At 41.6% G+C, this 288,358-nt stretch overlaps 3 protein-coding genes and 1 long non-coding RNA gene across 9 annotated transcripts; 3 read left to right on the plus strand and 1 right to left on the minus strand.

Annotated features, from left to right (window-relative positions):
• Positions 1–24,932: 24,932 nt before the first annotated feature.
• Positions 24,933–96,353, minus strand: CHIC2 (cysteine rich hydrophobic domain 2). Of its 2 annotated transcripts, none has more exons than XM_060417122.1 (6): positions 95,900–96,353; positions 66,842–66,896; positions 66,625–66,696; positions 43,508–43,564; positions 43,282–43,341; positions 24,933–39,920 (listed from the first exon to the last, which is right to left on the minus strand). In XM_060417122.1, exons 1-6 carry the CDS (start codon positions 96,016–96,018, stop codon positions 39,870–39,872), a joined length of 414 nt encoding a protein of 137 aa, XP_060273105.1. In that variant the 5' UTR covers positions 96,019–96,353; the 3' UTR covers positions 24,933–39,869. The 2 variants fall into 2 exon arrangements, with proteins under 2 accessions (XP_060273105.1, XP_004009878.1); XM_004009829.5 differs by having other exon boundaries at positions 66,541–66,696.
• LOC121819872 (uncharacterized) lies at positions 95,373–109,532 on the plus strand. Its single transcript, XR_006060249.2, has 4 exons — positions 95,373–95,527; positions 95,793–96,386; positions 107,763–107,854; positions 108,288–109,532. It is a non-coding gene; the product is annotated as an uncharacterized LOC121819872 (long non-coding RNA).
• An 18,704-nt stretch (positions 109,533–128,236) lies between these two features.
• GSX2 (GS homeobox 2) lies at positions 128,237–130,494 on the plus strand. The gene is made up of 2 exons (XM_015096335.4): positions 128,237–128,930; positions 129,605–130,494. The coding sequence occupies exons 1-2, from the start codon at positions 128,354–128,356 to the stop codon at positions 129,943–129,945; spliced, it is 918 nt and encodes a 305-aa protein (XP_014951821.2). The 5' UTR covers positions 128,237–128,353; the 3' UTR covers positions 129,946–130,494.
• A 99,843-nt stretch (positions 130,495–230,337) lies between these two features.
• PDGFRA (platelet derived growth factor receptor alpha) lies at positions 230,338–281,554 on the plus strand. 5 transcript variants are annotated; one of them, XM_060417114.1, is made up of 24 exons: positions 230,338–230,406; positions 231,873–232,088; positions 242,700–242,760; positions 244,211–244,528; positions 248,128–248,388; positions 249,722–249,852; positions 252,950–253,121; positions 253,214–253,403; positions 255,894–256,009; positions 256,950–257,076; positions 258,311–258,504; positions 259,202–259,296; positions 259,508–259,640; positions 261,796–261,900; positions 262,282–262,392; positions 262,658–262,811; positions 263,830–263,996; positions 266,828–266,943; positions 267,295–267,417; positions 268,351–268,462; positions 270,104–270,203; positions 270,314–270,419; positions 271,686–271,927; positions 278,464–281,554. In XM_060417114.1, exons 3-24 carry the CDS (start codon positions 242,712–242,714, stop codon positions 278,609–278,611), a joined length of 3,270 nt encoding a protein of 1,089 aa, XP_060273097.1. In that variant the 5' UTR covers positions 230,338–230,406; positions 231,873–232,088; positions 242,700–242,711; the 3' UTR covers positions 278,612–281,554. The 5 variants fall into 5 exon arrangements, with proteins under 5 accessions (XP_060273097.1, XP_012035362.2, XP_004009879.2 ...); XM_012179972.4 differs by lacking the exons at positions 230,338–230,406; positions 231,873–232,088 and adding an exon at positions 233,367–234,718; XM_004009830.5 differs by lacking the exons at positions 230,338–230,406; positions 231,873–232,088 and adding an exon at positions 233,367–233,541.
• Positions 281,555–288,358: the final 6,804 nt, after the last annotated feature.

The raw sequence follows: 288,358 nt of genomic DNA on the forward strand, positions 1-288,358 counted from the left end.
TAGAATTATTTGGATGCTAAATTGGGGCATCCCCCATGGCTTAGTGGTAAAGAATCCACCTGCAATGCAGAAGCTGCAGGAAATGCGGGTTCTATCCCTGGGTCAGGAAGATTCCCTGGAGGAGGACACGGCAACCCACTCCAGTATTCTTGCCTGGAGAACTCCATGGACAGAGGAGCCTTGCAGGCTACAGTCTATGGAGTCCCAAAGAGTCGGACACGACTGAAGCGACCTAGCACACATGCATGCTGATGCTAAATAATGTGGCCAGTAGCTGCTATATTGGATAGCACATTTCTAGAAAATTGAGGATGAATCATCATTTGCTCCTAGAGGAGTTATATATAGGAAAAACTTTGAAACCAGACTTTCCAGATTTGAACCCCAATTCCTTCCACTTACCAGCTGTGGGACTTTGCACACATCACTCAATCTCTCTGAGCCTATTTGCTCATCTGTATAATGAGGGTAGTAACAGTAATCCTTACTGTGTTGTTACAAGGATTGCATGAGTAAATACTTCTAAGAGGTGAATGCAGGAGGCAGGAGGAGAAAGGGATGACAGAGGATGAGATGGTTGGATGGCATCACTGACTCAATGAACATGAGTTTGAGCAAGCTCAGGGAGATGGTGAAGGACAGGGAAGCCTGGTGTGTTGCAGTCCATTGGATTGCAAAGAGTCAGACACAACTGAGCAACTGGATAACAGTTGAACGAGTGCTAAAGCACATAATAAGAGCTCAATCAATACTAGGTATACCATTCTTCCCTAAGAATACAAGTGGAAAGCGGAAAAGAAACTTGAGGAGGGGAGGAGACTAGAGTGCAGAACTTTTGAGTGAATAAAAGGGGGTGCTTATTCCCTCAGGAGAGATGGGTAGCTCAACAGTGCAAATAAACCACCTATGCTCAGCATGCTGAGACCTGCCCCCAGATAGAGGGGTGTCAGTAAAAAGTGTGGTCTGAAAAGTGAACTCCTTCAAGGGGTTATTAAATTCCTCTCTTTGCTCCTTCCCTGTGGAGGCCGCTCCAGCCCTCTGCCCAGCTTGAACTCCTCTTGGGACTTAGCAAGACAAAGCCCTGCTCCATGCCTGCCCATAGCCTTGCGGCCTAGGCCTCTGAGCCCAGTGGGCTACATAGGCCTCCCAGGACTGCCAACAAACAGTGAGCACAGTGTTCCCAGCCCCCAGGGCAGCCTCTGTCCTGTGTCTGGGTTAAGGCTAATTCCAGTAAAGGGCAGGAAAGATGATGAATCTATGAAGTGGATTTCTCTTCCAAGGGGAAAACAGCCTGGATAATTGGAATAAAGTGCTCAGGCTGCTTAAGAGTTTATGGATTCATTTGGACTGTTAGCCTTCCCGCCTACACATATACACTACACACAACACACACAACACACACACACACACACACACACATAAAACCACGTGTCTAGAATTCTTGGAATGTGTTTCTCTGGTTATTGCCACCTCCTGAAGCAGCACTACAGGCAGAAAGATCAACTGATCTATGTCTCTCTAACTCCTTCACACGGACAGATGGTTGAATGAGTGACATAACTGAGTGAGTCCCTGAAAACATACTCTAAAACATGCATTCTCTGAACATTAACCTTCTACATTATGAACAGGATTTAAAACGGAGAATTAGCCTTGCGTCAGTGTGAATTATAAAGCCAAGAAATACCTCCTTGTTTTAGGAAAAGACACTATTACCAGCCTGGCCAAAAGGATGCTTGGGTTCAAGCTCCAACTCTGCCCTCTGACTTACAGACTCCACGTCCTTTTTCGTAAAGGACAGGAGAGATAACGGATGCCTCCAGGATGCCTCAAAACTCACACATCCTACACCACCGGGGGTCCCTGGGTGAGTCGTCAGGCACAGACCCTTACAGCCACAATTTTCCCAGCCAGGAGGCCAGTTTCTTGAGTGGCAGGATATCACTGCTCTTGCTGTTGCCTCCAGCTATGCCAGGGGCAGAATGGCAAAGTCCACAGCAGTTGTTAGGAAAGCCAACCCTGTCTCTCCAGACAGGAGTTCCAGCTCCGATCACCTCGGTGGCTTTTGAGGAGGGATTTCCATTCATAAACTCCATTCAGAGGCTTTTTGGAAGCTTTCTATCCTGGTGCAATGAAGCAGGCTGCCTCTTTTTCCACTAAATGCCCAAAGGGAAATGACATTCACCAAGAATTTGGACAAACTTTTTTAGAAGAAAGTGTGAAAATTGCACCGATCCTTGTTACTTGACGCATTTAAGAAGAAAACTGCAGGAAGTGGTAGATTCGGGACATAAAGGACATCATTTGCCTGCCTTATTATCTCATTTTTCAGTGGAGCTGACAGGACAGCTGCCTGTTATTACAGGGCACACCAGGAAGTGTTTAGCTGCCAAACAGAAAGGAAGGAGTGAGGGATTAGCAGTCCTGTTCATGCCACACAAATAGAATTCCTGCACCTGGTAGTCATGCAGTTAGGTTTATCATCTTCGTAGGCTATGTTACTTAAATCCCATTTACAAAGAAACAAAAACAACCCAAAAAGGCATCTTAATGTCATTGTAATTATGATCAGTGTTAGTAACCAATTTGCAGTTTTTAGCCTAGATTAAATTAATTGGTGGCAGTTTTCATTTAATTGCTCTAATCTTTTATTTGGTTTGAAGAGTGAATGTTGTAAATTCACTCTTCTGTGTTGCAAATCAAACGCATTCTTAAAAAATGAAAGATGGATAACAGTTTAATCCTCCGGAAGGCTGCTACCATTAATGATGTTGTGTAACAATAGCGATCTCTTTGCAAGGTGGCAGATCACCTAGAGAAGTGACATTGCAAATAGAGTCAATAATCTGCTTCTGTTTCACTTTCTAATGCCAGAGGTGGGGGTGGGGCAGGGGAGCCAGCTCTTCGAGAGGCCAGCACAGCAGAGATCTTGAGCACAGGGCCGGAGAGGTTGCTGATGGACACAGAGGCCCCACATGGCCTGCTTGTTCCCACGAGAGTGAATTCAATTCCCTCATGACAAGCCCCAGGGAAGAATCTAGCAGGAAGAAAAAGTGAATCTCAGCTCCCGTGAAAACCACCCTTTAGTGTTCATGAACCTTTGAATTAATAAAAAAGCTAACCCCTCATGGAGGCTTGTTGATTAAGATTAGGGTGGAAAATTGAGATGGTTAGGTTTTCATCTCTCTTTTGGCATTTCCTAGGGAAAGGCTACGGACTCCAGTATTCTGGCCTAGAGAATTCCATGGACTGTATAGTCCATGGGGTCACAAGGAGTCGAGTCATAAATGACTGAGCGGCTTTCATTTTCACAGGGCCTCTCTATGCCAGCCAATCCATATAAAGAATGAGACCAAGCTGGACCCTGTAGGAACTCCTCACAGTCTGACAGCAGTCATCCTGCCGGGAAACCTCAGGAATGTTTAGGTTTTCAATGGAGTGCTAGCTCTCTAGCGGGGCAAGAGGCAGGGACATTCTGGGTGGAGGAAACCATGCAAAGGGCACACAAAGGAACTGAAGGGGGACCTGCTAGAAGTTGAATAGGATCAGTGCTTGGGGTGGCTACAGAGGAGTGGAGAGGGAGGTTAGAGAAGAGGACAGAGGGGCGTGATCATGGAGAAGAGTAATATAGCGTTGGTGATATAATGTTTGTGAAATGTACTCCTACAGCATGAATTTTAAGGAAAAGAGGTTAAAAGAGGGAACAACTCTTAGGATATTCCAAGTAGGAGATGCTAAGGCTGCATATCAGAGTGCATGGGAGGAAGAAACCAGTCCCAGAGAGCTTTAAAGGTTTGGCAAGACACCTGTTACCAATTAATTAGACATAAGGAAGACAGGCTAGACTGTGTCCATGGGCTTATGGGTAAAAAATGTACCATGAATAAAGATGGGGGATTCAGTGGAAAAATGGATTAGGGAATGAATAAGGGAAAAGCTGATCAGTACTATTCAGAATCCTGAATGGTAGGATATCCATGTGGAGGTGTCTGGTCTAGAGATGTGTTCTGTAGAGAGTTTGAGCATTCAGGTACCACGACCTGGCTCAAAGGAAGCTCAGAAAATAGACTTGGTACTTACCCTTAGAGCTATTCTGTACTCACCTGAACAGAGACAGATACTGAATTCACTGGACTCAATATATAGTCACTCAGGGACTCTGTGTGGTAAGACCAAATGTAGGCTGAACACCAGAGTAAAAGGACATCTGTCATGGGCTGGATGTTTGTGTCTCCTTAAACTTTATATGCTGAAGCCTAATTCCTATTGTAATGATTGGAAATTTTGGGAGGTAACTAGGTCATGAATGTGGAGTGAGTGAGTCATGAGTATGGAGCCTTTATGAATTAGATGAGTGCCCTTATAAGAGACCTCAGACAGCTCTCTTGCCCCTTTGGCCCTGTGAGGACACAGTGAGAAGACAGTGTCTATGAGCCAGGAAACGGGCTCTCACCAGACATCAAATCTGCCAATGTCTTTATCTTATATTTCCCAGCCTCCAGAGCTGAAAAATGTTTCTTGTTTGTTACCTAGTCTATGGTATTCTTGTTAAAGCAGCCCAAGTGGACTAAGACACCACTCTTAATGGATATAGAGGGACTTTCCTGGCTGTCCAATGACTAAGACTGTGCTGCCAATGCAGGGGATATGGATGCAGTCCCTGGTTGGAGAACTGAAATCCCACATGCTGTGTGAAATTCGCTCAGTCCTGCCCGACACTTTGCGACCCCATGGACTATATAGTTCATGGAATTCTCCAGGCCAGAATACTGGAGTGGGTAGCCTTTCTCTTCTCCAGGGGATCTTCCCAACCCAGATATTGAACCCAGATCTTGCACATTGCAGGTGGATTCTTTACCAGCTGAGCCACAAAGGAAGTCCATATAAATAAAGTTGAGCCAGCAAAAGAGCAGTGGTCAGAAGCCAGAGGAGGATAGAGTTCTCATGAAGAAGAATGTTAGCAACAATGCCACCTACCAGACAGACCATGTGTTCATGGGAGCTGACAATGAAGAGGCCATAAACATCCTAGCAAGCAGTGTTCTCTTTCGGCAGGATGGAGGCAGGGTGCTGGTGGAGAAGAATCAAGACAGGGAGTAGAAGTGTTGAATTACACTAGGATGAGCAGTGTATGGGTGTGAGAGTCGGACTGTGAAGAAGGCTGAGCGCCGAAGAATTGATGCTTTTGAACTGTGGTGCTGGAGAAGACTCTTGAGAGTCCCTTGGACTGCAAGGAGATCCAACCAGTCCATTCTGAAGATCAGCCCTGGGTGTTCTTTGGAAGGAATGATGCTAAAGCTGAAACTCCAGTACTTTGGCCACCTCATGCAAAGAGTTGACTCATTGGAAAAGACTCTGATGCTGGGAGGGATTGGGGGCAGGAGGAGAAGGGGACGACAGAGGATGAGATGGCTGGATGGCATCACTGACTCGATGGACGTGAGTCTGAGTGAACTTCGGGTGATGGTGATGGACAGGAAGGCCTGGTGTGCTGCGATTCATGGGGTCGCAAAGAGTCGGATATGACTGAGCAACTGAACTGAACTGAACTGAGGAGAGGATAGAGGTTGAGAGTGTTGAGACTATAAACAGAGACTGTTTTTTTTTTTTTTTTTTTAAGATTGGGATAGGAAGGAAAGAAGCAACCCATAATGAGATGCCCATTAATGGGAGATTTTTTCTTTTTAATGGAGTAAACCAGAACCTACGTATGAGATAGGTACAGGGTGGGAACCAGTCGAGAGAGGCTAGTCAGAGGGAATAGAGGGTGGTGAGTTAGAGATGCTCAAGTGAAGTTGTTGGCCTTGTACTCCGGGTACAAACTATTTTTCTCTATGTTCAAAGAAGCAGGGCTGGGGAGAGAGTAGCCGAAGCACTGGTTAATCACTCAAGCTGTGTTGCGTTTGCTTCCGCTATCCTCTCTCTTGGCAGGGCTCCCCTTCGTCCCTCTGCCCCACTGACTCCAAAGCAGAATTCACATCTTTCAGGGCTCCCCTCCCAGGTCCCCCAGACACATACCAACTCCCTCTGCTGTGGTTTCCTTACCTGACCTTGACTTTTCATCTGTTCTCTTTTCATGGGCCAATGTGTTCTACCTTGTGTTATTGAATTAGTATGTGCCCTCACTGTTGGAGGTTTTGCTCTTAGAGCGGAGGGTCTATATCTAATTTTTTAAAATATAAAATTATTTTCATTTTATCATTAATAAAATGTGTTGGAAAGATAAATATGCTATGATAAAACTCAAACATAAAAAAATTGAATGATTTTTGCTAAACAAGGCAAATTATATAAATTTTTGAAGTATGTTTTCTTGATCAGTAAAGTGGGACTAATAATATTACCTACTTTTTAGTGTTGTTTCAATCATTTAACGAGTTAAGGTTCATACGGTGTTTACCACTAAGTAAGTGCTTTTCTTAGTAAGTGCTTATTCTTAGCCAACTACATAAACTCTGAGACCTAGTTTGGTTAAGTTCTATGATTCTTTCTCCACTACTGCAGGCAGACCTTTCCTATAAAATATGCACATATTTGATAATAAACTATAGCCATGAAGTTAGAGTTAAACCTACACTTAAATTTTCAAATAGGGGAACTTCCCTGGTGATCCAGTGGTTAGGATTCTGTGCTTCCGCTATCAAGGGGTGTGTTTGATCCCTAGTTGGAGACATAAGATCCTACATGCAACACAGCTCAGCCAAAAAAAGAAAAAGAAAATATATGTATGGGGGGAAAAGTCAGAACCCGAAGCAAACTGAGAAAACAACCCTTTCATATACTTCTTTGTAAATATTTCTACTGTAATCAGGGGCTATTCTAGTTTGTTCACTTGTTTACTATGCAGATGCTTTTTGAACACCCAGGACGTGTGAACTGTTCTGAAAGAAGTCACAGGAAATACAGGGTGAATAAAACGCAAGCTCTGCTCTGAGGTAGTGTGGTGGAGGGGTAATAAATAAGTAAACACACATTATAGTGCTATGTGATATGAGGAGGTAACCAAGGAGAAGAGAACCTAGGGAAAGCTTCAGGAAGAAGGGGGCAAAGGGGCAACAACAACGATGATGAATTCTGCACCAAGCACATCAGCTTAGAAGCAAAAGCCTCCTGAGCTCACCTTTCATCATATAGGATTAAAAGAACACATGCTGTGTCTCAGAAGCTAAAGAATGCCTACAATGCAGGAGACCTGGGTTCAATTCCTGGGTCAGGAAGATCCTCTGGAGAAGGGAATGGCAACCCACTCAGCACTCTTGCCTGGAGGATCCCATGGACAGAGAAGCCTGGTGGGCTACGCTCCATGGGGTGGCAAAGAGTCGGACACGACTGAGCAACTAACACTTTCACTTGCTGTTTTCAAGGGCTTCTTCCCTTCTTAGCTCCAATTCTTCCACAGTGGGGAAAAGAATAGACCTCTCAACATCAAGCACCCAATGGGCCTTCAGCAGACCAGTTTCAAGGTGACTTCTGTTTACTAAGCCAGCTGTATTTATCAAGTCCTCAGGAGCAGAGCAATTTCTGTAGGAAGGGTTGAGGGCAATCTTTTTTTCCGCTTTAAGTCTTCAGAGGAGCCAACAGAATCAAGGTCTCTAAAAAAGGTCTTTTGGGCAGTCCACAGAAGCCCAAGTCTTCCTTGAATTTGGATACCTAGCTGGCTCCCTGACATCACCATCAGCGGGGAGACAGCCTTGTGCCCAAGGAAAATACACTCCTCAGGATGCCAAGCACCAGTTTTTTTTTTTTTTTGGCAGGGGGGCTGCACCACACAGTACGTGGGATCTTAGTAACCCAACCAGGAATCGAACCCTCTTCCCCTGCAGTGAAAGTGCAGAGTCTTAACCACTGGGCTGCCAGGAAAGTCTCAAACATCACTTTTAAAACAGAAATTTCCAAACCATTTGCAATTTGTAATACAGACTTGAGTTCTGAGCTATTTGAGAAGGGAAAGTCAGCAAACTGTGATTCTAATCAGTGGCATGGATCAGTGGACATTGTGGAAAAACTTCAGCTTTTGGTTCATTGGCTGGATTTTGTCTTCTGCTATTGTGGGTTTCTGGATGTGAGGTAGAAGGGACTGAGACCAATGCTTTGTGGTGGCAGTCACTGCAGGAGAACCACAGGAGAGGCTGCTTGTGCAATCTGCTGGCAAGTTACCTACAGATGGTATATGGGAATATTTTACCTGTGAGCCTGAAGATTACAGCTTTGAGAGTCACAGTGCAGGAAGAGTGTCCCACACTTACCAAAAAACATGCCCTTGGCTTTAAAATGTCTAAACTTTTCAGATACTGGTGACAATTTAACTTATTTATGTTAATATTAGTTTTTGGTACCCTTAATGGAAGTTTTAGAGCATACTGCAGACCATTTGCAGATTCCTTGTTTTCTTTTTTAATGGATATGAAATGTATTAAAGGAATAAAATTTAAATAATTCTAAAACTGTTTTCCTTAAACCTAAAGTTCAATGTAGAAACCTTATTATTCTATTTATAAGCCAAGCAAATTTTAACCATCAGTTTCAAGAGGATTAAAGATCTGTCAACTAAAGCAGCAGGAATCAAATTCTCCTAAAGTCTCATTTAAATACTTAATTAATTAAATTCCATGAGAAATTTCAAGCTGCATTATATGTTTCATATAGTGGTGCTTTTTTAGCACTTCAAATGCTTCTAAGCAAAATTTTCTCAAATACTTATGTAACTCTAGAACAATATAACTAGAGTGATCTGCAGTTCTTGTAAACTAAAATGGTTCAGAACCTTAATCAAAAACTTTTTAAAGTCCTCTTTATATACATTTCGCCTAAAAATTACAAATTGCACTCTTTAATAGGACTGCAATTCTCTAACAGGTTAAATCCTCCCTTACAAATATTTGAAATACCAAACAACACACATCATCCTCAAGATTATGAAAATCTCTTCCTGAACTTACACAAAAATGTTAACTCTGTGGGTTTGATTTACTTCACTACATATTTAACTCTAAATCTTAACCAGATTAAAAGCCCCATTAAGAAAACAATTACACCATCCCCAAACAAGCAGAGGTCACCACTCTAGTGTAATGAGTGTTCACACCAGCTGGAGGTTTGGGGCCAATGCATGAGATCTTATTGTGACAATGATGAACAATATAATGACCTGTTTTGAGGATGTTGGTCTCTCAGTTTCAAGGTACATCATTACCTAGTTTGTCTGCAATTCAGATCCTGCCCATTTGCTCACCATTTTTTGGCTAGAATAGTTTATTAATGCCTGATTCTTTTTTTTTTTCTGGCCATGCAGTTTGTGTTGTGCTGTGTGCGCTTAGTAGCTCAGAAAAAAAAATGAAGTTCCTCAGTCGTGTCCAACTCTTTGCAACCCCATGGACAGTAGACCAGCAGGCTCCTCTGTCCATGGGATTTCCCAGGCAAGAATACTGAAGTGGGTTGCCATTTCATCTTCCAGGGTATCTTCCTGACCCAGAGATTGAACCTACATCTCCTGCACTGGCAAGCAGGCAGATTCTTTACCACTAAGCCAGTGGAGAAGCTCCAATTCCTGTTTACTATATGCTAAATACATGCCAATCACTACAACAATTTGTCTCACATAATATAATATTATGAAAAAGGTATCATTATTTATATTTTAAAGGAAGAGGGAATTGAGGTTCAGAGGTTAAGAATATAGCAGCTGGTCAGACAGTCTTTGAAGACATCCCACAGGTTGGTCTTCTGACCAACTTTTACTACAAGAATGTAGCAGAAGTGATTTCCAAGCTTGAACCTCAGGAAGTCTTTCAGCTTTTACTCTGGCCTTTTTGGAACACTGTGAACATGTGAACAAAATCAGGCTTGTCTCATTGGGGATGAGCAACTTCATGGAGAGAGAGGCCCAATAATCTCAGTTGTTCCAGTCAAACAAGACACACAAAACCAATGAGACTGGGACCAGCCCCCTTCCAGCTCATCTGCCAACTGACTGCAGACATGGAAGTGAGCCCAGCCAGCACCACATGGACCAGAGACGAGCCATCTCAGAGGAGCCCTGCCTAAATTGCCAGCACACAGATTCATTCATAAGTATATAGGTGCTGTTTTAAGCTACTAAAACATAGAGTGGTTTGCTATGCAACAACAGAGGACTAAGTCAGATTTGAATTCCAAGGATGTCCAATTTAAACCTCTTCTGAGCCCAAAGCCACAACCCTGCAAACCCTAACTTGATGCTCCATCACCGGTTTGGGGCCTACCTGTTCCTCTCCAAGTTCCAGCTCTAAGCCTCGTATAACACACAACACACAAGTCACTTCTGATTTTCCTCTGCCTCCTCCACCCACCCTTGAGCTGACTGCCTTACCTTCTTTCTCTTTGGTTCTAGTACCCCTTGCAGACTACCCTTTCTGCTCTTCTTTGCGCTACCTTCTTGGTAATCTTTATGTGAGGTCCAAGCTCTGGCTCTCCTTTGACTCTCTAGGCCAGTGTTCAACTTTTAGTGAGCTTAAAAATCTTTGGAAGGTTTTGTTGAAAGGCAGATTCTGGTCCAGGTGGTCTAGGGTAGAACCTGAAAGGCGGCATTCCACATAAGCCCCTAGGGGATGCTGATGTTCCTTGCCCAAGAATCACACTTTGAGTAGCAAGCTTTAGGCTAGTCTGTGAAGCAACTGTCCCCCGCTCCTCCATTCACATAAATAATGATCAGAGCTGATGTGGGTCATGGCTAGACTCTTCAGCCAAATAGGAAGCCTCAGCTGTGCACTTATCAATGACCTTTACTCCTGCACACAGAGAAATCTGAAGTCATGTACAGCTATAAACTCATCATGCTTAACCCAGTAAAAGTGAAAGTCGCTCAGTCATGTCTGACTCTCTGTGACTCCATAGACTGTAGCCTGCCAGGCTCCTCTGTCCATGGAATTCTCCAGGCAAGAATACTGGAGTGGGTTGCCATTCCCTTCTCCAGTGGATCTTCTGAACCCAGGGATCAAACCCGGGTCTCCTGCACTGCAGGCAAATTCTTTACCGTTTGAGCCACCAGTGAAGCCCAGGAACAAGGTAAAAGAGAGTAAAGAATAAAAAATAAAAATTCCATTTTCAAGGCATTCATTCAGTACAAGTATTTACCAAGCACCTATGCCAAATACCGTATGACAGCATCTAGATAAGGAAACCCATCCTCTTTGGGGGACCTGGACTAACTAAACCAACCTAATTTTATAATGACATTTTCTTTCTCTAGTCATTACAGTCTATTTAATTAGTTGCAGCCTGTGGGCTTTAAATGTAATGCTGGCTGATGCAATTTTACTGTAATACAGCAATTTGAGTTTAGGTGTCAATGTTGTGTTCGAAATAAAATGTATAAGTGTAGTTATCATTTATCTATCTGTATGGGTTGAAATGCTGTGTCTTTAAAAGTGTGTGCCTGGGCAGATCAACCCCTTTCTTAATAAGATCAGGGATGAACACAGGTGACTATGGAAATAAGGCCAGAGAGTTGTTTTGTTTGACCTGAGCTGCTTCAGTCTTTCTTTAGAAAGACCAGCCTCCCAGAAGAGGATGCCCTAGGGCTCCCTAGATAGACACCGCCACACGTTGTTTGGCAGAGGTACTTGGAAAATATTTGTTGTTGTATTATTCGTTGAATGCCTTGAAAATGAAATCTTTACCTTGTATCCCCTTTCCTTACCTATTGAGGCCTCCTAAGATGAATGCTGTCTTTCCGGTGACTAGATAAAGGACATCGTGTCCCTAGGGACCAGTCAGATATAAGGACAGCCCCGTCTTCCTCTGAGACGGAGTGGTGAGGAATTGTAATTCTCCTCTCTCAACCTCCTTTCTTTTCCTTGAGGCCTCCAGAAGAGCTTAGTGGGATTAAATCTTGCTTTGGGTTACATGACGCTGGTTTTTAGTGCAAAGGCCTACTTCTGGAACTCTAAACTTAACCTTTAGTTAGCTTAAGACGACAGGTAAACCCTGAAGAAGCAAAGATGTGAGATGGACATGGTGAGAGATCAGAACAAGCACATGCACACTGAAGAGAGACGCTGTAATGGGGAACAGTCAGTGTTACCATGAAAGCACTCAGGGAGGACGTCCACCCCAGGCTTGGGAATGAGGGTGGGTGACAAACAGAAAAGACTGGCCTAAAGAGATGTCACCAAAGCAGGGTATTAAAGAAAGCAACAGTGAAGCTAAGCAAAAAGAAAGGGAAGGGTAGCAAAGCACCTGAAGGAGAAAAATGATTGTGTAAAAGCAGTTCAAACAAATCACTGAATCAAACTCAAACCCAAGTGTCAGTGCTATTGGGAATTTGGATAGAAACTCAGAGCACACTCTGGGCTGAAAATGGATTTGAGCAAGTCCCTGGGGCCTTTTTATTTTAAACTAGTTATATCTTATTTACAGAAAATATGATGGAAAATGCAACACATTCTATTTCTTAGTATTTGGAGTTTTGCTCCATTCTTTAGAATTGTGTTCACTTACAGAAAGTGAACTCCATATTGGAAAGCTTCCCTGGAGAATATGAGGTAATTGAACAAAGCTGCTGTACCTACAAAGAAAAGATTTGCTAAGATAATGAATAGAACAACCAAAGGCAGGCAACGTATTTAATACACTTCAAGGACACGTTTTTTTTCCTCAGCATTTTATAAGCACACTATATGCAAATGATGCATTAAATTAAAAATCAGCCTCATTTAGTCATCAAAGCAAGTCAAGGCTTAACATCTACTGGGAAACAGTCATTATTAAAATAAACTTGAATTGAATTACATAATGCAGCATTTCATAAGCACTTTCATTAAAACTTTGTATGAATTCACCCTGACCTCCTAACTTACCTGACCTGTGAGGTTTCACCAAATTTGATAGATGTTCAAATGCCTGTGATTGATTTATATTGTTCTTAGCCTTGAAAATGCAAAAGAAAAGGTTCTAAACTCTTCTGATATTATCAGTTTAAGCAGGACTATAATAGTTTTTTGTTTGTTTTGCTGTGCTTTTTTCTTTCCCCCATACCACAAGGTATATGAGATCCTAGTTCCCCAACCAGGGATGGAACCCACGCACCCTGCAGTGGAAGCACAGAGTCCTTGGGACTGCCAGGGAATCCCCAAGACTGTAATAGTCACCCCAAGATCATAACAATCAAAATAAGCTCATTTATTAAAATTTAGGCCAACCCTCTTTATTCAACTGTAAATAGTTTATGAGTAAAATTTTTAAAGCCCAGCAAAGGGTATCAATGAAACGTAAAATGTTGAGCTCAAAGTAGCTAAGAAATTTTTCAAAGTCTTCTTTTCATACAGAAATAACTAATATCTAGAGAGATAAAGTGATTGCCCATAATTCCTTAACTCTTAGTCTAAATGCCAGTACAGGTTCACCTTCTCTTGTCTGCAATTCTTAAATCTCAAAGGCTCTTAATTATTTATTTATTTTGGCTGTGCTGGGTCATTGTTGCACACAGCTTTCTCTAGTTGGGAAAAGTGGGAAGCTACTCTGTATTCGGTGCATGGGTTTCTCATTGTAGTGGCTTCTCTTGTTGTGGAGCATGGACTCTTAGAGCTTTATGGGTTCAGTAGTTGTGGCACACAGGCTTAGCTGCCCTGCGACATGTGGGATCTTCTTGAACCAGCAGGGATCCAAAGCATGTCCCCTGAATCAGCAGGCAGATTCTTAAGTACAGGAGCACCAGGGAAGTCCCCAAGACAAAAACTGTCTGCTTTTTAAGTTTAGTGCCAAAACTTATTGGATAGCAAAGTCTAGCCTAAGCCTACCTTTGGCTATGTATCCCACTTAATGTGGGATATTCATATAATATTCATATATTTCACTGAAGAAATACAAGTATACTTGATTATGGAAAGCTTTCCAAGACTTCATCCTACAATCTGAAGGACTGGATTATGAAACATATCTGGCCTCAAAGGTTTTGGACAGGTATTATGAACTCCAAACAAGAGCTATTTATAATTGAGTATTTGATTTGTGCCAGATATTACCCTAAGATTTTAGATGCATTTTCAAAATCTTAATTGGACACATTCCATTCTGACCCTATGTGTTAGTCGCTCAGTCATGTCCAACTCTTTGTGGCCCCATGGACTGTAGCCCACCAGGCTCTTCTGTCCATGGGATTTTCCAGGCAAGAATCCTAGAGTGGGTTGCCATTTCCTTCTCCAGAGGATCTTCCTGACCCACAGATCGAACCCAGGTCTACCACATTACAAGTAGATTCTTCACTATCTGAGCTACCAGGGTATCCACCGTACCACCAGAGAAATCCCCATTCATTCATTTTTAGCACAGTCCTTACAAAGGAAGCATTTTCTGACCCTACCTCCTATTTTTTCCAGTTCATTCTTTCTAATACCCCTATTCCTCCAATCCCTCTAAATCATGGGGATTTCTAATCCCTTTGAAAGTCCTTCCTTCCTTTTACTTGGGGTCCTATCTACTCAGCATAAATTCTCTGGTCATTATCATGTTGTAATCACTCACTTCAGGACCCATGAAATCTCTTACCCTCTTCTCACTTTGTCAAAGTTGCTTAGCAGAACTACCACCCTGGCAAAACCCAGCTCTGTGTTTACCAGAACAGCTGAATATGCCTGCTGAAAGAATCAACTGTGCTGACTGGCCTCATTTTGAGCATGATTGTTAACCCATTAAGTGGGACCTCAGTGCTACCTGGCATTCATAATATTTTCCCCCAGTCCATTCACTCTCTGTTCTCCTGGAGGACAAGCTCATACTTTCCTCTCTCCCCTCTGTCTCAGCTGATTACTTTGCTTCCTTCTTCCCCAAGATGTTTGAGAATCAGAAAAAACCTCCCCAGATTTCCACATCTACCCACCTACCAGCAGTTGCACCCAGGTTCTCTGCCTCTTTCCTTGTGCATCCACAGAGATGCAGTTACTGCTCCTTCTCCAAGCCACATTACCTTCTTTATTCTTTGCTCTCAAACATGCCTGGCATACTCCTGCTCTCTGGACTTTGTGCTGGCTTCCCGGTGCCTAGAACATTCTGCCTCTAGATACCCACATGGCTTACTCCCTCACCACTCTCATTTTTGCTCAACCATCACCCTCTCAAAGAGACCCACACTGTCTACCCTCCATAAAATTGCAAGCCACTCCCACCTTCCCATATCCCCCAACTCTGCCTTTGTAACTCTTACCCTGCACTGCTATTCTCTTAGCACATACTTTAATATGTTCATGGTTTTTGTTTGCCTCCCATCCCCATGCCCTTGCTAGACAATAAGCATCAGAAAGTCAAAGATGTTTATTCTTGGGACTTCCCTGGAGGTTCAGTGGTTAAGACTCTTCCATTGCAGGGGGCATGGGTTTGATCCCTGGGGGGGGGGGGGGGGGGGGGGGCGCGGGAATCTCAACATGCTGTGTGGCACAGCCAAAACATTTTTTTAAAATTCTGTTTGTTTATTCCAAACATATAGACTTACATCTACCACAAATAAACCACAATCGACAGACTTTATTTTCTTGGGCTTCAAAATCACTGCAGACAGTGACTGCAGCCATGAAATTAAGACGCTTGCTCCTTGGAAGAAAAGCTATGACAAACCTAGAGAACGTATTAAAAAGCAGAGACATTACATTGCCAACAAAGGTCTCTATAGTCAAAGCTATGTTTTTTCCAGGAGTCATGTATGGATGTGAGAGTTGGACCATAAAGAAGGCTGAATGCTGAAGAATTGATGCTTTCCAACTGTGGTGATGGAAAAGACTCTTGAGAGTTCCTTGGACAGCAAGGAAGTCAATTCTAAAGGAAATCAACCCTGAATATTCATTAGAAGGGCTGATGCTGAAGCTGAAGCTCTAATACTTTGGCCACATGATGCAGAGAGCCAACTCATTGGAAAAGACCCTGATGTTGGGAAAGACTGAGAGCAGGAGAAGGGGATGACAGAGGATGAGATGGTTGGATGCCATCACCGACTCAACGGACATGAGTTTGAGCAAGCTCCAGATGGTGAAGGACAGGGAAGCCTGGAGTGCTGCAGTCCATGGGGTTGCAAAGAGTTGGGCACGACTGAGCGACTGAACAACACCACAGTATTGTACTATGTCCACTGGGATACATGACAGTTTTGTAGTTTTGATCTAAGATCAGATGCTACCCATTTACTTTCTTACTCCAGAAAGAAATAGGATGGAAGTCAGCCAATGGGACTGGTTTTCATTCATGTATCCACTCACTGATTCAATGTATATTTATTGAGCACCAACATTCTGAGACTATACTGAGTGAGGACTGTTTATTTGGATGCAGCCAGTAAGCCAAACTTCCTACTTGAACCCTAAGGAAAAAAAAATGCCCCCATCACTTTTGGAACTAAGCTCACAGAATAAAAGATGATCTTTTCCTTAATAGCACCAGAACTAAAGCGCCCCCCCCACCCCCCCTCAGCATAGGAAAAGACTCCTCCTGTCTTAGCCCCTGACCTGGGGCCTCTATTCCAAGGGAAGTGAAAAGGCTAGTCTGCGGGGCCCAGGCTGAGTTATATGGCTGATGCCTTGCTTGTTCTGAATAGCCTGGGCTGGAATCTGGAAGAAATGTGTGTAGTGCTCAATATGAAGCTCAGTTTGGCTTCAGGGACCATTTTAATTAATTTAATTATCTCTAGAAGAAACACTCGAGCTGTTTAAGCCTCAACAATAGCTACTTGTTCTTGTTACTAATAGGCGCTGAATTGCATAGAGTTCTCTTAGTGAGCTGAGGACAATACACTACCAGATATTTAAGGCTGGCCCTGCCCTCTTGCTTCTTCTCCCCGTTCTCTTTTGCTCTCTCCTCACAATGTGCAGAGGCTTTCAGAGAAGAGGGATGCAGACCCTGCAACGAGTACAGGTCCGGAATCTACATAAATGCACTCCAGTGCTTCACCGCCTTCCCTGGCTCATCTTTGTCTTGCTTGTCAGTTGTGGATGAGTCATACTGCCTACTCCATAGGGTCCGTATTTCCAGGAAAACCAGTGCCATTCTTAGTGGCCCTTGTTGCTCCCCTAAAAGGAATAGGCGTCACCATTTTTCTATTACATTCTCCCCTGCTGCATTTTCTCGGACTGGTTCCTTGTTTGCAGGAACTCAAGGCCAATTTTTTTTTTTAATAATGTATACCCTGCCTAATTGAAAAAAAAAGTTTATCTGGCTCATTTGTTCTATTCCATTCTTTTAAAACTTGCAGTGCAAGGAAGTAAAGTAAATCAATAACCCCTCTACTTCATTCTCTAACAGCCAGCCATGCCCTACAAGCTTGTCACTAGAAAAGGATGTGGCAAGTTGGTGGGGGAGGTCCCTGTATCTTCCACATTCACTCTTCAGAGCTGTGTATTATCTTTCAACGTGCATCACTTCTTTGTAGAAAAGCCTTGATACTGTGACCTTTTTTTCTTATTCCAATCAGAAGTGAGAATGTTTAACGCCTTTCTGTGCTGTACTAATAAGCCCTCCTTCCTGAGCTTTGAGAGCTGATTCACCCTCAGCAGAGCCCTATACGGCCTCTGCTTTAGTGTCCCCCAGAACCCAGTGAACACTGGACACAGCACATTGCAGGAGCCTTAAAGGCAGTCACTACTGTAGACTGACTGACAACTGCAATAGTAAGTGCCACAGGGGCTGGATTTGCTAGAATAAAAGCAAAATTATGACCAGAGTACGCCAAATTAATATCACATAATAGTAGGCAACCAGTGTTGGAAGAGATGGCTAAAACCCAGGCCACAGCCTAAACAGGTCCCATTCAGCTTTCTCTATCTTCAGCAAGTAGGACTTGGTCAGCAGTATTAACTTCACTATTCTTGAACTAAAGTGATAAGTAATATATTACTCAAGATTATTTTTAAAAAAATTTTGTATACTCTAATTCATGGGGAAATATCAGGAGCTGGATAAAAGTCTTATCTTCCACTGATACTTCAAGGAATAAAAATTTTGTTATTGTAATTAAAATTTCACAACTAATTGTTAGAATGTTTTTGTCTTTTTCCTTTTGAGATGACCCGTTCCCAACCTATTTGGCAAAAACTACCGCACTGTTTTGAATACATGGTAAAATTTAAAATCCTTTCAAAATCATTTGTTTGCAGACAACAGTCAAGTAGGTAGATCAAAAGCAAATGACCAATTTTTAAGGTGTCCCTAAAGTACCCTGGTACCATTTGTTTTGTACCCTAACAATACTGACTGGGAATGAAAACTGCCCTTTTCCAGTCCTGTGGCCACTGCTGAGTTTTCCAAATTTGCTGACATATTGAGTGTAGTTTTCATTCCAATCCCAAAGAAGGGCAGTACCAAAAGAATGTTCAACGTTCCTGACAACTGCACTCATTTCACACGCTAGCAATGTATTGCTCAAAATCCTTCAGGCCAGGCTTCAGCAATACCTGAATCAAGAACTTCCAGATGTACAAGCTGGGTTTAGAAAAGGCAGAGGAAACAGATCAAATTGCCAACATCCATTGAATCATAGAGAAAGCAAGGGAATTCCAGAAAAACATTTACTTCTGCTTCAGTAGATGTACGCTGAAGTCTTTGATGGTGTAGATCACAACAAACTGTGGAAAATTCTGAAAGAGACGGGAATGCCAGACCACCTGACCTGCCTCCTGAGAAATCTGCATGCAGGTCAAGAAGCAACAGTTAGAACCGGACATGGAACAATGGATTGGTTCCAGATAGGGAAAGGAGTACATCAAGACTGTATATTGTCACCCTGCTTATTTAAATTCTCTGCAGAGTACATCATATGAAATGCCAGCCTGGATGAAGCACAACTGGAAATCAAGACTGCGAGAGAAATACCAACAATATAGATGTCCAGATGATACCATCCTAATGGCAGAAAGCGAATAGGAACTAAAGAGCCTTTTGAGGGTGAAAGATGAAAGTGAAAAAGCTGGCTTAAAACTCATTCAAAAAACTAAGATCATGGCAACAGGTCCCATCACTTCATGGCAAATAAGAGGGGAAAAAATGGAAGCAGTGACAGATTTTATTTTCTTGGGCTTCAAAACCACTGCAGACAGTAACTGCAGCCATGAAATTAAAACATGCTTGCTCCTCAGAAGGAAAGCTATGACATAGACAGCATTTTAAAAAGCAAAGACATCACTTTGCAGACCAAGGTCTGTATAGTTAAAGCTATGGTTTTTCCAGCAGTCATGTATGGATATGAGAGTTGGACCATAAAGAAGGCTGAGTGCTGAAGAACTAATGCTTTCCAACTGTGGTGATGGAAAAGACTCTTGCGAGTTCCTTGGACAGCAAGATCAAATCAGTCAATTCTAAAGGAAATCAACCCTGACTATTCATTAGAATAGTCATTCATTGGAAGGGCTGATGCTGAAGCTGAAGCTCTAATACTTTGGCCACCTGATTCGAAGAGCTGACTCAATGGAAAAGACCCTGATGGTGGGAAAGACTGAGGGCAGGAGGAGATGGGGATGACAGAGGACTAGACGGTTAGATGGAATCACCAACTCAATGGACATGAGTTTGAGCAAACTCTGGGTAATGGTCAAAGACAGGAAAGCCTGGAGTGCTGCAGTCCATGGGGCTGCAGAGTCAGACACAACTGAGTGACTGAACAATATGGATAATTTACTGATGATCTTCTTCACTGATTTTTATTCAAAGATACTATGGTCCTTCTTTTCAGTGGTTGGTGTAGGTGAAAAAGAGTGACAAAGCTTCTCAAATTAAGAAATGAGGTAACGAAGCCATGAATACACAGAGCCATGGGAGAAACGAGGCATATTTTCCTAGGGTCAATGTTGTGAGGCTGAAATTGGCTTTATATTAAAACAAACATGGTTATATATTTATTTATTCAACAAATATATTGAGTACTTTTGTGTCAGGCAATGCTCTTAACACTGGGAATATAGTGGTAAGAACCCAATTTATAGGGCTGATACCCTAATAAAAGGAATACCAAATGACAAAAATATGAATAAGATTAATGCAGACAGTGAAAAGCAGTCAAAATGATACATACAGTAGGATACTGACTGGGTGGAGATGGTAATTCAGATTGGGTGGCTGGGAAAGATTTCAACTGATGAAAGGATATTTGTGCTGAAACCTGAATGACAGTAGTTCATCATTCCAGGCAGAGGCAACAATGAACCAGAGCCCAAAGGAGAACTACATTTTGTCTTTTCGAATAAGACCACTCAGCTGGATTGCAGTGGGTGAGACTGGCTGCTGAGTGGTAGCAAATGTCAAAAGGTAAGGCAGGAGCCAGATTAGGAAGGAAACTAAATAGTTAAGAGTCCTCATAATTCAGATAAGAACTGACATAAGATAATGAAAGCTGAGACACAAGTGAAAGCAAGGGATACAGAGAGAAATGTACTGAGGATGTATTTTTAAGGTAGAGTATGGGAAGTTGGGGAGATGAAGGAGAAAGGACAACTCCTGGGTTCTTGTCTTGAATATCTCTGTGAAAGGAGGTACCATATACTAAGGTTAAGAAGAATGAACAGTTTTCACAAGGGAGAAAACCCAAAAGTATGAAATGCCCACTTGCTATTCAAAGAGAGAAATGTTAAGTTGGCATCTAGATATCTAAATTTATAGCTCAGTGGAAAGGCCAGAGCTGGTATTATAAATTTGCATGCATTAATAGATGGATTACATGAGATCGGGTAGAAAAAGAGAAGAGCTGAAATCAAGTCCTAGACTTGAGCCCTGGAGCACTCCAACATTTAACGATGAAGAGCAGGAGCTGGAACCAATGGATGGAACAAGGAGCAAGAAACTGAGAAAACATGCTCTCAGGGAAGCCAAGAGGTTTGTGAAGAGGATGCAGTGATCAGCGGAGTAAATGTTTCAGAGTACTGATCTGCAAAGTAGAGGTGTTTGGTAATCTTGACAAAAGCAACTTTAGGGGAGTGGATAATCAAAACCTAGTTAGCATCAGTATAGGTAAGCTGAAATGTGAGGAAGCTTTTGAGAAGCCTTCTGTGAGGTCTGAGAAACATGGCAGGAGATACGAGGTCCAGGGAGGGTTTTATTTATTAAAGTCATGTCTGACTCTTTGTGACCCTATGGACTGTAACCTACTAGGCTCCTCTGTCCATGGGATTCTCCAGGCAAGAATACTGGAGTGGGTTGCCATTTCTTCCTCCAGGGGACCTTCCTGACCCAGGGATCGAACCTGGGTCTCCTGCATTACAGGGAGATTCTCCACTGCTGAGCCACTAAGGAAGCTTTATTTATTAAAAAGAGAAGACAACGAGAATGTTAATATGCTAATGAAAAGATCCAGTAGTAAGTGAAGGTTGGTGTTGAACATTTGAAGTAGGAAGTGGCTGTTTGACATTTGTGGTAATAAACTGAAAATGAAATTAGCACTGGTTATAGGTTTTTCTCCAGCCCCATTCAGTTCCTATATGCAAGCACAGAGTAGCAAGATAGCTGTGTTTAAAACAAGTTGAGACTCCCAGCTGACTATTACAGAGGGACAGTAGCTGAAGGAGTTGATGTAATTACAAAGCAGCAATTGCTAATGATAGGCTTTGATAAATTCAATCCCCAGTGCAATACAAGATAAGTGTTTATTAAATGTTTGATGCATGACACAGGTCTGGAATCAAGATTTATCATTTCCTAGAACAAGTTACTTATCTTTAGCTTAAGTCAAAGTTTCCTTTGCAGAACAAAAATTAACCTTTATGTCCAGAATTTCCTTATAACTTTTATAATGCGCCTAACAGTACCTGGCACTGAGTAACCGCTCAGTGTATTTTAGTTTCAGTTCTGCTTCCCAAAGAGAAGTTTTCTCTTCCTCCTTTAGTTATTTAACAACCATTTCTTCAACACTTACTGTGTGCCAGGCACTGCACTTAGTGCTAGCGATAAAACAAGACTAATAGGTATCATGGTATGTAACAGAACACAAATATTATACAAATAACTATACTTAGTAAATATTTAAGTTCAGTCTGAGAAACAGTATAAAGGTTGACCAGTGCCAACTTATATAAAATGGAGACATTGGAATGGTTATATTTAAAAAATTTCAAACCTTTACGAAAATGTTCAAAGAATCTGTTGTTTGAGGTTTAACATTCTATCCTTTCTGCATATCAAAAATACTAGCTCAAAGTAAAAATCTCAAACATAAGAAAAATCTACTCACATAGAAAAGGAATAAGATGCAGGCCAATAGAATAGGCCAAAAATGGACCAAACTATTTGAGAGGTGGCTTCAATATTATAATTATTTAGGGAATATTTTTTAAGCTTTAAATTTATAATAGGCATTATGCTAAGTGATGATTAGGGAAAAGCAGCCTCTGGCATCTGGGAACTGACTTGTTACTATTATCTACGTCTTAGTGTTCTCTAGTTGAACATAAAATCTAGTCTCATAGAATATCAACATCAGACAAGGTCACTCTGACCATGATGAAGACAGACAAGGCTTTTTCATAATTTTGTATACGCATAATTTTGTATATGCAAGTCACAGTGCAAAGCAAAAATACTAAGCATCCCCTTGCCCACTTAATACTAGGTGTCTGTGGCTTCTTTACCAATTACAGTTTTAACTTCCCTTCCTTCTTCCCCTCTTCTAAACAAGATCCATTAAGATACCCAGTCATAAAATTATCCCACTTCCTGAGAGAATGCAATCCAGAGCAAACCCTTGCTTCCTTGGCCTCTTTCAAATCACTTAATATGAGCCTATATATTAAAAGGCCTTTTCAGCACCCTCTGATTGAAACAGCTCCATGGAACCCCACCGTGTGTGCTCTACTTTCAACAGACAATAAACTCAATTCTGTTCAACTCCTCGTGTGTTCCTGGTAATCTTTGATTGGGTGGCATTGCCAACAGAATATATGTATTACATTATTTAATCCTCACAGCTATTTCTTAAAACAGGTGCTATTATAAACCTATTTTACAAATGAGAAAACAGGAACAAAACTGTTGATTAACATTTCCAAGGTCACACAGCCCAAAAGTGGCAGAGCTGTAATTAGAGACCAGGTTTGACTCCAGAGATGCCTTTGTAATGTCCCAGATAATATTATATAATTATATATAGATAATAATTATCCAGAATTATTAGAAGGCTAGTCTTTCTGTTAAACAAATATCAAAACTGTTTTTCTACATCTCTGTTCTTCCCTCTTACCTATCATTTGGTCTTACTGCTAAAACAGTGAGTTCTTAAAAACCCTCCAATAGCTTCAGGTTAAAATTTCAGCATGAAACACATGAACTTTCACCCTTTGCTGATCGTCTCTCTTGATGTTTCCCCATAATTCATTAATTTAAAAGATGATTACTATATACCAGATAATCTTTCTCTATTTTCCAGTCATGCAGAACCCATCTTTGAATGCAACATATTTATAACCCTCTCTGCCTTTGCACCTGTCCATTTTCAACCGATCCTTCAAAATCACCCTAACTGTCTCCTCTGAGGACTTCATTGACCTTCTCACCCAACACAAAATTTACTGCTTCTTTGTAGCCCCACCATACCAACTAATTCCCTTGATTACTGGCACTTATACCACATTATGTTTATTCCTCCAGCCTCAACTCTTCAGTAGAGTGATGTGATTTCCCTTGATATCCTTTGCACTTGGCACAATGCCTGGGAATAGGCCAAGCTTAACACACATTCTCTAAATCCTTTCCTCACCAAACCAATTTAGAATATGGCTCTATTAAGAACAAGTCAAATGTCTCCAGTTTTGTTAGTAAAGTATTTTTAGCTCTTTTACCTGGTACTCAAAATTCACATTACTGATTTAGTAATCTGTGCATTGAGCTTTTCTGGTGGCTCAGATGGTAAAGAATCTGCCTGAAATGCAGGAGTCCTGGGTTCGATCCCCAGGTTGGAAAGATCCCCTGGAGAAGAGAATGGCAACCCACTACAGTATTCTTGCCTGGAAAATTCCATGGACAGAGGAGCCTGGAGGGCAACAGTCCATGGGATCACAGAGTTGGACATGACTGAGGATCTAACACTTACTTGCACTTTCATCTGTGCATTAGCCATGATGGTAGACAACTGGTGTTCAGACTATTTTCCTAAGATCTATTATGGAAAATATTAATGGGGCTATTTTTCTCACCCAGGAACAGCAGTGTTCTCTCTTGGAAATAAACTTACTAACATACTTTTAAAGGAAGTTTTCATCTGTTCCAGGCCACAGACTGTTAACACGAGTTGAGGACATAGTTTGGTAACAAATCTCTTTCAAAACAATGGAAAATAAATACTAATAACAAAAATAAAACTAAATTCACAATAGAATGACTAATTTGTGAAAGCAAACTAAAGAGAATAGAAACTAGCCACTACTCGCTTTTTTACCTTCTTTTTTATCTTCTGAATTTTGAATTGATGCAAAGAAAACTGATAAAACTATTCTTTAAAGCTAAAGTTGTAACTATTAGAGGTAATGAAATAAAGTCATATAGACAGTGTAAAACAATTAAGAGGCAACTTATTTATCCACTCAAATGTGATGGATAATCCCATTAAGAAAAGTGTGTTAACAGTGTAGCTTTTAAAAGCAGATTTTAAAAGTTGAGCTGGATTCCTTTATGTTTCAGGAAAAAAATATTACCATCATCAATTTTAAAATTATTAACAACAAAATGGGTCAAAAACATGCTTAAGTTAAGTAAAAGTCACTCAGTCGTGTCTGAATCTTTGCAACCCCATGGACCATACAGTCCATGAAATTCTCCAGGGAAGAACATTGGAGTGGGTAGCCTTTCCCTTCTCCAGGGAATCTCCCAACCCAGGGATCAAATCCAGGTCTCTAGCATTGCAGGCAGATTCTTTACCAGCTGAACCACCACACCAAGGAAGCCCAAACATGCTTTAAGTGGCACCAAAATGACAATAAATTTAAAAAATTTAAATTTTTCCCTTTTGTTTTTTGAGATATCTTTGAAAAGCAATTCTGTAAGTAAATAGATTTGCTCTAAGTTTGTTTGAAATATATTTGACATTCTCTTTATTTCTACAGGATTTGTTTTAAAAAAATTACATCTAGCAGTTTCAAAAAGTTCAATCTTAAACACTCTCTTGTTGAAGGAAGCAAAGTACCCTTTTTGTAAGAATAAATAAATAAAAATAAAAGTCTAATTTTGAAAGCTAAGCATTATTCCAAAGTAGGATCACCACTGACTTTCTATCTCTGGCCAATACTTAGAATTATTTAAAAACAAAAATCATTTTTCTTGTATTCTTTTTAAGCTATGCAAACTTATCCCAAAAACATACTTTAACAAATTTTAACACACTATTTAAGAATCTAGGCTTCAACATTGCCAATTCCAGTACTTCATCTTCTTAATTAAAAACATTTTCCAGTTGATTTTGAATGGTTTAATAAATTTCATTTGTGATCTTGATATAAATTATTCCAAGAATGCAATTTTGATGAGTAAATCAGGGTAGTTCAATACGGGAAAAAAGGAGATAACCAAGAAATTGTTCATGTTTACCCTTTCATGGATGTATGGCATTTAGGAATCACAGCACATTTGAAGCATAGTTATAAGGATTCCATACTGCTAGAAGACAGTGTAAAAAAGACAAATGTCAGAGTTCACTAAGCCTGCAATACCAATATTCTTGACTAATGGCTGCTTCCTTGAGAACTCCAAAACTAGGTATATTTCTGAGTGCTCCAAATATTTAAAAAGTGAAACAACACATTCATGAAAATATTAAACATTTTGTGATTTTAAAAGTACATTTTATAAAAAATATATCTAAAGCTGATTTTTCTTTAAGCTGCTAAGATTTTAAACTGCACATGAATAAGTTCTTAAATGAACGATCTGGTTGAAGGGCTTTCAGTTACTAAAATTTTTTAGACATTGAAACTTTCTGCAGTTGAACAGTTAATACACTTTCAATTCAAGATACACTACGCTCAGAAAATATCTTCTTCAATCATGGCCTAGAGCCATAATGTCATTATTGATGCCAATAACTAAAAATAGGACCTTTCCTGTGGTTTCTTCAGGCACCTGCTTGTCAATTACCCTCAACTGGCAGCCTGCTGGACAGCCAGCTCCCTTGAGCAGAGTTCTTAGTTCCAACATTTCAACTCATTACAGAGTTAGTCACCATTTCCTCTATAACCCTTTCGAATACTTTGTAATTTCACAAAATTTCCCAAAGTATAACATATTTGAAAGAATAACAAACTCAATTGAATTCTATCCTAGTCTAGTGAATTTCATCATCAAATATTGTATTTTCCTATTGTCATTCACTATCAAGACAGTTTATTGATTTCTCTCCATGTGGATGCAGAACTAGAATGGCAAGTCTGTGGAGAACTGGTGTACTACATAGGGGAGCAGTGATGCTCAGAGTACCCTTCATTATCCCTAAGCATTTATTACATAAGGGAACATTACATAGAGCTTCTATGGATAGATCCATAAAGTACGATTCACTGACATGAGTGTTACTAGTTACTACACATTACAATTAGCTTAAACTTTAAAATAAAAAGGGAAATTAATGGTAAGGGAACGAATATAGTTAGCATTACATTATTCACCATTTGCTTGGAAAATGCAATGAGAACACACAAGCACACAAATGAGTATTTGTAGACCTGCCTTTGTAATTTAAAATGTTAATGAAATGTAAATTTTTTCTGTACAAAATTCATGAATGTTCATCTCTAAGCTGCATTGTGTCCAACCTTGTTGGAGTCCTTTTCATATTTTATTAGTACCCAAAGTCCCTCATTGTCCATTTCTCCTCCATCTCACCACCACCAAAGAAAATACTTTTGACAATCACAAATAGAATGGTGGCAGGAAAACATAAAATAATTTTAATTTCGAAAACAACACACCCCTTGCGTTTTCTTGTAACAAAATCAAGTTCTTAGGTTCCAACCTATTCATCATGAAGAGAATGTGTTTAATCTGATGTGAAGTTGGCTACCCAGCAAATCTAGTCAGGCTGTAGAATGTTTAACTCGGGGCCTGGTAGGCTGCCAGCCATTCTAAATGTTTTCACATGGACTAGCAATAAATAATTAAATGTTTAAGTCACAGTTTTCAGGCTGGACAGTAGATAGAGCTAGAATTTCACCACTTAGGGAGATAACAATTTGGGGTTGTTTTTCTTCAACAAATTGCCTTTAGGTGCTCTAGGTGACAGTCTTTCAGTTAGTCACAAAGAATAAATTTTGATAACATTTCATGATTTCAAATGATAAATAGCTTTTAGGATTTTTTTTCAAACTGCCAAATTTGCAAAAAGGAAGATTCTATTTATATTATAGCATTTACTGCAGGAAATCCACCCCCCCACATAAGTCTTGTCACAAACAATCTGTGAGCATAGATAAATGACAAACTCCTTATGTCATTATAAGGTTAAAATGGGGAGGGACGATGTCATCATAACTGAGAAAAAATCTTTCAAAATAAACATGTTCTCCTTCCCTCTCCTCCCAATTCTAATGGGTGGGAGTGACAGGACAGCCAACTGAACTTGAAAAAACAAAAACAAAAAACTCCCCAGTTGATTCCAAGGTACATCGCCACTGGGGTTTCTTCCAGCTCTGAGATTCTTTGTTAAAATGGATGTGGGCTATATGGCTAAAGAGCAATACCAGTGCTGACAGAACTGGAAAAGAAGATAGTGCCCTCCTACACACACACTTTCTGCAAGGTTCTCCTGGTGCAGCCTAATTATTGACGGCTTTGATAGTATTTAAACACATACTATGTGTTCATAGAGCATCTAATTCATCTTTGCTCTAAGCAGTAGACAGAAGAAACATTGGTCAGGCAAGCTGGGCGGAATGATTGACTTGCTACCCTTGCATTCTTTTACAGAAATACCTTTCAGCTGGAATAGTATATTATAAACAGAAGACTATGAAGAACTGGTTTTTCAAAGTTCATAAACCTTAGAATATGTCTGATAAATTTTAGTCACATTTAGAAAATAACTTCATTAGTTTTTGTTACATGTTTGAGGTACAGAGTAAAACTATATTGCTTATGCTTTATGTACACAAATATAACACATCTGCCTATCTCTTCAGGTCAGTCTTTCTAAGCATAAGTTTAAAGTAATTTAACTCCATTTCCATAGATTAATTCCAATTTGGAGGAAAAAAGTTCTCAATACATAGTACAAAAGTATTGTGTTGTTTCACTACCTTTTACCTATAGTAAATTCTTTAAGATTATACCATGGAAGAATGGTATCACTAATACAGAAATCATTGAGAAATACAGCCAAAAATACCAGGCAGAATATATAAATTCATCCCTGTGTTTTTCAAGTTTAGTCTTTAAACTATAGTTAATTACTTTTAAAAGACTTTTAAAAAATTACAGGAAAAAGATGCCCCAGAAGAACAAGTAGACAAAGATCCTGGGACATAAGACAAAAATTCTTACTACATTTAGTGTGCAAACTGGAATTTTAACCATGAAACACAGTAGTTGACAAACATCTTTTGGGGGAAAGAAACTACTGAGGAGACACCATTAATATAGGAAATAAGATTTCCTTTTCAGATGTTTACAGGAATTTTATATTTCCCACTTGTTGCAGAATGCCTCTTCAATTTATGCTTTCTGCCCAGATCATACATACAACATTAAAGGACTGGTAATTTAGACTTTTATTCTGCTGAAGTAATCAGTAAATTATTTTGACAGAAACCATCATATTTCATCTCTAAATAACTCAAGCTTGTTCTTTTAATACTTAAGTTGCTTTCTTGGTGATCAGTTTATTTTCTCAGACTTATATAGCAATTTTTTTCATAGTTCCTAATATTATTATTCTTTGCATTTCTAATTTAAAATGTCTGAAAATTCTTCATGTTTTATCAGTGCAGAATTTGTGATTTGATTAAAAAACAAACACAACAAAACCATATGGGTTAACAACAGATTGTCTGAACAATATAAACCACTAAAAGGGTGTGACTGTGCCACAGAGGTATTCTTTGGAAACTTCAGACACCACGCTGTGAGTAAATCACTGATTCAAGACGTATCAAGTTGGATTCCCCTTCCATTCACAGCAGAACATTTGAGATTTTTTACTAAGATGACCATCTCTGGAGTCCAGAATATGATACAAAGGAAGGAGCATATAACTAAACCCTTAATCTAGTTACCATCCTTCTCACCTGGAGACATACCAGCAGTACTTGAACATGCTAGTCCTCACAATCATCCACAAGGCACCCGTTAAAAGACAACTTAAACTCATAAGGCAGAGGAAGTCTAGCCTCAGTCATACTCTAGGAAGGACTCAAAAAGAGATCCGAGGGTGAGAGAGAATCATCTCTTTGCCACTTCAGAAGAAGAGTCTCTCACTTTTTAAATGGCCCTGTATCAGTCGACAAGGTAATCTGCGGTATGCTAGCCTGGGCTCCAAAAAGTGGGTGGTCTTTGCAGAGGGAGGTGCTCACTCAGTCTACCTATGGCCTGAGCCAGTTCCTGCAGCTGGACCAAAGGCAGCCCACAGACTACACCCGGCACATTTCTTCATTTCTCACTTGAGTGCCCTTCTTTAGTTCCCTTTCAACTGCCCACTTTATATCGGCTTCATTACACCACCGCTACATTTGTAATGTAAATTGGGAAACTCGGGGAAGTTTTTCTTTTGGCCTTGTCTATGGAAGAATACGGAGAGGTATTCAAAACGTATTAACACAAATCAATGGCACCAATAAAAGCAAAATCTCCTTAGCAACATAATCTTGATTGCAAAAGGAGAACTGAGAGCATTTAGCAGAACAGTGGCCCACATGGAATACGCATTTGTCTGGAAGAATCCAGCACAAAGCCTAAAAGAGAGATTTTGAAAAAATCCAAAATTAACTCACAGGGAACAGTTACTCTTTTTTTCAAAAGTATACAATTGGCTACATTAAATCTATCGTGTGCTTTTGCCTCAGCAACATTGTATCACACCACTTTGCAAACTGAAATTACAACACCCTGCATGCTTCACATGAGTTACAGGGTGTTTTTTGTTTGTTTTGTTTTTTGGACTTTTTTTCCTTTTGTTGATTTCTTTAGCAAAGCAAACAAAAAAGTCTAAAGAAATATTCATCTCACACATGATGTAAAGAAAACTGAATGGCTATCTAACAATATCTAAGACTATAGGTACAAAAGGTTAGGCTATCTTTTGGGCTTTCTGTGATGGATTCTAAGATAGTAACTAATGCCAGCAGTAATGGCATTTTTGCTTAGGTCTCCATCTGTGAAAAGGGAAACTTCATTTACTTTTGAGAACATTTGCATTTTTCTTGTTAGCATGGAGGAAAAAATAAAAAACTAAAAATTCAGAAAATAAGAAATCAATTCTTTCAAAACTACAATACTGAGATGATTCAAGGAAACAAAAATAATCCACAAGCACAAAATTTATCTTAGTTTTTAAATGCTTTAAATAGAATCAATTGTCACTTTGCATTTTAACTATAACAATCCAGGTGATAGAGTGTAAAAGCATCCCTACTGCTGAATGGAGAGATGTCCTAGTGAACTGAGATATAATTACTTATAAATATCCTATTTTAGAATTGTGCATGTAAATACACACCGATATACACTTTTTTCCATATATATGGAACTTTTTAAAGGTTTGCACTGGAACCTGGGTCAATCGGGTAAAATGAAAAAAATAGCTTATATGACAAAAAGTCACTTGATACAGTATAACAAACTTTACCTAAGTGCTAAATATGTATATTTAGAGCAGAAGTGATTAGAATTATATGTTTCCCCAAAAAACTTAAATATCAGTGCTAAACTTTAATAGCTATATTGGCTTTTAAAACTTAAGGACAACTTAAATAAGATCTTTGGAGGGAAAAAAAGGTAATATACAAGTTGTACTTTTGTTTTCCAACTATAAAGCAAGTTCAAGAACACAATAATATACAATTTTCTTTAATAAGTTTATTGCTCACAGTTCCTAAACTCATATTCATAATGCCTACTATTTTATTCCCAAAAATATGTGTGTGTGTATTCATTCACACAGTCATTTCAACAGACATGACTACCTTTGGTCAATTTCTTTTAAAGTGATTTGCTCTCTAAATTCCAGACTCCCTTTTCCAACTTCACCTAAATTGACTTAAATTTTTATTTAACACGTTATATAGTCTTTAGGGACCAAATGCTGTAAATTAGTCCATATTTCAGTTTTGAGCATAGAATCATGTTTTGAAGTCATGTATACAACAGATTCACTTAAGAATAATAAAAATTCAACTAGGCAAAGTAAGCAAGTTAAAAAAAAAAATGCCTAGCTCAAATCAGGTCTCCATTTGTTTACTAGAAAAAAATCATGTCAATGAAGATTTAATTTTACACAGCTAAATATTCTGCAGCCAAGACTGGAACAAAGACCAAGCCATCTTAAATACAGATATTTTTCACAATTATAAAAACCAACAAATTTTTATCTAACCAAAAGAAAAATCTCATCAACAAAAACAGATGATATTCATTTGATAATGGCTTTCTCAATAAAGAAAAATATATATCTTTAAAATTCAACTGCATATTTATCAAGTTACCAATTATTTTCATTACTAGACTTAGCTAGGTGTAATTAGAATAACCTGAAGGTATAATTCATAGGGACCTTGATCATGGGTCTGCATAATTGCTCACTCATGAAAAATTTCTAATGAATTAGTTTATTTGAAAACTATTCCATGCTCATCAAGGACATAGGAACAAATTCCTAAAATCCTTTATTTAGTACTTTTCAAACTGTTTGTCACACTTAAATTATAAAAGATAAACAGACGAATACTGTATTCAAGGTAGCCTCCAATCTTCTCAAAAAACGTTATATAGCAAAACTTTAGAACAATATTTTTCTTAAAAAAAAAAACAAAAACAAAAACAAACCTTCCCAGTGCCCTGTAATACATAAAGAATATATAAAAGGAAGTATAAAGCTGTGTGCAATTCCTGGCCATTGTATAACGTTCCCCTCTGTAAACCAAACTGTAGGATAACAATGCAGTTATTTCTCTCCAACAGTAGAATTCAGTACACATTTTTCCAATCATGTCTACCTTGTTTTCCAGCTCTAGTCTACAATGCTTAACTCTTCTGAAAGGTCAAAATGTCATTAGCTCTAATTAACGTAAAAAAGAAATAGACACTTTAAAAGGGCTTTGATAACTTCAGTTACAACAAACTTCTGTTTTTGAAGACTTTATGGCAATGCAATAAGATTGGAGTAATTACCTAATTAAATAAGCTGCTATTAAAAGGGAAGAAAGAGGAGGTGGTCTTTTATTTAGTACAAAAGGTTTCTTGCCAAACTAGAATATACTTTTCTTCTAAAACGTTTAAAATCTAACCACTCTTACTAAATTAAGAACCAGTAGGAAAAAAAATAGTAAAGAAATATCTGTAGTTTAAGGGTACATTATGGTCCAGTACAGGAGAGTGGCCAAAACAGTGACCTGTTCCTCATCTTCTCTTGAAGGCTGGTTGACATTATGGTTCTTTCCTTTCCTTTTTTTTTTTTTTAAGGGATACCCTATCTGCCAAAGTTGAGCATTATTAGTATAGTTAATTCAATGAAATATTTATGAGATACAGAGCAAAGAAAGCAATATACAATGTATCTTTCATGAAGAGAAAAAAGTTGTCAGTTCTTAAATTCAGAGCACCATGTTTATGAAGTAGAATGTTAAAACACATCAAAACAAAGGCATACTTTTACTTAAATATCAGATATAACTATATTTTAAAAGGTCTTTAAGAAAGAAATTTTTCTCAGATATTATATTTAATGTTTACCTCATTTTTAAATAAGCAAATATTATAAGTATATATAGGGAGTACTCACTATAACTCTTCAATTTTAAAAGCAAAATTTGATAACAACTCAAGTTTCTGCTGATATCGTTAAGTTTAAAAAGCTACTCAATCATTACTATTAAACATCTAGCTACTTATTTTCATATAGGACATAATAAACAGCAAAATAAATGATTAAAAAATATGAGGTAGTCATAGTATCCATCCATGAAAATGAAAAGCGAAGAGGCCAAGTAAACTTGATCTTGCAGAACATGAGAAATCAATTCAAAATCAGGTTTAGTAATCTGAACTTGTTTTCATTACTGTCTATTAAAGCTACAATCAATCTCTGTTGTTTTAATTTACCAAGGTGAGGTGGTGAGGGTGGGGGGAGGGGGTTATCGCTCCCTATGGCAGAATCAAGTACACAGATTTATAACTAATAATGTAAACACTAGCTAAGCTTCTGCTGCTGCTGCTGCTGCTAAGTCGCTTCAGTCGTGTCCGACTCTGTGCGACCCCAGAGACGGCAGCCTACCAGGCTCCTCCATCCCTGGGATTCTCCAGGCAAGAGTACTGGAGTAGGTTGCCAATTCCTTCTCCAATGCATGAAAATGAAAAGTGAAAGTGAAGTTGCTCAGTCATGTCCGACTCTTAGCAACCCCATGGACTGCAGCCTACCAGGGCCCTCCGTCCATGGGATTTTCCAGGCAAGAGTACTGGAGTGGGGTGCCGCTAAACTATCAAAAATCTATAAAAGTACAGAACAAGGTAACTCAAGATATCCTTCATATCTCAAAGATAAATCTCCTTCAAACCTCAACTTCTACAAAAGGTCTGATCCTAAAAACAACATACAGTTCACAATTATATCTATGAAAATTAAGAATCTATTTATTTAAAAAGATAGTTTCAGTTTACTTAACACTAACTTTTTCAGAATTTTCCAGTTTATTGTGATCCACACAAAGGCTTTGGCATAGTCAATAAAGCAGAAATTGATGTTTTTCTGGAACTTTCTTGCTTTTTCTATGATCCAACGGATGTTGGCAATTTCATCTCTGGTTCCTCTGCCTTTTCTAAAACCAGCTTGAACATCAGGAAGTTCACGGTTCACATACTGTTGAAGCCTGGCTTGCAGAATTTTGAGCATTACTTTACTATCGTGTGAGATGAGTGCAATTGTGCGGTAGTTTAAGAATTCTTTAGCATTGCCTTTCTTTGGGATTGGAATGAAAACTGACCTTTTCCAGTCCTGTGGCCACTGCTGAGTTTTCCAAATTTGCCGGCATATTGAGTGCAGCACTTTCACAGCATCATCTTCCAGGATTTGAAACAGCTCAACTGGAATTCCATCACCTCCACTAGCTTTGTTCGTAATGATGCTTCCTAAGGGCCCCTTGAATTTGCATTCCAGGATGTCTGGCTCTAGGTGAGTGATCACACCATCATGATTATCTGGGTTGTGAAGATCTTTTTTGTACAGTTCTTCTGTGTATTCTTGCCACCTCTTCTTAATATCTTCTCTTCTGGTAGGTCCATACCATTTCTGTCCTTTATTGTGCCCATTTTTGCACAAAATGTTCCCTTGGTATCTCTAATTTTCTTGATGAGATCTCTAGTCTTTCCCATTCTGTTGTTTTCTTTTATTTCTTTGCATTAATCACTGAGGAAGGCTTTCTTATCTCTCCTTGCTATTCTTTGGAACTCTCCATTCAAATGGGTATATCTTTCCTTTTCTCCTTTGCCTTTAGCTTCTCTTCTTTCCTCAGCTATTGGTAAGGCCTCCTCAGGCAGCCATTTTGCTTTTTTGCATTTCTTTTTCTCGGGGATGGTCTTGATCCCTGTCTCCTGTACAGTGTCACGAACCTCCATCCATAGTTCATCAGGCACTCTGTCTATCACATCTAGTCCCTTAAATCTATTTCTCACTTCCACTATATAGTCATAAAGGGATTTGATTTAGGTCATACCTGAATGGTCTAGTGGTTTTTTCCACTTTCTTCAACTTCAGTCTGAATTTGGCAATAAGGAATTCATGATCCGAGCCACAGTCAGCTCCTGGTCTTGTTTTTGCTGACTGTATAGAGCTTCTCCATCTTTGGCTGCAAAGATTATAATCAATCTGATTTCGGTGTCAACCACCTGGTGATGTTCATGTTTAGTTTTCTCTTTTATTGTTGGAAGACTGTGGAAAATTCTGAAAGAGATGGGAATACCAGACCACCTGACCTGCCTCTTGAGAAACCTGTATGCAGGTCAGGAAGCAACAATTAGAACTGGACATGGAACAACAGACTGCTTCCAAATAGGAAAAGTATGTCAAGACCGTATATTGTCATCCTACTTATTTAACTTATATGAAGAGTATATCATGAGAAACGCTGGGTGGGAGCAAGCACAAGCTGGAATCAAGATTGCCGGGAGAAATATCAATAACCTCAGATATGCAGATGACACCACCCTTATGAAAGAAAGTGAAGAAGAACTAAAGAGCCTCTTGATGAAAGTGAAAGAGGAGAGTGAAAAAGTTGGCTTAAAGCTCAACGTTCAGAAAACGAAGATCATGGCATCTGATCCCATCACTTCATGGCAACAGAGGGGAAACAGTGGCTGACTTTATTTTTCTGGGCTCCAAAATCACTGCAGATATTGATTGCAGCCATGAAATTAAAAGATGCTTACTCCTTGGAAGGAAAGTTATGACCAACCTAGACAGCATATTAAAAAGCAGAGACATTACCTTGCCAACAAAGGTCCATCTAGTCAAGGCTATGGTTTTTCCAGTTGTTGGACTATAAAGAAAGCTGAGTGCTGAAGAATTGATGCTTTTGAACTGTGGTGTTAGAGAAGACTCTTGAGAGTCCCTTGGACTGCAAGGAGATCCAACCAGTCCATCCTAAAGGAAATCCTGAATATTCATTGGAAGGACTGATGTTGAAGCTGAAACTCCAATACTTTGGCCACCTGATGCAAAGAGCTGACTCATCTGAAAAGACCCTGATGCTGGGAAAGACTGAGGGTAGGAGGAGAATGGGATGACAGAGGATGAGATGGTTGGATGGCATCACCAACTCGATGGACATGGGTTTGGGTGAACTCCGGGAGTTGGTCATGGACAGGGAGGCCTGGCGTGCTGCGATTCATGAGGTCGCGAAGAGTCGGACACAACTGAGCGACTGAACTGAACACCAATTATTACGGGATAACAAATAGTTTGGTTTGGGATTGGTCTGGAGCCTTTTCTCTCTACCCTATTACTAGACATAAATCAGCTTTCTTCAGAAACAATGGTTTGAGAAGCCTCACATGCAACCATTCTACTACTTCCTTCCTGGGAAAGTCCAGACTGATAGGGTGTTTTGAAAAGGAAAACCAATTGAAAATTGGTTAAGAAATTCCCTTTTAAAACTGCAAGTACCACTTTAGAAGAATTCAGAGTGTCAGCCATTTTCACTTAATGTCACTGACTCACTTTAATTGGCTTTCTAAACACCTAGCTAACAGCACGAAAAAATTAACATTCTTACTGGGAGCTTTGAGTAAGGAAGATAGACAGAAAGGCAATTCTGAATTATCCACACCTGGGTGAAGATTCCGGCCATCAGGAGGGCAGCAAAAGGACCCACAATACTTCAATGGGATAGGAGAAGCTTGAAAGAGAGTCCAGGACTAAATGCTAGAATTCAAAGACAGTTTTAAATACATTGTACTTAAGATTAAGTACTAGTGACCAAGAGTTGAGCCAAAGCAAATATTTACAGTGAAACATTAGGCAAGCAGCTAATGGTTATAATAGTAAAGCACTTACCATAAAAGTTGAAACAGTCTATATAAATACTACTAAATACAAGTATGGGGTCACAAAGAGTTGGACATAGCGGAATGACTAAACAACAACAATAACAAAAGTAGTGTAGTTTGAAATCATGCAGCTAGGGATGCAGTTATGGATTCAATTGTACGTTACTACTTAATATCATTATTTTATAACCAAAGATTGATATGGAATGCTGTCAATATTTTATATAGTTGGTCTGTGTCTATGACCATTAAGAGGCAATCGGAAGCCCTCTGTGTGTAACACTGAAAATACAACTATGGAGAAACTTGTGGTTCTTCCTGATTTTAAATTATTCGATTAAAAAACTAGCTTCTCTAGTAAGGATAGGAAATCACTGTTTACTAGTTTCCAAGGTTGAACACTTCTTGATTTCAGACCAAAATTACATGTTTATATTTTAAATGGATGAAACCTAGTCATTAAAGAGTCATAATAGAGCATCTGAGGACCATTTTATATGTCAGGCTGTGAGAGAAGGGCATAGTTACCTTAAGAGCTAAATGTTACTTCAGTTTTACTACAGTCATTAGATTTTGGATGATCATATATTTTAATTCAGGTATACAAAAGTCATGTGCTAAAATATAATAGGGTTTGCAAAGTACAATGTTTGATAAAGGAATGTTTCTACAAAGGGATGCTGGACTAATTGTAAAATGCCAGTAATATATTGCCAGAATGAAGATCATAAGATATTCACTTAACCTATGTAAAATCTATACATTAGATTTTCTGCTGATAATACCTTTTCTTGGCCATTTTTATAATTACGTACTATGGTTCATGTCTCACAAACTAGAAAACAGAAACTAAAGATCATCATTTAAAACATTTCCTTTGGAAATAAAATTTCCTTTGGACTAATGTTCATATAACACAGGCATCTCCAACATTCCTAACTTCCAGTAACACGGACACTGAAAATTCATGATTCAAGAAAGGGTAAATAAAAGGGCTTACACTGGGGGCTACTAATGAAAACCCAAACATGGAAATCTAACTGCTCAAAGTATAACTGGCTTATGGTAATCTCACATATCAAGCATTCACAGCTCTTTTCCATATATTCATTAGAAATATGACTGCCCATTTCCAGGGACTCTTTAGGCAACATATTTGTCAATAAAATTAGGAAAATATTTTAAAATCCTATACTTAACATTATCAAGTATGAAAACTATCCTGTTAAAAATATTAATATTCTTATGGGAATACAATGTTAAAATTACAACTTATAGAAGATTAATAGAAGAAAAGAATTATGCCTAAATGGGTACAGTTCTTCCTATAAAGCTGATTAACATGATGCTCCACAAATTCACAAAATTTCAGATTTGGAACTGTGCTGCATAGTCTACACAGTTATATTTTGCTGTTCTTTTGGAATCCTCCTGAGGCAAAATCAGCGTTCTCCATGAGATGATTTGTCACAGGGAAACCACAGAGGAATACTAGAGTTTCTGAATAGCATTATCTTTTAATTTGCACTACTTTAAGGTGATAGGACATATCCAAGACACAAGGTAAATAAAATGAGAAGTGTATGAATTCTCTGTACTTTGAGCTCTTCATAGGAAAAGTGTTTTATAAATTCAAGTTGATGTTTTGGGAAGCAAAGGAAACAAATAAATCTCAGGACGCACCCCTCTCCAAAAATCCTAATTTTTAAGATAGTTCCTAATATATGATAGGATATGTCATTAAATTATTCAAATTCACATAGAATTACAGTACTTTGGAGAAGTACAAAGAAATAGTTTTTAAAAATACAGGTATATAAATTAATGAAACTGGTATTTAAAAGATTTAATACAAGGAAAAGTATTATATAGTGGTACCAATTCTTAATACAAATTAAGCATAGTTTATATAATTTCAAAAGTTATTCACATTATTGCTCGATACCACAGTTGTATGGAACATGTTGTATACACACACAAAATTTGTATAATTTCAAGGTTTATAAAAACAAAAATTTACACATAGGCCATTCAGAAATTTAGAAAGTTTTAAAATGCATGGAGATATGTACAACCAAAAGGAGCAGAAAAAAAAAAATGTATGCCTGTACATATTTTAAAGAAACAAAATGATCTGACTCAAACTTGTGTATCATACTCTTAATCAGAAAAGTATACATAACTGGACTGAAAGCAAACTAGTGGATTAAAACAGTACTAGATATGCCCTCCATTTCTTAGGAATAATCTGTTTTAAATATCAATGGGATATTAAACACCAGTTTAATTCTATAATGTTTTCTTTCGAAAACTTTTCAGAAACATACGCATTCTACAATTGCTGTTAGATTGAGAGATAGTTCCCTTAGAAATTTTTTAAAGGAGTATTTCTAGTATTCCTACACTTTTGTACATAAGATTTGATAAAACAATAAAAAATAACCCAAATAAGGCCATTAAATTAATACCTTGATCAAAAATATACAGATTGCAATGCTACTATGTTTTGTGATCCTGAGCTCTAGTAAACATTAGATGCATGCATACCATTCACTGATTTGTCTATTCTAATGAAAATAATTTAATCCTGCCTTACGACTTTTGTAGATGGAAATACTTTCAAAATATTTGACAGGTCTTTATAATGTTACAGATATTTCTGCTGTAAACATAGCATTAGGAATTGTATGAGAAGGAATATGTTATGGTTCAAAAAGCTATGAAAGAAAACACTATTTTAAAATAATGACAATAAATTTAAAAAGCAAGAGAAATACTACAGGGTGTGCTTGCTAGAATAATAGATAAGTAGGGCCTTACAAAGGTCTTTTTCTATATTAAGGAATTAATAAATAAAGGACTGTGTATACCTTGGTGGTAAAATAAAAAAGCTGGCCACTTTTTATGCTAAGTTCAAATGTATTTTTCTTTTGATAATACAAAAAAGTAATCCTTGAAAATCAGAATACATAACAGAAAAGAGCACAATAACTTAAGTATTAAACATCTGTATGAAATAACTGTTGCAAAGTTTGACAAAAATGCACACTTAGAACATGCGGTTATTTAAAAAAAAAAAAAAAAAAACAGAAAAAAACACCACACGATTCTGTAGAACCAATGTTATGTCACCACCAGGAGAGCACCAAGCAAGGCACCATTGGAAAGACAACATACTTGGAAAGTCTCTATAAATAAAGTAAATGCTAATCTGGTCGAAAAATCGGTGTCTTTGGTAAAAATTCTATGAGGATGACCTGTAGAAGGAGAAAACAAGTTTTAAAAGGATTTCTTTAAAATTTTATCTTAAAAAACTTCATTTATATTCCCATCACTTAAAACAATTTTTATAGTGCCTCTGACAAAGAGCAGAATACATGCATTTACTGAGAGCTAACTACATACCAAATATTTCATACTATCTATTTAATCCTGACAATGAGGCAAGTATTATCATTACTCACTTTACAGAGGAGAAACCTGATGATTTGAGAAGTACAACACCACAGATTATGGAGTTAGTATATGAACAAAAGACTGTCTTAACTCCAAAGCCTTGCCCTTTCTACTCCCTTATGGTGGCTGCAGCTGACCCTAATATTCAGCTCCACAGGCTTCTTCCCTTTTATTTACAGCCCAGTTCCACGGGTCTTTAGGTTCTAGAGCTGTTCTCATTTTACTGTACTGGGACATGTGATCTCTAGACAAACTGTTGGTTCTCTCTCTTAATTTTTTAAAAACATTCTTTTCTTTTTAAGTTAGCAGAATTAAAGGTTAGGCTAGCAAAATTAAAGGTTAAAATCTGTTCCAAAGGACTTTTTACTAGGAAACTAAATGGAAATCAATCAAAAAACAAAACACAGTTAACACAGAAAGACACAGGTTGACCAGAGCTAATTTTTATTCCAAACTTGGAACTGTCTTAAATTATAATCAATTTTCCCCCTTGTTTCAACTCTGTACGGAATGGATGCTAAACAAAAAATTATTCAATTTAAACACTTTCCAGTTTGAGGAACTCCTCAGTCTTTTTAGAAACTGTCTTGATATGACCTCTATGTTTGGGTACTTTTCTACATTTAGTCATCTGAGCCACAAATCTTCATTTTCACTCTTTAGTTCTCCTGATTTTTGACCTGCCTCAAAAAAGAAGGTATTTCTATACATGGCTCCAATATACTCCTCCCCTAGCTGACTCATCATTTGGTGCCCCTGTGTTACTCTCCTGACCTATTATTTGCCTACAAAATGTTCACTAGCTTCCTACCCAGCTTCTTTATTTGAGCTAGAATCCTCTGTTTTTCAGTGTCCTCACCTATAAAATGAAAGGATTGGAGAGATGGCAAGATTTCTTTCTAGCTCTAAAATTTGATGACTAAATTATATTTTCCAGTCTATATTGCACAATGAATAGTAAAAGATATCTTTGACTATCTGAATTATTACTAGTTTTAAAAGAATATATCCTACAAACTTTTTCCCTTCAGAAGCCATACACAGAAGTTAACCATTTGTCTCATTTCTTCTGCCATATCTGAATAAAAGAAAATTTGGTCTATTTCATAAATTTACTCCAATATTCAAAACATAGTCAAGGAGAAATATTTCCCTTTAGCTAACAAATGAAATTTCTGTAAATTAAAGAAAATTTGAAGTCATACAGATATACAGATTATTTCTATTTTAACTTTGCAAAACTATTTGTAGGGAGTTTTTAAAATTATGTTTTTCCTCCACTCAACTGTCATAAATACACATACACACACGCATACACACTCCAAGAAAACTGAAGAAAAATACATTTTAAAGTAATTTTTAAGTTTTTAAAAAACTACTCTTCTAGATATTTTCTATGATGGTAAGAAAATATAATGGCTTTAGTACAAAAGTTGTTTATCTAAAAATTAATGACAATTTAACAGAGCAATAAGAGCACATATTTTACAGAGCATATAAGTTCAGAATGTTTTGGAAGGTTACATTATTTTAATTAATACTGCTGCTGCTGCTGCTAAGTCGCTTCAGTCATGTCCGACTCTGTGTGACCCCACAGACAGCAGCCCACCAGGCTCCCCCATCCCTGGGATTCTCTAGGCAAGAATACTGGAGTGGGTTGCCAATTAATTAATACTACAACATCATAAATATAAACATTAAAGAGAATGAGCATATTTTATGAATGATCTTACAGTTCTATCTGGAAATAATAGTATTGGGAATACTTTTATGCTTTGCTTTCCAAAGTAAATTTAGAAGTGTGCTAAATAAATAAATAAAAGCTTCTATTTTATTAATAAGCTGAGTGTTTGGGTTTATAAATATAGCAAATATTTTTTCACAAAATCCTTTAAATCACTTATATATCCATTTCTTCTCACAAAATACATAAACTCTCTCACCAGTGAGTTTTCATCTATGATGAAAATACAAGCCTAGTATTTTCATAGGTCAATCTCAAAACAAGTTATTCGAATGTGCTTTTATTATTATACAAAAGTATCAAGTGCCTTTTTACCATCATAAATTAACATGTTTGATATAATAGATAATGATAAAATCTACATTATTTAGTTCACTGAATAGAGCTATTCTATGAAAAAAGAGACATTTTAAAGACATCTTTTATGTTCACGGCTAGAAATGGGATTTGATTGTGTGATAATGAAAGAAAGAGAAAATGCTACAGAGAAAAATGATTTTATGATAATTTCCAACTATTTCCAGTATCCAGGCACTGTTTTCATTAATCTTTTATACACACATACACACACACACATGCTACCTATGATGGCTATTCTGTGTCAAAGAATAGACAAAATTTGTCAGAAATGATGTGCTAGATACTCAACCCCATGCTCAGTTCTTCTTCTTTTCATATATTAATCTTTTCATACTTAACACAAAACATCCAGGCTCAAGGGAGAATAAAAATTCACACTTTTTCTATAGTATTCTGAACTTTTCAAACTGAGAAAAAATTTTCAAGTAAAGCAAGTAGCTGGTAAATTAAATCCCATTCTAAGCTCTAAAACTGACTGTATACACATACCCATTAGATATCTTTTAAAGAATAAATTACTGGGTGAGCAACATCTTATCTCCTGTTTACTTTTAAGATACTTTTTACAGAATAATATCCCAACAACACTTTGAAAGATTCTTTAAAGGCCACTGAGGTATGGGCAGTTAAAATCTATAAAGGCTAAAGGTTTCTTAAGCTCCAGTGGCTTGGCTGAAAGGTTTTCTTCCATACTTGGAAACCTGATTAGCATTATATAAAAAAGCCATATCTGACTTGCTGCGTAACCAAAGTTGTGGTTATTCTTTATACAGCATCTAAAATTTCACACTCCATCAACACATGTTCAGCCTATTTTATCTTGGCAATTAATTTATTATTTTTCAGAACACAGTGAAGCCTTGTTTTCAAGTCATTCATAACTTTATAAATCAGTCTTGCACATGAAACCATGCATCTGTGAACCGTAAAAAATCCTTGCACTCAGGAGATTAAGCTTCTGACACCTTTGCTGATTAATAATCATGGAAAGAATAAGATCAGAAGCAAAATAAATGATCATTTAATAGAGAAACTCACAAAACAGCCCTTTAACTTACATATTCCATCATGTTATTCGTTTCACATTTCCTTTTGCTCAGTCTCCAGTGCAAGCACAGCTAGACAAGTAGGAGAGTAAAAGAAGAAAAATGAGCTCTATTTTATTGCAGCACACAGACTAACCCATTTGTCCATCTTTCATATTTTTAGTTCAACAAAAGCATCTGTTTCCATACTGTGCAGTTCAGACCTCAACAGTACGAAGCTGCTCCCCGTGGTACTCACCTTGTGGTATAACCTATTGTTTTCCCATTCTAATAACTTCTCAATCGATCTTCGTGTCTAGAAGACAAATGAGAAAAAAGTTTACTCCTGACTGGTTTTAGAAAAACGTGGTTTTGCAGCTGTTTTTTGTGTGAAAAGGAAAGAGATATAAGACAGTGACTGAGTATAGAGTGGTCTATAACACTAGCAACATTCTAGCACTAAATAGTAGCCTGAACAGAAATAGGACTCTGTTTTGATAAAGATATGGTTTGGGGCATTGTATTTTTTAACTGTTTCATACTTACTAGTCTCTGATTTATTTAAGTCTAAAAAGCTAATGTTATCCACTAAAAAATACAAATTTAAATCCCCATTTCTTTCAAAAATATTTCCGTAATATTTAGTAGTAATAAGAATACCTTAATACATATTTTAAAACAAAGCTATTTATACATTAACAAAATGAAAAGGGTCTTTAGTCTAAATTTAAAAAGGAAATGATTAAAAGTTAATAAAAAATATCAATCTATATCAAATCAAACTAATTTTTATATCATACTTAAAAATAATGTCCAAATTTTAAAACTAAGCTTATTTATTATTTTACAAAGATTTTCACAGGCAAAACTGCATTTAATCCAATCATTTTTGTTGGTTTTCAAATAAAATTGGTTTCATTTGAAAATCAAACTTTATTCAATACTACTGTTAAAGGTATCAACTAAGAAATTTATACAGAAGGTCACTTGATTTTTGCAGTGTACACTATGCAGCATGAAATGTTTCTTGCTTGGGGAGGAATAAAGAGGAGGATAATTCATGGTGCCAGGTGTTAGGATGAGACTGACACAGCTGCAGGTGCAAACAGGACAGTGTTGCCACAAGAAGAAAATGCAACTTGCTGCAGCTGCAGCTTCCTTGCAAGGAAAGGAAAAAAGCATCCAGCTCCATTAATGTGGCACAACTAAGTAAGTACTAATCATCAAATATGAAAATGTGACTATCAAGCAAGGATGAGTGAGGTGAAAAATTGTTATGACCAAGCTGATTTTGAATACTCTAATGTTACATAATAAAATGTTTAATATCTATTTAAGGTATCTACTGTAATCTAGTTACCATATTACCTTCTAGCATGTGGAACATGCTAAATACACACCACAGACACAGAGGTGCCAATTATAATTCGTAACTACCACTTACTGCCTTACATTTTCCAAGCTTATGTCAAAAAAATCAGAAACTCAACTAACTCCCTGGGTAATAATATGCCAATGACTAATTTATTACATTACTTTTTTGAACAGTTTTTTTGGCAAGAATTTTAAAGGAAAAAAGTGCCCTTGTTAACAATGATCAGCAGACCTCACTTGTTTCTTTGTAAAGATAGCCTTTTAGAGGCAGCTCTCCTTTTAAATGAAAATAGGGCAGCAGTTATGGTCACACTTTTTGTTAATTTAGTTGCCAGTCAGCCCCAAATCAAAAGAAAATAAGGCTGCAGAGTGTAATTAACATTCAGTTCAGTCGTTTTGTCCCTTGTCTAGCCCCCAAGCTTTGTTAAAATTGCCATCTGAATGCTGAAGGCTGTAGGGAAATCGATTTGATTCTAATCGCACCATGAAAAGAACATGATCTAACTGCTTTCAGCCCTCCGTAAATCTGTACTAGGTCTTTAGCACAATGCAACTTCCAATTTAAAAAGCACTGAATGTCTCGTCAATGACTTTGTGAAGAAAAAAGAACAAGGAGCAGACATAAAAATTCCAATAGTTGTTTAAGCATTAAAGTTCATTTGCATCACAGCAAACCTGAAAAGGGCTGACCTCTCAAACCGCCTCTCAGGTCTATGAAGTTGTAGCCTTGACAAGCTCACATTGACAGAGCTCATTGACTCTGAAAGGCTACTCTATCAATGGTGAAAAATGGCAATAGGTTCTACTCTGAGCAGGCATCTGCCTGCCCACCCGCTGCTAAACCAATGGCAAAACCGATTCAAAACCTGAATCTACCTTGTAATCTTCCTTTCTAGGACCTTTTAATAATAGATTAAGATTACTATACAATTTGAGGTTTTACTTTTGCTGATGTTTAAAAAGGGGGCAGGAGGTATGAAAGAAGTAGGGTGAGGAGAACAAGCTTTCAAGTCTGTTGTTTCATATTAATATATAAAAATTAAAAGTTTAACATTACATTCTGCAAATACGCATTACACACAGAAAAAAAGTGTAGTTTCCACAATCATTCATCACAAATTTAAACCCATACTATAACAAGAACAAACATTATGAATGGATCTCATGGTGTATATGATACATACACACAAACACACGTCAATTTAGAAACTTAAAATAAGTTACTTTAAATAACTCAAATCAACTACCCATATATGAATAAAAGACAAGTACAAAGCATGAACCTTAAATTCCAAAATATTTATGTAGAAATGCCAAATTTATCCTTTGCTTCTAATTGGAAGTTTAATGACAGGATTTGATATAGTAATTGTATCTTACAATATTTAAGAATTCTAAATCAAACAAACAGTGGTATGCCATATTCCAAATAAGCATCTAAACATAAAATATTTTTATACACTTGACAGTCTGGAGTAATAGCTGTGAATTTGCAGCATTTAATCTTGCTATTGATATAAGACTTCTTTCCTGCTTGACAGGTGGAAAAAAAAAAGCACATGCACGTGCAGCTTAATTAATCATTGCACTTGACATCTCAGTGATTTACAGTGAGGAGCAGGTGAGAATATACAAAACCAGAAAGGAACTCTTGATCTGAGTGGAACATTTCTAGAACACTAAGGTGACAAGTATATAGACTGTAACAGTCATTAAAAAAAAGAAAGAAACTGTGCCACAAATTATTTGCTAGTAACAACAAAAGCTCAAATTAAATGGGGGGGAAAATGCTTTAACTACTGAGAATGTTTAATACTTTGCAATTATTTTCAGTTAACAAAATCAAAATATATTTTCACGATTAAATACAACAACAATTTGGCAGATATTTTTAAAAATGACACCAGCATTTATAAAAATCTATTTAAAAGCCTTTAAACATGAAAAGAAAGTACCTTATTACTGCAGTACTCTAGAAATAAAAGTGAAGAGCTTATGTCCACAGGGTTGTCAGATAGCTATTTATAACAAAACATAAGATTAAACACGGCCAAACTCTATAATTATTACTGGACAAACAAACTTAACCATATAAAAACCTGTCCTTGATTTTTTAAAGTATTTCTATCGATCACCAAATCTACATAAATTAAAGGAAACTAATAGGCCTCAGAAAAAAACAGTATGTATAGGGTCTATCAACAGGAAATACTTTTAAAAAAGTCATCTTTCAGTGTTCTAGGCCAGTGGATCTAAAAATAATCAAGTTTCTTAAAAGAATTTGGTGCTTGTGAAAAGCACCAGACTGATAGTCATGGGAACTAAAAATCTTCTATTTAACTGAAAGAACAGGGGAAAGGGCAGTGCAGGCTTCAGTGCAAGCTTCCCTACAGTGGGCCTTAATCCTTTTCAGTGCTCACACCCTGGAGGCTAGAGGACAGGTTAGCAGTTCTTAACCAATGAATCCTCAGTTCTTCTGCAAAAGATGATCAACAAGAAATCTAATTTTATCGTGGATTTTTACCCTTAGTTAAAAGGACCAAGACCACCAATCCACACCATGTAATCAAAACAAGGTTTTTATGAAAATAACATCATGTCAACTAACTTGGTTGGAAAAAGGACCGCTCTAAGCATTTGGACTCTGAACCCCCTCTCTCTTAACAGAGCTCACTTTACTTTTTTGTCACACATTTCCTCATTTCAACACTTTGCTAGCTGTATTTTTCTCACTGGTGAACTAATTCTAATATAACCATTCTGCAACGTTAAAGTAAAAAATAACAGAAACTAAAAAAACATCATTTCAATTATAAATGGACTTATTAAATAGACTTAACTTGAATAACAAGTAATAATAATAGAAGGATAGAAACTTTGGCTTCTATTTGGTTCCTTTCAAATTTTTGGTAGAATTGTGGAAGTAAGTCAACCAGGAAAATGCAAAAGAGGTAAACAGCCTGGATAGTTTACAAAAATGCTAATTAAATAACAACCGAACAACAATTAATATTAAGTTGATAAATCCCTATCAATTTCCAAAGAAGCATCTAAAGTAAGCTTACAACAGAAAAATACATATGAAACACCCAGATACAGTAAGCTACTGCAACTGAAAATTAGGATTTTCTGAAAATTCAAATTTGATTTACTATGAGAAGAGACATTTTTTGTAATTTTTCTAAATATCATACTTACTAATGAATATGTTATTATTCCTCATAAATGAATTATGCACTATTAGATATAAATAAGTCTTGCAGGACAGCAAATCATTTAGAAAGTTTTCCCTGTATTACTTCTCTACTTTGTTACCACTGTTACCATTCTTATTTAACAGTATATTCATTACCAATGATTCACTGACTCAGTCCTTTGAAAAAATTTTTTTTCAAAGAAGTGGTTTTCTAGAACTTGCTGATAAAATCAACAGAAACCTCATGGATTTTTAAGTACTTAAAACCAAAGGAAAAATGTTAAATGTGGAAGCTGTAACAAAATTTCTCTGAATTTTCCCCAAAGAAAGAGCATTCTTATCAGTCTTCAGAATATAAGATGCTAAAATATTTAACAAAATGTATGAGTAGCTCACTAATAACTATTTATAAAAGTTCAACTATTTAAACTTAAAATTAAAGCTTTTTGAATAGGATTTATTCATATCACAGAGCTCAGAGTGCAATTTCAAATGTTCAATTTCTTATTTAAAACAAATTTTAAACTCCTAAGTTTATAATGCATTAATTAAGCTTTAACTAGAATAATGCTTTGAATGTATTCATAATTTTTTAAAATTTTAAGTATTTTTCAAATAAGAACTATACTTATCTTTTGACATCTGTGCAAATTCAAATCATTAAAATAAATGAAACAAAAATGTTATTAGTTATAAGTCATTAGAAAGCAAACATACAAAATTTTAAATGAATTATTTTAACTTAAGAGAAAATTACTTGATTTATCTGTCTTGGATTAATATAAATTTTTATATTGCAATAATACACAGAAAATTAAATGGCATATCTCAGTATTATAATACATGAAAAATCTAGATCACCAAAAGACAAACTAGAATGTGATTAAATTCCTCAAAAAATTCCCTTCCTGTACTTAAATGCCCCTTTAAAAAATTTTATGTGAGGAGGAACTCCCTGGTGGTCCGGTAAGACTTCACCTTCCAATCCAAGTGTTGTGGGTTCAATCCCTTGCCAAGGAGCTAGTACCCCACATGCCTCTCAGCTAGAAAACCAAAACATAAACAATATTGTAAAAAAATTCAATAAAGACTTGAAATATAGTTCAAAAAAATGTATGTGAATATTCAGACTTAAAGAAAGAACTATGGCTGGGGGAGGGGGAGTAAGGATGGAGGAAGGAATAGTTAGGGAGTTTAGGGTTGACATATACACACTGCTATATTAAAATGGACAACCAACAAGGATCTACTGTATAGCACATGGAATTCTGTTTAATGTTATGTGGTAGCCTGTACGGGAGGGGAGGGAGTTTTGGGGAGAACAGATACATGGTTTTATATATATATATATAAATAAATATATATATATATATGGCTGAGTCCTTTTGCTGTTCACCTGAAACTATCATAACATTGTTAACGGGCTATACCCCAATACAAAATTAAAAGTTTTAAAAACCATAATAAATAAAAAGCATGGTATGTAAAGAGGAAAAAACTTTATGTGAATATTAACTTTTATGTAATCTAGATAAGCTAAATATCCACCAAAGTATATTCAAAAAAATAGTTTCATACTGTTTGTTAAAAATACTATTTTCAGATGAAGATAAGCTAAACAACTGTAAATATTTTATATATCAAAAATTCCCTTTAACTTAGTACTGAGCAGTGACCTACAAATACTAATTTTAAGCACAATTTAATCAAGAGTTTATGACTAGGCTAGTGGTTCTTGACTTCTTAAGGTTACCCTGACTGCTTTGGGATTTGATGAAAAAGGCATTTATGCACCAATATATAAAAATTTTGCACACAATTTTAAGGGGTTATCCACAAGTCTGATAACTTTTCTGAAAATACTGATAACATCTCAGAAAACTGAGTTTCAAATGACAGAAGAAAATTAGAAAAATTGTTCATAAGACAAATGAATTTCACTAAGCTAATATATATATAGCTTATATATATATATATTAGAAAATTAGAAAAATTGTTCATAAGACAAATGAATTTCACTAAGCTAATATATATATAGCTTATATATATATAATATATATATATATAATATGACTATATAATAGTCAAACATATTACTATCGGAGATTTTAAAAACCTGTATGACTTCACAAGGAAGAATTGCTTCACAACAGGTGGGGGGAAAAATACTGCTGATTGATTATAATGACAATTGGAGAAACAAAGGAATAAGGAATCATATCTGTTGATCCTCACTTTGGATCTGAACCCATGTTAACTGTTTTCCCTGTTATCTCAATCAATCTTCACAATAAACCTAGAAGGCAGCTTGTATAACTTTTATTTTACATATGAAAACTGTCTTAGTGGGGTTAAGAAACTTAAAGCCACACTAGGAAATGGTGGAACGGGGATTTGAAACAGGATTTCAATAATATGCTCTCTCCATTATTCAATGAAGCTACAAATTTGTAAAGAATTTGTAATTTGTTGGATAACACCTCAATGACATGTAAAGTATTTTAAACCACTAACTCAGCTATTGGCCTTGAACAGCCAACTTAATCTAAAACTAAAATTTTCTCCAGCTGAGGTCTAGGAAATACTCATTCTACTCTATTCTTAAGCCTCAATGAGATTTATCCAAAATGTATTTTGTTTTTGTTTATAACTTGCTTTGTGCAACTAAACATGAACTGAGGTATGTCATTATTTTATAGATTAAGTACAAAGATTTACAAAAGTTAATGGTTTGCCCAAGGTCACATACCAATAAGGGTAATGATAGGATTCAAACTCAGATTTCCAAACCGACCATGCTTTCTACCTGGGATCAGCAAGCATTAACTACTTTCACTTGCATCTAAATTAAGCGAAATCAATTTTAAATCCTTCCATTCAAGGCACTAACATAAAATGAATACAGTGTCCTTAAAATATGATTTAATTCCAAATATGAAGAAATTTCAAACAACATGTTAAAAAGCAAGATAATAATAATAATCACACTGTTCTTTCCCTCCCAATATGCAAAGAACAGCACAATTCTTCATGTAAAGTCAAGGTAACTAGAGACTTCTATTTCTGGGTAGGATGTGAACACTCAAGCCAACACTTCCACCACAAACTGAAATGGATACATTGAAGTAATAACAAAAACTAAAAAACCACACATTATTTTTAAAACATCAGAACATTCTGGGAAGCAACAAGGCCTGGATAAAATAAAATCCAGAGAAGGAAAGCACCCTGTCTAAATCATTTGATGATTATGTACCAACCATTTTCTTTCTTTGTTGATTAGAGAAATCAGCAGAAGACTAGGTTTGGCACAACCAGTGGCACTCTTACTAAGGAAAGAGGAAATCAAGAGAGCTTTGACAGATTGCACACCCTGGCTCAGTGGACTAGAAATTAGATGTACCCTAAAATGCAAAGCCAGTTTTCCCAAGAGACATTACTGACTTCTGGGGTAGCATAGAAGGGTGGGGAACCAAGACAAACAGGCAGAAAAAGATTACTCATAGTCTCTCAGTACTTAGGAGACAAAATTCTGCTAGAGGGAGGAGGATCTGCCATAAACTCAAAATTGGTATGCTCCTCAAAATACTTGAACATGCATAAAATCTAAACTCAAAATATCCAAAGGATACATACAACTTTCTGAGGAAAGGAGGCAAAGACCTGCTAGGCCTCAATCAAAAGTCTAGAAGGGCCATAACCAAGAAACAGAAAACTAGGTATTGATGATAAATCACTTACCAGTCCAACCTAGCTCAGTCTCTGATTAGATCAAAGTGATGAATCATTTTTCCTCATCCTATCTGTCTGAATTGATGCTTTTGAGCTGTGGTGTTGGAGAAGACTTTTGAGAGACCCTTGGAATGCAAGATCAAATCAGTCAATCCTAAAGGAAATCAGTCCTGAATATTCATTGGAAGGACTGATGCTGAAGCTGAAACTACAATACCTTGGCCACCTGATGTGAAGGACTGACTCATCAGAAAAGACCTTGATGCTAGGAAAGATTGAAGGCAGGAGGAGAAGGTGACGACAGAGGATGAGATAGTTGGATGGCATCAGTGACTCAATACAGATGAGTTTGAGCAAGTTCTGGGGGTTAGTGATGGACAGGGAAGCCTGGTGTGCTACAGTACATGGGGTCGCAAAGAGTCAGCACGACTGAGTGACTGAACTGAATTGATCTGCTTGAAAGAGGATAGATGGGACCCTTGGTTTTGAAGATTTCTTCTGGAAGTTCTACTTCACTCTATTTATGATATCTAACACAAAATTAAAAACTTTAAGAGCCAGGAAAATATGACCAATAATCCAAAGAAAAAACCCACAGAAACAAATCCAGAGATAATCAAAGTACTGGTGTTAGTTGACAGGAATTTAAATTAACTGTGATTAGTATGTTCAATTATAGTGGGAAATGGACAAAATGGGTGAAAAAATGAAGAATTTCAAAAGAGGACTACACTATAAAAACATCAAATGTACCCTGTAGAACTGAAAAATCGTGTCTGAAATTAAGAACCCATTGCGTAGGGTAAGAACAGACTGGACGCTGAGGAAGATGAACAAAGCTTTCTACAAATCACATCAATACTATGTCCTAAATATTCAGAAAGAACTGAATGTCGGTCAGCTCTCAGCAAAACACATTTTAAAGAAGTCTAACACTACTGAGCGACTTCCCTTTCACTTTTCACTTTCATGCATCGGAGAAGGAAATGGCAACCCACTCCAGTGTTCTTTCTTCCCTGGAGAATCCCAGGGACGGGGGAGCCTGGTGGGCTGCCGTCTATGTCACACAGAGTCGGACACGACTGAAGTGATTTAGCAGCAGCAGCACATCTTTAAAGTCCCAGTACCATCTCTGTACATTTAAGATTCAAAGTTTGCTTTTTTGGCATTACCCTCCTTTATAATGAGAAATTAGTAACAGGTTTTTACTGTTTAGTCGCTGAATTGTGTCCGGCCCTTTTGCAACCCCATGAACTGTAGCCCATCTGGCTCTTCTTCCATGGGATTTCCCAGGCAAGAATACTGGAGTGGGTTGCCATTTCCTTCTTCTCCAGGGCATCTTCCCAACCTAGGGATTGAACGCACATCTCCTGCACTGGCAGGCAGATTCTTTACCACTGAGCCATCAGGGAAGCCTTAACAAGTTTTTTTAGTTGTTGTTCAGTTGTGTCCAACTCTTTGTGACCCCATGGACTGCAGCATGCCAGGCTTCTCTGTCCTCTACTATCTCCCAGAGTTTGCTCCAATTCATGTCCCCTGAGTTGGTAATGCTATCTAACCATCTCATCTCTGTTGCCCCCTTCTCCTTTTACCTTCAATCTTTCCCAGCATCAGGGTCTCCCTCCAACTAAAAACAAATAATCAGTGCCATTCACACTAATGGTAGTAATTTAGCTTATGTAAGAATGTTTAGTTTATGTGAGAAGTTTCAAGCCTAAAATATTTTTTAAAATGAAACAGCAATAAATATATTCTTCTGGTCATAAAATTTTTACATGAGATCCCTTTCCCACAGCAACTGAAGTAAGATTTGAAAGAGGTTAAACCTATTTATTTATCATGATAATAAGGGAGGAATTAAAGCAAAAAACTGCAAATGGAAAATCTAGCATTAGAATCAGAAAACCCAACTCTACTACCTTCAGTGAGAGTTCCTGTCCCTCCTACAATGCATTAACTCACTACATGACATTCTCAATCTAAGAGTGAATATACAAGTTTTAAGAAAGGGTATAATACTAGAAACAATAAAAACTTCATCAGAAATAGTATGTACTTATTTATTAGGGAGCGAGAACCTGATAATTTTTCAAATACAGGGATACCGATTTTTTGTTTTTATAAAAGTAAAACAGAAGCAAAAGCAATGTATCAACTCTCATTTGTCCAACTGGAACTTAGTATAAAATCTGATTAAAATATACTGTTTTCTTGCATCTTTCTTTTATGGCCTCCTTCCGTTACTGTGAGTTTGTATTTTCAAGAAATACAAATTTGTTTAACTATTAGGGAAAAAAATAACGGGAAAGTTAAATCTGCCAAAAAACGGAAGTATTGCAAAAGCTGATATTAAATGCTTGAACATTACTACCATTTATAAATAAACTGGATAAACTTAGGTAAATTATTATACAACACTCTATGGACCTGAATTTCCCATCATGTGAAATAATGATCTTTTAAGTTCCTTTAAAACCTCTAAAATAGCCCTGGCTTCTCGATTAAAACTGAACTATAATAAAGCATAAAAAATAACTGATTTTGTATCCTTATCAAAGAGTGAAAAAAAAAGTATGAGATCTGGAGCTTTAAGCCTAGGGTTCTAACTATGGCCTAACTTTGTAGACAGTGGGATCTCAGTTTGATCTGAGCTTCAGTTTGCTCATCCTTATAATAGGAATAATATGAATGTCCACTCTTGGAATTTGGGGAAGACTGAATGACACAGTACAAGTAACTGATTAACTCAATCTCTGGTGTACAGTGAACATTCAATAATTAGTTATTAGATGTTACCATGATATTTACCATATAGGATTATTGTAAAGATTAAAAGAGAACATATGGGTTTTGAATATGTATGTGTATCAGAATATTGTATCAATGCTGTATACCTTAAACTTACATAGTGTTATGTGTCAATTGTGTGTGCATGTGTATGTGTGCTAAGCCGTTTCAACTGTGTCGACTCCTTGCAACCCTATGAATTGTAGACCACCAGGCTCCTCTGTCTATGGGATTCTCCAGGCAAGAACACTAGAGTGAGTGGGTTGCCACACCCTCCTTCAGGGGATCTTCCCAACCCAGGATCGAACCCACATCTCCTATGCCTCGTATGTTGCAGGTGGATTCTTTACAGCTGAGCCACTGGGGAGATAAAGCTGGGGGGGGGGGGGAATGCATGGGGTAGATCTTATGTTAAATGTTCTCATCACACCTATACATACAAAGAAAGGGGGAGGAAAGGAGTGAATTACTAGAGGATGGTTAGGTTTACGGCATCGTTTATAATGATGGTATCACAGGTGCATACTTATTTTGAACATATGAATACCCTAATAATTATGTTGTATTTATAGAAATAAATTGGATGGCATTCTTTTTTTAAAAAAGTTAGCACTGATTTTCCTAAACCTTCAGTCTATAATAATGTCATAAGAATACATTTAGTTTACCATCTCTTATTTACCAGAAACTTCTCAAGATCCCCTCCTTCTCTAAAATTTTGTTATGATGCTTTTTAAGTTTGTTTTGCTTTCGTTATCTGCAACATGTTAGAATCATCTTTCTAATTCTTCATCTAAATGTTCACTGCAATTATCATCTTATGATTCAGAGTAAGTGAATACAATTGCTCAAATCCCAAACACAGAATAAATTAGAGTTCTAAAAGTTCTAGGTAACTTTCAATATTGGTGTTATAACTGAGTAAGTAAACTCCAAGTTCCTCACACACACAAATATTTGCAGCTTTCTGGTTATGATTCTCCCAGGCTCACTTTCTCTTGAATTTATTTAAATCCGACAAGGCTGCATTCTCACTTAAAACCCTCGACTCCTGACCTCTCCCATTTGGATTTTCTACTCCTACTATACCCCAACCAAAGTAACTCACTATTATTGAATAACTAAATTTGAAGTTGAGAGAAAAGACATTTAGAAGTAAATCTAAGCACATTACAACTCAAAGTAAAAGAAATAAAGTTTGATTTAAAAAAAAAAAGAGTTGTATCTCATCTAAGTTTCAAAACTAAATAGCAATTATCTAAAAAGAAAAAAAAAAAAAACAAAAAACCACCTCAGAGAAGCCAAAAAAGTAAAAGAAAACCTAGGACCAAAAAACTAAAGACAGAAAACAACGAAATTCTGTAAAGCAATTATCCTTCAATTAAAAAAATAAATGTTTTTAAAAATTTAAAAGTAAAGAAAATACTAAAATGTCAATCTTTAGATTGCAAATAAAAATCAATATTGAGAACTTCTTTACTTAAGAGCTTGAAAATAAGGATGTTTTTATTGACTTACACAGCTCAGTTTTCAAAGGATTATAGATTTTCAGGACTGGAGAGTACCTAGAGAGATCAGTCAGCCTTTCCTCTCCTGAGATTAAAAGAAAAATAAAGCAGGGGGTAAGGTGGTGAAACTTCGGCTCAGAGAGGTTTTAAGTGACTCAAAGTCACTCAGCTTCAAACAGCGATTTACTATCTTTTGTACTTTATCACATTGCCCCTGCAGGAAAAAATGTCTGTTATTTACTCTAGAAGACAAAACGCTTTCATTTTCTTAGGAATCTTGTTTTAAATAGTGAGGACTATGTCTTCTGAAATGTTATGATCTTACTACTCAAGAATTTCAAAAGCCAAAAGGTACATTCATTCAGTAAACATTTATTGAACACAAAATAGATGAGAGGCACTGTGAGAGGCACTGGAGATATAGTGGTTAGAAAGACAGACCCTGGGAAGATTAATAATAAAGTGACTTTAATAGCAACAGTCATTAACTAAGCAACTTGCTCTTATTTTTAAAACAATACTACAAGGAAGAGATTAACCTCATCTTAGAGAGGTAAAAACTGAGGTTTAGAGAGTGTGAACTGATCAATGTTCAGAGTAAGTGCCACTTTCCAAACTAGTTCTTTCCAGCATTAAACTGCAGGTCCCAGCTACCACATGGTGCAGCCTACTTCCCTATTCCTAAAGAAATGATTCCCTGATATACGTCTAAATACAGAAGAGTATAAAGAGAATGGAAATACACACTATGTACAACAAATTCACACTGAGAACACTTTTAGAAAGCCACGCAATTTTATTCCTTATAGGTAAGAGGTTAAAGCACTAAAAAAAAAAAGGTACAACTCACAAGATTAAGAAGTCGGTATATAAACATTCTAAAACTTAAGAGTTCTTCAATTAGAAAGGACAATGGCTGAGCATACATATTAAAAAAGTCCACAAAATCACTAAAGTTGGGATATTATATATGTTCATCATATATATATATATATATATATATATATATATATGCAAAATCTCAAAAGACTGAAACTAATAGTTACTTTAGGATGGAAACCAAAAAACACTGTAACAACGTACAGTAAAATTATGAAACTTTTTCCTCAATAAATGAGCCAGGCTAAAAGCAAAAAAGTCAAAAAGAGTTCACATACTTAGACATCAATTTTCAAAACTATAATACTACAATTAAGGCACAATCAAGAAGCAAATTATAAACAAAAGTATTAACAAAAATAAGCTTTGCAAAGTAAATGTCATAAAATCTATTTAATGAAGCTGAAACATTGTACCTGCTTGTAAGCTCCTCAGACTCACACTAAGAACTACCAAAAGGCTGAGGTTTCCTTTTTATTGTCTTCCAAGCATTTATCAGTATTTGTAATCACCTCATTGCCTTTTTGTCTATTTTTTAAGTCCACAAGAGTAAACACATAACCTCTTAACATCATCTAAAGCAATACCAAGCCCACAGTGTGGCTTTAGAAATAATTAACTGAAATTAATGAAAAAGTAACTTCCAGAGAATAGCGTATTAACAGCTTAAAGTGCTTAGTCCCTCAGTTGTGTCTGACTCTTTGAGGACCCATGGACTGTAGTCCCCCAGGCTCCTCCATCCATGGGATTCTCCAGGCAAGAATACTGGAGAGGGTTGCCATTTCCTTCTCCAACAGCTTAAACTAATGTTGGCAGCTAAAATCAGCAATTTCATAAGACAGATATGTTCATACTCTAAGAGTACCAATGTTATTCAGTAAGTCGTTTTACACATTTTCTATTAAAATAAATATTACATAATAAAATGTAAAATTCAAATGAGTGTCTGAAATATAACACAAGACTTCAAAAATATTTTGTTATTGCAGGTGGCTACTTCATATTTCTAAGACATATATTTATTGTCTTTTGTTATTAGAGCTACTTCATGAAAAACATACCAAGTACTTATAAACTTGAACTATTTCTGTGCTCACCTAGCCAGTTCTCCAAACAGACTACATGCTCTTTCAATACAGCATTGATGTAAATCTTTCAATCCCAAGCACAGTACTTATTTGTCAAAAATGCTTTTAGGACATTTGGACTTTCATTTTCAGCAAAGATGCAGCAATAGCCACCAGATTTACCCTCTGGCCTGAGACTACCAAAACAAACCAACCAACAAAAACCCAAAAAGCAAGACTATTGATGTCAGAGAGCTTCTAGGCCACAGTAAATGGAAGGACAGCCTAGACAAAGCCTGGCAACTCTGAGTTAAGGAGACAGAGTTGAGAATTTGAGAAACCAAGGCAACTTGAAGCCACAGAACAGAGTACCAAAGAGGAAAGTATTTCAAAGAACTCCAAAGATTTGCATGCAGACAGTCCACACTGAATATTAAGGTGACTGCTGAGCAGTACATGCTGGTAAGGGAATAACCAAGGTAGAGCAAAGAACTACTAGAAAGGATAAGAGGTAAGAATGTCCAAAGATCCAGCACAAAGCCTCTTTCCATTAGCCAGACTAGAGAACATCACAATTCACAAGCTACTGAGTAGAATAACCAGAAAGATCTTGCCTTACCAGTGTTTAGCCCTAGATCAAATACTGCTATGGATACTCAGGAAGTTAAGCACCCTCCTAGGTATATACCCAAAAGAACTGGAAAAAAAGTATCGAACAAATACATGTACAACCATGTCCATAATAGTAGCATTATTGGGCAGAAAAACCTGAATGTCCATCAATGGATGAATGGATAAACAACTTATGATGGTGTATACATGGGCTTCCTTTCCTGGTAGCTCAGCTGGTAAAGAATCTGCCTGCAATGCAGAGACTTGGGTTTGATCCCTGGGTTGAGAAAATACCCTGGAGGAGGGCATGGCAACCCACTCCAGCACTCTTGCCTGGACTGTAAAGTCCCATGGACAGAGGAGCCTGGAAGGCTGCAGTCCATGGGGTCGCTGAAAGTCAGACACGACTGAGTGACTTCACTTTCACTTTTCACTTTCATGCACTGGAGAAGGAAATGGCAACCCACTCCAATGTTCTTGTCTGGAGAATCCCAGGGACAGGGGAGCCTGGTGGGCTGCCGTCTGTGGGGTCGCAGAGTCGGACACAACTGAAGCGACTTAGCAGCAGCAGCAGCATACATGGGCTTCCTTCCCTGGTAGCTCAGCTGGTAAAGAATCTGCCTGCAATGCAGGAGACTTGGGTTCTAACCCTGGGTTGGGAAAATACCCTGGAGGAGGACATGGCAACCCACTCCAGTATTCTTGCCTGGAGAATCCCCATGGACAGAGGAGCCTGGCAGGCTACAGTCCATGGGGTTGCAAAGAGTCAGACACAACTAAGTGACCAAGCACAGCATGGTGTACATGGTGTATATAAAGGAATATTATTCAATCATAAAAAAGAATGAAGACTTGAGACCTATTACAACACAGAGGAACCTTAAAAACATTACACCAAGTGGAAGAAGCCAGATACAAAGGGTCATATACTGTATAATTTCACTTTTATGAAATAACCAGAATAAATAAATCCATAGAGACAGAACATATACTGTCTGTGGACAGTGAGGGTAGCCATACTACAAGGCATGTGAGATCTTAGTTCCCTGATCAGGAACTGAACCCATTTCCCTCCAGTGGAAGCATGAAGCCCTAACCACTGGATACCAGGGAATTACTGTGTTAGCTGGAGGGAAAAGATAATGGGGAGAAAATGCTCAATGGGTAAAGGATTTTACTTTGGAGTGGTGAAAATATTTTGAAACTAGACAGAGGTAACAGTTGCACAACACTGTGAATGTATAAAACGCCACTGAATTATTCACTTTATTCTTTTTTGGGGAGGGGAGGGGGGAGCCACACTACAAGGCATGTGGGATCTTAGTTCCCTGATCAGGAATTGAACCCATTTCCCTGCAGTGGAAGCATGAAGCCCTAACCACTGGACACCAGGAAATTACTGGAAGTGCAAAGTCTCAACCATTAGACCGTTAGAACAGTCTCTTAAACTGTTTACTTTATAATGGTTAATTTTTGTTATGTGAATTTCACTTTGATAAACTATTATTTTAAACATTTAAGGCTGAAAATAGAAACCAAGAATTGACTGGGAGAAAAGAAAACAAATAGTAAAATGAAAGACTTAAATTTAGCCAAATTGATAATTACAATAAATGCATACGGTGCAAAATTTCTAATTAAAAGACAGAGAGTGTCAGACTGAATAAAAACTGAAAAAAAAAAAAAAGCAAGACTTAACAGTGCCTATAAGAAACAAATTTTAAATAATGGCGCAATTAAGTTAAAAGTAAAAGAAGGAAAAAGATATGCCATGCTAACATTAATCAAAAAAAAGATGGAATGACAATACTAAAACTAGAAAAAGGTATATTTCAGAGAAAAAATAAAGAAGGTCAATGTCATAATGATAAAGAGGTCAATTCATGGAGTAGACACAGAAATCTGAAACTTATGTACCTAATTACAATGTCAAAATAAATTTTAAAAATGATAAGAATAAATAGACAAATCTACAGTTACATAATTACAGTCACAGGGTTTAATATCCTTGTCTTGATAACTAATAGTATTAGGCAGAAATTCAGTAAGACTATAGAAGATCTGACATTATTAACCAACTTAATCTAATTGAATTAAAACACACCACACCACCCAAAGGAAGATGAAAACACATTATTTTCAAGTGCACAAGGATCATTTACCTAGAAAGTTCATATTCTGGGTAATAAAATAAATCTTAAAAAATTTAAAAGGATTCAAAATATACAAAGTATCTAACCACAATGAAATTAAAAATTGGCAACAGAAAGATCTCTATAAAAGTCCCCCAAGTATCTGGAAGCCAAATAAAATACTTCTAAATAACACATTGGTTGTACAAAGAAACCAAAAGAGAAATATGAAAGTAAAAGAAATTGAATGAAAAGTCAAACACAACATACCAAATTTGGGCAATACAGCTAAAGCAGTACTAAGGAAGAAAATTTTTAACATTAAATATCAAAAGGTCTCAAATCAATGACCTCTGATTCCAACTTTAAAAAAAACTAGCAAAATAGAGTAAGAAGAAGAAAAAATATTAGAGTGGGACCTATGAGATATTAAACATTAACTTGATATAAACAATAAAATCAAAAGTTGATCTCTGAAATTAACAAAACTAATAAACCACTAGCCAGACTGGTCAGGAAAAAGAGAGAACAAGGAATAAATTAACAATTTTAGGAATTAAGCGGTTGTATTATTAGAGATTTTACAAGTAGTAAAAGAATAATGAATATTATGAACTGTAGACAAATCCCTTGAAAAATAGAAAGTATGAGGCTCAATGAAGATAAAGTAGGTAACCTGAAAAGTTCCATATATATTAAATAAACTGAATTTGTAGTTTAAATAATTCCAACAAAGAAAATTACAGGTCCAGAGGGCTTCACTGGTGAATTTTCCTAAAACTTAAGAAAGAAAGAATGCATATTCTGCACAAACTCTTTCAGAATACTGAAAAGGAGAGAACACTTTACAACTCATTTTGTGAACTATCACTACCCTAATGCCACAATCAGATATTATGAGAAAAGAAGACTACAGAAAAATATCCCTCATGAACAGAGGACTTCTAAACAAACTTGAAGTCTAAAACTTAAATCAATTCCATTCAATCAATTTAGTTTATTTCTAAACTAAAAATAAAAAACTATATAACCACTCTAAAGAAGCAGAAAAGGTATCAGACAAAATCCAACATCTATTCCTGTTGTAAACTCTCCACAAAACAGTAGAATAAAACTTCCTCATATGACAAAGAACATCTACAAAACCCCATAATATGATATGGAATGATAAAAACGTGATAAAAATACATTCCCCCTAATATCAGGAGTAAGACAAGGACATCCATTCTCATTACTTTTTTTTTTTTAATTTTTTGGCTTTGCTGGATCTTTGTTGCTTCACGGGGACTTTGCCTAGGTGCGCCAAGTGGGGGCTACTCTTTGCTGTGGTGAGAGGGCTTCTCACTGCAGAGGATTCTCTTATTGAAAAGCACAGGCTCTAGGCATGGGGGCTTCAGTAGCTGCAGCATGTGAGCTCAGTAGCTGCAGCATGTAGGCTCTAGGGCATAGGCTCAGTAGTTGTGGCACACGAGCTTAGCTGCTCCATGGCATGTAGAATCTTCCCGGACCAGGGATCGAACCTGTGCCCCTGCACTGGCAGGCAGATTCCTATCCACTGTGCCAGCAGGAAGTCGCTGTTCTCATTACTTCTGGAGATTCTAGTCAGTGCATTTAGAAATAAAGAAATTAAATCCAAACCAAGGAGAAGTAGTAGTGAAAATAAGAGCAAAAAAAAGAAATTAAAAACAGAAAAATAGAAAAAAATCAGGCCTTAAAGGAGTCCACTTACATCACTCCTATTCAACATTTTACTGGAAATTCTACCCAATGAAAAAAAGAGAAAAAGAAATAAAAGGCATACAGATTAGAAAACAAGAAATAAAACAACATGGTTATCTATGTAGAAAATCCCATCAGTTCAGTTCAGTTCAGTTGCTCAGTCGTGTCCGACTCTTTGCGACCCCATGAATCGCAGCACGCCAGGCCCCCCTGTCCATCACCAACTTCCGGAGATCACTCACACTCGCATCCATAGAGTCAGTGATGCCATCCAGCCATCTCATCCTCTATCGTCCCCTTCTCCTCCTGCCTCCAATCCCTCCCAGCATCAGAGTCTTCTCCAATGAGTCAACTCTTCGCATGAGGTGGCCAAAATACTGGAGTTTCAGCTTCAGCATCATTCCTTCCAAAGAAATCCCTGGGTTGATCTCCTTTAGAATGGACTGGTTGGATCTCCTTGTAGTCCAAGGGACTCTCAAGAGTCTTCTCCAATACCACAGTTCAAAAGCATCAATTCTTCGGTGCTCCGCCTTCTTCACAGTCCATCTCTCACATTCATACATGACTACTGGAAAAACCATAGCCTTGACTAGACGGACCTTAGTCTGCAAAGTAATGTCTCTGCTTTTGAATATGCTATCTAGGTTGGTCATAACTTTTCTTCCAAGGAGTAAGCGTCTTTCAATTTCATGGCTGCAATCACCATCTGCAGTGATTTTGGAGCCCCCCAAAATAAAGTCTGACACTGTTTCCACTGTTTCCCCATCTATTTCCCATGGAGTGATGGGATCGGATGCCATGATCTTCGTTTTCTGAATGTTGAGCTTTAAGCCAACTTTTTCACTCTCCTCTTTTACTTTCATCAAGAATCCCATAGAATCTATAAAAAATATTCCTGAAATACAGTAAGGTCATAGGACACAATGCCAATATACAAAAATCAACTGCATTTTTAATGTACTGACAATGAACAGCTGGAAATCAAAATTTTTAAAATACCATTAATAGCATCAAAACAAAGAAACATATACACATAAAGCTAATAAAATATGTGCATGATCTGCATTCTACACAAAAAATTAGAAAATACTGATAAAAAAGAAATCAAAGATCTAAATAAATGAAGACTAACAAGTCTTCAAAATCATAACACATTCATGGTTTTGAAGACTTGTTAAAGATGTCAAATTTCTCCAAATTGATTTATAATTTCAAACCAATCAAACTGTAACTTTTAAAAGATAAGACTAGCTGATTCTAAAATCTGTGTGGAAAATGAAAATAGAATAGCCAAAACAATCTTGAAACAGAAGAATGAAGTGTAGAAGACTTGTCCTACCTGATTTCAACATTTATTGTAAAGCTATAAGGCACTAAACTGCAAACACACACACACACACACACACACACGTTGTTTATAATACTTTATAGTTTTATGGTAGTAGTACAGTACTATAGCGGGGCTTCCCTGGTAGCTCCATGGGAAAGGATCTGCCTGAGAGTACAGGAAACTCGGGTTCAATCCCTGGGTTGGGAAGATAGAGGGAAATAGAAATCCACTCCAGTATTTTTGCCTGGGAAATCCCATGGACAAAGGAGCCTGACGTGCTACAGTCCATGGGGGTGCAAGAGCCAGACATGACTTAGCAACTAAACAACAACTAGCACTATAGCAAATACATATACTCTAAAGCTATAAATTATTACAAATGAGACCACATGGTATTAAAATCAAGATAGACACATAAAAATCAATAGAGTCCAGAAATAGATCCACATAAATATGGTTGACTGGCTTTTGACAATATACAATGGCAATTTACAGGAAAAGGATACTTTTTTCAACAAAACATCCTGGAAAACTTGAAGTCATATGTAAAAAATGAATTTTGACCTGTTATCTCACACCCATACAAATATGGATTCAAAATGGGTCATAAAATACAGAAAAGATCATAGGAGAAAAATGTGACCCTAATTTAGGCAAAGAATTCTTAGATATGATGACAAACACACAATTTTTAAAAAATTAATATACTGGACTTAATCAAAATAAAAAATTTTTGCTCTGCCAAAGATATAAGAGAATGAAAAAACAATTACAGACTGGAAAAATATATTTGCAAGTTAAATATCTCACAAAGGATGTCCTTCAATTGGCAAATGGACAAACAAATTATATCCATACAAGAGAATGCTTCTCAGATTTCTATGTATCGGTTCTGTTCTACTGATTTCTATGGGTCCATCTTGAGTTTAATATCATGTGGTCTTATTTACATTTTATAGCTTACTTTGTCTTATTTTGTAAGATGAAAAGGGCAAATAAAATGATAAATAAAAGGTTAAAAATCCCAGCTTTAAATCTCACCCCCATCTGACAAAGCATCCCTTTTTTCAGGGCCTCTAACACCCTTCATATATGCAAGAAAGGTCACTCTCTCCAATTATGTAACAGCTTATACCCATGACAGGGAAACAGCTTTTTAACCAGTAATCATCATTTGTTTATGCCTACTGGACAGCAAAGTCCACATAAAATTAAATCATAAACATATATACAAGAAAGACTTCAGAGGTAATAATACAAAGTTGAATGAAATATACTTTCTGAAACTACAGACTGAAATAACCTAAAAAAGTCAATCTACCTTATGTCTCAAATAAGAAAGAATTCAATGAAAGCATCCAAAATATGATCTTGTTACTAAGAATGCACGGAAAAGGGTAGGAAGTTTCTTTTGTTTTCTAAATCCTACACTGTGCACACATTACAATATCTTGTTTATTCATTAAAAAAATAAAAAAAAACTGTTTCAAAGGTTTCTATAGTAATAATACTCTTTAATTCCTTGGGTTAAATAACAGCAACCAACCAAGCAAGGAAGTTACAGCCGTCACATAAGCATTGGAAATGCCCAAAGAGTAGGAGGGAATGAGGGGATCTAACTACAAGAGCTACAAATTCAACTGTGGATACAGGAAAAATCAGATTTTTTTCTTTTAATCTACGGTAGGAAGATGATCTGGTGAGTACTATATGGAGGGAAAAAAGAAATATTCTTGGAATATAAAAAATTAAATATTACAATAGCAATTCTATTACAAGGCAGTATCTGCTTCCTATCAATAAAATGCACTAGTTAAAAACCTTTTCCAGTAGAATATACATCTTATTTTTTAAGACAAAAAAGAACAAATAAAATTTGCTTTTCTATATTTCTTATGATTATTTGATAACAAAATGAAATGTAGCCACACAAAACTATTCGTTCACTTCCAATGTATTTCATCTTTATACATATAATTACCATAATTTTTTAAAGCTTTATAACAAAAAAATGTAACATTCAATCTGTACTAATTTGCCATACCTCTACCCACATCTTGGAAATTTTTTATTATAAGCAGTCAAAATTATTAGTCTTTAGATCATTTGTTCGCCTTCCCTGGTGGCTCAGTCAGTAAAGAATCCATCTGCACTTCAGGAGACCTGGGTTTGATTCCTAGGTCAGGAAGATTCCCTGGAGAAAGAATGGCTACCTGCTCCAGTATTCTTGCCTGGAAAATCCCACAGACAGAGGAGCCTGGAGGGTTACAGCCCATGGGGTCGCAAGAGTCAGACACAACTTAGCAACTAAACCACTACCACCATCAGATCATTTTTTTCAGATTATAAGACTACTATTTCATCACAGGAAACTTGTAAAATAACAGCAACAAAAACTCTTCAAATAAAAAGAGAAAATCAAATTTTCCACACTTTCAATAAATAAAAACAAGCATTGCACCATTTTTCTCTGAGGTACTATCTTATAGATCAGTAACAATGCTATCAATATTTATTAGACTTACTTTGAACTATCAGCTAAAACCTTTACAAACACTATTTCATCCTTACAACAGTCCTATTCAGTAGGGAGATAAATATTGCCATTTTACAGATATGTCAACTAGAGTTCCAAGAGGTTAGGAAACACATTCTAGGTGGTCACAGAGATCAGTGGCAGACCCTAATACAAATTTTCAATTACCATCATCAATGGATATATAGATAAGGCTGTACTCTATTCTAACGTAATGTCTTATATCATAAAAATTACATGTTATTTTTAGATAGCTATTGAATATAACAGTATATGATCAATCACTTCTCTACTGGATCAAATTATTTTTGTTTATTATTCAGAATAGTGACTCATTCAATACAAAAAATAAAAACTAGATAGTGCAAGATCTCGCTTGTCTACTTCTAAATTTAAATTAAAATATATAGTTCAACTTACTCTTTTACTGAGGCAAATAACTGGCCACATACTGCAACCTAAAGTGCAGCAGCAACAAAGGCAGCCACAAAGTAGCCAACGTACATTAACAGGAAGATTCTTCTTAAGACAACTGTTAACTCTGTTGATGCTGGCTTTAAATTCTTCAGGAGCTACCTAAAGAAAAATTTTAAGAAATAACAAACAATACTGAAATATTAATGTCAATAAACATGTCTCTCTAACATAAATTTTTTTCTAATTTGTTAGGAAAAGACTATTTTTGAGGTATATAAATAATGTCTAAATAATTGACACTCACTTTTCCAGTTAATGAAGAGGGGAATTCTGATTCAAATTTGTTGCTCAGTCCAAATCTATATTTAAAAAAAAAAAAAAGAAAAATGTTATTATATGTCACTGTTACAAAAAATAAACCATTTAACTTAATAAAAGGTCAAGTAAATAAATAAGAGCACAACTTTATAACTTTATACACAGAATAACAATTGAAGCTTAAGACATTATAATTAGCAATTTATGAAATACAAAAAACAATTCTGCAGCTGAATCAAAACTTTTATACAACAGGTTAAGAATATACATAGACATCACTTTTCTTGGAGTTATCTTTGTGAGCCAAATATTAATGAAACGGAAAACAACACAACTGTCCAATTTTGTCAAAATTACCAAGATTCTTGCAATTAAGTCACAGAAAGCTAAAATTTCTGCTATTAATTACTCTTTAGGTCAAGAGCATTTTGTTAATACTCAACAAAATAGTTACTTGTCTAAGAATGCAAATAACATTTTATAAGACCAGCATATCTACTGCTATTATACCTACAGAATGTTAAAAATATTTGGAACAACATGGCTACTTTAACTTTCAAATACTAAGACATTTGCTATACATATTCCCAAAGAAATGAAACCAAGGTAGTACATTTTAACATCTTTAAGCTTTTAAATGTTTGCACAGATCATGAAGATTGACTGGGCACTTGACTATTTCTTTGCATAAGTTAGCAGGAAAGAAAAAAAAACACTCATAGACACATTGGTAACAGCAGATTGCACCGTGGAAATAAAATTGAGGTGTTTATATATGGTAATTTTTTACTGGATTCTGGAGCCAAATCTTTTTTCCAGTTTTATTGAGATTTACTTGGCACATAAAACTGTATTAGTTTAAGATATACAACCAAATGATTTGATACATGCATACACTGTGAAATGATTACCACAGTTAAGCTCACTAGTTCATATCCATCACCTCACATATTTTTTTTCTCGTGAAGAAAATGCTTAAAATACACTGTCTTAGCAGCCAGTCTTGAATACACAAGACTGCATCTTAAATAGTTGGCACTGATAAGAGGGATCCCCTGGGATATTCTGTATGAAAGAGCTGGCCAAGGTTTCTGACTCAACCATCAGTGAAGCCACAGAGAGAAATTAAGTAGGTAGTCTGTCTTAAGGCTGTAAGGGGTGGTGGAGACTGGCCAGGTATTGTGTGAATGTATGAGTCAGATCCAGCTGACTACTGTCACACTAGAATGCAGGCCTAACGCTGACAGTCTGTATGACTTTCTTCTTCTAGGAGGAGCTAGAAAACCAGACCTCTATGCAAAATTTCCCACCTTTAAAATCGTGTGCAAGTCAATCACAGCACTTCTGTGGGTCAGGCTATCATTTGCATCATGACCTAGACTTCTCCACAACATCTAGATGGTGGCATCAGAGACCATCCTGTCATCATCTTAAAGTACTTTCAAAAATTATTTAATAGTAGCATTGAAATAACATCAATATGTCTTTTATAAACAATGGATACTATTTATGGGAAAAACTACAATACAATTACCTAGGTCCAAGACAAAGTTCTCTTCACACTAAACGTAAACCATTACTATTTAATGTAACTCTGGTATTGGTGATATTCTCTTTCCAAGACTCTGAGTTAAACCTATTTTTCAATATAGGGGCCTCAGAACAATGTGGTTCTACCTGAGATTGCCCCTATAGATAATTCACCTCCAATTGCAAAGGTCCCAGCACGAGGAAAAGGTATACAGTGCTTGCCCATAGTTCTGAGGTCTCTAGATAATGGACTTCCTTTTCATCTATTTCTCTTAGAGAAGATATAATTCAACAAATATTTACTGAGTATTGGCTTCTAAATTATACATTTCCATCTCTTGTGTCATCTCCTTTTGTGTGATGACTTTCTCCTTCAATCAATAGGTTTCATTTCAATCACGTTTATTATTGCAATTAACCATCTCCTTTCAACTGGTTTTGAAATTTTTTTAGAAAAGCAACAACCAGATACCTCCAAGTCTCCTAAAGATAAGTGTCTTCCCCTACCATCTTCAGCCATTAATATTTAATATATTTAAATATTTAAAACAGAATTTTATCAAATACCAATAGTTTGCTAGGTAATATGCTATGTTGGAGGGAGCAGTCCAGCATGAGTATAAACATCAATTTCCTTTCTTTCCCAAGACTGGATATCCCCTACAATAGGGCTGAGTGGCTGGGTGTTGATGCTTTATCCAGGGAGCACTACCAACTAATTGCCCTGCTGTTCTTGTAAGTCAAGGTTCCTTTTAAGTCAAGCTAGTAGTTATTCTTCTGAGTAAGAACTAGCAGTTACAAGGACTTTCCTTAGGCACTCCCCTCTTCAGTCATACTTTTGATGTGTCTTAAGGACAGATAATAACCCTTCTTTCTTCATCTAGCCCCTAAAAGAATGACATGTTCACAACAGATGGGACTGCTTAGCTCTGCCACCAGCCTTTAACTTGGTGCCAATGATTTTTCCTCACTTGTGGTTTCCCACCTTCTGAACAAGAATACCTATAAAGAGTGTCAAAAAGATACTGCTGTTGAAGAGCTTGGAGCCTCCCCAGCCCACAGGAGTGAATCCCAACAGCAATTTGCTTTCCTTTTAAAAGTCTTTAAAAGACATTTAGATTTGAATCAAGTACTTCGTGATTACAGGCAGATCGAGCCATGATGTCCAGGCACCCTTTCCATTTGTACTCTGCTATATTTAAACATCTGGTGTCAGGACGTCTTTGCTCTCTTAAACCCTTGAGGACTTCACTGAACTTAAGTTTATGCAATTTATATTTATCACTATTTTGGATTATACATTAGAACTGAAACCCCTAAAACATTCAAAATATTTTTTCATAAATGAGTCCACTCTATGCTAACGAAAATGTTTTTATGACATATATTTTTCAAAGCCAAAAACGTTAATTTAGTGATATCTTCACACATCTCTTTAATGTCCAACGATGGGAGACAGATGAATTTTTACCTCTCTTTCTGCATTCAGTCAGTAGTGACACGCTCTTTTGTGTGTGTGAGTGCTCAGTCGTGTCTGACTCTGCAACGCCATGGACAGCAGCCCGCCAGGCTCTTCTGTCCACAGAAATTTTCCAGGCAAGAATACTGAAGGGGGTTGCTATTTCCTACTGCAAGGGATCTTCCCAACTGAGAGATGGAACTCATGTCTCCTGCATTGGCAGATGGATTCTTTACCACTTGAGCCAGCAGGTAATCCCCCATGCTCTTTTGGTTAATGTTTATTAAGAAAATTGAATTTCACCAGATATGTAGTTGAAAAATTGTGTATACTCTTTGCTATTATAACAACACTTGATAAGTGGTAGCTTATTAAGAATTTTTTGCAAGGTGGAAAAAATTTTATCAATGAACTTTTAATACTTTGTTAAATTAAAATCCACTGTATATCTTTTTTTTAACTAGCTTTTTTTTTTCTTTACCCACACCTGATTCTTTAAGTTCATATATCTCTACCTTGGAAAACACTGGTAGATTGAGTGATATGGATTTCCAAATGTTGATACATGTCATTGTGTGATATCAGAATCATCACACTATTAACTACCAATCTCATCAAAAGTTTTGGGATGTTGTCAAGCTCACAGTGGCAGATATAAGTTTTCTAAAAATTCTAGTTTTCATCTGAAAGCTGGAATTATTCACAACAAATGCTATCAGCTGTTCTACCTGAAGTGAGTCTTGCTTTACTTTAGAAAAGAGGCTGAATAACCAGCAGTATATAAATAAAAGAAAAGAAAATGGTTGCTATAAGCTACCATTAACACCTTAAAAACTAACTTCAAAACATATTACTTTAATAGATGACTTTTTCCCTAGCTTTGAATGTTGCTGTTGGAGACAAGCAGTAGCTGTGGATTTTAACAAGTGTCCTTCGTAGCCATAAGCAATAAAAGAAGAAGGAAAAATGCAGGGAAAAGTTGGAAAAGGTAAGTACAAGGAAAGAGAGAAGAAACAAAGAAGAAAGTGAAGACTGACAAAGTGTTACCAAAAACTGTCTTAATTACTATTCAAAACTTACTACCTATCAGTCCACTAGATGTTCGAAAGAAAATGTAGACATGTGCTCCATCTAGGTGGTGAGGAATTCCAGTTGAGCTATTTCAAATCCTTAAAAATGATATTGTTAAAGTGCTGCACTCAATATTCCAGCAAAATTGGAAAACTCAGCAGTAGCCACAGGACTGGAAAAGGTCAGTTTCCATTCCAATCCCAAAGAATGGCAATGCCAAAGAATGTTCAAACTACTGCACAATTGTACTCATCTCACATGCAAGCAACATAATGCTCAAAATCCTCCAAGCCAGGCTTCAACAACAGTACGTGAACCATGAACTTCCAGATGTTCAAGCTGGATTTAGAAAAGACAGAGGAATCAGAAATCAAATTACCAATATCCACTGGATCATTGAAAAAGTAAGAGAGTTCCAGAAAAACATCTATTTCTGCTGTATTAACTATGCCAAAGCCTTTGACTGTGTGGATCACAACAAATGGTGGAAAATTCTTCAAGAGATGGGACTACCCAGACCACCTGACCTGCGTCCTGAGAAATATGTATGCAGGTCAGGAAGCAACAGTTAGAAATGGACATGGAACAATAGACTGGTTCAAAATTGGGAAAGGAGTACGTCAAGGCTGTATATTGTCACCCTGCTTATTTAACTTATATGCAGAGTACATCATGCGAAATGCTGGGCTGGATGAAGCACAAGCTGGAATCAAGATTGCCAGGAGAAATATCAATAACCTCAGATATTCAGATGACACCACCCTTATGGCAGAAAGCGAAGAAGAACTAAAGAGCCTCTTGATGAAAGTGAAAGAGGAGAGTGAAAAAGCTGCCTTAAAATTCAACATTCAGAAAACTAAGATCATGGCATCCAGTTCCATCACTTCATGGCAAACAGATGGGGAAACAATGGAAACAGTGACAGACTTGATTTTGGGGGGCTCCAAAATCACTGCAGATGGTAACTGCAGCCGTGAAATTAAGACACTTGCTCCTGGAAGAAAAGCTGTGACCAACCTAGACAGCATATTAAAAAGCAGAGACATTACTTTGTCAACAAAGGTCCATCTAGTCAAAGCTATGGGTTTTCCAGTAGTCATGTATGGATGTGAGAGTTGGAGTTTAAAGAAAGCTGAGCATTGAAGAATTGATGCTTTTGAACTGTGGTGTTAGAGAAGACTCTTGAGAGTCCCTTGGACTGCAAGGAGATCCAACCAGTCCATCCTAAAGGAGATCAGTCCTGAATATTCATTGGAAGGACTGATTCTGAAGCTGAAACTCCAATACTTTGGCTACCTGATACGAAGAACTGACTCACTGGAAAAGATCCTGTTGCTGGGAAAGATTGAAGGCAGGAGGAGAAGGGGACAACAGGGGATGAGATGGCTGGACAGCATCACTGACTCAATGGACATGAGTTTGAGTAAACTCTGGGAGTTGGTGATGGACAGGAAAACCTGGTGTTGCAGTCCATAAGGTCGAAAAGAGTCGGACATGACTAAGCGACTGAATTGAGTTGAGCTACATCTACGTCTATTCCTATTACCTGAAACATTTTGTCCTGAATCACTGTTAAAATAAGCACTGCTTTAGAAGTGATAAAAGATTTAAACTGTTTTCAAAGAATGGCAAAAAGATAGAACACATCAAACTTAGCTTGTATTACTCTTATATATTACAAGTTTACAATCTACTAGAACTTGGAGAAAAAGAATTCATTCAAATCAAACTATTCAGCACCTTCTCTGCAACATTTCATGATCACAAAGTCCTACAAAGGAAGGCTTGCATAGCTTTTTAGAAATTTTTTAAGGAAGAAAGCATTTATGAGGCCGATTTTTAGCTTTTGCATGTGTGTGGGGGTGGGGGATGCAGTGAATTTTAGTTTTCTGACCAGTATTGAACCTGGGCCCGTGCCAGTGAAACTGCAGAGTTCTAACCACTGGACTGCCAGGAAATTCCTCCAATTCTTACTTTTATATAAATTGAGGTAATTTTGAAAGTTCTTAGAAATTCTTATAATATATCTGGTGAAGTTCTGCAAAGGGACTGAAACTTTACACCTAAGTCTAAATGGAATCTTGAAATAGGATTCTTTTACTCATACCCGACCTACTTTCATATCACTGTCGCCTCATTCCTAATCTACAGCCAAAACTCAGAGTAAGAGACTCTAATCTGCTACCCTGCACTCTCATCTTCATCCAGTTCAGAACCTCTTTACATGATAGATCCTACCCTTTTCAAACTTCTTTTAATATTTAACTTTGGAACCTCTAATTATTGATCTGCTACTTGGATACCTTAAATACGTATATTTTCTCCTATGAAATGACAATCTCTCCTTAGAAATTCTTAACTACAGCTCATTCTCTGGAGTCCATCTTCCAGACTCCATCTTCCATGTTCTCATAATACTTGACTATATTCTCTCCTGCATAGCCAATTATCATGTCTCATTATAATAATTTCATAAGCCTAATTCCGTACCTTGATAATCAGTGAGATGGTTATAGGTAGGCATGATATCTTAACTGCCTTTATATTCTAAATGTCTGGCCCAGTGCCTGATAAATATTCAAAATATTTGCTAAATAAATAAATTTCCAAGCCAGAAAAGTGTTTTACATTTCACTAACTCCTCACTGCAAACTTCCACTCCACTGTTCTCTCTTCTGATGCACATGACTCTCACATTGTTCCAAGCCTCATCATTTTCAGTATTCCAGGTCACTCCCTCTGTGTTGAGGATCCCCAAGATCATCCTCCGGTTTGATGATTCACTAGGAAGACTCAAGAGACTCAACGTATTGTTGTACTCAGAGCTAGATTTACTATAGCAGAAGGGTACAAAGCAAAATCAGCAAAGGGAAGAAGGATATGGGGTGAAGTCTAGAGGAAACCAGAAACAACCCTGCAAGAATCTCTTCTCAATGAATAATACAGGATGTGCTTAGTTCCTCCAGGAACTAGTTTTCACAACGTATATACAATGTTGTCTACCAGGAAAGCTCATTAGAGAGTCAGTACCAAAGCTTTTACCAGGGACTAGTCACATAGGCCCCCTCGACTTAGTATGTACCAAAATTCCAGACACCCAGAAGGAAAGCAGACGTTCAGTATAAACCACGTTATTTGGACAAACAGTTTAGGCACAGTGAGCCATTCTTATCAATTCTGGGCATACTGGGAACACTTCCAAAGTACAAGTTCTCAGACACCAACCAAAACCAACACAGCAAACAAGGCTTTTTAAGGATAGCAGTCTCAAATCTGCTATGTTCTTTTCTGCACAACTTCACATTCTCTAAGGATACAGACATTTATGTCACAGTTTTTTCTTTCTACAACTCCTGTCTTTATCCCCAATAATTCAATATTCAGCACCAAAATCTAACTATTAACTGACCTTATCTATTCTGAGGAAATTCACTTCTATTTAAATCAGCAACCAACATCAACACTTAGAATTATATCCTGAAATTCAGAACTGTAAATATCTCCTCTTATCACTAAACCATCACTCATTTCATTTATTCCACTTTTATTAAATTTGTTTCCTGGTGTCTGGTTGTAACCCACTCTTCCTTACTACTCCTCCTAGCTTTTCCATTCTAAATCTGCTCCCTATGATTCTACCTTCCCTTTACGTGCCAGAACACAGTCAATCATTTAACCATACTCAAAAAGAACCCTTTATTTTCTGCACCTCTAGAGGGTCTTTTGTCAATCCAATCGAAATGTTTACATTCTTCCCTTCAATTTCCACTGCCTGGAGCTACATTAGGGAAAAAAAACAACAACCATAAATTACATCTAACTTCAGTTAGATTAATGCAGTAACAATCTTAAACCATTCATAATCAGCTTCCTTTTCCATACTTCACAACTGCTCCTCTGTATGCTCAGCCTTATCCTCACAACCCACTTTTTTTCTTTTTGCAGATAACCATAGTTCCTTAACTCCAACCAAAGAGAAAAAGACCAGTGAAATAAAAAGCTGCTTTGCCTTCTCTCCCTTTCATGTTTAGATTTACCTATTCCCTGGGTAAAGTCTCTGCCTACAATGCGGGAGACCCGGGTTCAATCCCTGGGTTGGGAAGCTCTCCTGGAGAAGGAAATGGCAACCCACTCCAATATTCTTGCCTGGAAAATCCAATGGATGGTGGAACCTGGTAGGCTACAGTCCATGGGGTCGCAAAGAGTCACACATGACTAAGCAACGTCACTTCACTTCAGTAATTTTATCATCTTTCTCAATGGAGGCAAGCTAATCATTTGCTACGGTGCATCTCGTTCAGTCTCCTCTGCAATCTACTCATTTCTCCCTCTTTTGGGGCTCCTTACACGAAGCTTACAAAATTGCCTAAGTCTACTCAGCCTGAGAATCTAAACTCCTATTTTCCTCTCCCTCAACGTATGATGGCATCCATCTCTTTACCTTCATCACCCAGTGTCTTGAAAAAGTCTTCCACATTCATCTCTTTATCTCACCTCCTATTCATTACTCAAACCACTACAATCCAGGATGTAATCCAAATTTCTCTACTGATAAGATTGCTCTTTACAGAATAGTTGAAAACACTCTTTTCCTTGAGTCCTACTTACAGAGCATGTTTTCTCCTAGCAAACAACTTGATTACCAGAGTAGGGAATGTCTTATTGGTATCAGTTCAGTTCAGTCGCTCAGTTCTGTCCGACTCTTTGCAACCCCATGAACTGCAGCACGCCAGGCCTCCCTGTCCATCACCAACTCCTGGAGTTCACTCAGACTTGTGTCCATCGAGTCAGTGATGCCAGCCAGCCATCTCATCCTCAGTCGTCCCCTTTTCCTCCTGCCCCCAATCCCTCCCAGCACCAGAGTCTTTTCCAATGAGTCAACTCTTTGCATGAGGTGGCCAAAGTACTGGAGTTGCAGCTTTAGCATCATTCTTTCCACAGAACACACAGGACCGATCCCCTTTAGAATGGACGGTTGGATCTCCTTGCAGTCCAAGGGACCTCAAGAGTCTTCTCCAACACCACAGTTCAAAAGCATCGATTCTTCGGTGCTCAGCTTTCTTCACAGTTCAACTTTCACATCCATACATGACCACTGGAAAACCATAGCCTTGACTAGATGGACCTTTGTTGGCAAAGTAACGTCTCTGCTTTTGAATATGCTATCTAGGTTGGCCATAACTGTTCTTCCAAGGAGTAAGCATCTTTTAATTTCATGGCTGCAATCACCATCTGCAGTGATTTTGGAGCCCCCTCCAAATAAAGTCTGACACTGTTTCCACTGTTTCCCATCTATTTCCCATGAAGTGATGGGACTGGATGACATGATCTTCGTTTTCTGAATGTTGAGCTTTAAGCCAACTTTTTCACTCTCCTCTTTCACTTTCAAGAGGCTTTTAGTTCCTCTTCACTTTCTGCCATAAGAGTGGTGTCATCTGCATATCTGAGGTTATTGATATTTCTCCCAGCAATCTTGATTCCAGCTTGTGCTTCATCCAGTCCAGCGTTTCTCATGATGTACTCTGCATAGAAGTTAAATAAGCAGGGTGACAATATACAGCCTTGACATACTCCTTTTCCTATTTGGAACCAGTCTGTTGTTCCATGTCCAGTTCTAACTGTTGCTTTCTGACCTGAATATAGGTTTCTCAAGAGGCAGGTCAGGTAGTCTGGTATTCCCATCTCTTTCAGAATTTTCCACAGTTTATTGTGATCCACACCGTCAAAGGCTCTGGCATAGTCAAGAAGGCAGAAAGAGATGATTTTCTGGAACTCTCTTGCTTTTCCATGATCCAGCAGATGTTGGCAATTTGATCTGTGGTTCCTCTGCCTTTTCTAAAACCAGCTTGAACATCTGGAAGTTCATGGCTCATGTATTGCTGAAGCCTGGCTTGGAGAATTTGGAGCATTACTTTACTAGCGTGTGAGATGAGTCCAATTGTGCGGTAGTTTGAGCATTCTTTGGCATTGCTTTTCTTTGGGATTAGAATGAAAACTGACCTTCTCTAGTCCTGTGGCCACTGCTGAGTTTTCCAAATTTGCTGGCATATTGAGTGCAGCACTTTCACAGCATCATCTTTCAGGATTTGAAACAGCTCACCTGGAATTCCATTACCTCCACTAGCTTTGTTCGTAGTGATGCTTTCTAAGGGCCACTTTACTTACAGCAAATACTTTCTTTGCTATGTCTTTTATTTCTGCCAAAGCTTTGCTTTTTAAATCTATTCTACACCAACCAAAGCAATATTGTCAGATAAAGTTTTAATGAAACCATCCTTTTTTATTAAATGGACAAGAAAAGCCACATACTTCATGTTTGCTAACTACAGAATACCATCTTTAATGATTTTGATGTGACATAAGTTACTTAGTTTTGATACTACCTTAGCTCTAGTTCAGCAGGAGGGTTGGGGGAGGGGGCTGGTTTTTTCACTTTAAGTTTGGCAGGAGGTAAGGTTTGTTAGCAATGAAAGTGACATGTTTCAATTTAAATTGACAGCATTAGAAATTACTCCTTTTATCCATTATGTTCCTTCAAATTTGAGGTTTTTAAATATAATAATCTACTTTATTCTAAGTCAAAGTATAATTGGCCATGGACAGTAATAAAAAGGTCAAATTTCTTAAAATAATAATTCAATATGCTTGAAAGAAGAATAATGGATAGGAAGCTGAATTCAACCTAATAACCTAACATTTTATTAATCCAAAAAACTGGAAGCAGCACTTAATAATTTTAAGATATAATTCAAGATGGGTGGCATCTTAATTTAGTTAGCTACAGAAACTAACAGATGAGATAAAACTAAAAAACATTTTATGTTGGCAAGAAGGTCTTAAGATGGAAAATATCCATGTACTGCCAGTGAACTATAAATTATTACAGTCATTCCAGAAATTAATTTGGCATTAAAAATATTTATATTTTTGGTACAGTAAGTTTTCCTTTCAGGGATCTTGCCTAAAAAATAATCTGAAATGTGAATAAAATTATATGCACAATTAAGTTTCCTGAAACTTTATTCACAATAGAGAAAAATAAAATAAAATATTGAGAATATTAAGTAAACTACTACAGTATTTCAACATAAGAGAATACTAGACAACTATTAAAAATGAAGTTGCAAACTAATAATATGGAAAGCACATATAATATACTGTTAAGCAAAAAATACAAAAACATACACATAGCATATGATCTAGAATGTAAAAGAGAAAACCTTACAAAATCATAAACCCTTCAAGCACACAATTTGACAGCACATGGAGAGAGGAGCCTGGACTACCATTTACGGGGTCACAGTCAGACACAACTGAGTGCACATACACACAAAGCGTCTTAAAAAAATTCATTACAGTGGCACAGATATGTTAATGAATAACCAAGTATTATGCAGTGTTTTCCTGTTTTTTTGTTTTGTTTTAAGTTGCCTTGGGTCTTAGTTGTGGCATGTGGGATCTAGTTTCCTGAGGAGGGACCAATGGACCACCAGGGAAGTGTTATTTTGGTGAGGGAGATCTAAACACATTTTGTTTCATTTGTTGTTTCTTAAAATAGGATCTATTTTTCAGTAGATATATAAGCAAATATACTAAAAGTATTTTATAACATATAACAACATCAACATAATTTCTTATATTTGAATCTTTTATTTGGTATTAACTAGGTATGTTATCACAAGTAAAAAAGAAGTTTGGGGTTCACTAATCAGCTTTCCTGGATGCATTTCAACCTTTTCTGTAGTTCTAGTCCATATAATCTCATCCTTTTTAACTGTGATTTTTAATTCTGTGTTCCTGTATCTCCTCATATTAATGTCTCTTAGATGCACTGTTATTTTGAATTAAAATATGTTTTGAACTCAGTGAATTCTGCCTTTTAAATAAATGAAGTATAACAATCTGAGTTCAATTTTGTTTTGTGCTGTTTATTTTCCTTGTTTCTGAGTGCAGTGCTACTTTTAACAGTGAAAGTTTTAAAACAGTAGAAAGACTACAATTGTATGAAATTAATTATGATACACTAATCTGAAAGATACTACACAGCTCAAAACCATTTACACTTGAGAGTAACCTGTTACTCTGCATGCCTTATTAGGATCCCCCTGAATTCTGGTGAATTAGATCACAAATGGGCATTTGCTTTAAGAATAACTAGCTCCTGGGCTGTGGGATGGCCAGGGCTACCCAACCTGGACAACATTAACTAATTCAATTTGATCCTCTTTCTTGATGTATCTGAGAAAGAAACAACAGATGGTAACAAGAAGCTGAAACGAAAGCCAAGATATAGTAAAGTTATGAGTAAGTACAGGTTAAAACAAATTTTAAAAAAAGAATAGGCTGAAGCCAACAGTAAGCAGAAACTGTTAAGATAAAAGGAAAAAAAGGTCTGCCAGTTTGTGGCAACAGCAGAAGCTAGAACTGAAAGGTAAGTCGCTGTGACAGACCACTAGACCAACGGACACAAGCGGCTGAGAAAAATGACACAATAACTTCATCACCAGAGCTGCACTCAATTATCCAAAACAATAATATTCCAGTCTTCTTGAAGTCTGGCTACGCAATCGCAGTTTCCTGTCTTCTTTAGTCTCCATGCAGTCTTACAAAAAATCTGCACTACGAAAGGACCCCTGAGTGTTTCTGTTCTTGGAAATCTAATAGAGCCTAATACTTCAGACTATGTAAGATCCTGTAATAACATTGGCAAATGTTCCCAGTATAGTAAATGAAAAATGCGGAATACAAAGTACTTTATAAGTATGGTCTCAATTTTTTAACAAAAATATCTACATAACATAAAAACAGAAAAAGTTTATCAAAATAGTGATTAATCTTAGGCAATAATATTATGGGTGGTATTTCACTTTCACAATTTCATGTTCTCCAAAACTTCAATAATTACTCATATGTACTTTAAACCAAATATTTTATTAGGGACAAATATATCAAAATATTAAATGACCTTTTCCTCTTGGTGATAACAGATGACTTACTTTCTGCTTCACTGGGAAATACTACTTTTCAATTTCTAATAATCTTTACGCTTTTATTAGAATTAGAAAAAGTATTAAACCTGAAAAAAAGTAGATAAAGGAGTTTTTTATTTTTAACCTTGCCTAAGGAAATATACACACAATTGACATGTTTAGATTTCAAGATAATTCTACTAGTTTAAAGTGTATTTCAGAGCATACTTCAAGGATTTTTAAAGTATAAATATATGTTATATAAATTGTAAAGAATTTGGAAATTAAATAGAAAAAAAAAATCCTAATTCCACAACAATAGAATCTCTAAATCTGAGCGCTAAAAGGGACTACACCATCATTTGGTCCAAATATTTAATTTTACAAATGAACAAACTGATGCACAGAATGCAAATAATTTGGGTATCATAACTAATTAACATGTAAGATCTAGCCTACAGCCTTATTCTCTTGAACCCAAGCCTGGGTAACTTCTACTACTGGACAATGCCTCTAATAACTTTCTCTGTAAGCAAAGAAAACATTTATCTCTTTGAACTAGAAACTCTAAATTGAGAAAACATTTGAGAACTGGAGGGAAAAAAACTTTTTCCATCAAACAGAAATTATCAAATTAAAAACAACACGTGGGACTTCCCTGGTGGTCCAGTGGCTAAGACTCTATGCTCCCAATGTAGGGGGCCTGAGGTTCAATATCTGGCCAGGGAACTAGATCCCACATGTAGCAACTAAGCGTTTGCATGCTGCAGCTATAAGATTCCACACGCTGCAATTAAACATCCCACAAGCTGCAACACCCAGCGTAGCCAAATAAATTTTAAAATGCTGATAAACTACAAGAACGTACTAAAAAATAACATACAATGTTAACATTCTCATATGGATCTAGGGGGGAAAATATGGTTTTGAGCTTTTCACATTTGTATCTAAAATCCCCACATATGTAGGATTTTCCTGTAAGTATTTCTGTTGATGAATTATATAGAGAACACTTGAGTTTGCTGCTCTGGTTCAATAAAAGCAATTAAGCAAACAAGACTCTGGAGCCAGATTGCCTGGACTGAAATCTTGACACTGCCTTTTCTAGATGTGTCACTCCGAGCAATTTAGTTACTTTTTCTGAGCCTCAGTTTCCCTATTTATATACCAAGGATAATAATAACCTCTAAGTCATTAAATGAATTCACATACATAAACCACCAACAATGCATTGCATAAACTCCATATGTTTAACTGCTTTTATTTTTATAAAACAATGCAAATGTATGCTATGTTTTTATTACGGTTATCACTCTTCTAATAAAGTTGACAATATTATCATTAATGTCCACTATAGATAATGATGGAGGGCTTCCCTGGTGGCTCAGAAAGTAAAGCGTCTGCCTGCAATGTGGGAGATCTGGGTTTGATCCCTGGGTCGGGAAGTTCCCCTGGAGTAGGAAATAGCAACCCGCTCGAGTATTCTCCCCTGAAAAATTCCATTGATGGAGGAGCCTGGTAGGCTACAGTCCATGGGGTCGCAAAGAGTCAAGACACGACTGAGAGACTTCACTTTCACTTTTTATAGATAATGATAAACTAGAGAAAGTCCAGATCACAATGACTTCACAAACACCCTCTTCAAACAGCTTAGCAAATAAAACAGCCAATGATAAAACTAATGTTAACTGTCAAAGCTATTCCAACTTCCTGCCAGCCTCTTCAAGGTCAGGGGTAATGTGGAGGAAACAGGGTACACAGAGAGGTGCTGGGTTCAGGAAGCCCACCAGGCTTCTCTGTCCAAGGAATTCTCCAGGCACAAATACTGGAATGGGTAGCCATTCTCTTCTCTAGGTATCTTCCCAACCCAGGGATTGAACCCTGGTCTGCCACACTGCAGGCAGATTCCTTACCTTCTGAGCCACCACAGAAGCCCCTCAGGAAAGCTAGGAAAAATTAAACAGTTGGAGCTAATATGGGCAAGCATGAGGCCAGGAATCCATGCAGGTAACACAAAGGTTGAAAGGCACAAAGAAGTTACTGTGGTGAAAATATAAGAGCAACACAATGGAGAAACAGAATGCCTGAATTCTAACCCTGGTTCAGATGTCAACTAGATATGCTATCTCAAGAAAGCAAATTTTCTGGGTTTATTTGCCTCACGTAAAACAACCTGTTCTCAGGGTCGCTTATGCCCAAAGGTCAAATGCAATTACAAAGTTTTTAAGGAAAAAAAATAGCAAAGTTTTCTGGATTCACATTTTATAGGTAGAACAACTACTACAAAAAAAATGGAAGAAAGTTTTAAAACTTTATTTCTGTCAACAAAGTTTGAGAGTTTTCCTCTTTGCTAAAGTTTGTACTCTTTACCAAGTGTGGCTTATCTCACATTCTGACAGAGGAAGCACTATGAAAAAAGAGAAGTACAGAGTAAGGGGAGGTAGATGAGTTTAAATTTTAAGTAGAAAGGAGAATAGGACTCATTAAGCTAATTGTGAAAGATTTGAAGAAGGTGAAGGAGCTAGCCATTTGGGTATCTGGGGCAGAGGGATATTTCAGAAAGTGGAACCAAACAGTGCAAAGCCAGAAGTGTGCCTAGAATAATTCAGTGAATAGAAAGGAGGCGTATGACTAGGCTAGGGTAAACAAGTGAAGAACGGCAGAAGTCAGAGAAATAATAATGGGCCACATCAGGTAGGGTCTTACAGGCCATTAAAAGGAACTTTCATTCTGAAGATGGGGAGTTCTGACAGAAAAGAGACATGATCTGATTTGTGTTTTAAAAGAATCACTGTGGCAGATGTACCAAAAAGACTGTAAAGGTTGAGAAGCAAAGGTGGGAGCAGGGTGAAGAAAAGTATGAAATATAAGGCAGAAGAGAGGCAAGGACAACTCACGCCAGCAGTACAGAGATGGCAAAAAGTGGTCAGATTTTGGATATTTCTTTAAGACAGAGTCAAGAGATTTACTTCTTGACAGATTAGATGCAGTAACAGAAAAACAGGGACATCAAGGATGTGTCAAAAGACTTTTCTTACTCTAAGCAAACAGGATACCAGGTCTGCCATCAACTGAGAAGGGGAAGGCTGCACTTGAGAGCTGATTTCGGGGGAAGAATACAAACTCAGTTTTGGATATTCTGGACTCTGAGACACTCAACCCATACAAATCTATAGACTCAAAAGAATTTTATTTTCCTGTCAATATGACAACACATATGAACATTAGTTCTGTTCAGTTCAGTGGCTCAGTCGTACCTGATTCTTTGAGATCCCCATGGACTGCAGCACGCCAGACTTCCCTGTCCATTATCAGCCCCCAGAGCTTACTCAAACTCATGTTGGGATTGAGTCAGTGATGCCATCCAACCATCTCATCCTCTGTTGTCCCCTTCTTCTCCCAACTTCAATCTTCCCCAGCATCAGGGTCTTTCCCAATGAGTCAGTTCTTTGCATCAGGTGGCCAAAGTATTGGAGTTTCAGCTTCAGCCATCAGTCCTTTCAATGAATATTCAGGACTGATCTCCTTTAGGATGGACTGGTTGGATCTCCTTGCAGTCCAAGGGACTCTCAAGTCTTCTCTAACACCACAGTTCAAAAGCATCAATTCTTCAGCACTCAGCTTTCTTTAAACTCCAACTCTCACATCCATACATGACTACTGGAAAACCCATAGCTTTGACTAGATGGACCTTTGTTGGCAAAGTAATGTCTCTGCTTTTTAATATGCTGTCTAGGTTGGTTACAGCTTTTCTTCCAAGGAGCAAGCATCTTTTAATTTTATGGCTGCAGTTACCATCTGCAGTGATTTTGGAGCCCCGAAAGATAAAGTCTATCACTGTTTCCATTGTTTCCTCATCTATTTGCCATGAAGTGATGGGACCGGATGCCATGGTCTTAATTTTCTGTATGTTGAGCTTTACGCCAACTTTTTCACTCTCCTCTTTCACTTTCATCAAGAGGCCCTTTAGTTCTTCTTTGCTTTCTGCCATAAGGGTGGTGTCATCTGAATATCTGAGGTTATTGGTATTTCTCCTGGCAATCTCGATTCCAGCTTGTTCTTCATCCAGTCCAGCATTTCTCATGATGTATTCTGCATATAAGTTAAATAAGCAGGGTGACAATATACAGCCTTGACATACTCCTTTCCCAATTTTGAACCAGTCTGTTGTTCCATGTCCAGTTCTAACTGTTGCTTCTTGACCTGCATACAGATTTCTCAGGAGGCAGGTCAGGTGGTCTGGTATTCCCATCTCTTTCAGAATTTTCCACTGTTTGTTGTGATCCACACAGTCAAAGGCTTTGGCATAGTCAATAAAGCAAAAGTAGATGTTTTTCTGGAACTCTCTCGCTTTTTTAATGATCCAACAAATGTTGGCAGTTTGATCTCTGGTTCCTCTGCCTTTTCTAAATCCAGCTTGAATATGTGGAAGTTCATGGTTCATGTACTGTTGAAGCCTGGCTTGGAGAATTTTGAGCATTACTTTTCTAGCGTGTGAGATATAAACCAGAAATTTCCAATTCAATCTGAACACATAGGTTATACAAATGGCAAGAGAAGAAAGCTCTTATTTTCTAATGCTGAACTCTGAGCTCAATGGAGTCAACTTTTTAGCTATTTTGGGAGATGAAGTCATAATCAAAGAAGAAATTAATAGATTTTAATACATAAAAATCATGCTTTAAATTCATCTGACTGCCTTAATACACATCCAAATATCAATGTGGCTCATGGAAGGATAGAACTGAAAGTGTACCCAGAAGATACAGAACCCCTAGAGTTGGAGACATAAATATATGAGTCTCAGAATATAACTCTAAAAATTTTAACTGTGTGACAAAATTCTATACATTTGAGTTCAACCAGCTCTGTGAAAGTATAATCTCATTTATAAACTAGTAAAATCAAAAATTTACTTAAATCATGTACTACAATCACTCATCACTATAGTTTCATAATATTCTAGTATTAGATTTTACTAATTTTCAACTATTAAGATTATATTTTCAGCAATTACATATGTTGTTAAGCAGCAAAAGTTTTATAAATATATAGTAATTAAACTTCATGGTTATTACTTCTGATAATTAGGGATTCAACTAATCTAACTCAACTACTTTACATTATCTGTATCAGACTAAGGAAAGAAGATTTTATATATCTAATCTGTATACAGTCTAGAATATGCTTCATATGTATACAACATTACGAGCAACACAGTGATGATAAACTATGTCCATTTAAGAAGCAATATACAGTTGAACTGGTTTAGAGTAGAGACTACCAAAATATCAACTTCAAGTAACATTTACAATTTTTTAAACAAATTTTAATTTATTAATTGGAATATAATTGCTTTACAATGTTGTATTAGTTTCTGCTATATAATAATGTGAATCAGCTATATGCATACATATATTCCCTCCCTCATGAGCTTCCCTCCCACCTCCAACATTTATAACTGGATAGTTTAGAAAGGACAGAGAAAGAAGGCTGGATACATAGGAACTCCTTCACTGGACTAATCAAGGACTCCACTGTAATTACAATGCATGACGAAAGAAAATAAAACCAGTTACTCTTGCAGGAAGCAGACAGACAGACAGATGAGGCAGACAGAGATACAGACACACGGATTCACTTCTTATCAATCAAAAAACAAAAGTAAGTTAAAATAGTCCAACCAACTCAACGCTAAGTAAACTTCACTTACTAGATGTAGAATGGAAGAGAGCGTCAAGAAGAAAATCATTTCTCCAGATCTTTGAGGAGATTTCAGTCCTTATGTAGACAATTCCGCTTTAAGAGTAAAAATGTAAAAAAGCAGTCTTTTCCTCAAATCTAATGAACAGATCACTGTCAAACACCACACATCTTGTAGTTAAAGGGTACAAAGGTCCTCACTTCAGAATCTACGATCTTGTGGGAAACCCAGGATCTTGTGGAGTAGCCACTGTTCTCTTGTCATACTTAGCTGCCCTGTGGCAGCAGAACAGGAAATGCAAGTATGTCATCATGACAGTCTCAAGTCAATAGTAAGGGCAGCCACCGATCTCTGACCTCACTGTTCACGAAGCCAAAACAAAGACCAAAAGAAAACAAAAAATAACACAACTGGGAAATGAGATGGCAAAAGTGACCGAGGCAATGTTCTGCCATACTTCATAGAAAAGTTGCTAAATTTGATGGCTTACAGCCAGAATTGCAATACCTCCTTTATCTAAAGTCTATCACCCTACACCAGGCCACTATCATCTCATCTTTACTGTTTCAACAGCTCCTAACTACTCTCCCCAGTTTCACTCTAATCTCTCTATAATCCTTTTTGGTCCCTACTGAGCTTGCCAATCTCATTTCAAGGAACTATCTCCTTTGTTTCCTGTGTTCTAGCCACAATACAGTAATAGCATCCTTTCAGTTCCTCAGGCAAGCCAAACTTATTTTGCTGTTCTCCAGACCTGCGGGGCTCTTCACAGGACTCTCTCACCTTTCCTAAATGTTACCTTCTCAGAAGGGTTCTCTATATCACATTATTTTCTGCCACAGATGCTAATGTCTCCTTCGCAGTAACTTTCTCAGACATAATTTATCTGTTAGCTGTTAAGCTCCAGAAGGGCAGAGGAACTATGTATGTTTCATTCATAACTGTAAACTCAGAGCCTCAAATAATACTGAGCATAAAATTTAATAAATACTTGTTAAATTACTTATCAGGAAACCTGAACAAGACAGTTGATAATGAAGGATTAACTGAAAAATACTCTGAGGAGATAAGAATCTCAAAACCCAAGTATTAAAAATCAAGCATCTAAATCCAGCACTCAGAACCAACTTCTCTTACTTTATACATTGGTCTTATAAGGTTGGTTGTATCATTTCTAACCTAAAACTGATCAATTAGAAAGAAAAAAAGAACATAAACAGAAAGCAAAAGCTCTCATATGCAAAATTCAAAAGAAAGTGCCATTTAAAAAAGATCCTCAAACTTTAAAATACCTCAGTGGCCTCTAAGAACATCACTATGTACCAATCTGTCAAGATTTTCTTTTGATTAAGTTTCCTCTACTCAATCAGATAATTCTGACAGGATCTTAAAGCAGGAGAGCATATTTCCGACTGATTCTCAAGACAATGATAAAGATTAACCAAAAAATACACATGAAGGGATAAATATAAAAATATATGGCAATAATTTGCCAAATGTCTATTATGGGTTCAGGTAATCAGATAAATTATTTCTGACTGTCACACCTAATCCCTGAGATAGATATCCCTTTTGCAGATGAGAAAACTAAAGTTAAGAAAGGTTAATGGCTACAGTTTGGAAGTCTCTGAGAACTGAAATCAATCTGCTTGACATCAGAGACCACTCTTTCCACAGAACCATCTCTTGCTTTCCAAATGTGTCTAAGAATCACCCAAGCTCCTATCAAAAATAAAAATTCCTAGACTCTTCCCTTAAAGATTCTGACTGAGGATGTCTGAAATGTATATTTTTAAAAATGTCCTTAGTGATTCTGATAATCGGGCAAGTAATTCTAATAATCAGCCAAGTTTAAGAAATACTGTACTGAGATTAAGCAAGACTGCATGAACATGGAAACATTGGCATAACATCTGATTTTACAAATGGATTCTGAAACAAATTATGAAAAGTCACCAACAAATCTTACACAGAAGACATCAGAGTAAGGATACTTAAAAGCATCTGTTGCTGTTATATTTTAAAGCTTAATTTCATTGAGAATAGTATCTTAAGCAGCTTTATAGTAGATTAAAAAGGTAAGCCATAGATACTAAAAAGACTTAAAAGAGTCCATTCTGAACCTTCCTGGTGGTGCAACAGATAAGAAACCACCTGCCAATGCAGGGGTCATCGGTTCAATCCCTAACCTGGGAAGATTCCATATGCCATGGAGCAACTAAGTCCGTGTACCACAACTACTGAGCTCTAGAGACCATGCTCTGCAACAAAGTATAGCCCCTGCTCAGCACAACTAGAGAAAGCCAGCCCAGAACAAGAAAGACCAGTACAAAAAATTAAAAAAATAAAAATTATTAAAAAAAGAAAAAAAGATTCCCTTCTGAGTACACAGTTGATCTAATATCTTAGGCGTTTAACCTGTTAGGAATATAAACTCAAGCTGGGATTCAAGAGCAGCTCTCAAAAATATTATTCTTTAGAATAATAACAGCTTTTGATTACTATCATAAATAATCTCTTATCATTTACTTTCCACCATTTAGTTGCTATATTCCACTTAGCTAAACACATAACATTTTAAGTACTAAATAATTTCACATCTGTTGGCAGGCAGAAATCCCACACTGAACTGTTTGGACTGGAATATCACGTGAATTTCAAATTACAGCAAAATTTTGATCAAGACCACCCCCAAGAAAAAGAAATATAAAAAGGCAAAATGGTTGTCTGAGGAGGCCTTACAAATAGCTGAGAAAAGAAGCAAAGCTACAGGCAAAGGGGAAAAAGAAAGATATACCCATTTGAATGCACAGTTTCAAAGAATAGCAAGGAGAGATAAGAAAGCCTTCCTCAGCGATCAATGCAAAGAAAGAGGAAAACAACAGAATGGGAAAGACTAGAGATCTCTTTAAGAAGATCAGAGATACCAAGGAAACATTTCATGCAAAGATGGGCACAATAAAGGACAGAAATGGTATGGACTTAACAGAAGCAGAAGATATTAAGAAGAGGTCACAAGAATACACAGAAGATCTATACAAAAAAGACCATTTCATGACCCAGATAACCATGATGGTGTGATCACTCACCTAGAGCCAGGCATCCGAGAATGCAAAGTCAAATGGGCCTTAGGAAGCATCACTACAAACAAAGTTAGTGGAGGTAATGGAATTCCAGTTGATCTAATTCAAATCCTGAAAGATGATGCTGTGAAATTGCTGCTCTCAATATGCCAGCAAAATTGGAAAACTCAGCAGTGGCCACAGAAAAGGAAAAGGTTAGTTTTCATTCCAATCCCAAAGAAAGGCAATGTCAAAGAATGTTCAAACTACCACACAGTTGCACTCATCTCACACACTAGCAAAATAATGTTCAAAATTCTCCAAGCCAGGCTTCAACAGCACGTGAACCGTGAAATTCCAGATATTCAAGCTGGTTTTAGAAAAGGCAGAGAAACCAAAGATTAAATTGCCAACATTCATTGGATCATTGAAAAAGCGAGAGTTCCAAAAAACACCTACTTCTGCTTTATTGACTATGCCAAAGCCTTTGACTGTGTGGATCACAACAAACGGTGGAAAATTCTGAAAGAGATGGGACTGCCAGACCACCTGACCTGCCTCCTGAGAAATCTGTATGCAGGTCAAGAAGCAACAGTTAGAACTAGACATGGAACAACAGACTGGTTCCAAGTTGGGAAAGGCATACATCAAGGCTGTATACTGTCACCCTGCTTATTTAACTTATATGCAGAGTTCAGTTCAGTCGCTCAGTCGTGTCCGACTCTTTGCGACCCCATGAATTGCAGCATGCCAGGCCTCCCTGTCCATCACCAACTCCTGGAGTTCACTCAAACTCACCTCCATCGAGTCGGTGATGCCATCCAGCCATCTCATCCTCTGTCATCCCCTTCTCCTCCTGCCCACAATCCCTCCCAGCATCAGAGTCTTTTCCAATGAGTCAACTCATGAGGTGGCCAAAGTATTGGAGTTTCAGCTTCAACATCAGTCCTTCCAATGAACACCCAGGACTGATCTCCTTCAGAATGGACTGGCTGGATCTCCTTGCAGTCCAAGGGACTCTCAAGAGTCTTCTCCAACACCACAGTTCAAAAGCATCAATTCTTCAGCACTCAGCTTTCTTCACAGTCCAACTCTCACATTCATACATGACTACTGGAAAAACCATAGCCTGCAGAGTACATTATGAGAAATGATGGACTGGATGCAGCACAAGCTGGAATCAAGATTGCCAGGAGAAATATCAATAACCTCAGATATTCAGATGACACCACCCTTACGGCAGAAAGCAAAGAAGAACTAAAGAGCCTCTTGATGAAAGTGAAAGAGGAGAGTGAAAAAGTTGGCTTAAAGCTCAACATTCAGAAAATTAAGACCAAGGCATCCGGTCCCATCACTTCATGGCAAATAGATGGGGAAACAATGGAAACAGTGACTGACTTTATCTTTCAGGGCTTCAAAATCACTGCAGATGGTGACTGCAGCGATGAAATTAAAAGACGCTTGCTCCTTGGAAGAAAAGCTGTGACCAGCCTAGACAGCATACTTAAAAGCAGAGACATTACTTTGCCAACAAAGGTCTATCTAGTCAAAGCTATTCGTTTTCCAATAGTCATGTATGGATATGAGAGTTGGACTATAAAGAAAGCTGAGCATCGAAGAATTGATGCTTTTGAACTGTGGTGTTAGAGAAGACTCTTGAGAGTCCCCTGGACTACAAGGAGATCCAACCAGTCCATCCTAAAGGAAATCAGTCCTGAATATTCATTGAAAGGACTGATGCTGAAGCTGAAACTCCAATACTTTGGCCACCTGATGCAAACAACTGACTCATTGGAAAAGACCCTGATGCCACGAAAAACTGAAGGCAGGAGGAGAAGGGGACAACAGAGGATGAGATGGTTGGATGGCATCACAGACTCGATAGAAATGAGTTTGAGTAAGCTCTGGCAGTTAGTGATGGACAGGGAAGCCTGGTATGCTGCAGTCCACAGGGTCGCAAAGAGCTGGACACGAATGAGTGACTGAACTGATCATGTGAATTTCAAATTACAATAAAATTTTGAAATAAGCTTACTACCATATTTCTCATTTCTTCAAGAAAGTTTACTCACTGAGAAGTTTTAGCACTTGGTCCAGTTTAAGATATTGATCACTCTTTTCTTTATAGTGTCAGAAATATGCTCAATGCTATGTTCTAAATCAAAGTAATTTCCTCTCATTATAAGGAGCAAGAAAAATCTCTGAGAAAATAATATCTACTTTAAACATAATTTTTTCACAATCACCAAACTTGCTCTTTAGAAAAAGACAAACCAGGGAATTTCCTGGAGGTCCAGTGGTTAAGACTGTGCTTTCACTGCCAGGGTTCAATTTTTGGCCAGGGAACTAAGATCCTGAAAGTGTGGCCAAAAATTAAAAAAATAAAGTAAAAAATGATGATCCATTTATCTTATGAATATGATTATAAGAGTTCTATTGTTAAATAGTTTGCCTTCATTCAGAGGTACCAAATAAAAGAAGAAAACACTTATTCTTTTGACAAGTTTGACAAGATACAAAGATGTATGCAATTACCTCATTTATTTAGAGAACATTTCAGAACTCATCATATTCCAGACAGGGCTTCCCTGATAGCTCAGGTGGTAAAGAATCTACCTGCAATGCAGGAGACCCCAGGTCAATTTCTGGGTAAGGAAGATCCACTGGAGAAGGGATAGGCTACCCACTCCAGTATTCTTGGGCTTCCCCTATGGCTCAGCTGGTAAAGAATTTGTCTGTAATGCGGGAGATCTGGGTTTGATCCCTGGGTTGGGAAGATCCCCTGGAGAAGGAAAAGGCTACCCACTCCAGTATTCTGGCCTGGAGAAGTCCATGGACTGTACTGGGTGGCAAAGAGTCAGACACGACTGGGTGACTGTCACTTCACTTCACTATTCCAGACACCATATTAAACAGTGGAGAAATAAAAACCAATAAGCATAATTCCTGCCTTCAAAAAACTATCCAGCTTTGTGGAGAAATATCAAGAAGAACCTTAAAAGTCTCCAAACAAAATATTTAATCTTAAAAAAATGGAATAATTACGCTGAGTGGAGATAAGGAGGTGAGAGTTACAAAAGTTTACGAAATTATTTAACTGAAATCAATCTGTTATTTAAGCAAATCTCCTGTTGCTTACCACAGCATGCAGTAGCAATCTTGGTCCAGGACATTTCAAGACAGAATTTTTTTTAACTCTACTATCTGAAAGGTCAATATATACTGAGGTGTTCTGTGATGTCTCCTATGCAAAGGTCCTACTGTATTCCAAAGTGTTTCCATATTTTTTCAACTCACATTTCTCAATCTTTCAATTTTCCCCAGCTTACGTGAGATGAATGATAAAGAGAGTGATGTCTCACAGCCATTGATAAAAACTGGTAAAAGATGAGGAATTTTTATGGACATTGTAGAAAGATTATACCTCAGAGGAAAGTACCCGAAGACACAGTAATTTAGTGAATAGAAGAGAATAACATTAGAAACAAATCTAAAAATAAGCTAGTTCTATGACAAGGCTTATGTTAGAAGTCAAAAATTATACATTTCCTAGGGAGGCTCCAAGTTTGAGTTTTATATGGGAGGGCATGAAACGAGATAGAAACTAATAATGTCAGTTATGATGACAGATTAGACAGGAAATACTGGCCTAAAACCTAGTTTTAAATTCTAATTTTTATATTAAGCACTGCTATCATCACTGTGAAAAATCTAACTCTTCAACAAATGATAGTTACAAAAATTTATTCTAAGGGGAAGAGAATGTTATAATTTTAAAAAATATTAACCAATTTTGCCAATTAACACCTAATACATTAATAACCTTTCCTTCATCTTCATTACATAATAAACTGAGAAGTACAAACACACACAGAAAAATCTTTTAACTGAAGTGTGAGCAAGTCTTTTAAATTGTATGTACATAAAAATTATGCAATAACAGGAACTTATCATTTCCCTCTCTTCCTTCAAACATCACTTTTCCTCAAAATACTATTTTGTATAAGATTTCTTCCTACTGGAGCTGCCACCTTGTTCCATATTTCTACATGCAAATCTAAAAATAAAGGAAATTATTACATTCATCTAGAAAAATATCAAGAAAGAATACTGATCTTATGGAAGTACACAGTTTAAGCCTGACTTGTGGTCAATATGAAAATACTAGAAACTACATTAAAGCAAACTTCACTTAAGCAAATTATACATTTTAAATACTTGTATGCCCAAAATCTGATTATGCCACAAAACTAACCAAGCCCTGCCTGTGTAGTAGAAAATGAAAGATGGCTTACTTTCTCACATCACTATAATGACATGCTGCACTGTCATATGAGAATACAGGGACTTCTAAAATAACAGCAATATTATAATATGATGTATTATAGAGGGGAAAAGAGTGGAAATAATCAATCATAAAGGTCTACTCAAAAGTGAAATCTGTGAAAAACACACATGAATGGATCTATATAGTTTCGGATTGATGTGGATTACAGATGAGTCTATACATTACACTATATTGACTTCCAAACTGGTAAGGGAAAACAGTTCTGAGTAGCTCCTTAGTTTAAACAAAGGAGGAGCAGATAGGGCAGCTGTAGTGATAAGCTTAACCAGTAGTCTTTTAACTGTTTTAATAGCTCTTCCCATTTATACTTGCAGGCAAGAAACACTGAACGTGCTCAACAGTTATAGCAATCCACAAACACCAATTTCAAAAACCATTATAGGTATTAACTGGCTCCTACTGGCATAGTATGCCTGTGAATGATACAAAAAGTTTTGTACTACTATTAACCGTACTTATCTATGTCACCACAAAACAGGATTAGGCCTTCAATGCAGAAGATTCTTATTAATTCTCCTTGAAATATTTCACACCATTTACCCTCATACAAATCGCCCAGAAATGGAAAAATAAGACTAAAGTGAATCACTATTAAGTTTGAGAATGGCAGTTTGGATTTCTTAGTACTGTGCTTTATACCTATGTTTCTCAAAGAGGAACACTATATATGTGGATGGTAATTAATAACGGTTATATTTATTGAGCACAGTACCACACAATGTAATGAACTCTTTGCATGTACTGTCTCAATTAATCCTTAATTTTAACAATTAGGGACTACAACTAGCCCCATCTTAAACGAAGAGTCACAGATAAATAATTTACCCAAGAAGTGGCAAAGGGTAGATGTGAACCCAGAGCCTAGAACCAGAGTAACAGGAAAGAAAGTGAAGTTGTTGAGAGAGAGCACAGAAAAATTAACTTCTATGTAGAAAGCCATACTGTTTATTGGGGGCATTTAGTTTCTCTTAATACTCTGGAATAGCGGTTTTTAATCCTGGGTACCTACGTGAGTCACTTGTGGAACTTTTTAAACAAACTAGGTCCTCACTCAGATACTTGGCTTCCACTGAGGCAAGGACAAAAACTCCCCAAGTGATTCTAATGGGCAATTAAGATTGGGAACCACTAATAATTCTCTCCCACTCTGTTAACCTCTGTAAGTAGCCAACTAAAATCAAATTTACTAATCACCTATTCGGTTCTGAGCTCTCTGACTTTTCCATCATGCCCAACAATGTACTTAGCTTTTCTTTTACTCAAACAGAAGAAACATTATAACTATAGCTGCACCTTTTAAAATAAAATTTTGCCAGCTTTTCTTTGATATGAGGAATTTAAGGGGAAGGGTGGGCAGATACCATGATAAAGTTTGAAAACCAATCTTTAAGCACTCCTTAAGTTTAAAAGAATGTATTAGGTTCAAATAGTCAAACAAAAAATGGCAGGCTCTGACATGTAAACATTTCTGTGATATATGTTAAAAAGATTTAATATCCCATAGTATTTAGCTATATGTCTTAATTATGCCAGTGATGACACTTAAAATATTAAGTAACTCTTAGTACGGTGATATTTTATTGTCTTCTCATGGCACTGTGACAGATAATGCAGTGTTTTTATACTAAGTCACCAGAATATAAACTAACAGGTGCTAAAGAAATCAAAGCATTACATAAGCACACCCAAACAACAATATGGCTGGTCATACCATGTTTTGAGAAGTGCAAGGATTTTACTGACAGTCTTATATGAGAAGTCCTACTATTTCACTAAAAGTTGTTCACTGCACATCCCACTCACCCTAAGCCAAAAATAAAATATGAAGTGTGTTCCAGGCAATTTCAAACTTACTGGCCCTTTGTATTTTACTAAAAAGGTAAAGTGGAGAGATGTCTAACAAGCATGAAGTTTGACCTAGGATTTGAACAGAGATCTAAAATGAAAAGTCATAAATTCCTCAACTTGTACAAAACTCTGAACTTCTCAGACAAACATTACAAAACTTCCTGCTTCCGGACAGCTCATTATTTGGTTCTAGTCTTCACATTCCTTTATTAGTCATGACCTTTCAGAAAGTGCTCCTTCCTTATTGTTTGAATAATATCAGACTTTTAAAATGTTGCCAACTGAACTTACAGGAACCCTTATCAAATGAAGAAGCCATCCCAGAGTTCGTGCCCCAAGGAAGGACTTAAAATTACAGAGAACCCTGAGTAACCTGAGCAGTTTGTGCCCATCACATAGCTTTTTCTTTAATTATGTGTAAACATACATCATTCTGCATCTTAAATACATATGTTCATCCATACATTTTTTTTATCATATACAATTACAGGAACTTGCATTAGTTCCGCACAAACTGACTCTGCAGGAAACTGGGAAGACTTGTGGGTATGAGTGAAACAGACACGACGACAGGGAACCACTCATTACCGATCGTCGCTAGGGTTTCACCCGGCCCAGATCCGGCCTCTGAGCCATATGTCACTAGGCTCAAAGGCACAAACGAGGAAAGAGAACCACAGGGTAAATAGACGAGAAAACTGGGGGAGGCACCTGAGAAATACATGTATTTCCACCTCGAAGCTGAAGGGGTGGCCAGAAGGGCAGACCCCAAAGAATAACCTTCCTCCTGGGATCCGTCAGAGCGCCCAGGCCCGCGGGGCCTGCTAACAGGAGTGGGGAGGAGCGGGGGCGGGGGGCGTAGGGCAGCGTTTGTCCCCACTCCGGAGACAGAAACAAATGAAAATAAAGCAAGTTCTCACTTCCTGGTCGCCTACTCTTCCCGAAGGCCTCAGACACCCGACGGACACCGGGGAGAGAAGGCCCCCGCGGAGCAAGGGGCCCACCCCAGCCCTGCACCTCCCGTCCTCGCCCTAGCCCTCCACCGGGCCTTACACGGTGACGTGACCGGAGCCGCGGACCACCACCGGGTCCGGCGAGTACTTGAGCAGCTGCTCTTCCAGGGCCCGCTCCTCGTCCTCCTCCTCCTCATAGATCTCGTCGAAATCCGCCATCCTGAGACTCTGAGACCCCCGGACCGAAGGGGCCTGTCCAGAGGCTGAGGCCGAGATACCGGCTGGCGAGGCGGCGAAGGCTGAGGGGAGTCGCTGCCGCGGGCTCCGAGGCCGCGGAGTTCGTTCTGTGCTCTCTCGGCTTCGGCTACAGAGGAGATGGGGTCCTGGCCGTCGGCACCGCCGCCGCCATTACCGTCAGCAATAACAACAACACAATGTCAACATCCGCCCAAGGGCCGACACCTCCACCAGCACTGCCGCGACCGCCGCAGCAGCAACTCAGGCAACCACAGCAACAGCCAGAGCCTCCCGCAGCGGGAGCACCCGGCTACGACATCGCGAGACTTCCCGGGAGTGCCGGCGGGCGGGTGAGTGGGCGCGTGGGCGCGAGAGCGCGCGGGCAGGCGGGCGGGAGCGCGCACGCGAGGCCTCGCGCGCTTCCCCAGGTCGCCTTCCTCGTCCTCCACCCGTCGTCTACTCCTGGAGCGCGCTCCCGCTGGCGCGGCCCCGCCCTCCAGGAGAAGAGTCGCTGACCCTTAAGGAGAATGTCTCTGGAAACTGGTGGTTTTGACCCCGACCCAAAGAACAGAGCTCTGAGTGTCCAGTGGGACACTTGGTTCCCCAGAGTAATCTCTAACCAAAACAACTAACAATAAAAGCCCTAGTTTGGAATAGAGAATTTATTGTGCATGTGGTTGCCGGTTTATCCGATAATCGAATCTCACTTTTCGTCAGTTTTTTTAGTCTGTGATGAGAACCAGAGTCTGTAGTTTTCCAGTTTGAGGAACCCAACAGACACAGCTCAAATATGTTTGCCCACTGTAATACAGGATTTTTCAAAATATGTCCAAGTTCAAACATCTTGTCCCATCGTCCCCTTAAATACAGATGAGGCCAGTGGTGCTGATATTTTTTTTTTCTTATGAGAAAACTCATTGTAGTCAGGCCATGACACAAAATTAACAAACTCTTGATTCCAGATTAGAAGATGCAGTTGCCTCCCTAACTTCTTCACAAGCCATAAACTCATTTCTCCTTTAAGAATTTAGGGAATCCCTTTCCCTTCCTTCCAGCTCTTCCCAGGAAAGGAACGTTGAAGGGAGGAGAGCGGAGGCAGAATTCAGTGGATTCCTCTCACCTGCCTAGATCATTACTAAAGGCCCAAGGTTCACTCTGGGTATTTGGTTGTATTCATAGTCAAGAACCTGCCCAGGCAAACAAATAGTTCAGGGGCAGGAGTGGGCTCCTGAAAGAGTCCAGGATAAGGCATATATACTGATAGCAGGACCTGGTGCTGGTCAGAATATTCTCCCAAGTACAGTGTTCACTTCCTACCAGTTTAGATGATTCGTTGTTGAGTTGAGAGTGCAAAGGCGGGCAATCAGGGCAAGTGAGAAATGCCAAAGAACGTCCTACTAGTAATGGCTGGAAAAACCGAACATAGTTAGCCAAGAAAAGATTAAAGAAAAACATAGTAGATCGATTCAAACTTGCTATGTGTCTCTCCTGAGGACATTTATTCGTTCAAGAGATAGGTACTGAGCACCAACCATGTGGCAGGCACCGTGGGGGGTGTGTGTGTGTGTATGATGAGGTATAGTTTCTGCCTTCTAGTAGCTTATTCATCACTAAGGCAAGCAATCATAACCCTGCTGAGTGCTCCCAGAGGAGTATAGAGAGGGTGGTAATAGAGCACACAGGAGAGAGCTTGGTTTGGTGATTGACTTCCCTGATGGTTCAGACGTTAAAAGCATCTGCCTATAATGCAGGGGACCCAGGTTCGATCCCTGGGTCGGGAAGATCCCCTGGAGAAGTAAATGGCATCCCACTCCAGTACTCTTGCCTGGAAAATCCCATGGATGGAGGAGCCTGGTAGGCTTCAGTGTATAGAGTCACAAAGAGTCGGACATGACTGAGCGACTTCACTGACTGCATGACTTTGAATTCAGCTCTATCACTTACAATGTGACTCTGGACCAGTCATTTAACTTCTTTGCTCCTCGTGTGTAAAATGAGGATAATAATAGTACTACCCCACTGGGCTGCTCTGCAGATTAAACAAGTCACTACATGTGAAATGCTTAGAAGAAAACCTCGCACATAGTAAATATTGGGTGGCAAGAGGGTATCTCTATGGTCCCATCCAACTAGTTAACTGCCTGAGGATCAGCTCAGTTTTTTTGCATTATGTAATGCGTTACTGTTTATGAAGCATCTATATCATTTAACATTCCCCCAAAACTGTGTGAGGTAACCAAGGTTGTAACTTACTCCTTAGCTTCAGAGATGCTACATGACTGCCTTATAGGCAAATAACTATTTAAGAGTCAAACTCAGGGCTACAATTCAGTGCACTGGGTAGGCCAAGCTCCTGAATTTCCTTCTTGGCAGGAACCAGAAGGCCAAGTGGCTCCACTCAGTTAAAGGAATGATGGCAAATGGGAGAGTGAGCAAAGGGAACCTGAGGAAGAAGGGTCAGTATGTTCCACACATGGCCCACACCCTGTGTACTGTGACTGAGAATTCACCTTTCTGTAAAAATAGTGGGCAAGATAAGGGGCTGATGCTCCAAAATATCTAAATCATTACATAGCTGACAACTTCCCAAGGGCTGCTGCTGCTGTTGCTAAGTCACTTCAGTTGTGTCTGACTGTGCGATCCCAGAGATGGCAGCCCACCAGGCAAAATTCTCCAGGCAAGAACACTGGAGTGGGTTGCCATTTCCTTCTCCAATGCATGAAAGTGAAAAGTGAAAGTGAAGCCGCTCAGTTGTGTCCAACTCTTAGCGACCCCGTGGACAGCAGCCTACCAGGCACCTCTGTCCATGGGATTTTCCAGGCAAGAGTACTAGAGTGGGTTGCCATTGCCTTCTCCATTCCCAAGGGTAGGGGAAGTCATATACAGCACTTTTGCAGAGCTCCAGCTTCAAAGAGGGGCTCAATAAATGTTATCTGAATTGAAATACATGTTACTGGTGCTATTTCCAGAACATCATGAGTTCATTAGGCTTCCTAGGACTGTGAGAACCTCTTCCTTATCTTAACAGTGGTTCTGTGTGGGAGAAATGTTCTTTATTCTAAGATCTATGCAGCAGAGAGACCTTTGTAACTCCCACTACCTCAGTGTAAGGTGGGCCTACCTTATTTTTGCTCTTCCTATTTTGCGCTTCTTTGTCCTATTCTGAAAAACCTGTCAGAGACAGCAAAAGGATATAGGGCCTGGGAACAATGCCAAGAGGATGAGGGAAGATGAGTCAAACATTTCCCTGATGATGTTGACATCATAATCCCAAATTCCACCTCCAGCCCTCCAGGGTCCAACTTCCTATCACGTGCCTTCCCCAGTCTCTTCCTGGGGACAAATCTCCCTTCTCAGTGTATTTTCCCTCACTGTTTATGTGCTCTCCTCTCTCTGAAGTATGGACTCCTTTCCATTTGAGTTCCTCTTTCCATCCCTGCTTCACACACTTTCACACTTACCTTCACACCAAATGGTTCAAAGCCAAACAGGATAATGCCTCGGAGGCCTCATGAGGCAACAAATCTGCAGTTGCTTTTAAGGCAAATATTCCTAGATTTGAAAACTTCCAAATTTTCGCATTACCTAATTGAGTGGTCTTGGGTAGTTTCACATTTCTTTCTTTTTATAAAAATTTATTTAGTTTTGGTTGTGCCGGTCTTCATTGCTGCACGAGGGTTTTCTCTAGTTACGGAGAGCGGGGGCTACTCTTCATTGTGGTGCATGGGCTTCTCACTGAAGTGTCTTTTCTTGTTGTGGAGCACAGGCCCTAGATGCATGGGCTTCAGTAGTTGCAACATGCCGACTCAGTACTTGCACCTCTTAGACTCTGGAGTGTGGGCTTAGTTGCTCTACAACATGTGGAGTCTTCCCAGACCAGGGATTGAACCTGTGTCCCCTGCATTGGCAGGCAGATTCTTATCCATTGCACCAACAGGGAAATCCTCACAATATCCGGACTTTTCATAGAACTGTTGGGAAGAGGAGGACCTCTTTTTCTATGATCTACTAGGAACCATGTTGTTCTTATGGTAGAAATAGTCTAAGAATGATGCCAGCGCTCAGGAAAGCAGAACCGAGAGATGACGCAAACATGACTTTTCCTAATGACAATGTCCTGAGTCCCCTGAGTTCAGCTACACTTAAAATTTCCCAGGTTTGTAGGAGAGGATAATGGATTTAGTTTGTGAAATAAGAGACACCCAGTGGAGATGTCCAGTAGAACATAGATGGATAGACAGAGATATTAGATAGATGGATAGATGTATATGTAGATAAATGAAGAGACAGATAAAACAGAGAGAGGAAAGGGGAAAGAATGAGTTGAGGGAGAGGCTCAAAAGATAAATCTTGGTAGAAAATAAATACATGGGATCCATCAACTCATAGATGGTAAAGTTAGCCATAGTAGTAACCTTGATGGCTCGGAAGCCAAGAGGTGAGGCGGCTGGGAGAGAGTGAAGATAAGAGGATGTAGGAAGAAGGAATTTCAGTGAGCAGAAATGGGGAGAGGAGGCAGAACTGACAAAGGAAATTGAGAGAGCCTAACCAAAGTGGTAAAAGGCAATTCGGAGAGACTGTGGTGTTTCAAGTAAAGAAAGAGAAAAGTCAAAGAAGAAAGTAGCAACTTTTGTGTGAGACATTGCAGAAATAACGTAAGCTAGCAACCAGTGTCAACTGTATCAAAGAGAACAGAAAATCCTGAGAAAGAACTCGATTTCTGTAAGTAGCATTTTGACAGACAGAGCCAACACAAAACCCCTTGGTTACATATAACTGTTTTAAAAAAACAAAACAGTAATAAAGGGAAGCATAACTCTCCACTCCTTAAGTGTGGACCGTACACAGTAACTTCCTTCCAAAGGAAAAGGGGGGAAGACTAACTCTACGGCGGTGACACTGACAGTTCAGTTCAGTTCAGTTCAGTCGCTCAGTTGTGTCCGACTCTGTGACCCCATGAATCGCAGCACGCCAGGCCTCCCTGTCCATCACCAACTCCCGGAGTTCACTCAGACTCACGTCCATCGAGTCAGTGAGGCCATCCAGCCATCTCATCCTCAGTCGTCCCCTTCTCCTCCTGCCCCCAATCCCTCCCAGCATCAAAGTCTTCTCCAATGAGTCAACTCTTCTCATGAGGTGGCCAAAGTACTGGAGTTTCAGTTTTAGCATCATTCCTTCCAAAGAACACCCAGGACTGATCTCCTTTAGAATGGACTGGTTGGATCTCCTTGCAGTCCAAGGGACTCTCAAGAGCCTTCTCCAACACCACAGTGCAAAAGCATCAATTCTTCGGCACTCAGCCTTCTTCACAGTCCAACTCTCACATCCATACATGACTACTGGAAAAACCATAGCCTTGACTAGACGGACCTTAGTCTGCAAAGTAATGTCTCTGCTTTTGAATATGCTATCTAGGTTGCTCATAACTTTTCTTCCAAGGAGCAAGTGTCTTTTAATTTCATGGCTGCACTCACCATCTGCAATGACACTGACAAACACTGTTTAAACCAGCTACTCAAGGTCAACATCATGTTGACCATAAATCACTTTGATAGTATGTGCCTTTTTATGATATGATGAAAATAGCACTGAACCTTTCCGATCTTTCTCCCCCAAATCCATAACCCCATTCTAATCAAAGAAGAACACTAGACAAATTCCAATAGCGAGGCATCCTACGAAACACCCGAACAGTACTCCTGAGAGTGCCAAGGTCATCAAAAACAAGGAAAGTTTGAGAAACTGTCACAGCCAAGGGGAGTCTATGGAGACATGACAAATAAATGTAATATGGCATCCTGGATGGGGTTCTGGGACAGGAAAAGGAAATTAGGTAAAAACTAGGAAGATCTGAATAAACTATAAACTTTAGTTAATTATAATGTGTCAATGTTGCTTCATAATTTTTAGCAAACATACTGTAAGATGTTAATACTAAAGAAAAACTGCATGCAGGAGTATAGGGAACATTTTCTATTATATTCTCAATTTCCCTTATAGTCTAAAAGAGCTCTTAAAAAATAAAGCCTAATTTTTAAAAGTTAGTAGTACAGCAAATACTGAAATCAAAGGATCGGAGAAACTTTTTAGTGCCAGAAGCAAAGATGAAGCTTAAAGCTTGAGTAATAGACGCATAGAATACACTATGGGGCTAGGAGGGGAAGGGATGGGGGAATTACTGGGCCAGAAATATGTCCCAGCTGCTAAAGGTAGGAGTTTTAACATGCTATGGATAGACTTGACCCTGTGAAGATCAAAGCAGGATGACGACATCCAACCAGGAAAGGTTGCAGGAGAGAGAGACCAGAAAAACTCTGTCCATGGGACAAGGAAGCAATGCAGATTTTTCTACTGGAATTCTGGGTTGGGGAAATAAAGATCTTTGGTGAAAAATCAAAGCCTCAGGCTGCACTGCGCTTTACTGCTATATCTAAATTTACACCACACCTGTATTATAGGAATGGCCAACCTAAGAAATTAGCTAAAGGAGGAATCATACCTAGCATATGAACTCCGAAAAAGGCAAATGGAGTGGGATCTAGAATATAGTGTCTGCTGCTGCTGCTAAGTCACTTCAGTCGTGTCCGACTCGGTGCAACCCCAGAGACGGCAGCTCACTAGGCTTCCCTGTCCCTGGGATTCTCCAAGCAAAAACACTGGAGTGGGTTGCCATTTCCTTCTCCAATGCAGGAAAGTGAAAAGCGAAAGCGAAGTCTCTCAGTCGTGTCCAACTCCTAGCGACACCATGGACTGCAGCCTACCAGGCTCCTCTGTCCATGGGATTTGCCAGGCAAGAGTACTGGAGTGAGTTGCCATTGCCTTCTCCGAGAAGATAGTGCCCAGATCCTGATAATTACACAGAAGATGTTAGCTATTTTTCTTCTTATTACTCTGTCTCTATTACTATATAACAAGAGCGATAGGAAAAATAATATCAATCATAACGTTTGATTTTGTATGTTCTTGAGCCTAATTTGTTTAGATATTTGGATAGGATAGATGTTGTATTAGGGAACATGGCCTTAAGACAAAAAATATTTGGTGTCAGCCATGAGTTCTCAGGTAAGAAGAATTTTAGGGACTTCCCTGGTGGTCCAGTGGCTAAGACTCGGATCTCTCAAAGCTGGGGCCCAGGCTTCAATCTCTGCTCAGGGAAAACTAGATCTTGCATGTCTAAGCTAAACATGCTACAACTAAAGATCCCACAGGTCAAGACAAAGATTAAAGATCCCGCAACTAAGATCCTGCACAGTCAAATACATAAATATTTTAAAACAAAAACTTTTTTAAAAAAGAATTTTTCATTGCATCAGGAGAGTTTTAGATTATCTGGAGAAATTCAAATGTCTTGGTTCTCCAGGAAACCAAACAAAATGTCTTCACTCAAAGACATAATTCCAAAAAAGAAATTAATTCTTTCAACCCCATTTTTTTAAACATAAAATTGGCACATTGTGTCCCAATTCCTCAAGTTTGTGGTGCTCAGAGTATAACTAATGAAAAATAGCGCTGCACTCCAGCACCTAGGGAAAGATCATGTGTAATACAAGCATGCGAAAGGCCTTTGGGGAGGAACAGTTATCTTTTTTTGCTTCTACAGTCATCTGAATAACTGTGGTGACTGAGGAAGGGGAAAAGAAGGTGATATAAACTAGACTAGGAGCTTCCTAAGGGTAGAATCTACTCTATTTGGGAAAAGAAACAGATGCTTATATAGCATACATAGTATCCCAGACACTGTTCTAAGCACTTTGCATATATCAACCCATTTAGCCTCACAAACATCCCATTAACACAGGTACCATTTTCATTCCTATTTTACACATATATATGCAGACTAAAGCAAAAGGAAATTAAAGTATCTTGGCCCAAAGTCACACAGCTAGGAAATGGTAGAACCAGGATTTGAGCCTAAACAGCATGTTTTCTCACCCCATGATCTTACCAGTAAGCTCTCCCATCTTAAACACCAGCAGAGAAATATTCAGATCACTTTCATTTTCCCAATACCTACAACAGTGTATAGTACCCAGTGAGTGCTTTATAAATATTAGGGACTACATGAGGAACTCATTCTCATTTTTTCTTTGATCATTTCACACTGTATATACATATTTAGTTCAATGTCTGGTCTCCAAAAATTTTTATAACAAATCTATAAAATCCATATGGATTCTCCTAGATTCGGTTCAGTCGCTCAGTCATGTCTGACTCTTTGTGATTCCATGGACTGCAGCACGCCAGGCCTCCCTGTCCATAGCCAATTCCTGGAGATTACTCAAACTCATGTTCATTGAGTCAGTGATGCCATCCAACCATCTCATCCTCTGTTGTCCCCTTTTCCTCCTGCCCTCACTCTTTCCCAGCATCAGGGTCTTTTCAAATGAGTCAGCTCTTCGAAGCAGGTGGCCAAAGTATTGGAGTTTCAGCTTCAACATCAGTTCTTCCAATGAATATTCAGGACTAATCTCCTTTAGGATGGACTGGTTGGATCTCCTTGCAGTCCAAGGGACTCTCAAGAGTCTTCTCCAACACCACAGTTCAAAAGCATCAATTCTTTGGTGCTCAGCTTTCCTTATAGTCCAACTCTCACATCAATACATGACTACTGGAAAAACCATAGCCTTAACTAGATGGACCTTTTTTGGCAAAGTAATGTCTCTGCTTTTTAATATGCTGTCTAGGTTGGTCATAGCTTTTCTTCCAAGGAGTAAGCGTCTTTTTAATTTCATGGCTGCAGTCACCATCTGCAGTGATTTTGGAGCCCCCAAAAATAAAGTCTGACACTGTTTCCACTGTTTCTCCATCTATTTGCCATGAAGTAATGGGACTGGATGCAGTGATCTTTGTTTTGAATGTTGAGCTTTAAGCCAACTTTAAGCCAATCTCCTAGATTACACTAGAATAATTATCTATAGCTGCTCACCTGATTTAAACCAATGCTATAAATATGACATGTAAGTTGTACTGGGTTTTCCTTATTGCCATCTTTTAAATCCACAACAGTCTAGAGTCTATTCCTAAAATCATAGGCTCATAAAACCAGAATGAAGTCCAGAAGTCATCTTGTGCACACTAACCTTCAAAACCATGCTTCAGCCTAAATCATGTGGTGTGTCCTGCTCTACGGAACATCTCTGATAGTTACATTAAATATCTGTAATGTACTACACATATGCAAAAATGCTTTATTATATTTTCCACAGTTCTTAAAGACTGGATTCTTTATGGTCTGGGACTATGTCTTGGCTTTATTTTTTTATTCCAAGCCCTTTGTTATTGCCTGGAATTCAAGAGTCATTCACTGTATCTTCCTCTATTAATTCTCTTTGCAATCTCTGGAGAGATAGAAATCAAGTTAGTTTTTCTTCTATGTAATAGTCCTTCAAGTAAGTGAAAAATATCTTTTTTCTGTAAGCTAAACATGCCCATTTACTTAATTTTTCCTCCAAGAAGGTAGTTTCAAGTTTTCTGACTTTTTTCAAAGGCTATATCTGACTCTTATCAGCTATGTTCAGTAAACAGCTATTTTGTTATTTGGGGTTCAGACCAGACATAGTGTGATTTGACCAGTGTGGTAGTCAATGTCCAAGATAATCCCAAATGAGCCTCATCCTCTGGTATTCACACCTTTCTGTAGACCCCTCCCTCACTAGGTTATAGAAGACATGGCAATATACAATTCATTGTCTTAAATCACTCATTCTGGGGGAAGCCAGTTGCCTTGTTAGGAGGACACTCAAACAACCCTATAGGGAGGCTCACGAAGAGAGGAACTGAGGCCTCCTGCCACTCCTGTGAGTGAGCCATCCTGAAAACAACCCTTCTCAAGCCCTCAGATGACTGCAGCCCCAGCTAACATGCTGACTGCAACATTATGAGAGATCCTATGCCAGACCACCAATCCCTAGTCCATGGAAACTGTCAAAATAACAAACGTCTACTATTGTCTTAAGCGTCTGCCTCCAATGCGGGAGACCCGGCTTCGATCCCTGGGTCGGGAAGATCCCCTGGAGAAGGAAATGGCAATCCACTCCAGTACCCCTGCCTGGAGAATCCCATGGACGGAGAAGTCCATGGGGTTGCAAAGAGTCGGACACGACTGAGCAACTTCACCTTAACCTTAACTATTGTCTTAAGCCACTGAGTTTTGGGGTAATCTGTTATGCTGAGATACATGATTGTTACAGCCAAGTCAGAAGATAAGGGGACTAACGTTTCCTTCTTGACCTTCATAGCAACAGTAAAAAGACAAAGAAAAACAGATTCAGTGGACTGACGAAACTATTAATTTGTAGTTTTGGGGAAATTTGTGTATGTGTGTCCATGTGTAAACATTTGCTTGGTATCTTTTGTAGTTAGGTTGTTTTGTTTTTCGCTTCTGTACATTGCCATAGTGCCATACTTACGTGTGTGCTAAGTTGTTTCAGTTGTGTCTGACTCTTTGCTACCCTATGGACAGTAGCCCGCCAGGTTCCTCTGTCCTTGGGATTCTCCAGGCAAGAATACTGGAGTGGGCTGCCATGCCCCACTCCAGGGGATCTTCCTGACCAAGGATTGAACCCACGTCTCCTTCATCTCCTGCATTGGCAGGCAGGTTCTTTACCACGAGTGCCACCTGGGAAACCCCCCTAGATAGACACTCAATACATAACTTTTGCAATATTGGGTTTCACCTTCAAGGTTGAGGTACATAACCAATCTTTGCTCTTGAATTGGGTGTGGTGAAATCTATTTTCTACCTTTTGGGAACGCTCACTGGGAAGCAATGGCCTTCCTACTCACTAATGTCGAGATGTTTCTCCGCTTCTTTGAACATGATACAGGGAAGAGTTGGGACTTAATGGTTCTAATCATACTGGACTTCTCACATGATTGAGTTTAGAGAACACTCAACTTCACATGGGAACTTAGGAGAGAACTTGCTTCTGGCCTCTCTCTCGCCACTGCTCACTGAACCCCCAACACATACAGGATAGTCTTGCAATGCTGTGCTTTTAATCGCATCTGCTGTTTTCTTATTATATTTTCCTCATTATTTTCTTTTTGAATACCTGCTTTTTATATTCATACTTTTGAAATTTCTTTCTTTTCTATTTTCATTGCCTACTATGATTCAGCCTCTTGGTAAAACCTGAGTTACTTTTATGTCGGACTAAAGTTGTAAAGAACAAATTCTCTTAAGTAAATGAACTTCAGGGCTTCAATACCCAACATATTATGTTGCTCTTAGTGATGCTAAGCACCTAAGAAGATGCATGAATAATTTTAGGTTTGGGGAAATCATCTAGTAATTCTGCACTTGATGTACTTAAAGACCACCAAAGTGTCCTTTGAAGATGTAACTCGCTGTGAGATAATCTGGAGGCTCTGAAAATTAAAGGTACCCATTACCATCGGGAAAACTTAGATCTGGAAGAACACGATAGTTCTAAGTGAACTTTTCCAGGAATCTTTCTATTATCTTCTGTGTTACAGTTAATTGCACTGTTCAGAAGACATTTGGATATGAACATATAGAAGAATGCAATGTTCTTCTTCAGAAAAATAAGGGAAAATGAGGCAAAGAAAAAAGACAATTTATAAGTAGAATAAATATTTATGCCAATGTTTACATAGTGCTTATCATGTCATAAACATTTTCACTTAGAATGTCTCATCTGACCATCACAACACTCCAGTGAAGTAAAAACAGAGGGATGTTATTTCCGTTCTATGCATTTCAGAGGAAGCTGAAGTTAAATGAGAGACTCAAGTTCAGCTGGCTCCTAAAAGGCTGAGATACAATGAAGACCTAAGATTCTTTTTGATTCTGAGGGTAAGTTTCCACCACAAGGAAGGAAAAAAATAGAAACTTAGAGAGAAAACGAGGCTATTTTTATGCAACATAATGAGGAACTGCTGAGTGGTTATTAAAAAAAAAAAATTCTTTACCTCCCCAAACACTTAGCAATCCCAGGATGATACTTTAGAAACAGGAAACTGAGGTTGACTCAATACTTGTTACCCTTATCTATGTAGCAGAGCTAATTATAATGCTTATTGCACAGAGCTGTTGGGAGGGTTAAATGAGATAATACCGGTAAAGAATGATAAGTACTCAATAAGTGCTAGTTGTTATGACTAATGATGATGATGCCATTTTAATCAGTGTGGAGAGAATACTAGAATAAAGAGTAATAGACATGTATCTGCATGCTGCATTGTAATCAACCTACTCTAAATTATCTTCCTTCAATACTTTTATCTAGAGAATGAAGACAATACTCCTTCCTAGCTGCTCCTGCAGAAATAATTCACCATGTTGGATCATGTTCTGAGCATCTGCAAAGCCCTACAGAAATATAAGAAGATACCACAACCATTTTTCTCATCCTGTCTTTCTCCCTCCTCGACATTCTGAGCAAAGCCATACTGTGGGACTGTGAAGGGGTTTTGAGTAGTCATCCCTTCAGACCTACACAGTTGCCTGAGAACTTAAAATTCAATGGCTGAACTGGAAAGAACAGTCAGCTTGACTTAATTGTTTTCTGAGATTTAACCCAACAGCTTACATTATCTATAAGAGGCTCACTGAGGTGGTAATGTATGCTGTGGATTAGCATAGTGATTAGCGTGTGAGCAGTTTGTTTAAGGAGATGGTTCCTCCCAAAGTCCTTGCTGGGCTGTTGTAGCTCCCACTCACCTTAGAAGTGATTTCACGTTGGCTCAGAGTCCCGCTCCGCCCTCCCCCTGTCAGATTACTGTAACTTCATTCCCAGAGCAGCCCTCCTGCCACCCACCACCAACTATGAGGATCTGTTTAAGGGCACGTCACACAAGCAGGTGATCATTCTTGTTAGTATCATAGAGCAGCTGATCATTCATGATGAAAGCATGACTGTTGACCAAATCAGGTCCATTCAGACCCAGCTACACTCCATAGCACCAGCATGCAGTTCTATCCTGTCATGCCTGATTTGAGATGTTTTACGAATGATGCAACTTGGCAAATGAGTCCAAAATCAAAAGCGCTTTAAATGATAATCTCAGATCAACTATGAGTGATACCAATCAAACCCTGAATATAATATCTCCAACATGTTAATTGTATAATTCAGTTCAGTTCAGTCGCTCAGTCGTGTCCGACTCCTTGTGACCCCATGAACTGCAGCACGCCAGGCCTCCCTGTCCATCACCAACTCCCGGAGTTCACTCAGACTAACGTCCATTGAGTTGGTGATGTCATCCAGCCATCTCATCCTCTGTCGTCCCCTTCTCCTCCTGCCCCCAATCCCTCCCAGCATCACAGTCTTTTCCAATGAGTCAACTCTTCGCATGAAATGGCCAAAGTACTGGAGTTTCAGCTGTAGCATCATTCCTTCCAAAGAACACCCAGAACCGATCTCCTTTAGAATGGACTGGTTGGATCTCCTTGCAGTCCAAGGGACTCTCAAGAGTCTTCTCCAACACCACAGTTCAAAAGCATCAATTCTTCGGTGCTCAGCCTTCTTCACAGTCCAACTCTCACATCCATACATGACTACTGGAAAACCATAGCCTTGACTAGACGGATCTTTGTTGACAAATTAATGTCTCTGCTTTTGAATATGCTATCTAGGTTGGTCATAATTTTCCTTCCAAGGAGTAAGCATCTTTTAATTTCATGGCTGCAATCACCATCTGCAGTGATTTTGGAGCCCAGAAAAATAAAGTCTAACACTGTTTCCACTGTTTCCCATCTATTTCCCATGAAGTGATGGGACCAGATGTCATGATCTTTGTTTTCTGAATGTTGAGCTTTAAGCCAACTTTTTCACTCTCCTCTTTCACTTTCATCAAGAGGTTTTTTAGTTCCTCTTCACTTTCTGCCATAAGGGTGGTGTCATCTGCATATCTGAGGTTACTGGTATTTCTCCTGGCAATCTTGATTCCAGCTTGTGTTTCTTCCAGCCCAGCGTTTATCATGATGTATTCTACATGTAAGTATGTAACTATGTAACTAGTGCCCACTAATAGAGACTTTTTTCAGGTTACTGAAATGAGTTTGCAAACTTTGGGTAGCTCAGGATCTACCATCACATATGCATCAAATGTCATTTTGATAAATGCCACTGCCAGAGTCAGATATTGCTTTCTGTTTTGATTCCTAAAATTATCAAAAGCAACATTTTGATGGTTATGTTGAGAAGAGCTGTTCAATTTAATTTAATTGAGTCAGATTAGGTTTATAATATTAAGGAACAGTCCTATGATCCTTAATCCCCTTTTTGTTTCTGTATCGTAATTAAAGTAACATGGAAACAACTTTACTAATATAATTTGGATTATATTTGTCTATATTGAGCCTTCTTTTCATTTTTCTGTCTACTCAAGAGATCTTATGATTTATTAACTATTATCTTTATATTTTTCCTACATGACATTAAAATTATACAACCTTGGAAATTTTACTGCATACTTTCTCTTTTAGGTTAGGGTTAAAACTTCCCTTTGCAGAAAATTGATTTTTATCTTTATCTTTATTTTCTTCCAACTTTTCTATATTTTCTTTCCCCTGAGATATATTATTTCTTTCATCATAATTATAGTATCCTCTTTTTTTTTTCCCCCTTAGCTAATATTTCAAAGGTGGTGCAGTGGTAAAAGAAAAAATCTGCCTGCCAATGCAGGAGACACAGGAGTCATGGGCTTGATCTCTGGGTTGGGAAGATCCCTTGGAGTAGGAAATGGCAACCCACTCCAGTATTCTTGCTTGGAAAATCCCATGGACAGAGGTGCCTGGCAGGCTGCAGTCCACAGGGCCTCAAAGAGTCAGACATGGTTGAGTGACTGAGCATGCATTCATGCAATATTTCAAAGATGTTTTAATCACTCACTGAAAAATTGTGTTAAAAATTTAAACTACATGCCATTTTTTTAAGACTAGCTTTTAAGAACACCTTTTTGCACTTACATTACAGAACAGTGGATATAAAGATATTTCTTAAAACTTGGAAAGATCTTGATCAAAGGGACGCATATTTTCTCCTATCTAGGACATTTGGTAATAGCCACCAATTGTCAAAATCAGCATTTCCCAATGTGAATTCACTTGGAGAATATCTAGTCCTGTGAAACGCTTCTAGAAAAAACAAAAAGGGAAGGTAAGTGTTTTTTCTTTTTCTTTTTCTTCTTTTCTTCCTGTCATTGTTGTTTGGTGTCAATTGTTATACTTTAAGCTGTAATTAACGAAACTGAATTCAAACTGTCTCAGTAAGTAGACATTTGTTGACTTCACTGATGATTAAAGTCTAGAGGTGGGACAGACACGGTACAATTTGATCAGACCTCCAACCAGCTCCATTTCTGAACTCTGTTTATATCTGTGTATTAGGTTTTTCCTCTTCTCTGCAAAATGACTGCAGCAGATCCAGCCTTCATACTTACAAATCACACTCTGCAGAGCATGTGAGAGACTAAGTGTTCTTAAACTCCCCCTACCCACAGAAGTTCTGAGATTTGCTCTTATTGGACCCTCTCAGGTTATAAGCTATTTACCAAGCCAGTCATTATGGAAGGGATAATATATACTGATCAGCTTAATCCAGATTACAACTTCTTCTTTGGAGCCATAGATAGTGTCAGCTTCCCTAGAATTCCAAGGCTGAAATCAAACACTATAAATGCTGTAGAAATAATTAATCAATGTTCACTATAAATAAATTTGGGAAATACTGACATATACCTACTTCTTAATTCAAGTACAATCTTAAAAATGGAGAAGACTCAAAACCGTAGAATAAGCATTAAGAAAAGATGAGCCCCATGAGATTTATCAGCATATCCCTAAAACTTAATATAAGGAACTATTAGAAAATAAGCCCAATTAGGAGAAACTTCATCTCTTTTCTTTGCCCTAGTGCCATGAAAACTTCTTGACATATAATAAGCACTCAATAAATATTTGTGGAATTAATGAAGAAACTAATTTCTAAAAAGGGTTCTTCTATCCAAACATTAGCAAGCTTTGTTCTCAAAGGGAAAGAGTATCCATAGGTCTCTAAGTAAGCCTCTTTGAAAGAAATGGGTATACGATGAAACAATTTTTCCAGTTCTCCATTGGTCTAGCTTCACATTTGCTGGGATATACCCTCGGCAAATCCTTACTTCTCTGTTTATCTTTACCAAAAACACTCAATCCACACAGGAAAATTGAGCATCTGTGTGTTCCTGTAACTAAAAATAGCCCATTTAATTACAGCATTCAGCACACAGCCTTATACTAGGAGGAATGGAAAGAGATCAAGAAAATACAGAAACTGTTTCTGTTCTTTAAAAAATGAACACTAAAAATATAGTGTTTTGGTAAGATTATGAATGGCAGAGTCTCAAAGACATGGGTTTGAATCCAGGTTCTGATCTTTACTAATCAGGCAAATTAACGTCTCTAAGCTTCCATTTTCTCATCTGTAGAATGAGGAAGGTATCTTCTCACTCAATCAAATGTAATAACACAGCAAAATGCTTAGTCTGGCATGTGTGTGTGGCACAGATGCGTGTGTGCTAAGTCGCTTCAGTTGTGTTTGACTCTTTGTGACCCTATGGATTATAGCCTGACATGCTCCTCTGTCCATGGGATTCTCCAGGCAAGAATACTGGAGTGGGTTGGCATGCCTGTCTCCATTAGTCTGGCATAGTAGACCCTTAAGTAATGATAGTTACTATTGTTATTATACTCATCATTTAAGAAACTTCAAATTGACTTTAGTTGAATAGTCCATTTAACTCAACCATCTCTCTAGGTGATGCTAGGGCTAGTCTATAAGATACTGCTCTTGAAAGATTAGCATCTGTGTAAATAGAACCTGAGAAATTACACCCCAGTATATACTATGTAGAGATAAAACTTATAGCTACTCTTTATGTAAACATTGAGGAATTTTAGATGACCTGAGTTTTCACTATTAGGAAGGAAAAGGTAGAAGAAAAGGATAGAGGCACTTTAAGTGGGGGAAAGATGTCAGCAGGAAGCCCTAAACACAGAACTCTATGTGCTGTGGACCACAGACAGGCCTGACCGCTGAAAACAGAGCAGTTGGTCCAGAATGTACTAGAATGGGGGCAGTTAGATAGGTAATGACGTGATGCATGGAAAATAAATAAAAAGTTAGAGCTGATAATAAATGTATATGCAAAGGTGTATGATTTTGTGCATTGATTTACCATTTCTCCCTGCTGTTTTCATCTACCTGGGAACTCAAAGATGAGCAACCTTCTTTCTGGAGGTGGCTATGACAGACCATTTTGCAAGCACTTGAAGTCCTTAAGGAAATACAAACATCTTGTGACCTGGAACAGTCATGAGGGATTCTGACTCACACTGGGAATCTGGGTGATGCTGCTGCTCAGGACCAGATCATAAACATCTGACTGCCCTACTTGATGGGTCCTTGGCAGGCTAAGCTGTCAACAGGCCTTGTAGAGAAAAAGTCGTATCAATCAGAAAACGTCTAAGGTCTACATGGGAAAGGAAGTCTTTCGGAAAGAAAACAAGGCAAGGTATCTGAATACTATCTTAGGATTTCTTTACTTTGCTCTGTTTCTATTAGATGGGTTAGGATGAGAAGAGTGCTCGGGCCAACCTTCTAAGGCACCTGGTTGGCTAAAGGAGACTCTTTTGAAAACTAATCCCGTATTTCTACCAAGCTGCCTTACAACTTTGATTTGATTTCCAAATCTATTGTATTCCAGTTCCATTGTCAAGACAGAGTGACCAAGAGATTATATAGTGCCTGAGGACAAAGAAATGAGACTCTGGAACAGAATCAGCTCTCAACAAATATGTTAAATACTATGTACCATTTATTCTGATGGGCACTATACCAAAATAACAACCTTGAGGCCTTTCCCAACCACCATACTAACCATCACCTCAGTAATTTCATCTTATCTTAATGCTGCAACTATTATACAAATACAGTTTGAATACTGTAGATTAATGCCATTTTTATTCCAACCCCAATTTCTCTTAACTTCAGACCCATATTTACAACACTACCATATGTAAAAAATTTCTTCTTGGTGGTTCAGACAACACTTACAACTCAAAATCTTTAAACCAAATAGTTTTTATTCTTCCTCTTCCACCCACTCTATCTGCAAGCCCATCTGAAGCAAACAAAAAAACCAGCTTATCTTCCAGCTATAACCACTGCGTTAATATTTAACATCATCACCATCAATGCAGACACCTGAGTTAGAAATATAAATTTCCCACTGCCTCTTCTCTTTCTGCACCTACATTCCAACCAATTGGTAATCAAGGACTGTTTGTGGTCCCTTCCACATGGCTCTTGAATTTAACCTTTCTTTTCCTTTCCTACCACCATGGATTAATGTGACCTTCATCATCTCAGGACTGGACTTTAAGACTTTAATTGCCTCTGGTTTCTCTCTCTTCCAATCCATCCTTTTCAATGATTATAATATAATCATTGCAATTTTCTGCTCAGCACCTTCAGTGACTGTCCATTTAATACAGAGATATCTCCTAGTACTTCACTTGCCACGTAGACCCTTTGCTTTCTGCCTCTCAGCAGCCCTTGCTGTTTCACCCTGCTGGGTGCAGTCATTCCACTGCCACATGATGGAACATCCATCTTCTAGGCCTGTGCCCACCAGCAGACCTTTGACCTAGAAGTCTCTTCTCTCACAGCTGTGGTGGTGGTGGCATTGTTTTGAAGCTGAGCATATCCTACAAACAGTTCAAGTCCCAATCCCAGAGTCTCTGATGCCAGCTAGAAGAAAGAATGGCTCTGTTCTCCATGGTGCCATAGACTGTGGCATCCCATTAGAATTCATCGAAGGCTGTGGTTAGATTCTGGCCATCTTTGTAACCCTACTACCTAGCACATATAGGCACTCAGGAAATAATGGTGAATTAAACTGATTTGAATTTCAATAGCAACTGCAGCTCTATTTCCAGAAGTTCCTCTAGCAATATGGCCTAGACCTTATATTTAAAATTGGCCGTTATTCTGATATGCTTTCTTTAGGGTTTACAACTAAATATCCAAGAATCCTATCTGGGTAAGAATCATTCTCTGGCCAATATAAATGGTATTGTGATCATTATTAGGTACGCTGTTGGAAATTCCATTAATTCGCCTGATCTCAGAAAAAAGAACAGGTAAAAAAACCCCTTTAGAGCAGCAATGATACAGTTAATTTTGGCTGCCATTGTTTCTTTCTGAACTATGCCTTCTGCATTCATAATTAACATCTCTGTTGCTTTAGAGCACCTGGAACTGAAAAATAGTGTATAACTGAGACAAGTATTAAATTCTAAATGGAGATGGCATGGAGATAATCTGTGAATAACCAAACATTGAATTAATATTTCAATAAACAATTAAATTGTTCTTTTCTTTTTCTTGTCTCGAAATGTTTAAATTTTTCCCATTCACATAAAAAAGTAACAATTTATGCCAGTTGGGGAATAACAAAGAAGCAACTGTCATTTATTTTACTAAATGTGAACATCTTTGAGGAAAAAGTATTATCTCTAAAAATTTGTTCAGAATTGTTAATTTTATATTTACATCTATTTTCTGAATCGTATTACTTTTTTTTAACTCCTTTTGTAGTTCAATATGATAATTTGTTGCTTTAAAAACAATTATTGATTAATGGCTATTGAGATATCAATGCTCTCGAAAGGAGATGTCAATTTTCACTAGTATCTATGGAAGACAATAGCGCTGTGTATGCCCAGAGAATGAGGGATATTATCTTGCTAAATCAGTTTGTAGTCAATGAGCTCATCAGCTAAATCTGATGGACTGACAGAGAGCCCAAACATGAGGAAAGAACTGTAATACACTGACTAAGACAGCATGTTGGTTTGCCCAGAGCAGTTAGACAAGGGAGGGCATCCCGCCAAGTCCAGAGATTCGGGGCAGACTCCAAATAAGCTTGAGCTAGCAGGACAATACCTCTTGTTTTCAACTGTGCAAATTATAAACACAAGAGGATGTGGCCATTGTGTTGTGTCCCCCCAAGCACCACTCATTTGGCTGAAAGGCAGACAGTGGAGGGAGGACCCCAGCCTTCATCCTGCGGCAGCATTTAGAAGGATCTACTGTCAATCTAGTAACATTAGCTTTCCTCATTGAGCCAAGTGTCTCTCACCCAAAAAGACACTCTGATTTAGATTTTAGTCCTGGATCTGATTTGGGCAAGTCTTTTAACCTCTGAATACCTCACTGTGGAAATAACAACTGGGGGGGAAATAGTCCTATCTAGCTTATATTAATTGTGCAGCTCCAGTGACATAACATATTTAAGATACGTTTAAAACATATTCTTTGTAAACTCCAAAATGTTATGTAGATGTAAGATATGAGTTGTGTTTAGGCATCTACCTAGAACACTGGCATTCTTTCAATCCTGTATCTAGTATTTTTGAGCACCGCCTACTGTGCCAGGCTCTGTTCTCAGTGACCCCAACAGATCCTAACAGATAAACATTCTCCAGGAGCTTTCATTTTTGCAGGGAGATTCTGCCATAAGCATACAAACACAGTACATTATACAGCATGTTGGAAAATGATAAGTGCTATGGGAGAACAAAATAGTGCATAATAAGGGGGTTGGGAATACAGAGGGCATAGTAGAGGCTTTGGTATTTTTAAAATAGTGAAAAAATAACCAGAAAGACTAGAGAATGACCAGAGATGAGAAAAGACCAGAAGATGAAGAAGTGAGCTTCTGGGGAAGAATTCTCAGTAGAGGAGAAGGCCAGTGCAACAGAGGGCCAGCCAAGCAAGGAAGGCAGAGCAGGCAGGTAGGCCAATAGAAGAAGAGGCGGTCAGAGAGAGACACACAGCCAGATCATGGAGGGCCTTTTTGACCACTGTAATATCTTCAGTATATCTTTTGCTCTGACCTGATTTGACTCCTATTTTTAGAGGCTCCTCTGGGTGCTGGGTTGAGAACAGACTGTAGAGACAAGCATAGGAGGAAAAAGCCTAGTCAGGAGATTAGAATGTAAGGTAGACCAGTGTGGCAGTGGTGGGAATGTTGAGAGGGGTCAGGTTCTGGATATTTTTAAACATAGAGCCATCAGGACTTCCCAGTGGATTAAGTGTACAAAAAGAGAGAAGTCAGGAAGACTACAAAATTTGGGTCTGACTGACCAGAAGGCAGAGCTGCCAGCAATAGAGATGTGTCCATATGGAAGGGAGCTGAAACTCCTCCCTGTCTTTTTCCTCCTAGTTGCAGGAATTCTTCCTGCTAATGTAAAATTCTGCCTAGAGGAACAAGATTGAAATGATCTATTTGGTGATTGATGGAAGGACTGACAATTCACACTAGTTCATTTCCCTGGACCTCAGTTTCTCTAGTTGTAATATGAAATGAGCCAGCAGGATAATGGCAAAATTCCATTTCAGCTGCTAAATTCAAGAACGTAGATGGTGCCACCAATTCTCACACTTTTCAAGATTTATTTTTGATATATTTTTTTTCTCAAAAAAAAAAAAAGTCTCAGTAAGGAAATTCGATCTTTGAACATGCCCTTTATGGTTTAAAAGAAAATTATTTGGGGATCCTAGTTAGAACGTCAAGAAATGAATGTTAATAAGACAGATTTCTTAAAAAAAAAAAAAAAAGTATGTCCTGCATTTGTTTATACAGTATCTTGTTCCAGGGAGTTACCTAGCTAATCAGGAAACATTTCCTATGTCATATTTCATCAGAAATCTTGTTCACAAGTTAAATTTTGTGTCACTGTTAAAATACTCCCTTTCACTTTAATGGTACATGAGCGAACTTGAAAAGCTTCTAAGGTTGCCTGAAAGAACATTTGGCTCCTGTAGATTCTTGCTTTCTTCCCCCATTGCTTTATCATTTCTTCTCGACAAGAGCACTATTGGTGTCATTAGTTCTGGAGCATAAGAAGTCACTAGAGAGACTTCCATGGTGGTTCAGTGGCTAAGACTCTACACTCCCTATGCAGGGGGCCTGGGTTTGATCCCTGGTCAAGGAACTGGATTCCACATGCCATAACTAAGAGTTTCCATGCTGCAACTATTGATAAGATCCCACATGCTGCAATGAAGACCCAGTGCAGCCAAATAAATAAATAAAGAAGTCACTAGAGAAGACGGAAGACCAGGTATCTGATACAGCCTGATTCTGGAGAGGAATCCAGGATAATCATACATAGATTAATTTAAATCCTTGGATAATCTCTTAAACTTGTAGCCCACAAACATAGCATCTCCCCTTCTCCCACACTGCATGTGACCTGGGAAACATCATCATCACCATCATTACAGCTGGTATATTGAGCGCTTACCGTGTGCCAGGCATTTTCCCACAGTTATCATGACTTAACTCATTTAACACCCACAGCCACCCTATGAGAAGAGTCATGATTATTTTCGTTGTCAAAGGAGGGGAACTTCACACCCAGGGCCTCCTAACCCTAAGCCCAAGCTCAGTAGAGCAGTGAAAGGGTTGAGGCTGGAATGGAGCCGGGATGCACAGGCACTTAGTTCAGTGAATTGTCTTATTGATATCATTGTCTGTCTTAAAAGCCTTCCATGCCCTTCTGCTTGAGGGCAGAGGCCAAAATTTTAGTTAGTATCGAATCATCAGTGTTTGGCAAATGAACAGAAAGCCCTGTGAAAACTCTATAGTGAGTGAGATCTAAGCTATCTAGTTCTCCTGGCTTCCCCAGCACCTAAAGCAGAGCCTGGCTTTGGCTAAATGTCCTAAGGCAGAGGACATATAAATGTTCCCTGAGTGAGAAAATGGGTGGAAAGATGATCCAGACAGGAGTGAGGGAAACTGGAGGCAGGCTCTGAAGAAAAGAAGGGGCTCCCGGAGGCACTGCTCCAAAGCCCCTCCCACTTAGCGGGTCCTGGCTTCACCGTGAGGTTCTCTCCAGGCTCTGCTTACCCCCGCCCCGACTCTGACCCGGCAGGTTCCAAGGCCCCTGGCAGGAGGAGGAGCTTGCGCTAAGGCGGATGCCCACTGGGTGGGCTGGAGGGAGCAGCTATGAGGCCCGCGGAAGCACCCGAACCCCATGCACGCGCCCCACGAAGGCAGGTGGTCTCATACGCCAACTTCACACACACGCACATACACACACAAACACACACTCTCTCTTCCACATTCACACTCATGCTCAAACGCTCATACTCTCCATACTCTTCAGTGCACACTTGCGGGCCGCACACACGTGCTTCCACAAACGCACCTACTCTCGCACATACGCATGGGACCCCATACTTCTCAAACTCACAGTCACACTTCCATTCATACCCCCTCAACACATACATCCTCACACAGTCTCTTTAATTCTCACATTCATACATCCACACACCCCAATATTCACAGGCACCCTTATGCTTACAACCCCCATTCAAGCTCCTGTATACCTACACTCTTCACTTTTACACTTAACACGCTACTCATATTCACACTCCTCACCTCTTCATACACTTGCTGCTACACACAGGCACATCACACATACCCTCCAGCATGCACTCATTCGCATACTCACTCACCCTCACCTCCACACTCTCTCACACACGCTTCCCCCCCCCCCCCTTGCGCACGCACAGAGTCACACGGTTCTGCAGCCCAGCACTCAGGCTTGGGCATGCGCACCTGCTGCGGTGAGGACGCTGTGCCCAGCGTGGATGCCCATGTGCTTGGAGTCTGGGGACTGTTGCTGATGGAAGCGTTTGCAGGTTGTGCGTTCAAGGCGATCTCTTAGAGTCGCTTCGTTTTCCAGTGAGAAATTAGCCAGGGAAAGGAGCAGATCAAGACCCAGAGAGGGAGACGGACCCGGGAAGGAGTGGGTTGCAGGTTTCCCGCGGTGGCAGCTGGAGCGCTGGGTAGGGGCCGACCCGCGGGGAGTGCCTATTCACCGCGTCTAGGGAGCAGCCTCGCCAGCCTCCGACAGCTTCTGTATCTCTCAGCCTGGGGTGGGGAGTGACTGGGAGCGGACTTGGGACAGCCCCTGGCCGTGCAGCGCCAGTCCCGGTGACCCAGAGGACACAGCACAGAAAGCTGTGAGCCAGAGTGAAAAGCGGAACGGGGTCAGCGTCAGAAAATCCTCAGTTTGAATCTTCCCTCTCCCAGTTCTAAGCTGCGTGGCTTTGGCAAATTGCATAGCCTCTCTGAGCCTCATTTATCCAATCTGCAAAACGAGGGATTAGTCATTCAACAAGTATTTATTCCACTCCTAATATATGCCACCTCTGGGCTAGACGTTCTATAGACACCTGCGAATAAACAAAACAGATGCAGTTTCTGCCCAGTGCAGCTTGCAGTCAACTGGGGGAGGTACTCAACCAGCACTGAAATAAACCTGAAGACATACGTACGGATTATGATGACAGCTTTTGAAATAAGAGTAACATGTTGCTTTCACCTGGCCGACTCTCTTCAGCACTTACTATGTTCTGGGAGCAAGCGAATAAAAACAGTCATATTCCCTATCTCATCCCACTCCAGTCTATGCTTTTTCTGTAATATGGGCTACATTAGACTGGCCTTTGTAATCTTTAATTCGCAGGAAAGCCACGTTAATCAGGGAGTGGACAATAAACAAATTCAAAATCATAAAAGTATCTTCCTCACAGGGTCACTATGAGAAATAAATGATACATTAAAGGCTTAACTTATAGCTGAGGACATAGTAGGTGCTCCACTACTATACATAACATACATAACTAATGAGGATCTGCTGTATAGCACAGGGAACTCAATGCTCTGTAATGACCTATATGGGAAAAGAATTTTAAAAAGAGTGGATACATGTTTAACTGATTCCGTTTGCTGTATACCTGAAACCAGCACACAACATTGTAAGTCAACTATCCTCCAATAATACTTCCCAGATGGCTCAGTGGTAACGAATCTGCCTGCCAATACAGCAGATGCAGGTTCAATCCCTGGGTCAGGAAGATCCCCTAGAGAAGGGAATGGCAACCTGCTCCAGTAGTCTTGCCTGGGAAATCCCATGGACAGAGCAGCCCGGCTGGCTACAGTCCATAAGGTCTCAGAGAGTTGGACACGACTGAGCACACATGCATACTCCAATAAAAATCATTTAAAAAAAATATAGTAGGTGCACAATACATATTGGATATATTATTAGGAGATAGTATTACCTAGTGCTTAAAACTTCCGACTTTTACATTCTACAGACAGGATCTGAATCCTGGCTGCCTCATCTCTAGCTCTGTGACCTTGGATAAGCCTTTGAACTTTAATAAGATTCAGGATTCTCACTGGAGAAATAACAGAAAAATAGCGCTTTATCTGGTAGGGCAGCTAGGCAAATTAAATGAGGTTTTGTGGGCAAGGCTCCTGATTAAGGGCAAGGCACACAGTGAGAGCTCAGGAAAAAGAAATGCTCATACCCTCCTGTGTCCTCCTCTATAAAACCGTCCTCAAAGCTGTAAGGTTTCTCCAGGCCAAAAGAGCCTTGAAATTTAGAGCGCAGTCCTAAATAGGGACTGCCAAGATAGAGCTCCAGGCCTTTGATGAGCGTGGGGAATAGGAGGTGGCGAGGTTTTCCCGGCGGGCCCAGGTTGAGGAGGCTACAGAACTATTCGCCCAGAAACAGAGGGCTGGAGAAACCAACGGACTGGGCGCCTTTAGGGAGAAGACGCCAGCCTGCGGAGGAGCCTTAGCTGGCAAATCCCTCCGGGAAAAGGAGTGTGGGGGCGGAGTGGTGATTGGGCAGAGGCCCCGGCTTCCTGGTTACTCACTACGAACCCCTGGGCTCTGGTACCTGCTTCCCAAACCTCAGGATCCCTGGAGCTGCAGATCGCAGATAATTACAGAAAACAAGAGACGCCACGAACTCTCACTAAGCACCAGGCGGGGTGCTAGGCATCCCCTAATTCCTCAAGAAGACTCGAAAGCGGCGGGCAGTCTTTTCCCTGGTTCACAGAGGCAGACCCTACCAGTCTAAGGGAGACCTCCTTTCAATTTTTTCAGTTAGCCAAAAGAGACTCCTCTCAGCATTTGGGCGCGCCCTTGGGTGGCCTGACACATTCCCTCCAATCCCGTCCCAGGCCGAAGATAGCCGGTGGTCCCGCAGGTCACTTCACACTTGAGCTTTCTCCGCTCCCAGAGCCGCTAGGGCTTTGCTTTCATATTCATGCAACCTTTTGTAATTCACCAGCTCTGAGTTGGTTTACCGCTTCCTTCGACAACGTGGATATTTCCAGGGGACGGGCCTTGTGCAGCGGATCCCCCAGTCCCGAACCTGTTATATAGTAAGCTCTCGGTACACACTTTCAACCACTATCAGTTGTTCAATGGGCCTCAAAGCGGTTATTATTTTGGATAAGTGAAAGTAGGATTTATCCATTATTTTTCAGCCCTCACCAGCATCAGGACCACGTAGAAAGTGCGCCGTGGTTTTGTTTGTTGTTTTAAATTTCAGTGTTCTGGCCACACACCATTAAATCGAAATCTCTAGGGCATCCATACTCCCCAGATGATTTTTGTAGATGGCCAAGGTTGAACACCAGAAATGCCAGCTTGCTATAAATTATAATGATTCATTCTCTTTTTGGAAACCTTTTTTAAAAATAAAAAACCGTCCTGAATCGCATTACTAAGGAGCCATTTGGGCCCAGTGCTTTCAGGAAACTTAGGCAAAGGAAAGTAGAGAATTGGTGTTAATTCAGCCCTCCCCTTATATTCCCAGCTCCCCCCTTCCAACCAAAACCACTAACTTTGAAAAACCCAGTTAAAAAAAAAAAAAAAAAAGGGCAAGCGCCAAGAGAACTGGAGAGGGAGGGAGATGCAGCATTTGCTTCAATTATCTGGATAATTGTTCCCCACCTCAGACCATTGTTACTAAAATGAAACAATATTCTATAGGATACTGTCTGGGCCTTTTCAGGCTTGCTCCCTGCGGAGCCCAGCACACGCTGGGCACTGAGAAGGCGCTCAATAAATTTTATTCTGGTGACAGAGGAGAGCTTTAAATGGGGGAGGGATGCCTTGTTAGGCTTAAGGATTTGGGACAGGGTGAATATTAATTAAGGTGAAGTGGGGAGCAGAAGGGCTGTGTGGTGGAGACTGGGTGCCATCAAAACTCTGTTCTGAAGGCAGTTCCTGAAATTCTCGGCCAAACTCCTCACTTCTTTCCCAGAACCTCCCCCTTTCTCCTTGTCTTCCTCTCTGAGGGCCGAACTGAACTCTTGCGCCTGTGGTGAGCACAAAGGCGAATTCAGGTTTCTCAAAGGCCCATCGGTTCTGAATAAACAGTGGGGATAGGCAAGATCATTTTTGGTGGTGGGTGAGCACAAGGTCTGCAGCCTGTGCTCTCCATGGACTGGCCTCTCCCGGCCATGCATTAAAGGTACCAGTATTGGGGCAGCTGAAGGGGCAGCCAGGGCCTGAGTCCTCACCACTCAGCCAGCGCTGGAATGTGGGGACTGACTCCCAACTGCCCGTCTTTCTCCCCACTAGGGGCTTTTCAAGAGGGGCTTGGGTTCTCTAAGAGTGTGTATTTGCTAATTGCAGCCTCGGCCTTAATGAGATTCTTTCAACTCCCCCAAGCCCGTTTGCAGGTTACAGCCTCATCTGGGGACCCACATTTTCCACCCTGGCTACACATCCCGTGAACAATTTCCTCTCTGGCTCCTGAAAAGCAAGTGAGCTCCCCAATTCTGCTGAATGCACGTCTCGGTTCATCCAAAGCCGGCGGGCTTTTGATGGCCACAATACAAGTTACGCCCAAAGAGTGTCCCTTTGGTCATATCGACAACGCTTGGCTTCACGTTTGCAAGTTAAACGGGCAGAAACCCTGCCGAAACTCCCACGCCAGACGCCAGGGCATTTCCCTCCACCCTGCTCACAACACAACTGGGGAGTGGGTCCAAGGGAGGAGGGGGAGGAGGGGGAGATTTTAGAAGGGGGAGAGGGAAAAGTCCTGATTCTCAGTCACCATCTACAAGAAGTGGTGGGGGAGGACCATTTTCTCCCGTATTTCTCTCTTATTTATACATATGTTTCCATTTTGCTTTGTTGGCAGCTTTACCCAAACAACAACAACAAAAATCAAATGAGAGCGTTTTTTCCTTGTCTTCACCTAGGTAGCTGCTTTCCTGCGGCCCCTGAAATGTGACTCCTTCATAAAATCAAAATTTATGATTATTCAAATGTTGGGGACTGTGAAAAGAGAGGAAGAAAGAGAGAAAATTAATATTGCAGCTGTTCTTCTGATTAATGAGAGATAATTGCTCATGAAAAGTCACCCCTGTGGCATTTTGTTGTCTCCTGGATCTTTGTTCTTTTCCACTATTATTGAGGACTTTCTTGAAGACTAAGCGGTTCTTTTCAATTTTGGGGTATTCAGAAAGGGTTGCCTGGTTACAGAGAATGGGGAAATCTCGGGCTATATCGGGTAAGATGTGCCACAGACAGCAATATCACAATGCCACTCGGAGAAAAGGATGGATACAAGTTAACGATGCGCTTTCAATAAAACATTCATAGACTTGTTCACGCTTTGATAATGACCTCATTAAAGGGAGCTGGGGGCAAGTAAGTCCTGTCTCCTGTTTGTGTTCGTCTAACAAAACCCAGCTTTGAGATCATTCATCGCTTTGGAAACTAATATGAAATCAATGTAAGAGGAGCAAATAAATCCGAGGCGGCCCGGCCAACTCCCGGCTGTCGGGCCCTGCTCGCGGCCTCCTCCGTATCGGGCAGAAGATCCGGCAGGAGAACTGTGTGGGCAAACGCTGAAACTGAGAGGAAAAAAAGGACTTGGAGTTGGGGGAGGCCGGGAGCAGAGGGAGGGGCAAAGTAGGAGTTACAGCCGCCGGGGGCGGGGGGTGGGGGGAAACAGTAAACACGTCAGTGGGTCAGAACTCTACGTTTGTTGAATAAGTAATGCTAAGTCCACGCCATGCCTTATTTCCCTGTTTTTGCCGGTGACAGGAAACAGGAACAGGAAAACGTGGGGTTCAGGTCTGGTGTGATCCCAGATGGGGGAAAGTACTGGAAGACTTTCTGAAAGCTATATCCAAGAATTCACATCTCAAGGTTGAGCTGCGAGGAAACCACTCAGCCAGACTCGAGTTGGACAGTTTAGAGGCAAGAAGGTGGCTCTAATGAACTGCTTTGAATTTTTTCCCCTCAGTTGAGGGTGAGGATGGGGTATCCCGACTGCGCAGGGGTGGGGGATGGTGGGGGACAATTTTTGTTACCTTTGCATTTGTGACATCATCAAAGACAAAGCAAAGCCATCCTCTATCATCCCTAGCAAGAGGGAGGAAAAAAAAAATCAAAAGATTCACCACCACCGCGCCCCTCCCCCCCCCCCGACAAAGAACTAATTTTCTCCTTGAATTATGAAAGCAATGGCTTAGGTAACAGCCTGTACTCTGTACCCGACTGCTTAATGCCGAATAAATCCTTCCACGTGGCTCCCCGAGTCGTGGCAATTAGAGCTCATTATAGGCTCATAAGAGCTCTCACTTCGGGGATTACTTAATGGACGATGAAATTTTATCGGACAGGATCACTGAGAAATAAAATTGGGTGGCAGCGGGGGCCCCATAGGGGCACACCAATGGCCTGCCCAGGGTCCCTTTCTGCTTCAGATGGGTTGGAGAAGCTGCTATTCTGAGGAAGGGCAGGGCTAGCAGGGTCAGTCACAGAGATGTCCAGGGCCGTGGGGGGAAAAGGAGGCAACGCCCATGGAAGGGGAGCTTCTGAAGATGCGGCTGGAGTGGGGGAAAGAGGAGAAACAGAGAGAGATTCAAAGAGAACTAAAGAGAGACTCCAGTGTGGAACATGACCCCAGAATACTTGCTTGCAGTGGGCTCTAGCCATTAACCCAGTACCCTAATAGACACATTTCTCAGTTGCATCTGCTTTCAGCCTCAGTCCGGCCCCAAGCTGCTGCTCCCCTTGCAGTCCTTAGCAACCTCAGGGGCCTGTCACTTTTTTCAAAATTCCCCAGCACACCAACCGGATGTTTCTGTAGTCAGACATTAATTGAGTTAGATGCTCAAGCATCATAATTATAATTCTCTAAAATAAAATGGTCCTCACATAGGCACAACTCCCAGCATATTAACATAGAAGTTTTCCCCATGCACAGAACTAGAACCACTGCAGATCACAGTGAATAAATAAACGCATATATTATATACAATTTAAGTGAAAAAATATGTATATACTTAAAAGTGAACAGGGAAATCATGTCACCTATTTGGACAATTTAGGCCCCTAAAAGCATCCTGGCACTAGGCACCTCCCAGTGGTAGAGCTCCCAGTCTTCTTTCTGAGGCTGTAATGACTTGGGGACTGCCTGGATTCTCCCGTTTGAAGATGGGCTGAGCCAAGCAGGCTGGGTTGAAGCTGAGAGCTTGCGATGGCTGCAGCGGCAAACCTTGTGGTACAAAAGTAGTTACAGCTGAGCTGCCCCGAGTTAAGCCCTGAGACTCCTTAATTGTTGTCACAAGATGTTGGATTAGCACATTTCTGGAATAGCTGTCTGTTTACACTCTGGAGACCCACTGTCCACTAACCGCTTTCTAATTGAATTCTAATCACATTCAAATAGCTCAATAACCAGCCTCAGCTGCAATTCATAAAACTTTAATTGCCATCCATAAATCCTGGGCTCCCCAGAGCGGGGCGTCCCTACAACCCAATTATACTTCTCTAGCAGGCAAGAGAGATGGTCACAGAGATGGAAAGGGAAAAGGAGAGACAGAAAAATACAGAGAGACAGCCATGTCACCAGCTGAGAAGCTGGCCTCCCCTAGGATTTTGACCCCTGCCTCTCACTGGTGGAGGGGTATGGTCCCCAAGTTTCTTCGCATCATTGTGATCTCAGGCCTGAAGTTTGCAGTCTGAGGAAAAGGATTGGACTTGGAGCTGTTGCTCACCCTCCGTGCTCCAGCCAGATTTTCTACAGGGTCAAAGAAGAGAAAGCTGTCATTTCTGTAGCCTTGCCTTCCCCAAAGATCAATAGCCCCTAGGTGGGCAGCTAGTCTCTCACACAGTCATTGGTGCAGCAGTCTTCCACTGCCATTCAGGGAGGTTTCCTTTGCCAAACCACTTCTCCTTACTGAGGCATCAAGTGGCTCAATTCCTTTTAATTTTTATGGGCTTTAAAGGGGGAGCATAGAAGAGAGTGCTTCCTAGTTAGTCTTCTAGCTGCCTAAGATCTGTAAAATGCCAAGGGCAGGACCCAGAGCAAAGGCTTCCCTCAGCCCCTGCCCAGTTTCCAGAAGGGCCAGGGTTTGGGCCTCTCCCCAAAGTCCTTAGGATGGAGTTTGTAGGGTTGGCCTGGAAATGTAGCAATGGAACCCCGTGGAGAAAGAAAAGAGTGACCCTTTCAGTGTCTCTCTCTGCCAAAGGGGAAGTTTCGGGCTAGAAAAAGGCACAAGGAAAGGTGATTGATCTGAGTGGTCCCAGGAAGGCCCCAAGTGCAAAGGAACTTTAGAACTTCTCAAGCATCAAAATGAAAAGTTCCTCTTCTTAGCTGAGAAGCCTCTCTGTTATGCCTCCCAGATCCCTCACAACTAACCACCTGAATGACATTGGCCAAGTCCAGAAGCTGGGGGACTCTGTGTGCCTGTGTGTGCCTGTCCCACGTTTCGCTCCAGGACTGGGCCGCTGCCAGTCCACAGCGGCACAATCCTGTTCTAAACCTCAGGCTTCACACTATTCCGTGCCGTATTCACGTATTCACGGCTGGCACAGAGGAGCAGGGAGCACGGGGCATTCCGATTAGAAAGGCCTCCAAGTCCCCACCTGGTGCGCTGTGCGGCCGGAAGCTTGGAGGAGTTGGTCTGGGGCCCAGGCTAGGGAGAGAGGTGGGATGGAGGATGCAGCTCTGTGATTTCTCGGGAAAGCGTGGAGAAAGAGGGGGAGGAGGCCGGCCTCCCCGGAAAATTAACAAAACCTACACTTTGCAAAGTCTCCCCCATCCCCCTCCTCCGAATTCTTCCCTGCAGCGCGCCCGCCCCTCCTCGCCGCTTCTGTTGTGACTCGGGCAGCCTATCCCGAGGGTGGGGAGCTACGGAGGAGCAAGAGCCGAGCGGTACTCCGCAGCATCACGTGTCGGGGTGGGGGCTATAAAATCCCGGAGCCGGGGCGTCGGGCGGGGGACGTGAGGACCAGCCCTCTCCAGGGACCCCTTTGTTCGCAGTCCAGGCGCCGACACCTCGGAGTCCCCAAGGACTTGACCGCCTGCATCCGCGCCGCGCCCGGGGCCAGAGCTCTGGACAGGAGAGGGGAGGGGGCCCCCACGACCGGCCGAGCCCTCCAGCCACCCACCCCTCCCGACATGTCGCGCTCCTTCTATGTCGACTCGCTCATCATCAAGGACTCCTCACGGCCCGCGCCCTCGCTTCCCGAGCCGCACCCCGGGCCAGATTTTTTCATCCCGCTGGGCATGCCGTCCCCGTTGGTGATGTCCATGTCTGGGCCGGGCTGCGCGTCCCGCAAGAGCGGAGCGTTCTGCGTTTGCCCGCTCTGCGTCACTTCGCACCTGCACTCCTCTCGTGGGCCCGCGAGCTCCGGCGGCGGGAACGCAGGGGCTGGGAGTGCAGGGGCCGCGGGTGGCGGAGCGGCAGGAGCCGCCGGGGCCCTGCCCCTGCTCAAGAGTCAGTTTTCTTCGGGTCCTGGGGACGCACAGTTTTGCCCGCGCGTGAGCCACGCGCACCATCACCACCACCCGCCGCAGCACCACCATCACCACCACCAGCCCCAGCAGCCCGGCTCGGCTGCAGCAGCAGCAGCGGCCGCAGCGGCAGCGGCGGCGGCCGCGGCGGCCTTGGGGCACCCACAGCACCACGCACCTGTCTGCACCGCCACCACCTACAACGTGGCGGACCCGCGGAGATTTCACTGCCTCACCATGGGTAGGGCAGGTCCTGGGCACCTGCGCGCTACGCCTTGCCTGCTCCCGGGAGTAAAACGTCTCGCCTTCAGTGGAGGAAGTGGGAGCCTGTGGGGTGGGCAGAGGGGGCGAAGGAGGGGCTTTTAGAATAACTGCGGAGTCGTCCCCGTAAGCTCCGAGGTGAAAGTTAGCCTTGCCAGCCTCTCCAAGCAGCTTGGTGCGCTCGACTCGAGTACCTGGTGCTCGAGTCTGGGATAATAGCGGGTCCTTTGAGACTTTGAACTTGAGGGCTGAGAAATCAGAGGTTAACTGAGGTCCGGGGTTGATGTGTTTGAACTGAAGTGTGGCAATCGGGCGTCGAGGCTGGCTAAAAGCGTTTCGATGCTTTTGGTTAAGCCTGCCTGCCTTTCCGCTAGGCTGGACAGGAGACCACAGGACTCTGCCAACCCCTCACCCGCCCCCACTTTAATCCTCTGACTTTACATCCCCGAGATCAAAGGCCTTCGCTTGCTTTGGGCGTCTCTGTCCTTCCCGGCTAAGTAAAGATTTGTCTCCAAATGAGTGAGGGATGGATACAGGTGTTTGGTTGAGCTTCGCGGGTGGGTCTTTGAGAGGCAGCGTTTCCAAGGGAGGGCCCTGAGGTGGGAGCGCCTCGCCGGAGAATTACCTTTCTGCCCTCTCTTGGCCCATATGCAGGGGGCTCGGACGCCAGCCAGGTACCCAATGGCAAGAGGATGAGGACGGCGTTCACCAGCACGCAGCTCCTAGAGCTGGAGCGGGAATTCTCTTCCAATATGTACCTGTCTCGACTCCGGAGGATCGAAATCGCCACGTACCTGAATCTGTCAGAGAAGCAGGTGAAAATCTGGTTTCAGAACCGCAGGGTGAAGCATAAGAAGGAAGGGAAGGGCACGCAAAGGAACAGTCACGCGGGCTGCAAGTGCGTCGGCAGCCAGGCGCACTTCGCGCGCTCCGAGGATGAGGACTCCTTGTCGCCGGCCTCTGCCAACGATGACAAGGAGATTTCCCCCTTATGAGGGAGGGCCGCCCCCCACACACACCACGCGCTCCCGGCATCTCCCCTAACTCCCGATGTGGCTGGCACCCAGGGGCCAAAATCCTCACCCTTTCGGTGGTCCCACCTGGAGAAGCTGGAGAGGAGCATTCCCCGGGGGCGTACATACCGGGCCTGACCCTTCTCCTGTCTCCTTGATCTGTCTGTTTGGGGCTCCTCTCGCAGTTATAGGTCGTCGTTGTTTTTTACGTAAATAATCTAGATTCAACTCAGTTTTGTCATATAACAAAGGAAAAACAGGATTGGTTTAAGTTTAAAACTGTATGTGGGTTTTTTTTTTAAGTGCATGTCATTTCCCTTTCTCTGTCTTTCAGAACCAGATAAGAACATGGGGTTTCTTGATAATTTTTTAAATGAAGGTATTAAGTTGCAAATAACTTAGAAAAGTAAACCCTGTAGGTCTTGCTTTCTGAAAATTTGCCTGAGGAGAGTCTCAAATCCAAGTCATTGGAAGTCTCTTTGTGGATAGTTTTATATAAAATTTATATTTATATTTATTTAAATAAATGAGACAAACATCAAAGTTTTAAATTCGTCGTGTTGGCTCTCACCAACTTCCCCTGTCTCTCTCTTCCCCATATGGATAGAGAATAAAAGTGTCTGAAAATCTACAGCAAAGTAATGACTGTAACTTGATAACGCAAGTCTCTTGGTTGAGGGAGTTTGTGACTGTAGGATTTGTGTCACCAAAACTTCTGCCAGGACACTTTCAGTCATGATGCTGCCTACCAGGTGGTACTCCCCGTTCTTAAAATAGCTCTCTTCCTCACAATTGATAGGATAAATCCATTTAGAGTGACACTGACAAGTGACCACAGGCAAACCTTTCAATTTATTTAGCAGGGGAAGTTGAAAATCCCCTACTCCTATTTATTTTCTGTAGCAGTCCCTCCTCCCTTTTTTTCCTTCTTCATTTCTCTCAAATACTAAAACCCAAATTATGTGAAGGAATCTGAATAGTAGGAATTGTTTTAGAAAGGGCAACAAACAGGTTGGAAGCAAACGCATGGAAGCTTACGAATGATGCTACAAGTGACTAGAAACACCATTTTTGAGTGTTTGTCTAGCTAAGAAATTAGCTGGTTTCTACCACTGCTGCGGAAAAAATTTTTTTCAGGAATAGGGAGTTAGTCTGTCCAAAGATATACATTCTCAATTTTCCAAAATAGCTCAGAGGTGCCCTTGGACTTTGGGGTTTTTTTCCCTTGTCTCCTTTTCACCTAAATTAGTTCCCTTCTAGTCCTACTGTTCCCATCACCTTGCAGAGTTCACTCCTGCAAGCCTGGCCCTGGAGAAGACTTTGGCTCTGCCCTGGCTCTGCCAAGCAAGACAACCTGACTCTTCAGCACAGCTAGGTTATGTCCTTTAATGGAGAGAGTGAAGCTGAAACGTGGAAGCTAGAAGATCTCATTCCCTGAAGGCTGAGTCCCACTAATAACCACTGGTGTTATTTCTGATTATTTTCTGTAAAGATGCCACCCCAAAGGGCCAAGCCATAGGAACTGTTAACAACACATACTCACACTTAAGGTCTGATTTACTTTAGGTCTATAGGGACTGAAATCTCAACAGGTGAGGCTGCAGATTTAGTATGGGAAGGAGGAAAAAGGGGGGAAGATGTGACCATGGTTTCCCTGGCCAGAGATTCTCTCTCTCTCTCACATACACACACACACACACACACACACACACACACACACACACACACACACACACACTTCAAAGAACTCAGGGAGAAGGAAAGTCTTCTTTCAGACTCCCGAGGCCTGCTGTCAACTCTTATTCTGGTGCTAGTCAGGGCAGGCGAGGTGCGGGGGTGGGGGTGGAGGGGGTGAAGCTGGACGGCTCGCCCTGAATAGGGAGCTGCTGGTGCTTTGTGCAGGGACATGGGACTGGGCCTGCGCAGTGGTCACAGGCAACCGGCTAGCTCCTGCCCCGGGCAGAGGCTCAGGCTCTGGATCGCTCTCTTGCTCACTCTCTAGCTCGCACACAAGCAGAACTTCGGGCCCCTCTCCTTGCCGCCACTAAGGGGAAGGGGCGCTGGCCCGCTGCCTTTTCCGAAGATCCCTTACTCCTCCTTCCTAATAAACAGGCATCTCTGGGCACCAGTACAGGGGTGGAAAGGAGGGAGTTTCGTAGCGCAAAGAACCGGCATCTAAGGAAGAAGCCCTTCGCAGGAAGTAACCGAAGGCCAAAGAGCCCCGGCTGCACCTCTGAGCGCTCCTGCCCAAAAGGAAGCCTCAGCTGGTTCCTGGACCGACGACTCCGTCCCCCTCCCATCCGCACCCGCCCCGGTTCCTCTGTTGTCCCAGGCTTGTTCCTCCCCAAGTCCCCGGGCTTGTTCCTCCCCAAGTCTCTGCCATCGCAGATCTGAGCATCTGCACCTCGCCTGATTACCCCCATCCCCGCCCAGATCCAGCGCCCAGAGCCACCCATTTGCCACACCGGATGCCGCTCCTTGGCCAACTCCACCTCCCTGAGAAGGAGACGCAGTACCACTCCTCCTCGGATGGTCTCCGTACCTCTCCCTCCCCTCTTGGGGAAATTCCTCAGGGAAGAGAGAATAAACAGGGGATCCTGCACCAGAGGCATAAAGGTTCAGGCAAAGACGTTGGACATTCTCCAAAGAAAGTTTCTCCGGGGTTCTTGGGGGCCGGGCGGGGGGCGGGGGGGGGGGGGCGGCCCTCCTTGTCCTAGAACATTTGGAGCAGAGTGAATATTCTTGTCACTGTCAGAATGGACCGTGAGGTTTCCTTGTCTACTGTTTTACACTTCCCCAACCCCTTTCCTCCTAGAAAAATTTCAGCTGAGCTTTTAGGAAGTTTGGGAATAAGGCTGTGGGGATCTGTCTGATTTTAAAGGCCTATAGTTTTTTCTTAGGTTAAGAACACCTAAGCCAACACTTAGGTGTACAAGTACTCTGCTCAACAATCTTGACATCAGCCACTCTAAGAGAATTGTCCCCAGACTTGTTAAAAGAAGAATGTTTAAAATGTATGGAGTCACCCTTACTTTTCTACCTGGGAAGCACTAGATGCTAGTTTTTCAGTATATTCCCTTTGAGACACAGAACTCTGTTCCCACAAAGTTTGGCCTCTTGGGGGCCTATAACCACATCATGGAAAGAGAAATAGAATAAAAATGATAATTGGAAATCAGGACCTTGCTCCACTAACAGAAAAGAAGTGAGCAGCAGGAGCCATTAGAGGGGATAAATCCACCTCTTCAAACAGGAAAAGAGCTGGGGATTGGGGAGGAGGGACAGCAGGAAGAATGACCTCCTGCCTTTGTGTCCTGACCCAGTCCAGACATTCCCAGCAAAGAGGAAGAGAAGAGACCTTTCGCCTTCACCCTCCCACTCAGTGACCAACACAAGCCCAAGGCCAAGGGCCTAACAATAATAGTGGCACTCAGCAAGGCTTCTAGATTAGAAACCACGACAAGGGCAGAAGGGACTCGGCAGCCATCCTTGGTGATAGAGGCACTATCACCATGGATCCATGGACCCAGGTGATGGAGACGCTGTGATTGTAGATCCTACTCCTCTCCTTATTCTGAAGTGGCAGTCATAGTTTACTCCCTACTGCCAACCCTGCACATATCCCCCCAAGGATCTCCAAAGACAGTTTAGGAGAAACAAAAATTCTGAAGTGACATCTTTGATCTTCTGACTTCCTCCTTCCTCCCCTTGCCCCCACTCCTCAGCAGTGCTGCCCACTTCTATCTAATCAGGATTAGGAGTGCAGTTTGCTAGGTCCATCCTGACTGTGGTCAAAATACTACCAGAAAGGTGGTTGTTCTAAATGGAAGGTGGTCACAGAGGGGAACTGGGTCTGTGTGTGTCTGTGTATGTTCCCATACATGTGTGTGTGTGTGTGGGGGGGGGGGGGAACTCCTGATGGTGGTTGTGTAAGTGGAAAGGAAAGGGTTGTTTCTACTAGATTTTTTTCTTTTCTTCCCACCTCTTTTCTTCAGTTTCCACTCATTTTTCATGGCACTGCTTGGGAGATTTCTTTGAGGGAGGCAGGAAGACACTGAGAGTTGGGCTAGAAGGAGGAGAAAAGATTCCCTTGTACTTCAGTCAGTAAAGAATCTGCCTGCAATGCAGGAGACCAGGGTTCAATTCCTGGGTCAGGAAGATCCCCTGGAGAAGGAAATGGCAACCCACTCCAGTATTCTTGCCTGGGAAGTCCTTTGGACAGAGGAGCCTGGCAGGCTACAGTCCATGGGGAAGCAAAGAGTCAGACGTGACTTAGCGCAGCTAAACCACCATGACAGCTCAGGGTAAGATCTCAGGTCCAGCCTTAAGGGTGTAAGAGAGAGGGGGAAAGTGACACTTCCAATAGAATCCATTTGCTGGAGGAAATTGAGTTTAAAGGAGCAATCACTGCTTTAAAAAGAACTCCTCCCATCCTCTCCAAATACAGCCTAAAGCTGTCCTAGACGTGAATGCAGCTCAGTGCATCAAAGCAATTGTTCCTATTTTCATTATTCACAGGGAATCTTTGAATGTACCTGTTAAGGTGACAGACCTCTTAAAAGGGAACATTTTTCTCCATGCAATTAAATGGTGCATTTACTAGACTTCTATTAACATAATTTAATATAAATCTATTTTATAAATCTTTAGGCTCACATTACTGAAGATCGAGCTTCTCTGGGGAAAAAAAAAAAAACAAAACAAAACCATGTCTCTCCCCTAAATTAGATGGAATAGAATCCAAAAACTTGCTATTCTAAGCCAGCTGGAAATATTAAAAGTAGAGGAATTTGTATTGCCTTTTGTTAATGGTGGAGGTATAGAGAAAAGAGTCAGCTTGTCTCCCAGAAGATGAGAAATTCCACAGGAATGAAGGGCTCTTCACCCAAGGCTCTGGCACTTGGAATGGGTAACCCAGGCTACAATTGCAACTGGAACTTAAAGAGATCTCTTAGGAACAGAATTGAACCAGAGCTCAGATGAAGAAATAACAGCCAGCCCTGGCTCCCATTTGGAAGCAAGTTTATTCTGTTTGGGGACAGAAAATCTAAAGCTTGTGAGCCTCTCACATCCCTTCTATAAACTACTCTATATGGAGATAGATATCCTTATCAGTTCACATAGCTGGACTTCTTGTTCTCAAGTGCACCTTCCAAAAGCATGGCTATCCCACTGTCTCTGAAAACGGTGTTTTGTGTGCCCTTATATTGGGGTCAGTGCCTGCCCTTCTGCACCAGGCATTGCACTTGTGCAAGCAGAGCCCTATGTGTTTCTGAATTCTGTCCTACCTTTGTTGAATCTTCCAAATCCCAAACCCAGGAAAGCCCCAGGGGCCCCTCTGAGTGAATCTGGACAGATCGGAAGTGTGTGCTGTGTGCTTAGGAAAGTAACTAGTTTCAGATTAATGAAGCAGTGACAATTTCAATCTGCTTAAAGGCGGAGGTTGGCACTGCCCAGGCCTGAGCGTGGGGAGCTCGCCAGGCTGGGCTTTATATTGTCCGCTTTTCTGAAGAGCAGACAAAGATGGATAGAGAGACATTGAAAAGCAGGGGGCGTATTTCAAACAGCCTCATAAAGAGGGCTGTCACTTTAAGACAAGAACCATAGTGCTTTGATGACTTTGTATTAGCGGCCCCATTTCAAATAAGGAACTCAAGTCTCTAGTGAGAGGGAGGAAAAAGGAGACTGAGAGAGAGGGAGAGAGGGAGACTGTAGTGATATTTAGCCTGTGTGAGCACTGCAGCGGACTAATTCAACTTTAAGCAACTGTATGGTTTCTGAAGTTCAAGGAGAAACAACCCGCAGCAGGTGCAGAGAAAAAAGGCAGGTGGGAGCTAGCCCTCATGGGAAAGAGCTCCCTGTCCACGGGCGGCAGCCGGCTCCGAGGAGGAGTAGAGGCCAGTTTGGCCTCAGTTTGCTAGGAAGGGCTCGAGAGAGGGAGGCTCAGCTCTGCTGGCCCCAGACCGCTGAGGATTATAATGGAAATTTTTGAGAGCGTGAAAGAGAAATAATAGGAAGGAGGGGGAGGGCAGGCTTTTGGAGTCTACCTTCACAAAGCCCAATTTAAATTGTTTGGGGTCAAGCAGCAGCAAGCCACCTCCTCCCTTTCCTCCGTAATTAATTAATGACCACGATTAATTATTAGGGCCTTGCATCTCAAGACTTCAAAACACCTTCCCCCAGGGGCTGATGAGTTACTTGAGCCAGGCACGTGGTTCTAAGTTGGGAGAAGAAAGTTGAAAGTTGGCAGTGTTGTCTGTATGTCTCTATCTGCTTCCCTCCCGGTGTCTGCCTCAGCTTTTTTCCCTCTCTCATACTCCTTCTGCCTTGGTATGTCTCTGTTTCTCCGAATCCTTATCCTCTTTGTTCTCCGGGCCGATCTCCCCATCCTCCTCCAATCTCACTTGGCCCTGGCTCAACCCTCCCAACGGCAGGACCCCAGCTGTCCCCGGAGACGAGAGGATGCCGGAGCAGCCCCTGTCAGGACACCACAGCTCTGAATCTTACCTCGTCCCCAGTGACAGGAAGTGAGTGGGCAGCAGTGTTCACCCGCTGGATCACCAGTTACTGACAGCTTAAAAATATATATTTTTTTTTCTGACAAAGAAAAAAGATCATTTTTAAGAGACCTGAGAACCAGAATCACTCAGGCTTTGAAGGCCAGCGAAAAGGCTCCCCCGGCGGTGGCACTGGAGAGAGAAGCGTTTAGTCACTGTTTCATTAGGCACTATTTGAACCTTGCAACATGTGGTAATTTCTGGGGCAAGCTGAAAAGGGGGGATTATGTAGGAGGGACACAAGGAAATTAGCCAACGGTTAATTTAACTCGTTTTCTGCTAGACTTTTCGATACATTCCTAATTGACTGAGGGGCAGGTGAAGCTCCCGCCCCATGCAGGCTCATTCACGGTGGGAATAAATGGTTCTTTTTCAACTCACACTGCTTACAATATATCATCAGGGAAAAGACATGCAATGAATATGTTGATTTTTTTTTTATTAATGGAATTACACCCTGCCACGCAGGTGTGAGGGTAAAAACTTTCTATACGGCAATGAAATAAGATTAACAATGAAATTAGAATTTTATTAGCTTTATATGTCACATAGACCTGGATTTGAACTGTCAAAACAAGCAACAAGAAAAGATATTGGGAAGGCAGTCCTGCCAATCACCCAGGAGAAATGGAACAGCGTCTATCCAAATCAAACTCAGCTGTGCCTTCTGTAACTCCTTTGGGCCTTATGCCAGAGGCCAGAGGACACAGGGCCTCCCTTAGGTAACAGCCTGGGTTTTGGACACACAGGTAGGGGCTGAAAACACCGCTTGAGCTCAGAGGCCAGGCCTAGAGCAGGCCCCAGTCCAGGGAAGAGGGCTTGGATAGCCCGAGGCCCCAAGAGGTCAGCTGGAAGCGCAGGCCGCGGATCGGCGGCCCGAGCTGGCCGCGGTCCGAGAAAGTGGAAAGAAGAGTGGGAACTCGGGATTGGAGGCGGGGTGGGGCGCCCCTTGGACACCGCCCTGAGTTTTGTTACCCGGGGGCCCCTGGGAGCTTGGGCAGAACTACCTGGGTCTGGCAGGCGCAGAGGTGCCCTATGCAAATGGTTCACTATTAGGCGAGAAAGAAATACTTCAAATGGCCCTTTGTAACCTTCTATAGAAAATCGAGGTACTCTGCATGACAAAGCACAATTAAGCTTTCTATTCAGGAGTTCTGCAGCTGGTAGCCCATTGGGAAAGTGGGAGGAAACGCGAATATATTAATAGTGTGGCAAAAGTTTTTTGTGTGCGTGTCTTTTTCTGGGTCGGGGATGGGGAGGGGCGGTGGGTGGACCCGGAGGGGAAGAAGGCTCCGCCTTGGATCCTTGCCACCTGACAGCCTTGCCTCTGCCCACGTGGAGAGCCCTGCTTCTCTGGCAGCGGGCATTCTGAATGGTCTCAGCGAACCCAGCGTGCAGAACAGGGCTGGGCGGACCCTGCGGGCACCAGCGCCTGGGCGGGGCGGAACGCCTGCCCCAGCCTCGCTTCCTCGTCTCGGGAAAGCTGGGCTAACCCGCGCCGGGATGGTCTTGGTACCCGGCGCCGGAAGGAGGCTGCGCTTGACCGATGCTTCACCCAGACGCCCTGGCAGGTGGTGCACCCTGGAGCGCAGCAGGGGGATGCTGCGCTGGGAAAGAGGCTTGGGAAGAGCAGAGTCGGATTTTCTGTTGAGCTCTAATTTTCTCCCATTCTTCAGGTTTTCTTTTTAATTAACTTATTTTTAATTGGAGGATAATTGCTTTACAATATTGTGTTGGTTTCTGCCATATAGGTATATGTATGTCCTCTCCCTTTTGAACCTCCCTCCCACCTCCCACCTCCCACCTCCCACCCCATTCACCCCTCTAGATTATCACAGAGCACTGGATTTGACCTCCCTGCCTCATACAGTAAATTTCCACCGGCTGTCTAACATCGTTGATATTCACTTTCCTAATTGTTCACTTTTGCAAATCTCAGGGAGAACTTTTTGCTTCTTAGTAAAGAAGGGCTCTTAGCCAACTGTGCTGTTTGGTCTCCTTTTGCTGGTCTAGATCCATCTCCATTCTCCTCTGCCCTGTGGGGGACGCAGACACTGGCCCCTATGGATTGTATTACATGGTCTATTGACTATTTCACCTGTAGCCTCTGGGCTTCCCTTGTGGCTCAGTTGGTAAAGAATCCACCTGCAATGTGGGAGACCTGAGTTCGATCCCTGGATTGGAAAGGTCCCCTGGAGAAGGGAAGGGCTGTCCAATCCAGTATTCTGGCCTGGAGAATTCCATGGACTCTGTAGTCCTTGGGGTTGCAAAGAGTCAGACACAACTGAGCAACTTTCACTTTCCTGTAGCCTCTTGACTCTGGCTTTCATTTGGGTTTGCTGAATGAGTGGTACAGCAAATAACAGAATAAGCTGATGAGAGAGAAGCGGAAGTATATTGATTGTTTCTGGGGGTACTACATTGTCCCAGTTCTGGCAAATTCTGCTATATCCCAGAAATTCCCTTTCTCTCTGAGAATTTCTTTTCCAAGGCCCCAACTTTAAATCAGGTTCTTCCTGCACCTTCATGGAAAAGGGTGGAAATATCTTCTGGCTTCTGCTAGTACCTAAGAACAATACTTTGACCACCTGATTTGAAGAGCCGACTCATTGGAAAAGACCCTGATGCTGGGAGAGATTGAGGGCAGGAGGAAAAGGGGATGACAGAGGATGAGATGGCTGGGTGGCATCAGTGATTCAACGGACATGAGTTTGAGCAAACTCTGGGAGATGGTGAAGGACAGGGAAGCCTGGCATGCTGCAGTCTGTGGGGTTGCAAAGAGTCAGACAACACTGAGCGACTGAACAACAACAGGAACTTCAAAATTCTTGTTAGTTTCCCTCAGTCCTGCACACATCTCTGCAAGTAGTCATTTTGTTGAAATTGTTCTTTGAAAATCCCAGCTCAAAGTGACTGCCTAGTGGCTGATCAGCCATGTTATTCCTGAGTCAGTCTCTTCTATAATAGATCACCTAATTTCATTTTCAGACAGCTTTGACCATTAGGAAAACTTACTTGTTGTATCAGAATCTTCCTGTATAATTTCTATCCATGGGTCCTTATCTAGTTCTTTCCTCTGGTGCCTGCCTTCTTCCCTTTTCCCAACTGTTAATGACAGCAACTGCATTTTTCATCTCTACATCCTTAGCATTCATCACAATGCCTAGCGGTTAGTAATACCCAGTAAATAGCAGCTGAGTCAATGCATCATTCAACTTCTAAGTCTCTACCAGTTGCCTCAGACATGGAGGTTAAAACAGATGTATTTAATTGTAGCTATATAAACATATATGATATATATATATATAAACAGACTAACTATCCTATAGATAGAATAAATATAGGTAGGATTTAGAGAAGCTTCTGGAATCTGTCTGCAAGCTCAACCATTTACTAAGAGTGTGATTTTGAGCAGTTCACTTAACCTCTCTAACTTCTATTATCCTTGTTTGTAAAATGGGGATAATTAATAGTACCTTGCTCATAGGGTGATGAGGATTAAATAAGGAAAAACACAGGAAAATATATAGATGTTTAGTAAAATTAGATAACATCTAACTGAAAAAGTTATTTAACTTATATGCAGAGTACATCACGAGAAATGCTGGGCTGGATGAAGCACAAGCTGGAATTAAGACTGCCAGGAGAAATACCAATAACCTCAGATAGGCTAAAGACACCACCTTTATGGCAGACAGCAAAAAAGAACTAAACAGCCTCTTGATGAAAGTGAAAGAGGAGAGTGACACAGTTGCCTTAAAACTCAACATTCAGAAAACTAAGTTCATGGCATCTGGTCTCATCACTTCATGGCAAATAGATGGGGAACAATGGAAAGAGTGGCAGGCTTTATTTTGGGGGACTCCAAAATCACTGCAGATGGTGACTACAGCCATGAAATTAAAAGATGCTTGCTCTTTGAAAGAAAAGCTATGACCAACCTAGACAGCATATTAAAAAGCAGACATTACTTTGCCAGAAAAGGTCCGTCTAGTCAAAGCTATGGTTTTTCCAGTAGTCATGTATGGATGTGAGAGTTGGACTATAAAGAAAGCTGAGCGCTAAGAAATTGATGCTTTTGAACTGTGGTGTTGGAGAAGACTCTTGAGGGTCCCTAGGATAGCAAGGAGATCAAACCAGTCCATCCTAAAGGAAATCAGTCCTGAATAGTCACTGGAAGAACTGATTCTGAGGCTGAAACTCCAATACTTTGGCCACCTGATTCGAAGAACTGAGTTGTTGGGAAAGACCCTGATGCTGGGAAAGATTGAAGGCAGGAGGAGAAGGGGACAACAGAGGATGAGATGGCTGGATGGCGTCACTGACTCAATGGACATGAGTTTGAGCAAGCTCCGGGAAGTGGTGATGGACAGGGAAGCCCGGCGTGCTGCAGTCCATGGGGCTGCAGAGTCAGACACGACTGAGCGACTGAACTGAACTGAGACACCTTGACAATACAAAGTCTTCCAATTCAGGAACATGGGATGTTGCTCCATTTATCTGTATTGCTTATTGCTTTCAGCAGCATTTTGTAGTTTTCAGTATACAGGCTTTTGGCCATGTTAAACCGCTAAATAGCCAGCAAGTACAAAATTTGAATGGTGGCACTAATAGACCACAAATAGGACTATTTGAGAGGTCCTATTTGTAAGAGGTGAAGCAAACAAGGCAGAGCATTGCCTTGTTTCGCCTCAGATGGGACCCTGTGCCTCAGGTGACTCAAGATTTTCCTCCCTTGCATATGTCCACAAATGACTGAGAAAGTGTGATGAATGTGCGATGAATATTGATTTGGGTTACAAATAAATTTTACTAAGTGGATGAATTCACAAATACGGAATCTGCAAATAATGAGGATCAACTATATTTAGAAAGAAAGTGTATGCAGCAATAGCATAGAAGCTGAGAGGGGAAAATGGAAGAATGCTGTCGTATGGATCTCATGCAATAAGCAAAGTTCTTATACCGTGTGTAGTATAATATTACTTGGAAACTATGATATTAAGGCTGCATACTGTACATATCAAAACAACAATAAAACCAAAACAAACCAAAAAGATATAATTAATAAGCTATTAAAGACTATAAAATGAAATAATAAAAAGTAATGTTAGTGTGACATCAAGAAATAAAGATAAGAAAGCTCATTAGTGAAAGCATAATGATTGAGGAAAGAAATAGAGCAAATTTGAAGTGCTGGTTTATATTCTGAGCATAATATGAGAAGGGCAAACTGGAATTTCATCTGAGAAGGACAGCCAGGACTTGCAGTCTTCCTGCTTGATTTCCTCCTCCCGAGGATGGCAGTGAGTCTGTCCTCTCCTTCTGTAATCTTAATGACCAAGAGCTTATATTGTTGAGGAATGTTGCCCTGGGATACGTTAGTTTCTAGTCTAGGAATTTTATATTTTTAGATCTTACATTTTGGTCTTTAATCCATTTAGAGTTAATCTTTAACACATGATTAGTTGGTAATAATTAGCTGGTGTTGAGAATTCCCTGGGAGTTCAGTGGTTAGGACTGCACTTTCACTGCCGAGGGCTCCAGGTTCAATCCCTGGTCAGGGAGATAAGACCCCAAAAGTCACACATGCCCCCTGCCCACCCCCCAAAAGCTGGTGTTATCATGCTAGAATGACTTTCGCTATTTTAAATAAACTATGCAGGGCTACTTAGTAATACCAACATATTTCTACAGAGTAAACAGAAAGCAAACTTCAAAAAACTGCTCCTGGATTTATGCCCAGAGCCAATGTGTACAATTTTTCTAAATAGATGAGGATTATATTAGTAAATGTGAAATGCAGATAGAAGAGTTCAAAAACATATCTTTAAATAAATCATATTTTTTAAATGCCTGGAAATACTGAGATAATGTTTACTGAGATGGAGTTTCAGAAATGTGAACTATTATGTGTAAAATTGCTTTCTGTAACAGTGAAGAACTTTAAAAACAATCACAAAGAATAAGAATAATCACAAAATAATTTTGGCTCTTATGACCTGTTTGGATTAATTAGTCTGCTGCTGCTAAGTCACTTCAGTCGTGTCCAACTCTGTGCAACCCCATAGATGGCAGCCCACCAGGGTCCCCTGTCCCTGGGATTCTCCAGGCAAGAACACTGGAGTGGGTTGTCATTTCCTTCTCCAATGCATGAAAGGGAAAAGTGAAAGTGAAGTCACTCAGTTGTATCTGACTCTTAGCGACCCCGTAGACTGCAGCCTTCCAGGCTCCTCTGTCCATAGGATTTTCCAGGCAAGAGTACTGGAGTAAGGTGCCATTGTCTTCTCCGATTAATTAGTCTAGAAGACATCAGAATAAAAATTGTTCTTTTTTTAAACTGAAGTATTGTTGATTTACAATGTTGTGTTAATTCTGCTGTACAGCAAACTGATTCAGTTACACATACATATGCATTATTATTTTGTACTCTTTTCCATTATGGTTTATCACAGAATATTGAATATAGTTCCCTGTGCTGTAAGACCTTGTTTATCCATTCCATATGCAATGGTTTTCATCTGCTAATCCCAGTTCATCCCTCTCCCTCCCCACTCCCTTGACAACCACAAGTCTGTTCTCTATGTCTGTGAGTCTGTTTCTATTTTGTTCTTTTTATGGCTGAGTAGTGTTCCATTGTATATACGTAACACATTTGCTTTATCCATTCCTCTGTCTGTGGACATCAAGATTGTTTTCATGTCTTGGCTATTGTGAATAGCGCTGCTATGAACATAGGGGTGCCTGTCTCTTTTTGAATTATAGTTTTTTCCAGATATATGCCCAGGAATGGGACTGCTGGATCATATGGCAACTATATTTTAAGTTTTTTGTAGAACCTCAATATTGTTTCACACTGTGGCTGCACCAACTTACACTCCCACAAATAACATAGGAGGGTTCCTTTTCTCCACACCCTCTCCAGCATTTGCTAATCACTTTTTAATGATGGCCATTATGACCAGTGTGAGGTGGTACCTCATTATAGTTTTAACTTTCATTTCTCTAATAATTAGTGACGTTGAGCACCTTGTCATGTGCCTGTTGGCCATCCATATGTCTTCTTTGGAGAAATAGCTATTTAGGTCTTCTGTCCACTTTTCACTTGGGCTTTTTTAAATTGTTGAGTTGTATGGGCTGTTTGTATATTTTGGAAACTGAGCCCTTGTCAGTTGTATCATTTGCAAACAGGAAAATTGTTCTTTTTTTCTTTTTTTAAATTAATTTGTTTAATTGGAGGCTAATTACTTTACAATATTTTGGTGGTTTTTGCCATACATTGACATGAATCAGTCATGGGTGTACATGTGTCCCCCTATTCCAAACTCCCCTTCTCACCTCCCTCCCCATTCCATCCGTCTGGGTTGTCCCAGTTCACTGGCTTTGAGTGCCCTGTTTCATGCACTGAACCTGGACTGGCCATCTATTTCACATATGGTAATATAAATGTTTCAATGCTTTTCTCTCAAATCATCCCACCCTCGCCTTCTCTCACAGAGTCCAAAAGTCTGTTCTATCTGTGTCTCTTTTGCTGTCTTGCATATAGGGTCGTCTTTACCATCTTTCTAAATTCCATATATATGCGTTAAGAAAAATTGTTCTTTAATTATGTTTCAAGTAGCATAAGAACTAGTTCTCATTCAGAATGTGTCAGGATTATTTTTATAATTATTTTGAATTTAAGCTTCCTTCTTCAGTGCATATAGAGACATTCAAGACATGGATGAGCTTCCCTTGTGGCTCAGCCTGTAAAGAATCTGCCTGCAATGTGGGAGACCTGGGTTTGATCCCTGGGTTGGGAAGACCCCCCTGGAAAAGGGAAAGACTACCCTTTCCAGTATTCTGGCCTGGAGAATTCCATGGACTGTATAGTCCATGGGATCACAGAGTTGGATACAGCTGAATGACTTTCCCTTCACTCACTTCAAGACATGGATACATACAAAATGTTTGTTGTTTTAAAAAACACTTTCCTCTAGGTTGAGAGCTTTATAGCACTAAACAATTTCTTTTTAACTGTTTTGATTTAGACTTTCCTTATGATGCTGAAGTTGCTAAATCTCTTTCTCAATAGCCCAAAGCACAGTAGATCAGGTCTGGTCTTAGAGGTAACCATGTCTTAGCCAAAACTCCATTCTCAACTTCTATTCCTAATAAAAAAAATTTTATATGCTAGAAACAGAAAGAAATTGTTTTAAATTAATAAAGGATGTTTGTTAGAAACTAATGGCAGGAATCTTACTAATCTGTGAAACAGTCATACTATCCTCATTAAAGTAGGGAACAAGAAGAGCTGCCCATTCTAATCATTATACTTGATTTTTTTTTGATATGTTCTAGCAAGCCATAAGGAAAGAAAGTGAATCAACAGCCATCAATATTAAAAGGGAAGAGATTAAACTGTATATTATAATTTATATTAGAATATAAAACATAGCATAATACAGTATGATTATATTATTGATTTATATTCTATTAATATATGATACTTATTATAATAATGGTGTTATATTTATTATAAAAATGCATGTATATATACACACGCACATAACACACAAAGATCTGTTACTCAGAAACATAGGGGGAGTTTCCAAACTTCTGAACTTATGGAGTCCAGCAGCCCAATAACATTTCTCAAAACACCTATTCGGTGCACAGAGTATTTCCGTTCAGTCTATTGAGAAATTCACAAACCTGCAAGAAACTGTGGAAATGAAACAGAAATCACAGGAAGTATAATACACAGTCACAATGCATAATGTGCTAAGAGATTATACGTTTTATTTTGATTGTTTGTTGGAAAAAGTTCACTCTCAGTAATATATGAATTTTCTTTTTAATCTGTCAACTTCTGAGGAAGGGAACATAAGAAGATATTATTTTTAAAGTGTATCTTCTAATCCCTAGAACGTTTTGATCAGAGGATTTGAACACAGAACATTTTTATAGAAATGAAATTCAGAATATCGTATTAAAAAGAAAAAAGTGATTTATGTGGCTGTAAGTGGATTTTGAGTTTATAGGCTATCTTGTTCTCCAATAGATGTTGAATTTAAAATGAAGAAAAGGGATAATATGTTTTTTCTCTTTACAGCTTTTGTATCAATCAGCTGAAATTGTATCTTTCTCAGACTACTCATAAAGCTAGACATTTTATAAGCAATATTGAAAAATGAGCCTCGCTTTCAATTTTATCCAGAACTTCAAAACTCTTCTTCTTTGAGGTGGATTTGGTGCATGAAGAGAGCGCTGAACTAGAAGATAAGGGCCTATGTGGGTTTTATCTCTTTCTTCTATGAGCTGTGTGTCCTTGAGCAATTTAACCTCACTGATCTGCAGTTTTCTTTATCTGTAAAGTTGAGAGTGGTGGGGATTAAATGAGATAACATATGTAAATTGCTTTTCAAGCTATGCTGCGCTTAGTCACTTAGTCCTGTCTGACTCTTTTCGACCCCGTGGATTGTACCCCACCAGGATCCTCTGCCCATGGGGATTCTCCAGGCAAGAATCCTGGTAGCCTATCCCTTCTCCAGGGGAATTTCCCAACCCATGAATTGAACCGATCTCCTGCATTGCAGGCAGATTCTTTACCAGCTGAGCTACCTGGGAAGCTATAAAACAATTATATATAAATGTATATATATAGATAACAATTAATGCAAGCTATGAAACACTACAAATATTGAATTACAAGGCAAAAAATTGCAACAGCTATGAGAAGAATGAAAATAGAAGACAAAATTTTTACATTATCTGTCTTTTTTAAATCCGTTTTATTTTACATTATCTGTTTATGAACAAGATGGCCAGGACGGAGGAAAATGTTGAGGCTTTAGTCATCAGAAGTATGACTGAAGGATGCAAAGCCTGATGTGCTACAGTCCATGGGCTTGCAGAATTGGACACAATTTAACAACTGAACAACTTAACAACAAGACTGTTAATCTGAAGAGCCAAACTCTCAGAGGAGGGGGGAGAAAGCATTAGTATTTACAGCTTGCTTCATGGGAGCCCTACGGTAGTATTTGCCTTTCAATAATAGCAACAGATTTTTAAAATATTTGCTTCATCCTGACATGAGTTATCACCTCCCACACCCATTTCCCTCTCATCATCAGTTCAGTTCAGTTCAGTCGCTCAGGCGTCTGTGATTCTTGGTGACCCCATGAATTGCAGCACGCCAGGCCTCCCTGTCCATCACCAACTCCCGGAGTTCACTCAAACTCACCTCCATCGAGTCAGTGATGCCATCCAGCCATCTCATCTTCTGTCATCCCCTTCTCCGCCTGTCCCCAATCCCTCCCAGCATCAGAGTCTTTTCCAATGAGTCAACTCTTCGCATGAGGTGGCCAAAGTACTGGAGTTTCAGCTTTAGCATCATTCCTTCCAAAGAAATCCCAGGGTTGATCTCCTTCAGAACGTATTGGTTGGATCTCCTTGCAGTGCAAGGGACTCTCAAGAGTCTTCTCCAACACCACGGTTCAAAAGCATCAATTCTTCGGCGCTCAGCCTTCTTCACAGTCCAACTCTCACATCCATACATGACCACTGGGAAAACCATAGCCTTGACTAGACGGACCTTAGTCGGCAAAGTAATGTCTCTGCTTTTGAATATGCTATCTAGGTTGGTCATAACTTTTCTTCCAAGGAGTAAGCGTCTTTCAATTTCATGGCTGCAGTCACCATCTGCAGTGATTTTGGAGCCCCACAAAATAAAGTCTGACACTGTTTCCCATCTATTTCCCATGGAGTGATGGGACCAGATGCCATGATCTTCGTTTTCTGAATGTTGAGCTGTAAGCCAACTTTTTCACTCTCCACTTTCACTTTCATCAAGAGGCTTTTAGTTCCTCTTCACTTTCTGCCATAAGGGTGGTGTCATCTGCATATCTGGGGTGATTGATATTTCTCCTGGCAATCTTGATTCCAGCTTGTGTTTCTTCCAGTCCAGCGTTTCTCATGATGTACTCTGCATATAAGTTAAAATAAGCAGGGTCACAATACACAGCCTTGACGTACTCCTTTTCCTATCTGGAACCAGTCTGTTGTTCCATGTCCAGTTCTAACTGTTGCTTCCTGACCTGCATACAGATTTCTCAAGAGGCAGGTTAGGTGGTCTGGTATTCCCATCTCTTTCGAATTTTCCACAGTTTATTGTGATCCACACAGTCAAAGGCTTTGGCATAGTCAATAAAGCAGAAACAGATGTTTTTCTGGAACTCTCTTGCTTCTCTGGTGATCCAACGGATATTGGCAATTTGATCTCTGGTTCCTCTGCCTTTTCTAAAACCAGCTTGAACATCAGGAAGTTCACGGTTCATGTATTGCTGAAGCCTGACTTAGAGAATTTTGAGCATTACTTTACTACCGTGTGAGATGAGTCCAATTGTGTGGTAGTTTGAGCATTCTTTTGCATTGCCTTTCTTTGGGATTGGAATGAAAACTGACCTTTTCCAGTCCTGTGGCCACTGCTGAGTTTTCCAAATTTGCTGGCATATTGAGTGTAGCACTTTCACAGCATCATCTTTCAGGATTTGAAATAGCTCAACTGGAATTCCATCACCTCCACTAGCTTTGTTCATAGTGATGCTTTCTAAGGCCCACTTGACTTCACATTCCAGGACGTCTGGCTCTAGGTGAGTGATCACACCATCATGATTATCTGGGTTGTGAAGATCTTTTTTGTACAGTTCTTCCATGTATTCTTGCCACCTCTTCTTAATATCTTCTGCTTCTGTTAGGTCCGTACCATTTCTGTCCTTTATCGAGCCCATCTTTGCATGAAATGTTCCCTTGGTATCTCTCATTATCTTGACGAGATCTCTAGTCTTTCCCGTTCTGTTGTTTTCCTCTATTTCTTTGCATTGATCTCTGAGGAAGGCTTTCTTATCTCTCCTTGCTGTTCTTTGGAACTCTGCATTCAGATGCTTATATCTTTCCTTTTCTCCTTTGCTTTTCGCTTCCCTTCTTTTCACAGCTATTTGTAAGGCCTCCTCAGACAGCCATTTTGCTTTATTGCATTTCTTTTCCATGGGGATGGTCTTGATCCCTGTCTCCTGTACAATGTCACGAACCTCATTCCATAGTTCATCAGACACTCTATCTATCAGATCTAGACCCTTAAATCTACTTCTCACTTCCACTGTATAATCATAAGGGATTTGATTTAGGTCATACCTGAGTGGTCTAGTGGTTTTCCCTACTTTCTTCAATTTAAGTCTGAATTTGGTAATAAGGAGTTCAAGATCTGAGCCACAGTCAGTTCCCGGTCTTGTTTCTGTTGACTGTATAGAGCTTCTCCATCTTTGGCTGCAAAGAATATAATCAATCTGATTTCAGTGTTGACCATCTGGTGATGTCCATGTGTAGAGTCTTCTCTTGTGTTGTTGGAAGAGGGTGTTTGCTATGACCAGTGCATTTTCTTTGCAAAACTCTATTAGTCTTTGCCCTGCTTCATTCCATATTCCAAGGTCAAATTTGCCTGTTACTCCAGGTGTTTCTTGACTTCTTACTTTCGCATTCCAGTCCTCTATAATGAAAAGGACATCTTTTTTGGGTGTTAGTTCTAAAAGGTCTTGTAGGTCTTCACAGAACCGTTCAACTTCAGCTTCTTCAGCGTTACAGGTTGGGGCATAGACTTGGATTACTGTGATATTGGATGGTTTGCCTTGGAGATGAACAGAGATCATTCTGTGGTTTTTGAGAATGCATCCAAGTACTGCATTTCAAACTCTTTTCTTGACTGTGATGGCTACTCCATTTCTTCTGAGGGATTCCTGCCTGCAGTAGTAGATATAATGGTCATCTGAGTTAAATTCACCCATTCCAGTCCATTTTAGTTCGCTGATTGCTAGAATGTTGATGTTCACTCTTTCTGTCTCCTGTTTGATTACTTCCAATTTGCCTTGATTCATGGACCTGACGTTCCAGGTTCCTATGCAATATTGCTCTTACATCATCGGACCTTGCTTCTATCACCAGCCACATCCACAGCTGGGTATTATTTTTGCTTTGGCTCCATCCCTTCATTCTTTCTGGAGTTATTTCTCCAATGATCTCTAGTAGCATGTTGGGCACCTACTAACCTGGGGAGTTCCTCCTTCAGTATCCTATCATTTTGCCTTTTCATACGGTTCATGGAGTTCTCAAGGCAAGAATACTGATATGGTTTGCCATTCCCTTCTCCAGTGGACCACATTCTGTCAGACCTCTCCACCATGACCCACCCATCTTGGGTTGCCCCGTGGGCATGGCTTAGTTTCATTGAGTTAGACAAGGCTGTGGTCCTAGTTTGATTAGATTGACTAGTGTTCTGTGAGTGTGGTTTCAGTGTGTCTGCCCTCTATGCTCTCTCATCACAACATTCCATTAATCTAAAACTCAGAAAGAGCAAAGGCTTGTGTCTTCAGGTGAGCTCTTGGCTGATGTTCCTGTGATTATAGTATCCTTTCAATCCAGAAGTGGGGTAGATGTCATTTGGACCTAGTCTCAAAACAGAAGTTAACACACATATCATGGAGGGGAATATCTGAAGAAACTGGAAATGGAATGAACTTGTGAGGCACACAAGGACTAGAAGGCACTGGTTGGCAGGTCTGCATGCCCAGAAGACAATGGCTCACCACAGAGGTAAGGGAAGTTGATGGCTAGTGAGAAAACTGCTCAGGAATGCACAAATTAAGATTGATGTTTGCAGCCCCAATTTCCATACTTTCTATTGTTTCTCTTTTCTCATAATAACCAGTCTATCTTTCTACCTTTTAGTCAATCAAGTAAGACATAGAGAGTTTAATGAGTTTTTATTTTTTCCAGTCAGGAAGACCTGTCAATATTTCATAGATAAGCAGAGACAGTAAAAGAACCCTATTAAAATATTTTAGTCACTTCTGAAAATCCAAAGACAGTTTCTATTTTGCAAAGCTTTATTCTCTTTTTATGAATTCCTCTCTCTACTGATTTGTCTTTTGTGAACAATCAAAGATCAAGAAGCTCGTTCAATGTGTGTGAGTCAGATTTATGGAGCCAGCAGGGTAGCCCATTGGCTTGTCTTCGTAGCTGGCAAGCTGCAATTAAACTGTCAAAATTTTTCAGCTGGCTACCTATTCACAATATAAACAAGTGGTTGCTGGGATCAGACTATTTATGAATAAAGGATTTTTGCACATTTCTTTGGCTAACACAGCATCACTAAAAAGGGAAACCTACAAAATAGTTGAGGCTTTATCAGAGAGGTGAAGATTTAATTGGCAACCCACTCTGGTACTCTTGCCTGGAAAATCCCATGGACTGAGGAGTCTGGTAGGCTGGAGTCCATGGGGTCACTAAGAGTTGGACATGACTGAGCGACTTCACTTTCACTTTTCACTTTCATGCATTGGAGAAGGAAATGGCAACCCACTCCAGTGTTCTTGCCTGGAGAATCCCAGGGATGGGGGAGCCTGGTGGGCTGCTGTCTATGGGGTTGCACAGAGTCGGACATGACTGAAGTGACTTAGCACCAGCAGCAGCAGTGATTTTTTTTGGCATAATAAAAGAGTGGAGCAAAGTTTTTGAGAGATTTGAGGTATTTCATTGTGTTAATCAACAGATATGTGTATGATTATAAAACATCATCATCTCCATGGATGTGACTTACATGAAATAGGAAATACTATATTTACTTCATATAATTGGGAGTTTGTTGTTCTGCGTGCTTTTTAAAAAGAAATTATATTTTTCAGCTTTACTAAAGTATAATTGACAGAATTTGTGTATTTAAAGTCTACAACCTGATGGTTTGTCCCTCTTTCATCTTTTTATACTCATCTTTTTGCTCTGAATGCAGTGATATACATGTGAACAACTGGGTGTATGAACTGTTACCTTATCTACATATTCTAAATCCAACAACTATATTTCCTAGTCCTCACAGGCAAGTGTTCAGAAAGTCACTCTCTGCTGTGCTGGGGAATTTCTCTCTCTTGTTTGGATCTTCTAAAAATCCAAGTTGGAGTGGTAGTTGTTTTCCTGTCTAGCAATGGGGAGAGACCAAGCCTTTAGTTGGAAGTGTTGGGCTTCATCCCTGAAGGAAGGCATGGCAACCCACTTCGGTATTCTTGCCTGGAGAATCCCATGGACAGAGAAGCCTGGTGGTCTACAGTCCTTAGCGTCACAAAGAGTCAAACATGACTGAAGCGACTTAGCACGCACACACACAAATTGGGCTTCATGGCTACAGCTGTTTCTGCTCCATGACTCTGCTCCCTAGACCAGTTCTTCCTACCTGTTGGACACCAGCGCTTTGGGCAGGCTCAGAGGCATTGTTCTTGTGGGTCTCTCCACTAACCGCTGCCTCAGCCACAGTGACCCCCACTGCTGTCCCCAAGGCTGGGGTGGTCAGGCAACACCTTACTAAGCTGTCACTGGCATATGGCCTAAAGGAAGTCTGATGGAAAAGCATTCCAGGAAGGCAGGGGATAAAGCCAGTATAAGGCCATGAGGCAGGAACTTGCCTGGAGGGTTTGAGGAGCAGCAAGGAGGCCAGGTGCACACAGCAGAGAAGTGCTGGGGTACAGGGAGTAGTAAAGATGAGGTCAGAGCAGTGGAGGGCTCTGGAGGCCACAGTGAGGACTTCAATGTCTAGTCGGAGTAAGATGGGGAACCACTGAAGTGTTCTGAGGATTAATCCAGCAAACCGTTAGTCAATCCTAAGGGAAATCAACCCTGAATATTATTGGAAGGACTGATGCTGAAGCTGAGGCTCCAATATTTTGGCCACTTGATGTGAGGAGCCACCTCATTGGAAAAGACCCTGATGCTGGAAAAGATTGAAGGTAAGAGAAGGCAATGACAGAGGATGAGATGGTTGGATGGGATCACCAACTCAGTGGACAGAAGTTTGAGCAAACTCCAGGAGATAGTGAAGGACAGAGAAGCCTGGCGTGCTGCAGTCCATGAGGTCACAAAGAGTCAAATACGACTTACTGACTGAAAAACAACCAGCTGTATGGAGGACAGCTTGTCCAACTTCCTAAAGTCCACTTCCAATCTTGCCTCCACACTCCTGTTTGGGGATTGAGCCATTTGCATTGTGCACAGAGGACTGTTTCAGTTGGATTTTGCTTCAGTTATATTCCTTCTAACAATGCCTCAAATTGGGCTTCCCTGATGGCTCAGTGGAAAATTCTGAAAGAGAAACCAGACCACCTGACCCACATCTTGAGAAACCTGTATGCAGATCAAGAAGCAACAATTAGTACTGGACATGGAACAACAGACTGGTTCCAAATAGGAAAAGGAGTACGTCAAGGCTGTGTATTGTCAGCCTGCTTATTTAACTTATATGCAGAGTACATCATGAAAAATGCTGGACTGGAAGAAGCACAAGGTGGAATCAAGATTGCCAGGAGAAATATCAATAACCTCAGATATGCAGATGACACCACCCTTATGGCAGAAAGTGAAGAGGAGCTAAAAGCCTCTTGATGAAAGTGAAAGAGGAGAGTGAAAAAGTTGGCTTAAAGCTCAACATTCAGAAAAGGAAGATCATGGCATCTGGTCCCATCACTTCATGGCAAATAGATGGGGAAACAGTGTCAGACTTTATTTTGTGGAGCTCCAAAATCACTGCAGATGGTGACTGAAGCCATGAAATTAAAACACGCTTGCTCCTTGGAAGGAAAGTTATGATCAACCTAGACAGCATATTAAAAAGCAGAGATATTACTTTGCCAACAAAGGTCTGTTTAGTCAAGGCTATGGTTTTTCCAGTAGTCATGTATGGATGTGAGAGTTGGACTGTGAAGAAAGCTGAGTGCCGAAGAATCGATGCTTTTGAACTGTGGTGTTGGAGAAGATTCTTGAGAGTCCCTTGGACTGCAAGGAGATCCAACCAATCAATCCTAAAGGAGATCAGTCCTGGGTGTTCATTGGAAGGACTGATGTTGAAGCTGAAACTCCAATACTTTGGCCACCTCATGCGAAGAGTTGACTCATTGGAAAAGACCCTGATGCTAGGAGGGATTGTGGGCAGGAGGAGAAGGGGACAACAGAGGATGAGATGGCTGGATGGCATTACCGACTTGATGGACATGAGTTTGGGTAAACTCCAGGAGTTGGTGATGGACAGGGAGGCCTGGTGTGCTGCGATTCACGGGGTTGCAGAGTCGGACACGACTGAGTGACTGAACTGAACTGATGGCTCAGTGGATAAAGAATCTGCCTGCCAATGCAGGAGATGCAAGAGGTGTTGTTTCAATCCCTGGGTTGGGAAGATCCCCTGGAGGAGAGTATGGCAACCCACTCCAGTATTCTTGTCTAGAAAATTCCATGGACAGAGGAGCTTGGTGTGCTATAGTCCATGGAGTCGCAAAGAGTCAGACATGACTTTGTGATTAAACAACAACAATAACATGCCTTAAATGAATCACCACTTGGAAACTGAATGTAGATGATACTACTTATTCACCTATTGATCAGTCAAGTAAACATATAGTTACAAACTTTGAAGTGCTATCAATAAAAAGTACATGACTGAGAACCTAGAATTACCAGCAACCATCAAGCTACCAGGTTACCAGGAGCTGAGAGGGGCAACAAAGTATTCTTCTCTCAAGACTTCGGAGGGAGAGAGTATCTACCAACATCTTACTTTTGGGCTTCTGGGCTCCAGAAGTGTGATTCTTTCTGTCTCTCCTCTGTCTCTCTCTCTCACACAAAGTATGTCATGCTTGACAGTATATGATGGGAAAGAGTCCTTGGGCTAATACTGTGAGGAGGTATCTTTGAATAAGATCTGAAGGGTGCAAGGAGTTAAATAGAATGAATGGGTGCAGGAGAGTAGATTTTGCAGATAGAACAGTGTATACAAGGGCTCTAGAAAGAGGGAAGCAAGGTGTATTCCATCAAATGAAGGAAGGTCAGGATTGGGGGGTAACAGATTGAATATGAAAACCTACACCACCTAAACAATTTTGGTTTTAAGATTTGGCCTTAACGCTTTCAGCACTATCTTGGTCCGTTCAGGCTTCTATAACAAAATATCACAGACTAGCTTATGAACATCAGAAATTTATTCCTCACAGTTCTGGAAGCTGGAAGTCTGAGATCAGGGTACCGGCATGGTCATGTGAGGATCCTCTCCTGGGCTGCAGACTTCTTGTATCCTCACAGTGTGGAAGTAGCCAGGGAGCTCTCTGGGGCCTCTTTTATAAGAGCATTAATTCCATTTATGAGAGCTTTGCTGTCATGACCTAATCACTTCCCGAAGGCCCTACCTCCTGCTACTATCACCTTGGCAGCTAGGATATAAACATATGAATTTTGGAGTTGGGGGGCACAAACATTCAGGCAATAACAGTCACTAAATCTGTGAGCATGTTTTCTGTTTAACTGACATAAACAAGCAAAGAGACTATCAATCAAACAACGTTAGGGGATAACCCAACGGTTGGATTCTCAGCCAATAGATTTTGGGGTTTTTCTTATCTTGACGGCACCTAGACTTTCCTTTGAGGAACCCATTCTTCCCCATTGGGGTAGTCACTGCTTGGGTAGTATGTGTAGTACTTGGGTAGTACTTCTAGCGCTAAGGCTAAGCTTCTTTTGTCCTAAGTTAATCAGTAGTTTCCTTAGAGATTTCAAGAAGGTTCCTGGTAAGTGTCATCTCTTCTCTGCCATCATTTTGAACAACTTGGAAAAAAAAGCAAAGAGTAAATATGAAGATTCCAAATTGCACTTTTATTGTCTTAGAGGCATACGGTTCGTGTCTGCTCACCAAGTGGACTTACTAATACTCAACCCCAAATTATGCAACTCAGGGCATGATGGACTGTGAGGGGTCCAGCAGCACAGAATAACAAAAAAGAACTTCTGATTTTTGAAAGGAAATCTATTCCAAAAGGAAGGGCAGAGCTAAGTAGAATGTTCTGTCTTTACAAAATTGCTATATCCGATGAGTATATCCATCTTCCCAGGAGCACAGAGAGGCTAAAATTATATTAATAGAAGCAATATCAGGAGTAGGAAGAAGGATTCTTCATAATAAACACCATCTTACCCCTCTTCCCACTGTGACTGTTTTAGGGAAGAACAGCCACCCAGGCCTAAGCCAATTAACCCAAAGAAGTTCCATATCTTCCAATGACAGTTTTTGTAGAAATCAGACAATGTTAAAATTTGTATGGAACTACAAAAGACCTTGAATAGCCAAAGCATTATTGAGAAAGAACAAAGCTGGAAGTGCCACTGATTTCAAGCTATATTACAAAACTATAGCAATCAAAACAGCATGATATTGGCATTTAAAACAGATGCAGAGATCAATGGAATTCCGTTGACGGAACAATGGAACAATGAGCCTAGAAATCAACTCACATATATATGGTTAATTAGGACTTCCCAGGTGGCTCAGTGGTAAAGAATCCTCTGGAGATGCAAGTTCGATCCCTGGGTCAGGAAGATCCCTTGGAGAAGGAAATGGCAACCAACTGTAGTATTCTTGCCTGGGCAATCCCATGGACAGGCGAGCCTGGTAGGCTCCATTAGGTCGCAAAAAGTGGGACACGACTAAATGACTATCAGTTTCACTTTCTTTTCACAGCCCTAAAAAAATATGTTAGGTTAATTCAGCCCATTGACCACCAGTTTTCAGTCATCAATGTGGTACAAATTTATCATATTGAATAAAAACTAAAGTCCAAAGGACTTAAACTTAGATCATCAAGGAGGACTTTCTGAAGTAAAAAAAAAAATTTTTTTTAATTCTTAAAAGTTTAAATTTTTAAAAATTTGGTTGCAGGTTTACTATGAGACTTTTTCAGCAGAGATTTTGCAGATATTTAATATAAAAACTGTTCATCCAATCACATGTGGCAGTGGATTAGCGTTTTAGGAGAGTTATTTTATGTGAAGATTTTCCACTGTGAAGGCAGATCAAAAAGCTCTGAAACATGTCAGTTTTTATACTACAGCCGTATAACACTTTTGTCTTGTATTTCCTGTAGTCCTTATATTCCTCTTTTGCCCTTACAACTGACTTTTGTGGGCATGGAATCTGCCAGAGTATAAGATTCCGTTCAGTCGCTCAGTTGTGTCTGACTCTTTGCGACCCCATGATTTGCAGCACACCAGGCCTCCCTGTCCATCACCAACTCCAGGAGTCCACCCAAACCCATGTCCATCAAGTCGATGATGCCATCCAATCATCTCATCCTCTGTCATCTCCTTCTCCTCCTGCCCTAAATCTTTCCCAGCATCAGGGTCTTTTCCAGTGAGTCAGCTCTTCGCATCGGGTGACCAAAGTATTGGAGTTTCAGCTTCAACATCAGTCCTTCCAATGAACACCCAGGACTGATCTCCTTTAGGATGAACTGGTTGGATCTCCTTGCAGTCCAAGGGACTCTCAAGAATCTTCTCCAACACCACAGTTCAAAAGCATCAATTCTTCGGCACTCAGCCTTCTTTATAGTCCAACTCTCACATCTATACATGACCACTGGAAAAACCATAGCCTTGACTAGACAGACCTTTGTTGGCAAAGTAATGTCTCTGCTTTTTAATACTATCTAGGTTGGTTATAACTTTCCTTCCAAGGAGTAAGCATCTTTTAATTTCATGGCTGCAATCACCATCTGTAGTGATTTTGAAGCCACAAAAATAAAGTCAGCCACTGTTTCCACTGTTTCCCCATCTTTTCCCATGAAGTGATGGGACTGGATGCTATGATCTTCGTTTTCTGAACGTTGAGCTTTAAGCCAACTTTTTCACTCTCCTCTTTTATTTTCATCAAGAGGCTCTTCAGTTCTTCTTCACTTTCTGCCATAAGGGTAGTGTCATCTGCATAACTGAGGTTATTGATATTTCTCCTGGCAATCTTGATTCCAGCTTATGCTTCCTCCAGCCCAGCATTTCTCATGATGTACTCTGCATAGAAGTTAAACAAGCAGGGTGACAATACATAGCATAGACGTACTCCTTTTCCTATTTGGAAGCAGTCTGTTGTTGTTCTATGTCCAGTTCTTTCTGCTGCTTCCTAACCTGAATACAAGTTTCTCAAGAGGCAGGTCAGGTGGTCTGGTATTCCCATCTCTTTCAGAATTTTCCACAGTTTATTGTGGTCTACACAGTCAAAGGCTTTGGCGTAGTCAAAAAAGCAGAAAGAGATGTTTTTCTGGAACTCTCTTGCTTTTTTGATGATCCAGTGGATATTGGCAATTTGATCTCTGGTTCCTCTGCCTTTTCTGAAACTAGCTTAAACATCTGGAAGTTCACGGTTCACGTATTGCTGAAGCCTGGCTTGGAGAATTTTAAGCATCACTTTACTAGCATGTGAGATGAGTGCAACTGTGCGGTAGTTTGAGCATTCTTTGGGATTGGAATGAAAACACCTTTTCCAGCCCTGTGGCCACTGCTGAGTTTTCCAAATTTGCTGGCATATTGAGTGTAGCACTTTCACAGCATCATCTTCAGGATTTGAAATAGCTCAACTGGAATTCCATCATCTCCACTAGCTTTGTTCATAGTAATGCTTCCTAAGGCCCACTTGACTTCACTTTCCAGGACGTCTGGCTCTAAGTGAGTGATCACACCATCATGATTATCTGGGTCATGAAGATCTTTTTTGTACAGTTCTTCTGTGTATTCTTGCCACCTCTTCTTAATATCTTCTGCTTCTGTTAGGTCCGTACCATTTCTGTCCTTTATCGAGCCCATCTTCGCATGAAATTTTCCCTTGGTATCTCTAATTTTCTTGAAGAGATCTCTAGTCTTTCCCATTCTGTTGTTTTCCTCTATTTGCATTGATTGCTGAGGAAGGCTTTCTTATCTCTCCTTGCTATTCTTTGGAACTCTGCATTCAGATGCTTATATCTTTCCTTTTCTCCTTTGCTTTCTGCTTCCCTTCTTTTCACAGCTATTTGTAAGGCCTCCTCAGACAGCCATTTTGCTTTTTTGCATTTCTTTTTATTGGGGATGGTCTTGATTCCTGTCTCCTGTACACGGTCACAAACCTCCACCCATAGTTCATCAGACACTCTATCAGATCTAGTCCCTTAAATCTATTTCTCTCTTCCACTGTATAGTCATAAGGGGTTTGGTTTAGGTCATACCTGAATGGTCTAGTGGTTTTCTCCACTTTCTTCATCTGAATTTGGCAATAAGAAGTTCATGATCTGAGGCACAGTCAGCTCCCAGTCTTGTTTTTGCTGACTGTATAGAGCTTCTCCATCTTTGGCTGCAAAGAATATAATCAATCTGATTTCTGTGTTGATCATCTAGTGATGTCCATGTGTAGAATCTTCTCCTGTGTTCTTGGAAGAGGGTATGTGCTATGACCAGTGCGTTTTCTTGGCAAAACTCTATTAGTCTTTGCCCTGCTTCATTCTGTACTCCAAGGCCAAATTTGCCTGTTACTCCAGGTGTTTCTTGACTTCCTACTTTTGCATTCCAGCCCCCTGTAATGAATAGGACACCTCTTTCGGGTGTTAGCTTTAGAAGATCTTGTAGGTTTTCATAGAACTGTTCAACTTCAGCTTCTTCAGCATTACTGGTCAGGGCATAGACTTGGATTACCGTGATATTGAATGGTTTGCCTTAGAAATGAACAGAGATCATTCTGTCGTTTTTGAGATTGCATCCAAGTACTGCATTTCAAACTCTTTTGTTGACCATGATGGCTACTCCATTTCTTCTAAGGGATTCCTGCCAACAGCTCAGTTCAGTTCAGTTCAGTTCAGTCGCTCAGTCATGTCCGACTCTTTGCGACCCCATGAATCACAGCACACCAGGCCTCCCTCTCCATCACCATCTCCTGGAGTTCACTCAGACTCACATCCATCAAGTCCATGATGCCATCCAGCCATCTCATCCTCTGTCGTCCCCTTCTCCTCCTGCCCCCAATCCCTCCCAGCATCAGAGTCTTTTCCAGTGAGTCAACTCTTCACATGAGGTGGCCAAAGTACTGGAGCTTCAGCTTTAGCATCATTCCTTCCAAAGAAATCCCAGGGCTAATCTCCTTCAGAATGGACTGGTTGGATCTCCTTGCAGTGCAAGGGACTCTCAAGAGTCTTCTCCAATACCACAGTTCAAAAGCATCAATTCTTTGGTGCTCAGCCTTCTTCACAGTCCAACTCTCACATCCATACATGACCACAGGAAAAACCATAGCCTTGACTAGACAGACCTTAGTCGGCAAAGTAATGTCTCTGCTTTGGAATATACTATCTAGGTTGGTCATAACTTTTCTTCCAAGGTATATAATGGTCATCTGAGTTAAATTCACCCATTCCAGTCCATCTTAGTTCACTTATTCCTAGAATGTCAGTGTTCACTCTCGCCATCTCCTGTTTGACCACTTCCAACTTGCTTTGATTCATGGACCTAACAGTCCAGGTTCTTATGCAATATTGCTTTCTACAGCATCGGATCTTGCTTCTATCACCAGTCCCATCCACAACTGGGTATTGTTTTTTCTTTGGCTCCATCCCTTCATTCTTTCTGGAGTTATTTCTCCACTGATCTCCAAAAGCATATTGGGCACCTGCCAACCTGGGGAGTTCATCTTTCAGTGTCCTATCTTTTGCCTTTTCATACTGTTCATGGGGTTCTCAAGGCAAGAATACTGAAGTGGTTTGTCATTCCCTTCTCCAGTGGACCACATTCTGCCAGAGCTCTCCACCATGATCCATCCATCTTGGTGGCCCCATATGGCATGGCTTGGTTTCATTGAGTTAGAGAAGGCTGTGGTCTGTGTGATCAGATTTGCCTGTTGTCTGTGATTGTGGTTTCAGTCTGTCTGCCCTCTGAGGTTCTCTCTCAGTGCCTACCATATTACTTGGGTTTCTCTTACCTTGGATGTGGGGTATGTCTTCACGGCTGCTCCAGCAAAGCGTAGCCGCCACTCCTTACCTCGGACGTGGGGTAGCTCCTCTCAGCCACTGCCCCCGACCTTGGGCATGGGGTAGAATAAGATTACTAGTATATATTCCTAGAGAAATCTGGTGTATTTCAAATGAAATTTAAAAGAAAAAAAATCTCTTCATACCAAAGTCTTATTTGCAACTTAGAGACCTATTTGTTTCAGCTGCCTACCTGGATGGGATGGCAAAGAAAAGACAATCAGTACTTCTCCTTGAAAACCATTTTAATATTCCTGTTTTTTTTAAAACAAAGTTTCTCTAAGGAAACAAAATTACAGGTGCTGGGGTGCTGTATTTTGTAAGTCTTATATTCTTTACATATATTCCTTATATTTCTCTACACATACACATACGTGTATACACTCATCCTTTCCTTGCATTCCACATGCACAGAACCACAATTCTGCTACCGAGTGAAATGAAAATATTTTGTGATGCATTCATTTCTCTTTTCAAGCTCTGAGAGAAAAACTGGCTGGAAGCCAATGACTATCAAGAACTCATTTCTTGCCAAGAACTCATTTCAGCTACTGATATTTGTTGAAAATATATTCATAGAGTTGTCACTGTAACAACTTGGAAAGTAGATTAAAATCACTGCCGTCTTTTCTATCCCCCACCAATTTTACATTTCAATGCCTCCACTGAACATTTCAGGAATAATCCATGAGACTAAGATTTTTCAAATTTAACTTGTAGGGTAGAAGTTTGAATGTTAGGGATGCCAAACTCTTGGAAGGTTTATCTAAATTTCTTTTCCTTTAGGTATTCCCCAGGATTCTATTCTTTTCTTGTCATTCACTCTTCCTCAGAGCTCTCACTTCTCCCATGGGATCAGTGATCCCTTTTATGAGGACAATATGCAGATCTAATATCTCTTTTTTCATGTGGTAAGATATGCACAACATAAAATTTACCATAACCATTTTTCAGGGTCTTGTTCCATGGTGTTATATGCATCCAAATTGTTGTGCAACCATCACCGCGATCCATCTCCAGAAATTTTTTGTCATCCCAAATTGAAACTCTTTATCCATTAAATAATCATTCTTTGTTCTCCCCTCCCCCCAGCCCCTGGCAACCACCATTCTACTTTCTGTCTCTACGAATTTGACTAGGAACTTCATGTAAGTGGAATCATACAGTATTTGTCTTTTTGTGACTGGTTTATTTCACTCAGCATGTCTTCAAGATTCATCACGTTGTAACATATTAGAATTTTATTCCTTTTTAAGGTTGAATTATATATATATATATATATATATAATTCTATTAAATATTTTCATTCTATTACCTATGAGGAACTTCTGTGATTTTCAGTGGGCCATTTGCCATTGTGGAAATGGCAGGAAATATAAGCCTTCTTTAGCTTTTCTAAGTAAAGTTAGTCATTCCTTTTCTGCCCATGACTTTGCTAAAGCCATTTTCATGTTGAATTATATATATATATATATATATATATATATGTAGAGAGAGAGAGAGAGAGACCATATTATGTGGCATGCAGGATCTTAGTTCCCCATTGGGGACTGAACCCATGCCTTTTGCAGTGGAAACATGGGGTCCTAACCACTGGACTGTCAGGGAATTCCCAAAGCTGAATAATATTTCATTGTATGAATATACTACCGTTTGTTTACCGACTCATCTGTTGATGGACATTTGGGTTGTTTCCAAATTTTGGCTATTGTAAATAATGCTGCTATGATGGATGTACAAATATCTATTCTAACATCTCTTCTAGAAACTTTTACCCTGAGTGCCTTCTCCACATTTCCAAGTGTTGCCGGACCCTTGTACTTAGCATGTACTGATCATGCCTTCTGAATGAAAGCCTATTCTCCCAGCAACTTGGGCTTAAGATATACAAGATATCTTTTACTTTTCATCCACTTTTAGCATTATTACCTAAACGTAGGCCCTTAATATTTCTAATTATATATTAGTACAATTAATTAATTAGCAAACTCTATTAAATATGCTATTGTGTTTTCCTGCCCCAACATATATTAGCTAGGCCATTATGTATGCTTGGAGATCCATTCTTTCCCTCTGTATCTCTTACCATGTGCTTTAGACACCTTCTGTGTGCTCCAGCAATTATTACAAAGTTCTCTTTTAGTCCTTAGCAAATAACTGTCTTGAATTATTTGTCCATCTTAGAGAGCATACAACTTAGAGGACAAGGACTCCATTATAACTTATCTCTTCTATAGTAACCGAGCATTATATTTTTGGCTCTGCACAAGGGTTACAAACTGGCATCAGCATGAGCCCTGCTTTTAAGATGTTCACATTTTAGTGAATATGTAACACAAAAACAAATCATTACAATTCAACATGAAAATGGCTTTAGCAAAGCCATGGCCCTGAAAACAAATGGCTAACTTTACCTAGAGAAACTAAAGGAACTTATATCTTGACATTTCCACAATAACAAATGGCCCACTGAAAATCACAGAAGTTCCTTGTAAGTGATAGATAATTCATGATTTTCACAAATGATTTTTCTGTCCCTCTAAAATCCATTAACCTTTTCATACATTTGTCTACAGGATCTAGATGTATGTTTTAAACTACTAACTGTTAGGCAAAATGGGCCTAAGGAACTGGATTGGTAACTCTCACTCACAATTCCACTTTATGATAGTGGAAGTACAGATAAGCGGTTACAGACAACCACCCCTCCATCAAAGACAGTGCTCCAGGGGGCAGGAAAGTGTCAGAATACGGGGGCTGCATCTTAGTAGCCTGGATGGTTGACGGCAGAGGGCCACTTGGAGAGTAACACAGTTGATGGCATTCAGTTCTCAAGAGAAGGCAGGGTAAAAATTTGAGATGGTCTTTATTTTTCCTTCTGGAACTCCAAGTATATTTTCTGGAAAGAAAGATGTAATAATAGCAGATAACCTTATACACCTGCTGCTTTTTTTCCTTTCATTTTTTCCTCAGTGCCTATCAGGTATCTGACACATAATAGACCCTCAAATGCTGCTGTAGAAATTCCCAAAATCATACTGTTTCTGTTCCCTACAGATTCAGGAAAATCTAACCCACTCTTTCTAGCCTACTGCTTATTACTTTTTTCCATTGTCCTAAGTTATCTAATTAAGTGCTGTTGAGTTCAAATTCTCAATTGTAACATACTCTGTGTAAAATTATAAAGTACTGGTCTAACTTTGTCCTGATTCCAGGGCATTCTTTAGTGGTGATGGATTATGTCATTGCTTATGGGGGTAGAAAACTGATAAAGAGCTATCTTCACCTCACTTCTCTTCTCATGCGGCTCTTATCCCCAAACCCACTCAATATAGCTGGTTAAAGGAGGAAAATCCTATCCCTGCCTCTAAGGAAAATCGTAAGCTTGAAAATTGGCCCCTACTGGGACACCATCCCAGTGCATTAATGCTGTGCCTCCTGAAAGTCCTCACCTATAAGTTCAATTAAATATGAGTCTGTTCATTTCTCCATCCATCCAGCAATCACTGTTGGAAGCCTATGAGAGGGGCTCTGGATAAATCACATAAAGGTGTTTACCTTTATGGTGCAAACAGTCCAGTGGAGGACACAGACAAAAGGAAATCACAAGCAAAAAGAAATTAGAAACTGTGATTAAGTCCTACAAAAAAAGCACAGATGTCAGTGATAAAGAAAATTTTTTTAAAAAGGATCTCTGAGTTTGTTCAAAGAAGGGCCTTCCAAGGAGGTGACATTTAAGTTGCTAGAAAGACAAGCATTTAAGTTGATGGAGAGATTGAAGTTGATAGAAGATGGGAATCTTCCTTCAAGTAGAGGGAAGACTGTCCCAGGGAAGACAGAGCAGTGTATGTGAGGGTCATCACAGAAGAAAGAGAAATCTACTTTCATCTGGGGAAAAAAAAAGTTGGTGGGAAATATTTTTCAAATGTCTCAATACCCTAAATCCCTCAATAGTTGATAAATATATTTTCCTTTGACAACTGTTTGCCTGTGAAGTATTTTCATGTTTCAAATTTACTTGGGTTGTTCAGCTTATGCAATCTGGTTGGTTTAGTCACTAAGTCATGTCTGACTCTTTGTGATCCCAGAATAGGATCACTACTACTAGCTCACTGTAGCCTGCCAGGCTCCTCTGTCCATGGTGTTTTCAGGGCAAGAATACTGGAGTGGGTTGTCGTTTCCTTCTCCAGAGGATCTTCCTGACCCAGGGATTGAACCCAGGTCTCCTGCATTGCAGGCAGAGTGTTTACCAACTGAACTATGAGGGAATCCCTTTATGCAATCTACTGAAGCAGAAATTAACTTAGAAAATTCTTGTTACGGTTAGATCTGTCAATAACCCATTAATCTAGGCCTCTTTAAGATGAAACTATTTCTCGCAATAAATGTTTTTAATTCCTGTAATGCTTGTCATCTGAAGCCCTTGAGTTACCAGCAAATACAAATGGTTTTACTCTCCCGTGGACAAATGCAATAATAATATTTTCTGTAGGCAGAGCTTCTTCTGGAAAATCCAGTCAAGTTCAGTGTCAGCACTATGTAAGGCAGGGAGGGAAGTACACACATAGACCCAGAGACTTTCTGTTTTGCTAGGGAAGAAATAAACACCAAGGGGAAATTCCCTGGTGGTTCAGTGGGTAGGACTTTGCACTTTCACTGCCAAGGGCCCAGATTTGATTGCTGGTCCGGGAACTAACACCCTACAAGCCACAGGGTATGGTCAAAAAAAAAAAGAAGAACACCAAGAAGTAAGGCGATCTGACAACATTTTTTAGAGGAACAAATGAAGCTACAGAGAACTCTAGAAAAGCCCAGATGTCCCTTCTGGGGATCATTAACTCTGTGGAATTAATGAAAGTGAAAGCTTGGTTGGTCTGTCCCACACTGCCAAGTTTTTTAACCCTTTACCTTACTTAGAATACTGACTACTCTCAAAAATAATAATAATACTGACTACTCTCACTGTTTTATACTACTAGGGCAAACGTTTAGAGCAGCTTTCCTGGCATTTTCTGTCAAAATATGGAGAAATCAGAGCGCAGCAGAAGCAGTAGTCAGCTGAGTTCGCTTGAGTCTGGCTCTGCGAACAACTAGCTGTGTGCCCTTGGGCGTGATATTCGCTGCTCCAGCCTCAGCTCCTAAGCAGTGAGAAGAGGTAGAACAAATGGCCGTGAAGCCGTTGTTTAGTTGTAATGGTCAACATCATGATTCTTCTCCTCTATTTCCTTAATGATGGGTTTACAAGAGAAACCTCAAAAGAGAAGATGTGAACTCACAGTTGATACACACGGCTTCCTCCTTTCTGGTTTTGTTGGGCATCTAATGATTCTTTAGTTCTAAAAAAAACTTCTCTGCTTTTTATGTTTTCTCACAAAAATAAACAAATTTTTTATAAAGCAGTTCACAAGCAGGCTGGGCCTCAAAATTGTCCACCTTCCTCAGCAGAGGAAATCCTTTTGTGCAGCAGGGACAACATTGCTGGCTGACAGGTAAAGGCACTGCAGGGGTGCCTGGACTTCGCTGCCCATGGGACCAACTGCCCGGATGACTGTAAACCAGTGGGTAGCAAATAGCCATTTCACTCTACTTTGCTGTTAAACCATATGTACATGTAACAAGCAAGTTTGACCTTGGAGTACAAAATGAAGCAGGGCAAAGGTTAGCAGAGTTTTTGTCAACAGAACACTCTGGTCATAGCAAATAACCTTTCCCAACAACACAAGAGACTCTACACATGGACGTCACCAAATGGTCAACAAAGAAATCAGATTGATTATATTCTTTGCAACCGAAGATGGAGAAGCTCTATACAATCAGCAAACACAAGACCTGGAGCTGACTGTTGCTTAGATCATCAGCTCCTTACTGCAAACTTTAGGCTTAAATTTAAGGAAATGGGGAAAACCATCAGGCCATTCAGGTATGACCTAAATCAAATACCTTATGCTTATACAGTGGAGGTGATGAATAGATTCAAGGGATTAGATCTGGTAGACAGAGTGCCTGAAGAACTATGGACAGAGGTTCATAACATTATACAGGAGGCAATGATCAAAACCATCCCAAGAAAAGAAAATACAAGAAGGCAAAGTGCTTGTCTGAGGAGGCATTACAAATAGCTGAGGAAGTGAAAAGCAAGGGGAAAAGGGAAAGATATACCCAACTGAATGCAGAATTCCAGAGAATAACAAGGAGAGATAAGAAGGCCTTTTAAATGAATCATGCAAAGAAGTAGAAGAAAACAATAGAATGGGGATGACTAGAGATCTCTTCAAGGAAGATTTCATGCAAGGATGGGCACAATAAAGGACAGAAACAGAAGAAATTAAGAAGAGGCGGCAAGAATACATAGAAGAACTATACAAAAATGTCTTAATGACCAGGATAATCACGATGGTGTGGTCCTTCACCTAGAGTCAGACATCCTTGAGTGTGAAGTCAAGTGGGCCATAGGAAGCATCACTATGAACGAAGCTAATGGAAGTGATGAAATTTCAGCTGAGTTATTTCAAATCCTAAAAGATGATGCTGTGAAAGTGCTACACTCAGTATGTCAGCAAATTTGGAAAACTCAGCAGTGGCCTCAAGACTGGAAAAGGTCAATTTTCTTTCCCATCTAAAAGAAGGGCAATGTTAAAGAATCTTCAAACTACTGCACAATTGCACTTATTTTGCATGCTAGTAATTTTTACCTGCGTGCTCACTCATGTCTGGTTCTTTGCAACACTATGGACTGTAGCCCACCAGGCTACACTGTTCATAGAATTTTTCAGGCAAGAATACTGGGATGGGTTGCCATTTCCTTCTCCAGGGAATCTTCCTGACCCAGGGATTGAGCCTGTGTCTCTTACACTGCAGGCAGATTCTTTACCACTGAGCCACCAGGGAAACCCATGCTAATAAGGTTATGCTCAAAATCCTTCCAGCTAGTCTTCAGCAGTCTTTGAACCAAGAACTTCCAGATATACAAGCTGGGTTTAGAAAAGGCAGAGGAACCAGAAATCAAATTGCCAACATTTGTTGTATCATAGAGAAATTTCAAAGGAAATTCCAGAAAAACATATACTTCTGCTTCATTGACTGCAGTAATGCCTTTGACTGTGTGGATCACAACAAACTACGGAAAATTCTTAGAGATGGGAATACCAGACCATATTACCTGCCTCCTGAGAAAGCGGTATGCGAGTCAAGAAACAATAATTAGAACAGGACGTGGAACAACAGACTGGTTCAAAATTGGGAAAGGAGTATGACAAGGCTGTATATTGTCACCCTGTTTATTTAATTTCTATGCAGAGCACATCATGTGAAATGCCTGGCTGGATGAATCCCATGCTGGAATCAAGGTTGCTGGGAGAAATAACAACCTCAGGCAGATAATACCATTCTAATGGCAGAAATTGAAGAGGAACTAAAGAGCCTCTTGATGAAGGTGAAATAGGAGAGCGAAAAAGCTGGCTTAAAATTCAACACTTAAAGAGCTAAGATCATGGCATCCAGTCCCGTCACTTCATGACAAATGGAAGAAGAAAAAGTAGAAGCGGTGACAGATTTGGGGCTCCAAAATCACCGTGGACAGTGACTACAGCCATGAAATTAAAACACACTGGCTCATTGGAGGGAAAGCTATGACAAACCTAGACTACATATTAAAAAGCAGAGACATCACTCTGCTGACAAAGGTCCATATAGTCAAAGCTATGGTTTTTCCAGTAGTCATTTACAGATATGAGAGTTGGATCATAAAGAAAGCTGAGCACCCAAAAATTGATGCTTTCAAATTGTAGTATCGGAGAAGATCCCCGATAGTCCCTTAGACTGCAAGATCAAGCCAGTCAATCCTAAAGGAAATCAACCCTGACTATTCATTGGGAGGACTGATGCTGAAGCTGAAGCTCCAATACTTGGGCCACCTGATGTGAAGAACTGACTCATTGGAAAAGACCCTGATGCTGGGCAAGATTGAGGGCAAAAGAAAAGGGTGGCAGAGGATAAGATGGCGGGATGGCATCATCTACTCAAAGAACATGAATTTGAGCAAATTCTGGGAGATATTGAGGGACAGTACAGGGGAGCCTGGCGTGCTGCAGTCCATGGGGTTGCAAAGAGTGAGACACAACTTAGCGACTGAAAAACAACAGCAACATATGTATGTGTATGTATACCAAACCTCTAGATAAAAATTTGTACTGTATGGGGAACGTAGTGACATCAAAGGCACTGTCCCTACCCTAATGAGATTTGGATAGCATAGAGAAATGTGCTCTTTCTCTTTGGGGTGTGCAGCTTGTCTTCCTCTCTCCCACTGGTTTTTTGTTTGTTTGTTTGTTTGGACTCCCAGAAAACTGTAACTAAAATTGCCCTTAGCAAAACGAGGAACTCCATTGGTTTTTAACAATGAAGGTTTCAGGCGTAGCTGGATTTCAGCTCCCAAATGCTATCACCAGAGCCAGTCCATCCCTTGGCTAGACTTTTCCCTACATTGACCTTGCTGTCAAAGAGGCTCTTGTTGGAAAGGTGAAGGTCAGCAGAGGGGCCAGCCTATTCTTCACAGCTTGCATTTAGCAGCACAGAGTACTCGTGGCCCGATCCCTTCAGCAAAAGTTGTGGGATTGGCTCAGAGTCAGGCTGATTCCTGAAGCAGTCACAGTGGCTGGGGAGCAAGGTTCCAAGCGTGGCCAGGTCTTGGTTAAAGGTTAACTCCACCCATCTCAGTTGCAGGGACTGAGAGTGGGGGGAGTGGGGGGGGTGGGTGGGGGGGTGGAGGGGATGGTAGTATGTCCAGAGAGAAAGCAGGCACACTGTTACCCCAAGAAGGAGTTAATGCTGGACAGGTTAAGAGAACCGATAGTCACATTATCCCATGATATAAGCCTCCTCATTCAGAATAATAGTGAAGGAGAACTATGCAAACAGAGAAGACAAGGAGAGCAGTGGGATACGGGTTGGATACCTGACTAACATAGGATTGTCCTGTTCTAAGGACTAATTGGACAAAGTACTAAATTTACTAAGTCTATGTCTCTCGTTATTGTCGTCATACCACAAGCTAGAATTCTTAGAAATCCTCTGGAAAGCTGCTCCTTACAATGAGTATACAGAGTTTTAATACATTATTGTTTAAATGTTGAAAAGGGATTCTCGTTTTCTTCTTTCATTGCATTTTGGCTTTTCATAATGTGCAATTTTGCTGCATTTATAATCATTATGTACTTTGTTTTGGGAGAATGCATTTTGTCATAAAAGCTTTTCATACAACTAGAGGAATGATCAGCTTCACTATCAGTATTCCAGCACAACCTGTTTTTTTTTTTCCTTCCCTGAGAATATTTAAAATAAGTTGAAAAACTCAGATGTATAGCAATTGAAAAAGAAAACTAAAACCAATTTGATTCTCTTAATTGAGAAATAATTAATTTGTGCATGACAATATTAGATACTATAAAAAAGACTCCATGGATTCCTCTCCCTTTTTCTTTCACAAAGTTATCATTTAAATCTAGCTTTGTTTGTGATATAATAATGTAGAGCTTCTGCACAAAGTGAGACTAAACTAACGCAAAGGCTTCTCTTATGAATAGGAAAAAATGAATGTTTTTTTTTTTAAATTTAAAGCAAACTGTATTTAAAATGCAATTTTGGGGAAATATAATAAAGTCAAATATAAATATTGTGAACAGATGTTTCTTAAGAAGCTTCTGAAATGAATAGTCACCATCTGGAATCATTTACAATGACAAGAAGGTGAGCATGCACCTGTTCCTTTCTTTAAAAAGATATAATCTCTATCCCAAATTATAAACAAGAATGGCAGTTTCCATAAAAATGCAATACTCAATTTGCCAAACTGTTTAGAAAAATATTGATAAGAATGTAGATGGTTTAGAAAAGTTTGCATCTAAAAAGCTTAGTCTGTTTTCAGATTTCTTTGCTCACTTGTAATTCTTGAAAGATAAAACTCTTCAAAGTAGATGCATGCTCTACATTTTTAAAGATATACCAAAAACCGGAATGGACACCACTACTGCTTGCCACCACCACCATCACTCAAGATATCCATTTGCCCCAAACAACAGTCTAGATACTCCACAATATGAATTGAACCTATAATTCTTGCGGCCTTGAGGGATTGATTGCCTAAGTGGTTTCCTTAATGGTTTCTGGTATCCACATCCTTTGCAACTTGCACCAAGAGGTGGAGTCTCTTTCCATAGCCTTTGAAGTAGGGCTGAACTTGTGACTTGCTTTGGCCAACAAAAGGGAGAAGTGACAGCATACTAGTTCCTAGCATAGACTTCTCGAGCCTTTGTATACTTTGATCTTCCTTGGTGCCCTACCATAGCCTGTGAATAAGCCTGAGCTAGCCTGCTGCAGGAAGAGAGACCACATGGAGGAGAGACCAGTTAAACCTGTGAAGGCCATCTTAGAACAGCTTATAGCCTACCAACATGTGAGAAAGCCAGCCAAGGTCAGCAAATTGCCTATGTCAAGGTCCCTACCCTTTTTTCGACACCAGGGTTTTGATTTTTCCATGACTAAAGAATGACCTGGGGGTGATGCAAGTTGCTAAAGGATGTTGAAAGCTCCTGGCTGCTGTTCTTTTATCTCCTTGAACTACAGAGAGGTAGGTACAGTTGTAGGGATCTAGTTCAAAAGAGAAGATGCTAAAACGTACAGGCAGATCTTGATATGCAGGTTGACGGCTGTAAACAGATGAAATAGGAAATAGAGTGAATCTTGGAATATGGTTAGCTTACTGCAGAGAATAATCTATGTAATAATTTCAGCATATTTTAAAATATAATTATAAATGAGTCTAATCTCTGTTGAAATGCATTCTTCCTACAAGTGAATTCTTGTTTCAGCAGATGGTTCTACACGCTATAGATTCTTTTAAAATATTTAGTTAATTCACTTATAAATTAACTCTACTGATTTCCTAGCTAATTAATCTTAATTAGAGTAGTTTTACTGTAATTAATTAACTGATGCATGAAAGCTTGAAGGCAAAAGGAGAAGGGAGCAGCAGAGGATGAGATGGTTAGATAGCGTAACTGACTCAAAGGATGTGAGTTTGAGCAAACTCAGGGAGAGAGTGGAGGACAGAGGAGTCTGGCATGCTGCAGTCCATGGGGTCGAAAAGAGTTGGACAAGACTTATAAACTGAACAACAACAAACCCCATTATTGGACTGACCTGATAGCTATTGAAGATGACTTTCAAACAATAAGGCAACACTTTTTGTATTTGTGATGATCATTTATTGGTTACTTCCCTGGTATTCATCTTCCACTTTCCCTCTATCCTTACTCCAAAATTTCTTTCCCCTAGTCATGTGATTTCGGTGGGAATAATCTTACTACAAATTCCAGAGACAGGCCTATGTCCCATGGCTACTTGTGTTGGTTCTAGAATGTATAACACAGTCTAAGCCAGTAAGAGGCAAGGAGATGCTTGTTGGATTTCTGATGTGGAGAAGCTTGCCTGGCTCCCTGCTTGGTATGTGACCTGGAATTATGGAAGTTATTTTTCTGTAGGGAGAAGAATTCTAGAGATGCAGAGGGCCACAAAATGGAGCCTAAGGATGAAGTGACACCACAGAAGGGGGAAAAAAAGGTATTTAGAAACACTGAGAGTCTCAGTCAGTTCAGTTCAGTTCAGTTCAGTCACTCAGTCGTGTCCGACTCTTTGCGACCCCATGAATCGCAGCACGCCAGGCCTCCCTGTCCATCACCAACTCCCAGAGTTTGCTCAAACTCATGTCCATCGAGTCAGCATTGCCATCCAACTATCTCATCCTCTGTCGTCCACTTCTCCTCTTGCCCCTAATCCCTCCCAGCATCAGAGTCTTTTCCAATGAGTCAACTCTTCACATGAGGTGGCCAAAGTATTGGAGTTTCAGCTTCAGCATCAGTCCTTCCAATGAACACCCAAGACTAATCTCCTTTAGAATGGACTGGTTGGATCTCCTTGCAGTGCAAGGGACTCTCAGAGTCTTCTCCAACACCACAGTTCAAAAGCATCAATTCTTTGGCGCTCAGTTTTCTTCACAGTCCAACTCTCACATTCATACATGACCATTTAAAAAACCACAGCCTTGACTAGACGGACCTTTGTTGGCAAAGTAATGTCTCTGCTTTTTAGTCATAACTTTCCTTCCAAGGAGTAAGGGTCTTTTAATTTCATGGCTGCAATCACCATCTGCAGTGATTTTGGAGCCCCCAAAATAAAGTCAGCCACTGTTTCCACTGTTTCCCCATCTATTTCCGCCAACTCGATGGACGTGAGTTTGAGTAAACTCTGGGAGTTGGTGATGGACAGGGAGGCCTGGTGTGCTGTGATTCATGGGGTCACAAAGAGTAGGACACGACTGAGTGACTGATGGGACCAGATGCCATGATCTTAGTTTTCTGAATTTTGAGATTTAAGCCAACTTTTTCACTCTCCTCTTTCACTTTCAACAAGAGGCTTTTTAGTTCCTCTTCACTTTCTGCCGTAAGGGTGGTGTCATCAATATCTGAGGTTATTGATATTTCTCCTGGCAATCTTGATTCCAGCTTGTGCTTCTTCCAGCCCAGTGTTTCTCCTGATGTACTCTGCATATAAGTTAAATAAGCAGAGTGACAATATATAGCCTTGACATACTCCTTTCCCTATTTGGAACCAGTTTGTTATTCCATGTCCAGTTCTAACTGTTGCTTCCTGACCTGCATACAGGTTTCTCAAGAGGCAGGTCAGGTGGTCTGGTATTCCCATCTCTCTCAGAATCTTCCACAGTTGATTGTGATCCATACAGTCAAAGGCTTTGTCATAGTCAAGAAAGCAGAAATAGATGTTTTTCTGGAACTCTCTTGCTTTTTCCATGATCCAGAGGATGTTGGCAATTGGATCTCTGGTTCCTCTGCCTTTTCTAAAACCAGCTTGAACGTCTGGAATTTCACAGTTCACGTATTGCTGAAGCCTGGCTTGGAGAATTTTGAGCATTACTTTACTAGTATGTGAGATGAGTGCAATTGTGCAGTAGTTTGAGCATTCTTTGGCATTGCCTTTCTTTGGGACTGGAATGAAAACTGACCTTTTCCAGTCCTGTGGCCACTGCTGAGTTTTCCAAATTTGCTGGCATATTGAGTGCAGCACTGTCATAGCATAATCTTTCAGGATTTGAAATAGCTCAACCAGAATTCCATCACCTCCACTAGCTTTGTTGGTAGTGATACTTCCTAAGGCCCACTTGACTTCACATTCCAGGATGTCTGGCTCTAGGTGAGTGATCACATCATCGTGATTATCTGGGTCATGAAGATACAGCTTTAGTCTGAAGTTAATGTTGTCTCTGGACTTTCATCCTTGGCAAAGCCCATTAATAAATTCCAGGGAATAAAAATGAAATGAAAATAGAATCTAGGTAATAAAATCTAGCCTTTTTTCCCCTTTGAACTTCTTCTAGTTTCACTTGGTGATAAAGGACTGCATGCAGAGGCCTTGAACTCTGCACTTCAGATCAGAGTTCTTAGTGTGAAACAGCTGGGCCAGATATATAGCTTGGGGTCCAAACACAGAAGCGCTGCTGGACATCTCAGTTCAGGATGGTGACTGGGGGCCCTGTGCAGGAATGCTGAACCCACACAGCAGTCTGGTGCCTAAGCAGCACAGCTGAGCCTGCCCTAAGAGAACTCTGCTCCCTTCCTTCCCTGAGGATGAGATCTTTCAGTTTCCCTGGTGGCTCAGACAGCAAAGAATGTGCCTGCAGTGTCGGAGACCTGGGTTTGATTCCTGGGTTGGGAAGACCCCCTGGAGGAGGATATGGCAACCCACTCGAGTATTCCTGCCTGGAAAATCCCCATGGGCAAAGGAGCCTGGCTGGCTGCAGAGTCTTATCAAAGAGTTGGACACGACTGAGTGACTAACACACACATACCTAAGAGGTTGGTCCCATCCAATTACTCCCAAGTCAATACAGAGGAAGAATTTGACAAAGCCCGGAAATGGGGTTTCAGTAGAGATATAGGAGGCCATGATGGCTAGCTAGTGAACACGAGCAATACTTCTTTCTCTAAACCACAGCTTGTCAAGCCACCAGGGAGGCTGGGTCAGCAAGGAACTCACTGTGGTAGGGAAGGCCCTATATGATTGATTAGCTGAAGTCATGGTAACTCCTATCATGAAAAGTGTAATCAGTTGGATAGTTAAAGCCTGTCCCATCTTCAATGAACAACCTCCAGAGTTGGAGGAATGTAGACCCCCCCAAAGGCCCCCAGATAAGGCCCATTCAGACCAGAGAGACATATCTTGAGGAAGATTGGCAAATTGATTTCACTGTCATGCTGAGCATACTGTGGGCAATTTCAGGTGCATTTTGGTGCTAGTGGGAACATTTTCAGGGTGGGTAGAAGCGTTCCCTGCTAGAGCTGAAATGGCAGCTCTCCCCAGATTTAGGCTGCCAGGATCCCTACAAAATGATAATGACCCAGCACTTGTGTCTCAAGTGAAAAAAATGAATAACAAGTGCCCTAGGCATAAAATGGACCTTGCATTCAGTCTGGATGCTCCAATCCTTGAACAAAGTAGGGAGATCCAATCAGACCTTACTCAGGCTATGCCAGGAGACTCAAGAAAATTGGATTAGGTTACTCCCAATTGTGCTGCTTAACATATGGCTAGCCCCAAGGCATAAGTTAAAGTTAAATGCCTTTGAACTTCTGTATGGTAGACCCATCATCCCCCAAGCCCAAGGGACACCTCAGACCCCTTGAAATGGAACGACTCAAGTATGCCCTCCAGACAGGAGAGACTATGAAACCTCTTACAGAGTGTGTAACCAGTGCTGCCACTCTTTCTGGCCAGGAGATGGGGCAAACCTAAAAACGTGGAAAACCAGCAGCTGGCATGATCAGCCCACTCCTAAGTGGAATGAAGCTCACTTGGTGACTCTAACCACCCATTCTGCCCTGAAGTTGCTGGGGATCACTCTGTGGGCACATCATACTCAAGTGAGAAGGGACCATAAGCCCTAAACTCTGGAAGTACAACCTTTGACTACTCCTGCAAACCCTTCTCCCACCTAAAGCTTCTCTTCTGAAACACGACAAAACTTGGTCCCCAAAGAGCAGACTACTAACTGAAGGAATCATTGCAGTCATGGGGGTGCTAGTAACCTTGGCTGGAGGAACTCTGTCACCATAATAAAAAGGTAACGGGGCTTCCCTGGTGGCTCAGTGGTAAAGAATCTGCCTGCCAAAGAAAGAGACACAGGTTTGATCCCTGATCCAGGAATATCTCACATGCTGTGGAGCAACTAAGCCCCCTGGGCCACAACTATTGAGGCTGTGCTCTAGAGCCTGGGAAGTACAACTGCTGAGCCCATGAACCCAGCTACTGAAGCCCCCATGCCCCATGCCTGTGCTCCACAATAAGAGAAGCCACCACAGTGAGAAGCCAGCATATGCAACCAGTAGCCAGTGCAGCAACAAAGCCCCAGGACAACCAACACTAAATAAATAAATAATTTTTTAAAATTAACAACTACCAGGGCAACAGTGGCCAATATGACAAGTCTTGACCTCAAGCGATAACAAAAGTCTGTTGATTCACTGACCAGTGTAGTCCTAGATAACTGAATTGCTCTAGAATATCTGTTAGCTGCCCTGGGAGGGACCTGTGCACTGGTCAAAACTTTGTGTTGGCTTTATGTGGGTGGAAGTGGCCTGATTGATGAAAGTGCAGACAGACTACTGGAAAAAGCAACTTGGCTGCAGAAACCAAGCAGACTAATCTGGCTGAACAAATGTGGAGGGATAAAACAAGCCCTGCCCAGCATCATTCTGTTTCTACCTTTCTTGGCCCCTTATGACCATTATTCTGTTGCTAGTATGTGGGCCATGCATCCTAAATTGTATAGTGTCTTTGTCTCCAAAGGTTAGACATATGGTGGCTCAGGGATACAGAAAACTCAGGGCTGAGACCTGGTGACAACCACACACTTCTAAAGGCAATTGCAGAGAAGTGCTGTTCCTCCTCTACCCGCCATTATGAGGTAAGGTAAGGTAAGGTGAAGTTGCTCAGTCGTGTCCGACTCTTTGCGATCCCGTGGACTATAACCTACTAGGCTTCTCCGTCCATGGGATTCTCCAGGCAAGAATACTGGAGTGGATTGCCATTTCCTTCTCCAGGTGATCTTCCCAACCCAGGGATTATGACATCACCTCAAATTAGCGGGAAGCAATTGCAGAAGACAGACCTGGCTCCTCAAGAATGAAGAGTGGACAAAAGACAGAGGAAGGATTTCTCATTAGCAAAACCCGTTAACAATTGCCAGGAAATAAAAACAGAATCATTATCACAAAATAAAGTCTAATTTGTTTTATCCTTTCCTTATTCTTAGTCTAGATTCATTTTATCACAGAGTGCCATGTACAGAAGCCCAGCACCTGGTGCTTTAAACCAGAGTTCCTAGTGCTAAAGGGCAGCGCCCACACTTCAGCTCTGTAGGCAGCATACAGCCGCCCAGGACATCTCGATTCAAGATGGCGTGAGGCCGTGTGTAGAGACGCTGCACCCACCCCACGAGAGTTCTGCCCATCCCCTCCTGCTCATATGTGCGTGTGCTAAGTTGTCTCACTGGTGTCAGACTCTTTGCAACCCTATGGACTGTAGCCCACCAGGCTCCTCAGTCCACAGCAATCTCCAGGCACGAATAGTGGAGGGTTTGCCATGCCCTCCTTCAGGGGATCTTCCTGACCCAGGGATTGAACCTGCATCTCTTATGTCTCCTGCATTGGCAAGAGGGTTCTTTACCACTAGCGCCACCTGGGAAGCCTACTGATGATGGGATCCCTATAAAGCAGCCCACCCTCTACCTGTTGGGGGGAGAGTGTGGACTGCTTGAACCTCTCCATTCTTTGATCCAAGAATAAAACTTTCCATTGTTTCTGAACCAAACTTCGTCTCATTCTATTGGCACCAGTGACACGAGGCAGGAGGACACTTCTTGGGGATCAACACTAGAGGGTTGATAACATGTTCACATTTTTTTTTTTCCTGATTTTTTTTTGGCAGAGGTCTGTTCTGGGTCTTTGGTGCTGCATTCAAGCTTCCTCTGGTTGCAGTGAGCAGAGACTATTCTCTGGTTGTGGTTCGAGGGCTTCCCACTGTGGTGGCCCCTCCAGTTGTGGAGCCTGGGCTCTAGAGCACATGAGCTCAGTGGTTGCAGCTCAGGGACTCTGAAGTGCTGGGGCAGTAGCTGTGGTGCATGGGCTTAGTTGCTATGCAGCATTTGGAATCTTCTCAGACTAGGGATTGAACCTGTGTCCCCTGTATCGACAGGCAGATTCTTAACCACTGGACCACCAGGGAAGTCCTCATTTTTGTTATTGAAGCCAAAATAAGTTATGCTCTTCACTTGCAGCCGAAAGATCATTGATTGATACAACCTTTAACTCTTATTTTCTAGGTTTGCTTCAAGCTCCCTAATTCAGTTTTTCTTCTTGCTTAGACTATTGCAGTAGCCTCTTAACTCCCTCCCACTTCGTGTCTGTGTGCCATGTATTTGCTACTGAGTTAATACCTTTTAGGCATAGCTATCGGAGAAGGCAACTGCACCCCACTCCAGTACTCTTGCCTGGAGAATCCCATGGGCAGAGGAGCCTGGTAGGCTGCAGTCCATGCAGTTGCGAAGAGTCAGACATGACTGAGCAACTTCACTTTCACTTGTCACTTTCATGCACTGGAGAAGGAAATGGCAACCCACTCCAGTACTCTTGCCTGGAGAATCCCATGGGCGGAGGAGCCTGGTAGGCTGCAGTCCATGGGGTTGTGAAGAGTTGGACATGACTGAGCAAGTTCACTGTCACTTTTCACTTTCATGCACTGGAGAAGGAAATGGCAACCCACTCCAGTGTTCTTGCCTGGAGAATCCCAGGGACGGGGGAGCCTGGTGGGCTGCCGTCTCCGGGGTCGCACAGAGTCGGACACGACTGAAGTGACTCAGCAGCAGCAGCAGCAGCAGCAGGCAGAGCTATAATCATACACTCTTGCCCCCAGATCGATGTGGTTCCCCAGTGTCTACTGCATGAAAAACAAACATCTTTTAAAATTCTAGGCCTACTCAGTGTGTGCAAACTTAAGGCTTCCTGTGACCTTCATTCCATGTTGGTAAGTACAGAAGATATTTCTTATTCTTCTTATTTGACAGCTCAGTTGAGCTCAGCAAATTGATTGGTCTCTACTTAGACGTATCTCTTCCCCTGTTTCTGTGATACAGCACTCCTTCTTCAGTCTTCTCCACCCACTCAGTCATTCAGTGTTAGAGTTTTTCCAGGTTGTATTGCAAGACTGTTGCTCTTCTCAGTTCACATGCATTGGCTGGCCATCTCATCAACTCCCATGACTTAAAATTCCTTTTAAAAACAACGACTCCTAAATTTAAGACTTCAACAAGACTGTACTATTTCAGATCCCAGCATCCACTTGCCCACTGGATATCTTCATCTCAGACTTGTCACCTTCTCTCCAAACCTGTACTTCCTCCAGGGTTCCTAACCTACATGAATAGTCATCACCATCTATCTAGGGGCTCAAGCCAGAAATTTGGCAGTTATACTTGGCTCTTCATCTCTGTAATCCTTCAAATGTAGTCAAACACGAGATCTTGTCCCTTCTACCTGCTAACCATCTCTCTGTTCCCTACTGCCATCCTAGTACAAGCCAAAATCATCTGTCCACTGGACTGCTAAACCTTGCTTCTACTCTGGCTCCTTTCTTCCATCTCTCCATGTGAGTGTTCTTTTAAAACTGCAAAAAATGATCATGCCACTTCCTTGCATACAACTTCTCAGTTGACTGCCCAACGCTCTGAGAATCAAGTCCAAATTCACATGATGGTCCATAAGGCTCTGATGAGTCAGCCCCTGTCTACCTCTCCAACCTCCTCTTGGGGCCATGCTCCTTTTCTTTCCCTTTTCTCACCACACTTTTCTCTGTCCCTAGGCACCCCCGAGGATGCTTTCTGTACCAGTGATATCCTCATCCTCCTTTCTGCTGCCTCAGCCCAAGGGCCCAGCACAGGTATCCTTCTCTAATGACCCCAAATTGCTGGTAAACCCCCTTCTGTTCCCAACTGCCCTGAATGCCCAGTTTTCTAAGGGTTTCCCAGGTGGCACAGTGGTAAAAGAATCCGTCTGCCAACGTAGGAGACGCAAGAGATTCAGGTTGATCCCTGGGTTGGGATGATCCCCTGGAGAAGGAAATGGCAACTTGCTCCAAAATTCTTGCCTCAAAAATCCCATGGACAGAGGAACCCGGTGGGCTAGAGTCCATGGGGTCTCAAAGAGCTGTACACGACCAAGCACACCCACACGCACAACTCCCTTTCTCTAAGGATCATCACAGTTGTGAAGACCTGTTCAATGTCCATCTATTCTCTTGGACCTTAAGCTCATTTAAGGTGGAAACTGTGTCGATTTTAAAACCTTTGCCTCTAAAACTTTATTTTTCAGGAGAAAGACAATGAAGTAAACAAATAAATAAATAAAGATTTAACATTTTCATATTTACATAAACAATTAGAAATAAGCTTAAAAGGAAAGTAAATGTTTTGCATAAAATGAACTTCTTAAAATATATAGCTTGTAAAATAAACAAGTGTATTCAGATGCTCTTTTAAAAAGAATATTTAAGACCCATTATTTAACTAAATCTCTTATAAGACAGTAAATTTGGGGAAGCAAAGAACTGGAAATGCTCAATTTTCTCAAACATATCTGTTTTTGTGCATATTTGATACATTGGAGGGAATTCCTGACCAAAAAAAAAAAAAAAAGTTAGGTGATGTAAATAGAGAGGCAATTGTTAACTACAATGATACAAGTTAAAAATTTGAATTATAAATGTTGACTAATTGTCATTATATGAGGTTTCTTTTGATATGATCTTTTAAAATATAGTCTAAATTTTAGTTTAATGCACTTAAAAATTAAATTTATGCCATTTATCAAAAGAAACTGTAGGCTGATTGTTAGTTCACCCTTTGTATTTGAGGTAAATGAATCAGAATCTTCCAGCACCTAAGCTTTTCTTAGGTGATAAATGAAGATTCTTAGAAGTCTTGTTAACTCTTTTTAGCCACATGAGCATTGTTCAAAAAGCTGTGGTTTGAACGCTGAGCTGTAGAGACAATGGGAGAGACAAAAACATGAACTGATTTCATTCTCTGGAAGATTCACTTGGTAAATAGTTTTTGCCCATGTCAGTTGGTTATCGGACCTTTATAGTCTGTATCAAATATAGATGATCATTTTAAAATTAGCATATTATAACTGCTCTTAAAGCCAAAAATATACCAAATGTAATTTCAGGTATTTGGTTATCTTAATGATAATAATTGGGTCTGTGCTCAAAATTCTCCAAGCCAGGCTTCAGCAATACGTGAACTGTGAAATTCCTGATGTTCAAGCTGGTTTTAGAAAAGGCAGAGGAACCAGAGATCCAATTGCCAACATCTGCTGGATCATGGAAAAGCAAGAGAGTTCCAGAAAAACATCTAGTTCTGCTTTCTTGACTATGCCAAAGCCTTTGACTGTGTGGATCACAATAAACTGTGGAAAATTCTGAAAGAGATGGGAATACAGACCACCTGACCTGCCTCTTGAGAAATCTGTATGCAGGTCAGGAAGCAACAGTTAGAACTGGACATGGAACAACAGACTGGTTCCAAATAGGAAAAGGAGTACGTCAAGGCTGTATATTGTCACCTTGCTTATTTAACTTATATGCAGAGTACATCATGAGAAATGCTGGGCTGGAAGAAGCACAAGTGGGAATCGAGATTGCCAGGACAAATCTCAATAACCTCAGATATGCAGATGACACCACCCTTATGGCAGAAAGTGAAGAGGAACTAAAAAGCTTCTTGAAAGTGAAAGAGGAGAATGAAAAAGTTGGCTTAAAGCTCAACGTGCAGAAAACAAAGATCATGGCATCTGGTCCCATCACTTCATGGGAAATAGATGGGGAAACAGTGGAAACAGTGTCAGACTTTATTTTGGGGGGCTCCAAAATCACTGCAGATGGTGACTGCAGCCATGAAATGAAAAGACGCTTACTCCTTGGAAGAAAAGTTATGACCAACCTAGATAGCATATTCAAAAGCAGAGACATTACTGTGCCAATAAAGGTCTGTCTAGTTAAGGCTATGGTTTTTCCAGTGGTCATGTATGGATGTGAAAGTTGGACTGTGAAGAAGGCTGAGTGCTGAAGAATTGATACTTTTGAACTGTGGTGTTGGAGAAGACTCTTGAGAGTCCCTTGGACTGCAAGGAGATCCAACCAGTCCATTCTGAAGGAGATCAGTCCTGGGATTTCTTTGGAAGGAATGATACTAAAGCTAAAACTCCGGTACTTTGGCCACCTCATGGGAAGAGTTGACTCATTGGAAAAGACTCTGATGCTGAGAGGGATTGGGGGCAGGAGGAGAAGGGGACGACCGAGGATGAGATGGCTGGATGGCATCACTGACTCGATGGGCGTGAATCTGAGTGAATTCCAGGAGTTGGTGATGGACAGGGAGGCCTGGCGTGCTGCGATTCATGGGGTCGCAAAGAGTCGGACACGACTGAGCTACTGAACTGAACTGATAACCATATTTGTAAGGCCTCCTCAAGTAGCTGAGAAAAGAAGAGAAGTGAAACATAAAGGAGAAAAGGAAGGATATACCCATCTGTATGCAGAGTTTCAAAGAATAGCAAGGAGAAATAAGAAAGCCTTCCTCAAAAATCAATGCAAAGAAATAGAGGAAAACAATAGAATAGCATAGACAAGAGATCCCTTCAAGAAAATTAGAGATACTGAGGGAACACTTCATGCAAAGATGGGCTTGAGACCCAACAGAAGCAGAAGATATTAAGAAGAGGTGGCAAGAATACAAGAAGAACTCTGCAAAAAAGATCTTCATGACCCAGATAATCACGATGGTGTGATCACTCACCTAGAGCCAGACATCCTGGAATGTGAAGTCAAGTGGACCTAAGGAAGCATCACTATGAACAAAGCTACTGGAGGTGATGGAATTCCAGTCGAGCTATTTCAAGTCCTGAAAGATGATGCTGTGAAAGTGCTGCACCCAATATGCCAGCAAATTTGGAAAACTCAGCAGTGGCCACAGGACTGGAAAAGGTCAGTTTTCATTCCAATCCTGAAGAAAGGCAATGCCAAAGAATGTTCAAACTACCATACAATTGCACCTATCTCACATGCTAGCAAAGTAAAGCTCAAAATTCTCCAAGCTAGGCTTCAACAGTACATTAACCGAGAACTTCCAGATGTTCAAGCTGGATTTAGAAAAGGCAGAGGAACCAGAGATCAAATTGCCAACATCCATTGGATCATAGAAAAATCAAGAAAATTCAGGAAAAACATCTACTTCTGCTTTACTGACTATGCTAAAGTCTTTGTGTGGATCACAAAAAATTGTGGAAAATTCCTAAAGGGATGGGAATACCAGACCATCTTGTCTGCCTCCTGAGAAATCTGTATGCAGGTCAAGGAAAAACCAGTTAGAACCGGACATGGAACAACAGACTGGTTCCAAGTTGGGAAAGGAGTACATCAAAGCTATATATTGTCACCCTGCTTATTTAACTTATATGCCGAGTACATCAAGCAAAATGCAGGGCCAGATGAAGTACAAGCTGGAATCTAGCTTGCTGGCAGAGATATCAATAAATTCAGATATGCAGATGACACCTTATGTCAGAAAGCAAAGAGGAACTAAATAGCCTCTTGATGAAGGTGAAAGAGGAGAGTGAAAAAGCTGGCTTAAAACTCATCATTCAGAAAACTAAGATCATGGCATCTGGTCCCATTACTTTATGGTGAATAGATGGGAAAATAATGGAAACAGTGACAGACTGTATTTTCTTGGGCTCCAAAATCACTGCAAATGGTGACTTCAACCATGAAATTAAAAGATGCTTGCTCCTTGGAAGAAAAGCTATGGCCAATCTGCTGCTAGTGCTGCTGCTAAGTCGCTTCAGTCGTGTCCAACTCTGTGCGACCCCATAGACGGCAGCCCACCAGCCTCCACTGTCCCTGGTATTCTCCAGGCAAGAACACTGGAGTGGGTTGCCATTTCCAATCTAGATAGCATATTTAAAAGCAGAGACATACTTTGCTAACAAAGTCTGTTTAGTCAAAGCTAAGGTTTTTCGTATAGTCATGTATGGATGTGACATTTGAACCATAAAGAAAGCTGAACACTGAAGAATTGATGCTTTTGAATTGTGGAGTTGGAGAAGACTCTTGAGAGTCCCTTCGACTGCAAGAAAATCAAGCCAGTTCTTCCTCAAGGAAATTAGTCCTGAATAGTCATTGGAATATTCATTGATGCTAAAGCTGAAACTCCAATACTTTTGGCCACTTGATGCAAAGAACTGACTCACTGGAAAAGACCCTGATGCTGGGAAAGACTGAAGATTGGAGGAGAAGAGGAAACAGATGAGATGGTTGGATGACATCACCAACTTGATGAACATGAGTTTGAGCAAGCTCTGGGAGTTGGTGATGGACAGGAAGGCCTGGCATGCTGCAGTCCGTGGGATCTCAAAGAGTTGAACATGACTGAATGACTGAACTGAGCTGAATTGATAACGCTATGGTAAGTGCCCGGCGTACATTATATTGTTTAACCCTCACAACAATCCTAGGTGATAGGTACTATTATTATTCACCATTCCCTTTATACAGTGGAGACATTTGAGTTTCAGAGAGGTTAAGCAACTTGCCCACAGCCACACAGCTAGGGGGAGCTAGGATTACAAGAATGTTTTCTGACTTCAAATCCATTAGATTGAGCAACAGTGTTGTATTGACACTGGTCAGATTATAAATTTCAATGTTACTATTCCTTATTTTTTGGGCTCCCAAATTACTGCAGATGGTTACTGTAGCCATGAAATTAAAAGACACCTGCTCCTTGTAAGAAAAGCTATGACCAACCTAGACAGCATATTAAAAAGCAGAGTCATTACTTTGCCAACAAATGTCTGTCTAGTCAAAGCTTTGGTTTTCCAGTAGTCATGTATGGATGTGAGAGTTGGCTATAACGAAAGCTGAGCACTGAATAATTGATGCTTTTGAACTGTGGTTTTGGAGAAGACTCTTGAGAATCCCTTAGACTGCAAGAAGGTTAAACCAGTCTATCCTAAAGGAAATCAACCCTGACTATTCATTAGAAGGACTGATGCTGAAGCTGAAACTCCAATACTTTGGCCACGTGATGTGAAGAACCGACTCATCAGAAAAGACCCTGATGCTGGGAAATATGGAAGACAGAAGGAGAAGGGGATGACAGAGGATGAGATGGTTGGGGATGGCATCACTGACTCGATGGACATGAGTTTGAGCAAGCTCTGGGAGTTGTTTATGGACAGTGAAGCCTGGCATGCCACAGTCCATGGGGTCGCAAATAGTCGGACACGACTGACCAACTGAACTGAACTGAATTCTGGTAAGGGGATCTTTCCTGGTGGCTCAACGCTAAAGAATGTGCCTGCAATTCAGGAGACACAGGAGACACTGGTTCAATCCCTGGTTTGTGACGATTCCCTAGAGGAGGGCCTGGCAACACACTTCAGTATCCTTGCCTCAAGAATCCCAAGGAAGAAGAAGCCTGGAAGTCTATAGTCCAAAGGGTCACAAAGACCTTTCAGTTGGACATGACTGAAGCAACTGAGCACGCATTCTGGTAAGGCATGGCAATGATAATAGCAATCTCTGACGATGCAATAATGAATAGTGAAATGTTTAATTTGTTGCTATAGTTTAATTTTGTTTTAGTTTCCCACAGTATATAACTTTTTCTCATCAAGTTTTAGCAATCAAAACTGTTTCTTCCAGGAAAGGCAAAGGATTTCTCTTATCTCAAGATAGTTGATGCCTATCAGTTTGATTTCCAAACACTTCTGTTTTAAAATAATTTGAATTTATGGCCTTGCGGCTCTGCTGGTAAGGATTCCACCTGCAATGCGGGAGACCTGGGTTCAATCCCTGGGTTGGAAAGATCCCCTGGAGAAGGACAAGGCTACCCACTCCAGTATTCTTACCTGGAGAATTCCATGGAGTGTATGCTGTACATGGGATCAAAAAGAATGGGACACGACTGAGCTACTTTCATTTTCTTTCATGTAGATAAGGCCTTCCCTATCTCCCTATCAGTTATCTCCCCATCAGATATTCCATCCAGATATCCTGGAAGTCAGAGTGTCAGTCTGATGGGAAAACCTCCACAGAGCACAACAGAGATCTACCCTGGGGAAGATCAACTAAACAATTTAAGCATAGAATTGGGAAGCCAAGAGTTCAACTCACTGCAACAATAGTTCAGTATCCATCATGTGCCAGCTGCTGTGCTCCCTGCTTTTTATCTGGTTTTCCACCATCTTGCTGCCCTTCCTCTCCACCCCAGGCCTCCTGTGCTAGATAGAGTCTGGGGTTCTACTGAAACATATATGAATCTCACTTTTCTTCTGCCTGTATCCAAAAACATATCACTAAGGCTCCTACTGGCAGTGGAAAGGGGAGCAGGCAGGCTAGTTTCTAAGCCCAGCTCTCAGTAGCAGAGCCATGAAATGAGTTTTCATTACCCTACTTCACCTCTACACCTTGCTCCAGCCCTGCTATAGCCTTGGATTACACCTCAGGACAGATGGTGATGTGGTGAGTGAGGGAAGAGGTATTCACAGGCTACAGATAACCAGTGAGAAAATTCCTAAGCAGCAGCTGGGAGAAATAGTAAAAGCAGTCAGTGCTTGGGAATTTGCGACCTGCCATACTCTACCTTTGTAACCACCCGACCAAGCAAGGTAATATTACTGCATTTCACAGAGAAGGAAACTGGGACTCAGATGGGTTGTAATATCCGTGGTCTCACAAGTACTGCAAAACTGGGATTTAAGACCTTAAGTGTCTGACTTGAGTCCTATGCTGCACTACAGATCTGTGAAGGTGCGTGAAGGCTGGGCTCTAGGAACTTCTTGCTTGTTAGAGACTCAGGATTAGGTAGCTAGCTGCAAACCCAATATGAAGGCCGGGGTAAACATGGCATAGGGTTCTCTGCCCTTCAAGACAATATAGTCTCACTTCCTCTGGGACATTCTGGGTCCAACAATTTTTTCCTGCTCTTGGTTGCTTTTTTTTTTCTCCCCACATTTTAAAATCTCTTCACTTATTCACAGGTTTGTTTATCTTGAAATAAAAATAAAAAATCTGGGCTTCCCTGCTGGCTCAGGGGTAAAGAATCCACCAGCCAATGCAGGAGACAGGATCGGGTTTCTGATCCGGGAAGGTCCCGCGTGCCTCAGAGCAACTAAGCCTGTGTGCCACAACTATTGAGCCTGTACCCTAGAGCCCGAGAGCCACAGCTACTGAAGCCCACGTGCCTCAAGCCTGTGCTCCCCAGCAAGAGAAGCCACAGCGATGAAAAGCCTGAGATTGCACCTAAAGGAGCCCCAATTTGCCACAACTAGAGAAAAGTGGACGCAGCTATGAAGACCCAGCTATGAAGACCCAGCTCGGCCAAAAACAAAGAAATTAAATTAAGAAGACTCTTTCCTTGAACTTGCTTCTCTTTCAAGCACACACCTTATCTTTCTGTTCTTTGTTGCCCAACCTCTTCAAAGTGGTCTACAGCAGAGAAGGGGAAAGAGTGGGTTATTTTTCAATGGGCATAGAGTTTCAGGTTTAGAAGATGTAAAGGGTTATAAAGATGAATGATGGTGATGGCTGACATTTTTAATGTATTCAATATCACTGGATTGTGCACTTACAATGGTTGAGATGATACATTTTACGTGATGTGTATTTTAACACACATACACACACACACACACACACACACACACACGAAGAAAAGTAGTCTGTACCACCTGCCACCTCTAGGATAAACAGCTGGGAGTTCCTGGCATAGGGGACTTTCAGGGCTAAAACTGGGAGAGTTCTAGGCAACCAGGAGAGTTAGTCACCCTGTGGTGGCACCATCCTCTGTTAAAGAAATTAAAATGAACGAAGTCTTATTCAGGCTTCAGAGGCAGCAGAGCAGGCCTCTGTTCTTGTTTTGACCTGCCTGGACATTTCCTGGATTCTTTGCCTGCCTGCAAGCACAGCTAGTCAGATGGTGCTTTAGATAAGAAAAGGAATGGGTCTTGGAGTTTTTGAGCCACTGGTCAACTGCTAAGGGTTTAAAGAAACCTACGGCTCACAAGATAAAACAAACAGCACTGTAGAAAGGTTAAAGTAAAACCAAACCTGCGTTTTCGTGGACAAACTGATGATGATATCAGTTTGCAGCCTGGGATTATAAGCAGGAACCCCAGAAACTACAATTTGAAGTGTCACTCATAGCGTGGAGGCACTGCCCCTGTCAGGGAGCTTTTCCCAATTGGGACTCCAGATTGCTGTTGACGCGGGACTTCCCAGCAGGCTGTTTAAACCTTGATGTTGGTTGCTCCAATTCGGTGATGTATGTGCTGTTACTCTTCTCTATTGTTTCTTTTTTAAAAAAAATGATTGTATGTTGAAATTAAGCTAATCCACTATTAAATATTAAAATTGTTTATAGTGGTTTCTTTTGTTAACGAATACTTCAAACCTGAAATGAAAGTAAAACTCTGGAAAATAACCTCATTCATTCCTCACTCTGGGCTTGTCCAGATTTAACCTTGGGAACCTGCCCGTTTTCTTTTCCATTCACTGAAATGTACACGAACTGCTAAACCCAGTGGTCATTTTTTTTTTTTTCTTAAGATCTGCTGGCATTTGACTGGTAGATTTCTCCTTGAAATTCCTTTTTTCTTTATCCTAAGTAGCTTATAGCTTGCGATTTCCTTTCTTTTAAAGGTTCTTCTCTGTCTCCTTCATTGACTTTTTCTTCTATGATCAAATTCAAGTCTCAGACTACATGAAGTCATGTAGGTCTGGGTTCAGGTTCTCATCCTTTATCTGTGAGCTCTGTGAATACAAGTTGATTGAAAGTGAAAGTGAAGTCGCTCAGTCGTGTCCAACTCTTTGTGACCCCTTGGACTGAAGCATTCCAGGCTTTGCTGTCCTTCACTATCTCCTGGAGTTTGCTCAAACTCATGTCCATTGAGTTGGTGATGCCATCCAACCATCTCATCCTTTGTCATCCCCTCCTCCTTCTGCCCTCAATCTTTCCTAGCATCCAGGTCTTTTCCAATGAGTTCACTCTTTGCATCACGTGGCCAAAGTATTGGAGCTTCAGTTTCAACATCAGTCCTTCCAATGAATATTCAGGACTGATTTCCTTCAGGATGGACTGGTTGGATCTCTTTGCAGTCCAAGAGACTCTCAAGAATCTTCTCCAACACCACAGTTCAAAAGCATCAATTCTTCAGTGTTTAGCTTTCTTTATGGTCCAACTCTCACATCCACAGATGACTCTTGGAAAAACCATAGCTTTAGCTATACAGGCCTTTGTTGGCAAAGTAATGTCTCTGCTTTTTAATATGCTGTCTAGGTTGGTCATAACTTTTCTTCTAAGGAGCAAGTGTCTTTTAATTTCATGGCAGCAGTGACCATCTACGGTGCTTTTGGAGCCCAAGAAAATAAAGTCTGTCACTATTTCTGTTGTTTCCCCATCTATTTGCTATGAAGTGTTGGGACCAGATGCTGTGATCTTAGCTTTCTGAATGTTAAGTTTTAAGCCAGCTTTTTCACTCTCCTCTTTCACTTTCATCAAGAGGCTCTTTAGTTTCTCTTCACTTTCTGGCATAAGGGTGGTGTCATCTGTATATCTGAGGTTGTGGATATTTCTCCCCTTGTTATTTATTAGCTTGTGATTAGCCCACATCATTTGCTGAATTTGACTATTCACACTCCAGCAAATTGCAGGAGAAATGCAACATTGTCCTCATGGTTCTGTAATCAGGATTTTGTCCCCACTCTCCAAAATCATTGCTCTTTACAGGGTCACTGATGACCCCACATGAGGAAATCCTTTTCCCTGCATTCCTTCTTTACACACTTCCTCTCTTCGCCATAGGAAATGGTGACAAGGATGATTCCAAGGTTGTTGGCCTGAGTACCCAGGATGGATGTGTAACAAAGAGTATGAAATGACAAAAATCTACGGATGGCCATGGGAATGAGTGACTGTAGCAGGATGGATTCAAAATCATTACAGATGAAGCATCTAAGAAAATGAGAGGTCAGGATATTGTATATATTGAAATCAAACTGACACTACCACATGAAACCCTCAATATGTGTATAATCAATTGAATTGGGGAGGGAGCATTTTGCAGAAATACCCTGAAAGAAATGTTTAGATGAGAACATTACCCCTGGAATGTTTTCCCAAGCTGTATTGGCTAGATCAGAGGTCAGCAAACTTTTGATGTAAAGGACTGGTTGTAAATACCTCAGCCTTTTGGCTTATGCAGTCTCTGTTGCAACTGCTCAACTCTGCCACTGCAGCAAGAAACAGCTGTAGACAATACAGAAATGAATGAGTGTGGCTAATTTCCAAGAAAACTTTATTTATGAAAACAAATGGTGGATGAGGCACCTTCCAGGACTGCTACAGCCAATTCCTCTGTCCCTGTGCTGAGCCACTGCCCACGCACACTAGCAGGAGGAGACGAGCTCATGTCCTTCTAACTCTGTCATCTTGAATCAATCCCTCCTTGACAAGGATTCTTCTCACTGAAGGGTACTGCTAGAAAATTTTAAAACACGCATGTGACTCGTGTTTCTGGTTCCTACCGTCCTTCCAAAGCAGAGTGCCTCCTGAGCAGAAAGGTGCTTCCAGTCCTTGACTCACCACTCCAATTTCTTAGGAAGTAAGACAGAAGGAAATGGAAAATAAAGAAGATATAAAGACATTAAGGTGATGAAATTAAGAAATAAAGGTGATGTCTCACTCTTTCACTCCAAAAAAAAAAAAAAAAAAAGTGGAAGGCTGAATTTTGTCCACAGGCCATCTTTTCCTGGCCCCTGGTCTAGATCAGTGCTGCCCAATCGCAGTATAATTTAAGCCACAAATGCAAACCACATATGTAATTTTCTGTAAGCTACACTAAAATTTTAAGAATCAATTTTTGTTGCTTTTCACGTCCAAGTTATGTCTGACTCAGCAGCCCCATGGATTGCAGCACACCAGGCTTCCCTGCCCTTCACTATCTCCTGGAGTTTGTGCAAACTCATGTCTGTTGTTTTATCTAGTACAATATATCCAAATATCATTATTTCTGTAATTAATGAACATGAAAAAGGCTTGAGTTATTTTACATTCTTGTTTTCAGATTGAGTCTTCTAAATCTCATGTATTTGTGTAGCACATCTCTTCACGTTAGGCATGTTTCAGGTGCTCAATAGTTACACATGACTGGTGGCTACTCTATTGGACAATAAATATCTGGATTTTGTTCTAGCTTACCTAAAATCTCAAGCTAAATGCAGTCTAGAGATAACTTTACTAAATTTGTATTGAACCATTTGCTTTCAGCCTCTAAATCCTGTTCATTTTTGGTAGTAAGATATTATTTGTTTTTAGCAAAGTTGAGATGGTTTTAGTGGAGTATCAGTTAAGGCAGGCTATGTCATACTATGGTAACAAGCAGCCCCAGTAGCTTAAAACAAGCCAGCATGGTATATTATAACAACAACTTAACCAAGAATTTAAGCAAAATGTCCAGTGATGTCAGTCATGTCATGAATCAGGCTCATGGAGGTTACATCTTGACACAAGAGTCAAGGACACGGGCAGGAAAGGAGCTTGATTTTAAATTTATCTGTTTGGAGGTATAACGCTGCCTTTACTCACATTTCATTGGCCCAAGCAAATCACATGACCACTTGTAACTCTAAGGATGGCAGGAAAGTAAGATCTTTTTTTGTTTGTTTAAGATCTTTTTCTAATTTTATTTTTTATTTTGTATACGGTACAGTAACAAAAATATTCAAAACCTGTAATAATGGGGGACTTTTCCAGCTCTATGCTTCTTCTCATGTAATTCTTTTAGGAGAGTGAAACCTTATCTTGTGCTTATAGAGTGAGAACTCGGGTGATTAGCTGTAATGTCTGTGATAGACACTGGCAACTGTCTACAAGTTGGCCACCTGTAGACTTACCCAAATGCCAAGAATTGAGAAATAATCATCATATAATAAGTGACTATTCTATACCAGGCACAGATGCTTCAGCATTTATGAATTTGGAAGTGGAGCAGGAGGTCATTTGACTAAACACCCATCATGAGTTTGAAGGAAATGTGAAAAGCTTGTGTCATATTGCCAGAATATTCAGTCATGTTCCACTAGGATCAAACATTTTGAGATAGATTTCCTTTGAAGATGCAGCATTCGGAGGCAATGGAATCCAAAACAGAAGGCAAAGTACCTTTCTTTCCCATACCTGATCCTTAAAATTCACATATTGGAAAACTAGGGTCAGCAACTTTTCAATAAATAATACTGGGATAATTTTATTCAGATGGGTGTGGGAGGAGAAATAGATTCCTACATCACCCCATATGCAAATGTCAGTTCTGACTAGGTTAAAGACAAAAGCAAAACTCTAAACTTTTAGGAGAAAATATTAAAAAAAAATCTTTATGAGTCCAGGGTTTGGAAGGATGTATAAAGACACAAAATACACAAAACTTTTATCCATTAATTAACTTATTTACTCATTTAATAAGTATTATTGAGGCTCTACTAGATTTCCAAATAGGAAAAGGAGTACGTCAAGGCTGTGTATTGTCACCCTGCGTATTTAACTTATATGCAGAGTACATCATGAGAAACGCTGGGCTGGATGAAAAGCACAAGCTGGAATCAAGATCACCGGGAGAAATATCAGTAACCTCAGATGTGCAGATGATACCACCGTTTTGGCAGAAATTGAAGAACTAAAGAACCTCTTGATGAAAGTGAAAGAAGAGTGAAAAAGCTGGCTTAAAACTCAACATTCAGAAAACTAAGATCATGGCATCTGGTCCCATCACTTCATGGCAAGTAGATGGGGAAGCAGTGGAAGCAGTGTCAGACTTTATTTTTCTGGGCTCCAAAATCACTGCAGATGGTGACTGCAGCCATGAAATTAAAAGACACTTGCTTCTTGGAAGAAAAGTTATGACCAACCTAGACAGCATATTAAAAAGCAGAGACATTAATTTGCCAACAAAGGCCTGTCTAGTCAAGACTATGATTTTTCCAGTAGTCATGCATGGATGTGAGAGTTGGACCATAAAGAAATCTGAGCACTGAAGAATTGATGCTTTTGAACTGTGGTGTTGGAGAAGACTCTTGAGAGTTCATTGGACTACAAGGAAATCCAACCAGTCCATCCTAAAGGAAATCAGTCCTGAACATTCATTGAAAGGACTGATGTTGAAGCTGAAACTTCAATACATTGGCCACCTGGTGCAAAGAACTGACCTTTGGATGCTGATGCTGGGAAAGATTGAAGGTGGGAGGAGACGGGGACGATAGAGGATGAGATGGTTGGATGGCATCACTGACTTGGTGGGCATGAGTTTGAGTAAGCTCCAGGAGTTGGCGATGGACAGGGAGGCCTGGCATGGTGCAGTCCATGGCATTGCAAAGAGTCGGACCCGACTGAGCGGCTGAACTGAACTGAACTGAACTGGATGCCAGTCACTGATCTAGGCACTGGGAACAAGAAGATATGATAGATACAATTCCTCTTTCCAGAGAATGGAGGGTCTAGTGAGACCATAGAGACAAAGAATAATACATTTAATCACATGAAAATGAAAATTCTTCTAAAGGAAAAAAATACGTCACCAACAAAATGACAATGCAGGCCATAGGCTGGGAGAAGATACTTGAAATACACATACCCAAAAAGGATTAGTATCTGGAATATATAAGGACCTTTCCTAATCAAGAAGAAAAAGACAGACAACCCAATAGAAAAAAGAACAAAAGATATCAGAAAAGAGGGATTTCCCTGGCAGTCCAGTGATTATGACTCTGCGCTTCCACTGCAAGGGGGGCGGGGCATAGCTCAGTTTTGACCCCTGGTCAGGGGACTAAGATTCCACATGCACCAAAAAAATAAAAACGGTATAGAAAAAGAAAGCTAAATAGTCAATAAACGTGGAGAGATTCTCAACATAATTTATTACACGAGAAACGCAAATTATACAATCACAAAATATTATTTAATGCATAGAAGATGAACAAAAATCAAGTCTGACAATACTACATATTAGCCCGGTTGTGGACCAGTAGGACTGCTTATGAAATGCTGTGCTGTGCTCTGCTTAGTTGCTCAGTCGTGTCTGACTCTTTGTGACCCCAGGTCTGTAGCCCACCAGGCTTCTCTGTCTATGGGGATTCTCCAGGCAAATACTGGAGTGGGTAACCTATTCGTTCTCCAGGGGTACTTCCCAACCCAGGAATCAAACCAGGGTCTCCTACATTGCAGGCGGATTCTTTACCAGCTGAGCTACCAGGGAAGCTCATGAAAGGCTGGGGAGAATGCAAATAAATATGAGTATTTTGGAAAGCAATTTGGCAATATATATTACAGCTCAAAATGTTCCTGCCTTCCCTCCCAGTGATTCTACGTCCAGGTGCGCTCCCTAGGGAATTTTTCATGTGGGCTCAAGAGGACCAACAATCTTTATTTCAGTACTGTTTGTGATTGTGAAGAAACAAAGATAAGTGAAATATCCACTAATAGGAAATTAAATAAATAAATACACTGAGATGTTCACACCATGGAATAGCATTCAACAGTTAAAATGAATGACTATGAGCTGCCTGCATCAAAAGGGATAGATTTCAAAAACAGTTTTGAGTAAAAACCAAAACTAAAAACAAAAAAAAAACCCACCATGATTTCAGATAATACAGTTCTAAAGTTTGTAGAACGGTACACCTTGTTTATGAATATAAATTCAGACTATATATAGATAAAAACATACACACGCATGATTTAAAATATTAAATCTCAGGGTTGGGGGCAGTTAAAAGAAATGGGAGAGAAGAGGAATCTGTAGTTAATTATAGTTGTTTCAAAACAATCAGAATGTTACAGAAAAATATTGGAACATAATACAAGCATTTTTTAATTGGACTCATTTAAAAATAAGTGGTTGATCTTGACTCTACTTCCTATGATCCCAAATGAGGGAGCAGGGGCTGTCTGCAAACAGGCACAGGGGAATATTGTGGGGTGAGGGAAAAGTTCCAAGGCTCAGTTGTGGTGGTGGTTGCACAACTGTATAAATTTCCTAAAAATTACTGGACTGTTCGTTTATATGGATGACTTTTGTGGCAGGCATATTATATACCTCAAGAAAATTGTTTAAAATCTACGTAGCCGAAAAGACTCTTTCCAACATAGTTCTAAGGCTGACTTTCGTTTAAGAGACTTTTAATAACTTGTTTTTCTGGCTGTGTTTCATGTAGGTTTATGTTCAAGAACATTTTTGAACATTCAGTTTACACAAATTACACAAATATGTGTATGTGCATGTTACCAACATTTAACTGTAACTGATGTGTTTAGATTTCTATGCATGTTTTTGTAATAATTTCATAAAGTGAGAGTTCATGGGGTACTGAGTTTCAGATCACATTGTTATCACATTTAGTGTAAAAATTCAGGAGAGAGATAGATAAACTTCATTGGAACTAGGACTATTAGATTATTAGCTTTTGAACTAATAAAATCTCCATATTAGTGAAAAAAAATTTATCCCTAATTGAAATTTACTAAAATCTTTTAAGATTTGGTAAACTAATAAAAATTCATTTAAAAATTTCTTTAAAAATATGTGGCTGATGACTTATAACACATCAGACTCCTACATTTCAGAGTGTACTTTCTATAAACAAGAACATTTCCCACATAACCACAATACCATCATTAAAAGGAAGAAATTGGTATTGACATTGCTACTATCTCGTCTTCAGACCCCTTTCAGGTTTTGCCACTTGGATCAAAAGGACTCGATTCAGAATCCAGCGTTGCATTTAGTTGTTGCGCCTCTTTACTCCGAATTTCTGAGTCTTTTGTTAACTTTTATAAATTACCACGTTGCTTTTGAAGATTTCAGATCAATTATATTGCATTAATTATATTGTAATAAAATGTCCTTTAAATTTTTCTGATATTTCCAGGACTTCCTTTGTAGTCTAGTGGTTAAGACTCTGCTTCCACTGCGTGGAGCAAGAGTTCAGCCTCTGATCAGGGAACTAAGATCCCACACGCTGCATGATGAAACAACACCACAAAACTCTGTTATTTTCTTGTGATTAGATGGTATGCCTTTGGCAGGAATATCACAAAAGTGTGCTGTGTTCTTTTCATTGTATATCAGATGGTGACAATTTCAGTTTGTCCCATTACTAATGATGTCTATTATGATCGCGTGGTTACAGTAGGGACTGCCACGGTTTCTCCACCGTAAGGGTGTTCGCTTCTTTGTAGTTAATAACTATTTTATACCTCATTTCTCTTCAAACCCTTAAGTTATTTATTTATTTATTTACATTTATATGGGCTCACGATTCTGCTTTTAGTAAATAGATTACAATTTATTATATGTGCATGTGTGCTAAGTTGCTTCAGCTGTGTCCAACTGTCTGTGACCCTATGCGCCATAGCCCACCAGACTCCTCTGTCCATGGGATTCTCCAGGCAAGAACATTGGAGTGGGTTGCAGTGCCCTCCCTCAGGGGATCTTCCTGACCCAGGGATCAAATCGACATCTCTTATGTCTCTTGCATTGGCAGGCAGGTTCTTTACCACTAGTGCTACTTCAGAAGCCATATATATATATAATTAATGGATACATGAATATATATTATTTAATTTTATGTTCAAAATCATGTTCACATTAACCATTGGGAACTCATTCAAGATCACACCTGGTCCTTTAACACAGTCTCATCCTTGTTTAAATGCTTTCTTAGTTTCTGGCAGAAGGTATTCCAGGCTCATCTTGTACTTTCTTGCTTAGTCCTAACTCTAAAATCAGGTAGTTCTCCAAGAGCCTCCATTCCTTTTAGTGGAGAACAGTATTTAGAAGATCTGGGCATAAGATGTGCTTATCGTTATGGGGGTGTCACTGCTCCCAGAGGAAAGAGTTAAGGAATATACATATATACATGTATATACACACAATTACATCTATTTTTACTTTTGTTGTTGACCTATGCATATGGAAAACGATATGCTCTCATCAACACAACTAATTCCAGGCCAAAGCCACAGAATTGATTCTAGTTTTCCCCTTTTCCACAGAAACTGGCTCCTGTTATGCTTATTATATTCCCTCAAATATAGCTCATCTTCCATCCCTTCATCACCCTTCCCGCCGTGTGGAAGTCTTCCTCTCTTGTTTGGGCTCTGAGTTCCCATGCTAGAGGCTGGCCCTCTGCATGAACACCCTCCTCACCCCTCCTGGGCCCTGACATTCCATGCCCTTCCCTTCGTATGGGCATCCTGTGCATTGTGTTTGGGCTTTGCTTCTCCATGCTAGCTCACTGTGGCTCCCTTTCTCCCAGTCGTGGTCTGTAAACTGAAAAGGAGAGAAGAGGGAGGCAGGGAGAAGGGAGGGAGGGGAGGATGAGGAAGGGAGGGGCAGGGAAGAGAGAGAGATAAAGAGGGAAGGGAAGGTAGAGGGGTGGGGCCAGAAACAAGGAAGTTCAGTTCAGTTCAGTCTCTCAGTCATGTCCAACTCTTTGCAACCCCATGAATCACAGCATGCCAGGCCTCCCTGTCCATCACCAACTCCCGGAGTTCACTCAGACTCACGTCCATCGAGTCAGTGATGCCATCCAGCCATCTCATCCTCTGTCGTCCCCTTCTCCTCCTCTGTCGTCCCCTTCTCCTCCTGCCCCCAATCCCTTCCAGTATCAGAGTCTTTTCCAATGAGTCAACTCTTCCCATGAGGTGGCCAAAGTACTGGAGTTTCAGCTTTGGCATCATTCCTTCCAAAGAAATCCCAGGGTTGATCTCCTTTAGAATGGATTGGTTGGATCTCCTTGCAGTCCAAGGGACTCTCAAGAGTCTTCTCCAACACCACAGTTCAAAAGCATCAATTCTTCGGCGCTCAGCCTTCTTCACAGTCCAACTCTCACATCCATACATAACCACAGGAAAAACCATAGCCTTGACTAGACGGACCTTAGTCGGCAAAGTAATGTCTCTGCTTTTGAATATACTATCTAGGTTGCTCATAACTTTTGTTCCAAGGAGTAAGTGTCTTTTAATTTCATGGCTCCAGTCACCATCTGCAGTGATTTTGGAGCCCAAAAAAATAAGGTCTGACACTGTTTCTACTGTTTCCCCATCTATTTCCCATGAAGTGATGGGACCAGATGCCATGATCTTCGTTTTCTGAATGTTGAGCTTTACGCCAACTTTTTCACTCTCCTCTTTCACTTTCATCAAGAGGCTTTTAGTTCCTCTTCACTTTCTGCCATAAGGGTGGTGTCATCTGCATATCTGAGGTTATTGATATTTCTCCCAGCAATCTTGATTCCAGCTTGTGCTTCTTCCAGTCCAGCGTTTCTCATGATGTACTCTATATATAAGTTAAATAAGCAGGGTGACAATATACAGCCTTGATGTACTCCTTTTCCTATTTGGAACCAGCCTTGAGTCTAACTTAATGAAACCAAGAAACAAGGAAAGGGAAGGATAAAGGAAGAGTGATATACAATGTCTTATCTCTTTGAAAAATCAAAGGCAAATGTAGTGAAATGTTCAAATTTGACAAACCCTGGTTAACTAATTGATACATGAGCATTTTCTACGGTATTCTCTGTGGTTAACTTTATGTGGCAAAGTTTTTTTTTCTTTTTAAATTTGAAATCCAATACAGCCCAATGTCTTTGTAAATATAATAAAAATTAATATATAAAAATTAAGCAAAAAAGACATATAAAATGTAGGCCCCCTAATTTTTAATAATAGATTTAATGGACATAAAGTGATTGTGAAACTGCTGCGAAAGTTTCTAAATTGTTCCATTTTTCAGTCATGTCTGACTCTTTGTGACCTCGTGGACTGCAGCATGCCAGATTATCTCCTGGAGTTTGCTCAGATTCACGTCCATTGAGTCAATGCTCTCAATTTCTGCATGCTTCTTATAGTTGACCAGACAATAGTTGTGTGAACCAGCAGTTGTTATTGTTATCAAGTCCAAGCTCGCTCTGTGGGTCACAAGACAGGCCAATGAATCAGAGACTAAATCAGAGACAAGATGTCGAGATAAGGCATACTTCTTTATTTGGAAAGCCTGCAGACCAAGAAGATGGCAGAGTAATGTCTCAGAAGAACCATCTTATCAGGGTTTGGATGCCAGGTCCTTTTATAGACCCAGAGATAGAAGCGTCTAGGATAGAGAGGGAGAGCCAATGAGGCAGTAAAGCAAAAAGGGCCATCAGTCTTGTAAAGCAGCTCCAGGAACGGCCAGCATCAGGGAATGGATGTGTTAATCTCTTTTTTTCTTTTCTTCTTTCTTTCTTTCACAGGTGGGCAGGGTCAGATTACCTCTTTGTGAGCTGAACAAAGGCACTTTAGTTTAATAGTCAGGCAGAGGGGCTGGGTTTTCTGAAGCAGGCCATTAGGTATGATTGTAAAAACAATAGCCACTAAAAGCAAGTTGAAGAAACAGTTCCAACATGGAGTCAGAATTGGTTCTTCTCAGCAGCATTACCGCCCATAGTTTGAGTATCACCTCAGACCAGACTCTTTTCATGCTTGACATGAAACGTTGAACAGTAAAATTTTAAAAATATAATAAAGCTGAGGAGGCTGGCTTCTACTTTGAAGTCACAGGTGTGCTCTTGAACTTGTGGGTGTCTAGCTGAGGGCTCCAGATTGCCTTTTGCAGGTATTCATTCCACAATCAAAACATCCTGCCAAAAAATAAGGGTGTTCGGGGACTGGTAAGGCTGCTCTGACCTTGAGGTCCTGAAATCTAGGGAAGAAAAGAAGAAATGAAGGAGAAGGCCAGAATGAAATGGCAGAATGGTGGCAAATGGAGCTATTAGTGGCTCAGACAGTAAAGAATTTCCCTGCAATGCAGGAGACACGGGTTCGATCCCTGGATCAGGAAGATCCCCTGGAGAAGGGAATGGCAGCCCACTCCAGTATTCTTGCCTGGAGAATCCCATGGACAGAGGAGACTGGTGGGCTACAGCCCATTGGATCTCAAAGAGTTGGACACAACTGAGCAACCAACACAGAACAGGAGAACTTCTGTGCAAGCACTTGGCTTCCATTAGAGAAACTGTGTTTCTAGAGCTTCCTTAGACCAGGCTGGCTCCCTTCCAGTGCTGGTCACAGTTCCTGAGCCTGAGTGCCTGGTGGGGATGGGTAGCTGCTCTGGAAACCCCACCTTTGGCTCCTCAGGGTGCAGACCCCGCCAGCTCCCTGGGAGTCTTGTCTTCTGTCATCTGTGTGGAGATTCCACAATCCCTGTTGTTTCTGGAGCCCTGGTAAATAAAATCACAGTGGAAGAGGAAAGATAAGGAACAGATGTGGTCAGGGCAGGCTGAAAAACAAAACAAACAGTTCTCTGCACTGGCCAATACGAACAGGGCTCAAGCCAGCTTTCTGTGGCGTTTGACTTCCTGGGACACAGGCAATCCGTGCACAGTGAGCGTCCTAGGTACAAGGGACCCAGGTTCTCCTTGGTGTTTCCTCTGAAGGTATATGTTTTCAAAACAGTCGTTTTGATCTGAAACTATGTCAGGTTAACACCCTTTGTCCAGGAGCCCCAAAGTTTCTTTAAAGTATGAATTTCCCAGCAAAATATTTACCAGATTTTTTAAAAAGTACATTTAACTTTGACTTTTCCACAATAGTTGTGTTTCTTTTTTTTTTTTTTAACGAAACTTTTAGTGCCATGTGGAAAGTATTCTTTATTTTTCCTCTGCTGGAAGGCTTTAGATTGCATTTTCCTTCAGGCTAATAGTGCTGCTTGCCATTGGTAGCTGAGAAGCCACCCTCAGTGGTGGCCTTGAGACTTTCCTAAAGGCCAGGGTAAGGCCTGGACACCACTCCCAGGTGGTCTGAGAACAGGGTGTTCAGTCGCCAACTCTAAGCATGTGAGTCTGGAATGGTTTCTCAGAGCACTGCAGCTTGTTATAAGAGACTGTTTTCTTTTCAGTGCATGAACTGGGATTTTTTGGCTGTATGTGTTCATTAAGAAAACCCATGTCACTTATCACAAGTGTAAAAAGAATGTTTCAAATGTTCCTGGAAAACTTTCAGCTGGTTCATGTCCATGCCTATCCCTTCTCTGCAATTTCTCTACCCCTCCCCTCCAAAGATGTGGTGTGGAGCTATTTCTGATTCAGAATGATTGCAGTGTTTCAGCCAGGTAATGGATGAAGTCATTAACGTGGATGCCTAGCTGACATCGTAAAGTTCTTCAGGTAGGGGTAGGGGGTGGGGGTGGGAGTTGTCCTGGGCTGGGTTTCTGTTAATGTGGCCAGGAAATAAGATTTATAACAACCCCTCAAAGACTTAATATCCCTTTGTGGACATGCTCCCTATGGAACTTATTATATACAAAGGCTTATTCTAAAGCAAAGAACTCTGTGGGTATAAAAGTACCCATGGAAGGTACTAGATTTTTGGGAGAAGGGGCAACTTAGTCTTTATTTCCATACATTTATTCAGGGCAAGATTTTTCCTAACAAAATTCCATTCAAATGTAACTTTTCTGATTCTGTTTGAGCCTATTCTTGTTAATTTCTAATTACAACAGAAAATGTCTAATGTCCCTCTGCATTTGTAGCCACCATGGCTACGAACACCCCTAATTGAGGACTTTGAAACTGCTCTGAGTTCCTTAGGATATTTTCATCTGTCTTGGTCTCTTCTATATTTATTTTGTGAAAGAAGCTAGCACTGGTACTAAAATAATGCCACAGTGAAATACTGACCCTTGGAGATCAAGGACTATTAACTTGCATTCAAAATGATATGACTCCTGAACTTTCCTACTGGCCCAGTGGTTAAGAATCCACCTGCCAATGTAGGGGACACGGAGTCGAGCCCTGGTCCAAGAAGATCCTACTTGCTGTGGAGCAACTGAGCCCGTGGGCCACAACCATGGAAGCCTGGGCACCTGGAGCCAGTGCTCCGCAGCAAGAAAAGCCACCGCAGTGAGAAGCCCACACACTGCAACTAGAGAAAACCCTGTCAGCAGCGAAGACCCAGGGCAGCCAGAAATAAAAGTGAATAGATAATTTAAAAATAGTAACATAACTCCTAAGAGAGTGAAAAGACAAGCCGCAGATTGGGAGAAATACTTTGCAAAACAGATATTTGATAAAGGATTTGTATCCAAATTACACAAAGAAATGTTAAAACTCAGCAATTAAAAAGAACAAAAACTAAAAACTTGGCAAAAGATCTGGATACCCACCAAAGAAGATGAGCAAGTGGAATAAGCATATGAAAAGGTGCTAAACATCTATGTCATTCAGTTCAGTTCAGTCGCTCAGTCGTGTCCGACTCTTTGTGACCCCATGAATCGCAGCACGCCAGGCCTCCCTGTCCATCACAATCTCCTGGAGTTCACTCAGACTCGCGTCCATCGAGTCAGTGATGCTATCCAGCCATCTCATCCTCTGTCGTCCCCTTCTTCTCCTGCCCCCAATCCCTCCCAGCATCAAAGTCTTTTCCAATGAGTCAACTCTTCGCATGAGGTGGCTAAAGTACTGGAGCTTCAGCTTTAGCATCATTTCTTCCAAAGAAATCCAAGGGTTGATCTCCTTCAGAATGGATTGGTTGGATCTCCTTGCAGTGCAAGGGACTCTCAAGAGTCTTCTCCAACACCACAGTTCAAAAGCATCAATTCTTCGGTGCTCAGCCTTCTTCACAGTCCAACTCTCACATCCATACATGACCACTGGAAAAACCATAGCCTTGACTAGATGGACCTTAGTCGGCAAAGTAATGTCTCTGCTTTTGAATATGCTATCTAGGTTGGTCATAACTTTTCTTCCAAGGAGTAAGCGTCTTTTCATTTCATGGCTGCAGTCACCATTTGCAGTGATTTTGGAGCCCCAAAAAATAAGGTCTGACACTGTTTCCACTGTTTTCCCATCTATTTCCCATGAAGTGATGGGACCGGATGCCATGATCTTTGTTTTCTGAATGTTGAGCTTTAAGCCAACTTTTTCACTCTCCTCTTTTACTTTCATCAAGAGGCTTTTTAGTTCCTCTTCACTTTCTGCCATAAGGGTGGAGTCATCTGCATATCTGAGGTTATTGATATTTCTCCCAGCAATCTTGATTCCAGCTTGTGTTTCTTCCAGTCCGGCGTGTCTCATGATGTACTCTGCATATAAGTTAAATAAGCAGGGTGACAATATACAGCCTTGACGTACTCCTTTCCCTATTTGGAACCAGTCTGTTGTTCCATGTCAAGTTCTAACTGTTGCTTCCTGACCTGCATACAGATTTCTCAAGAAGCAGGTCAGGTGGTCTGGTATTCCCATCTCTTTCAGAATTTTCCACAGTTTATTGTGATCCACACACTCAAAGGCTTTGGAAACTGCAAATTGAAACTGCAATGAGATATCACTAAATACTTCTTAAAATGGTGAAAATGCAAAACATTGACACAGCAAATACAAGCAACGGTGTGGAGCAATAGGAACTCTCATTTCTTGCTAGTTCAGTTCAGTTCAGTTGCTCAGTCGTGTCTGACTCTTTGCGACCCCATGAATTGCAGCACGCCAGGCCTCCCTGTCTATCACCAACTCCCAGAGTTCACTCAGACTCACGTCCATCGAGTCCGTGATGCCATCCAGCCATCTCATCCTCTGTCGTCCCCTTCTCCTCCTGCCCCCAGCCCCTCCCAACATCAGAGTCTTTTCCAATGAGTCAACTCTTCCCATGAGGTGGCCAAAGTACTGGAGCTTCAGCTTTAGCATCATTCCTTCCAAAGAAATCCCAGGGCTGATCTCCTTTAGAATGGATTGGTTGGATCTCCTTGCAGTGCAAGGAACTCTCAAGAGTCTTCTCCAACACCACAGTTCAAAAGCATCAATTCTTCGGTGCTCAGCCTTCTTCACAGTCCAACTCTCACATCCATACATGACCACTGGAAAAACCATAGCCTTGACTAGATGGACCTTAGTCGGCAAAGTAATGTCTCTGCTTTTGAATATGCTATCTAGGTTGGTCATAACTTTTCTTCCAAGGAGTAAGCGTCTTTTCATTTCATGGCTGCAGTCACCATTTGCAGTGATTTTGGAGCCCCCCAAAATAAAGTCTGACACTGTTTCCACTGTCTCCCCACCTATTTCCCACGAAGTGATGGGACCGGATGCCATGATCTTCGTTCTTGCTAGCGGGAATGTAAAATGGTACAGTCACTTTACAAGACAGCTTGGCAGCCTGTTACAAAGCTAAACATGGTCTTACCATAAGATCCAGTAATCATGCTTCTAGTTATTTACTCAAATGAGAACTTATGTCCGCACAAAAACCTGCACACAAATGTTTATAGCAGCTTTATTCATAAGTGCTTAGGAAAAAAACAAGGAAATCCTTTGATAGGAGAATGAATAAACAAACTGTGGTATATTACACGGTGAAGAATTTTTCAGTGATAAAAAGAAATGAATGATCAAATCCTGAAAAGACATGGAGGAAACTTAAATGTATATTTCTAAGTGAAAGTAGCCAGTCTATAAAGACTACTGTATGATTTCAACTATATGATATTCTAGAAGAGACAAAACTATAAAGACAATAAAAAAGATCAAGGGTTGCCATAGATTGGGGGCAGGGGAAGGGAGGAATGAATAGGTGAGGCAGAGAGGATTTTTAGGCTGGCAAAATTATTCTGAATGATTCTGTAATGGTGAACACATGACAGGGTGCATCTGTCCAAACCCCTAGAACTGTATAACACAGATAGTGGATTGTAACATAAACTACGGCCTTTACTAACAATTGTGTGTGCGTGTGCTCAATCATGTCTGACTTTTTGTGATCTCCTGGACTATAGCCCACCAGGCTCCTCTGTCCATGGAATTTTCTAGGCAAGAACAATGGAGTGGGTTGCCATTTCCATGTGTGCCAGGCATTTTTCCACACCCTTAACATGTAAGAATTAATTTATTCCTCATAGCAACCCTATGAAATAGGTGCTTGTTTTACAGATGAGGAAACTGAACCACAGAGACTTAAATAATTTGCAGCATTACGGGAACAATGGGCTCCCCTGGTGGCTCAGACAGTAAAGAATCTGCCTGCAATGCAGGAGACCAGAGTTCGATCCCTGGGTCAGGAAAATCCCCTGGAGAAAGGAATGGCAACCCACTCCATTTTGCCTGGACAGGTGCGCTTAGAGAGCTACAGTCTCTGGGGTCGCAAAGAATCAGACACGACTGAGTGACTTCACACACACACACACACACACACACACACACACACACACACACACACACACACGGGACCAGTAAGTGATAGAATAAGGATTTGAACCCAGAGAGTAGCTTTGGAGGCTGCATGCTTTTGACAACTGCTAAAGTAGAGGCTGGGTTTCCGTGGTGGCTCAGAGGTTAAAGTGTCTGCCTACAATGTGGGAGCCGAGGGTTCGATCCCTGGGTCAGGAAGATCCCCCGGAGAAGGAAATGGCAACCCACTCCAGTACTCTTGCCTGGAAAATCCCATGGACTGAGAAGCCTGGTAGGCCCCAGTCCATGGGGTCGCAAAGAGTCAGACATGACTGACTGACTTCACTTTCACTTTCAAAGTAGAGGCTGGGGGAATAAAGATATAGCAGCAAATGGTCTCCTGCCTGAAGAGTTTAACCCATTAGGACAGCCAGGCATGAAGGCTGCAGACAATAACAGAGGACTGACCTTTTGCCTTTGGAATGCTCACTCAGGCCCATCCCTACTGGCACATCAGCTGATGGTTTCTTGATCCATATCCTGGGCTCAGTTTTCTTATTACATATCATCATAGTCAACAATGATGAGCTATTGACATTATTTAGTAATTGTTTCCTCTGTGCTTGTCTCTCCTCAGTTAGACTCAAATTCCTTGAGTTCAGGGATAACTTCAAAGTAGGTAGCCTTTCCTTTCTCCAGGGATCTTCCCAACCCCGGTCTCCCGAATTGCAGGCAGATTCTTTACCAGCTGAGCCACAAGGGAAGCCCATATAAACTTATACTTGGCCCTCTACCTGCACAGTTCAGTTCAGTTCAGTTCAGTCGCTTAGTCATGTCTGACACTTTGCAACCCCATGAATCGCAGCACGCCAGGCCTCCCTGTCCATCCCAACTCCTGGAGGTCACTCACACTCACGTCCATCGAGTTGGTGATACCATCCAGCCATCTCATCCTCTGTCATCCCCTTCTCCTCCTGCCCCCAATCCCTCCCAGCAACAGAGTCTTTTCCAATGAGTCAACTCTTTGCATGAGGTGGCCAAAGTATTGGAGTTTCAGTTTCAGCATCAGTCCTTCCAATGAACACCCAGGACTGATCTCCTTTAGGATGGACTGGTTGGATCTGCTTGCAATCCAAGGGACTCTCAAGAGTCTTCTCCAACACCACACTTCAAAAGCATCAATTCTTCGGCCCTCAGCCTCCTTCACAGTCCAACTCTCACATCCATACATGACTACTGGAAAAACCATAGCCTTGACTAGACAGACCTTTGTTGGCAAAGTAATGTCTCTGCTTTTGAATATGCTATCTAGGTTGGTCATAACTTTCCTTCCAAGGAGCAAGCGTCTTTTAATTTCATGGCTGCAGTCACCGTCTGCAGGGATTTGGGAGCCCCAAAAAATAAAGTCTGCCACCTGCACAGGAGGTGATTGATAAGTTCTTTCAGGTTAAGTGCTGGGAGAATGCTCAATGAGGGAAGACATTTTAAGTCAAAGTTTCAATGAAAATCAAACCGAAGGGATTTCCTTGGTCCAGTGGTTAAGAATCTGCACTTCCATTGTAGGTGGAATGGGTTCGACCCCTGGTTTGGGAGCTAAGATTTCACATTCCTCATGGTGTGGCCAAAAATAAAAAAAGAGAGAGAGAGCTCAAAAGTTATTGTGTGTGTATTTGCTTGTTTCTTAGGACTTTTGGTGGCAAATTTCTACTTCATTTATAGTTCGTTAACTGTGATAGTCATGGTGTGTGATATTAGCCATATACTTGATAGCCCATTAGAGTACAAATGCTTGAGTAAACCATTAACATACAGATAGAAAAGAATTCACCGTTGGATCTTCAAGTTTAGAGGTCAAGGGTCAGAAATCACCAGACCTAGGGAAAGGAGTCAACCTTTGGGGAACTGGAGTTGTGAGTGTTTTAGCCTGATACTATCACAGACTGTGTGATTGAGGCAGACCATTGAACTTCTCTGAGCCTCAGTTTGCCATCCACTGCATGAAGCTAATTCTACCTACACTGCCTACTTGCCTCCTTCTTAGGGTGTTTGTTTCAACCGAGGCTTTTGTGAATGAAAGAGCAGGATTCTATATAACTTGAAAGAGAGAAGGTGGTGGGAAAGGATAATGATGAAGTATTTTATAATTTGTAGTTCATTTTATTATGTCTACATCAGAGACTTATTGTTTGACCCAGGGCAGCATAAAAAACATATTCTTTTTGTGTTCATGTAAGAACTTCCCAAAGAGGGTTTGAATCATCTGGGTCAAGCTGAAGGATACCAAGTAAATACCCTTTTCTCTCTCTTAATAAATTATCCTCTAATGGGACTGAAATATTCACCATTGTCCCAATATTATGGAATTGTACCATTGTAGTGAGAACCCTGTGTATGTGTGCTACTTTCTTTTCTTTTTTTTGGAGGCATGGTGTGCAGGATCTTAGTTCCCTGACCAGGGATCTAACCCTTGCCACTTGAAGTTTGGAGTTTTTACCGTTGGACTGCCAGTGAAATCCAGTGTATGTCTGCTACTAATAGTCATAATTTTAATAGGATGTTTCCTACTAGGGGAAAATATTTAAACAAGGACTAAACTACCAGTTGGTCAGTGACCAAGTAAAGACCAATGGCAAACCAGTGCTGATCAGTCATTCACATTCCATTTCATATTTATGGAAGCCATCAGAGCACTTAACAGTCACAGGTAGGTGGCAGAAACAATTGTCAGGTTTCCCAGAAGTTTTTTCCAAGGAGTCTGAAAGCAACTCTTACAGCACTTAAAAGATTCTCTAGGACGGCATCCTGACTGCGCTTACCTTTGGAACCAGAAATCAGCATAGAACATTGATTTGAGAAGGCTTTGAGAGCTACATGCAGGATAAATTAGGAGGTGTGGGAATGATAGAAAAGATAGAGCCCCCTTGGATCTCCTCATCTATCACCTCCCACAGATATGGCTTGGCACTTATCTAAAGGAAAGAAGGCATTGGCAGAGGGATCGTCCACTTATCCAACCATCATCATTCCTTTTTTCCATCCTCAGGGAATAGGAAGCAGAACAGCCTTGGCAGAATGCCGTAGACAAGATCCACCAGCACAGAGGCTGCCGAACGGCCAGGTTTGAGAGACACTTGGCTAGTCCCTTCCCTCTGTCTCTCCAGCAAGGAAAAGGAAGCCTCAAACTTGGGAGCTATTCTGATGTTTAAATATGCTGTCATGAAGTACTGCTGAGCAAAGCCCAGGTTGGGGTTGGGGTGCATATGTGCGTGTTCCTAGAGTAAGGAAAGAGGCTTCAAAATACCCCTTTGCAGTTTGGGAGAGATGGGTTGACCCCTGGGTGACAGTCTGGCAGACAGTGTAATTATCTGAGGGTGTGGGCTCAAAGTGAGATATGGGAGGCGGGAGAGTAGGAGGTGAGAAGAAAACATGTTTGGGGAAGGATGTGTTTCTCTAAGCTTGCAACTGCCTGAACCACACTGACACCAAGCTCTTTATTATTTATTTATTTGGCTGCACCAGGTGGTTTTTTTTTTTTTTTTTTTTTTGGTTTGTTTGTTTGGTTGCTGCGTGTGGGATCTTCAGTTTTCATTGGGACATGCAGGATCCTTGGTTGTGGCATCTGGGATCTAGTTCCCTGACTAAGGATTGAACCCCGGGTCCCCTGCATTGGAAGCATGGAGTCTTACCACTGGACCAGGAAATTCCTCCCACAGCCATCCATTTTTGAGCCTTTGGATAGTTGCTTCAAGGCATCCCAGATGCACCCCTGGACATTCACAGCCTCAGGAGGCGTTTTTAGTGGTGAGGGGCAGGCGCTGGAGAAAGTGGGAGCTGTTGGAGACTAAGTTACTTCATCTTTCCAGCCTCATTTTCATCATTTGTGAAAAATGAATAATAATAATAATTTCTACCTAATAATCTGTTGGGAGGCTTAAATAAAACAAATGTGTAAAGCATATAGCATAGTGACTAACACCTACAAGAGTTCCATAATTGCCAGGTTTTTATTGTTTCACAAGATACTTCTATTAGAGTAGTGTGCGTATACACCAGTCACTCCCGTTTGATTGTAAGTCCTTTGGGGGCAGCCTCTGAATGTATGCGTCTTGGTCTTTCCTTAGGAACTATGCACTCCTTGAAGGCAGGAACCCCTTCTTATTCTTGTAGATATTTGTTCCTTAGCGAAGGGCATGGCACATGGTAAACAATGGAGCAACCATGTTTGCCGAATGAGCAAATGACAGACTGAATGAGAGAGTGAATGAATGAATGGGTGAGTGAAAGAATGAATGAAGACCACAGTAAAGTGAAGAGAATGGAAATCTGAGAATGTGATGTGATTCCACGTGCCTGTTATTTTTGCTTGAAATTAATTCTCAGATCTTGTCTGCTGGGATCCTGGCTGACATACATTTGCAGGGGTTGACTGGATGATATAATTGCTGTTTTCTGTCTCTAACTACTGTGATTATGACTCAAGTAGTAGATACATTTATGGTGCTATGTAAATAATAATTATTTTAATTATGGTTTGACCTGTACAATATATTCTAACAACGTAGCTGACTGTGCATTTGTGTATGTGCACTCTTGAGAGTGATGGAAAAAAATCTCCTATTATGAAAGTACAAAGGAATCTCCCCTCTATGCACATGGTAATTTTAGAATTATAACATAGAGAAGTACAATACCACTGTAATTATACCAACTTTGCAGAAAAAAATGGCTTTGAAATAGTATATAATCTGTGTTGCATTTAGATAATATGAAGTTTAATTTTATTGATAATATTTTTTTGATGTTAGTAAAAATTAGTAATGGTGATTTTTAAGTTCCCTATAAGAGTACGAAAGGGCCTTGCAGATTTAAGTAACATGATTTATGTATGATGCTTCGTCAAGTGTCTGGGATGTACTAAATGCTCAGTAAGTATTTGGTATTCATTTGGCAAAAGCATATATGTAAGTAAGCATTCAATATAATGATGAGCTGTATGCTTTTTTTTTTGCAGGGGTGTTGGTGGGATGTTCACCATGTGGCATGAGGGATCTTAGTTCTCTGACCAGGGATCGAACTCATGCCCCCTCACAGTGGAAGTTGAGTCCTGACCACTGGACTGTATGCATTTTTGAAAAATCACCTCCACAAAGAACTCCAGTTTCATCCACGTGGCACCTGGGAGAACTTTATCAATTACAGCAACATTATTTTTTGCACTTGAAATGCACGAAGGACCATGTTAGACACGGGTTGACGTGGAGAATGGTTGACGCCCATGGATAGAACACAAAGATGAACGGCATAGTATGGGCTTCTGAGGAACTTACACTGAAATACATGAAAGAGACATGACACTCACAGAACAGTACTAGAACCCTTGCTGAGCACTTACCGTGTGCCAGCAACTGTTCTTCATGCTCTGCACATGCAGCCCCAATCAGTCTTCACACAGATGAGGAAACCGAGGCACAGGGAAGTTAAGCAAGGTGTCACAGATAGCAAGCAGCAGGCAATTCCCGTCTAAGCTGTCTGACCCCAGCGTCCACTCCCAACATGAAACTGCCCCCTCTAAGAGCATGCAAATAGCAGTAATACAAGTACAACCTTCAGGGAAGGGTAAGAAAACCTACTGTGGGAATATTCCAGCCAAGATATTGGGAAGCCTTCTCTGGGGACTGGCATTTCAGCTGAATTTTGGATGACTGGGGGAAAGGAATGTTAAGTAGGAAAGAACAGCATCCTAAAGAATTTGACGGTGATTTCCATTCTGGAGTAAACTGTTGTAACCCTTAATACCTTTTATTGCAATTGTCTGTTTAGCTGTTTTGTCCCTTGTTAAATATAAGCTCTTTTCTGGACATCTTTTTATCCTGAGCACCTTAGATACCTTCAAGGGCTTACTGATATGATCTCTAACCACATTTTTTTCCCCCTGAAAGTAGATATTTTACACAATAAAATGACTACATTTAATTTAAAATACTATATGCCCTACAGAAATGCATGTTTCTATAGTGCTAAGATATGCTGAACACACAGTTCATTATTTGAAACATCCTTTTGTGGCTAAATCAGTAGGATTATTGGAGCCAAAGTAAACCTTTTAAATGTACACACTACGGAGGATGCATGCCTTCGAATTATCTGGCAAATTAATTTTAAGTGAAAATGACAATAAATCCTGCTCTTGTTCTCATTTGAATCCTCTGTACTTTCTATTCTGCTCGCAACCCACAGGATGTCTGGCTTCTCCTGTCCAGTAGGAAGTCTAGAGCAGTGGGTGTCAAACAGGTGTTATTTGATGGAAAAGACAACGGAGGGAAATTGCATTAGCACAAGAGACATTGAACGCACTTGAGAAATGCACAAAAATTACCCAATTCTAATAGTTAATATGTTTTCAAAATTCTTGCCAGCACTACTATTTTTCACATTATCAAATTCTGTCCCCATTGTTACGTCTTAAGAACGTTTGAATCTTTGAAGCATAGTCTTTCTTACAATAAAGCTATTGGCTTTAGGCTCTTAGCCAGCTGATCCCTAATGCCTGCTCCACTCCTCTGCAATAATCTAAGCCCTTAAGCAAAGGGTATTCCCTCTTGGAAGACATTAGGGTGCTTCCTCGAGATACAGAGGGCTATTTACTGGAATACCCACACCTTCCCTCAGAGTGAAGTAAAAAGAAAGCCCACTCAGTTGTGTCCGACTCTTTGCAACAACTGTACAGTCCATGGAATTCTCCAGGCCAGAATACTGGACTGGGTAGCCTTTCCCTTCTCCAGGATTGCTAGGTCATATGGTAGTTTCACTTTTAGTTTTTTAAGGAACCTCCATACTGCTCTCTACAGTGGCTGTATCAGTTTCCAAAATGGTACAGATGAACCTATTTACAGCGCAAGAATAGAGATGAAGAGGCAGATGTCCATTCTTCACGTCAGCATCTCTATTCTTGCGCTGACCCAGCAGTCCCACTACTGAGAAAATCATAATTCAAAAGGACATAAGTACCCCCAGTGTTCATCGCAGCACTGTTTATGACAGCCGGGACACAGAAATAACCTTGATGTCCAGTGACAGATGAATGGATAAAGACGATGTGGTACACGTATACAGTGGAGTACTGCTCAGCCACTAAAAGGAACCAAACAGGGTCATGCGTAAAACAGACAGCCAGTGGGAACCTGTCATAAAGCGCAGAGGTCTCAGCTCAGTGCTCTGTCACTTTCTAGTAGTGGGATGGGGGAGTTGGGGTGGGAAGGAGGCCCAAAAGGGAGGAGAGATGTGTCTACGTATGGCTGCTTCGCTTCATTGTACAGCAGAAACTAACACAATATTGCAAAGCAATTCTATTTAAAACACACAATTATTTTACTCATAGTCTAAAATAGGCTGTAGTCATGCACTCATTTTTTTTCTTTAAGTAAACATTTGGTGAGTGCCTGGTCAGCCAGGCACAGAGGCTAGAGTGGTTTACGAAGCAGACAGGCTTACAGTCTTTAAGGGTTTTATAGTCTAATGGGAGAAACAACAAAAAGGGGTGAGGGAGAGATAAATATGTAACTACAAAGTGCTTTAAGCACAATGTGATTAGTTCTATGAAGGGAAGAACTGGAGGGAGGGGTTGAGGACCTCCTAAGGGCAGACTTTAAATCTGAGATAAGGGTGGGAAGGAAAGCTTGTGAAGAGGGCAGGATGGAGTGAGTTTTTGCAGGCTGAGAGGGCAGTGTGCAGGCTGAGAGGGCAGTGGGGAAAAGCTTTAATAGATTTTAAGAAGGAAAAGGATAGTATAGAAAAAAGAGAAAGGGAGTGGTATGCAGTGATATTGGAGTTGGACACTGAGCCACATTGAGCAGTCTGGGTTTTGTTTTAGATTCAGTGAGAAGCCAGGAACTACCCTGGCCTTCCAGCAGTTAGGACTCTGAGTTTCCACTGCAGAGGACATGGGTTCCATCCATGGTCAGCAAAGTAAGATCCCACATGACCTGTGGCATGCCCCCCCCCCCAAAAAAAAAGCAAATTCAATGAGAAGTCATTGAAGGCCATTAAGGAGGAAGTGACACTAGTCAGGTTTATGAAAGAACACACTGCCCAGGACAATGGCTAAAATCAAAAAGACAGATAAACAGCTAAGAGTTGGCAAGGCTACAAGGCAAGTAGAGTGCTTACACCTTGCGAGTGGGAGCATAAATGGGTGCAACTACTTGGAATATTGTCAGTACCCACTTAAGTATGCACACCCCACTAACCAAAAATTCCATTCCTAGGTATATTCCAGACAGAAATGCTTACACAGGCTCACCAAGAGTCAGGCATGAGAATGTTTGCAGCAGTTTTCCTCTTGATAGCTAAAAATTGGAAACTATTCAAGTATCCATCAACAGCAGAATGGGTAAATAAATTGTGGTGAATTCATAAAATGGAATACTTCCCAGAAACAAGAATAAACAAACTACAACTACAAGCCACAGCATAGATGAATTTCATTAACAAAATGCTGAGTGAAAGGAACCAGAAGAGAACACACTGTTTGATTCTATTTATATAAAATTTTAAAGCAGAGGCAAAACCAACCTATGATGTTGGCAGTTAGGACAGGTACATTTAGAAAGAGGGTGGTATGGAAGGTCATGAGGAATTTCTGAGGTACCGATCATTAACATATTTGTTTCATGTAAAACACTGTCATACATTTTATGTTAAATCACTGAGTTGTACAGTATGGTTTGTGTTCTTTCTGTGTGTATGTTATATTTCAACAATATGTTTTTCATTTAAAAAGCATTTACATTTCAAAAGGAGCAGCCTGATTAGTGTGTAGGGAATCAATTTACAATAGGCAAGAGTAGGTTAAGAGAGGGCTTTTCCTGGTGGTCCAGAGGTTAAGACTCCAAACTTCCACTGAAGGGGCTACGGGTTTGATCCCTGGTTGGGGAACTAAGATCCCACAAGTTGCGTGGCACGGCCAAAAAAAAAAAAAAGAATAGGTGTAGAGAAGCAATTGGAAGGTGATTCCTAGGGAGAGGAATTTCAATGGGCCAGGTGGATACAGTGGAGACAGAGAGGAATGAACAAATTTGAGATACTCTTGGAAGGAAAAAATCAGTAAAACCTGCTAATGGCCTGAACAAGGAGGGTAAGGGAGAAGAAAAAACACAGTAAAGTTCTAGATTTTAGATTTGGACAACTGAATGGCTGGTGGTATCAGTACCTGAGATGGGAAAGACTAGGGGAGAATCAAGTTTGGGTAGAAATCCACAGTTTGTGGATCAAGATCTCCCACTGTCTCCATTGGTGCAAAGCTGATCCTCAGGGAAATTGTTGTTCAGTCACTAAGTCATGTCCAATTCTTTGCGACCACATGGACTACAGCACACCAGGCTTCCCTGCCCTTTACTATCTCCCAGAGTTTGCCCAAACTGATGTCCACCAAGTCAGTGATGCCATCCAGCCATCTCATTCTCTGTCATCTGGTTTTCCTACTGCCTTCAATCTATCCCAGCATCAGGGTCTTTTCCAATCAATCTTTGAATCGGGTGGCCAACATACTAGAGCTTCAGCTTCAGCTTCAGCTTCAGCTTCAGCATCTTCACTGATTCCTAAAATGTTAATGTTCACTCTTGCTGTCTCCTGCTTGAATGGAGAATGTCCGAATAACTCAGATCACCTAAAGCTTTGCCAATCCTGAATTCTCAGGAAAAATAAAGGAGGAATATTCCCATTCAGAACGAGATCCCCTGTTCTTAGGAGGCCACAGTCTCTCCAGTTTCTTCCCACCTCCATAGCAATGGATCAACAAGCAAACTCTCGCCACCAGGACGGTAGCAAGGGTATCCTTAACATTATTTTCTCTTGGTCAGAAAGTAGAAAATTCTTATCTCTTCCCCTCAGGTCATGTGTGTGCTCAGTTGCTCAGCCGTGTCTGACTCTTTGCAACCCCATGGACTATATCTCACCAGACTCCTCTGTCCATGGAATTTTCCAGGCAAGAATACTGGAGTGGGTCGCCATTTCCCATTCCAGGGCATCTTCCCAACCCAGGGATCAAACTTGCATCCCTTTGCATTTCCTGCATTGGCAGGCAGATTCTTTACACTGCACCACCTGGGAAGATATCCTTAGGTTGTAGATGGTTGCAATTAAAGGAAAAACTTTTACTTGGGAAAAAAAAGAAAGGAACCCAATAACCAACCAGAGAACACAAGAGGGAAGAAAAAGTGAGTGTTTTCTGAGTTGTCCAGGTTTGACCACAGCTGGCCACAAGCAGAGTGTCCAGGGCAATCCTGGGAAGTTGATTAGGAACTCTGCTGTGGGCTTTGTAGGCAGTGCCAAGGATGCTGGAACTTGATCTTATAATATCAGAGGATTATTGAAGAGCTTTGAGTGGCACAGTCAGATTTGCATTTTATATGACTATGAAGGGCATCAGACAAGCTAGTGTATTCAGAAACGCATTTGGAAGGTATAACATGGCATAGGAACATGGAATCATTTAAAATGGAGAAGAATTGAAATGAAAGAAAAGTGACCTATATTTCCAGTAGTTTGTTAGGATTTTGAAAGCTCAGGATAATTGAATTTATTTATTTTAAAAAATCATTTATTTTGGGCTGTGTTGGGTCTTCATTGTGGCAGATGGGCCCTTCCTTGCTACAAGTGGGCTTTCTGTAGTTTCGGCCAATGGGGGCTGCACTCTAACTTGGGTGTGAAGGTTTCCTCTTGCTGCGGCTTGTTGCAGAGCAAGGGCTTTAGGGGGCTTGGGCTTCACTAGTTGTGGCATGAGGGCCCAGTAGCGGTGGCCCATGGGCTTATTTGCCCCGAGGCATGTGGAATCTTAGTTCCCTGTAGATTACAGATTCTACCATAGATAGAACCTGTGTCCCCTGCATTTGTAGGCAGATTCTTAGTGACTGGACCACCAGGGAAGTCCCTAATTGAATCTATTTTTATTCCAAACTTCAGCTATTAAGTAGACTTGGAGCATTCACCCTCTGAATGGTGTGTGTGATTATGAGTTTGTGCTACTTGGCACACAGCTTTAGAATGAAACCTGTAATGGGCATGGAAAGGGCTGTGCTTTTTAACCAATCCCGGCAGGCCACTGTGCTCAAAGACCAAGGATTAAGCAGCACCCTCAGACAAGCTCTTTCTCTGTCATCCAGGTAGGGTGGGGGCCAATTCTACCTTCTCAAGTTTTATTGGTGGCTCAAGGCAAAGCAAACAGCACTCAGGCAGATAAGATAACCACTATTTGAAGTGTAAGCCTATAGTTTTAAATTGTCTTTTATTTGGAAATACATTTCAGTTCAGTTCAGTTCAGCCACTCAGTCGGGTCCAACTCTTTGCGACGCCATGGACTGTAGCATGCCAGGCCTCCCTGTCCATCACCAACTCCTGGAGCTTACTCAAACTCATGTCCATTGAGTCAGTGATGCCATCTAACCAGCTCATCCTCTGTCGTCCCCTTCTCTTCCCGCCTTCAATCTTTCCCAGCATCAGGATCTTTTCAAGTGAGTCAGTTCTTTGCATCAGGTGGCCAAAGTATTGGAGTTTCAGTTTCAGTATCAGTCCTTCCAATGAATATTCAGGACTGATTTCCTTTAGGATGGACTGGTTAGATCTCTTTGCAGTCCAAGTGACTCTCAAGAGTCTTCTCCAAAACCACAGTTCAAAAGCATCAGTTCTTCAGCGCTGAGCTTTCTTTATAGACCAACTCTCACATCCATACATGACTGCTGGAAAAACAATAGCTTTGGAAATACATTTAAATCTCATTTAAAGGCTAGGAGAAAACGTTAATACTCAAGCACCTAGTTATAGACAACCTTTATTTTGTGCAGAGTAAATAAATGTTTGATGTGCATTTCTACCTGCAATAATAGACTACTTTAGTCTATAGACTAATAAGAGTTTATAGACTAATAATAGACTAGTTTAGCCTAGCTAGGTGTTAGGCTAAAGCATATTGCTGATGTTCAACCATGTTTGGACCTATAGAAACAGGAGTTACAAATGCTAGAGCTGTCAAATCTAATCCAGATTCTATCACTGGCAAATTTAGGTGACCTACGAGAAAGTTTGATGAAATTTATATTAGCCATTCCTTATTGTGTGTGTGTGGTGTGTGAGATAGTCTGGTATGTCTCTGTCTCAAGAAGTGTTGAAATATATCTTAAATTTACTTTCATGTGTTTTTAACAAATAAAATCATGCCATTGCACTCTTATTTAGTAGAAGATGGGTTAAGTAAAGCATAAAGTGTTAGTGTCTCAGTCATATCTGACTCTTTGCGACTCCATGGACTCCTCAGTCCATGAAATTCTCCAAGCAAGAATACTGGAGTGAGTTGCCATGTCCTTCTCCAGGGGATCTTTCCAACTCAGGGAATCAAACCCTGGACTCCTGCATTGCAGACAGATTCTTTACCATCTGAGGACCAGGGAAGCCCGAAGATGGGTTAGTGGTAGAGAATTAAATTTGAAGATTGGAAGTCATCACAATCATGTTTGAATTCAACCAGAAAGCAAATTTGGAAAACTCAGCATGGCCACAGGACTGGAAAAGGTCAGTTTTCATTCCAATCCCAAAGAAAGGCAATGCCAAAGAATGCTCAAACTATCACACAATTGCACTCATCTCACATGCTAGTAAAGTAATGCTCAGAATTCTCCAAGCCAGGCTTCAGCAATACGTGAACCGTGAACTTCCAGATGTTCAAGCTGGTTTTAGAAAAGGCAGAGGAACCAGAGATCAAATTGCCAACATCCTCTGGATCATGGAAAAAGCAAGAGAGTTCCAGAAAAACATCTATTTCTGCTTTATTGACTATGCCAAAGCCTTTGACTCTGTGGATCACAACAAACTGTGGAAAATCCTGAAAGAGATGGGACTACCAGACCACCGAACCTGCCTCTTCAGAAATCTGTATGCAGGTCAGGAAGCAACAGTTAGAACTGGACATGGAACAACAGACTGGTTCCAAATAGGAAAAGGAGTACGTCAAGGCTGTATATTGTCACCCTGCTTATTTAACTTCTATGCAGAGTACATCATGAGAAACACTGGGCTGGATGAAGCACAAGCTGGAATCAAGACTGCCGGGAGAAATATCAATAACCTCAGATGTGCAGATGACACCACCCTTGTGGCAGAAAGTGAAGAAGAACTAAAAAGCCTCTTGATGAAAGTGAAACAGGAGAGTGAAAAAGTTGGCTTAAAGCTCAACATTCAGAAAACTAAGATCATGGCATCCGGTCCCACCACTTCATGGCAAATAGATCGGGAAACAGTAGAAACAGTGTCAGACTTTATTTTTTTAGGCTCCAAAATCACTGCAGATGGTGACTGGAGCCATGAAATTAAAAGACGCTTACTCCTTGGAAGGAAAGTTATGACCAACCTAGACAGCATATTAAAAAGCAGACACATTCCTTTATCAACAAAGGTCCGTCTAGTCAAGGCTATGGTTTTTCCAGTGGTCATGTATGGATTTGAGAGTTGGACTGTGAAGAAAGCTGAACACTGAAGAATTGATGCTTTTGAACTGTGGTGTTGGAGAAGACTCTTGAGAGTCCCTTGCACTGCAAGGAGATCCAACCAGTCTATCCTAAAGGAGATCAGTCCTGGGTGTTCATTGGAAGGACTGATGTTGAAGCTGAAACTCCAATACTTTGGCCACCTGAGGCGAAGAGCTGATTCATTTGATTAGACCCTGACGCTTGGAAAGATTGAAGGCGGGAGGAGAAGGGGACAACAGAGGATGAGATGGTTGGATGGCATCACTGACACAATGGACATGGGTTTGGGTGGACTCTGGGAGTTGGTGATGGACAGGGAGGCTCGGTGTGCTGCGGTTCATGGGGTCACAAAGAGTCGGACATGACTGAGTGACTGCACTGAACTGAACTGAGAATGGAAATAGGTATTGGATCTGAATCATTAGGATTCTTCCTAAAGATGTGTGCATGTGTTAGGCAAGTGTTGTGTCTCTGGTAACATGACTTACCATAAAAACATGAGTCTCTTAGCTGGATATATCACTGTGGTTCAGTTGACCTTCATGCTCCCAAGTTACAAAATTCGGCTAACCCACAGTAATAATATCAGGTTTTTCACAGGGCTGCCAGGGAAATTTATTTGATAAACATTTCCTGTGATGCTGGCTGATTTTAGAGTACTATCGAGAAGGCAATGGCAACCCACTCCAGTACTCTTGCCTGGAGAATCCCATGGATGGAGGAGCCTGGTAGGCTACAGTTCATGGGGTCGCAAAGGGTCGGACACAACTGAGCAACTTCACTTCACTTCACATCTCTACAGGAGAGTCTCAGAAAGTCAAATCTTTTAGCTCCACGATGCAGAAAATTCTGTCCAAATACTGTTTTTGTGGTGATAAATGCAGAAGTTATTACAACTTTCCTTGCCAGCAGCTAAGGGTTTGTTTCAGTGTTTGAGAACTCCGGCAGTCCCTGCAGACTCAACCTTATTGAGGCTGTGATATTTGCTAAAGGAGCCCATTCGGGACATTTTCATTTGAGGTGAGCCAAAGTTCAGGTCCTAAGTTGGCTCTTTGAGGTCTCTGGGGCCTGTGGGAGTTCGGGTCTGCTGGAGCTGCTCACATAGGAAGGTGCTAGTCCTTGCCTCTGGTGGGGTGCACAGCCTCCCCTCTCTCCCACCTCTCTGCCTGTGCGTCAGCCGTTCCCTCTGCAAGGAACGCTTCTCTCGCCTTTCTTCCCTGGCTATTTCCACTCACTCGGCAAGTCTTAGCTCAACCCCAGGAAGCCTTCTGCATCCTCTGAGGTTTGATAAAGTGCCCCAATTTTGTGCTTTCATGGGTTTATATTTGTACCTCTATGTTATCATGACCGTTTTATAGAAATTACCTGTCTACCTAGCATGGAGCCTGACACCTGGTTGGGGATGGAAACTGGCTGTAGTTTCAATTGTATCATCCTCCTCTCCTCCTTCCCCCGGTGGCTTAGACAGTAAAGAAACTGCCTGCAATGTGGGAGACAGGTTCGATTCCTGGGTTGGACAGATCCCTGGAGAAAGGAATGGCTCACCAGTTCAGTATTCTTGCCCGGAGAATTCCATGGACAGAGGGGCCTGGCAGGCTACAGTCCACGGGGTCACAAAGAGTCAGGCAGGACTGAGCAACTAACAACCCCTTCCCCTTGTACTGACACACAAACCTTAGTGTTCCCAGGATGGCTCCAGACAGGGCCAGATCTTCCAGTGGAACCTCAGCACGTTGAGGGCTGGACTGAAACTGAACCACTTTCTCGAGGTGACTGGGGAGTCTTGGGGAAGAGAGAGGTCCTGACTGGTTTCTTTCCAGAACATTTGAGAACACTTGGCTTAGTTTCAGGCACTAATTAAGAATTTACCCAGAATGGACTGAGATTCTGAGCTGGCCTCTTGCGCCCTCTGGTGGTTTCAAATCATAGATGAGCAGAGCTAGAATTCAACCGCTTGATTGGGTTTTCTCCAAGGAGTAATCAACATTAACCATGGAGACATCTACCAATCAAGTGAAGTCTTTTCATAAATACACTTAGGGAGCAATAAAATAATTAACCAAATGCACATGCAATCGGAACTTGGAACCTCCTGTAGGATCCTTGAAGGACCTTAGGTTTTTTATTTTGTAACACAAACTCTAACAGGCTGTATGTACCCAATGGATAATCGAAAATGTGCCTTAATCAAAGGCAATCGTTCTTTCATTGTCAGTCTGTGAAACATTAGCTCAGGGGGGGTGGTGACAGTATATGTGTTTCTATCTCCCTAAGACAACTCCACCCAAAGGATGACTGCAAAACCAGCTTTGGCACTGTCATGAGGGTTTTGATTACATTCAAATGCCTGGATAACCAAGATAACCAATTCCAAGGGGACCAAATTGTCTTCCTCTATCTCTTTTTATGGCCACACCACACAGCATGTTAAAAAAGTAGAGACATTACTTTGCCAACAAAAGTCTATCTAGTCAAAGCTACGGTTTTTCCAGTAGTCATGTATGGATGTGAGAGTTGGACTATAAAGAAAGCTGAGCACTGAAGAATTGATGCTTTTGAACTGTGGTGTTGGAGAAGACTCTTGAGAGTCCCTTGGGCTGCAAGGAGATCCAACCAGGCAATCTTAAAGGAAATCAGTCCTGAATATTCATTGGAAGGACTGATGTTGAAGCTGAAACTCCAATACTTTGGCCACCTGCTGCGAAGAACTGACTCTTTGGATGCTGATGCTGGGAAAGATTGAGATGGGAGGAGAAGGGGACAGCACAGGATGAGATGATTGGATGGCATCACCAACTTGAGAGACATCAGTTTGAGTAAGCTCCAGGAATTGGTGATGGACAGGGAAGCCTGGCGTGCTGCAGTCCATAGGGTTACAAAGAGCTGGACACGACTGAGTGAACTGAACTGAACTGAACACAGAATGTGGGATCTTAGTTTCTGGCTATGAGTGAAACCTGTGCCCCTGTAGTGGGAGCGTGGACCCCTAACCACTGGACTGCTAGGGAAGTCCCCAGATTGTCTCTTTTGAACAAGGACAGTTCTTTAGTTGAGTGTGTTCAATCGTACTGTGATTACAGCTCCTTTGGGGGCAGTAAAAAATGTCATTTCTAGAAACAAGAGAGTATGCTTTGCTGTCTTCTTAACTGCCCAAAACGTATACTTCTTGTGGGAACTGATTTTCTGAGTGACTTTAAAATAATAGCAGAATATAGCTACTTTCCCTAGAAGTGCACACAACTTTCTGAGTCCCTTTGCTGTTCACCTGAAATTATCACAGTGTTGTTAATCAGCTATAGTGAAGTGTAAGTGAAGTCGCTCAGTCATGTCTGACTCTTTGAGACCCCATGGACTGTAGTCTACCACACTCCTCCGTCCATGGAATTTTCCAGGCAAGGGTACTGGAGTGGGTTGCCAAACCCAATGCAAAATAAAAAGCTTTAAAAGGGGAAAAAAAAAAAAAAAAAAAGCACTGCATGCAGCTTTAAATGGCAGCTTCTCAGGGAGTGAACTTTGAGGCGCTGGCCCAGCGGAGGCTTACTAGGATGGCCTCTCACAGCCTCAGATGACTGCAGAGCACTTTAATCAGGGCCTGGTTTCTTCCCGGTCTGTCTGCCCCCCACCAGAAGCTAAGCCTTGCCATGCAGAGGTCTTGCTTGTGGCCCCCCACAGTCCAGCACAGTGCCTGGCACAGGCAGGGCTGAATAAACATTTATCAGCTGACTGATACCATCCAGTGGGGTAAGTGCTGAGGAGACAGGCCATAAAGGAAAGCTGATTTTGATTCTTAAGCCACTGAAGGATCCCTTCACTCAAATTATGAACAAAAAAGTATGTGATTCAAGACAGTAATAATTGGGTTGGAGGCTTGAGTGAGAACCCAGAGGCGGATGTATAGCTACATTATGGAGACAGGAAAAATTCAATTGTCTCATTCAATTCCTGAGTCAATCAGGCTCAACATTTCCTTGCCTGGTGAGACTGGATTTCTCTGCCAAGAGCCTGGTCGAAGTTGGCCTAAACTCTGTGAATTGTTTACCTACAGGATTGTTGTATGACCCCCAAATTGTGGGCATGAAGTTTACCTTTCTAAAAGCGTGTTTTTAAAACACTAAAAATCAAATGAGTATGTAAATATGTTGCGGATCTGAAAGCAGTAAGAAGAGAAGGCCAGAAGTGTGCAACCTGTAAGAATATAATGCAGGGTAAGAAGCAGGATAGAGTGAAAATGAAGTATGAAACCAGCAGAAAAGAGATGAAAAAAGAGCTAATGTGTACTTCCTTTTGTCTCTTCACATTTCCTTTCATGTCACCAACTATCCAAAGACAAATTTAAGCTGAACAAGCAGCATGTCTGAATGAGTGTTTTAAAACACACACACTTAGAATCTCACAGAAACATCGTAAATGTGAGCAGTTCGGCAGGGAGACATCCAGTCTCAGTAGGCTTAATGGGATGTCCCACAGCTGTGTATGTGTTTTCAGCCTGTCTCGTTCCAGACAGCTTTCATTTTTGAGCGAGGGTAGTTGTATTTGTAGTTAGAATGAGCAAACTGTTTCTGACTTCATCAGTTAAAAGCAAGTTTGGCTGCAAGTCACAGAAAAATTCAAAATAAGAGACTCAACAAGATAGAATTTTATTTCTCCGACATTTTCCAGAAGACACTTGGTAGTTTATAAGGGGCCGTTTGGAGCTTCATGGGTCAGGAACGTGCTGTTTTATTGCAGTACAGTGTGTATTGCATTTTCAAGTTGCCTCATGGTCTAAGATGGCTGCTGAAGCTCCAGTCATCACCTGCTTTCTATCCAGCAAAAAGATCAGATTAAGAAAGATATGCCCTTTATTATTAAAGACACTTCATGGCAGTTGCACCCACAATTCTGCTTACATCCTATTGGCCAGAACTTTTCTTCATGACCACATGTAACTGCAAGAAAGGCTATGAAAAGAAGATTTTGTCCCAGGAAGTAAAACAAAACAAAAGACAAAACAAGAGCAACCCCAAAGCTCAATTACTGAGTAGGAAGGAAGAATGATTACTAAAGAACATTGGAATCATACACATTTTTTTTGTCTCTGAAAGTGAACCCTGCCTTAATTTCTCCAGTGCCTGCCAAGGACTACAAGTTGGGGTGAGGAGATCCTTAGAAAAAGGATCTGGCTTCAACGTTCCTCAGGTCTTTGGGTGATCTGAAAGCCAAATCTGCATACAAATATACATTTAAGAGTATGAATGAGAGAACAGTTTATCTGGCATAAAGCTCTCCTGCTTTCATAGAATGTTTATGTGTGTGTGTGTTTAGTTGTTCAGTTATGTCCAACTCTTTGCAGGCTCCTCTGTCCATAGAATTTTCTAGGCAAGAATACTGGAGTGGGTTGCCATTTCCTACTTTAGGGTATCTTCCCAACACAGAGAACAAATCCGTGTCTCTGGAGTCTTCTGCTCTGGCAGGCAGATTCTTTACCTCTGCACCACCTTGGAAGCCCAGAATCTTTATGTTATTGTTGTGTAGTTGCTAAGTTGTGTCAGATTCTTTATGACCCCATGGACTGCAGCATGCCAGGCTTCCCTGTCCTATCTTCTGGAGTTGATTCAGATTTATATCAATTAAATCACTGATGTCATTCAACTATCTCACCCTCTGTTGCTCCCTTCTCCTGCCCTCAGTCTTTCTCAGAATCAGGGTCTTTTCCAATGTGTTGGCTCTTTGCATCACGTGGCCAAAGTATTGGAGAATATTTATGTTGTCATTGTTCAGTCACTCAGTTGTGTCCAACTCTTTGTGACTCCATGAACTGTAGCACTCCAGGCTTCCCTGTCCTTCACCATCTCCCAGAGCTTGCTCAAACTCATGTCCATTGAGTCAGTGATGCCATCCAACCATCTCATTCTCTGTCATCCCCTTCTCTTCCCGCCTTCAATCTTTCCCAGCATCAGGGTCTTTTCTAATGAGTAGGCTCTTCATATTAGGTGGCCAAAGTTTATTGGAGCTTCAGCTTCAGCCATCAGTCTTTCCAATGAATATTCAGGACTGATTTCCTTTAGGATGGACTGGTTGGATCTCCTTGCAATCCAAGGGACTCTCAAGGGTCTTCTTCAACACCGCAGTTCAAAAGCATCAGTTCTTCAGTGTTCAGCCTTCCTAATGGTCCAACTCTCACATCCATACATGACCACTGGAAAAACCATAGCTTTGACTAGATGGACCTTTGTTGGGAAAGTAATGTCTGTTTTTTAATACACTGTCTAAGTTTGTCATAGCTTTTCTTCCAAGGAGTAAGTGTCTTTTAATTTCATGGCTGCAATCACCATCTGCAGTGATTTTGGAGCCCAAGAAAATAAAGTCTGTCACTGTTTCCATTGTTCCCCATCTATTTGCCATGAAGTGATGGGACCAGATGCCATGATCTTAGTTTTCTGAATGTTGAGTTTTAAGCCAACTTTTTCACTCTTCTCTTTCACTTTCATCAAGAGGCTCTTTAGTTCTTCTTCACTTTCTGCCATAAGGGTGGTGTCATCTGCACATCTGAGGTTATTGATATTTCTCCCGGCAATCTTGATTCCATGTGCTTCATCCAGCCCAGCATTTTGCATGATGTACTCTGCATATAAGTTAAATAAACAGGGTGACAATATACAGCTTTGACGTACTCCTTTCCCATTTGGAACCAGTCTGTTGTTCCATGTCTGGTTCTAACTGTTGCTTCCTGACCTGCATTCGGTTTCTCAGGAGGCAGACAAGGCGGTCTTGTATTCCCATCTCTCTTAGAGTTTCCCACAGTGTGTTGTGAGCTATACAATGACAGGCTTTAGCGTATTCAATAAAGCAGAAGTAGATGTTTTTCTGGAATTCTCTTGCTTTTTCTGTGATCCAACAGATGTTCACAATTTGATCTCTTGTTTTTCTGCCTTTTCTAAATCCAGCTTGTACATCTGGAAGTTCTAGGTTCTTATACTGCTAAAGCCTAACTTGGAGAATTTTGAGCATTGCTTTGCTAGCACATGAAATGAGTGCAATCGTGTAGTAGTTTAAACATTCTTTGACATTGCCCTTCTTTAGGACTGGAATGAAAGCTGACCTCTTCTAATTCTGTGGCCACAGCTGAGTTTTCCAAATTTGCTGGCATATTGAGTGCCGCACTTCCACAGCATCATCTTTTAGGATTTGAAATAGGAGAATACTTATAATCACTCATAACTATAAAATAACCTGATATGTATGACCACAATTTATAATGATGAACTTAGATGGTAAGCATAGATAGCTCTTTAAGATTCCTAACGGTTTCTCAGCATCTTCTCTGCACACCAGAGTTATCAAGGTTCTATCCTGGATTTTCTCCTCATTTTAATACTTCCCTGCCTGATTTTTTTCAAATGTGTCATGTTTGAGGAGTGAACTCATAATTCTCCTTCCAAAATTTGTGTTCCTTTTGTCCCCCAACTGAATCAATAGCAAGAGCCCAAGCCAAGGACTCCACTCTCCCTCACGGCTCACATTCTGACACCCACTCCAGTACTCTTGCCTGGAGAATCCCATGGACAGAGGAGCCTGGTGGGCCACAGTCCATGGGGTCGCAAAGAGTCGGACACGACTAATCGACTTCACTTTCCTTTCTCTCTGATTCACTTCCCCAAACTCCTTGCCCTCAGGCCAAGGAAGCATCCACACTTGCTAGATTACCTGGTAGCCTCCCTGCCTCCAGGCATCCTGCAGACTAATCTTGCTTAAAATTCAACTACATTCCTGTCCCATTTGTCCTTAAATCAATTCTAAAACCGCAGTAGCATTAAGTTCAGACTCAAACAGGGCCTTTTAATTTCATTTATTTCATGAAATTCAAAGACACTTGCTCCTTGGAAGGAAAGCTATGACAAACATAGACATGTATTAAAAAGTAGAGACATCAGTTTGCTGACAAAGGTCTGTATAGTCAAAGCTATGGTTTTTCCAGTAGTTATGTATGAATGTGACAGTTGGACCATAAAGAAGGCTGAGCACTGAAGAATTGATGTTTTTGAATTGTGGTGCTGGAGAAGACCCTTGAGAGTCCCTTGGACTGCAAGGAGATCCAACCAGTCCATCCTAAAGGAAATCAGTCCTGAATATTCATTGGAAAGACTGATGCTGAAGCTGAAACTCCAATAAACTTTGGCCACCTAATATGAAGAGCCTACTAATTAGAAAAGACCCTGATGCTGAGAAAGACTGAAGGCAGGAGAAGGGGATGACAGAGGATGAGATGGTTGGATGGCATCACCAACTCAATGGACGTGAGTTTGAACAAGCTCCAGAAGTTGGTGAAGGACAGGGAAGACTGGCGTGCTGCAGTTCACAGGGTCACAAAGAGTCAGACACAACTGAGCAACTGAACAACAACACAGCCTGGGAGGCCTCCAGGATCTGGCTCCTTTTTGCCCCTAGCCATACAAGTTCTAGTCATTCCAAACTTTTTTTACTGCTGATGACTTCATGCTGTCTCTCACCTCTAAGCCCATGTCCATGAGTCTTCCAGAACTAGATTATTCTTAGGTTCACAAAGGAGATGTTTCTTCCCTCTAAGAAGTCTTCTCTGAACTCTGAGCTGGGGTTAGGCTCCTCCTATGTGTTTTGACATCACTGTGCACCCTAACATTCACTGACAGCACTATATTCCAACTTTGTTAATTGCTTGTTCAACTATTCTATAAATTCTATGTAGGCAGGGCTGTATCCTCAACCCTTGATATAGAGTCTTGGGCATTTTTGGCTCAGTACATATTTATTGTCTTGAATTGGATAAAGATAAGTTCCTCTCTTCCCTGGTAGGTGTAATGGTAAAGAATCTGCCTGCAATGCAGGAGACCTGTGCTCCAGCCCTGGGTCAGGAAGATCCCCTGGAGAAGGAAACAACCACCGCACTCCAGTATTCTTGCCTGGAGAATCCCACGGACAGAGGAGCCTGGTGGGCTACAGTCCATGGGGTCTCAAAGAGTGGGACACAACAACTAAGCAACTATCACACACACACAAGCTCCTCTCAGGCCAGGCTGGAGATCCCAGTTGTACACATTCTGGAGAGTTCGGGGGTGGGGTGGGGTGGGGTTCTGTGACCCACGACTCAAGAGGTCTGCCTTCTTTAACCTTCTTCATAATAGTCTCATGAAAATAATGAGTGTTATTCTAATGGGGCCCCTCTCAATAGCCAGCAGTGAGGCTGCAGCGGTTGGGGTGGGGAGCACTGGTAGCTAGACAAGAGTACTGTAGCAAATTCCTTCATGGCAAAGACCATATCCATTCTGTTTGCTACCGTAACCCTAATGCCTATTAGAGAGCTAGACACAAAGCGTATGCTCATTAAATGTTTTTTCAATCAATGAATCAACTGTTTCTCTCTCACTTTTTTTTTTTTTTTTGCAGGGGTGGTAGGGGGGGGGTGGCGTTCACATGGCTTGGATCTTAGCTCCCTGACCAAGAATTGAAACTGGTCCCACAGAAGTGGAAGTGCTGAGTCCTAACCACTGGACCACCAGCACGCCTGTCAAGTTGCTCAGTCGTTTCCGACTCTTTGTGACCCTATGGACTGCAGCCAGCCAGGCTTATCTGTCCATGGGGATTCTCCAGGCAAGAATACTCGAGTGGTTCCCCTGCCCTCCTCCAGGGGATTGTCCCGATCCAGGGATCAAACCTGTGTCTCTTATGTCTCCTGCAATGGCAGGTGGGTTCTTTACCACTAGTGCCACCCAGGAAGGCAAACCAGGGAATTCCATGAATCAATTCTCTAAAGTGGAGAGCAAACTCTGACTGGCACATGCCATCGTTTTTTTTAACTTACTTAAATTAAAAATATATACATTATAGTTTATTTACAATGTTGTGTTAGTTTTAGATGTGCCATAAGCTTTAATGAATTGAAAAACTGAAAGAGAAACTTCCAAAATCAAGGTTGGAGGATGTCTGGTGGAGGAAGGTGACTGTGTGTTAGATGCAGGCATGGCACACGTTGACCTACCAAGTGCATCCTCTCAAAGTCCGGGTGCCTGGTGCACAAGCTTACAAGACACCCCAGAAGCTCCCCCACGGATTCTCACCACAGGTTCCCCGAAACTGAGGCCTCAGCATCCCTTCTTCCTGACTTTCTTACAGATCCTCTCTTGGAGGTGTCAGGCCTGTCTTCTCATTCTGGCTGCTTGTTCTGGTCCTTCCTGGCTCCCTGCTGCCTTCTGGCCTAGGACCCAGTTTTTGAGAGGGCCTGAGACATTGATGGGTAATAGCTAGGAATCAAGATGCCCCTGTCCCACCTTTAATTGAGACCATGAACTAGAAAACTAGACTGGCATTCACCCAATTCTTGAGGCCAATCCAGGGGAAGCAGGGACCTGGAGAGGAGTATGTCAGTGACTGTGCCTGAGAAAGAGAAACTTTATCCAGTGCCTTCCTGGGCTTCTCCTGCCTCATATTGTTTAACCGTCTCAACAATCTGGGGACAAAGTGCAGACATGCCAATTCATACAGACGAGGAGACTGAGGCTCAGAGATGTGACCTGTCTTGACTAGATCACACTGGAACTGGAACCCAGGACATGGTTAGGCAGAAACTGGCACTGCTGTGCACTAACTGCTTAACCCCTCTGACTTTGTTTGCTCATCTGTTAATTGGGGGTAATCATGCACAACCCACAGGGTTGTTCGGGGGATTAAATAAAATAATACCCTGATTAAATAATGTGGCTCACACTCAAACTTCTGTACTATAATTAATGTAGTTGCAGATCCCAGGTTCCACTGGCTTTGCACCGCACAGTTTCTGCTGGAAGCCTTTTGCTTTTTTTTTTTTTTTTAAACATCATTAGCCCTTGCCTTACTCCTGGGACTTCCTGAGGACAAGGCCCTTTCTTCAGTCAAGCTGACCTAAACAGAGCCAGCCCTCCTGCCCCTCCCAAGCCACAGCTGTGAGTTGGAAAGCTGGATGCTGAGGCCCCTAATAAAGAGCAGACCTCCCAATCTCCTCGATCCCTCCCTCTCCCCTCACACGGCTTTCAAATTAAAAGTAACTAAAAGCTAAAGGTCTAACAGAAGGAGAGGGGAGTAGGTGGTGCAAAACCCTCTCCATATTGAGAAAGCCGTGCTCTCTCCCTAGGAAGAGGGTATCCAAGAATCCAGACCCAGGGGGGGTCTAGTCCCACCATGTCTTTCTCAGCTCTGGGGAGCTTAGTCCTTCCCTGGGCTCGTCAGAGTGGGAAACAGAGCTCACAGTCTATGGTCCTCGGGTCACAAAGCAGGCTCAAGTGTTTGGAACCCTAGCCCTAGCAGAGGCGCGGCTGGTCTCCAGCCACGGGGAATGGCTTTGGACTTCTCTTTGGAGACAAAGCTTTGAAGAGAAAGCCTCTAAGAACCCAGAAGAGACGCTGCACCCTTAGTCAGCCACCAGCAAGAAGATGAGGTGTTTAGGGGGACCCAGAGAGAACTGTCGCCCCAAGTTACACGAGCCTGTCTGGACCCTCTTTCTCCTCTTTTAATAAGACTTGGGCCTCTGTATTCTGAGCTGCAGAGACTAGAGCAAGCTTCCAAACCTCAGCTGGGGCAGACCCGAGGCAAGGGCGGGAACCCCACCATCCGCAAGCTTCCTCGGAGCCTTCCTCACTAAGGTCCCTTGCCGGCCCAGGGAGGTGTCTCTTGCAGGCTCAGACAAGAATTGAAAGAGGGTGGGAAATGGGACAGTTAGCGCCTCCCTCCGCCCCCCAGCCACCAAATGGCCCTTTATTTTCAATTCAGAAAGTTAGGGGGGAAAAAAAAAAAGCTAGAAGTGCGTCCCTCCCTCACCACAAACCCCCAACTTCATTTGAAAGGACCAACTGCGACTTGGCTTAAAGGTGATTTTCGCTACTATCGTCTTTGATAACTGCTGTAATCAGAGGTCTTCCAAAGCCCAAGTACCTTCTGAATTCTCCGAGGAAAGTAGAACTGGGGGGTGGAGCTGGAGCGCCGGGAAGAAGGAGAAGAGAAACAGAAAGCCAACTCAGCGGGGAAACGCCCACGAAACTCAAAGGTGTGACCCGGGGCTGCTGCCCGTCGCGGTCGCCCGGGAGTTGGGTAGGCGAGCCGGGGAGAGATTTTGGTTTTGTTTTCAGGGATCATTTGGATTTGGTTTTAAAAACTTCGGGTGGGGGGCTCTTTTTGATGGCTGGCTCTGCTCCATCTCTTGCTTCCAATTTCATTGTCGCCTGAGGGCCTAGATGCGCAAGGCCACGCCAGAACACCACGCTCCCCTAACTTCCCCTAACGTGGCTCATCTCTCGAGTTGGGCCTCCTTCCCAGAGGGTCGCAGCCGCCTCGACTGCGGGTTTGAGGGAAAAACCCTCATTCGTAATTCCATGATGATCTCTCAAGGGAAAAACACAAGAGGTGAAAATCAAAATCCGGGTTGAGGCTGGGACATTCGCTCAAGTACCCAAGCCGGCGAGGGTCACTCCTCCGGGAGCTCAGGGTGGTGGGTCCCCCGCAACGCCCCGGGCAGAAGCAGACAGAGAAGAGACCTCTCAGTTCGCCTCGGCCAGGAGGCATTTCTTGCCCGCTGCGGCTCCTGGACCACCCAGGACCCCGGGCATCGAGGGAGCAATCTGAAAGGATCTTAGAACAACACTGGGAGAGGGAAACTCGGCTCGCCCCACCTCTCCGCGACGCCCCTGTTGACAGACGCGCGCAGTCAATCCGCTGAACCTCGGCGGAGGGCGGACGGCAAGATTCAAACCCGCCTATGAGCAGTGGGAGGGGCGGGTGGGCAGAACTCATTTTAAGGAGCTAACCGCCTCTTTTTGTGGGCCTCCAGCCCCGAGGTTGCTCCCGACTAGTGGGTTTATTTTGCTTTTGCTGGGGAGGCAGATGTTGACCTCCCTCTATCTGCTCGGCCCAGGCTCGGGGAAATCTCCCAACCATTTGCTTCCCTTGCGCCACCCCCCACCGGTGTTCCATCCCCGGAGTCAGCTCCCCAGGCCTTTAAACCTTCTGGAATGTCACACATGGAAACCTTTAGCAAATGTTTGTTAATGATCATAACAAAGGCATCATTCAAATTAGGCAGGTAATTACTACCAGAAGGACGACTGAGTGCTTCCTTGCTCATCCGTTCTCTCTGTTTTAAACTCGCGAGGAGTTATGGCCCGAAGACACCCCGGCCCAGTCCACTTTTCGGGTCCCTTTAAGCGTCTCTGAAAGGAACTGTGAAGTTACCATTTGTGGGCGGGGAGAGCAGAGGCCTGCGTCCCGGAGATCCCGGCTTGACCAGGCTGGCAATGTCGTAGCAGCAAAGTAGGCCTTACTGGGTAGGCCCTGCGCCCTGCCTCGCCTCCTACCCTCTCGAGTCCGTGGTATAAAAATTTGCATCTCAGCTGGATTTTATTATTAGCATGAAATCCAGCACCCGCTTTCCCCCTATTATTCCGCACTCCGATTTTGGGGGGTTCTTTAGTCCCCGTTCGTTATCTACAAACATTACGGTATCCTGTTAGCATTCCGAACAAGGGGCTGTTCATATATTTGCCTTCAATGATTTCCTGAAGGAACATGTGGAAGTAATAGTGAGCAGTGCAGTCATCCGAACTGAAGATGCACGGGAGGCGGTTGCGCAGAAGGACTGGAGGAATGAGGCCCCTAGCCCAGCCTCAGGCGTCTTCACGAACCTGACACCCCAGGAGCCGGTCGCAGTTCCATACAGCACCCCTTCGAGTACTTCTCTGTGAACATCCCCTGCAGGCTGCTCCGTGTCCACTCTCTAAGTAAGGGAGAAGGTGATGGCTGTCCCACATTCCAGCCTAAACCAGGCCGCCCTGGCCACTGTCAAGTGTGTGTGTGGGGGGGGGGGGGGGGGGCAGAGTCGGGGGTGGTGGTAAAGGTTGAGCCCTCCACCCAACAAGAGAATTCGAAATTAGAGGAGGTGGGGAAGGCAATCGCGCTCCCCTCCCCCGCCCTCGCTGGGAAGCCCCACTCTGCCCAGGTCTGGTTCCTGGAGCGTCAGCGCCCCCTTTCTTTCGCGAGCAGGATCGCCCTCTCCCGGCTTAGTCTCCTGCCTGGGGCCCCAGGGCTAGGGTTGGGGGCTCCCTTCTTATCCCTAGTGTACCCGTACGGCCCGATCCACGCGTCGGGAGAGGGTGTGGGGAGAGTCAAATTGTACCCTCCCCCTGAACGCGGAGGTAGCAGGCTGGTTGTAGAAGATTCCGCAGACGATCAAGCCTGAGCCTTTTTGTGTGCGTGATAGAAGCCAGGACAACCTCGCCCAGATAACCATGAAAACAAAGGCAAGACAAGATAAGTGCTTTAAGAGAGTAAAGGTCGTTCTGTCGGAGAAAGTTCCAAACCTACGGCAGACCCTCAACTCTTTGTACCCTACTTCAAATCTGTCTTTGGACAAAATCAAACCAAAGCAAACCCCCTGCCCGCCCAAGAAAAAAAACCACCCATCATCTTCATATTAGACTCAACAGCTTGCCTAATCCCATTAAAGGATTAGCAACTATACGGCACTTTCCCTAAAAGACCCCAGGTTCAAGTCGACGCAACGGCTCGGAGACCTCTCCCGACGGCCGGGATTCTGGGTGGGTTAGGGGTTTCTACAGAAGGGACACTTCTTGACTCCAGATTTATATTCTCTTTGGGCATTAACTGCAATTTTACGTGTTCCTTTTCTTCCTTTCAAAGAAAATACAAAGCAACATAGCAGTGTAGGAAATTGTCCCCCGAAATCAAGAGGCAAACTCATTTTGGAAATGATGGGCAGTATGTATTTTCACGAACCTCTTTCTCGGCAGAGCATCAACACCTCCCCCTCCCCCCCACCCCATCTGGTCGGCTTCTCTCCGCCCCCCAGTTGTTGTCGAAGTCTGGGGGTTGGGGCTGGACCCCCTGATTGCGTAAGAGCGAAAAGCGAAGGAGCAATCTGGAGGCTGGAAGATTCAGAGCGCACGGAGTTCGAGGGAAACTCTTATTTTGAAGAGGCCAAGGGGAGGGGGGGGCTTCATTTCCTGACAGCTATTTACTTAGAGCAAATGATTAGTTTTAGAAGGATGGACTATAACATTGAATCAATTACAAAACGCGGTTTTTGAGCCCATTACAGTTGGAGCTAGAGGGAGAGAAACAGAGGAGGGGACTGCAGGAGAGGGCTGCAGGCCGTGGACACACTTTTTCCTCCTCATGTAGGATTTTCATTGCGAATTGACATTGGAGGAGAAGGTAAGGGAGGAGAAAAAGTATTTTTGTTTCTAAAAGAAATCCCTAATCAGGCTCTTTGGGCTAGAAGTGAAGTAACTTCAAACTTTGGGCGATGAAAAAAAAAAATTGGAGTCGAATTCTAGTTGTATGTCCAGAGAGTAATTTATTCTGAATAAACTTCACTTGGAGGGAAGATAACCATAGAGTTCGAAAGTCTAGGGGTTTAAAAAAACACATTTTCCAGACCTATTTTTAAAAGCAGTATTTTTCTAACAACTCTATGGCCTCCCAAAGAAATTGTTGAGGCTTACATTTTTGAGGTTTCTTTTGGGGGTTGGGGGTGATATTCCTGTATCCTGGGACGAGCACCAAGCAGTGCTGGGAGTGGGGGCAGAGGTGTTTGCCCTCTTCTTGGCATGGAGTCCTGGAAGGCTACAGGTTTTTAATGAGTATTTTCATTCCTCGCCCGCGGTTTGGCGGGACAGCACTGTAGCCGGCGGTGTGGAGCGCGACTGGTGGACCGAGGGAGGTGGGGAGAGACGAACGCCGAGTGGGGAGCGGAAGGGGTTGAGGGGAGGGGAGGCGTGAAGGGCTCGGCTGGAGAGGGCCGGACCTGGGGTGCCCATCGGGTGCACATGGCGCCGACCCAGGGCGCATAGTTACTGGAGGGTGCTGCGCCCGGTAAGGGCCAGACTCAGTACAACCTTGGCGGCTGCGAGACGAGCGGAGGGGGCGCCGATTTGGGCGAGGGTTTGGGGATCAGTGGTTTGCGGCAATCAGTGAACTGCGAGGGAGAGAGGGCGCCAGCCCCGCAGCGCGCTCGGATCGCGCGCTGTAGCGCGGGGGCGACGGCGGCGCGGGCTGGCGGGCAGGCAGGCGGTCTATGGAGTAATGACAAACACATTTGGCCCCGAGTGAAGAAGTCGTCGTCGCCTCGCATTCCAGCAACTGGGATTTGAGGAATTTCGAACTGCGCTCCTAGGGGCCCTCATTGTGCGCGGTGGTCTCCACCCCCAGCAATCTCTGCGCACCCCCATTCCTCGGTGGAACCGTTTTTGCCAAGCCCGGAGCTCTGCTGCTACCCAGTCCCAGCCGCAGGAAGGAAAGAAAGAAGGTCGCCAAAAAAAAAAAAAAAAAGTGGAGAACTTCTTGTGGGGGAAGTTAGGGACAACTCGGAACGGAGAAACTTGGTTCTCAGGTAAGACAGATATATGGGAGGCGAACCGCCCTCACTGCTTGCCTCGGGGTACCCATGCCCCTTTCCGCACGGGGGTGCGGGGCACTCGCCCCTGCACTGGCCCAGCGCTGCTTCACCCTCTCCAGTGTCCCTGTATCTATTTCACTCCCTGTGCCAGCCTCTCTTCGCTCCGGAGCGGTCTCCTTGCGCCCCACCTTCTTCCATCGTCTATCCTCATGGAAATAGGCTTTTATACATGAGATTAACTTCTGCAGACAGCGCAAAGGGAGCGGGCAGCTTCCCCTTGGCTCGGAAACAACTGGGATCAGCGGTTCAGTTCGGAAAGGGTCTCTGTCAGTTCAGAGCGAGAGGGAGTGTGGCTCGACCGCTGCCTAGAGGGACCAGGTATCTCGGCCTCCTGGCCAGGTGTGAAGTAGCCTGGCCAAGCGTCTCAGCCTTGTCTCTCCCGCAGCCAGAGTGCCCTCTCCACACTTTGTTCCCCCCAGCCCTGCTAGGACCCCAGGACGTGCAGAAAGAGTGCTTAGAAGAACTTGCCATCTCCAAGGGTGAGAGACAAACGGAGGCTGGAGAGGGAGCGCAAATGACCCTTACCAGGTCCGGACTGCCCCGCGCCCGGCCCGGCCGCCTAGAAAAGCCCCGGGCTGCGCTGTGTGGGAAATGGCTTTTTGGCTCTTCAATCGAATTGCTCAACGTTTTGGACCGACTCGCCTCCGCACTGTCGCTCTCGAACATAACTAGGCAGCTTTTTAGAGCGGGGAGAGACATCCGGGGCAAACGGGGCGCGACAATCAGACGCCCAGCTCACCGGACTAACACCCCAGAGACCGGCGAGCCTGGGGACCCCTGGAGGGGAGGAAGGGGCTCCCCAGACGTGCGCACCTCATTCAGTGACGCGCTGGCTCTGGTTCTAACATTCCCTCCCACCCTCAAGCCCCACCTCCATCTGACCCACCCGGGCCCTGGTGCTGCTGCTTTGCTCTTTTCCTTCTCTCTCGTCTTTTTTCCTTCCCTCTTTTCCTTCTCTCTTGGTTTTCTCCTCTTCGCAATCCTCTCAGTAAAGGGGGCCCTTAACTCCACTCCCCAACAGGCTCACTGACACCCTTGTGAGTCCCTGCTGCGGGCTCTTGGACAGCCTTGCTTTGGGTTTGACCCAAGTGTAGCTGGACTCCAAAGCGACGGGTGGTGGCGGGTGGGAGACAGAAAGACGAGGTGGGAGAAGGCACCCGGAAGTGCCAGTCTTTAGACAGAGAGGGGCTCGAAGCAGAGCCCCGGCTGCCGGCCCCAGGTCCGCTTTCCTCCCGGGGCGCGGACTGGGGAGGGGTGTAGGGGGAGGGGCATCGGGGCCAGGCTTTCCAGCTGCAAACGCGTCTGGCGCCGAGGCGGGCCGGGTTTGTGCCTCCTGGGGACCGGCCGTGGGCGGCGCGCAGTGCCGGGACGCGTCCTGGGGACGTGGTGGCCGGCGCCTTCCTGCAGACCCCGGTGGGTGGGACTCCCTCTGGCCTCCAGGGAGCTGCGACTGTTACATGTTGTTGGTGGAGAAGTGGCAGTTCTAGGAGGAAAGCTGAAAGCCTGCTTAGTGGCCGAAAGGTGCGGCTCTCAATCTCTCTGGCGTTTAATCTAATGGGGTCCGCGCGCGCAGCATCAGCCGTCGGTGTACGAGGGGAGAGGGGAAAGGTCTTGCGATCTTGCCTTCTGCGCGGGATGCAGAGCTGGGGCAGATTGCTTTTCCCCACAGTGCTCTAGGGCTCTGCTGGTGCTTGTATTTTGCTGAAATGGATCGATGGCATTTTCCTTTTGTTTTCAGCTGAACAGTGAACCAGGGATCCGTTGGAAATATAGATTGCAAGGGATAGAGGACCTCGGAATTCCCCACCTATTGCAGTCTACCCCTTCCCTGCGAAAGGGGAGCGAGAGGCGCAGGCGGAGCGTGTGTGTACAGGGCAACCCGGGCAAAGCGAGAGTCGGGCGAGGGGGACGCAGTGGGGGTGGCTGGGTTCTCTAAAGCGGAGGGAGCGCAGCCTCAGCTCCAAGCAGCCTTCTCCGCGCAGCTGTCCGCGGCCGTGGCGCTTTCAGGCCAACAGGAGGCGCTGGCGTGCGACTGTAACCCTAAACCCCTCGATCCTTCTCCCTCCACCCCGTCCGGCCCCCGTCTCAGGTCTCAGTCGAAAACAATGCAAACGCCGAGCATCGAGTCTAGGGCGCAGCGGCCGCCGCAGCTCTAAGCTAGGAGTGCGGCGGATGCGGACGCTAAACCCGGGAGCTGGCGGTCGTTGTCCCCAACCACAGGGTGACTGAGCGGCCGAGGGCGTGGACCGCAGCCAGCTCCGGGTTTGTGGGGGCGTGGCGGGGCCAGACCGTGCCAGCGCAGATCCTCCCCTGCGAAGGTGGGCGAGCCGCGGTCCCCGCTGCGCTGTCGGGGACCCTGACCCGGAGCCGGAGCGACCGGCGGGAGCGAGGAGCGAGCCGGGTAAGATTCGCGCTGCTGCCGCGCCCTCTAGCGGGTGTCCGGCTCCCCGCCAGCCTCGGGAGGTCGGCGCCGCTGCGGGGTCGGAGCGCAGCGCTGGGACCCAGGACTCGACTAACCTCGGTCACCCTACCCCCTGCTGGAGCCTCAAAGTGACGCCTTGCAGGCACTTTGTCTGCCCTGGAGACTCTGGGTGTGCGAGAGGGGCAGAGGTTCCTGGGTTTGGTGATAAGGGTCGGGGTGTCATAATAGTGAAATATGGGCGAAGAGGAGGATATAGGGTCTTGGGCACTCCTTTGGAGGGATGGGACGACTTTTGTTTTCTGGCCCTTCGAAAGTCCTGCCGCGCAGGCGGCCTGTTGCTGTTGTTTTATGACCCCGCGTTATTGTGCAACGGGAACAGTCGTTTCCAATCAGCCCGCAATTCCCAGGCTGCGTGGCCGTCGCGGCCCCCGCCTGCGGGGTTTCCAATCAGCCCGCAATTCCCAGCTCGCGCCCAGCCGCGGCGTCGGGGACCCCACCTAGCGCGGCCCAGGTGGTCTGTCTCCCCTCAACGGGTGGAGACTGCGAGATGGGGAGAACATTGCCTAAACAAAACCCTGAACCACTCGAGCTACTCCCGAGTGGCTTTTCCTGCTGAACCTTCCAAACTTTTGAGACCTGGAATGGCAGCGCCATTTTCCTGGCTCCCGAAGCTCAGTCGCCCCAGCCGACCCGCGGGGCAGGGATGATGCTGACGGTGCTGGTGATGATGTCTGGCGAATTCTCTTGGGGCCCAGCGGAACGTTAAGCCTTTTCACCGGCAATTGCCCTGCTTCTATTCTACGGGCTTTGAACAGAGGGCAGCACGAAACCTAAACGTGCAACCTAATAAAGTAGGAGGTTGGAAGATTTGAGACATGTTAACACAGAACTTGTTAGCAGCATCTACGTCCCCGCGAAACCCGAGGACTGCCTGTCTCTTGGACCAATACTGCCACCTGCTGGTTTTATGTGAGAACCTCAACGATCCTTTGCTGGCATCGGCTTCGCGGAGATTTTAAGCAAGTCGTGGCATCAGCAAGACGCATTTTTCGGTCCGGTAGGACCAAGTTTTCTTTTTCTGTGAAGCTACAAGAATCACTGGACTGACAACTCTTACTTTATGGACTTTGGGGGTAGTCTTTCGCCATAGTGGTTAATCCTTTGTATTTACCTAATGAGCCAAGTGTTGGCCCACCACATCGGGTTATCATAGCAGACCTGCAGAAGATAGGCCAGTTTTTGCGTTTCCTTTTACAGTGCAGCCCTAGTGTCGGGGATTTGGTGAGCCTCAAGTGGACTACAAGCTGCTGCACCTAAGGCTGTCCCATTGGGTGTCACACCAATTTGGTGACAGTCAACAGGACGTTGACATTTTAGTCTCCCCTGGTTAAATATCTGGTACAGGGGAGCAGAAAAGTTTATGAGCTCAGATTGTCCCATAAAATGTTCCCATGTAAAAATACTGCAGCTCCCACCCAGCACTGGAATGTCTAATGGAACTCAAGAAGATAAAAACAACAAAACAGGTTCTGGTGAGGTGCAGAGCCCAGTAAACACTCCCTCGCTCAAGTTGCCACCAGGGTGAGCCAGCATTTGGACCGCCTGGACTGAAGTCACAGGAATGTTTGTCACAGGGAAGAAAAACAGCACATGTAATTTTGACAGTTAGAATTAAGTAAGGAGAGCTGAAATTAACTGAACCTCGGAAATCTGAATCTTGAAGTCGTCAGTGGCTTTTGGGACTGTGAGAGAGTCTTCAGTGGCCTCTAATCATGCCAGGGTGGGGTGAAATTCAATATTCAGCGGCTCTGGAGCAGGCTGCGTTGAGCAGTTGGTGATCCGGAAGCCAGCTCTCTGGCTTTGTGAGAAGAATGCCATGCTCTGTCTTCTGGAAATAGTGCCCTTGCATTGCTTGCCGTCTCTTTACTCTCTGGCTTAGCATGCTGGTTTTGACTGTAGAGTCATAGTTAGTGGCTCTTCACTTCTGTTTGCAGGGATGGGCATGGCAGTGTGTTAAAGAGAAAGAATAGTGGCTGCAAACAGATTTTTTTCTCTGTTTACATGACTGTATATATATTGGTTCAGCTAGGAACAGTCTTGAGAGCTACATCAGGCTTCCCCGTATCAGAGTTCAGACCCAGTTCTCCACTAACACTGGTGGTGCAGGGCCAGTCCAGTGGCCTCTGGGGCCTGACTCTCTCAGTAAATAGACGTTGAAGTAGCCACTCTGATGTCCCGCTTGGCTAAGACATCTTTAGAGCCTACAGAAAAAGAGGCAGCATGAAAACCAACAGCTGCAGTTTCTGAAGCCCTTTTAATTAAACTGTGTGGAATTTAGTCTTTATAATAATGCATTAAAGCAAGCCAGCAAGTCAGGTATTCTTAGTGCTGATGTACAGAGAGAGACTGAGGTTCAGAGAGGTGGACTGGGTGTCAGATGTGGGATCAGAGCCTAGTCCAGTGCCATTTCTATCATATCAGCGTCTATTGAGAGAAGAAACGAATGAGAATGACGGGTGGAAGGGGAGGCCACACTTACTTGCCTGAGAGTGAACACAGCAGAGGTCTTTTTTTTCTCCGATTGTTTCTCTAACCAGTGGCAATGGGCTGTGATTATAGAGGATTGTGACAGAAGTCCAACATACAGTTGGCATGAGAGAAATGATTATGATTAAATTTTTTTGGATGAAATCCATCATTCTACCTTGCAAAGTGATGTATTCTTGCTGACTCATAGCATGCCATGTTTCTCTGAATCTGCAACCTCAATTATATTTGCACGTCTGACTTTTGGATGAGCGCTGGGATAGGGATTATTGATTCAGAAGGAGCATTTATTCCCAGAGTAGAAAAACAGTGGAAATAGCAATACCACTCCTAGAGATTCTTACTCCAGGGCCAAGAGGCAGGGAAAGCTCTGTTCTTTCCAGTTGTTTTCCATCACCTCCCTGTAGGGCTAACAGTCTGCAATTATTCACGAGTAAATTGTCTGAGTCACAGATGAGTAATGACATGAAACTTCACAACTACGCCTGGGTTTCTAGCCAGGGAACCACTCTTATCAGAGATGGGAGTTTGAAATGGTGAGCAAACACATGTTGATTTTCAGTATTTGCACCATTATCGCTTGCTCGGAGGTCCTGTTTTCATTGCCCACTTTGTATGTCAGTAAGTAATCCTCTCTGGCATTGGGTCCCCCGTATCTGGATGCACAGAAGGAAGTCTGGTGGGGCCTAGCCAGGGCAAAATGCCCTTCAGAGCCTGCCCTGTAAAAGCAGCGAGCCCCTCTGTCAAGCTTGGGAATGCTTTAAAAGTGCATCATTGGCAAGCCCCACTAGAGAAATGCAGGATATAAATGTGATAAAACCCAAGACATCAAGCTGGCTGTGGAGGGCTCCTTTGAAGTTCGCTAAGTGGATTATCAGTGGGAGGCTGATATTTATATGTACAAACACACAGGCCATGTGGTAAATCAGGTTGGCCAGCCTGGCTCTGGGGATCCTGTGCCCGTCATTGCAGCAGTGAGGAAACCCTGAACCCCTGGCACATGCCAGGATCCTTGGAGGCCGTCATCCAGCCAGCACTGTGCAGATTGCTCTCGGGTTCAGAGCGCCTTGTGCTTCTCTCGCTGTGGCAGTGAGCGGAGGAGGAAAGCAGGGCCCCAATTTGCATGAGGAAATAGTTGAGGGTGGGGGAAGCCTACAAGGCTGAAACACAGACCTTCCCTTGAGAGAGACCATATGGTGGCTTGGAGAGAGGGTGGTTTTTGCATTACACAGACTTGGTGTTAGAATCCTGGCTTTACTACCAGCTGTGTGATATTGGGTCATTTGCTAAGCCTCTCTGAGCCTCAAGTGGCACTTTAAAACATCAGATATTTCAAAGGGTTATTGTTAACAAGCATGGCATGCACATGGCCACTTTGAGCAAATACTGGTTTCTTGTTCTGCCTGGGAGAAATCAGAATTATCATTTTTTTTTCCTGTCTAACTCCTCCCTCCCCATTATCAGCATTCCATCTTTCTTCCTCCTCCATTTATCTGGTAGACTTTAATGAGGCAGAAATCTGATGTCTGCAGGTAGGCCAGTTTCCAGTTTCAAGTGAAAATAAATGATCAGGCTCTACCAAAAACTACTAGGCTGTTATCTACTGGATCCTCTGCAACCAAAAAAAAAAAAAAAAAAAGGAGGAGGAAACAAGGGCTAAACACAGGCATACATTGACTGTATTCTTCTGTTTTTTATTTTTTAAGGATCATCTTGTAGCTTGTGCCACTGCCCACGACTCTCAGTGGAGCTTCTTTATTTGAAACTTGGGTGCTCAATGGCCCCAACCCCTGCAAGCTCCTTTGGGTTGACCTCAGGAAGATCATTTTCTGAGTTACTTTGTGTGGGAAGTGAAGGGGGAGATGATAAAATGTGTGAGGTGTACATGGAAAGAAAAGGATAAAGGGGCCTTTTCAGAAGGTGGACCAGAATAGACTCTTCATGGTTTTACTTCAGGGCAGCACGAGTGCCTCTTCATTTTTCCCTCCCTTCCTTTTCCTTATCCTCTCTTTCTTGCCCACTGCTTTTCCCTGTTTGTGTCTTAGGGACATTTGGTTTCAGTCTCTCTCTCCACTGTCCTTCTGTTCCCCAGAATTCGCTGCAGGAGATCAGAGTGGAGAACTTGCTTTCTGAAGGTACAGGGACCTGTGTGAAGATGAATTGTCCATAGAATTTTATCCTATGCTTTACTGTATCCCTGAAACAGGAATGTAGCCACATTTTCTCTCTCATTTCCTCTCACTTCTTCACTTCCTTTGCTGTTTCGCCTTCCACGCCTGTGCCCTGGGCTTTCTCTGCCTCGTTTAGCCTGACTCTTAAGTGTAGCAGGTCCTGGGAGAGCTTGGACTGGGGCCCCAGGCCTGAGCCTACAGATCTGTGTATGATATCCTCTAAGTGACACTGGGTGAGGGCAGCTTCTGGTACCCTCTATACAGAATGGTTCTCAAGTATTAAGACATTCGTTGGCAGTCCAAGCATCTTTTCTAAAGGTTGCTGAGGATGTGATCGCATACTTTCTGTTAGCAAAGCACAAAGCAAATGACAACCCATTTTGAGTGAAAACAGCTCAAGTTTAGAAGTTGAGTAAATACACATGTTTATTTGTTTTTTGCAATCAATTTAAATGGTTTACGAGGAGCCGTTCTTCTGTACTTTTGGACATATTCCAAGACAATAAAGTGAGACGTTTTGGAATTTGAAAGCTGCAGGCAATCAAAAAGGGTTTCGACTTCAGCTGGCTCCTCTCATGGTCTTGGGGCCACACAAGGCTATCTAATTCCTGCTTCTTAGGCGTTTGACTGTTTTAACTGTGAATCTTACTTAACCCAGGATGTTGTTGACTGAAATGATGTCGTTAACATTTTCCATAGTTCAAAGCACAAAGAGAACTAGGCTCATGACTAGTTGTTTTATTGACTAACATTGTTTCTGTTTTGACTTTTTCAGTTTTCCAGAACTATGGGGACTTCCCATTGGGCACTCCTGGTCTTAGGCTGTCTCTTCACAGGTATGGATCTCAAGCCTCTCTGAGTTTGTTGTTGTAGGGGAAATCTGTCCCCCCCCCCCCCCCCCTAAGTTCTGTGCTCTGGGGATGTAAATATTCCTGCAAACAGTCCAAGAGAGTAAAGAGAAACAAGATGTTATCTCGAATGACTACACACATTCAGTTCTCCTTGCTGTACTGCGCTAATGCCAAAAAGGATGCTCTCTGGTGGCAGTTTTACTCTGCCACCATGGCACTGACACGCTGTTAGGAATCATAGTTTAAACTTGCCTGCCACTCTCTTCCATCTCCTGGGTCATGGGTTTCCAGGAGAGGTGGGTCAGAGAAATAAATTCAAGAATGCTCAAAGGAAACAAATAGAGGAAATTGTCACCCAGGAAATCATACCTGTCTTAAGTTATACCTGTCTTAAATGGAAGATGCTTTAATTGCTGCAAAATCTTTGAGTCACCTTTGGCCTTGAAACTGAATTACTGACTATCTCACGGTTGGGGAAGCTTTCTAACTTTTCCACCAGGAGGATGCCAGCGGGGCCATGTGTTGAAATATTTATTAACTTAGTTTTCATCCAGATAATCATGAATTGCAGATGTTCACCATGACACCAGTGTTTTTCTAGTCTGAGGAGTTAACTTAAGCCTATTAGTCTCTTTAGGTCTCACCTGGGTGGATATGGCAACATTGAGCATGATCAGTGATTTAGGAGTTCTGAAGTCCACTCTGTATTCCTCACCTGCAGAACAATAGGGACTCAGGTGCACTTTCCACATCCCTCTTAACAAGCTGACCAGTCACATACTGAAGTTGGGTGAATTCCCACACCAGGCTTAGAAGGGGATTAATGATCTTGGGTGCATAATTTAGTCATAATATCTCTTCCAGTTTTATAGACAGGGGAAGCTGAACTGACATTTAGGTTCTAAGATGAACTTAAGAGTTTTCACTCTTGGGCTTGACTTATTCTTTTTGAATTGAAATCCACATCCTCCTACTTTGGTTTCTGGAAGTCATTAGAGAGGAGGCACGCCAGAGTATTGTGAGAAACGGAAGATGCGTGCTTCTTGAGCACAAATCTGCCTTGTGCTTTGATCAGCCCGTTTCTCTGTCCATAGGGAACGCAGACAGTAAAGAGCCCACATGAGCTTGAGCTTATGCCATCTTGCGCTATTTCGTGGTCACACATACGAGTCTAAGATATGGAACTGGAGTAAGAAGTCCTCTGTCCATTGGAGTGTTTGGAGGGGTGAGCCCAGCAGGGGCTGGACAGGGCTATTGAGGCCTTTGGAGCATTTGCTGCTCTCAGCAGATGCGGTGCTGTTCATAATGGGGGGTCTTTCATGGGCATCCAGGCTAACGAATTTTTGCGTAGAAATGGTCATTGTTCACAGAAGCTGCTCTGGGTGAGACCGTCCTTTCGGGCTGCATCCTGTTCAGAGCGTGTTTCCTTTTACAGGGCCGAGCCTAATCCTCTGCCAGCTTTCATTACCCTCCATCCTGCCCAATGAAAATGAGAGGGTTGTGCAGCTGAATTCATCCTTTTCTCTGAGATGCTTTGGGGAGAGTGAAGTGAGCTGGCAGTACCCCATGTCTGAAGAAGAGTACCCCGACGTGGAAATCAGAAACGAGGAGAACAACAGTGGCCTTTTTGTGACGGTGCTGGAAGTGGTCAGCGCCTCGGCAGCCCACACTGGGCTGTACACTTGCTATTACAACCACACGCAGATGGACGAGAACGAGATCGAGGGCAGACATATTTACATCTATGTGCCAGGTGAGTTGCCTGGGTCCCCCCACAGGCTTGTCCTGTCTTGCCTGTTAATTGCATAAAGTTTTTAGAAGTATAAAAATAGTAAATATTTATCAGAGAAAATTTGAAAACTACAAACACACAAGCTTAAATCAAGATCATTTGTCCTGTCATCATCCAGAAGTATTCATTGTTAACATTTCAGAAAGTTTTGAAAACCATTTCATTGTGAATACCATTTATTGGTATTGTGAGGAAAATCTGAAATGTACTAATTTCTATTCATTTTGATCAAGTTCAGCAAATACTTGTATGTACTGGGTATCAGGCACTGCTAAGTGTTGGGGACACAAAAATTAGTTAGATAGGTCTTATCTTGGAGTAGCTTATAGTTCATTATAATGGCTTCCAAATAACCATGATATTTTGCAAATTCAAGAAAACGTATACAGGCATGCCTCGGAGAGACTGTGGGTTTGGTTCCCGACTCCCAACATAACGTGAATATTGCAATAAATTGAGTCATATGCATTTTTATTTTTGGTTTTCTAGTGCATTGGATGTTTACGCTTCTGTAGGTTTTTTTTTGGCCATGTCATGTGGCATGCAGGATCTTAGTTCCCTGACCAAGGGATCAAACCTATGCCTCTTGGATTGGGAGCATAGAGACTTTACCACTGGGCCACCAGAGAAGTCTCACATTGTAGCCTGTTAAGTGTGCAATAGCATTATGTCTTAAAAAGCAATGTACATACCTTAATTTTAAAATATTTTATTGCTTAAAATACTAACCGTCATCTGAGCCTTCAGTGAGTTGTAATCTTTTTACAGTAGTAGCATCAGAGATCACCAATCACAGATCACTGAAACAAATGTAATGATAATGAAAACATTTGCAGTATTAAAAGATTTACCCATATTTGACACAGAGTGAGCAAATGCTGTTGGGAAAATGGCACCAATAGATTTTCTTGATGAAACGTTCACAAAATTTCAATTTGTGAAAAATCTAGTATCTGTGAAGCCCAGTATAGCAGAGTGCGGTAAACCAAGGTATGCCTGTATTTAACCTTGATGAGTTGGAATGGATGTTTTTCTTTCTAATAAAAATTTTGGTCGATGTTGTGTTTTTTCCTCCAAGAAGCAAATGCCAGCATAGGAGTAAGGTGGGGTTAAATATGCAAGGGTTATATTAAAGAGGAGGCTTATAAGAGAAAGTCTTCCCTGGTGGCTCAAATGGTAAAGCGTGGGAGACCTAGGTTTGATCCCTGAGTCGGGAAGATCCCCTGGAGAAGGAAATGGCAACCCACTCTAGTACTCTGGCCTGGAAAATTCCATGGATGGAGGAGCCTGGTAGGCTACAGTCCATGGGATTGCAAAGAGCTGGACACGACTGAACAGCTTCACTGGTTCACTGGTTATGAGAGAAAATGTGGAGGGATCCTGCAGAGGCTGGGAGAGTTGTCTGCCTGAAGTGTAAGTGTGACCCTGAATGAAGGAGAGAAGGAAGGAAGGTGGGGTAGGTGAGTCCTAGACCTCTGTAAAGAAGGTCTGGGAGTCCTCCAGTCTAGGGAGACCCAGTTCCACACAGTCTTTGTCTGGAAACAACTCTGGAGGGCAGGGCTTAAGGTTGGGATGGATTTCAGAGTCAGGCAGAATATGTAGTACTTTCTGGCAGCAGCCACCCTAAGCAGCTAGACTTAGCCATGAGCTTGAGATGCAAGCTCATGCGTCTCATTTGCTTTACCACCCTCCTAGCATTCTCTGGACATTCCTTTGTAATGATCTATGTTTATCTCTGTACCTGTGTCTATATCTGTGAAAAGTGAAAGTCATTCAGTCGTGTCCGACTCTTTGTGACCCCATGGACTGTAGCCCGCCAGGCTCCTCTGTCCATGGAATTCTCCAGGCAAGAATACTGGAGTGGGTTGCCCTTCCCTTCTCCACAGGATCTTCCCAACCCAGGGATAGAACCTGGATCTTGCATTGCACAAGTAGTACTTGATGGTAGGGAAGACTTGAGTTTTAAAGGAAACTCTGGCTGATGTGTTATAGATCAAACTGTATATTTTAACCTGAAGTTATTTTGTGGCTTTGTTTCTTGGAATCTTTGCTAACAGAGTTCAGGAATTTGGAACTCTAAAAACAAATTCAAGTCATGGCAATTTTAGTATATAGATGGTTGCATTAAAGGGGAATACAATTAGAATTTTGGTCTTGTCTTCTTTAATCGCCAAGTTGTGTCTCTTTTGTGGCCCTATGGACGGTAACCCACCAGGCTCTGTCCATGGAATTTCCCAGGCTGGAATACTGGAGTGCATTGCCATGTCCCTCTTTAGGGGATCTTCCCGACCCAGGGATCGAACCCACATCTCCTGCATTGGCAGGCGGATTCTTTACCCCCTGAGTCCCATGGGAAGCCCCCAAACTAGAGTACTTGGCTTCAATAAACAAGCATATAAACCATTTATAGCTCTTGCCATCTGTGTTGTTTTAGCAGACATTGAGTAAGGGAGTTTCAGAAGTATATCTTCCTAACTTTCTGCTTTTTCAAGTTTTTAAAATTGGCTCCTTGGAACTTTCCTGGAGGTCTATTGGTTAATACTGAGAGCTTCCACTTCTGGGGGCCTGGGTTTGATCCTTGTTCAGGGAACTACATCCCTTATCTGCATGGAACAGCCCCCCAAAAAGTTTAAAGTTGGCACCTTTCTCTGTCTTCTGTAACTATGGATCAAACCCTCTTCTATTCTGCCATTCTCGTCTGTCTATTCTGCCGTATTCTCCTCTGTATCAACTTTCTTTCCTAACACTTGAAAAAAAGCTGCTTCAAAAGAGGTAGATATTTAGTATGTCACCCATTGTCATTCTCACATAAATGCCCCCCTGCTTTGGAGACAGTGGTAGGAAGGCGGGTTTGTTAAACTGAGTCTTGATCTGTCTAAGACTGTCCAGAGATTTTTCCTATTCTTCCCTTGCCCTAGCACAAACATCATCCGGCCAGGCTCTGCATTGCTAGAGATTTTGTTTGTAATTATCTAGAGTTGTGTATCCTTTGTGAAACTGATGTTGGAAACTCTCAGTACTTATTACCAAGTAGTTTAAATAGCTGGTTTTCTTTTGAAAAGAAAATTCTCAGGCTGTGGAATTATACATTTTATTTATTATTTGAGAGGTTATTTTTTTAGTAGATTTCTGTACTACTTTTCAAGTAATACAGCTATAGTCATAGGCGTTGTGAAAAAGTATTTCATAATTTAAAAATTATGAGTATTTTCTCATGTTTTGAGCAGACTTGATGATTGTTTTCAGACTTGATTATTTTAATATCCATTTTGTTTTGTGTTTTGTAGTTTAAATTTTGACCTCCATTTCTGACAATATTTATATTTGTTTTCAGTATTTTTTGAGAAGGCACGGGCAATTTGGTATTGTGCATACTTTAAAAAGTCACCTTCTAGCTGTTAGGATGACAGATGTCAGTGGGGTGATGCTTCCGGATTTATGAGGAAAGGTAGAACTCATACCTAATATGACTGACGCCAAACAAGTAATTTTTCTGCATATATGTGTGAAGGTGAAATTAATCCTTACTGTGTTTTTCATTTTTTTTCCCCAAATGTCAGACCCAGATGTAGCCTTCGTACCTCTAGGAATGACAGATTCCTTGGTCATCGTGGAGGACGAAGATTCAGTCATCATCCCATGCCGCACAACTGATCCTGAGACTCCGGTGACCTTACTCAGCAGTGAGGGGGTAGTGCATGCCTCCTATGACAGCAGACAAGGCTTTAAAGGAACCTTCAGTGTCGGGCTCTATATCTGTGAGGCCACAGTCAGAGGGAAGAAGTTCCAGACCATTCCATTCAATGTTTATGCTTACACAGGTACTTGTGCCCTCTCTTACCTTCTGTTAATAAGAGGTACAGGCAAAGTCATCAGACGCATGTAGAATTTTCTTTTAAAATTCTAATCCCTAGTGATGGAGCCCCCGAACTCTGATATGGGGACTTGGCATTAGCCTCCTAAAGGTAGGTTAACCCCACCTTGAACCTACAATGTTAAGCTGATCTCTGTGGCTGTGATAATATGAAGCTTGGCATTACCCAAGGCAAAATCTTTCCTATCCATGTATGATCTCGTGTTTCATCAGTTAACTTCAGTATACTGTAAGGAATTTTTTTTTCTTGCATAAGCCTCTTACTGTTTTAGTCACATTCCTGACTACAAAGGCTGTAACTACAAACACACACCTGTGGGGGTTGGACTCCTAGGTTAATTTTAATAACTTCAGAAAAGCGATTTTGAGAAAAGCTGGTAGCTGTCGGCTTCATCCCTGTGATGTGAGTGGTTAATGCAAATGGGAATGTATAAACCACGCTTGGGCCAACACATTTGTAGAGCACTTACATGCAGGTATGGTGTTAGCAAGAGTATGCCATTTAACTCTTGTGAAGGGCTTATTTTATGCCAGACTCCATGCTAGGTTCTAGAAATGCTGAGAATAACTGGGAAGCAGAATGGGAGAGAAGAGGAGAATAAATAAATGATGGGATAGGAGCTAGTGGCTAGGAAAAGGAAGTCAGTAAAGCCTTGATCTGTCAATAAAAGTGATTGCAGTCATAATGCACCCAAATGCTTGAGGATGTGAATGTGGTCTTCTGGCGAATGGAATTTATTATTACTAGTGTTATTGTTTTGCATGTATGTATAGGTATATATGTGTATGTGTTTTCAGTTCAGTTCATTTGCTCAGTCGTGTCCGACTCTTTGCCACCCCATGAACCGCAGCACGCCAGGCCTCCCTGTCCATCACCAACTCCTGGAGTTTACCCAAGCTCATATCCATCGAGTCGGTGATGCCATCCAGCCATCTCATCCTCTGTCGTCCCCTTCTCCTCCTTCTCCCAATCCTTCCCAGCATCAGGGTCTTTTCCAGTGAGTCAACTCTTCGCATGAGGTGGCCAAAGTACTGGAGTTTCAGCTTCAACATCAGTCCTTCCAATAAACAGCCAGGAGTGATCTCCTTTAGGATGGAGTACTTTATACCAAATTATGTATGTTAATGCCGATCAAGGCTTCTGAGATTTTCAAAATTTTGTCTTGATCAAAGTTGTTTGCAAATTATTTTTCAGAATCTTGTTTAAAAATTCAAACCTTGTAAGATCCTGACTATACTTTGGATATTTAGGTTCTTGTGTTTGTTCTTTTTTTAAATAGCAACATCAAAACTTGATCTGGAAATGGAATCTCCTAAGACTGTATATAAGGCAGGCGAATCGATTGTGGTCACCTGCACCGTCTTTAACAACGAGGTGGTTGACTTTCAATGGACTTACCCTGGACAAATGGTAAGTACCCTTAAGGCCCCTGGTGGCAGGGAGTGGATCACAGCAGGGCTTCAAAGACCTATCACTCATGGGGCAAGACACTGACCTCCTCTCGACCTTAGCTTTCCATCTCTGATACACACTCTGACAAGAGGATGCTGTGGTTCTTAGAGCAATGGGGGAGTCTGAGATGATGATAGCTGAACCAGGTCCTTCAGAATGCATAGAGATTTCGCACTGAGTGCTCTTTTTTCATCAGATAGGCAGGTTATATGGCTACAAGATAATGACCAAAAAATTAGCAAAACAAAACGCAAATGAATTTTAAAACTTTCTGATTGATGAAAGTCATGAATTCTCCTTTTCTTGGCTCCCATGCCTTTGAGTTTTGAGGCATTGGATAATGTTGTTTGCCTGCTTCCCTGCCTCGGGACGCCCACGATACTCTGCTTCTTGCCTGCCTGGTCTTGCCTTTGTTTTAATATGAGCCAGGTCTTAATCTTTTAGTTGTGGCATGCAAACTCTTAGTTGCAGCATGTGGGATCTAGTTCCCTGACCAGGATCCAGCCTGGGCCCCCTGCATTGGGAGCACAGAGTCTTAGCCACTGGACCACCAGGGAAATTCCTCTATAAAAAGTTCATTTGTTTATTTATTTTGACTGTACCTCGCAGCCTCGAACCCAGGCCCCTAGCAGTGGAAGCACAGATTCCTAACCACTGGACTGCCTGGGAATTCCTGCCTGGTTTTTCTATGCATAACTTTCCTTCAGTGAACAGGCATAACTTGAATCATTCAGTAAAGATTTAGTGATGTTTGCTGAATCCCAAGCACTCTGGTGGAAGCTGGCTCATCCACAGAAAGAAGAAGGGAGGAGTGGAGATGGGGAAGGGGAGCCACTGTGTCATCTCTGGTCCCTGGGAATTTTCACATAGGGTATCATTCATTCTTTTTTTTTATTTTATTGATGTATATTTAATTTACAAAGTTGTGTTAGTTTCAGGTGTACAGCAAAGTAATTCAGTTATATAAATATATATATTCTTTTTCAGATTCTTTTTTATTATAGATTATCACAAAAGACTGAGTATAGTTCCCTGTGCTATATAGTAGGTCCCTCTTGTTTCCCTATTTTATATGTATTGGTGTGTGTATGTTAAGTCCAGTTCTCATTCATTCTAACATATCATGGTAAGTGTGTATGAACTGTGTGTGAAAGGCTGTGATGGTCCCACGTAGAAACCATTTAACAGTGCACAAAAACCATCTGTGTATAAATATATATATATACACAAACACACATATAAACATATATGTGTATATATATATATGGTCTTCTCCCCTTCACTCCTAGTTTGCAAATTTATGCTCCTTGCTCTTTTTTTGGCATCTGATAGTATCTCTCCTTTTTTCCATTTCTCTCCCCCATGCTTTGCTGCCCCTTTCCTTTCTCCCTGGGGCGTCTTGACTGAAACTTGAACATTTTCACATATTGCCCTATAACCTCATGTACTGAAGAGACATTCGTAGACCAATAGGTATACATCTTCCCCCAAATGTAAAGCTATCTGATATTTCTGTTCATACTTGATTGCCTTTATTTTTGTTTTTTATAGAAACTTTTTTTTAAAGTTTCATTTGTTTGTTTACTTATGGCTGCTTTGAGTCTTTGTTGCTGCGCTCCAGCTTTCTCTAACTGGGGAGAGTGGGGGCTTCTCTGAGTTGCATTGTGAGAGCTTCTCATTGCAGTGGCTTCTCCTGTGTCAGAGCATGGGCTCCAGGCTCAAGGGCTGCAGTAGTTGCAGCTTGTGGTCTTAGTTGCCCTGGGGCATGTGGGATCTTCCCAGACCAGGGGTCAAACCTATGTCCCCTGCCTTGCAGGTGGATTCTTTTTTTTTTTTTTTTTCTAATTATGTTTACATTTATGCCCATGCTGGGTCCTCATTACTTTGCGCAGGCTTTCTCTAGTTGCTGCAAGTAGGGGCTACTCTTCGTTGCAGTGTACGGGCCTTTCATTGTGGTGGCTTTTGTTTCTGAGCACAGGCTCTAAGGCTCGAGGGCTTCAGTAGCTGCAGCGCCTGGGCTGTAGAGCCTGGGCTCAGTGGTGTGGCACGTGGGCTTAGTTGCTCCATGGCACGTGGAATCTTCCTGGACCAGGGACCAAACCTGTGTCCCCTGATTTGCCAGGCGGACTCTCATCAACTGTATCACCAGGCAAGTCTGGCAGGTGGATTCCTAACCGCTGGGCCACCAAGGAAGCCCATATCTGATGCCTTTAATCCATAAAACATAAATGCTTCCTTTCATTTATTGGAGATAATTTTTTCCCTCAAAACCAAACTATGTGCTGTTTGGCCCCCCAATAGATAATCAACGTATTGGTTTATAAATCATAGTTTTTGTTTGATATTTTTTTAAAAAATGCAGGCTTATTATAACTTTAAAATTTAGAAAAACAGATGAAAAGCCACTTCCCAGAACCATCCCCATTATAATTTAAAGGAGATAAGTCTTTTAAATACTTTATAAATGTAATAATTAATAGATATACTTTAAATAGTGCTTTGATATATATTTTTTTCTTGTGGCAGTATAGCACAAACACCTTACTATGTTATTAAGTATCCTTTCAAAACCAGATTTTCAAAGGAACATGTCTAAAAATATTTTTTTCTAGACTTTATTTTTTAGACCAGTTTTAAAAAAGTATTCACTTGGCTGCACTGGGTCTTAGTTGCGGCACACGGGATTTTTGATCTTTGTTGCGGCACGTGGAATTTTAAGTTGCAGCATGTGGGATCTAGTTCCCTGACCAAGGATTGAACCCAGGCCCCTACATTGGAAGCGTGGAGTCTTAGCCACTGGACCCCCTGGGAAGTCCCTTTAGAGCAGCTTTAAATTCATAGCAAAACTGAGTAAAAAGTACAAAGATTTCCTGTATTGCCCCTTGGGCTCAACACAGGAGCAGCCTCCCCCATCTATATCCCCACAATGCGGTATACTTGTTACAATCCAGGAACCCACATTGGTGCATCTTTATCACTGGGTCCATAACTTACACAGGGGTTCCCTCTTAGGAAACAGCTTGTTAAAGTCAGTTTTCCTCCCCTTCTGCTGTAGAAAGGCAAAGGCATCACGAGGCTGGAGGAAACCAAGTTCCCGTCCATCAAGTTGGTGTACACTCTGAGGGTTCCCGAGGCCACAGTGAAAGACAGTGGAGATTACCAATGTGCTGCCCACCAGGCCACCAAGGAGGTCAAAAAGATGAGGAACGTCACCATTTCTGTTCACGGTACACTCTGCTTCCTAAAATGCCCATCGGCCATGCTGCTCGGGATCCACCATGAGGTGATCATTGTTTAATGGAAACTCTTCCCTGTACAGAGAAAGGATTTATTGAAATCAAACCCAACTTTAACCTGTTGGAAGCTGTCAACCTGCATGAAGTCAAGCATTTTGTGGTGGATGTGCAGGCCTATCCCCCTCCCAAGATAACCTGGCTAAAGGACAACCTGACTCTGATTGAGAATCTCACGGAGATCACCACTGACATAGAGAAGATTCAGGAAATAAGGTAAAGAAACACCCTTCTCAAGTTTGCCTTTCTTTGTATTGTACATTCTTAGATAGACTGAGGTTTGTGTGTGTCTTATGACCCCAAACAAGAGTCAATATAGAAAATTTAGCAATCAGGAAAAAGAGATACTGGAAATTAGGTACATTTCATGATAATGTTGCAGTGCAGTGATAGTATGTTGGTAAGTATGTAACAATGAAATGAGAAGAAAGAACTGAAAAATCTCTGCTCCCAATGAAAGACATGTTCCTGGATTCAGAAAGGGATGGAGGAAAGAAAGCAAAATTGGACCCATGTGGGTTTCATATATATTCCTTGATATCCATCACCCATATGGCAAGTAGACATGTATGGTGATTCCATTTCCAGGGCAGTTATCACATATGCCTACATGAAACACAACATCATTGGCTTAATTTGAAACACATTTGCCCCAGTGAGGCTTTGATGGGAAATAAGAGCAGCGTCTGAGTACATTTGGTTAGGACAGAACGTACAATGGATAGTTTGGATCCTTGCTCTTTGAGGAGCTGTAGACTGTTGTCATCTCTTAACTAGTGGTAGAGTTTTGTGTAAGTCACCATTCAGCCTCAGTTTCCTCATCTATAATGTAGGGTTAATAATACCATATGTCCTTCAAGATGAGGAACTGGATGATATTTTGAGGTCTCTTGCAGCTTTAAGACCTGATTAGAATCCAAGAGCAGAAGATCCCTCTTGAAGGGCTCAGCTAATCCAGCCCTGCATCTTTGTCAGAAACCTTCCGCAGGAGACAAAATCCTCTATTTCAAGCCTTCAGGAAAGAGGAGAAGATAGAACCTCTGCCATTAGTTCACTTAATTTCAGGATTTGCTTCCTTCTTTCTGAACTGAATTCCATGTGTAACTGAGAAGCAACATCTGAGAAAATGGAATGTGACTACCTCTGTGGAATAGTGATAGAGATAGAAGTGGGATACTGAATCTGGAAGGCTTTCTAAAGACACGAAATGTAGGAACACAAAGTGGACAGTGTCTAACTTTCTACTAGGCTGTGAGGCCGGAGAGAAATAGGGTGATCCCAGAGTAGCCAACACTTGAGACACCCAGGGTTGTCTGCAAGCTACCATCAGTAGCGATGGTGGTTGTCCGCGGAGCAGTCCGGGAGAGCTGTCTCTTAAGGTGTTTTTTGATTTCCTCCAGCACATCATCTTCTGGTCCCCATGACAAGCCAGGGAATGTAAGGATGCACACGGTAGAGGGGGGTCTGGTTTCCCTAAGACTCATGGATTCACAGCTTCCTTGGCTGGACAAGTGCAAAAAGTGAATGACGGCAGACTGTCTGGTCACTGGCAGCCAGGGGTGCTCAGGGGGCTCTAAAGAAATCCATTCCAGAGGTGTGCGGTTTGGTGTGGCAGAGGGGAGGCCAGCCCAGTGTGCTCATCACATCTCCCAGCATCTGGCGTCTTGGCTAGAAGACTCAACGTTTGCAGGCTATTTTGGAGCCTCTGAAGTGCTTTCATATAGATTATTTCTCGTAATTAATTCTCAAAATGACACTACGCCTTGCATACAGTTATCCCATGGTGTAAGCATGAGGGACCTGAGGCTTGGAGAGTTTCAGTAATGCCCCAGGTCTCCTTCCATGACAGCGCTCTTCCTCTCACTCCGCTTGCTCTTCCACATTGTTGTAAAGGACAGTCAGGTGGGCAAATACTTTTTGATGCACACACACACACGCACGACGAAATGTCATTTATTATACATGTAAGCAATCTTTTGGAGAAACTTCTTTTTAATGAGGTATGAGAGCATATGTTTCTCTATTTTTTTTTTTTTTAAGATGCATCTTGCACTTTAAAAACATTCACACCTAAAGACAGTGCATTGTAAGAAGCCTCACTCCTCTCCTGTCCTGGTATGCATTGGTACCCCCGCCTCCCCACCCACAAGGAGTACTTTTATTAGTTTTGTTAGGAAGGTTTCTTATGAAACCTTCCAGAGTTTTTTAAGCAAATATAAGCAAGCAGGAGTTTTATACCCCAGTGACCTCTCTGTATTAATACAGAGACAGTGTCTTTATTATTTCTTCCAAGGTTGTTTCAGTATTAGATGGATGTTAAGAGGAATCAAGTATTTATTTTTATTTTGTATTGGAGTATAGTTGTTTAACAGTGTTGGCAAGTATTTTTTTCTTAAACATAAAAATCCAGGATTCAAATAAAAGGAAAGCTGGTAGGATTTGTTCTTTCCCATTTAGAAGTCAGGCCTTAGCAGAGCTGACTGCTCTTGTAGCCACATAAGCCATTGCTCATCTCTGGTCTTCTGTTTAAGAATGAAATGTCTACAACTCAGACCTTCAGTGCATAGACAGTATAAGGAAAATCCCAGGAAAGTGATCATATGGACGAGATGTTTTTTAACAACATTTGAATTGAAAATGGTAATTGCTTAACGATTGGAATTTATTGGACTACTCCTTGCTGAAACACAGTCCTTTTCTTTTAAGTTATCGAAGCAAATTAAAGCTGATCCGAGCAAAGGAAGAAGACAGTGGCCATTATACTGTTGTAGTTCAAAATGAAGATGATGTGAAGAGCTATACTTTTGAACTCTTGACTCAAGGTTTGTAAGAGCCAGATAAAGATAACTCCAGCTTGGTGGATGGGTGACTGAGTCTCCCGAGGAGAGCCTAACCCTGTCCCCACAGGTCATGGAGGGAAAAGCAACCCTTTCAGGGAGAAGCAGGGGGTGTGGGTGTCAGGTGTAGCTCTGTTGGACTTATGAATTTACATAATTCTGGAAGGTTCCAGGCTAGTCTGGAACTGTCTGACTTGGAATTCCTAGGCTTCAGTCGCTTCCTTACCACCTATTTCTCAGTTAGGTACCTCCAGTTCTGGAAAGAGTGAAATGATATATTTTGGCCCAGATGACATTAGGTTGTTCCAGATTGTTTTGGCTTTTTGTGCCTAGCTTTCTTTATAGACCTCTATAGACGCCCCTCCCAGAACGGAGTGCCCAAGTCTGTTTATATTCCAGTTAAGCACCTATTCACTGAGTACCTACCATGGGCCATGTACTGTCCTAGGTAGGCTCATTTGACCCTCACAGTCAATCTGTGATACAAGTATTAGCATATTTCTAACATTTGATCACTGGTTACAAAAAAGAATCTTTAAAATGTAATAATATGGCACTTTGGTAAATGCTGCTTTAAGCCCTACCATTTAGATGAATCTATAAGCGGATTTCCAAGCTATAATATAGTTCTAAGAGCCTCTTTGTCTTTCAAGTCAAATCAACACAGGGGCTTTTTGCTTTCTTTACACCAGATTTAAAACACCACAGGGCACAAATGCCTTAAGCATGCTCTTAACCAGTTGGATCTGTGCATACTGGAGTGTTGTTATGCACATGGCTGGTCTCAGCTCCCTGCTGGGCGGTTGGTTGATTTATAGGTTCAAATGATATGTGGACAAGTTTTGAACTCATATTCCACTTGGTAGTTCCCCAAAGTTCTGGTATGCCAAACCATGCAGTTCTGATTTCTTTTCACCTCCTGCAGTTCCGTCCTCCATACTGGACTTGGTTGACGACCACCATGGCTCTAATGGGGGCCAGACTGTGAGATGCACAGCCGAAGGGACCCCTCTTCCTGATATCGAGTGGATGGTTTGCAAGGATATTAAGAAGTATGGAACACATTCATTTCTCATTTGTGGTCAGGATGTTTCTACCTTAGCGCAAAGACCCTCAAATGCATTTTATTTCTTTGCCTGGCTCTGTTTCTGGAATTTGGGATTCTTATTTGGCCTAGGTCTCATAAACTTCAAGATAGGGTTCTAAACGTGGACCTTGTGTGTGTGTGTGCGTGTGTAGGTATATGCATGTGCTTTTGTGTTCATGAATAGCTGTAAGAAGAAGGTCTACAGCCTTCAGCATATTCTCAAAGGGTCTCTAATCTGAAAAGAGCATGAATTTAAAGACCTGTTCTAAGAGGATCTTTCCTACCCTGGCCCACATTTTCATCTCACATTTTGTCTTTGATGAACTTTATTTGGTGGCTAGACTGGAATGTGAACATGCATGAAGATACTGCCCCGGGGGCTTCTCTCTACCTGCTGTGTGGTGGGAGGTAACTCGCCAGTTCCTCCTTCACTACTCATTCCTCGACTTTCTCCAGTGGGCATCTCCAGAGTGCAGTGTGCTCGCACTCCTTCCCAGGGTGCCTGCTGTGCTCCGAAGCCTCTGAGCTTTTCTTGGAGGCTGAGACTCCTCCCCCCCAGCACCCCAGGCCAGAAGGCACTGGACTTGGATCTAGACTGAGGCTGGATTCTAGGTCCAATCCTAGTTACACTTGAGGGAGTCCCCACAGCGTGGGTGGGGAAAAGGGAGGGCACCACGCCTTTTTTGGAGGGGTGGGACGTTGGGATACTTCAAACATTCTTGAAGTCCAGTTTGCTCAGGGGTTCAAGGCTTGTGACAGGTAGTTCTGTTGGATTGAACTTGTTTATCTCTGCCTTGCCTTCATAAACAGTTAACTTAAAACACTTTTTAAAAATTTATTTGGCTGTGCTGGGTCATGTGTATGCGGCATGCAGGATCTTTAGATGCCAACTCTTAGCTGGGGCATGTGGGATCTAGTTCCCTAACCAGGGATCAAACCCAGGCCTCCTGCATTGGGAACTCAGAGTCTTAGCCACTGGACCCGCAAGCAAGTCCCAACAGTTAACTTTTAATTACCCACATGTAGGTTATTCTTTCAAGGAGAACAAGTTCTAAGGTTGATCTGCACCTAAAATATCAATCTGTAGCCTTGCCAATGCAGACAGGGCGGCCCTGCTTGCCGTCTTAAATGATTCTCACTGCTCCACCCCCATGACTCCCGACAATGGGCTCTATATCTATGCCTTTTACTCTCTCCAGATGTAACAACGAAACTTCATGGACGGTTTTGGCCAACAACGTTTCAAACATCATCACAGAGGTCCACCCCCGAGACAGGAGCACAGTGGAAGGCCAGGTGACATTTGCCAAAGTGGAGGAGACCATTGCAGTCCGGTGTCTGGCCAAGAACCTCCTCGGGGTGGAAAGCCGAGAGCTGAAGCTGGTGGCTCCCAGTGAGTAGCTCATGGGTCAGGACAACTAAGTCTTCAGCTGAGCCCTTCCTTCCTTCGGTGGGACTTTGAATCCCAGATGGGATCCTGTAGGACTGAAGGTCCAAATGCTCTTAAAGGGCCTTCTCTGGGCATCTGTGTAGGAGCCTTGTCTTTTGGTTTCAGATCTCAAACTGCATCTTTCTGAGGCCCCTTGGTATTTTGTTCGTCTATAAGTGTATAGCTAGAGCTAGTCTCTTTGGTCTGGCGTGGTGTTGGAGGATTGTAAAGGAGGATTTTCTGCCTTGTTGCTCCTTGTAACCATTGAGACAGGTTGACTTCTTAAAAAAGAAGAAAATTAGTGAAGCCAAAAGCAATATAAGTATACAGTAACCTTTCAAAATACACTGCACTTGCTTCTGAACTAATGGCATCGCGCAGCCTCATTTATCAGTCTTTATATTCCAGTTCACACCTTTGGAGAAAGAATTGTGTTCCCAACCGAATTTTGTCCCTTGCCCGTCCAAGGGAAGAGTTGGAGTAGTTTCATTCATGTAGATAATTGAGAGATGACCTTGTCCATTCCCCAAATGAGCCAGGCAGCCCTTACGCTTCTCCACCAGTAGAGAGAGATTTCCAGCCCAGAAATGGCCACCCTGCCTTCCTGCCCTCCTGTGAGTTTGTGCGAATTCTCCACCGTGCCCCATCTCTTGTCCTTTAGCTCTGCGCTCTGAGCTCACTGTGGCAGCTGCAGTCCTGGTGTTGTTGGTGATTGTAATCATCTCGCTCATTGTCCTGGTCGTCATTTGGAAACAGGTAGATATTTTTTTAAAGAACTAAAAATCCTTACTGATACGAACCAGAAGAGCAACCTAGCTCAGTGCTTGGCACAGAGAAGGAGCTCAGTAACTAGATGATGAGTGAATGTTGTTGAATCCTTCCGTGTCAGTCACTTTACTGTTGTGGTTAAGCTTTGGTATCTTCGGACATTGGTAATTCACCAGTGACCTGTCCTCGTCATTTATAGAAACCAAGGTATGAAATCCGTTGGAGGGTCATTGAATCAATCAGCCCTGATGGACATGAATACATTTATGTGGACCCGATGCAGCTGCCTTATGACTCGAGATGGGAGTTTCCAAGAGATGGACTCGTGCTTGGTAAGCTCCTGCCCTGCTGGGTGGTCTCCCAGGATTCCTTTTGCTTCGTCCACAACTTTACTCTTTACAGGCCTGTGGAGGAAGAAAGGATCTGAACCTGTGCTTAGTAAGAGTGAGGCGTTAGAAATTGGCTTTTTTGGAAATATTTTTCTGCCTTTGAAAGTGAGTCAATCGGATCACTGTGATGATTTTTTTTTTTTAAAACCTCCTTCCATAGCAAATTACAGGTTAAGAAAATTTTGCAAAGGAAGAAGCGACTATAGGGAGACACCCATTGTTTTGGAAATGATACCCATTGGAAATGAGATGAATTTCTGTGATGAAAAAGGAACAGATGAAAAATAGATGAAGACAATCCAAAAATATGTTTTGACCCAGTACCTTCTGAGGATGTAGTAGATACTTCTTTAAAAATAGAATGTAAAAGTACAAGTTTTTACATTTTAAAGCAAAACTTCTCAAATATTTCAGTCTTGGGATGAGACCAAGTACAGGAAACTTTAGTCAAGAGATTTCTTTTTAAAAATTACACTCTAAGTGAATGAAAACAGGACAAAGACAAATGAAGGTGAGAGCCTGAGGTTGTGTCATCATGAATATTCTAACAGTACTTTGGAGGACGCCGAAGGCATTTTTAAATTATCTACTTGTCTCATTCCAGAAAGCAGCCAAATTAGGTCTTCCTAGAAAGTTACTTAAACTGAGATCAAGCAAGACACCCTAGCTTCTCTCATTCAAATACCTATGTCTGAGAACTAAGCTTGCTTTATTATATTTTCTTCCTTGTTTTACAAAAGGTGAGGAGCTTAGGGAAGTTAAAAAGTAATAAAATACGGAGAAAAAGGGGCAACATTCGTTGCTAAGAGGAGTTCCTGTGTCTCTCTGCTTCTGTGTATTGTCGAGCTGCTGGGGAAGTGGTACCTCTGCAGGAATAAGTTCCAGTCAGGCAGACGTGCAGTCAGCGGCACTATGGGCTCTCAGTGCCCGTTAGGAGCCAGGTCTTCCCCTGGTTTGACGGAAACGTCTGTTTTAGACTGCAGACTCTTTAAGAGTGGGCACAGCACGGGAAGGAATACTTAGGGAGTTTGGGATGGACATGTGCACACTGATATTTTAAAATGGATAACCAACAGGACCTACTGTAGGGCACAGGGAGCCCTGCTCAGTGTTATGTGGCAGCCTGGGTGGGAGGAGAGTTTGCGGGAAAACGGATACGTGTATAGGTATGCCCCAGTCAGTCCCTTCTCTGTTCTCCTGAAACTTTCACAACATTGTTAATTGGCTATACCCCAATACAAAATAAAAAGTTAAAAAAAAAAAAATAGTGGGCACGAGAGCCTCCATTTTCTTTTGTATCTCCCAACACGTGGCAACGTGTTGTGCTCCTGGGCATGTTTAGCCTTCTCCCTTCCTGGTCTTCCTAACAGACAGACAACAAGAGGGCCAGCCTGAAGTTTGCTTTGTCACTGCTTGGAATCAGTAATGTCCTGAATAGGGAAGTATTTCCAGTGGAGAAGCTTCCCTGGTGGCTCAGATGGTAAAGCATCTGCCTGCAATGTGGGAGACACGGGTTCGATTCCTGGGTCGGAAAAATCCCTTGGAGAAGGAAATGGCAACCCACTCCAGTACCCTTGCCTGGAAAATCCCATGGACAGAGGAGCCTGGTAGGCTGTAGTCCATGGGGCCACAAAGGGTCAGACAAGACTGAGCAACTTCACGTTCACTTTCACTTTCACTTCCAGTGGAGAAAGGCTTTTTGATGCAAAAGATGCCCCTGTTTACATGGGGAAAACAGAAGGGTAGAGAGCCAGGAGGCTTGGGCCAGAGCCACAGAGAACACGTGCCATCGAGCCCAGGCTTTGGCTCAGCTCTCCGGCCGGTAGATGAGTGCTCACACTAGGGAGGGCTGCACCTCCTTTCTTCCCGTCTGTGTTTTTCCTTTCCTTTGCAAATGTTATGTGACAAAAGCAATTATACTAATTTCCTTCCCTGTGGGCTCAATTCTGGTTTTGACATGATGACTTGGAGGAGTTATTATGCTTTCTCCATATGGGAAAAACACCACCGAGCTGTGCACCCATGATCTCTGGCCGTGGTATATGAATCGGATGAGATGCCTGATTCTGTGTGTGTTGATGGTTCTGGTTGCCCACAGGTCGGATCCTGGGGTCTGGTGCTTTTGGGAAAGTGGTTGAAGGAACTGCCTATGGATTAAGTCGGTCTCAACCTGTCATGAAAGTAGCAGTGAAGATGCTAAAACGTGAGTGCTCCTTTTCTGGAGATTTCTTGAACGTGGAGATATTAAACTCAAAAATCACACAGCCAGTAAATGTCAAATTTAGGACTAGATCTTAGTTCTTTCAACTTGAGGTTTTTTGTGTATTTAGACTCTTGTCAGTGAGGTTTATTTAGAGCATTCTTGTCACTTATATGTTGGAAAATCAAGGGTTATTTTTAGTAGCTTCTTTTTACCCGGCAGACTTGGGATAAGTTATTAGTGTGTAGACTGAGTTACTAGCATTTCCCTTTGAGACTGTTGGTAAATAAAATGATAGCTAGTTGTAGGGTTAGCCGTGCTTTTGGCTTTTTCTGGGAAATAAATAATTCAATTGAACTGATGTATGATTTATTTCCTCAACAGCCACAGCCAGATCCAGTGAAAAACAAGCTCTCATGTCTGAGCTGAAGATAATGACCCACCTGGGGCCGCATTTAAACATCGTGAACTTGCTGGGTGCCTGCACCAAGTCAGGTAGGCTTGCTCACTTGAGACTGAGGATTTTCCTAGAATACCTACCATTGCGAAGACTGTCCAGGCTTTTTAATCGTCCACGCGGTACCTCCAGACATTTGCTGACACTGCCAGCAAATGTCAGTCTGTTGAGTGGGGTTGTGGACTGAGTTCCACCGAGGGAAGCACCCTGTTCTTGAGCAGTGTCTTTGACCACTCTAGATACAGTAAGTTCATAGCTTCTCTGTTCTTCATGCTCATCTCCAACTGGTTTTGGACCCCACAGGCCCCATTTACATTATCACTGAGTACTGCTTCTATGGGGATTTGGTCAACTATTTGCATAAGAATAGAGACAGCTTCCTGAGCCACCATCCAGAGAAGCCAAAGAAAGAGCTGGACATTTTTGGATTGAACCCGGCTGACGAAAGCACAAGAAGGTAGGTGCAGAGACAGACGCTGCTGTGAGTCACTGTCTTAGGCACGCGGGCATGCTCAGTCTCTTCAGCCGTGTCTGACTCTTGTGGACCCCATGGACTGTAGTCCACCAGGCTCCTCTGTTCATGGGATTTTCCAGGCAAAGATACTGGAGTGGGTTGCCATTTTCTCCTCCAGGGAGGAAATGTCTTATGAGCCTCACCAATGGAGACAACCCATGTCCTGATGGAGGTCATGTCTGCAGAGTCAGGGCCAGGAGGTAGCAAGACTTGAAGTCAACTACCCTGCTCCGTCACCCCGTGACATGGTACTGAGAGATACCCCATGTCTGTAGGTGTTTCAGACAGGATGTCATGTTGCGGAAAGGCTTGCTGATAGGTTTGAATGAGAGGAAGAGTCGAAATCATCCTGGGAGCCAGTTGCTCTTTATGTGTGGTCCACTTCAGACTTCCAGATGTATCTCTGGCCAGGGAAGCCTCAGTGGTCATATCTTGTGAGAAACTGAGGATTTACAAGTTTGAGACACTGGTCCTTGCTGAACCCGGGCATACCAGTCAGGCCAATGAAGTGATGATTGCCACTATATCTAAAGTGACTGAAAAGATCGCTGAAGATATGACGTTCTGCAAGATCAGAATGTATGTGAATTCACTTCATATTAAATTACTTGATAGATACCAAATTTGTGTTAAATTTATTGAGTAGAAGGCATCGTCTGTCCAAGCCACTTGGCCACGTGGTGAAGCTTTCTGGCCTGTGAACTGAAAAAGAGAATAAAGACAGAGTTGAGCTGAGGTGGTCTGTGTGTTTGTGTGATCCTTGATTAATGCTCATCTGCCTGACTAGACCACCCACGTGAAGGATGCCCTGGTGGACATGACCTCCATCATGACCTTCCCCTGCCACCCCTGTGCCCACCACTGTCTCGCACATGGTGGGTACCTGGTCCTCATCTACTGAGCTATGGGTGATCACTCCAGAGGGACACCCTGGATAAGGTTTCTTTTTCTGTTTTTACAGTTATGTTATCTTATCTTTTGAAAACAATGGTGACTACATGGACATGAAGCAAGCTGACACTACACAGTATGTCCCCATGCTGGAGAGAAAAGAGGTTTCTAAATACTCGGACATCCAGAGAGCGCTGTATGATCGCCCAGCCTCGTATAAGAAGAAATCCATGTTAGGTAAAGGTGTCTTTGCTTGTGCTTGGGGTGCTGAGATCTCCCAGTGGTTTAATATGATACTTAGAATACTCAGAAGGTGGTGAGCAGGCCTGGTGAGCAGGACTGTCAGGCCACATGGTCCCTAACTGCAGATCTGCACAACTGGGTCTGTGACATGTTTTTGCAGGTCTGGCCTGTAATTTTTTTTAACTAGAACGCATACTATTTAAACTCTTTTTATTTATTTATTTATCTGTGTCTGGCTGTGCTGGGTCTTCGTTGCTGTGTGTGGGTTTTCTCTAGTTATGGTGACCGAGGGCTACTCTGCTGTGGTGTGTGGGTTTCTCATTGTGGTGGCTTCTCTTGTTACAGAGTGCAGTCTCTAGATGCACAGGGTTCTGTAGTTGCGGCACCTGGGCTTAGTTGCTCCGAGGCGTGTGGAATTTTCCCAGATCCATGTCCTCTGCATTTGCAGGCAGATTCTTAATCACTGTAATACCGGGGAAGTCCTGGCGCGTGAATTGAAAAAAGGAAAAGCGTAAAGACAGAACTAATATAATGAATTTTTCCGATTTAAAGTGTGATTTTATTTTATTAATTTTATTTTGTCTGACTTTATTGAGCTATTGAGATATAATTGACATATAGGGCTGTATACATTTGAGGTATACAGTGTAATGATTTGACTTACAAACATCGTGGATGATTACCACAATAAATTTAGTGAACATCCATTTTTTCACACAGATACAAAATAAAAAAAAAGAAAAATTTTTTCCCTTGTGATGAGAACTTTCAGGATTTAGCCTCTTAAATTTCATATATAAAATGTAGCAGGATTAATTATATTAATAATGTTGTACATTGCATCCTTGAATTGTACATTTTAAAACGTAATCATTTTGAAGAATTATTTATTCTGACATAATAGTATTCATTTTTTGGTTTAACATACCTTTTTTGCTTTAAATGAAGGTATGGTGGTAATTATTTTTTCTCAGTGCCCTTACTTGATAACATTAAAATCTGGCAATCTTTTATTGATTCCTAGTATTATTTTTTAAAATTCTATTATATAAATCTCTGATATCTGTGTTTAATAGACCTAGCTGTTAGCTTTGCTAATGCCCAATTTGTGATAGAAACTGTGAAGTGGACAGTTTGAGGTTATATTATCTGACAAGGGTGTTGGGTGTTTCTACTGAATGTTGTTTGAAGGAAGATCCGTTTGTTTTCAAAGCAGATGAGCATGTGGCAGGGTTGATTGATTTATAAACTCCAGGGAGCCTAGCTGATGCCCATACCAGATGGACCACCCCACATCTGGTGGGGGGAGGCCCCTGCAGGGTTCTAGTCTAATCACAGGCTTGGAGCTGGGAGGAGGCTTCGGGAGAGATCTGACCATGCTTTGTTGCATAATTTTGTATTACTGGGTCTAAGACCTCCCCTAGGTCCCGCCTAAAAGGTGTTATGCTGCCATGGAAATTGTTTTGAAAATCACTGATGCACTCTGGATGCTTTCAGGGTTCTTGAATGAAAGGTACAATCATTAAAAAAGAAAAAAAAAGAATGTGCTTGTTTTGCAAAGTGTAGTACATAATAATATTTTCCACTGCTGCAGCTCCAAGTTCCATTCACCTTTCAGTGCCAACTGGGTAAACTTCCAAGCCCTTTTAAAAGGTTGGCCAACAAGACTTGTCGGAACCAACACTTCCGCTCCCCTCCTGTATTGTTAAAAATAGTTTCCATTGCTTCCCAGGCCGGACCTGGCTCCAGATGTCAGGAGAACCTGATTCATGCTCAGCCCAAGCCCGGTTGGCAGGCAGACCATTGCTTTCTGGCTGGAAAAATGTGAATGGCTGCAGCTACTCTGTACTTGCCTGAGCTTTTTCAAAAACTGCTGAGAGCTGCTGGCCTAGATTGCCTCCTTCCTCGAAAACCCTGGGACCCTTCCAGGCAGGACCAACTGGGGAAAGTGGGCAAGTTACAGAGAAAGGAACTACACGCAAAGTCTTTGGCACTGAGCTTTAAGATTGCTACTCTAGCCTGATTGGTGGCTAATTTCATTCATAAAGTAAGCCAAGTACTATGAAGGTGGCTTCAAAAAGAAAAAAAAAAAAAAGCAATTCCTAGAAGCTGCTTTTTCCTAGAGGCTTCATGTACATTCATCATAGAAGAGGTGTGGGTGGGTGTGGGTTTTAAAGGTGGCTGAGGTGATTGGCTAAAGGAAAATTTGGGAGCCAAACAAGAACAAAAATATGTGTGAGAACCTATTAGACTAGTCATTATGGAGATATATATTTAAACCAAGTGTATGTATTTATGGATGTATTTCTTTTTATTCATTTTCTTTTGAAATTAAATTGTTTATCTGTGGCTGCACTGGCTTTCTCAGCTTGCAGCGAGTGGGGCTGCTCTTCTTCGTGGTGCTCGGGCTTCTCACTGCGGTGGCTTCTCTCTTGCTGTGGAGCAGGGGCTGTAGAGCACATGAGCTTCAGTAGTTGTGGATCTAGGGCTCTAGAGCAAGAATTCAGTACCTGGGGTTCACGGGCTTAGTTGTTCCATGGCACGTGGAATCTTTCTGGACCAGAGATGGAACCTGTGTCTCCTGCGTTGGCAGGTGGATTCTTTACCACTGAGCCACCAGGGACGTCCGTATTTCTTTTTAAAGAGGACATTTCTGCCTAGTTTACACTCACCTGTGAGGTCTAGACACTGAGAACATGACCATAGGTATGTTCTCTGGACAAGCCTCTGCAGCCTAATGAGTGGCCCAGCCTTGAGAGAGTGTCACAGTGGCTGATGTTTCATGCTGTCCACTAGCACCAACACATTTCATTTTTTTCCTGCAGACTCAGAAGTCAAAAACCTCCTTTCAGATGATAACGCAGAAGGCCTGACTTTGTTGGATTTGTTGAGCTTTACCTATCAAGTTGCCCGAGGAATGGAGTTTTTGGCTTCAAAAAATGTAAGTGTTCAGACATCAGAGACCTCTTTAGACCCAGGCCTTGTTCTGGGGGAGGTGAGCTTGGAAGGAGAGTTGTGGAGGAGCCAGTTGCTACTTTGTTTCTCGATACCCCTTCCCGGAAGGTGAGTGGGCCCTCCGGCAGGATCAGGTGTCCACTTTTCTCCAGAGCTTTCTCCCTCTTGGGAGGCACTGGGTTGAAAGCCTGGGTGAGGTGAGCTCTGTGGGCCAGGACAGTCTTCCTGAGGTGTCCAGGCACCTCCAAGTGTCACTGTTAAGTGGCCAGTCTTGCAGGGGGCGTGCTATCCAGTGGCAGGTGGATTGACCCCCATCCCTTCTTCCCTTTCTGTGCAGTGTGTCCATCGGGACCTGGCGGCTCGCAACGTCCTCCTGGCGCAAGGGAAAATTGTGAAGATCTGTGACTTTGGCCTGGCCAGAGACATCATGCATGACTCGAACTATGTGTCCAAAGGCAGTGTATGTGCCCCTACCTCATTTGGCATGCTTGCCCTCCCTTACTTGAATCTCTGAAAGCTGATGTTGCTTCTAGCCATTCACAGCCCGGACTTTTAACATGGAGTCCATGACATTCATGAATGGGCTCCAGGGGTCAATAGGCAAACCACAAGCTCTACAGACAGACTGCCTTGGTGTGAGCACCGGCTCAGCACCTACTAGTGTAGGGACTTGGGGCAAGTGACTTGGCCATTCTGTACCTTGGTTTCCCTAACTGTATTGGGGAAGTGTTATCAGTACCTATCTTCTGAGTTGCCGTGGGGCATTAGATCGGTGGATTTGTGTAAAAGGCTGAGGACAGTGCCTGACACTTACAAAGCAGCAAAGTGTTAGCTATTAATATGTAAATTGTGCATTCATTTCCAAGGAGCGCACCCTTGGAGATTATCAGATTTTCAGATAGTGTCTGTGACCCTGAAATGTTAAAGCCATTTGAGTTAATACGTCTTAGAGGCACAATTTCCTTAAAGTTAGTCCTTCTGTTCCACATTTGAACCTTCTTCCCATTGTTTCTTACAGTTCAAAAATGTATTGGCTCTCAGTTCACTGGGTCTGTTCTTAATTTTGTTCCTATGAACACCTGAAAATAGGGGACAGGTCCACTTAAGGCTCATACCTTTGGGATGAAAATTCAGGATTAAATATCTTTAGATGTTACTCCTTGGGTGGGCACAGAGGCAAGAGTGAGCACCCATCATTCATAAGATATGTACATAGGGCACCCAGTGCTCTAGGAGGTGCCAGGCACTCTTCCAGTGCTGGGAGTACAGATGCTCATGCAGAGTGAAGTTCCTGGTGCAAGCTATTACTAGCTCCAAGAGAAGCCCTTTCTGTTTTGCTGCTGTAGATCATTGCTGCACATGCTGGGTTTAATGCCTTTCCCCTTCCCTGCAGACCTTTCTCCCTGTGAAGTGGATGGCTCCTGAGAGCATCTTTGACAACCTCTACACCACGCTGAGTGACGTCTGGTCCTATGGCATCCTGCTCTGGGAAATCTTTTCCCTTGGTATGGGCCTAATAGCTCCGCTTGTTTGGGTTGTTCTGGAACAACACTGGAAGGAAGACGCTGTGTTTTTCAAGCTTTGTGTTGTAAATAATGTTAAAATACCTGGTGTTAGTCAAGTGTAATGTAGCTGGTTAACACGTTGTGCACTTACGATGGCTAGTGTGTGTCCAAGTGGTCTGAGAAGGGGTCTTGGGGGGCTGAGCCCCTGCCCCTGGCCTTTGCCTCCCTCTCTCCTTTGGGCTATATCAGAGGCACTTTCTCCTACTGGAGAGGCACCTGATGACATCCACTCACCAGCCGCTTCTTCACCTTGGACTTTGGGTTAAGTGGGTTCACCAGGGGAGAATCCCCTCCCTGACTCCCATCGCTCTTGGTGATGGGTATGCAGAGAAGTAGTGCAGTGAAGGAAAGGGGATGGGGGCTCCCTTCCTGGTCATCATTCTGGAGGGGAGCAACCTCCCAGTCAGCCAGGCATCAGGTACTGAACAACACAGGTGTCCCATGCTACCAGTTAAGGGCCTTCTAAGGGGATGACTGCTGACCCTGACCTTGGACAGTTCAGCTGGGGAGATAAAACTTACACATTTAGTGATAATCTATGTGGTCCTGATTTTAAGTTGAAATAGAAGCCCAGGGAAAAGAGAAAGGAGTCCTGGAGCAGTTTTAGAAGGAGATTAAACCTGACCTGGTCTTGGCCGGTGAAGTGTGAAATTGTTTCATGAACCCACTGTTGTCCTGATGTGATAGGAAAGGACTTTTCCTGCTTGTTGCCTTTTTCTCTTTTGGTTCATCCTTCCATGGATGTCACTGTGGATCATCCCAGTGTGTGGCTTAACTGAGAGTCTCATATTCTGTTAAAAGCAGAGAATTAGCTAAACATTCCAAGACTTCTGCCTTAATTATTTGGACATTTCTGATGAAAATGACTTTTTTAGCCTCAGTGATTCAGAATTTCTCTGGATTTTCTATTTTGCTTTGTATTCATAGATCCAATACTCAGAAACAGTGAAGAACACTTCTGTGCTTTTTCTAGATGTGTAGAATTTTTGCTAGGGTTCTGGACTTGATCAACCTAGAGGTCTTGGTTAGATTTTTTTTTTTAATGAATTATAGGTTACATTTAATTTAGAAATAGGGTTATAAATGAAATACATAAGCAGTAACTTAAAGAGTTGTTAAATGAATCCATGAATACGTGAATGCTTATCTCTAATCACAGCAAAGATGAAAGTAGGCATTCTCTTTCAGTTCCTGCTAGCTTTTAAAAACATTTTGCATAGAATTCCTTTGAGTCATAGCAGTTCATTTTGGCTCCACTAGATAGACCTGAATTGCTTACAACGTTTCCTTAAAGTAGCTCAATCCTGTGGTTTGTTTTGGAGGGTGGACTATTAAGTGGTGTGATGCAAGCAAGGCTTTGGTGTGTCGCTCTGTGTTTGTTTGGACTTTCCCTTTTGGTTAAATTTAAGATTTGGGTAGGGCTGAAATCAAGCAGATGGTAACACTTGATTTCCTTGGAAGAACCGATACTTCAAAGTGGGGATCCCCAAACGTTTTCTAAAGGTGCTGTATCACCCCAGGTGTTTCAACAGTGTACCGCATACTTGTCAACCCTGGTTGTTTTCTTCTTGGCCTCCTCAGGTGGCACACCCTACCCTGGCATGATGGTGGATTCTACATTCTACAATAAGATCAAGAGTGGATACCGGATGGCCAAGCCTGACCATGCCACCAGTGAAGTGTGAGCCCCTCCCCATCCTGTGGGCCTGTGTTCACGCCTGATGGGTCTGTGGGGGTGGGGGTGCCCTGATCATCCTCTCCGTGCCCACTCTGCGTCCTGTACTTCTCCAGCTACGAGATCATGGTGAAGTGCTGGAACAGTGAGCCGGAGAAGAGACCCTCCTTTTACCACCTGAGTGAGATTGTGGAGAATCTGCTGCCTGGACAATATAAAAAGGTTTGTCTGGGCCTCTTAAGATGGGTGGGTGGCAAGGGATGGGCAAGGGGAGGAGACAGCAGCTGGTTATGTGAGCGAGCAGTACTGTTCAACGCTATTTTAATGGAACACTTTCAAAGGAGGAAAAAGATTGTGTGATGCAGCGGCTGGGGCCTCATGCAGTGCTCCCCAGGCCCTTGGTAGCAGTGATGAATGAAAACCCTCCCCTTGCTGCCCCGCTCCCATTCATCCTAAGTGTGCAACACCTGTAAGCACTTTATTCTCCAGATGTTTGAGTATCTGAAGCTACTGTGCAGTTAGAAGTCTCAGGGCATCCATAGCCATTAAATCGCTAATTTGAATGCACTTAAATCCATGCAAAATTGGCTTTTACCAGCTGACTGGAAGGAACAATCTCAGCTGTTATCTGTGGTTCCAGCTGGTTTTTTGTGGAATAGGAAGCATTGTTCAAAGGAACAAATGTAATTTCATGGAACCAAGCAGGATATGGTAATGAATGAAGCAACTTTCTGCAGAGATGCTGACAAGGAAACCCAGGCACAATTTCTTAGATTCAGATTAGTTGCCATGTAGACTTTCCATATTTACTGCTTCTCTTCCTTCTTCTCAAGGAAGAGCAGTGTTAGCTGAACTGGAAGTTAAATACTTTTGTTTATTGATTATCTCACTGCCCATTACAATTGCCATAAGTGAGGCAGCAGGAGAGCAGAAGGAAAGAAGGAGATTAACCATAGGAAAGTCAAAGACACTCTGGTTGGTGAAGATGCATTGATGGGAACAGACTGGAGCTCTTGTTTATGGAGCCTTTTTAGACCAATGGTCCCTAGGTTTTTAATTAGATTTCTCCAGTGTATCGGGATCAAGAAAGTTTCAGGTATGTTGCTCCCAGGGGAAGCCCTAGTCACCTCTTATAGGAACCCATCAAAGCCCCAGAGAGACTGTCTGATGGGGACCAGAAGGCTCGATGCTAATTCCAGAGAAGGGAATGTGTATGGGGACACAGTAGTAGCTACTGACTTGCAGAATGGGTTCTTGGTATCTCAAGACCTACCAGCAGGAGATCTCTGCCAATGGTGGCCGTTTCTTCACGTTCCACATCTCTGGGGACAGTTGACATCTGATTCTCCTTCAGTGGTCCAAACCCCACATCTGTGAGGTTGTTTGGAAACACAGACAGTTAAACAATAGTAAGTTCTGAGCGTCTGCATTCTTTTTTGCAGTTCTGTCAATAACCTTCAAGTAACTGTGTGCAATCAATGTTTGCAGAGCTATGAAAAGATCCACCTGGACTTTCTGAAGAGTGACCACCCCGCTGTGGCACGCATGCGCGTGGACTCCGACAACGCCTACATTGGCGTCACCTACAAAAATGAAGAAGACAAGCTGAAGGACTGGGAGGGTGGCCTCGACGAGCAGAGGCTGAGTGCAGATAGCGGCTACATCATCCCTCTGCCCGACATCGACCCTGTTCCTGAGGAGGAGGACCTGGGCAAGAGGAACAGACACAGGTAGGAGCTCCCAATGCCAGCTTCCACCGACACCCGAAGGGAAGGAGCCGTTGCCCCCGTGAGGCCCTCCCAGTAGTCTGGTCAGTCCGTTTTGGGGGAGCCAGTAGCAGAACCCCAAGGGGTCTGTGAGTTTTGAAAATGCTTCCCAGATGATTCTTGAAAAAGTTTTTGTTCTTTTAAATTTACTCAAGTGTAGTTGACTTACAATATTTATTCATGCCAGGTATATAACATAGTGATTCAATATTTTTATAGATTATATGCTATATGCAGTTACTATAAATATTGACTATATTCCCTGTGCTGTACATTTTTTCCCTGTAACTTATTTATTTTATAACTGGTAGTTCGTACCTCCTAATCCTTTTCACCTACTTTGTCCCTCCCTCCACCCCTCTCCCCTCTGGTAACCTCCAGTTTGTTCCCTGTATCGGTGAGTCTACTTCTGTTAAATTTGTTCTGTTTTTTAGATTCTGTATACAAGTGAAAATACATGGTATTTGTCTCTGTCTGATTTATTTCACTAAGCAAAGTACCTTCCAGGTCTATTTGTTTTTCTGCATATGGCAAGATTTCACTCTTATGGCTGAGTCGTGTTTCATTGTGTGTATATAAATGTACTGTATCTTCTTTATCCGTTCATCTGTTGATGGGCACTTAGCTTACTTTCATATCATGACTATCATAAGTAATGCTCTTAGGAACATTGACTGAATTAGTGTTTTCATTTTCTTTGGATAAATACCCAGAAGTGGAATTGCTGGACTATATGGTAGTTATGGGGGGCTTCCCTGGTGGCGCTAGTGGTAAAGAGTCCACCTGCCAATGCAGGAGACATAAGAGACATGGGTTCGATCCCTGGGTCAGGAAGATCCCCTGGAGGAGGGCATGGCAACCCACTCCAGTATTCTTGCCTGGAGAGTCCCATGGACAGAGGAGCCTGGCGGGCTACAGTCCATAGGGTTGCAGAGTCAGACACGACTGGAGTGACTTAGCACACACATGATAGTTCTGTTTTTAATTTTTTGAGGAACCTCCATGATGTTTTCCATAGTGGCTGCATTAATTTACGTTCCTACCAACAATGTACTAGGGTTCTCTTTTTCCCATATTCTTGCCACACTTATTATTTTTTGTCTTTTTGATGATAGCCATTCTGACAGGCATGAGGCGAGAGCTCATGGTTTGGATGTGCGTTTCTCTGATGATTAGTGACGTGGACCATCTTTTCGTGTGCTTGTTGGTCATCTGTATGCCTTTGAAAAGATCCCTATTCAGGTCCTGTGTCTATTTTTTAATTGTACTGTGTTTTTGATGTTGAATTGTATGGTTCTTTATTTATTTTGGTTGTTAATCCCTCATCAGACATATTTTTTGTAAATATCTTCTTTCACTCAGTAGGTTGCCTTTTTATTTTATTGATGGTTTCCTTTGCTATGCAAAAGGTTTTTAGTTTGATCAAGTCCCATTTTTTAATTTTTGTTTTTCTTGTTCTTGGCTGAGGAGACAGATCCAAAAAAATATTGTTAAGACCAATGTCTGCCTATATTTGCCCCCTTGAGCTGGTGGAGGTGTAGGACAGGGAGGAACATACTTCTCTGATGGAGAACCTTTGACCTAAATCCTCAGGTAATTTGATCAAATTGGCACAGCAGTTGTGATTATTGAAGTAATATAAGCCTCTCTTGCTGGTTTCTTAATAAGTCACTGGAACTGATAAGTTGAGAGACTGGTTGTACTGGGCTATCTGATGCTATGTCGGTGGTTCTTAATCCTAGTTGCATACTGGGACCTCCTGGGGAGATTTGAAAAGTACTGCTATACAATCCTCGCCTGGACCAACATATTGTAATCTCAGTGAGGCCCAAGTACTCTCTGGCTGATTTGTGTTTTTTTCCTGTCTAACTTTGTATTATGGAAGATTTCTAACATGCATGATTCAAGTAAAATCGTGAACTGTCAAGTACCCATCACTCAACTTCAACATTTTTGAACTCATGACCAGTCTGCTTGCATAACTTGTATAGCCGTAACTACTCCATCACTTCCCTCTAGATTGTTTTAAAGCAGATCCTAGACATCATATCATTCCATCCGTGATATTTCAGCATATATCTCAAAAAAAATAAGGGCTCTGTTTTTTAAAATAACTATAGTTATTAGATGGAGAAGGCAATGGCACCCTACTCCAGTACTCTTGCCTGGAAAATCCCATGGATGGAGGAGCCTGGTAGGCTGCAGTCCATGGGGTCGCTAAGAGACAGACACGACTGAGCGACTTCACTTTCACTCTTCACTCTCATGCATTGGAGAAGGAAATGGCAACCCACTCCAGTGTTCTTGCCTGGAGAATCCCAGGGACGGGGGAGCCTGGTGGGCTGCCATCTATGGGATCGCACAGAGTTGGACACGACGGAAGTGACGTAGCAGTAGCAGTAGCATGGTTATTAGAAACAGCTCCAGTACCATAATTTCACCCCCGCCCCCCAATTGACAGTAAATAGTGAAGAGCATCAGATATTCAGTCTGTGTTCAAATTCCCTTGATTCTCACAAATACTGTTTTACATTTGGTTTGTCCTATTCAAGACCCAGATAAGAGTCGCACAACACATTGCCATTGATTGATAGAGCTATACATTCATCCTGCTTCTTTTTGCCCCCTGGAATATTATTTGTATAAAAACCAGAGCATTTGCCTGTAGAGTTCCCACTCCCACGTTCAGAATTTTTCTGCTTGCTTTACTGTGTGTTTATCATATGCTTTTGTCTCCTATATTTGTTATAATTTGGTAGTAGTCTAGAGGCTTGATCTGACTGAGTAGATTTTTGTCAAGTTCCTGCAAAGGTGATGCTGTGTACAGGAGGTACATACTGTATGGTTGTCTCTCTTTTAAGACAATAGCAGCCATTGGTGATTGTACCTAGACCTATTAATTCATTACCAAAGTGATACTAATACACAGCCACGACCAGAACCATCGGTTCACATGGTCCACATGGAGAGGCCACGCTCTGATTCCTTTCTCTCTTTCCATAACCCTTGGACAGAGGCAGGAGAAGGTGGTGATAGTGGCCCTTGGATCAAGGTCCAAGTTGCTTATGAGTTTCTCTCTTTCTCTCTATTCCCTTCTTCATTCAGGATATTTGTGTCTCTTCCACATTCAGTTGACTACATATAAATATTTAGGCAGAAGCACATAGCATTATTATTTTGGAAGCTTATAATTGTGGTTTCTTAACCAGTTCAGATGTAAGATATAGACAACCTTGTTTATTTGTATGCACCAGGTAATTTTAAAAGTATAAAATTATTTTTGTTTTCACACATGAGATTTGGAGATGGGGGGAAAGTCGCCTGTCAGACTTACCTTTCTATTTATCCTCTGCGTAGAACAATTTTTAAATGTGTTTGTATTCCTTTAGCAAGCAGTGCTTCTCCAAACTTTGGGTAGTTTTTGTAGAATTTCATGGGGATAGAAAGGAGTGTCTTGGAGCACTTTACCCCAGATCTGTCATCTGTTTGGTTACACTGAGTTTGAGGAATCTGAATAGTTTGACTATAAAAAAGGGTTCTGCTTCTAAACAAAGTTAGAAAATTGCATTGGGATAAATAACATTAGAAAGATGCCAGGAACTGTCCTGGGGGGTTGCACAAAGCTGGACTTCAGAATTTAGCACCTATTCCTATTGGTCGTCTTTGAATCACACAATGTCCCGAATGACTGTACTAGGTCAGTGAGACCAGTCCTGACAAGTGGGCTGAGATGGGGAATGTCTTAGCTTGGGCTGCCATAACACAGTGCCGCAGAGGAAGGGGCTTGAACAACAGGAATTTATTTCTCCCACTCTCGGAGGCTAGAATTTCAAAATGAAGGTGTTGGCAAGTTTGGTTTCTCCTGAAGCCTCTCTCCTCGGCTTGTACATGGCCACCTTATCACTGTCTTCACACGAGCTTTTCCTGTGTGTGCATCTCTGGCATCTCTTCCTCTTCTTAAGACACCAATCCTACTGAGCTAGGGTCCCATCCTTATGACTTCACTTGAGAATCTCCATAAAGGCTTTGTCTCCACATATGGTCACGTTTGAGGGTTGGGACTTCAGCATAGGAATTTGTCAGGATACAATTCAACCCGTAAAAGCTGAAATGCTCTCTGTGTAGGCAGGCAGGAGTGAGCATGGTGGTCTTGTGGAAGTCCTTCCCCAGGCACAGGAGGCTTGGCCTTGGATGGTGAGTGAGCCTTTGGAAGACAGGGCCTTGCTTCAGAGGACTTGGGGGTGCTAGGTCAGAGCCTATCAGGAGCCAGGCCCTACAAGGTGGATACTGTGACTCAGGAATCAGAAATAAAGGCAGTCATCAGCAGCAGGACCACCCTGAAGCCCAGTGAGCAGCAAGGATGGTGTGGTGCTCAGTCTCAGTAGAAGACTGTGCCCACACTCCAGCCACTGGCTGAGGTCCCAGGAACTGGGTCTGGCTTCCTGCCAGGACTGGATAGTTATTAAGACCAGCCAAGTGGACTGGGGTTCACAGTGAGGTTCTAGAACCAAGGTGGGAGTGGGGGTGGGGAGGATGAAGTACAGGCAGGGAACTGAGCAAGAGCTCAGTCTTGAGGAAGGGCCCGTGTCAGGGTTTGTGAAGGGATCCTCAGTCCAGTGGCGCTGTCGGTTCTAAGAACTCTCTGGGCCACAGGGGCCTGGGGGTAGAGGGCAGCAGGCCGTTTCCTGTGGGCTTCTATTGGCCAGACTTAGTCCTCTGGTTGGAAACTGATATGAAAAGGAGGGTAGAAAGAATGAGGGTCCAGCCTGGCCTGTCGGCCAGGAAACAGTGGAAAGGGTCGAGAGCCCCAGTTTGGTGTGCGTATGGGAGACTCCATCCTGTGGTGTGGCTGCCCAGCCTGTGGTAGGGCTTTTGTAACGTGTGGAGTGCGGTGCTTATAGCCCCGCCATGGGGAGGGGAAGCCACAGTCCTGCCTGTTAGCAGATGAAAATCTGCTAGAGCTAAGTGAACGTGCTAGTTGCTCAGTTGTGTCTGACTCTTTGTGACCCCATGGACTGCAGCCTGCCAGGTTCCTCTGTTCATGGGATTTTCCAGGCAAGAATACTGGAGTGACTTGCCATTCCTTTTTCTAAGGTATCTTCCTGACCCAGGGATTGAACCCAGGTCTCCTGAATTGCAGGCAGATTCTTTACCTCCGGAGCCACCAGGAAAGCCCACTTGAAGCTAAAAGAGATACAGAAAAATTTAGCAATACAAGGCAGGAGACCGATAAGATAGTAGGAGTTCAGAGAAGGCAAGGCGCGGCGCCAGGTGACAGTGACAATCTGGAGGCCCTAAAGAATATTTTCTAAAAGTGTTTGTGAAAAATTTTAAATATCCAGAAAAATCGAAAGATTACATCTATCACTTAGATTTAGCTGTTGTTAACGTTTTATCACATTTGCCTTACATATATATGATATGTATACATACATGTGGGCTTCCTCAGTGGCTCAATGGTAAAGAATCCACCTGCAATGCAGGAGACGTAAAAAATGCGGGTTCAGTTTTTTAATATTTTTTTATGGCTGTGCTGAGTCTTCACTGCTGCGTGCAGGCTTTCTCCAGTTGCAGGGAGCGGGGGCCACTCTCTAGTTGCGGTGCACAGGCTTCTCACTGCAGTGGCCTCTCCTTGTGGTGGAGCATGGGCTCTAGGGTTCTTGGGCTTTGGTAGTTGAGGCACACGGGCTCAGCTGCCCCACGGCATATGGGATCCTCCTGGACCAGGGATCGAACCAGTGTCTCCTGCCTTGCAGGGCAGTTTCTCAACCACTGGACCACCAGGGAAGCCCCTGGGTTCAGTTCTTGAGTCGGGAAGATCTCCTGGAGAAAGAAATGGCAATCCGCTCCAGTGTTCTTGACTGGGAGATCCCATGGACAGAGGAGCCTGGTGGGCTGCAGTCCATTGGGTTGCATATGTGTGTGTGTGTGTGCATTCAGTTGCTAAGTCGTGTCCGACTCATGCTTTCTGACTCTAAAACTCCCCTCTCAGATGCTCCTCTAGTAAGTAAAGAGCCTTCACCTGGACTTCCAAGACTCAAGGGGATTGGATGTATAAGGAGGACATTCCTGGGTCATGGGGTGAGATCCTGAGATCACAGTTTGGACATTCAGGAGGTTGCAGGGCTAGTAAGTGACTGACTCAGCTGAACTTTGCCCCAGATTTCATCCCTCTGCTTTTTCTTCCCCAGGCCTTTTGATCAGGCACTGCTTGTTTTCTCTTCCACTGGAGTTGAGTAGGGAGAGTAGAAATGGTCATAGCTTGTTAGCAACTCTGGAAGATTTGGCAGAAGAGAAGGGAAGTTGAAATGACCATGTGGCCCACTGCAGTGGTGGGGGCTGCTTCTGGCTTGGTGGAAGAATCATGCCTGGCTGAGCAGCCTGGATTTGAAAGCCAAAGGATGTCACAGGAAGAGCTCCTTTGCCTTTGGGAGGCCACCTTGGAAACACCACTGTAAGTTGGTCTGATTGTGATTTTTCCTATTCTTTCCCTCTTCTAGCTCACAGACCTCTGAAGAGAGTGCCATTGAGACAGGTTCCAGCAGTTCTACCTTCATCAAGAGAGAGGATGAGACCATCGAGGACATCGACATGATGGACGACATTGGCATAGACTCCTCGGATCTGGTGGAGGACAGCTTCCTGTAACTGGCAGATTCGGGGAGGGGGCAGGACTTCCACTCCTGGACCCACCTTGGATCCTTTTAAGAAAACCACTTTATTGCAATGCAAAGTTTGAGAGAAGGACTTGGATGGTGTATAAAGAGAAGTTCCCAGCCAATGGCCTCTGGGAGCCTTCTAAAGATGAATGATTGGGATATTTTGAAATGAACTTTTTTGGCGTTGCCTCTGGCAGTGTTTCAGTAGCATCTCATTGGTGTGTGAAGTTTTATAGGTAGATGGACAAGGAAATCACGGGCCAGGGAAGATGGACTTTGTGTTTCAAGGGCATTGGTGAGATTCCAACGGACACAACTTTTACTGCAACAAAACTCCAGCATTGTAATTATGTAAATAACTCTAACCAAGGATGTGTTTTGATTTGTATTAACTTCTCTGGACTTCTGGAGAGACCACTCAGTCCATCCATGTACTTCCTGCTTGAAACCTGGTATCAGCTGCTGTTGAACTTTCTTGTGAAGTACATGCAAAACCACTTTTGAACCTTAAAAGGTACTGGTACTATAGCATTTTGCTTTTTTTTTTTTTAGTGTTGAGGAGATAAAGGATAATTAACCAACTTTGTTTATTAGGTTTGGGTCATTTATAAGCCCAACAACTCATATTGTAATCTACGTTTATAATAATACTACTGTTATCAGTAATTCTAAATGTGTGATATGTAACATGTTTTCCCTACAGAAAAAGCACAATTTAAAAAAAATCCTTACTAAATAGGTGACAAGTCTGACAGTTTTTGACATTCTATTAAATAACGTTTTCTCTGTAAAATATGGTTATAGCTTTAGTGGATGAAATTTAGTTGAACATAGAAAACAAAAGTAGTGTCTTCCAGGAAGTCAGAGTTTTTAACTGTACTGAGTAGGTCCCCTAATCCATTGTACTAAAAACAATTAACTGCCCTTTAAAGTAATGAGATTTGAAATAAATAAATAAAACCCCTAGATCCTAAAGGTCCTCAATATTAAGGCAGGAGTCTTTGCCTAACATGACTTCTCATGTTATTGCCCAGTGGAAAAGGTATTTATCAGCAAAAAGACTGGATTTGCAGAGGTTTGTTCATGCCTTGTGATAATTCTGGTGCATCTCAACACATGTATATATTTTTAATTTTGTGAATTTTTCAGGAAAAATTCAGAAGGATGCCCTGAACTGGAGCTCCCTTCCTTTGTCTCTTACCCTCAGGAGAAATAGTTTGAAAGCCTGAGACAGTAAAGGCATTGTTCAGTGAAGGTGCTGTGTGCCTTAGCCCGGACCCTTGGTCACCATATGTAACTGGCAACCAGAATTACCAGATTCTACATCCCCATCCCAGAGATTCTGAATTATCAGTTCTAGGGGAGCAGAGACCTGTGTTTTTATAAACATCCTGGCTGTTCTGATCAGCCAGATCTGGGGAACACCAGCATAGATGACAGGAAGTTGCCATGGGAAGAAATAATTTGAAATTAGGAACTGGGCTAGAGATCAACCATAGAAGAAGCCTACTATTTAAATCTGTGGCTTTGGGTCAGCGACATTTAATGCCTTATATCTAGTAATTGCTACCCTTAATTTTACTTTCCAATCCTTGCTGAGACTGAGCAAGCCAAATCTTGGTTTGGCAGATCTTCTCCCTGCTTAGGGGGAACTGAGCTCTCTCCCCGCCAGCTTCCCCTCAAAAGGCATATACAAAAATGATGCGATTCAGTGTACCAAGTCTCTGTATGATCAAGTCAATATTTTAGTGAAAAAAAATTTTTTTTTTAAGTTTTACTGATATATCGGGGTTAGATGGGAGGACAAATTGTCACATCCATCCAAACTGTCACATCCATCCAAACTGTCAAACTGGTCATTGTGGGTTCATCGGCATTCTTTGCAATACCACTTAATTGCTGACACCCTATGAATGAAACATGGACTGTGATTACCGCAATCACTGTGTGTGCTCCTGGCAGGTGATGCTTTGGGAGATGTAGAAGCAATAACAAGGTACTTGACTACCTACTGGTGTAATCTCAATGCAAGCCCCACCTTTCTCATGGTAAGCGTGAAGACTGAGCCAGATTGGCCGATTAAAAGAAAACCTGATGAGGTTCTGTAGAGCCACTTAGACTTGAAATACATTTGTGTTTCTAGAATCACAGCTCAAGCACTCTGCTGATCACTCCCTTTCCCTCTTCCTCATACCGCCTCCTTTTATTGGTGCTTTGCATTTTGATGTCCTTTGAATCTTGCATGATATCATGGGGCTGGATGAAAATTCTCAGACCAGCAGGTTCTAGTCCTAATGAATGCTCTCACCTTAGTTTTTATATGGCAGCATTTTTTTTCTTAAGTAATGTTTTCAGTGTATCACAGATTTGTTTCCTTTTTGGCCTCCTGCAAAGACCCCAGATGAAAAGTTGTCAACCCTTCGTGCTGTCTATTTTTATGAAGACAATCAAAGTTGGACTGAGAAACACAATTTGTGATTTTTTAAAAAAATGATTGATGATGTCCTTAAAATGTGGTCTGCCAATCTGTACAAAATGGTCCTATTTTTGTGAAGAGGGACGTGAGATAAAGTGATGTTATACATCAATATGTATATATGTATTTCTATATAGACTTGGAGAATACTGCCAAAACATTTATGACAAGCTGTATCACTGCCTTTGTTTATATTTTTTTAACTGTGATATTCCCCACAGGCACATTAACTGTTGCACTTTTGAATGTCCAAAATTTATATTTTAGAAATAATAAAGAGAAAAATACCTAAACGTTCCCAAAACAGTGGTGTGGTGAATGTTCAAGAACTAACTCGGTAGGAAGGGTCTACCAATACAATTGTATTACAGATGCCCCTATTCATTGTTTTTGTTTTAAAACATGTAAATGAAGATCTTTATATTTCAATAAATGAGATGATATAATTTAAAGTTATGCTAAGGTTTTAGCATTTTTGTCTTTAGTTTAACAGTATGAATGAAAACAATCCTGTTTAATTTACTTTCTCAGTGACGTCCCAGTAGGACTCTGTATTATGGTTTTAGTGAAATTAGTGGAAAAGTGTAAACATTATTTGAGTTAGCTCTCAGACCCAGTGTTTAGCTTAAAGTTGACTGGCACTGGCTCATCTTTGACCTTGTCTTTTGTTTGTTATAGTAGCATTTTGTGCATTTTTGCCTGTACATGGGATATAGGACTGCATTGACCCTGGACACCATTCAAACACTGTAGATGTGCATAAAATAAAAGATTAAAGTCTTTTTTGACTACATCTACTTCCCTGTCCCTTCCCCATTTCTCAGAGGCAGAATTATATTTTTGTGTGTCTTCTTTTATCCTTTCAGTTCCCTTTTTGTGCATCTGCTTATATACATACACATGTGCCCATCTGCTTTATATTTTACCTAAATGGGATTGTACTTTACATAATGCTTTGTAATGTGCTTTATTCTTTTTCTTTCTTCTTTTTTTTAAAAAATATATTTCATTTTTAAAAACAGTATTTTAAAATTCACAGCAAAATTGAGCAGGAGTACAGATTTCCTTCATACCCTCTCCCCCAACACATGCTTAACTTAGCTTCCCCCACCGTTATCCTCCCCCACAGAGTGGCACCTTTGTTACGATTGATGAATCTACACTGACGCATCTTTATCACCAGAGTCCATCATGTTTATTTGGTTTTAAAATATTTATTTATTTTGGCTACACTGGATCTTAGCTGTGGCGTGTGAACTTCTTAGTTGCAAGTATGGGATCTAGTTCCCTGACCAGGGATCAAACCCGGGGCCCCCTCCATTGGGAGCTCAGAGTCTTACCCACTGGACCACCAGGGAAGTCCCAGTGGTTTTTCTTTAAGTGCCATCTTTTAGAGAGCTCTATCAGAAGTATATATAGATAGGCCTCCCTCATTCTTTATCAACTGCATAGTATCCCATGGTGTACATATACCACAATTTATGCAGTCATTTTCTGTAGATAGATTTATAGTTTCTAATCCTTTGCTATTTAAATGACTTCACAGACATCCTGGCACATACATCCTTGTGGACATATAGTAATGTTTTGTAGAATAGATTCCTGAAAACAAATGGCTGTGATAAAGAGTGCAGAAATAAATTGACGTTGAGCCCAAGGCTTCATATGATTGTCACAATAAATTCTTGAATGTCTGCATGTGAATCACCTGCTTTACTGGTTACCTGCAGTTTGCTCGGGTTTCCTCTGCCTCACATGGCTCGCTGTGATGTGATACGTGTGGGAAGATGTGGGTTTTGTATTCTGAACCACATGGAAACAAAAGACTTTAGGGATTAAAAAAAGATACAACACACCGTATTTTCAACTCGTGGATAATGGAAATTGATTATATTGTTAATAATTGTAATATACTTCTTATTCCAAAATAAGTCCTTATTGCCCACATTCAGGTAGCCTGCAGACTAAAGCCCACCTCCTTGGAGTTAAAGCTGAACGGAGCTTGGCTGCAGGTTAGGTGTTGGCTCAGCCTCTGGTTTCAGCCCCAGGAGGGAAACAGATCTTCGGGAACAATAATTCGGCTGATTAAACAATAGCTGACTAATCTAGCATCAAATCAGTGCTCCAAGCCTGCCCAGAGAGCTTTTTGTTCTCCTTTTCAATGTATAATTCTACCTCTCAATTTAATGCAGGCAGTTCTGTCTACTTCAGGCAGTCATGATAATAAAAATGACTTTTACTTTCGGAAAGTTTTAAAACAAGAGATCCTTGTTACCTCTACTTATGTTGAATCTTACAGTAGTGCTTTGAGGCAGGAAAGGCTTGTAGCTGAGGAAACCATGTGATTTCTAAAAATCATATAACTCAGTAATGAGAACACTGGGATTAAGAATTCCAAATATACTAATTCCAGTGTTGTTTGCAATGAACCGTGGAAAAGAAACAGTTACCAAGAAATGTCAGTATTCAGAAGTAGGTTGCTTTGCTTCTTGAAATGTTTCAAAAGACATGTGGTAAACTAAGCTGGCCTATAAAACTCTTCTGTGCATTTATATAAAAGTTTCTTTCAGGCTGTACTACAGTTCTAATAATGGACATTATGATTTTAATAGCTATGTGCTTCATAAAATACAGCTCAGGAAAATGGCTTAGAATATCTGAAGCCATCATAAACTAGGCAATTTTCCTTGGGATAACAAGGCAATAGAAATGCTTCATTATCTCTGACTCCAAATACATATAAGGATTAAGTCCAACCACCGTTACAGCAAAATTAATGTACTGTGTTTATAACAATTTTTTGCCCTCATCATTAAAATATATGTGAAAATATGTATGTGGCTTTAATTAGCAGATTACAACATTCTGTTCCACCCAGTTACATAAATAGCATCCGTGCCCTAAAGAATAATGCACATATCCTTCAAAATGTATTCATATATGGGTAATGTTTCCATCACTCACATTCTTGTCTACATATAAAGCGATGGAGACGTCAAGGACACATGATCTCACATGGCCAGGGGAGCATATTTGTACCCTGTTTCTGGTTTATAGGCTAATTGGAATTTTAAAAAGATTTGCCACATTATCCTGGCAGATGGTATTTTGCTTTATCATTATTCATGGGTATTAATGACTTCCCTCTGGAGCATGTGTATCCTGTCTATTTTGAATTTCATTACATTTCATGCTGACTGCTCCAAACAGAATCAGATCCAGTATTTTCTGTGTGGCGCTTAAGCTGCCAATTGTTCGGATGGTCAAAGTTTTAGATTTGATTAGAAATTAAATAACTCTTTGAAATAAAGCAAAACCTTTTCCTTCTCTGTCCTGAATGTTGCATTACGTTTCTTCTTTTGTTGAGCTTGCTCTCCTACTGGATGGTGTGTGATATCGGTGTATATGAAGACAGTGCCAGAGTGGATGCGTCTTTCATTAGCCTGAGATAATTAGACATCCTTTCTCTGCAGAAAGGTTAGGGTTTGGTTTCCTAGGTGGAGAAAATGCATGAGAACATGATGCAAATGATCTGGTTCCAGAAAGTCATTTTTTTTATTAATTCCTTCAACAAATATATATTAGAAGATAGGCTTTTTTGTGTTTTGTTGATCTCTAGAATCAGTTCAGCTCAGTTTATTTCATTCACTCAGTTGTATCTGACTATTTGTGACCCCATGGTGTATAGAACACCAGGCTTCCCTGTCCATCACCAACTCCCAGAGCTTGCTCAAACTCATGTCCATTGAGTTGGTAATGCCATCCAACAATCTCATCTTCTGTTAGCCCCTTCTCCTCCTGCCTTTAATCTTTCCCAGCATCAGTCTTTTCCAATGAATCAGTTCTTCTCATCAGGTGGCCAAAGTATTGGAGCTTCAGCTTCAGCATCAATCCTTCCAATGAATATTCAGGACTAATCTCCTTTAGGATTGACTGGTTTGATCTTCTTGCTGTCCAAGAGATCTCTAGAATGCTTACACCTAAATGAGGCAGCTGGCAGACTTGATTCCAACCAGCTAATTTACCCAAGGGGGACATTGTGGGTTGGTAGAGAAGCACAGAGAAGAAAACTGGTAGGTGGAGGCCACAGTCCTTACCTGGGAGTAACAAAAGCCGGAGGAGTAGGATATGGATGGAGCCTTCTGACAAAACAAAAGCTTTTCTGCAACCAGAGGACACAGGTGTTTTGGAACATTTAAAAATGGGAGCTGGGGCAGGGTTAGCCAGACCCGGGGGGCCTTGCTTCCTGCAATTCTTGTCTTTGCCTGATTCCAGACACCATGGCCACCTTCCACATCCTTCCAAACTCCATCCTTCTATTCTTTGATGCTGTTGAGCTAGACTCTGTTTTAAGCCCTGAGATCCAAAAATGGATACAAGTGATGAGATCTCTGTATCATGGAAGACAGAGTATAGTTGATTTACAATGTTGTATTAGTAAAAATACAATCATTCTTGCTAGGAGTAGGAAATTGCCTTTATTTTCTTACTGTTTTCTGTACAGTTAGGGTGTAATCGTTGGGTTGAACATGTATAAGAATAGAAAACAACTCTAATTTATTAATATCCCATAACTCCACTAGAGAAGAGGGCAGATTTTTGGATGGCCAGTACTATGTTTCTTTCTGGGACAATAGTTGGTCAGATTTGCTTGCAGTCCATTATAAGAGACTGGTATTACCTAAACTTAGGTTTCTTCAGCTGTGACACAAACCTGTTGCCCATATACCACCCATCCAGGCCACTTTGCATTGCCTCCATAGGGCTTGGGGGACAGGGAGAGCTGACATAAATATAAGGTTCATGCTTTTTACTGTATTATGACTAGGAAAGCCTTTTTTTTTTTTTTGGCTGCACTGTGAAGCTTGCAGGGTCTCAGTTCCCTGTCCAGGGATTAAACACAGGCCATGGCAATAAAAGCCCAGGATCCTAACCACTGGGCCACCAGGAAACTCCCACAAAGTCCTTTGTTTTTGACACAAGAGTCTTGTGTCTTCAGCAGCATCCATGAAACTGGTGGGCGGTGGGGGGGGGGGGCTGACTTGTTAGCTTGCAAATAGGATAAACTGTCAGACCCTTTATAGTCTTGACACCAACTCAACATAGTACCAGTCATGTTAGGATTTCTCTCCTCTTCTTTATTTCTTCCCCAGATAGTACCCTTCGTCCAACCCTGGAGAGTCCAGAGGCAATAAAGTGAGCAGAGGAGGAATATAAAAGCTCTAGTTGAGGAAAATAGAGAAGAAAGTGATCATATTCATCTCTTTACTATTACAGCCTTTACTTCTTCAGGAGGCTGAAGTTGGTTTTATTATCTAAACATGACAAGGAGTATCAGTAAGTTGACTAAATCTAAAGGGACAGAAAGAAGGGACTCTACAGAATAGGTATTTAGGGGGAGTTATGGGACATGAATAAATTAGGCTTATTTTATATTCTTATACATGTTCAACCCAACCGCCATACCTCAACTCTATAGAAAACAGAAAGAAACTAATGGCAATTTCCCACTCCTAGCAAGAACAGTCGTATTCTGGTGCTGTTGCTCAGCCGCTACAGTAGCTCCTTTTGGAACCAGAGTGAGACTATAGTGATGTTTAAGAGATGAGGATGAAGTAGTGTCATCCCTGTCTGCTGAGGCTATGACTCTCTAGTTACGACTCTGGAAAAGCAGAGCCTTTCAAGTTGAAACATAAAGCAATATTTTGGCATACTTTTTCTAAAAGGACATTATTTAGTGATCATTCAAAAGCCATTTCCCATGTAAAGTCCTAGGGATACTAATATCACTAATGTTCAGTGAACACTGTGGTAAATCAAATTATACTTTGGCACTATATTCCTCCCCGTCATCCTCATAGGAGTAGATATTCTCACTTCATTGATGTTGGCCTTGAGACCCTCTTAGACTAACAGGATGTTAACAGACATCATACAGTAGATACCTGAAGTTTGCTTGTGTCGAGGGACTTTGCTCTTGATATCTCAACACTATTAGTCTTCCAATCTGTTATCATGCTCTATCTCTGCATTTACTTAGGCTTTCTTTATTTTATCTCAGTTATATTTTGTAGTTTTGTGTACCTATATATATTTTATTAAGTTATTTCTAAATATTTCATTTTTGATGCTCTGATAAATGGAAGTTTTTCTATTGCTATCAATAGCTATTATGTAGAAATGTAATTGACTTCATATTATGTAACTCGGTAGAGTCCTAAGGACTGTTTTTTTTTAACATAGACAATGATGTTACCTGTAAGTCAAGATGATTTTACCTCTTCCTTTCTGGTTTGGATAACTAATAACTATTCATAATTAAGAGACTTAGTACAAAGTTGAATGGAAACGGTGAGAGCTGATCATTTTTTCTGCATTTGTTGAGACTATCATATTTTTATTATCATCCTTTTTACATTTGTTGATATCATGAATTGTATTGACTGATTACCAAAAGCCCAACAATGTTGCATCTCTGGGTTAAAAGTCTCCTCATTCGTTCATGATTCTGATGATCTGTGTGTTCTCTTTTTACTGATGATGTTGACTAGGGGTCTATCCATTTTAGTGATAGTTTCAAAGCTTCCCTGGTGGTTAAGGTTGCAAAGACTCTGCCTTCAATGCAGGAGACATGGGTTTAATCTCTGCGTCAGGAAGGTTCCCTAAAGAAGGGAATGGCTACCCACTCTAGTACTCTTGCCTGGAGAATTCCATGGACAGAGGAGTCTGGCGAGCTACAATCCAGGGGGTCACAAGAGTCGGACATGACTGAGTAATATGCTTTTTCAAAGAATTCGCTTTTGTTTTCATTGTTTGTCTATTCTCTACTATTTGTCCTATTTCTACATTTCTGTTTCATTGATTTTATTTTCACTCATCTTTATTGCTTTTTCCTTCTGCTAACTTTAGCTTGAATTTGTTCTTTTCTCATTTCTTAAGGTAGAATTTATTTGAGATCTTAATATTTACTAATGTAAGAAATTTAATGCTATATATTTCCCTGTAATCATTATTTTAGATGCAGTCTGCAAATTTTGATATAATGCAATATGATAATTCAAAGTATTATCAGAGTACGGAGAAAAGAGCCTTTAATCAAACTAGGGAATGCTGCAGAGAAGAGCATTTGAGCTAGATTTTTTTTTTTTTCACCAGGCAGGGAAGGTAGGAGCATTCTAAGCCAAAATAACAGTCCACCAGGATTCATGAATTGATCTTTCCTTTTTTTGTTTTTTTGGCCTCACTGGCATGAGGGATCTT

Source organism: Ovis aries, chromosome 6 (assembly GCF_016772045.2).
Source record: "Ovis aries strain OAR_USU_Benz2616 breed Rambouillet chromosome 6, ARS-UI_Ramb_v3.0, whole genome shotgun sequence".
Classification (NCBI taxonomy): Eukaryota; Metazoa; Chordata; class Mammalia; order Artiodactyla; family Bovidae; genus Ovis; species Ovis aries.

Bases quoted from the DNA above. Each gene is read 5' to 3' on its own strand.
- CHIC2 (XM_004009829.5), bottom strand. From the start codon at position 96,018: ATGGCGGATTTCGACGAGATCTATGAGGAGGAGGAGGACGAGGAGCGG. The intron at 43,565-66,540 runs GTAAGTTGAACT...TTTGTCTTCTAG, and splicing joins TTATTTGCCTCAGTAAAAGA to ACACGAAGATCGATTGAGAA. The intron at 39,921-43,281 runs GTAAGTTAAAGG...CTCCTTCTACAG, and splicing joins CGAATAACATGATGGAATAT to GTCATCCTCATAGAATTTTT.
- GSX2 (XM_015096335.4), top strand. From the start codon at position 128,354: ATGTCGCGCTCCTTCTATGTCGACTCGCTCATCATCAAGGACTCCTCA. The intron at 128,931-129,604 runs GTAGGGCAGGTC...GCCCATATGCAG, and splicing joins ATTTCACTGCCTCACCATGG to GGGGCTCGGACGCCAGCCAG.
- PDGFRA (XM_060417114.1), top strand. From the start codon at position 242,712: ATGGGGACTTCCCATTGGGCACTCCTGGTCTTAGGCTGTCTCTTCACA. The intron at 258,505-259,201 runs GTGAGTAGCTCA...CTTGTCCTTTAG, and splicing joins GCTGAAGCTGGTGGCTCCCA to CTCTGCGCTCTGAGCTCACT. The intron at 261,901-262,281 runs GTGAGTGCTCCT...TTTCCTCAACAG, and splicing joins AGCAGTGAAGATGCTAAAAC to CCACAGCCAGATCCAGTGAA.